Source organism: Coregonus clupeaformis, chromosome 6, assembly GCF_020615455.1.
Source record: "Coregonus clupeaformis isolate EN_2021a chromosome 6, ASM2061545v1, whole genome shotgun sequence".
Lineage (NCBI taxonomy): Eukaryota > Metazoa > Chordata > Actinopteri > Salmoniformes > Salmonidae > Coregonus > Coregonus clupeaformis.
In genome coordinates, this window is record NC_059197.1 from 1935930 (window position 1) to 2187500 (window position 251571).

The 251571-nt window shown below is 44.1% G+C and overlaps 6 protein-coding genes across 16 annotated transcripts; all 6 read right to left on the reverse strand.

Annotated features, from left to right (window-relative positions):
• Positions 1 to 54725: 54725 nt before the first annotated feature.
• Positions 54726 to 127979, reverse strand: arhgef12a (Rho guanine nucleotide exchange factor (GEF) 12a). 6 transcript variants are annotated; one of them, XM_041877339.2, is made up of 42 exons: positions 126687 to 127979; positions 126264 to 126405; positions 92785 to 92805; positions 91387 to 91481; positions 81545 to 81601; positions 79909 to 80007; positions 78705 to 78754; positions 77684 to 77741; positions 77228 to 77430; positions 76917 to 76994; positions 76030 to 76149; positions 74318 to 74434; positions 73865 to 74002; positions 73456 to 73554; positions 73066 to 73176; positions 72791 to 72889; positions 72022 to 72064; positions 71578 to 71683; positions 70338 to 70475; positions 70117 to 70149; positions 69054 to 69168; positions 68835 to 68943; positions 68304 to 68522; positions 66884 to 67013; positions 66544 to 66576; positions 66116 to 66270; positions 64279 to 64425; positions 63883 to 63968; positions 63029 to 63154; positions 62486 to 62600; positions 61657 to 61757; positions 60958 to 61035; positions 60584 to 60659; positions 60090 to 60257; positions 59679 to 59766; positions 59294 to 59365; positions 59080 to 59174; positions 58650 to 58877; positions 58149 to 58397; positions 57447 to 57673; positions 56650 to 56725; positions 54726 to 56500 (listed from the first exon to the last, which is right to left on the reverse strand). In XM_041877339.2, the coding sequence occupies exons 2-42, from the start codon at positions 126293 to 126295 to the stop codon at positions 56490 to 56492; spliced, it is 4401 nt and encodes a 1466-aa protein (XP_041733273.1). In that variant the 5' UTR covers positions 126296 to 126405; positions 126687 to 127979; the 3' UTR covers positions 54726 to 56489. The 6 variants fall into 6 exon arrangements, with proteins under 6 accessions (XP_041733273.1, XP_041733274.1, XP_041733272.1 ...); XM_041877340.2 differs by having other exon boundaries at positions 91387 to 91478; positions 126264 to 127979; XM_041877338.2 differs by having other exon boundaries at positions 126264 to 127979.
• Positions 127980 to 129194: 1215 nt separating this feature from the next.
• LOC121567351 (TLC domain-containing protein 5-like) lies at positions 129195 to 146961 on the reverse strand. Of its 2 annotated transcripts, none has more exons than XM_041877335.2 (3): positions 146907 to 146961; positions 138563 to 138765; positions 129195 to 130979 (listed from the first exon to the last, which is right to left on the reverse strand). In XM_041877335.2, exons 2-3 carry the CDS (start codon positions 138756 to 138758, stop codon positions 130447 to 130449), a joined length of 729 nt encoding a protein of 242 aa, XP_041733269.1. In that variant the 5' UTR covers positions 138759 to 138765; positions 146907 to 146961; the 3' UTR covers positions 129195 to 130446. The 2 variants fall into 2 exon arrangements, with proteins under 2 accessions (XP_041733269.1, XP_041733270.1); XM_041877336.2 differs by lacking the exon at positions 146907 to 146961 and adding an exon at positions 143181 to 143215.
• LOC121567350 (TLC domain-containing protein 5-like) lies at positions 143454 to 147028 on the reverse strand. The gene is made up of 4 exons (XM_041877333.2): positions 146936 to 147028; positions 146638 to 146838; positions 144231 to 144433; positions 143454 to 144034 (listed from the first exon to the last, which is right to left on the reverse strand). Exons 3-4 carry the CDS (start codon positions 144424 to 144426, stop codon positions 143502 to 143504), a joined length of 729 nt encoding a protein of 242 aa, XP_041733267.1. The 5' UTR covers positions 144427 to 144433; positions 146638 to 146838; positions 146936 to 147028; the 3' UTR covers positions 143454 to 143501.
• A 1945-nt stretch (positions 147029 to 148973) lies between these two features.
• oafa (OAF homolog a (Drosophila)) lies at positions 148974 to 176154 on the reverse strand. Of its 2 annotated transcripts, none has more exons than XM_041877329.2 (4): positions 175381 to 176154; positions 152084 to 152218; positions 151398 to 151578; positions 148974 to 149863 (listed from the first exon to the last, which is right to left on the reverse strand). In XM_041877329.2, exons 1-4 carry the CDS (start codon positions 175609 to 175611, stop codon positions 149586 to 149588), a joined length of 825 nt encoding a protein of 274 aa, XP_041733263.1. In that variant the 5' UTR covers positions 175612 to 176154; the 3' UTR covers positions 148974 to 149585. The 2 variants fall into 2 exon arrangements, with proteins under 2 accessions (XP_041733263.1, XP_041733264.1); XM_041877330.2 differs by lacking the exon at positions 175381 to 176154 and adding an exon at positions 152711 to 154699.
• Positions 176155 to 208511: 32357 nt separating this feature from the next.
• LOC121567347 (high affinity cGMP-specific 3',5'-cyclic phosphodiesterase 9A-like) lies at positions 208512 to 231409 on the reverse strand. Of its 3 annotated transcripts, none has more exons than XM_041877328.1 (20): positions 231298 to 231409; positions 230666 to 230844; positions 218369 to 218439; positions 217931 to 218008; positions 217695 to 217738; positions 217412 to 217466; positions 217237 to 217307; positions 216997 to 217084; positions 216744 to 216828; positions 216379 to 216453; positions 216016 to 216102; positions 215796 to 215900; positions 215542 to 215624; positions 215054 to 215210; positions 214741 to 214854; positions 211554 to 211658; positions 211144 to 211272; positions 210830 to 210925; positions 210497 to 210574; positions 209501 to 209585 (listed from the first exon to the last, which is right to left on the reverse strand). In XM_041877328.1, exons 2-19 carry the CDS (start codon positions 230732 to 230734, stop codon positions 210530 to 210532), a joined length of 1557 nt encoding a protein of 518 aa, XP_041733262.1. In that variant the 5' UTR covers positions 230735 to 230844; positions 231298 to 231409; the 3' UTR covers positions 209501 to 209585; positions 210497 to 210529. The 3 variants fall into 3 exon arrangements, with proteins under 3 accessions (XP_041733260.1, XP_041733262.1, XP_041733261.1); XM_041877327.1 differs by having other exon boundaries at positions 210497 to 210580; XM_041877326.1 differs by lacking the exon at positions 210497 to 210574 and having other exon boundaries at positions 208512 to 209585.
• A 10845-nt stretch (positions 231410 to 242254) lies between these two features.
• LOC121567346 (hepatocyte cell adhesion molecule) lies at positions 242255 to 250024 on the reverse strand. 2 transcript variants are annotated; one of them, XM_041877325.1, is made up of 8 exons: positions 249850 to 249912; positions 249045 to 249118; positions 247572 to 247919; positions 246774 to 247055; positions 244406 to 244499; positions 243853 to 243932; positions 243555 to 243634; positions 242255 to 243444 (listed from the first exon to the last, which is right to left on the reverse strand). In XM_041877325.1, exons 2-8 carry the CDS (start codon positions 249049 to 249051, stop codon positions 243115 to 243117), a joined length of 1221 nt encoding a protein of 406 aa, XP_041733259.1. In that variant the 5' UTR covers positions 249052 to 249118; positions 249850 to 249912; the 3' UTR covers positions 242255 to 243114. The 2 variants fall into 2 exon arrangements, with proteins under 2 accessions (XP_041733259.1, XP_041733258.1); XM_041877324.1 differs by lacking the exon at positions 249045 to 249118 and having other exon boundaries at positions 249850 to 250024.
• Positions 250025 to 251571: the final 1547 nt, after the last annotated feature.

Sequence of the window (251571 nt, forward strand, 5' to 3'; positions counted from 1 at the left end):
AAGGGGAATTTCACCCTAGGGGATTATAGGCTTGTTTTCATCATGTCCAAGGCATTTCTATGACAGGGAGATGTGTTTCACACATAATTGCCCAGGAGGAAGGCAGGTCTGGGCTTCGCGCGCTGAATGATACACCCCATGACGGCTTCTGGTGTATTGATGGGGGGCGAGATCTAAAAATAAATGTAATCCTGCTTTGTGGCATTTTGCGAAGGCTCTATGTTATGCTGATCACACTATACGTTTTTGTGAGTGTACAGTGAGGGAAAAAAGTATTTGATCCCCTGCTGATTTTGTACGTTTGCCCACTGACAAAGAAATTATCAGTCTATAATTTTAATGGTAGGTTTATTTGAACAGTGAGAGACAGGATAACAACAAAAAAATCCAGAAAAACGCATGTCAAAAATGTTATAAATTGATTTGCATTTTAATGAGGGAAATAAGTATTTGACCCCCTCTCAATCAGAAAGATTTCTGGCTCCCAGATGTATTTTATACAGGTAACAAGTTGAGATTTGGAGCACACTCTTAAAGGGAGTGCTCCTAATCTCAGCTTGTTACCTGTATAAAAGACACCTGTCCACAGAAGCAATCAATCAATCAGATTCCAAACTCTCCACCATGGCCAAGACCAAAGAGCTCTCCAAGGATGTCAGGGACAAGATTGTAGACCTACACAAGGCTGGAATGGGCTACAAGACCATCGCCAAGCAGCTTGGTGAGAAGGTGACAACAGTTGGTGCGATTATTCGCAAATGGAAGAAACACAAAATAACTGTAAATCTCCCTCGGCCTGGGGCTCCATGCAAGATCTCACCTCGTGGAGTTGCAATGATCATGAGAACGGTGAAGAATCAGCTCAGAACTACATGGGAGGATCTTGTCAATGATCTCAAGGCAGCTGGGACCATATTCACCAAGAAAACAGGACTGAAATCCTGCAGCGTCCCCAAGGTCCCCCTGCTCAAAAAAGCACATATACAGGGCCGTCTGAAGTTTGCCATTGAACATCTGAATGATTCAGAGGAGAACTGGGTGAAAGTGTTGTGGTCAGATGAGACCAAAATCGAGCTCTTTGGCATCAACTCAACTCACCGTGTTTGGAGGAGGAAGAATGCTGCCTATGACCCCAAGAACACCATCCCCACCGTCAAACATGGAGGTGGAAACATTCTGCTTTGGGGGTGTTTTTCTGCTAAGGGGACAGGACAACTTCACCGCATCAAAGGGACGATGGACGGGGCCATGTACCGTCAAATCTTGGGTGAGAACCTCCTTCCCTCAGCCAGGGCATTGAAAATGGGTCGTGGATGGGTATTCCAGCATGACAATGACCCAAAACACACGGCCAAGGCAACAAAGGAGTGGCTCAAGAAGAAGCACATTAAGGTCCTGGAGTGGCCTAGCCAGTCTCCAGACCTTAATCCCATAGAAAATCTGTGGAGGGAGCTAAAGGTTTGAGTTGCCAAACGTCAGCCTCGAAACCTTAATGACTTGGAGAAGATCTGCAAAGAGGTGTGGAACAAAATCCCTCCTGAGATGTGTGCAAACCTGGTGGCCATCTACAAGAAACATCTGACCTCTGTGATTGCCAACAAGGGTTTTGCCACCAAGTACTAAGTCATGTTTTGCAGATGGGTCAAATACTTATTTCCCTCAATAAAATGCTAATCAATTTATAACATTTTTGGCATGCGTTTTTCTGGATTTTGTTGTTGTTATTCTGTCTCTCACTGTTCAAATAAACCTACCATTAAAACTATAGACTGATCATGTCTTTGTCAGTGGGCAAACATACAAAATGAGCAGGGGATCAAATACTTTTTTCCCTCACTGTAGATGGTTGTCCTTGTTCGATAGAGCCATTGGACATCTTTCAGCAATGTTCCTATCGGCAGAGTCATTGCTAAATACACAAGCGGACACATTTTTTTCAGTCTCTGAAAGACTACAACTTGTATTGGGTGGTGCTTCATGCTCTGGCCCCCTTTTTGAAATAGTAACAACACAATCCTTTGGCCAGACGCAATGGTGAATCCTCTCATCAACACGAATTTGACGATGGAGCATTTTTTTATGTTCTATTAGCTACATGGTGACATTCAACCATACATGTTTCAACCGGCATATAGCGAAGAGGATATGAAACAAAGTTGGAAGCTCAGCTACAGCCGATGCCAGCACCAAAAGGGCAGATGATAAATACGGTGCCTAGCTAAGTAAGTTATTTTTCATGCAGGCCACCTAGCTATCTAACTTTAGTTTATCTACTGAAACCCAAATTGTGTACTGCTGGCTAACATACTACCTTGTTACAGTGGGGCGAAATCTAACCATTTTTCCTGTTTAAACAACTACCTGTAGCCATATCTATGACTAAAGATAGAAGAGGTTTTACAATAGGAGATCTTTTGTATCCTGATTGTAAAACCTCTTTGCTTTTTAGTTGTAGATATGGCTACTATACAGCAAGCTACAACATTACAACCAGCCACCTAAAGCTAGGTTTACCAGGAAACGTTAGCACATGACTGGAGTTGGCTAGCTAGTTAGCCTGGCCCCTGCTAACTTGTTATGCGACACACCAGCAACTGTAAATAATTTGACTAGCTAGCTATGTAACATAATTGATGAGGGTTGACAGTGGTTATGATTATAACTGTGGATGCATTTCAATCTCACAAAATTATAGGCATGACGCAAGATAGGATTCCAAACAGATGTAAATAACAAGTATTATGTATCCAGCAAGCTAGCTAGCTAAGTTTACTAGCAAACAGTGAGGAGAAACAATAATACAACAATTTACTGTTGTAAATCTCTAAAACTGAAGCTGGTTTTACTATAAAAATATTTGCGTAATCATGCCTGATAGACATGGCTGTCGGTAGATACTGTCTGCCTACCTACCTAGGTACATTTGTATGGTCTGGTCACTGTGCAAAGGTTGAGGGTTATGCCATATTTATTTCTAATAGGCTAGATATGGTTGTACATTTAATCTCTGTGCCTGTGCACATTCAACTAGTCTACCCTAATGTTGCTGTTATGCTGGCACAGTTCAACTGTCGTTCAAACTGTACAATAGAGTATAATTTATTATATTTTTTGGTATTACAGACAATACAGTGTGGTGCCTGGGCTTCTTCCTGGAGTGGATTCTACATAGATACAGAAACAGAATTCCTTTGCCTGCATGTGTCATTGTAGCAGAACTGTATCCTGTAAACTGTATCCCCCTCAAGGGATTAGACATTATGCTGGATTTGAAGCAAGTGACTCAAGAGGAGCTGAATGGCAATTTGATCATGACAACACTCCTCCCACAGTTTTCCAAGTATTCCTTGAACTTTACTACACATTTTCTTTGTGAATGACAATTTCATCATGACCACGAGTTCTCTTAGCTACAGATTGTTACACCAGATAATGTGATTCAACCAATGATTTTTAGTATCCATTACTGGGAGTTACAGGATAGGTACTGGTGGTGTAGCACAGAGAATTCGCGACCAACCTTAGCGATGCGGTCTTCGTCCTTGATTCTGGGAAACAGGAGTCTCATAAAATGTCACTGTCCAGTTGCAGTTGTCCAGTTGTCAGTTTGAATTTAGGAAATGCTCCGTAATTAAAATAAATACTTTTTTTTACGGCTGTGACCGGGAGCCCCATAGGGAGGCACACAATTGGCCCAGCGCCATCCGGGTCAGAGGAGGATTTGGCCGGGGGTCTTTCCTAGGCTCATCGCGCTCTCTAGTGACTCCTTGTGGTGGGCCGGGCGCCTGCAAGCTGACTTTGGTCATCAGTCTAAAGTTTTTTTTCCCTCAGATACATGGTGCGACTGACTTCCGGGTTAAGCGAGCAGTGTGTTAAGTAGGCAGATAGGCGGGTCATGTTTTGGAGGATGCATGTCTCAACCTTGGCCTCTCCCGAGCCCATTGAGGAGAAAATGGGGTAAAAACTACACAAAAATAAAAACTATTCCATGAAGTAATCCAACAATGTGTACGCTGCCATCTTGTCTTTTTGGAATTCTTCTCTCATTGATCGAGACAGGTCTCTGTCATCATGACATGCAGCACTTTGGGGTGGACGTCAGACAAGGAAACATAACCAATACTGCCTGAAGAGTGATGCTAGGAAGTGCTAGATAAAAGGGGAGTAATCAGGGTAGTAATGGAGTCCAGGTGTGCCTCATGATGGGGTACAGGTGTGCGTAATGATAGGTTGCCAGGACCGGTGGTTAGTAGACCGGCGATGACGAGCACCAGAGAGGGGAGAAGACGTGACGGAACCCAGCACCGCTCCTCTGGACCGTACCCCTCCCAGTCCACCAGGTACTGGAGCCGACCCCCACAACATCGGGAGTCCAGGAGTGATCTGACGGCATAGGCGGGGCTCCCCTCGATGTCCAAGGGAGGCGGAGCGGTGTCTTGGGGGACGGCATCAGTCAGGGGACCAGGAAGATGGTGAGATCCGGTAGTTAGTGGGGAGTTGTAATCTGTAACCACGTTGACCCTCCGGAGGAGCTTGAACGGCCCCACAAACCGGGGACTCTGCTTCTTACATGGCAGGCGGAACGGGAGTTCCTGGTGGCGAGCCAGACGCAATGGATGGAACATGGGAGCCTCACTGCGGTGGCGATCCGCCTGCTCTTTCTGACGGTGGACAGCGCACTGGAGATCTCACATGGGCAACGTTCCATACTTCTGCGCACCTGAACCACTTGTCCACTGCAGGAGCTTCAGTCTGGCTCGGAGTCCACGAAGCTAGGGCCAGCTGATAACCCAGAACACAGTGGAAGGGAGTCAGCCCGGTGGAGAAATGTTGCAATTAATTCTGGGTGTATTCAGCCCAAGGAAGGAATTCGGCCCACTCCCCCTGCCGGTCCTGGCAGAGACTCCTCAGGAACCTCCCCAGCTCCTGGTTTATCCTCTCCACCTGCCCATTAGATTGAGGCCGGTACCTGGAAGTGAGGCTGATCATGACCCAGCTTCTCCATGAAAGCCTTCCATACACGTGAATTGGGGGCCACGATCGGAGACGATATCCTCCGGAAGGCCATAGTGCCGGAAGACCTGCTGGAACAGTGCCTCAGCGACCCGGAGAGCGGGAGGAAAACCAGAGAGAGGGATGAAATGGCATGATTTTGAGAATCTGTCCAAAACCACCAAAATGGTGGTGAAACCAAGAGATCAGTGACGAAATCAATGGACAGATGAGACCAGGGACACTGAGGCACCGGAAGGGGAAGTACACTGCTCAAAAAAATAAAGGGAACACTAAAATAACACATCCTAGATCTGAATGAATGAAATAATCTTATTAAATACTTTTTTCTTTACATAGTTGAATGTGCTGACAACAAAATAACACAAAAATTATCAATGGAAATCAAATGTATCAACCCATGGAGGTCTGGATTTGGAGTCACCCTCAAAATTAAAGTGGAAAACCACACTACAGGCTGATCCAACTTTGATGTAATGTCCTTAAAACAAGTCAAAATGAGGCTCAGTAGTGTGTGTGGCCTCCACATGCCTGTATGACCTCCCTACAACGCCTGGGCATGCTCCTGATGAGGTGGTGGATGGTCTCCTGAGGGATCTCCTCCCAGACCTGGACTAAAGCATCCGCCAACTCCTGGACAGTCTGTGGTGCAACGTGGCGTTGATGGATGGAGCGAGACATGATGTCCCAGATGTGCTCAATTGGATTCAGGTCTGGGGAACGGGCGGACCAGTCCATAGCATCAATGCCTTCCTCTTGCAGGAACTGCTGACACACTCCAGCCACATGAGGTCTAGCATTGTCTTGCATTAGGAGGAACCCAGGGCCAACCGCACCAGCATATGGTCTCACAAGGGGTCTGAGGATCTCATCTCGGTACCTAATGGCAGTCAGGCTACCTCTGGCGAGCACATGGAGGGCTGTGCGGCCCCCCAAAGAAATGCCACACCACACCATGACTGACCCACCGCCAATCCGGTCATGCTGGAGGATGTTGCAGGCAGCAGAACATTCTCCACGGCGTCTCCAGACTCTGTCACGTCTGTCACATGTGCTCAGTGTGAACCTGCTTTCATCTGTGAAGAGCACAGGGCACCAGTGGCGAATTTGCCAATCTTGGTGTTCTCTGGCAAATGCCAAACGTCCTGCACGGTGTTGGGCTGTAAGCACAACCCCCACCTGTGGACGTCGGGCCCTCATACCACCCTCATGGTGTCTGTTTCTGACCGTTTGAGCAGACACATGCACATTTGTGGCCTGCTGGAGGTCATTTTGCAGGGCTCTGGCAGTGCTCCTCCTGCTCCTCCTTGCACAAAGGCGGAGGTAGCAGTCCTGCTGCTGGGTTGTTGCCCTCCCTACGGCCTCCTCCACGTCTCCTGATGTACTGGCCTGTCTCCTGGTAGCGCCTCCATGCTCTGGACACTACGTTGACAGACACAGCAAACCTTCTTGCCACAGCTCGCATTGATGTGCCATCCTGGATGAGCTGCACTACCTGAGTCACTTGTGTGGGTTGTAGACTCCGTCTCATGCTACCACTAGAGTGAAAGCACCGCCAGCATTCAAAAGTGACCAAAACATCAGCCAGGAAGCATAGGAACTGAGAAGTGGTCTGTGGTCACCACCTGCAAAACCAGTCCTTTATTGGGGGTGTCTTGCTAATTGCCTATAATTTCCACCTGTTTTCTATTCCATTTGCACAACAGCATGTGACATTTATTGTCAATCAGTGTTGCTTCCTAAGTGGACAGTTTGATTTCACAGAAGTGTGATTGACTTGGAGTTGTTTATTGTGTTGTTTAAGTGTTCCCTTTATTTTTTTGAGCAGTGTAGTTTACCTGCTGGAGCATACCAGGCAGATTTAGATTGAGTACATACTGAACTTGAGTTGACATAGTGTGCAACATCCTGCGCCAAAGTGAGCCACCAGTTTTTCTCAGAAAGGGATTGAGTTGTGCGGGTGATACCTGGGTGTCCAGCGGCGGGATGTGTGTGCCCAGGTCAGCAACCAATCTCTGACCCCCGTGGGGACGTAGATGCGCTCCGGAGGGCAGATGGTAGGAGCAGGTTCCTCTCCAGAGCCTGGTGGATGTCCACATCTATGTCCCAAAACACGGGGCCAATGATACGGGAGGACCGATTGATGGACTGGCGGACACTCACAGGGCCCTCCACCAACGTGGAACCACAGGGTGCGGGAAAGCAGGTCCTCCGACATCCTGGTCCCCTTGTGGTAATCCTCCTCTCTGACCAGGAGATGGTGGGATTATGGAGTTGGAGCCACAAGAGGCCAAGGAGGACTTTGTGCACAGGTGCAGAGGTAATGAGGAAGGGAAGGCTTTCCTGGTGCTTGGGTCCCACGGTGAGAGTGAGTGGAGCTGTGAAGTGCGTAATAGTGCCGGATCCCAATCGTCGCATATCCAACTCTTGGACTGGAAACGGAGAGGAGAGTGGGTATGAGGTGATGTGCAGGGAGGAGGCAAGGACCTGGTCAATAAAATTCCCTGCGGCACCGGAATACACTAGAGCTGTAGAAACAATAGATGATGGACAGCCAGCTAGTGAAATCGATATTAAAAAAAGGTTTGGCGGAAAGTGATGATGATGGATTGCTCACGCCTAACCTAGGAGACGGATGATCACGGGAGCGTCCCTCTGCTCTCGTGGATTCCGGGTTGGGACATCCTCCTGGCCACAATAGGGACATAGCCCCAGCTGTCTCCGATGGCGTCGCTCAGCTGCGGGGAGGCGTGTGGCCCCTACCTCCATGGGTTCAGGCTCTGACTCAGAACGGTCAACGAAGGAGGGAGAGAGGCAATGGGGGTGCCAACGCTCCCAAAGAAGGTTATCCAGATGGATGGCCATCGCGATGAGTGTGTCCAAGGTTAGATTGCCGTCTCGGCACACCAACTCCGTCTGGACCTCTTCGCGCAATCCTCTTCTGAAAAGGGTGCAGAGTGACGGCTCAATCCATCCGCTGGATGCTGCCACTGTCCGAAAGGTGAGTGCGTGCTCCGCCGTGGTCTGGCCATCCTGCCGTAGTTGGAGTATGCGCTCACCCCCCTCTCTTCCCTCCGGTGGATGGTCAAAGACCCCCTGAACCCCTCATAGGAACCCAGCTCCTCCTCTCCTCTCCCAGACGGCCGTAGCCCACTCCAACGCCCGTCTGGTCAGCAGGGAAATAACCATGGCAACCTTGGACCTTTCGGTGGTGGGGGCTCCCATCTGATGAGTGAAATAGAGGGAGTAGTTGGAGTATGCGCTCACCCCCCTCTCTGCCCTCCGGTGGATGGTCAAAGACCCCCTGAACCCCTCATAGGAACCCAGCTCCTCCTTGAAGAACGCGGAGGACCTCATCCATAGCCGTACCCAGCTGTGCCAGCTGGGAGATGTCCTGATTAACTGCTGCTTCCATTTGTTGAGGCAGTATTCTGTAACGTCAACGCAGGGAGTCAGGAAGCAGGTGCAGTTAGTGAGTTTAATACTAATTAATGTAGACCGATACCAAACAAGAGAAACGTCTGACAAGGAAACATAATCAATACTGCCTGAAGACTGATGCTAGGGAGTGCTAGATAAAGGGGGAGTAGTCAGGGTAGTGATCGGGTTCAGGTGTGCCTCATGATGGGGCACAGGTGTGCGTAATGAGGGCTACTTTAACACTTCTATCAATTAGGTAATCTTAAGGATTCCTCCTAGAATTGTACACTTTTAAGAATAAAAACGAAGTATAATAAAAATCTAAATATAAGTACAATAAAAAATTAAAGCCTAATGCGGCCCTTTCTCAAAAGGGGCTTTTTCAACACCCACTAGCCCCCAATTTTTCCTCACATCAGCAGGACGTGCACCCCAGCAGGGCGTACTACTGGTTAATCCAACCTGGGGTCATTCTAGGTTAGGCTAGTACCCTTAATACACTTTTAATTTTTAAACATTAACCCTGCTTATTTCACTCAATCCTGATCTCCCTCTACCTTATTAGTACCATTACATCTCAAACATTTCAACATTATAACATTTCAACATTATAACATTTCATTATCAACCTCCTACAGGCCCTATCCTCTAAGCTTAACAAACATTGTCTAAATGCATTGTACCTTAAAGCAAACAAACATCTCATTCTTAACCATTCTAATATATCACTTTAATCACATTTATCACTTTAAACATTTCCCAATGTTTTCAACCTTTAACATTTAACATATTTAACCTTTCATTATTATTTTAATAACTTTCAGTCCCAATTCATTTCTTCTTCTTTTCTTTACTCAAACATTTTCTCTTAATGTTCATTCTTCTTTGTGCTCCATGTGCGAGTGTAAGCGTGTGGCTGTATGCAAGTGGGGCCTTCCTACCCATGCACTCGGTCACTAAAATGTCACAGAAAACTGGGCCTTAGCCTGCTATTCTTAACAGTAGAATGGTGAAAGATAACTCATTTTCGTGCTAGTTTGTAATTAGCACAGCCAGGCACAGAACACCACACAGGCATGATGACAAGCGTTAGTAAAAAACAAATATTGTCCCAAAAAATCTTGCCTACAGAAGTTCTGAGATTGCTGTGTTTTGTTCGTTCGAAGTACACAATGCCATCATCCAAGTTTATGGGCACACCCCATCTACAGTACATTCGGAAAGTATTCAGACCCCTTTACTTTTTCCACATTTTGTTACGTTACAGCCTTATTCTAAAATTATTCTAAAATGTTTCCCTCATTAATCTACACACTATACCCCATAATGACAAAGCAAAAACAGGTTATTAGACATTTTATTAGACATTTTTGCAAATTTATAAAAAATACTAACTTAAATATCACATTTACGTAAGTATTCAGACCGTTTACTCAGTACATTGTTGAAGCACCTTTGGGAGCAATTACAGCCTCGAGGGTTCTTGGGTATGACAAGCTTGGCACACCTGTATTTGGGGAGTTTCTCCCATTCCTCTCTACAGATCTGCTCAAGCTGTCAGGTTGGATGGGGAGCGTCGTTGCACAGCTACCTTCAGGTCACTCCAGAGATGTTTGATCGGGTTCAAGTCCGGGCTCTGGCTGGGCCACTCAAGGACATTCAGAGACTTGTCCCGAAGCCACTGCTGCGTTGTCTTGGCTGTGTGCTTAGGGTCGTTGTCCTGTTGGAAGGACATTTTTTCATTTAATAAATTCTAGAATAAGGCTGTAACGTAACAAAATGTGGAAAAAGGGAAGGGGTCTGAATACTTTCCGAATGCACTCTACCTTAGTGGGCTGCATCTGCATTCTCGATGAATGCCGGACTTTGTGGTTCACGATGAGCAGACGAATACACAGGAAGTCGAAACTTCCCGAATCTACCAGTGAAATGATAATGTGCTAGTTCTAGCTTGTGGTTTGGATAATTGTGATGTTTATGATTAAAACTTAATGTTGTTAATACAGTAATGACTATATGCCGTGGCAGAGCCACGATGAAAAAACATAAGGAAACCGGTAGGAAACGTCATGCTGAAGTACTGAAATTCCTACAAAAGAACGTTGTTTCTTAACGTTCTCTGAACTATTTGAGAATATTCCCAATGTCAAACCAGTTGGAAAATGTTCTTAGAACATTACCAAACATGTAATTAAATGTAACCAGGTGCAGCGGCTTGCGAAAGTATTCACCCCCCTTGGCATTTTTCATATTTTGTTGCCTTACAACCTGGAATTAAAATTGATATTTTGGGGGTTTGTATCATTTGATTTACACAAGATGCATACCACTTTGAAGATGCAAAATATTTTTTCTAGTGAAACAAACAAGAAATAAGAAAAAAAAAAAAGAAAACTTGAGCGTGCATAACTATTCACCCCCCAAAGTCAATCCTTTGTAGAGCCACCTTTTGCAGAAATTACAGCTGCAAGTATCTTGGGGTATGTCTCTATAAGCTTGGCACATCTAGCCACTGGGAGTTTTGCCCATTCTTCAAGGCAAAACTGCTCCAGCTCCTTGGATGGGTGCCGCTGGTGTACAGCAATCTTTAAGTCATACCACAGATTCCACAGATTCTCAATTGGATTGAGGTCTGGGCTTTGACTAGGCCATTCCAAGACATTTAAATGTTTCCCCTTAAACCACTCAAGTTTTGCTTTAGCAGTATGCTTAGGGTCATTGTCCTGCTGGAAGGTGAACCTCCATTCCAGTCTCAAATCTCTGGAAGACTGAAACAAGACTGAAACAAGAATTTCACTTTATTTAGCTAAACACCTTCTTCGGCCGCTTTGAGGATAACACAGTGCCACCGACAAGGCCCACTACCAAGGACTGTGGCCTCTCCTTCTCCGTGGCCGACGTGAGTAAGACATTTAAACATGTTAACCCCTGCAAGGCTGCCGGCCCAGACGGCATCCCTAGCCGCGTCCTCAGAGCATGCGCAGACCAGCTGGCTGGTGTGTTTACAGACATATTTAATCTCTCCCTTTCCCAGTCTGCTGTTCCCACATGCTTCAAGAAGGCCACCATTGGTCCTGTACCCAAAAAAGCAAAGGTAACTGAAGTAAATGACTATTGCCCTGTAGCACTCACCTCTGTCATCATGAAGTGCTTTGAGAGTCAAGGATCAAATCACCTCTACCTTACCTGTCACCCTAGACCCAATAGACAGGTAAGCTTGAGGTAAGCTTGGCTTCTTATATGGTGTTGAGTAAAGCTTAAACCATGCATTTGATCGTAGGTAGGTAGTTGTAGTTAGGTATTGTAGGTAGTTTATTTAGGTAGTTATTGTAGGTTTCCGTAGGTAATTATTGTAGGTAAGTATTGTTTACGGCGGAGCCCGGAGAAAGCACGAGGCTAGCTAGCTAGCGGGTAGCTACTGGTAACGTTTAGCAACGGTGGAGAGTTGTTTCCAATGTTAATGTGCTAGCTAGCCAACGTTTAATTTTTGCTGCGTTATGAAAGGAACTAGACACGGACACGAATTATCTGTTTAGTGTGTTAACACACTATTGGTAGTTTGTTGTAACCAAGTATTGGTGCTAAACTGTGTGTTATTGGATGCTAGCATGCTAGTTAGCTATGGCGTCATAGTTAGGCATCGTGGGCTGTTGTGGGTAGTTACTGTAGGTTAGCATTGTTTTTCGGCGGTGCCGGGTCTAGCACGAAGTTAGCTAGCTAGCCGTTCTTCAAACAAAGTCAACACAGTGGCCATTGCTAGCTAGCCAACACGACCAGCTAACTGTACTGTAGTAGCTAAATACAATATACTTATGCTAGCTAGCCAACGTTTAATTATTGCTGCGTTATGAAAGGAACTAGACACGGACACAAATTATCTGCTTAGTGTGTTAACACACTATTGGTGGTTTGTTGTGACCAAGTGTTGGTGCTAAACTGTGTGTTATTGGATGCTAGCATGCTAGTTAGCTATGGTGTCATAGTTAGCTAGCTGAATAAAGTGGGTTGAGTCTATTCCTTTAAACATTGAACCGCTGTGGTTCACAACAATTCTGATTTCTAAAGGTGGAAGTTGGGAGAGTTTTTGTTCGGGTGGTTCAGTGAAACTATTATAGTTTCTGAGGTGGAAGTTTTGGTGAGGGAGGCCCTGCTCTCTCCTCTCCCAGATGTTTAGTTCATTTCATTCCGATCTCCCTCTGCATTATTGTAGCCATTTGCTACAGCCTGTCAACTATGCCTCTGCCTATCCCTGTTCTCTCCTCTCTGCACAGGCTACACAAACGCCTCACACCGCGTGGCTGCTGCCTCTCTAACCTGGTGGTCCCTGCACGCACCCCACACCTGGAGTTCCAGGTCTCAGGCAGCCTCTGGAACTGCCGTTCTGCTGCCAACAAAGCTGACTTCATCCCAGCCTATGCTAACCTCCAGTCCCTCGACTTCCTGGCGCTGACGGAAACATGGATTACCACTGAAAACACTGCTACTCCTACTGCTCTCTCCTCGTCTGACCATGTGTTCTCGCATACCCCGAGAGCATCTGGTCAGAGGGGGTGGTGGCACAGGAATCCTCATCTCTCCCAAGTGGACATTCTCAATTTTTCCCCTAACCCACCTGTCTATCTCCTCATTTGAATTCCATGCTGTCACAGTCACTAGCCCATTTAAGCTTAATATCCTTGTCATCTATCGCCCTCCAGGTTCCCTTGGAGAGTTCATCAATGAGCTTGACGCCTTGATAAGTTCCTTTCCTGAGGATGGCTCACCCCTCACAGTTTTGGGGGATTTCAACCTCCCTATGTCCACATTTGACTCATTTCTCTCTGCCTCCTTCTTTCCACTCCTCTCCTCTTTTGACCTCACCCTCTCACCGTCCCCCCTACTCACAAGGCAGGCAATACGCTTGACCTCATCTTTACTAGATGCTGCTCTTCTACTAATCTCACTGCAACTCCCTCCATGTCTCCGACCACTACTTTGTTTCCTTTTCTCTCTCGCTCTCCTCCAACACTACTCACTCTGCCCCTACACAGATGGTAATGCGCCGCCGCAACCTTCGCTCTCTCTCTCCCACTACTCTCTCCTCTTCCATCCTATCATCTCTTCCCTCTGCTCAATCCTTCTCCCTCCAATCTCCTGATTCTGCCTCCTCAACCCTCCTCTCCTCCCCTTTCTGCATCCTTTGACTCTCTGTGTCCCCCTATCCTCCCGGCCGGCTCGGTCCTCCCCTCCAGCTCCGTGGCTTGATGACTCATTGCGAGCTCACAGAACAGAGCTCCGGGCAGCGGAGCGGAAATGGAAGAAAACTAAACTCCCTGCAGACCTGGCATCTTTTCCTCCCTCCTCTCTACATTTTCTTCATCTGTTTCTGCTGCTAAGGCCACTTTCTACCACTCTAAATTCCAAGCATCTGCCTCTAACCCTAGGAAGCTCTTTGCCACCTTCTCCTCCCTCCTGAATCCTCCCCCCCCTCTCTCTCTGTGGATGACTTGTCAACCACTTTGAAAAGAAGGTTGACTACATCCGATCCTCGTTTGTTAAGTCTAATGACACTGCTGGTCCTACTTACACTGCCCTACCCTATGCTTTGACTTCTTTCTCCCCTCTCTCTCCAGATAAAATCCTGCGACTTGTGACTGCAGGCCGCCCAACAACCTGCCCGCTTGACCCCACCATCTCCGGTGACCTTCTCCCCTACCTCACCTCGCTGATCAACTCATCCTTGACCGCTGGCCATGTCCCTTCCGTCTTCAAGAGAGCGAGAGTTGCTCCCCTTCTCAAAAAAACCAACACTCGATCCCACTGATGTCAACAACTACAGACCAGTATCCCTTCTTCTTTTCTTTCCAAAACTATTGAGCGTGCCTGCTTTAGCCAACTCTCTTGCTATCTCTTCAGAATGACCTTCTTGATCCAAACCAGTCAGGTTTCAGGACTGGTCATTCAACTGAGACTGCTCTTCTCTGTGTCACGGAGGCTCTCCGCACTACTAAAGCCAACTCTCTCTCCTCTGCTCTTGTCCTTCTAGACCTGTCTGCTGCCTTTGATACTGTGAACCATCAGATCCTCCTCTCCACCCTCTCCGAGCTGGGCATCTCCGGCGCGGCCCACTCCCTGGATGCGTCCTACCTGACCGGTCGCCTACCAAGTGGCGTGGCGAGAGTTGTCTCCGCACCACGTGCTCTCACCACTGGTGTCCCCAGGGGCTCAGTTCTAGGCCCTCTCCTTTTCTCCCCTATACACCAAGTCACTTGGCTCTGTCATATCCTCACATGGCCTCTCCTATCATTGCTACGCTGACGATACACAACTAATCTTCTCCTTTCCCCTTCTGATAACCAGGTGGCGAATCGCATCTCTGCATGTCTGGCAGACATATCAGTATGGATGACGGCTCACCACCTCAAGCTGAACCCTGGCAAGACGGAGCTGCTCTTCCTCCCGGGGAAGGACTGCCCGTTCCATGATCTCGCCATCACGGTTGACAACTCCGTTGTGTCCTCCTCCCAGAGTGCGAAGAGCCTTGGCGTGACCCTGGACAACACCCTGTCGTTCTCCGCTAACATCAAGGCGGTGACCCGCTCCTGCAGGTTCATGCTCTACAACATTCGGAGAGTACGACCCTGCCTTACACAGGAAGCGGCACAGGTCCTAATCCAGGCACTTGTCATCTCCCCGTCTGGATTACTGCAACTCGCTGTTGGCTGGCCTCCCTGCCTGTGCCATTAAACCCCCTACAACTCATCCAGAACGCCGCAGCCCGTCTGGTGTTCAACCTTCCCAAGTTCTCTCACGTCACCCCCTCCTCCGCACACTCCACTGGCTTCCAGTTGAAGCTTCGCATCCGTTACAAGACCATGGTGCTTGCCTATGGAGCAGTGAGGGGAACGGCACCTCTGTACCTTCGGGCTCTGATCAGTCCCTACACCCAAACGAGGGCATTGCGTTCATCCACCTCTGGCCTGCTGGCTCCCTTCCTCTGCGGAAGCATAGTTCCCGCTCAGCCCAGTCAAAACTGTTCGCTGCTCTGGCACCCCAATGGTGGAACAAGCTCCCTCACGACGCCAGGACAGCGGAGTCACTCACCACCTTCCTGAGACATTTGAAACCCCACCTCTTTAAGGAATACCCGGGATAGGAAAAACCTCACCCCCCAAAAAAATTGTAAAGTGGTTATCCCACTGGCTATGGGGTGAATGCACCAATTTGTGAGTCGCTCTGGATGGGAGCGTCTGCTAAATGACGTAAATGTGCCCTTGAGCAAGGCACTTAACCCTAATTGCTCCTGTAAGTCGCTCTGGATAAGAGCGTCTGCTAAATGACTAAAATGTAAATGTAAATGTAGACGCTCCAATAGATCCACAGATAATGCAATCGCCATCACACTGCACACTGCCCTATCCCATCTGGACAAGAGGAATACCTACAGTGGGGGGAAAAAGTATTTAGTCAGCCACCAATTGTGCAAGTTCTCCCACTTAAAAAGACGAGAGAGGCCTGTAATTTTCATCATAGGTACACGTCAACTATGACAGACAAATTGAGGAAAGAAAATCCAGAAAATCACATTGTAGGATTTTTAATGAATTTATTTGCAAATTATGGTGGAAAATAAGTATTTGGTCACCTACAAACAAGCAAGATTTCTGGCTCTCACAGACCTGTAACTTCTTCTTTAAGAGGCTCCTCTGTCCTCCACTCGTTACCTGTATTAATGGCACCTGTTTGAACTTGTTATCAGTATAAAAGACACCTGTCCACAACCTCAAACAGTCACACTCCAAACTCCACTATGGCCAAGACCAAAGAGCTGTCAAAGGACACCAGAAACAAAATTGTAGACCTGCACCAGGCTGGGAAGACTGAATCTGCAATAGGTAAGCAGCTTGGTTTGAAGAAATCAACTGTGGGAGCAATTATTAGGAAATGGAAGACATACAAGACCACTGATAATCTCCCTCGATCTGGGGCTCCACGCAAGATCTCACCCCGTGGGGTCAAAATGATCACAAGAACGGTGAGCAAAAATCCCAGAACCACACGGGGGGACCTAGTGAATGACCTGCAGAGAGCTGGGACCAAAGTAACAAAGCCTACCATCAGTAACACACTACGCCGCCAGGGACTCAAATCCTGCAGTGCAGACGTGTCCCCCTGCTTAAGCCAGTACATGTCCAGGCCCGTCTGAAGTTTGCTAGAGTGCATTTGGATGATCCAGAAGAGGATTGGGAGAATGCATATGGTCAGATGAAACCAAAATAGAACTTTTTGGTAAAAACTCAACTCGTCGTGTTTGGAGGACAAAGAATGCTGAGTTGCATCCAAAGAACACCATACCTACTGTGAAGCATGGGGGTGGAAACATCATGCTTTGGGGCTGTTTTTCTGCAAAGGGACCAGGACGACTGATCCGTGTAAAGGAAAGAATGAATGGGGCCATGTATCGTGAGATTTTGAGTGAAAACCTCCTTCCATCAGCAAGGGCATTGAAGATGAAACGTGGCTGGGTCTTTCAGCATGACAATGATCCCAAACACACCGCCCGGGCAACGAAGGAGTGGCTTCGTAAGAAGCATTTCAAGGTCCTGGAGTGGCCTAGCCAGTCTCCAGATCTCAACCCCATAGAAAATCTTTGGAGGGAGTTGAAAGTCTGTGTTACCCAGCGACAGCTCCAAAACATCACTGCTCTAGAGAAGATCTGCATGGAGGAATAGGCCAAAATACCAGCAACAGTGTGTGAAAACCTTGTGAAGACTTACAGAAAACGTTTGACCTGTGTCATTGCCAACAAAGGGTATATAACAAAGTATTGAGAAACTTTTGTTATTGACCAAATACTTATATTCCACCATAATTTGCAAATAAATTCATAAAAAATCCTACAATGTGATTTTCTGGATTTTTTTCTCTCATTTTGTCTGTCATAGTTGACGTGTACCTATGATGAAAATTACAGTGGGAGAACTTGCACAATTGGTGGCTGACTAAATACTTTTTTCCCCCACTGTATATAAGAATGCTGTTCATTGACTATAGCTCAGCATTCAACACCTTAGTACCCTCCAAGCTCATTATTAAGCTTGAGGCCCTGGGTTTGAACCCCACCCTGTGCAACTGGGTCCTGGACTTCCTGACGGGCTGCCCCCAGGTGGTGAAGGTAGGAAACAACATCTCCACTTCGCTGATCCTCAACACTGGGGCCCCACAAGGGTGTGTGCTCAGACCCCTCCTGTACTCCCTGTTCACCCATGATCACGTGGCCAAGCACGCCTCCAACTCAATCATCAAGTTTGCAGACGACACAACAGTAGTAGGCTTGATTACCAACAATGACGAGACCGCCTACAGGGAGGAGGTGAGGGCTCTGGGAATGTGGTGCCAGGGAAATAACCTCTCACTCAACGTCAACAAAACAAAGGAGATGATCGTGGACTTCAGGAAACAGCAGAGGGTGCACCCCCCTTACCACATCGACAGGACCGCAGTGGAGAAGGTGGAAAGCTTCAAGTTCCTTGGCGTACGCATCACTGACAAACTGAAATGGTCCACCCACGCAGACAGTGTGGTGAAGAAGGCGCAACAGAGCCTCTTTAACCTCAGGAGGCTGAAGAAATGTGTCTTGGCACCTAAAACCCTCACAAACTTTTACAGATGCACAATTGAGAGCATCCTGTCGGGCTGTATCACCGCCTGGTACGGCAACTGCACCGCCCGCAACCGCATTACCGGGGGCAAACTACCCACCCTCCAAGACACCTACAGCACCCGATGTGAAAGGAAGGCCAAAAAGATCATCAAGGACATCAACCACCCGAGCCACTGCCTGTTCATCCCGCTATCATCCAGAAGGCGAGGTCAGTACAGGTGCATCAAAGCTGGGACAGAGAGATTGAAAAACAGCTTCTATCTCAAGGCCATCAGACTGTTAAATAGCCATCACTAGCACATTAGAGGCTGCTGCTGCCTATTGAAATCACTGGCCACTTTAAGAAATGGAACACCAGTCACTTTAAATAATGTTTACATATCTTGCACTACTCATCTCATATGTATATAATGTATTATATTCTATAATATTCTACTGTATCTTATTCCATGCTAATCTGTCATTGCTGTCCATATACAGTGGGGAGAACAAGTATTTGATACACTGCCAATTTTGCAGGTTTTCCTACTTACAAAGCATGTAAAGGTCTGTAATGTTTATCATAGGTACACTTCAACTGTGAGAGACGGAATCTAAAACAAAAATCCAGAAAATCACATTGTATGATTTTTAAGTAATTAATTTGCATTTTATTGCATGACATAAGTATTTGATCACCTACCAACCAGTAAGAATTCCGGCTCTCACAGACCTGTTAGTTTTTCTTTAAGAAGCCCTCCTGTTCTCCACTCATTACCTGTATTAAATACACCTGTTTGAACTCGTTACCTGTATAAAAGACACCTGTCCACACACTCAATCAAACAGACTCCAACCTCTCCACAATGGCCAAGACCAGAGAGCTGTGTAAGGACATCAGGGATAAAATTGTAGACCTGCACAAGGCTGGGATGGGCTACAGGAATAGGCAAGCAGCTTGGTGAGAAGGCAACAACTATTGGCGCAATTATTAGAAAATGGAAAAAGTTCAAGATGACAGTCAATCACCCTCGGTCTGGGGCTCCATGCAGGATCTCACCTCGTGGGGCATCAATGATCATGAGGAAGGTGAGGGATCAGCCCAGAACTACACGGAAGGACCTGGTCAATGACCTGAAGAGAGCTGGGACCACAGTCTCAAAAACCATTAGTAACACACTACGCCGTCATGGATTAAAATCCTGCAGTGCACGCAAGGTCCCCCTGCTCAAGCCAGCGCATGTCCAGGCCCGTCTGAAGTTTGCCAATGACCATCTGGATGATCCAGAGGAGGAATGGGAGAAGGTCATGTGGTTTGATGAGACAAATATAGAGCTTTTTGGTCTAAACTTTGGAGGAAGAAGAAGGATGAGTACAACCCCAAGAACACCATCCCAACCGTGAAGCATGGAGGTGGAAACATCATTCTTTGGGGATGCTTTTCTGCAAAGGGGACAGGACAACTGCACCGTATTGAGGGGAGGATGGATGGGGCCATGTATCATGAGATCTTGGCCAACAACCTCCTTCCCTCAGTAAGAGCATTGAAGATGGGTCATGGCTTGGTCTTTCAGCATGACAATGATCCCAAACACACAGCCAGGGCAACTAAGGAGTGGCTCCGTAAGAAGCATCTCAAGGTCCTGGAGTGGCCTAGCCAGTCTCCAGACCTGAACCCAATAGAAAATCTTTGGAGGGAGCTGAATGTCCGTATTTCCCAGCGACAGCCCCGAAACCTGAAGGATCTGGAGAAGGTCTGTATGGAGGAGTGGGCCAATATCCCTGCTGCAGTGTGTGCAAACCTGGTCAAGACCTACAGGAAACGTATGATCTCTGTAATTGCAAACAAAGGTTTCTGTACCAAATATTAAGTTCTGCTTTTCTGATGTATCAAATACTTATGTCATGCAATAAAATGCAACTGAATTACTTAAAAATCATACAATGTGATTTTCTGGATTTTTGTTTTAGATTCCGTCTCTCACAGTTGAAGTGTACCTATGATAAAAATTACAGACCTCTACATGCTTTGTAAGTAGGAAAACCTGCAAAATCGGCAGTGTATCAAATACTTGTTCTCCCCACTGTATGTATATAATCTTAAATTCCATTCCTTACTAGATTTGTGTGTATTGGGTATATGTTGTGAAATTGTTAGATATTACTTGTTAGATATTACTGCGCTATCGGAGCTAGAAGCACAAGCAGAATTTGATTTGATTTGATTTAGCGCCATCCATCATTCCTTCAATTCTGAACAGTTTCCCTGTCCCTGCCGATGAACAACATCCCTACAGCATGATGCTGCCACCACCATGCTTCACTGTGGGGATGGTGTTCTCGGGGTGATGAGAGGTGTTGGGTTTGCGCCTAACATAGCGTTTTCCTTGATGGCCAAAACACTCAATTTTAGTCTCATCTTACCAGAGTACCTTCTTCCATATTTTTGGGGAGTCTCCCACATGCCTTTTGGCGAACACCAAACGTGTTTGCTTATTTATTTATTTAAGCAATGGCTTTTTTCTGGCCACTCTTCCGTAAAGCCCAGCTCTGTGGAGTGTACGGCTTAAAGTAGTCCTATGGACAGATACTCCAATCTCCGCTGTGGAGCTTTGCAGCTCCTTCAGGGTTATCTTTGGTCTCTTTGTTGCCTCTGATTAATGCCCTCCTTGCCTGGTCCGTGAGTTTTGGTGGGCTGCCCTCTCTTGATAGGTTTGTTGTGGTGCCATATTCTTTCCATTTTTTAATAAGGGATTGAATGGTGCTCCGTGGGATGTTCACAGTTTCAGATATTTTATTATAACCCAGCCCTGATCTGTACTTCTCCACAACTTTGTCCCTGACCTGTTTGGAGAGCTCCTTGGTCTTCATGGTGCCGCTTGCTTGGTGGTGCCCCTTGCTTAGTGGTGTTGCAGACTCTGGGGCCTTTCAGAACAGGTGTATATATACTGAGATCATGTGACAGATCATGTGTCACTTAGATTGAACACAGGTGGACTTTATTTAACTATTTATGTGACTTCTGAAGGTAATTGGTTGCACCAGATCTTATTTAGGGGCTTCATAGCAAAGGGGGTGAATACATATGCACGCACCACAACAAAATAGGAAAAATGCTAAGGGGGATGAATACTTTTGCAAGGCACTGTATGGGTTACCTTCAGGTGAGTCCCGTGACGCTTGTGGGGGTCATGTGGGCTACAAACTAATATGACCCCACTTTGGAAAGGGGAGACTCCCACGAACACGATGGTGTTTTCCGTTTTAGTCCAAAGATAATGGTGTCAGAACCGTGGCGCAATAGTCAAGAGGTCATCAACTTCCCCATCTTACAGTATCAACTTCATCTGGAAATGAACCATTACTGACCAACGAATTTGGTATTTGGTATTTTATTAGGATCCCCATTAGCTGTTGCGCAAGGTGCAGCTACTCTTCGACACAAAACATGAAGCATGACATATTACAGAACATTAATAGACAAGAACCGCTCAAGGACAGAACTACATACATTTTAAAACGGTGCACATAGCCTACATATGAATACATACACACAAAATGTCTAAGTCAAATAGGTCAAATTTACATTGAATACAAACAATGGAGTAAAAAAAACTTATTTGGGGTTTTGATGGGGTACGGCAGTTGAACTAAGCTTATTAGGCATTTTAAAAATATATTTTCTTTACCTCTGTTTTCTCCCCAATTTGTAGTTACAATCTTGTCCCATCGCTGCAACTCCTTTACGGACTCGGGAGAGCAAAGGTCGAGAGCCATGCGTCCTCCGAAACACGACCCCAAGCCGCACTGCTCGCTTAACTCGGAAGCCATCCACACCAATGTGTCGGAGGAAACACCGTACAACTAGTGACCGCATTCAGCGTGCATGCGCCCAGCCCGCCACAAGGAGTCGCTAGAGCACAATGGGACAAGGACATCCCGGCCAGCCAAACCCTCCCGTAACCCGGACGACGCTGGGCCAATTGTGCGATGCCTCATGGGTCTCCCGGTCACGGCCGGCTGCGACACAGCCTGGGATCAAACCCGGGTCTGTAGTGACGCCTCAAGCACTGCGAGGCAGTGCCTTAGATCGCTGCGCCACTCGGGAGGCCCTCATTTAAAATATTTATTCTTCAAGAATCAATGGGTATATATTATTAATGTCACAAAAAGTATTTAATACTCACAGATTGCCCCTTTAATCAATCGATCAAGTGGCATTTGATTTTCATTGAGCTTTTAATTAACAAATGCATACAGTTTTGCAAATAAATTAATTTTACATGTATAATCTCATCCTTCATGTTGGCTACAGTCCATGACTAGACCAGTGGAGGCTGGTGACTTGGGAGGATGGGAGACCCACAGTATAGGGGCGGACCGCACAGAGACAACAAAGCGTGTTTCAAAAATCATCAAAGACAAATTAATTTAACCTAAAACATTTAAAAAAGACATTTATAGTCAAATATTATTGGGAATGAGAGTGCTACTGGTATTGGGAAGGGATCACAGCAGTGATTGAATGAGGGTATGAGGCATGAGTTGAAGTGTTCAGAGGATACGATTCAGTACAGGATAGACTAATCATGGATGGATGGTGTTGGAGAAGAGCTCAACTCTTCCACTGCGGGCAATAAATTAGATCATGTTAGTTGCTGGCAGAGCAACAGGTTATAAAGTGGTATGGCAAAATGTGTATGTGACTTTCCTGATCTCATGACCTGGTCAGGTAAAACTCTGGATCCTATTCGTAGGCTATGACAGGTTCCAACTGTAACTTTTTTCTCTCTCTCTGGCCTGATCAGGCCCGTTGGACAAAAATTTACTTGCCCGAACAGAATTTCTACTAGCCTGGTGTATTTTTTTATGTATTTGGTTCATGCAGGGCCTATAGGTTGGCATGCTTTCTCTCTATATGCAGCTTAATAGGCTATATTTGGTTATTATGATATGTATTAAAAAGCTGTTTAATATAATTTAGCAATGTGGGTCATTACTCTATTCTTTAGAATTGCATTGTATTAATTGCATAAATTTTTGTTTCTGAAGTATGTCACTTTGAGAATATTTTTTTTACGTCTCAAAATAGCCCCTTGAAGACAATTGTGTTCCAAACGAGGAATCAACCTGGCCACAGTAGGCTTTATTTTTGCAGACTATCAACAGTAGCCAGCATATTGCTAGTATGTTCACTATTGACGATAAATAAATAAGCTCAGAAAGTACTCGAGAAGTTGTGACTCGCGGGAATGTAGTGGTGCTTGAATGAAGGGCCAATCATATTTCTCAAATACAAATAGCATGACTTTTCTGTGTGTAGTCTTTAATGGTTTTCAATGGTAGACTGCAACAGAGCAGGTAAATGTTGAACTGGAACGCAAAAATGCGCTGAGAAGTTACTGGCCCGGTCGCGGTTGATGCTTCATGAGCTGTATTCCTCCGCCATGCTCCAAGCATAAAAGTACTGACGACCTGAAATAATACACAAGAGCCATGTTTATTATATATTTATTACTTATTTAATGATGTAATCTGTATACTGGTATTTACTTATGCAACTCACATAAATTATTGACATAAAATGAAATCAACATTCTCCAAGCCAGTTGGGAATTTAGAGGTGGTTTCCTGGACACAGATTGAGCCTAGTTCTCGACTAAAAAGCATTCTCAATGGAGAAACTTCAATGGAGGCCTCCTGTAGCTCAGTTGGTAGAGCATGGCGCTTGCAACGCCAGGGTTGTGGGTTCGATTCCCACGGGGGGGCAGTATGAAAAATGTATGCACTCACTAACTGTAAGTCACTCTGGATAAGAGTGTCTGCTAAATGACAAAACATTTAGAAATTAAATAACTTTTTAGTCCAGGACAAGGCTTAATTTGTGTCTGGGAAACCGTCTCCAAGTGTCTTACCTTATCATTCATAATTCTGTTCAAATGAGCCTGCTGATTGCGTTACAGTTAATGGGGTATTTGGACCAAGACAATGAAACAACAACAGTACTTTTGATATGGGGTCTTGTTAATTTCACATACTGGCCTGAGGGACAAACAAACACACAATGAGGTTTGCTGAATACATTTGGACATCATTACATTATTTTCCCCTAATATCTTCCTCAGGACACAGAGGAAGAATAATCTTCCTCAGGACATATCACCAAACTGCAGTTCTTCCATTACACAAACTCTTAATGTCATACAGAATGTATGTGGGTTAGGGAAGTTCCATATACTATAAGCCAGGTAGTGAAATTAAGCAATATACAGGCATTACGTTGAATACATTCATTAAAGGGGCAATCTGGGATTCAAACAACAACAAAGTGTTTTTAACCCCCCCACTTTTTTGGTAAACAGCTGAGGGATGGTGATGGAGAAATGTATGTAACCATTCTTAAATTCATAGACAGAGATTTCACAGACTAGTCCCACTGTCTGAGTGTCTACCATCTCCTTTAAACATCTGCTACAGTATATCTAACATTTCGCAATCTGCTAAAGGAATCTTTTTTTAATGCTGAAATGTTAATCAGGTCGAGAGAGAAAGTCTCTGTGACCAGTCTCTCTCAGTCAAAAGAGTGAGATTTGAAATGGTATGTTATCTATGGGTAAACTGACATATTGGAATTTAATACAGACAGGGTATGACATTGAGAGAGAGAGAGAGAGAGAGAGAGAGAGAGAGAGAGAGAGAGAGAGAGAGAGAGAGAGAGAGAGAGAGAGAGAGAGAGAGAGAGAGAGAGAGAGAGAGAGAGAGAGAGAGAGAGGCAGGCAGAGGTGTGTGGGTAGGGATGTGAATAGAAGAGTGCTGACGTGAAATTGCAGGACAAGACCATAGACGGGAGGCGCCATCACCTCGGAATGATGTGTTGTGAACAAGAGAGCGTGAACCAACTCATAATAGATGACACATTAATGCTGAAGCCGGTGCGTCCACATTGACGTATTGATTGAAAGTGTTGGCAAAGGAAAGGTGCATTGGGGTAAAATTTACTAGCGCATATCAGATGTATTGTCAGCAATATGCCTCCTTTGCATTCAGAGCATATTCCATTGACAATTCAACTAACTGTGAAATGGACAAGCCTCCATGACATCGTGTACCCTTGTTAGTGGCAACACCTCTCTGAACTGCAAAACACTTTATTGCAGAATCTAATACCATTCCATATAATCAGGGTAGTGCAGTGAGTTTATTAATATTAAATAGTGGGCTTTCTGCTGAATCTTTGTTTTTTGTGTCTAGACAAGCAAATATTTTTCTGTAGTAATCAACCTGTGTCTCTGCTCTGCTGTGAAGTTCTAATAACAGTACAACCCCGTAATTAACCTAGAATTACATAACTCTGCTTGTGAAATGTATGTTGATGCTATGTGGATTTCCTCTAAAGATCCGCATGCACCTTGTGACAAAGCTGTCCGATACCATGTCACCTAAAAGGCTTTAAAAGAACTGCTGAGAGATAAGTATGTAAAAAAAAAAAATAATACTTTGTTTATTTTAAATGTGCACTTACAAGGTAAAATGCACATGGCTGGTGGCCATATTCATCTACATACTGTATCACTTACAACATAATTTTTGGGATGCACTGATCAATACAATTTCTGTGTACATAAAACATGACTTCAAAGTTGATTCAGACTGAGCATAACTGATACACTCGATTGTACCACCAGGGGATTCTGACTGAGCTGAACATACTGTACGCATCAGAGCGTAGTCAATGTTTCAGTGCAGGCTCCAGCGCGCACACATAGCCCAATCACCACCATGGCCCATGGAACTGCATGATAACCGGGCTCTCCATTCAAACACCTGGAGCCTGCTTTATGAGTAACCGAGCAACCAACCAGACACCAGCCCTGTGAACCTCCTTAGCACAAAGTTCCCCCTTGGGTGATGCTCTCGCCCCCTCTGCACCAATCAGAGAGCACACTGCCACCACACACAGGAAGAATGAGGCTCGGGGCTTCACCTGACAGCATATGTTGGGAGAGTGATTTACAACTCACAGTCACCCAGTGGTGCAATACCTTCCTTGCCTTCTGTGTACTGGAGCCTGGTCCTGGGTAGCAAGGTATAAGGATGGACCGGCTGGTAAATATTCATTAGGCATGAATCAGACTCGACTGCACGGGCACTATGTTGTCTCCAGAGTCCCAATGCACTGCTGCTGTTGCTGCTGCGGTGGTATTCCATTTGCATCAACTAACAGTATAGATTCCTGTCCTCCTACAGAAAGACAGCTGGCTAATGGCTCTGCCACTCCTCCAGCGTCCGGGGGAGGGGGAGAGAGAGAGAGAGAGAGAGAGAGAGAGAGAGAGAGAATGAATGTGTTTTGGAGCAGCAAACTGAGCGCTTTCACATGTTATTATCGCAGCCCCGCCATCGAGATGCAAATGATATGTGACAATTCTTAAAACAATGTCACGCCCTGACTCAGGGGACGCTTAAATGTTGAGTCAGGGTGTGAATATTCTTTGTTGTATATATTCTAGGTTGTATTTCTATGTTTGGCCGGGTGTGGTTCCCAATCAGAGGCAGCTGTCGCTCGTTGTCTCTGATTGGGGATCATACTTAGGCAGCCAGTTTTCCTGCCTGTGTTGTGGGATCTTGTTTTGTGCTCGGTGAGTTTGGCTTGTGTGTATAGCCTTCCGACGTCACGTTTCGTTTATTGTTTTGTCGAGTGTATATTAAGTTTCAATAAACATGTATGCATATCACGCTGCGCCTTGGTCCGTCCCGTCTATGAACGAACGTGACAGAAGAGCCCACCAGACCTGGACCAAGCAGTGTGCCGAGGAGGAGCAGAGAGGATGGACTTGGCAGGAGATAAGAGAGGATCTGGCAAGGAAGATGGAGGCCCTGAAAGGGATCAGGGTGGAGAGGCAACCCCAATAAAAAAAATTGTGGGGGGCACACGGTGTGGACGACAAGGCAGCAGGAGGCCGCGATAGGGCGGATCTGCTGGTTAGGAGAGGAGGCCACCAGATTACGGGGGCTATTGGTTCAGAGGGAGCAAGAGGTATTCGGTCAGAGGGAGGCGCTACAGGAGGATAGAAGGGAGAAGGAAGGTGTAGAGGCACGGCGAGAGGAGCTGGTTAGGCAGCAGAAGGAGCGGGGGTTAATAAAGGAACCCAGTCCCGCTCCTCGCACCAAGCAAGTGGTGCGTGTCGCCAGTCCGGTCCGGCCCGTTCCTGCTCCCCGCACCAAGCCAGTGGTGCGCGTCGCCAGCCCGGCCTGTTCCTGCTCCTCGCACCAAGCCAGTGATGCGCGTCGCCAGCCCAGCCCGGCCTGTTCCTGCTTCTCGTACCAAGCCAGTGGTGCGCGTCGCCAGCCCGGCCCGGCCTGTTCCTGCTCCTCACACCAAGCCAGTGGCGTGCGTCGCCAGCCCGGCCCGGCCTGTTCCTCGCACCAAGTCAGTGGTGCGCGTCGCCAGCCCGGCCCGGCCTGTTCCCGCTCCTCACACCAAGCCAGTGGTGCGCGTCGCCAGTCCGGCCCGGCCCATTCCTGCCCCTCGCACCAAGCCTGTGGTGCTTTTGTCCAGTCCGGCACGGCCCGTGCCCGTTCCACCGGTGCCTGATCTAGTTCCGGTCAGCTGTTCCACTCCGGAGCCAGATCAGTCTGCTCCACCGGTGCCCGATCCAGCTCCGGTCAGCGGCTCCACTCTGGAGCCAGAGCAGTCCGCTCCACCGGTGCCCAGTCCAGCTCTGGTCAGCGGCTCCAGTCCAGACCATGACGTCAGCCCCTCTCCAGGTTCGTGGTCTCCCACACCAGGGTCCAGACAGGGCCTGGTGTATCGTGGGAGGAAGGAGAAGGAAAGTAGTGCGCCGAGGTCCAGACCAGACCAGGGGCGCAACAGGGAGGCGGAGAGTGAGAGGTCGTCACGCCCAGAGGCGGAATGCCCACCCGGCCCCTACCCTGTTATGTTTATGTTGTGCGGTCGGAGTCCGCACCTTTGGGGGGTACTGACACGACCTGACTCAGGGGATGCTTAAATGTTGAGTCAGGGTGTGAATATTCTTTGTTGTATATATTCTAGGTTGTATTTCTATGTTTGGCCGGGTGTGGTTCCCAATCAGAGGCAGCTGTCGCTCGTTGTCTCTGATTGGGGATCATACTTAGGCAGCCAGTTTTCCTGCCTGTGTTGTGGGATCTTGTTTTGTGCTCGGTGAGTTTGGCTTGTGTGTATAGCCTTCCGACGTCACGTTTCGTTTATTGTTTTGTCGAGTGTATATTAAGTTTAAATAAACATGTATGCATATCACGCTGCGCCTTGGTCCATCCCGTCTATGAACGAATGTGACAAACAATTACACCATTAGGTGGAGTAAGCCGTCTAGATTTGAATTACCTTTACTGCATTGGGGATATGCCTCCGCTAAAATTTGCCAACAAGAGAGGGTGGGAGTAGAGGGGATGTTATAGTGCAACCCTTATGTTATTTGTCAAGCTCATCTGTGGAAACAAACCTGGCGTGAGTGAGTCAGAAGTCCACAGATTGGCTATGGGTTAGGATCCGTTACAGCCCACATTACTACCCATAAGACAATGTGTCTATCCTTCACACAGTATGTAAAACAAGATCAAATGATTGTACCTGCAATCCCTCTTGAACCTTGAGCAAAGAGGGGCTGTAGTGGGCTCTATCATTAAAACACCACAGGGGAACTGGCTGTAGTGAGCTCTATCATTAAAACACCACAGGGGAACTGGCTGTAGTGGGCTCTATCATTAAAACACCACAGGGGAACTGGCTGTAGTGAGCTCTATCATTAAAACACCACAGGGGAACTGGCTGTAGTGAGCTCTATCATTAAAACACCACAGGGGAACTGGCTGTAGTGAGCTCTATCATTAAAACACCACAGGGGAACTGGCTGTAGTGAGCTCTATCATTAAAACACCACAGGGGAACTGGCTGTAGTGAGCTCTATCATTAAAACACCACAGGGGAACTGGCTGTAGTGAGCTCTATCATTAAAACACCACAGGGGAACTGGCTGTAGTGGGCTCTATCATTAAAACACCACAGGGGAACTGGCTGTAGTGAGCTCTATCATTAAAACACCACAGGGGAACTGGCTGTAGTGGGCTCTATCATTAAAACACCACAGGGGAACTGGCTGTAGTGGGCTCTATCATTAAAACACCACAGGGGAACTGGCTGTAGTGGGCTCTATCATTAAAACACCACAGAGGAACTGGCTGTAGTGGGCTCTATCATTAAAACACCACAGGGGAACTGGCTGTAGTGGGCTCTATCATTAAAACACCACAGGGGAACTGGCTGTAGTGGGCTCTATCATTAAAACACCACAGGGGAACTGGCTGTAGTGAGCTCTATCATTAAAACACCACAGGGGAACTGGCTGTAGTGAGCTCTATCATTAAAACACCACAGGGGAACTGGTTCTGTGACCCTCTTATTACTGACACAAACCTCTGATAAGGGATTTCAATCTCTCTCCCCTCTTGTTTCTTCCTTTCCACCATACGTCCTCTGGAGGAGGTGTCAATCACTTGGCCCAGACTTTATTAGGGGTTAACAGGAGTAAACAGGCACTTTCCCTCTCCCGAGGATTGAATTCACGTTGAGAGTATTTGTAATCAGACCACTGCATCTATGCTGCTGGCGGACAGGCAGGCAGTGGAGGAGCTATCAGTGCGTATCCTTTCAAACAGGCAGATTTAAACCTCCATTCCAGATCAGCAATTACCTAAATAAGATGTTCCAAAAATAACCGGGAAGGATCTCATGCTGGTGCTATGAAAAAGATGGGCAATATTTGTAATAAGTTCGAATGATACCGAAATACGCTTGGCAATTGCTCATACATGCATTTCTGGAGAGAGACTCAGAATGGCACAAAAAGCAATACAGATGGAGTGATAGGCTTCTTCTATCAGTACAGCCAGAGCATGGATGTCCATAAGAGAGAGTCCAACAACAACAATAAGCTAAAAGCAAGCATTTATCAACAAGAGCATACACAGAGATCACAGCAAACAATCTAACTCAAACCATGCTAAAAGCTTCCCTATTCCCCTTGACCCTATCTCAATGTACAACACATGAAAGGAAATAAGATGACTAGGCCTATATAATATGGATGTGTGCGAGAATAGAACCCTCTCTGTCAATATTTATTAACCCCTAACAATACAACAACCAGGGCATTGCATGGGTGAAAATGTTAATGCATCTACTGTACATACACTATAGGCTTTCTACCCTCTCTAACAGGCCTTCCCCTCTCCCGATACATGTGAGACGGTTTAGCTTTAGTGTGGGATTATCACAACCCTTGACTGGGGTAATTTCCTCCTGAGCCAAAGGGTTGAACTTTAGGTGAGTGGTGGTGGTGGTGCCCGAGAGGCAGCTTTAACCTCCAATGTTAGCCCAGAAGATTATTTCCACCGCTGGATCGGCTGCCTTTTCTGGCACCAGCAGGACACTGTCAGATGTGCTAAACCGGTCAGCAGGAGATCCTCTTTAATGTTCCAAATGAGTAGTTTAATGTCTGGCCTGCAGGGGGGTTGTGGAGAATGTGGACAAGCTATCAAAATAGTGATTTTTAATTCCAGTCAGGCTTTGGCTTTGTTATTCTCCCGGCCTCTTTTCTCAGGATGGATTCTCAACCGAGTCGACATCAGCATCGGACCGGTATTGATCACAGCTCAGTGAGAGCAGAGCAGAGTGAAACAAGGCGCTCCAGGTAGATTAAATAACCTGACCTGCGCCTGGTCTCCCCCAGTAATTCATGAGATTGTAGACATGCATGCATTACCGCTCCTTTATCTACAGCTAAGCCCCGGAACCTTTGATGTGGGAGAGAGGGGACAGGCTTGCCCTCTCTACACAGGGACACATTTATTTCCCTCCTTCGGAGTGTGGCAGCTAAATACCAAGGGTGACAAACAGCCAATCAATTACAGCACCAACTCCAGCGGCACCACAACGGAGTCCTCCTGACCCCTGTCAAATGACTGAGGAGCGAGGAGACGTCAATTGAATGGGAGAATTTCATTAGACAGCCAAAGCAATGTTTAACCCCTTACGAAAAAAGATTGCAGTCAGAGTGCAGTATAACTGCAGTATGATGCAAATACTTTGTCCAGAATACATTTTTTACTGCAGTAATCTTGCAGTGTAACTGCAGTTAAAGTGCAGTATAACTGCAGTACACTGCAGTTATTGTGCAATTACTGCGTCCAAAATACCACAGCCAACTGCAGTTACTGCACTTCAATGTGTAACAACGCAACAGAAATCACTCATGGAGGAAGCTGACTCCACCAATATGTCCGGCTGCTTAATTATACACCCAAACACACACGCAGGCACATATTGTTGATTTGTTGTGACAAGGTGTGAAGATAAGAGTATCCAAGTGTACTGAATCCTCAGGGAGAAAAAGGTGTAGATTCACGCGCAGAGCGCGGCAGGTGTTTTTCTCGCCTTCGCAGAAGGCAGGAATCGTGGTCACAGGCAGGCAATGGTCATACACAGGTAGGCAAACAGGCAGGAGAATCAAAACTAGGACTGAAGGCTAAAACTGGTTCTCACAAACGAGCTAGGAAAAGGCTTAGTAGAGTCAAAACGAACAATACCTCACAAGGCACAAACAGAATGAACTGAACTAAATAAGGAGCTAATGAGACCAGGTGAGTAACAAACACAGGTGAAATCAATTAACAAAAATGAAAGACAGGGCTACGTTGAAGAACACAAAGAAACAGGGCTACCTACGTTCAAGAACACAAGGTTGACTAAGAAAATAAATACAGAACCTTACACCAAGGCTGAGCTGGCTTGACGACACAGCCTCCTTCTTATAACCAAATACACATACACACGCATTCAGGCAGGCGTGCACATACACAGTTGTACACCTGCACACACGCACCGGCATGTACGCACCTTGACACCTCCTTGGCCACTGTAATCACCAAAGTGGGGAAGCCTGCCAAAAAGGAAGTACCATTGATTTGTATACTCCCACAGTGGCGTGAGAAGCCACTCTTGAATAGGAGAGGCCCTGAAGGTTATGTCCTCCTAGACCTCCTTTAGTCTTCATTTCAAAGCAGATTGAACCTGGGGGCCTCATGGCATACAGCCTACCCACAGACCCAGAAGAGGTGGACTGGACTGTTCATCCCAATGTGGTGTGGTAACAAGACAACGGCTCAATCTCAATTTGTCTTTCTGAGATTCCTCGCATCCTCCTCCACCTTATTGGAAGAGGACCTTCTTGTCCAATGTGTTTTGAGAAGGAGACGAGGATGCAAGGAAAGCTGAATTGAGCTAGAGCTAAGGGCTCATGCAGCATTCAAAACAACTGGAAACTCAGAAATCCTTGACTTCCGACTTCAGTGCGTTCAAGACAACTGGGAACCCGGGGAAAAAACAATATTTTTTAATGGTCACTCGGTATTCCAAGTCGGAAAATCAGGCATCTTTCTAAAGCTCCAACTTTCCTACCTGAAGATCACTGACGTCATGATTTGACCTCGAGTTCCCAATTGTCTTGAAAGCACCATTATCCCTCCCACTCACCAGTCAACGAGAACACTGATGTCATCTCCACCCAACAGGAAATGCATGGGGATTCACCAGCTGATATCCACTGGGCCACGCCCACTCAGGGGACTGAGAGGGAGGCAAAGCAAGAGCCCTATTTCTGCCCAAAATCTGTCCACGTTAAGCAGATCCTTAATTATTACTAAGCAGGTGAGGAGTTTTTGTATGGAGGGCAATGAGTGTCGAATTTAGTCAAGATTAACATGAATTGCTACTTTGATACTTGAGGCTTCAAATCAAATCAATTTTTTTTTGCCACATGCGCCGAATACAACAGGTGTAGATCTTGCAGTGTTAAGTAAAAAATAGATAAGTAAAAAATTAAAATAGCAAATAATTAAAGAACAGCAGTAAAATAAAATAACAGTAGGGAGGCTATATACAGGGGGTACCGGTACAGAGTCAATGTACGGGGGCACCGGTTAGTCAAGGTAATTGAGGTAATATGTACATGTGGGTAGAGTTAAAGTGACTATGTATAGATAATAAACAGAGAAGCAGCAGCGTAAAAGAGGGGGTGGGGGCTGGGTGGGGGGGCAATGCAAATAGTCTGGGTATCCATGATTAGCTGTTCAGGAGTCTTATGGCTTGGGGGTAGAAGCTGTTAAGAAGCCGTTTGGACTTAGACTTGGTGCTCCGGTACCGCTTGCCGTGCGGTAGCAGAGAGAACAGTCTATGACTAGGGTGGCTGGAGTCTTTGACAATTTTTTGAGCCTTCCTCTGACACCGCCTGGTATAGAGGTCCTGGATGGCACGAAGCTTGGACCCAGTGATGTACTGGGCCGTATGCACTACCATCTGTAGTGCCTTGCGGTCAGAGGCCAAGCAGGCGTTGATGCAACCAGTCAGGATGTTCTCGATGGTGCAGCTGTAGAACAGATGATCTCCGCATGTGTGGTTCCCACCGTGAAGCATGGAGGTGTGATGGTGTGGGGATGCTCTGCTGGTGACACGGTCTGTGATTTATTTAGAATCAAGGCACACTTAACCAGCATGGCTACCACAGCATTCTGCAGCGATACGCCATCCCATCTGGTTTGCCATTAGTGGGACTATCATTTGTTTTTCTACAGGACAATGACCCAAAACACACCTCCAGGCTGTGTAAGGGCAATTTGACCAAGAAGGAGAGTGATGGAGTGCTGCATCAGATGACCTGGCCTCCACAATCACCCGACCTCAACCCAATTGAGAAGGTTTGGGATGAGTTGGACCGCAGAGTGAAGGAAAAGCAGCCAACAAGTGCTCAGCATATGTGGGAACTGCTTCAAGACTGTTGGAAAAGCATTCCTCATGAAGCTGGCAAGAGTGTGCAAAGCTGTCATCAAGGCAAAGGTGGCAACTTTGAAGAATCTCAAATATAACATACATTTTGATTTGTTTAACACTGTTTTGGTTAGTACATGATTCCATATGTGTTATTTCATATTTTTGATGTCTTCACTATTATTCTACAATGTAGAAAATAGTAAAAATAAAGAAAAACCCTGAAATGAGTAGGTATGTCCAAACTTTTGACTGGTACTGTATGTCTCCCCTAACAATGGGATTCGTTATCCACAGAGTGTCAAACTCCCGCCTATTCCTCTCTTTGGATTAGTGGATACATCTCGTTGTTTGAATACTTTAAAAAAATATTCGATGAGGGGTGTTGACGTCAACCGCCTATATAATGGGGAGTAAGATGCTAGCCTCATGAATATGCATAGACCGTCTCGAATTTCAACAGGGACAACTGATATAAAGTGTTTTTTCTCAAAGTTGCTGGGATGTCACGTGCATCACACTTATATCAGTACACTCATAACAATCTAAGTATTACTTAACTTTTATTAGAAGTCTAAGCATTACAAGGCCGCAGGGCCAGACGGATTACCAGGACGTGTACTCCGAGCATGCGCTGACCAACTGGCAAGGGTCTTCACTGATATTTTCAACATGTCCCTGTGTCACGATCGTCAGGGAGAGACCAAGGCGCAGCGTGATGAACGAACATACTTTAATTAGTTAAAGTGTAAACACAATACAAAACAAGAAACGACTCGTGAAGTCCACGGTATCAATGACCGAACACGGAACAAAAACCCACAAACACAAAGGGAAAAACAGACAGTTTAAATATGGCTCCCAATCAGAGACAACCAGCCAACAGCTGACACTCGTTGCCTCTGATTGGGAGTCACTCAGGCAAACATAGAATACAACAAACTAGAATGAACACCACAGAATGAACACACCCTGGCTCAACATATAGAGTCCCAGAGCCAGGGTGTGACAGTACCCCCCCCTAAAGGCGCGGACTGCGACCGCGCCTCAACTAAAACAAAACAGGGGAGGGCTGGGCGGGCATACCTCCTCGGCGGCGGTTCTGGCTCCGGCCTTGACCACCACCCTCCAATCAACCCCCCATAGCGCCCCTGGTCCAGTCTGGCCCCGCTGGCTGGAGCTGAACTTGACTTAGCAGGAGCGGTTAGCTTCAGCTCCATAGTGGAGCAGTTGACCGGTACCTTCCCAGGCACCGGTGGCCCAGGCACGGGTTGTGCTGGACTGACCACGCGCACCCCTGGCTTGGTGCGTGGAGGAGGAACGGGCCTTACCAGGCTGACGACGCGCACCCCTGGCTTGGTGCGTGGAGGAGGAACGGGCCTTACCAGGCTGACGACTCGCACCCCTGGCTTAGTGCGTGGAGGAGGAACGGGCCTTACCAGGCTGACGACTCGCACCCCTGGCTTGGTGCGTGGAGGAGGGACGGGCCTTACCAGGCTGACGACTCGCACCCCTGGCTTGGTGCGTGGAGGAGGAACGGGCCTTACCAGGCTGACGTCTCGCACCCCTGGCTTAGTGCGAGTGGCAGGAACAGGCCGGGTCGGGCTGGCGACGCGCACCGTATACTTGGTGCGAATGGCAGGAACAGGCCGGGCCGGGCTGGCGACGCGCACCGTATACTTGGTGCGAGTGGCAGGAACAGGCCGGGCCGGGCTGGCGACGCGCACCGTATACTTGGTGCGTAGAGCAGGGACAGGCCGGACTGGGCTGGCGACGCGCACCGTATACTTGGTGCGTAGAGCAGGGACAGGCCGGACTGGGCTGGCGACGCACACCGTAGGCTTGGTGCGTAGAGCAGGGACAGGCCGGGCTGGGCTGGCGACGCACACCGTAGGCTTGGTGCGTGGAGCAGGGACAGGCCGGACTGGGCTGGCGACGCGCACCGTATACTTGGTGCGTAGAGCAGGGACAGGCCGGACTGGGCTGGCGACGCACACCGTAGGCTTAGTGCGTAGAGCAGGGACAGGCCGGGCTGGGCTGGGGACGCACACCGTAGGCTTGGTGCGTGGAGCAGGGACAGGCCGGACTGGGCTGGCGACGCACACCGTAGGCTTGGTGCGTAGAGCAGGGACAGGCCGGACTGGGCTGGCGACGCACACCGTAGGCTTGGTGCGTGGAGCAGGGACAGGCCGAACCGGGCTGGCGACGCACACCGTAGGCTTGGTGCGTGGAGCAGGGACAGGCCGAACCGGGCTGTGGAGACGGATAGGAGACCTGGAGTGAAGAGCGGCCACAACCCGTCCTGGCTGAATGCCTACCCTCACACACTCTGTGTGAGGCATCCGCACAGGACGTACAGGGCGGTGTATCCGTAACCTGGTGGCCTTCTGGATCCGCCCCTTTTCTGCCTCCGTCAGCCCCGTCGTCCATGCCGTGTGCCCCCCCCTAAAAAATTTCTGGGGTTGCCTCTCGACCGTCCGATGACGACCCTGATCACGCCGTTGCTCCTCTCTCCGTCGCCTCTCCACTGTCTCACTCCATGGCCGGCGATCCATCCCGGCCAGGATTTCCTCCCAAGTCCAGGACCCTTTACCGTCCAATATCTCCTCCCATGTCCAGGCTGCCTGCTCCTTTCTACGGCGCGCCTCCACCGTCTCTTCTCCCGGCGCTTCCTCCCATGTCCAGCCCAAGAGCTGCCCCTGGACACGCTGCTTGGTCGTTGCATGGTGGGGTTTTCTGTCACGATCGTCAGGGAGAGACCAAGGCGCAGCGTGATGAACGAACATACTTTAATTAGTTAAAGTGTAAACACAATACAAAACAAGAAACGACTCGTGAAGTTCACGGTATCAATGACCGAACACGGAACAAAAACCCACAAACACAAAGGGAAAAACAGACAGTTTAAATATGGCTCCCAATCAAAGACAACCAGCCAACAGCTGACACTCGTTGCCTCTGATTGGGAGTCACTCAGGCAAACATAGAATACAACAAACTAGAATGAACACCACAGAATGAACACACCCTGGCTCAACATATAGAGTCCCAGAGCCAGGGTGTGACACCCTGACTGAGTCTGTAATACCAACATGTTTCAAGCAGACCACCATAGTCCCTGTGCCCAAGAACAGGTGAGTGTGTGTGCAAGTAAAGTGTTACCAAAATGTGAACATACGTAACAATGAATAGGTATAATAGGTAATTGTAAGGATGAAATATATTGCGTTTTACAGTTTATCCAGATTGCACACTGTTTTCTCTACAAGTAATTTGCCTCTGGTAAAACTGATGTGGGGTGCCTGAACCCACATAAGTATACTGAACAAAAATATAAATGCAACATGTAAAGCGCTGGTCACATGTTTCATGAGCTGAAATAAAAGATCCCAGAAATTTTCCATATGCACAAAAAGCTTATTTATCTCAAATTTTGTGCACACATTTGTTTACATCCCTGTTAGTGAGCATTTCTTCTTTGCCAAGATAATCCATCCACCTGACAGGTGTGGCATATCAAGAAGCTGATTAAACAGCATGATCATTACACAGGTGCACCTTGTGCTGGACACAATAAAAGGCCACTCTAAAATCTGCTGTTTTTTCACACAACACAATGCCACAGATGTCTCAAGTTTTGAGGGAGCATGCACTTGGCATGCTGACTGCAGGAATGTCCACCAGAGCTTTTGCCAGAGAATTGAATGTTTGTTTCTCTACCATAACATCGTTTTAGAGAATTTGGCAGTATGTCCAACCGACCTCACAACCGCAGACCGCAGACCACGTGTAACCACGTCAGCCCAGGACCTCCACATCCAGCTTCTTCACCTGCGGGATCGTCTGAGACTAGCCACCCGGACAGCTGATGAAACTGTGGGTTTGCACAACCGAAGAATGTCTGCATAAACTGTCAGAAACCGTCTCAGGGAAGCTCATCTGCATGCTCGTCGTCCTCACCAGGGTCTTGACCTGACTGCAGTTTGGCGTCATAACCGACTTCAGTGGGCAAATGCTCACCTTCGATGGCCACTGGTACACTGGAGAAATGTGCCCTTCACAGATGAATCCTGGTTTCAACTGTACCGGGCAGATGGCAGACAGCATGTATAGCATCATGTGGGCGAGAGGTTTGCTGATGTCAACATTGTGAACAGAGTGCCTCATGGTGGCGGTTGGGTTATGGTATGGGCAGACATAAGCTACGGACAACGAACACAATTGCATTTTATCTATGGCAATTTGAATGCACACAGATACTGTGATGATATCCTGAGGCCCATTGACATGCCATTCATCAGCCCCCATTACCTCATGTTTCTGCATGATAATGCACGGCCGCATGTCGCTCGGATCTGTACTAGGGTTGAATGGCGGGAACACAGTTATCGAGATTTACTGCCCAAAACCACCCCCCTTTCCCGGGATAAATAACTGAGAGAAACTGGTCAATTATGATAAATTATTTACACTGTATATGAACAGCATGGCGTGAAATGGAATTGTTAAATTATAAACTCAGCAAAAAAAGAAACGTCCTCTCACTGTCAACTGCGTTTATTTTCAGCAAACTTAACATGTGTAAATATTTGTATGAACATAACAAGATTCAACAACTGAGACATAAACTGAACAAGTTCCACAGACATGTGACTAACAGAATTTGAATAATGTGTCCTTGAACCAAGGGGGTCAAAATCAAAAGTTACATTCAGTATCTGGTGTGGCCACCAGCTGCATTAAGTACTGCAGTTCATCTCCTCCTCATGGACTGCACCAGATTTGCCAGTTCTTGCTTTGAGATGTTACCCCACTCTTCCACCAAGGCACCTGCAAGTTCCCAGACATTTCTGGGGGGAATGGCCCTAGCCCTCACCCTCCGATCCAACAGGTCCCAGACGTGCTCAATGGGATTGAGATCTGGGCTCTTCGCTGGCCATGGCAGAACACTGACGTTCCTGTCTTGCAGGAAATCATGCACAGAACGAGCAGTATGGCTGGTGGCATTGTCATGCTGGAGGGTCATGTCAGGATGAGCCTGCAGGAAGGGTACCACATGAGGGAGGAGGATGTCTTCCCTGTAATGTACAGCGTTGAGATTGCCTGCAAAGACAACAAGCTTAGTCCGATGATGCTGTGACACAGCACCCCAGACCATGATGGACCCGACCATCACCCCTGGTGAGACGACTCGTCAGTGAAGAGCACTTTTTGCCAGTCCTGTCTGGTCCAGCGACGGTGGGTTTGTGCCCATAGGCGAAGTTGTTGCCGGTGATGTCTGGTGAAGACCTGCCTTACAACAGGCCTTCAATCCCTCAGTCCAGCCTCTCTCAGCCTATTGCGGACAGTCTGAGCACTGATGGAGGGATTGTGCGTTCCTGGTGTAACTCGGACAGTTGTTGTTGCCATCCTGTACATGTCCCGCAGGTGTGATGTTCGGATGTGCAGGTGTTGTTACACGTGGTCTGCCACTGCGAGGACGATCAGCTGTCCATCCTGTCTCCCTGTAGCGCTCTCTTAGGCGTCTCACAGTACAGACATTGCAATTTATTGCCCTGGCCACATCTGCAGTCCTCATGCCTCCTTGCAGCATTCCTAAGGCACGTTCACGCAGATGAGCAGGGACCCTGGGCATCTTTCTTTTGGTGTTTTTCAGAGTCAGTAGAAAGGCCTCTTTAGTGTCCTAAGTTTTCATAACTGTGACTTTAATTGCCTACTGTCATGGCTTGCCCTCATGGGTTGAGGATCAAACATTCCTGCTAGGCAAAGGTTTGAACACCCCCTTTCCTGGGGGGTAGTTTTATGACTTAACAGCCGGTCATAAATAGTTTGCAGAAAAGTACTCTAGTATGGGAAGAAAGAATTTCCCTGTGAGACAAAGGAAGTCTTCCCGCCAAGACTCCAACATCCAAAAGTGGATAATGAAACAATATTCCTACTTAAAAGAATGTGGTAAATGGTCAGTGGGGATCTAAAGAATAATCATGTCATATTGCATATTATTTTGCGATGTCATTAAGGATGGTATCAAGTAATAACTGTAACTCGGAAAGTGTACATATTCTATCTATCAAGTTTACATCTAAATGTTGTATAAAATATATGATTAAGTATGAGAGTATTTTGGTGAAGATAGGAATGTGATTTTAGTCTTCTAATGAGATAGTTTTTCATATAAGCTATGCACAGTGACTAGCCACGCCCCGAGTGACATCAGAGATTGTGTAAACATGATGGAATGTCCCTTTTACCTCAAGTGCATAAAAAGCCTTGAAAAACAAATCAACCTTTAGACCAGCAGACGTGAAGCGTGAGCTAAACGTTGTAAAATGGTTGAATTTCTACAAGACCAGAAAGACTAGAAAACGTGAGACATTAGTCCACACGTTTGAAATGGAGAAACTCTGAAACTCTCAACCTCTACACGAGGTGAAGAAGAAGACAATGCACTAGACCTTATCATTTCAGTCTGCAGCTGGCATGTATAATCGTCTAGAGAACTTTCACCAAAGACACAAAATGGGAAGGACAATCCCTCTCCGACAACCGCTGGTACATCTGAAGTATCCAATCTAACCAACACTACGACCAGACACTTTACCAAGAACATTGGGATCTCTGGTGGGAAAACCAGAGTCCTACATCATCAACTCAACTATCGAGGACAGCTACACGTAAATACATGTTGCATTTCTAATCCGAATGAGCGTTATTAGTGTGCATAATTATTATGATTACTGTGAGCATCGTCTCCACAGGAACCACGGTAGTTTGAATCTCTGTCTCTCCCTTCCACTCTGACCCTCCTTCTATCCAAGCAATCATGCGATTGTTAGTCCAGTCCACTAGGGACCTGTTTTCATTGTATTACGTTAGTAATCAATAACCTGTTATGTTATTGTGTTATTATTTAGTTAGTTAGTAAATAAATAATTAAGCCAATTTGTGTATTGCTGATTCATCAATAAGGTTAGGGTTATTGCAGGTTCAATGATTATACGACGTTCAGAATGAGACTGATAAGAGGTAATTATTTGATAAGTGACTGTTATCGATATATAACATCTTCTAAGAGGTTAATTCGGGAGATGGTAACTCGTTAAACAACTTATTCCGTGGTGCCCCAAATTCCTAATGAGTTAATTGTTACATTATTAATTTAATCGAGTGACAATTAAACATAGTTAGGTGATTCGATAAATAAGTCATACATTAAAGTAAGTCACGTCACGACACTACAGTCTGTAAGCTGTTAGTGTCGTAACGACCGTTCCACAGGTGCATGTTCATTAATTGCTTATGGTTCATTGAACAAGCATGGGAAACAGTGTTTAAACCATTTACAATGAAGATCTGTGAAGTTATTTGGATTTTTACAAATTATCTTTGAGAGACAGGGTCCTGAAAAAGGGACGTTTCCTTTTTTGCTGAGTTTATGTGATGTCTAAATCTGGCTTCTCTACAGCCTCTGCATGATGAATCATCAACGCCCAGGGTGGGGACAGACAGCCCATCTCAGTATGGAGCGCAGTTCACAATGTATGTAGACCTATCATCTCATTATGGTCCATTCTTTTCTTGTGACAGGTAGGCCTACATTTGCTGCAGCATAGCCTATACTACAGTAATATAAAGACCATCTCCATCTGCTTTTCGGGGTCACCTTCTTTTTTTTATTGTAATGGTTATTATTTTTAAATTGCAGCTGCAGAGTTTTAAAACAGCCTATCACTTGAATACCGTTGCTTTAAATCAGTGGACGCGCGAGCACTCTCTCGCAGTCTTTCTCTCTCTCTCTCCATCAATTCCATTCAAATTGCATCCAAAATAGATAATCCTGTTCTAGATTGATATATAGCCCTATACATAGATGTCCTAGCCTTACCTCTTTCAGGTAATACATTAATGATGGGTCATGCATAATAAGCTTCTAACTTATAGCCTCTGTCTCTTGCGCTATATGCACCTACCTGTGCTCCGCTGGCCTCTCTCCTAAAAAAATGCTCCTTGGCTCTTGGAGTCCCATGCAGGAAAAGCTAGACTAGAAAAGCCTGCTGGACATGATTTTTTTTTAGCATTTCTTATACCAATAGACAATTCGAAGAGGGACGCAAGCTCGTTTGCTGAATACTAAATACAGCAGCCAATAGAACACAGGCAGTTTGAAAGAAGAGCGAACGCGCAATGGTGGTAGGCTATAGCAGTTACATATTTAGACCGACAACCGTTCAATATTCGTGAAGGGAAGTGTAAGCCGTCTGCATCTAATTGTAGTCCTACATTATTCAAGGATTTCATTAGAATGATGAAGATAAGGACAACGAAACTTGTTTCATTTAACTATTGAAAGCGAGGAAGGAATGAAGCAACAATAGAGAGAGAAAGAGGAGGTAGGCTAATAACATTAGGGGACATATTATGAAAGGTATATATGCGTCAGCCTACTAATTATCCAAATTGTTACGAGATGTCGCCAAGCTGTTATGTGTATCTGAGTGTGATACTCTATAGTACGAGTGAGCCAAGTTAGGCATTACTTACTATGCACTGAATGGAGCTCTATGCATGCTACACAATGATGCTGAAGTAAAGACATTCTTATCAACATTACCTTGCTCATGTATAGAATAATCAGCATACAAAACATGTCAGAAGTCAGAACCAATTAGGTATATCCTTGACGAATCAAAATATCAAAACGACCCACGGATAAATGCACAGTAGGAAGGGACGTGCCAACTAGCTAACCAGCTACAAAAAAAAAAGATCAAGAACGACAACAATGGCTTACCCGGTAATTCCAGTACCAGAGCTTATGGACATGAAGGGCGATACATACAACAACTGGATATTTTTACGAGCACAATGGGAAAACTATTAGGTAGCTACCGGTCTGGACGAAAAGAAAGCAAAAGTCTGCATAGCAACTCTGCTAACCGTGATTGGAAAGGAATGTCATCTATTACAGCGAAGCAGAGACAACTGACCCGGTAAACATTATAGAGGTGCTACAGAAACACTTTGAGCCATCCAGGAACGTGATCTACGAGAGGTACATGTTAATTTCTTGTCAACAAAATTAATGTGAAACATCAGAGCAGTACATTGCAAATCTGAGGAAACTAGCAGACGTGAATTTGGCGCAATACGAGAGGAACTAGTCCGTGACAGGCTTGTCATAGGCACTAAAGATCAACAGCAGCTGCACGAGCGCGCATGCCCAGAGAACCGAACCTCACACTGAACAAAGCCATAGACATGTCGTTCAAGTGAACAAATGCAAATCAGGAAAATTGGTGGAGGTGATCCAGACACTGTAGATTATACCTCCCGTGAGCGACGATCAGAATCAAAAGGCCAAACATATGGTCGTAAACAGACAGAGTTTACAGGGGATACTAACAAAAATAGAATGCTAAACGACTTACCCTGTCATTACTGTGGTTCAGTACATGCCAAAGCCAAATGCCCAGCGTACGGTGTCACCAGTAAAGCATGTGGCAAACGAAACCGTTTTGCCAGAGTTTGTAAACAACCACAACACAAACCTCAACTCAATCTATTAGAGCAGCTTTTCCCAAACTCGGTCCTTGGGACCCCAATGGGTGAAAGCTCTGATTATTTGAATCAGCTGTGTAGTGCTAGTGCAAAAACTAAAACGTGCACCCCTTGGGGTCCTCTGAACCGAGTTTGGGAAACATTGTATTAGAGGAAGATATTGAGACAGATGACCAAACAACAGATGTAATGTGGTACATCTCACAGGTTAATTCTAATCTTAAACTAGCTTCAATCAATGATGAGCCATTGACATAAAGTATAACCCCAGCCATACAATTAAATGTCAACTAGACACAGGATCAACAGTGAATGTCATAAGCTATGGGGACCTACAGCGAGTCATGCAAGACGGCAATCCAGTTCCCTACGCAGCAAAGCTACACTCAAGCTATATGACGGCACACTGATAAAGCCAACAGGAGAATGCAATCTCAAAGCAGATCATGATGAAACAATGTTTCATATCAAATTTCAAGGCATGGAGACATCCCAGCTTCCTCTGCTGTCAGCTGACACGTGTGAAATACTCAGCGTACTACATGTGAACCACAGCCATGTGTTACATCACATCGACATCCCAAGCACCACATCCACTGAGGTCATCATGACAACTGAGGAGATCATCTCCAAGTACAAGGACATGTTGGATGGGCTTGGCTGCCTTCCTGGAGAACTACACCTAGAAGTAGACGATGCAGCCCGGCCTATGCAGCAGCTACCAAGACGGATACCTATTCCACTAAAGGAAAGGATCCCAAAGGCCATACATTCAATGGACAGTGCAGACATCATCACGAAAGTCACAGAGCCAACACCGTGGATCAGCAACATAGTTGTCATTGAAAAACCTAATAAACTACGAATATGCATGGACCCCAGTGCATTCAACAAAGCCTTACTGAGATCACACTTACAGATGCCCACAATAGAAGAGATTCTACCAGAAATATCCAACTCAAAGTTATTCTCAATACTCAATGCCAAAGATGGATATTGGCAAGTCAAACTTGATGAAGTGAGCAGCTATCTAACAACTTTCTGGACACCTGTAGGCAGGTATAGATGGCTGAGAATGCCATTTGGAATCAAGCCAGCAGCTGAAGAATACCAGCACAGACAGTGTGAAGCACTACAGGGACTAAAAGGAGTGAGTGTGATCGCAGATTACATTCTACTCTATGGATGTGGCGACACACACAGAGAGGCGATGGCAGATCATGACAGATACCTTAAGCTCTCCTGCAGAGAGCAAGAGATGTCAATCTGAAGCTGAACATAAATAAACTCAGGTTAAAGCTACCTAGTGTGACATATATGGGTCATCTTCTCACCACAGAGGGCCTAATTGACTACAGCACAGTGTTCAACACTATAGTGCCCTCATAGCTCATCACTAAACTAACGACCCTGGGACAAAACACCTCCCTCTGCAACTGGATCCTGGACTTCCTGACGGGCCGCCCCCAGGTGGTAAGGGTAGGTACAGTTGAAGTCGGAAGATTACATACACCTTAGCAAAATACATTTAAACTCAGTTTTTCACAATTCCTGACATTTAATCCTAGTAAAAATTCCCTGTCTTAGGTCAGTTAGGATCACCACTTTATTTTAAGAATGTGAAATGTCAGAATAACAGTAGACAGAATGATTTATTTCAGCTTTTATTTCTTTCACATTCCCAGTGGGTCAGAAGTTTACATACACTCAATTAGTATTTGGTGGCATTGCCTTTAAATTGTTTAACTTGGGTCAAACGTTTCGGGTAGCCTTTCACAAGCTTTCAACAAAAGGTTGGGTGAATTTTGGCCCATTCCTCCTGACAGAGCTGGTGTAATTGAGTCAGGTTTGTAGGCCTCCTTACTCTCACACGCGTTTCCAGTTCTGCCCACAATTTTTGTATAGGATTGAGGTCAGGGCTTTGTGATGGTCACTCCAATAACTTGACTTTGTTGTCCTTAACCCATTTTGTAACAACTTTGGAAGTATGCTTGGGGTCATTGTCCATTTGGAAGACCCATTTGCAACCAAGCTTTAACTTCCTGACTGATGTCTTGAGATGTTGCTTCAATATTCTAAAATGAGCTTCTACTTCTAAAAATCCACCTTTCCAGAAATAAGTCTCTCACTGTTGCCGTTCGCTACAGACCCCCCTCAGCCCCCTGTTGTGCCCTGGACACCATATGTGAATTGCTTGCCCCCCATCTATCCTCAGAGTTCATACTGCTTGGTGACCTAAACTGGGATATGATTAACACCCCGGCTGTCCTACAATCTAAACTAGATGCCCTCAATCTCACACAAATTATCAAGGAACCTACCAGGTACAACCCTAAATCCGTAAACATGGGCACCCTCATAGATATCATCCTGACTAATTTACCCTCTAAATACACCTCCGCTCTCTTCAACCAGGATCTCAGCGATCATTGCCTCATTGCCAGTGTCCGTAATGGGTCCGCGGTCAAACGACCACCCCTCATCACTGTCAAACGCTCCCTAAAACACTTCAGCGAGCAGGCCTTTCTAATTGACCTGGCCCGGGTATCCTGGATGGATATTGACCTCATTCCGTAAGTAGAGGATGCCTGGATGTTCTTCAAAAGTGCTTTCCTCTCCATCTTAAATAAGCATGCCCCATTCAAAAAATTCAGAACTAAGAACAGATATAGCCCCTGGTTCACCCCAGACTTGACTGCCCTTGACCAGCACAAAAACATCCTGTGGCGTACTGCATTAGCATCAAACAGCCCCCGCGATATGCAACTTTTCAGGGATGTCAGGAACCAATATACACAATCAGTTAGGAAAGAAAAAGGCTAGCTTTTTCAAACAGCAATTTGCATCCTGTAGCAACTCCAAAAAGTTTTGGGACACTGTAAAGTCCATGGAGAATAAAAGCACCTCCTCCAGCTACCCACTGCACTGAGGCTAGGAAACACTGTCACCACCAATAAATCTACAATAATCGAGAATTTCAATAAGCATTTTGCTACGGCTGGCCATGCTTTCCACCTGGCTAACCCTACCCCGGCCACCAGCTCTGCACCCTTCGCTGCAACTTGCCCATGCCCCCCCGCTTCTCCTTCACCCAAATTCAGATAGCTGATGTCCTGAAAGAGCTGCAAAATCTGGACCCCTACAAATCAGCTGGGCTAGACAATCTGGACCCTTTCTAAAATTAGCAGCCGAAATTGTCGCAACCCCTATTACTAGCCTGTTCAACCTCTCTTTCGTATCGTCTGAGATCCCCAGAGATTGGAAAGCTGCCGCGGTCATCCCCCTCTTCAAAGGGGGTGACACTCTAGATCCAAACTGTTACAGACCTATATCCATCCTACCCTGCCTTTCGAAAGTATATGAAGTCCAAGTTAACAAACAGATCACCGACCACTTTGAATCCCACCGTACCTTCTCCGCTATGCTATCTGGTTTCCGAGCTGGTCATGGGTGCACCTCAGCCACGCTCAAGGTCCTAAACTATATAATAACCGCAATTGATAAAAGACAGTACTGTGCAGCCGTCTTTATCGACCTGGCCAAGGCTTTTGAATCTGTCAATCACCATTCTTATTGGCAGACTAAATAGCCTTGGTTTCTCAACTGACTGCCAAGCCTGGTTCACCAATTACTTCTCAGATCGAGTTCAATGTGGTCCTCTGTAGCTCAGCTGGTAGAGCACGGCGCTTGTAACGCCAAGGTAGTGGGTTCGATCCCCGGGACCACCCATACACACACACAAAAAAAAAAATGTATGCACGCTTGACTGTAAGTCGCTTTGGATAAAAGCGTCTGCTAAATGGCATATTATTATTATTATTAAATCGGAGGGCCTGTTGTCTGGACCTCTGGCAGTCTCTATGGGGGTGCCACAGGGTTCAATTCTTGGGCCGACTCTATTCTCTGTGTATATCAATGATGTCGCTCTTGCTGCTGGTGACTCTCAGATCCACCTCTACGCAGACGACACCATTTTGTATACATCTGGCCCTTCATTGGACACTGTGTTAACAAACCTCCAAACAAGCTTCAATGTCATACAACACTCCTTCTGTGGCCTCCAACTGCTCTTAAACGCTAGTAAAACTAAATGCATGCTCTTCAATCAAACACTGCTTGTACCCGCCCACCCGACTAGAATCACTACTCTCGGCGGGTCTGACTTAGAATATGTGGACAATTACAAATACCTAGGTGTCTGGTTAGACCGTAAACTCACATTAAGTGATCTGGATCTCCAATCCAAAGTTAAATCTAGAATCGGCTTCCTGTTTTGCAACAAATCCTCCTTCACTCATGCTGCTAAACATGCCCTTGTAAAACAGACTATCCTACCGATCCTTGACTTCGGCGATGTCATTTACAAAATAGTTTCCAACACTCAACTCAGCAAATTGGATGTAGTCTATCACAGTGCCATCCGTTTTGTCACCAAAGCCCCATATACTACCCACCATTGTGACCTGTACGCTCTCGTTGGCTGGCCCTCACTATATATTCGTCGCCAAACCCACTGGGTCCAGGTCATCTATAAATCACTTCTAGGCAAATCCCTGCCTTATCTTAGGTCATTGGTCACCATAGCAACACCCACCCGTAGTATGCGCTCCAGCAGGTATATCTCACTGGTCATCCCCAAAGCCAATACCTCCTTTGGCCGCCATTCCTTCCAGTTCTCTGCTGCAAATGACTGGAACGAACTACAAAAATCTCTGAAGCTGGAGACACTTATCTCCCTCACTAACTTTAAGCATCAGTTGTCAGAGCAGCTTACCGATCACTGTACCTGTACACAGCCCATCTGTAATTAGCCCACCCAACTACCTCTTCCCCATATTGTTATTTACATTGTTATTTATTTTGCTCATTTGCACCCCAGTATCTCTATTTGCACATCATCTTCTGCACATCTATCACTCCAGTGTTAATACTAAATTGTAAGTATTTTGCACTATGGCCTATTTATTGCCTTACCTCCATAACTTACTACATTTGCACACACTGTATATAGATTTTCTATTTTCTATTGTGTTATTGACTGTACGTTTTTGTTTATTCCATATGTAACTCTGTGTTGTTGTTGTTTTTAATCGCACTGCTTTGCTTTATCTTGGCCAGGTCGCAGATGTAAATGAGAACTTGTTCTCAACTGGCTTACCTGGTTAAATAAAGGGGGAAAAATATATATATATTTAAAAAAAATATATATATATATCCACTGAATTTTCCTTCCTCATGATGCCATCTATTTTGTGAAGTGCACCAATCCCTCCTGCAGCAAAGCACCCCCACAACATGATGCTGCCACCCCTGTGCTTCACGGTTGGGATGGTGTTCTTCGGCTTGCAAGCTGCCCCCTTTTTCCTCCAAACATAACGATGGTCATTATGGCCAAACAGTTCTATTTTTGTTTCATCAGATGTGTTGTTACTGTTGAAGTCGGAAGTTTACATAATTTTTGAAATTGGATTTTTGGAGAAAAGTTTTAGTTTCAATTTTTATTTTCGCTTTAATGCTGAAAGACCCAGCCACGTTTCATCTTCAATGCCCTTGCTGATGGAAGGAGGGTTTCACTCAAAATCTCACGATACATGGCCCCATTCATTCTTTCCTTTACACGGATCAGTCGTCCTGGTCCCTTTGCAGAAAAACAGCCCCAAAGCATGATGTTTCCAACCCCATGCTTCACAGTAGGTATGGTGTTCTTTGGATGCAACTCAGCATTCTTTTGTCCTCCAAACATGACGAAGTTGAGTTTTTACCAAAAAATTATATTTTGGGTTTCATCTGACCATATGACATTCTCCCAATCCTCTTCTGGATTATCCAAATGCACTTCAGACGGGCCTGGACATGTACTGGCTTAAGCAGGGGGACACGTCTCGCACTGCAGGATTTGAGTCCCTGGCGGCGTAGTGTGCTACTTATGGTAGGCTTTGTTACTTTGGTCCCAGCACTCTGCAGGTCATTCACTAGGTCCCCCCGTGTGGTTCTGGGATTTTTGCTCACTGTTCTTGTGATCATTTTGACCCCACGGGGTGAGATCTTGCGTGGAGCCCCAGATCGAGGGAGATTATCAGTGGTCTTGTATGTCTTCCATTTCCTAATAATTGCTCCCACAGTTGATTTCTTCAAACCAAGCTGCTTACCTATTGCAGATTCAGTCTTCCCAGCCTGGTGCAGGTCTACAATTTTGTTTTTGGTGTCCTTTGACAGCTCTTTGGTCTTGGCCATTGTGGAGTTTGGAGTGTGACTGTTTGAGGTTGTGGACAGGTGTCTTTTATACTGATAACAAGTTCAAACAGGTGCCATTAATACAGGTAACGAGTGGAGGACAGAGGAGCCTCTTAAAGAAGAAGTTACAGGTCTGTGAGAGCCAGAAATCTTGCTTGTTTGTAGGTGACCAAATACTTATTTTCCACCATAATTTGCAAATAAATTCATTAAAAAATCCTACAATGGGATTTTCTGGATTTTTTTTTCTCAATTTGTCTGTCATAGTTGACGTGTACCTATGATGAAAATTACAGGCCTCTCTCATCTTTTTAAGTGGGAGAACTTGCACAATTGGTGGCTGACTAAATACTTTTTTTCCCCACTGTACACTTAGGTTGGAGTCATTAAAACTCATTTTTCATCCAATCCACACATTTCTTGTTAACAAACTATAGTTTTGGCAAGTCGGTTAGGACATCTACTTTGTGCATGACACAAGTAATTTTTCCAACAATTGTTTACGGACAGATTATTTCACTTGTAATTCACTGTATCACAATTCCAGTGGGTCAGAAGTTGACTGTGCCTTTAAACAGCTTGGAAAATTCCAGAAAATGTCATGGCTTTAGAAGCTTCTGATAGGCTAATTGACATCATTTGAGTCAATTGGAGGTGTACCTGTGGATGTATTTCAAGGCCTACCTTCAAACTCAGTGCCTCCTTGCTTGACATCATGGGAAAATCAAAAGAAATCAGCCAAGACCTCAGAAAATTTTTTGTAGACTGTCTGGTTCATCCTTGGGAGCAATTTCCAAACGCCTGAAGGTACCACGTTCATCTGTACAAACAATAGTACGCAAGTATAAACACCATGGGACCACGCAGCCATCATACCGCTCAGGAAGGAGACACGTTCTGTCTCCTAGAGATGAACGTACTTTGGTGCGAAAAGTGCAAATCAATCCCAGAACAACAGCAAAGGACCTTGTGAAGATGAAGGCAGAACTGAAAAGGCGTGTGCGAGCAAGGAGGCCTACAAACCTGACTCAGTTACACCAGCTCTGTCAGGAGGAATGGGCCAAAATTCACCCAACTTATTGTGGGAAGCTTGTGGAAGGCTACCCGAAACGTTTGACCCAAGTTAAACAATTTAAAGGCAATGCTACCAAATACTAATTGAGTGTATGTAAACTTCTGACCCACTGGGAATGTGATGAAAGAAATAAAAGCTGAGATAAATAATTCTCTCCACTATTATTCTGACATTTCACATTCTTAAAATAAAGTGGTGATCCTAACTGACCTAAGACAGGGAATTTTTACTAGGATTAAATGTCAGGAATTGTGAAAAACTGAGTTTAAATGTATTTGGCTAAGGTGCATGTAAACTTCCGACTTCAACTGTAGCTAGCTGCATCTACTTCTATGTTTTTCTGTCGTGCATTATATACAGTGGGGGAAAAAAAGTATTTAGTCAGCCACCAATTGTGCAAGTTCTCCCACTTAAAAAGATGAGAGAGGCCTGTAATTTTCATCATAGGTACACGTCAAATATGACAGACAAAATTATAATTTTTTTCTCCAGAAAATCACATTGTAGGATTTTTTATGAATTTATTTGCAAATTATGGTGGAAAATAAGTATTTGGTCAATAACAAAAGTTTCTCAATACTTTGTTATATACCCTTTGTTGGCAATGACACAGGTCAAACGTTTTCTGGAATTCTTCACAAGGTTTTCACACACTGTTGCTGGTATTTTGGCCCATTCCTCCATGCAGATCTCCTCTAGAGCAGTGATGTTTTGGGGCTGTCGCTGGGCAACACAGACTTTCAACTCCCTCCAAAGATTTTCTATGGGGTTGAGATCTGGAGACTGGCTAGGCCACTCCAGGACCTTGAAATGCTTCTTACGAAGCCACTCCTTCGTTGCCCGGGCGGTGTGTTTGGGATCATTGTCATGCTGAAAGACCCAGCCACGTTTCATCTTCAATGCCCTTGCTGATAGAAGGAGGTTTTCACTCAAAATCTCACGATACATGGCCCCATTCATTCTTTCCATTACACGGATCAGTCGTCCTGGTCCCTTTGCAGAAAAACAGCCCCAAAGCATGATGTTTCCACCCCCATGCTTCACAGTAGGTATGGTGTTCTTTGGATGCAACTCAGCATTCTTTGTCCTCCAAACACGACGAGTTGAGTTTTGACCAAAAAGTTCTATTTTGGTTTCATCTGACATTCTCCCAATCCTCTTCTGGATCATCCAAATGCAAACTAGCAAACTTCAGACGGGCCTGGACATGTACTGGCTTAAGCAGGGGGACACGTCTGGAACTGCAGGATTTGAGTCCCTGGCGGCGTAGTGTGTTACTGATGGTAGGCTTTGTTACTTTGGTCCCAGCTCTCTGCAGGTCATTCACTAGGTCCCCCGTGTGGTTCTGGGATTTTTGCTCACCGTTCTTGTGATCATTATGACCCCTCGGGGTGAGATCTTGCGTGGAGCCCCAGATCGAGGGAGATTATCAGTGGTCTTGTATGTCTTCCATTTCCTAATAATTGCTCCCACAGTTGATTTCTTCAAACCAAGCTGCTTACCTATTGCAGATTCAGTCTTCCCAGCCTGGTGCAGGTCTACAATTTTGTTTCTGGTGTCCTTTGACAGCTCTTTGGTCTTGGCCATAGTGGAGTTTGGAGTGTGACTGTTTGAGGTTGTGGACAGGTGTCTTTTATACTGATAACAAGTTCAAACAGGTTCCATTAATACAGGTAACGAGTGGAGGACAGAGGAGCCTCTTAAAGAAGAAGTTACAGGTCTGTGAGAGCCAGAAATCTTGCTTGTTTGTAGGTGACCAAATACTTATTTTCCACCATAATTTGCAAATAAATTCATAAAAAATCCTACAATGTGATTTTCTGGGAAAAAAAATGTACCTATGATGAAAATTACAGGCCTCTCTCATCTTTTTAAGTGGGAGAACTTGCACAATTGGTGGCTGACTAAATACTTTTTTTCCCCACTGTATGTATTGGATAACGGCATAATCATTTGGTATTGCTTGGGCTCATTAAATGTCTTTAATGTAGGGCTCATTAAAATGTATTCAATGTATGGCTCATCAGGCTCAGGTAGCATCAGGCTTGAATTTTCAATCAAAGCTCTAATCAAATCCAGACATAGGCTTATTTATATGCTTTATAATGCTTTTGAAGGACACTTCCGATTTGGCGGGAAATACCAGGTCAAAAGTGATTTATTCTCGGGATGGAACATTTGTAAAATACTGGGAAAATATTCAACCCTAATCTGTACACAATTCCTGGAAGCTGAAAATGTCACAGTTCTTCCATGGCCTGCATACTCACCAGACATGTCACCCATTGAGCATGTTTGGGATGCTCTGGATCGACGTGTACGACAGCACGTTCCAGTTCCTGCCAATATCCAGCAGCTTCACACAGCCATTGAAGAGGAGTGGGACAACATTCCACAGGTCACAATCAACATCCTGATCAACTCAATATGAAGGGGATGTGTTGCGCTGCATGAGGCAAATGGTGGTCACACCAGATACGGACTGGTTTTCTGATCCAAACCCCTACTTTTTTTTAAAGGTATCTGTGACCAACAGATGCATATCTGTATTCCCAGTCATGTGAAATCCATAGATTAGGGACTGATTTCCTTATATGAATTGTAACTCACTTAAACCTTTGAAATGGTTGCACGTATATTCATATTTTTGTTCAGTGTATATGTACAAAGAAACAAGACCGAAAAGACCTACAGCTCATTAAACTAAGGCAGTGCACCATTAATGACCATCTAAGAGGCTGATTCATTTAAATCTAACTTTCAATTTCTGGCAGCAATCAATTGTATGAGCAGCTTTCTTCCTCTTATGGATGGTTACCAAATAATATTGTTTGAAAGATTATTGTCCCTGATGAGCACTGCTCTACCACAGTCAAGTCATTCTAATATACAAAAACGTGTATTATTGTTCATAGTCTAAAATATGTGGTACATTCTTTAGAACAAGGTCTTAGTGGCTGACTGCTGCATGTATGCAGTAGAGTGAGAATTACAAAGTGACAATGAATGTCACATCAGGATCAGCCTTGGTGGAAAACACTTGCATGTGTCTATTCTGAGGGTTTGTACGTATCTATAATGTCCACACAGTTGCTGGAGTGAAAATTGCTTCACTCCAGGTGGAAACACGCACGCACACACGTCTCTTGTCAAGTGAATCATATCGTCAAACATCCTTATCTTAGAATTAAGCCACAGTTAAAGCACCACAATACCTGCATGTCACAAACAGGCCACACTTCTAGGTGAAATTGAGTGTCAAGAAACAGAAAACTGTGACTGAAGATGTGTGACTGAAGGAGACACAAATCTCCTCGTAATACACCTTGCAGGAAAAGTTTTCATTCTTTTGTAAAATAACTGATGCAGCAACGTTGGTGCATGGAAATGACAATTGTATATTATTGGCTAGAAGAAACGGTCACTAGAAGACAACACACCTTTACTCATAGATCCTATTTCAATCTTATCTTATACATTTGGCACAATAACGTAATACTATGCCAAGAGGCAGAATGAGAAAAACTAGTCAGTAGCTCAAACTGAAGTGACCCTCCTGAGATGTGACAGCGCACTCCTTTGTCTAGAACTTCAATTAGATAATTGACAGGTGCATGTGGAAAGTGTGACAATCAATTACCATCCCTCTCTCTTCTTGGTCTTCATTTCATTGCAGAATGTCTTCAGGAGGAGAGGCAGATGCAAAAGATGTGTCACTCAAAGGAGAATAAGTAATTAGAGGTTAACCCTTTGCAGAGGCAAAATCAAGTAATGTGCACACACTGTCAAGTAGTCTAGATTTAACTCAAAACCCTTGATAACTACGTAAGTGAAATTCCAAAGCAGATTTAGTTATTCTTCAGACATTAAATTGCTTTGCAGTAACAGGGTACAATGGCATTTTCTCTCAGGTATATTTAGCTATCAACCTTTCAGACAGTAGCTGAGCTTTCAGACAGATGCCTGAAGAAAATCTTTAATTAGATATTGTGAACTGAATCAGACAATGGCAGACTAGATACAAATTTAGCAGCAAAAGAACACGTTGTTTCAGACAGAGAAAACTGATGTCATTGCAGGTTTCGGGGTGTGTCCTCCTCATAACTACCTGGTAGATGGTAAAAGCCTGGCCCCTACTGGCGTATGTTAAGTGACCGCATCTTCATATAGGAGGACAAGGACAACCTGATAGCCTTGTTCTTGATTAATTAAGTCATGGTATTGCTGAATCCATTCCATGTAATAGTTTCTAAAAAACAGTTGAAATCTGAGAAATACAAAACTACTGTATATGGGTCAAAATTAATTTACAGTTACCTAACAAAAGCTTAGCAACATGTTCCTGCATAGTCAAACTCATAGGTTGCACTATTTTGTTCACTACCTACCTGATTGGTCAGTATTGAGCAAAACTGCAGAGAAAAAGGCTGTACATTTATTATGACGGTTACATTTTATGAGTAGGCCAACTCCTTTGTCCTCCAATAGTTACCTCACTGACTGAAAATGGTGCTGAAAACACTCCCACAGCCACAGGGCAGTACGTCCTGCAGTCCAAGCAACTTGGTGTTTCTTTCTGTCCCATCATATCTCCTTGCTTATCAAATAGTTTTAGTGATTTATCTCCAGGGTCAGAAGTAAGAGAAGGTGAGAACATTTCAAGTCTATCCCCATTTCTGACCACAAAGCCACATTGGGGTAAAAAAAACTAATGAAAGCAGAGAACAGGACTAAAGGAATAAACCGTGTTTAGGTTTAGAAATGTGTCATGGCATTTTTTATTAAAGTTATGCATAACGTTCCAACTTGATCATTTATAAATGTGTGAACTTTGTGACATTATCAGATCACTGGCACATCAGCAGTAGCATGGGCAGCACAGAGGGGGAAACCAGGCTTTATTACCAACAGGAGAGGGAGGGATGAGTTTAAGACGGGTGTAGAAATGCACTGAGGACCAGGACAGAGCCCCTGACTTTGCCCTGCTGCTTAAACACCAGCCTATAGGGGCTCCACACAAAGTGCAACTCTATGCCCACTCTATGCCCTCTCAGTCCAAGCATATTCTTCCTGTGTTCATTAACGATAGGATACCATGTGCACCGATGTGGGTGGAGCGGGTTGAGCAGCCTAAAAGGAGGTCGAAATGGCCAAAAAAAAGCATGCAAGCAACATGGGAAAACACAAAAAAAGATAAAATAAATACATCTTGGGAAAAAAAACAACGTAATACATTATCTTAAAATGTTCCTTTTTCTTCTCGCTTCTGTTTTTGTGTTTAATATATATCCTAAACACACAGCTTTGTACATTTTGGTATAGTTCTGTTTCTTGCAGGGATGACTAGGAGTAGAGAGAAAGGAGGGGAGGCACTGGGCGACCCACAGCCATTGGAGTGGGGACACGCAGCAGTGGAGGGGGGGCAGGTGGGGCTGGGTTTGGGACAGTCCCTCTTCCCTGATTGCCTTGTGCTGACGGAGGGGGCGGGGGGAGAGATCCAGAGAAACCCCCCTTCCTCCAACTGTCTCTCGCTCATGCTCAGTCTCTCGGGGAGAACCACGGTGGGAGGAGGAGGAGGAAAGTACTCAGCAGTTGATTGGACAAGCTAATAGAGGACATCCAGGTCAACGGCAGAAATCAACTCTTCCATCTTCACGTCCTCCCTTACGGCCTGATGCAGGGGCCTGGGAGGGGTGGGATTTCCGCGACTATCTCTTATCTAGGAACAAGGTAATAACAGAAAGGGCCAGGGCAGTCAGACCATAAACAATAACTCAGCGGTCAAGCCTCACATGCTCTTGGGTTTCCTAATAAATACTGAAACACTGAAAGAGGGAAAAGGAATCAGTAAGACTAGAGCCATGTTACCTTTGTTATCGTCCACGTCTGTCGATGACCTGGCCGGCCTTTGGCGCAGTAGACTGTGATACTTGGCCTCTACCTCCTGAGAGAAAGCATTAACGTCACATTTACAAATCAACGTTACTAATGAACCCTTAACGGCACCGCGGAAATCTAATTAACATAATACAAAAATCCCCATAAAAATCTGTCTGTTTAAGCTAGAGATATGTTTTTTTGCATGGGCTACGCCTCAATCCACCCTTCTGCATCTGCGGTGAAAGGTGGCAGAGCTAGAGCGATGTTAGTCAGACCATGAGACATCCCGAAAATCGGTCTTCTATGTCAGTCACCCACTCAACCAGTCACCCACCCAGTCAACTAACCAACCAACCAGTCAGTCAGTCAACCAACCAACCAGTCACCTAGTCAGTCACCCACCCATCCAGTCAACCAACCAACCACTCAGTCAACCAATCAACCAGTCAATCAGTCAACCAACCACCCAACCCAGTCAGTCAACCAACCAACCAACCAGTCACCTAGTCAGTCACCCACCCAATCAACCAACCAACCAACAAGTCAACCAACCAACCAGTCACCTAGTCAGTCACCCACCCACCCACCCATCCAGTCAACCAAACAGTCAGTCAACCCGTCAGTCAATCAGTCAACCAACCAACCAGTCAGTCAGCAAATCAACCAGTCAGCAAATAAATCAACCAGTCAGTCAACCAACCAACCAACCAGTGAGTCAGTCATTCACAAACCAACCAACCAACCAACCATCCAACCATCCATCCATCCATCCCACGTGTGCGTACCTTGAGGTGGTTGAGGTTGGTCTGCAGGTTGCGGATGTGGGACAGGACCTGACGGCTAAAGCTGGAGATGCTACCTGCCTGTGAGGCGGAGGAGAACCTCAGGCTGATCCCAGAGTCTCCGGCCCCGCAGCCCCGCGAGGCGCTCAGCTGCTTCCCCGTGGCCTGGAGGTCGTCGTCCGTGCTGCTCTCCCCCGAGCCACCGTAGCCCTCCAGGACCAGGTACCCTGCTGGGAGACACAACAACACGGTCCAACTCATTAGGCACCAAAGGGATGAAAACGGATTGAAACAGCGAGGGACTAACTGAACTTGTCCATAGAATAAAACGCTGTTTTTTGTTTTCCGTCGCAAAATGTATTGCTACGAGGTGCCATAATGAATACGACCAAGCTGAGTCTCTGCTGTTCAGCACACCTACGCACTGGCGGTCCGCAAACCTAGAGCAACCTAGCACAGGGTTCTTAAATTCTGGGAAACCCAAGGGTGACAGGGGTGCACATTTGTGTTCTTCTCCAGCACTAACACTCTCCTTATTCAACACGTGGATTGGGAGATTGGTTGGGTGAATCAGGTGTGAGCTAGAAATAAATGTGCACCCCCATGGGTCCCCAAGACCAGGATAAAAAAACACTGATCGCTCTCACACACACACACACACACACACACACACACACACACACACACACACAACTGCAAACTTACCATAATCCTCCGGCGACTCAAAGAAGCCTGTGTCCCCAGACACCAGATCCTGAGCCTGGTCCTCGGGGTGGCTGGCCTGGGTGCACCTCCCTGAGCCATTCTGCACCTCCACCCGGGCCCGGCTGTCCACGGGGGTCCTCAGGGATGTGGTTCTGAGAAGACGCCCGCCCCCTGAGGAGGAGCGCCCGGCGCCCTCGCCGTCCTCCTGCGACATGAGCTGGGTCACCAGGACCTGCTTCAGCGCCGACACTAGAGAAGACAGATACGGTTAGACCAATGGAGGAGTGTGTGTGTGTGATTTTAGATGAATAGATTCCCCACCACATAAAATCTATATATGTAATGTATGTTTAGGGTGGAGAGCTATCCCTGACCAACCGACCTGACCAGGTTCATATAACTCTAACTAGAGTTTTTCCTGGTCAGAAAAGTCTTGACCCACTAAGTATGACACTCCAGACTTGAGACCTTGGCGATTGAGGCAGATGTCCTTTCACTCACATGTCTTTAAGGCATCGTCAGCTCTAGAAGGACTGAAGCCCAGCCTGTCCGATTCGCTGAGCCCGTCTACGGCCATGCGGAAGGGGAGCCTATCTGCGAGGTCCGGGTCCCTGTAAAGCCCCTCCTCCCGGCTGGGCTCCTCCTCTTCGGGCTTGAGTCCTTCAAAGGGGTTAGCATCTGGGAGAGAGGTCTGCATCACGCCTCCAGAGGCAGAGCTGCAGTCTTTATCTGGGGAGAGAACAAGGACACCTAAATGGAAAGTATCAAAAACTCGGTTTCATACATTCCATTCCAGCCATTGAAATAAGCCTGTGACATCAGCCTCCACTGCACATTAACCAATGTCACTAACTGCTACTGAAGAAGTTCTCAAATACACTGATCACTATAGACGGGGGAACATGGAGAGATGGGGTGCTAGTTTAGATACCTATAGACTGGCTGCTTCCAGAGGAGATGCAGTCCGGTTCCTTACTGAGTCGGGCGACGCCTGCAGTGATGATCTCCATACCGTCTCGCGCTCCACTGACACGGTGGGAGAGAACACAGAGTCCGTTTCAGGAGAAGCAAGGTCATGGTCATCATAAAATACATTTGCTGATTAATAAAACCAACGACGTTTTATACTGAGAGGAGGAACGTACTCTGTTTGAGGTAAGGGGATGTTTGGCTTCACTTTCATGGCGTCCGCTCTCTGGGTGATCTGCCGCTGCCACCTGGTGGAGGGAGGATGACAACACACAGACAGACCGACCGACAGAAAGACAAACACAGATACAGGCAGACAGACACACAAGACAGACAGAGGCGAATAGACTGTGGGTAAAAGGTGTTCCTTACCACAGACCTAGGATCAGATAACCCTACCTCCATTGCTAACCTTCACTATTAAGACAGGTAAGAAAAAGATCTGACTCTGTATCAGTGGTTAGGGGCAACTTCTGCCTACTCCAGTGAATTAAGCTAAACTGAATGGGTTTTTTAAAGTTGTGGCTATAATGACTAAACCACAGTGTCAGGAGGACTCACATTCTCTGCTCTGATACGGTCTGGGCCATCAGCTCGTAGATTTGGGCCCCGTTGTCCGACATTGAGAGAACAAAGAATGACTTGTTGTCTGTTGGGAGAGGGAATAGCAGGAAAACAGGTTCAGACTCCTGGTTGTGTCTCAAATCACACCCTATTCCCCATATAGTGCACTACTTTTGACAGCAGTCACATAGGGCTGCCACATAGGGCACTGGTCAAAAGTAGTGCACTATTTAGGGGGATAGGGTGTAATTTGAGCTGGGAGTCATTGTGTTAACAAGTTTGGATCTAACTCAAACAGATTTCAATAGAACACTAGAATGGACATTGGCATTCCAGGTAGCATGACTACAGGGTGGCCATCTTGGTCAGGGAAACTAATGGTATGACTGTATCTCTATGGTAACTCACCTGTGGCCACAGAGCGCACCAGCACCGCGTTGAGCTTGATGATGGGGCTGAAGATGTGCTTGGTGTCGGCGGTGCCCGACAGGTTTTTGCTGTGGCACTTGAGGATGAGGCGCTCGTCCTGCTTCTGCAGCAGTACCAGGATGTCCTCCAGGAGCAGGGTGTACAGCTCTGAGACCAGAAGAAGAGGGGATTTAACCACAGAATTACATAGAACACTACAATGGACATAGACATCACAATTATATTAGTATTATATCTCATTAGGCAACAATCGTGTTTCTTTTATAATTTATCCCATTACATCATGTTGTATGTCTTAGGGGCCAGGAGTTTTTCCTGACCACATGACCTGAGATGGAATTAGTCCGGGCCCTGTTTGCAGTTGTAGTCTACAACTAGGGCCAAGAGTTTTCCCTGGTTGTATCGCATTGGTCAGGAAAAACCTCCTTGACCCTACTTATCCACATAAACGCCAGATAAAGTCGAAAGCATACCAATAGTCTTGTCCTTGTTGACCTTCCATGACAGTGGTCCCTCGTGGACCATCTTCTTCTTGGTCAGGTCCAGGTTCTGAGCGTGGAGGGAGGAAAGGTCAAAAAGGTGAGATTAGCTGGGTTTATTTGTTTAGTCAGATCCCTATTAGCTTTCACTTTGGAAACAGGTACCCTTCCACCCCAAAGAATGGAGCTGCATGATCTAGTCCAATTTCGAGCACTACCAGCAGACATTTAAACAAATAATTTGCCCTTTCATAACTGCAGTGGCTCCCCTGCAGAAACAAAAACAAAGTAAAATGTTGTGGGTAGACTGCAGACTAAAAGAGCAGTATTGCGGGCAGGAGTAGAAAACGCTTTATAGATCGCCTCACCTTGAGCTCTGAAATCACGGGGTTCTCTGTCTGCTTCAGAGACGAGAGGTCTAGCCTCCTCTGGTAGTCCTCCAGTCTCTGTGGGATATGAGAGAGAGAGAGAGAGAGAGAGAGAGAGAGAGAGAGAGAGAGAGAGAGAGAGAGAGAGAGAGAGAGAGAGAGAGAGAGAGAGAGAGAGAGAGAGAGAGAGAGAGAGAGAGAGAGAGAGAGAGAGAGAGAGAGAGAGAGAGAGAGAGAGAGAGAGAGAGAGAGAGAGAGAGAGAGAGAGAGAGAGAGAGAGAGAGAGAGAGAGAGAGAGAGAGAGAGAGAGAGAGAGAGAGAGAGAGAGAGAGAGAGAGAGAGAGAGAGAGAGAGAGAGAGAGAGAGAGAGAAAAAGAGAGAGAGAGAAAAAGAGAGAGGGAGAAAAAGAGAGCGCGAAAGAGAGAGGCACACACAGAACACCAGGCGTAAACTGGATGCTGTGCTGCTATAGGCACTATTACACTCTAACCAAGAGACACAAACCCCATATTTTCCCTGCAATCAATCACCTGCCATCATCTCTGCTTGCTCTCAGAGGAACAGTGGGAGAAAAGAGAGGACAGATTTTGGAGTGTGAGAAGCACTCTAGGCAGAGCTGGGGTGAGATAGGGGAGACAGAGGGGTTAGGCTGTGCTACCCCCCCCCCCCCGATCCCAGATTACGCTAAATCACACCTACCTGTTTGTTTTCAGACTCCTTCACCGCTTGGTTGACGTGGTTGAGGATATTCCTGCAGCAGTCGCCCGCCTTCTTTACCTTGTCTTTCTCCACGGTGTCATCTGAAATGAAATTACGAGAGAGAGAGAGAGAGAGGGGGATGAAGATTCTGTGGAGAAAAACAGAAGAAAAAAAACTGCCTCTGTGGGGAACTGCCCAACAAATTAATATTTTCCTGCATCCATTAGCAGCTGATCATACTCGGAAATTAAGACCAAGTAGAGGGCATTAACATTCCTTAATGGCTGGTTATACTTTATTTTTAGTGCATTTTATTTCCGGAGAACTAAACCTTATGGGACCCAAATAATGCGAGAACATCTCCCAAAATGTGCATTACCGACTTTGGAAAATGCCAAAATAATAATCTCTGTTTAACCGAGAGCACAGCTGTAATTCACTATTGTTGGCGCGATGCCAGCTCGCCCGGTTCACTGAAAAGGCCCTAGTTTAGACATGATGTGCACATATCAATTACCATTGCATACACAGTGATGAGCTGCGCACACACACACAGAGAGAGCGAGGGCGGTCACTGGGGGACCACATCGGAAGGACACTGCTATCATTAACGCTGCTGTAAGCGCACTGCCCTGCATCACTGTGATGGTCTGCTTTGAGCCCAGTGCCATCACTACTCATCACTACTCTAATACCCTTTCTACATTAACATGCCAAACGGAACCGAACCGTACTGTGCTAGCTCATTTACTATGGTGGGTGTGTAGCCAGCCCAGTACAGCTTGGCTTAGTAGAGTGAAAGTGGTTTAGGAGTGTGTGTGTGGCCCACCTGTGTACTTGGCAATGTTCTCCAGTAGGAGAGGGTACTTGGTGAGCCTCTGCATCTCCACAGGAATGATGTCCTTCAGTTGGAGTCTTCGACACAGTCGGTTACTCTCAGCCTCCTGCAAACGCACAGTGAAGTTAGGAAAGAAGGCCACAGGAATGATGAAGAGCAACAAAACAGGGACGATGCATCCTTTTCGCTCATGTATATACTTCGCCAACCAGTGACTTTAGCCTTGACAGAGCTACATCTTGAATGGTTACTTTCTACAACGTTTTTAATGTGTCATTTACTTAAAATGAATTTGAACTTCACTTAAAATAAACAAATCATTTTCAAATGCTACCACTGAACTACACATGCTTCCCTCAAACATCCCATAGCCGGTCATATACATTGTACTGTACAGTCTGCAGAAGTTGATTACACAGTCAAATACCTGACCTAAACCTCGAGTAACAGGCAGTGCCCAATAGCCCCATGTGTATTACAGTTCCTGGGCTGCCCCCCCTGTCCATACCGCCTCCTCCTCTCTCCTCCATTTACCTGCATGAAGGAGGTGAAGCGCGAGTCCTTCTTCTGCCTGCTCTTGATGAGCTCCAGAGCAAAGGGCTGGTTGCTGCAGAATGTGCCCACCGCCTGCTTGATCTTCTCCTCCTCTCCCCCGCTGAACTGGAAAACACAGGCGAGCCAGGCGGATCGGGGTCAGTCACCATGGCAACTGCATGTCGCCAAGCCAACCCCCTGGTTGTTGCGTGTGGTGGCACAGTGTGCCAGATCGAGGGCTCTAAATCTGCCTGTACATGCTTTAGCCAATTCCCTCTGACTATCATTGTCGCCATGATTCTGTCATTGCTATATTTTGGTTATCATGGTTGTTTCCGCCGTGATAGCTGATGTGTGGTGAGCGTTCTGGCACAAATGGTTGCCGTGCATCATCCGAGTGGATGCTTCACATTGGCGGTGGATAACGTGAGTTTCCCCTTTCTATGTAAGCACTTTGAGCATCTGGAAAAGCGCTATATAAAGCCAATTAATTGTTATTATACATGTATAGACAGAGGGGTTTGATAAAGCACGTATAGATCTGGGACCAGGTTAGTGGATGGGTTCCACCAGTCCATCTGTGCCACACTATCATTTCACAATTGTACTTCCATTCCGCAAAACACAGCAACCATCTTTACCCTCCAGTTCAAAGCCAATTAAAAAGATAAGCAATCCCATACAAAAAAGTGGATGTTTATTCCGCAGTGAAAAGCAATTTCAGGCAATGGCACAGCTTTTGTGGATTGTGAGAGAGAGAGAGAAAGACTTCTCTCCAACAACACAATTATTACATAAATCATATTCCGTTGGGGAAAAGGCTTCAAAAGAAAAAAGAAAAGAGCTGTACTCACCCAGGACAGCAAGTCATCTCCTATTTGGTCGATTACGGATGTCTCATTCCTTTTCCGAATTGTTGCCATTTGCTCAGATATCGAAACTGAAATTCAAAATGAAAGGGAATGTAAGAGGGTCATTCTGTCATTGTCTGTGTGTGTGTGTGTGGGGAAGGGGGAGATGCATGTCATATCAAAGTGGAAAAGTGTGTGTGTATGTGTGCGTACATGCTAGTGGTTGTGCATGTACATGCCTGTGTGTGTGTGTATATATATGTGTGTGTGTGTGTGTGTGTGTGTGTGTGTGTGTGTGTGTGTGTGTGTGTGTGTGTGTGTGTGTGTGTGTGTGTGTGTGTGTGTGTGTGTGTGTGTGTGTGTGCGTGTGCGTGAGCTTATGTCTGTGCGTGCATGTACCATGCAGTTGAACAATGTCCTCCAGGTTGGTGAAGATGTTCTTGACGTCGGCAGGAGGCAGTATGGCCTCTCTGGTGAGCTTCTGGTAGAAGATGTTGTCCAGCACTTTGAGCATCCGCAGGTGGGCCCTCTCAGTGTAGAACAGCTCTGTAGACACAGACAGACAGCTCTCATCATTATTGCAGACACATACTGATAAATGACTACATTAGACAACCATAAATGAGCGATAAAGAGTGATACTGAGAATGGTTATTTCAGCTTGTTCTTTGGGGGTTTTGGCACAGGTTCCTATAATGCATTTGTAAAAGCAATATACAAATAAAGTTTGTTTGAGTTCGCAGTTGTTACACTGTTAGCTGCATGTCTGTTTATTGCACTCTTAACTCTTTACACTCATACCTGGGTTCAAATAGCAGATTTGGACACTGATAAGCGCCTAAATTGGAATGCAGTGCCTGTACAGTAACATGCTATACATGACGTCAGAGTTCAAGGTCTCCGCTTCACAGCGCAGTATTGGTTTTTATTGACAGCGGTCTTGAACTGGAACACCGATCGCGACAAGTTGCGCCCATCCCTCCCGCTAATTGGTAAACGTTGGAATTTGTTTGTCGTCTGAATGAGGGAAATGCTGTAAATGCATTATGACAAAGAGGACTATGTATTTTGAAAGATGAGACGTTGAGGATTATAATAAATACCGCTTTGATGTTATACAAGCAAGTCAAACACCCGTTAGTCCAAATGTGCACTTCATATTTTATATTTCCAAACTCATTTAATATACAGTGCCAACGTTAATGATCACTATGCTTGATGTACAGTTACAAGATGACTTGGTGTCATACCCTGGGTTGTTCAGAACAGAATGAGCCTATGTCGTTTGGTGAAGAAATTTGGCGGCATTCGTGACTATTCTATGCACACCAAAATTACGATCTGCTTCTCTGAAGTGCCTTGTGAAAGCCTAACACTGTAAGATCGTATTTTGTAACTTAGCACGCTTTCAAATTATGCCCACCTAACCAGATTGTGATTTATAATGGACCGTTTTTGGAATGCGTAAACAGTAATTGTGTAAAGGCAGGGATGCAGGGCTGTATTCCAAAGAAAACAACTACAAGTCTGCTTGCTCTAGTACCTCAACGGCACAGCTAGGAGAGCTCAAAATAGCACCTTATAGTTGAAGACTATTCATTGAGTTGAAACGACATAGGACCTGTTCATACTTTGGAGAGGTGTGTGGACACTTGGAGACACCAGTTAGACCTCTCACTCAAACCCTTGTTATTTTTTTGACTTATGTTGAACCTATCCCATATTTTCCAAGAATATTTTTGTGTTACTGAATGTATCCAGATGATTTTAAGATTTCGTTATCAACAAATGCAGTGAAAAGTACAGTAAATGTAAAATTCACATAAAATCAGCAGTGTAATGTTTGGATTCAGTCTTGAGTCAGATTATCTGTTTTGTCCTCACCTTTAGTCTAATAATTTCCCCATTAAATCCAAACTGTTCCCTTTTGATTGCTACCATGGTTATGCATTCCCATATTTATTCTGTAAGAAACATTTCAATTTAGCCCTATCCATATAGGCCAATTTCCATGAGTGTAAGGGGTTAACACAGTGATTATTCCTTTTGAACAATAATCTGCCTACTTACTAAAAGAGTGAATGACTAACACAGACATACAGTATGTATAGGGCCCTGGGTTTTTCCTAATCATGAAAAGCCAATCACTAGGGTCCAGAGTTTTTCCTGGTCAGGTTACATGGGCCCTATTTATTTATATTATGGTGACTGGGTTACAGTTCGGACAGGAAGTTACCGTTAATGACTTCCTGTCTCTTGATCTCGTGGGGCCTGAGTCCGGCCAGCACCTCTCGTCCCACCAGCTGCTGCCAGTTGAGGGGGTCGTGCTCAGAGTCCGTTCCTCCTTGGTCGTCTTCACTCTGCACCTCTGTAGAGCCAAGGCCATCCAACCTGGGAGATAGGCAGCAGCAGATAAACACTGGTTACAACCTTAAATACATTATCTGACTAAGATAAATGGAGTCACGAAATATAACAGAAGATGTTAGGAAATATCTAAAAACTCATACAGTTTCTAACCACAGCACTTCTGATAAAGGTAGTCCACATTTTGTCCGAAGAGGTTTAGGACACTGACTAAAAACTCAAATAAACTATCTGACCATTGCCTTTATCAGAAGTAGTAGTAGGCCAAGTAAAGAAAATAGAACAGACAATACTCACCTTCTGATAGCCTTGGGTGTACCTTCAAGAATTCTGTAACAAGAGGAAACTATTAACTACGAGGCCTGCATGACAAAGCTCCACATACTCGTCAAGATGTACTCTGCCTGCATGAAACAACTACGATGTCAAACCTAAAACAACGGTCACCAATAGGGGTAAAAAAAAAACATTTCAAGGGCTGACTGGAAAAAACTGTTATATCAACTGGAATGGAATTGCATGTTATATACAGAGGGTAGATAAAACACGTCTAATGCCACCCTATTCCCTATTTAGTACACTAATTTTGACTGGGCCCATAGGCCCTATGCTTTCCCCTGCTTGGGGTCCATCTTACCCGCTCTCCCGGTCCTCCTCCTGTAGCTGGTCCAGGCTGTAGTCAAAGTGTGTGTTTGGAGTGTACTGTAGACTGTCCAGGTCTCCGAGACCCTCACTCAGTTTGGGGAAGGCAGAGTTAGGGGTCCCAACTGAGGAGAAGAGAGACAGAGACAGAGAGAGAGATCAGTTACACTGTACAACTATCAGGCCAGATGGGAAGACCATTACTCCAGCTTAGAGTGGGGACGATAAACTTCAAATTGCCTTCCTTTTACCAAAGCATTTTGCTTACGTCGGTCATTTTCTGTGATTTTGCTACACAACGTTCCTGTAGATTATTCTAAAACCATTATTTGGTCGACAGTAATAGCCTATGCATTATGTTGATTCCTAATATGAAAGTATCTGGTCTGTCCCAGTTTTGCTGTCAGCTGATGACTCACTCCTTCTCCCCGCTGTGCACACCTAGGGAGAGATGCATTCTGAGAGACCGTTGCTCAAAATGCTATTGCAGGGAAAATACCGTTTTCAAAGCAACTACTGTTGTTCTAGTTACAGAGAGGAGAGTCATAACTTTCTGTGAATATATTATGTATTTCTCGCCTCTTAATATTGAGTTGATGGCACCACTTTACAACCGGAGTAGGCTGTAGAGTATTATGGTTTTGATGCGCCGCGGAGTGGAGCCGAGTGCGCCATTTGCTGTGTTTTTGTCGGACATTAGCCTACATTTACTGATTCCCACTTCCTCAGGTGGTGAATAATATACTGTAGCTTATAGGCCAATATGCACAAAGATGTCAGCAAATTCTCTGAAGAGCCAAAACTAAATCTGATAATTCTGGATCCTATTTTGACAGGTTGCACATCAAAATATAAATCATGCATTATCTGGATATGTTAGATCAAATAGCTTACTTTTTTAATCATATGTTACCATCTCATTTGTCTTATTTGGCACTGGTAAAAAAAAAACATCCACTAATGTAAAGTAACTGTCCATAATAAAATAAAACATAATTGTATTTGTTATTATCGAGCAAAATAGTTACATTTATTGTGATATTACTTTTTGTCCATATCTCCCATATCTAGCACCTCCCCCCAAATGTGTTTTTATCAGAGTTTATCGCTGATTTATCGTTATCACAAAAAATGCGTACATATCGTCCAGCACTGCTACAGCTACAATGACCCCAAAATAATAGGCAACATCGACAGCTAACAATTAGGACATAAAACCAAATACAAAGTGACAGAGATGATGTCGGGATTCAGGAATTTAGTTAAAGAGGGGAGCGTAATTGGATTTAGTATGCAGTCTAGAGACTAGGGTACTTGGTTTAGAATTGAGTATGTGGGAAGTGTGTTAGCTAGAGAGTATAGTAGGTATGTACTAGCTAGAGTCTAGTACAGTATGTGGTAGTTCAGGGTCGCACCAAACACAGAGTCTCTGATAACTCCGTCAGAGGTGTGGCTGTTGGGGGTGCTGTTGGGTGGCGAGGTGGCGTTGGTCGAGGAGGAATGTGTGAGCTCAGAGCCCTCGCTGGACTGACTGGCCCTCAGGCGACCCGCCTCCAGGTGCTCCAGGGCCCCCAGGCAGGGCTGGGACAGCTGCTTCTGGGGCCGCGGCTTGTTGAGGTCCATGGCCTTGCCGACTGCTCACACAGACAGGCAGACAATCAGTCAGAGAGACAGGCAGGAAGCACACAGACAGACACAAAGAGAGGTAGCAGGAGTCAATACTATTGGATAAGTTTACTTTCCTGTCAGTCCTCCTTTTCTCCATAGTAACAAGATGATTTGTTTTGAATGTGGGTGATATGTGGGTAATCTACCAATACCAAGTGCCTCTCCAGGGGTTCAGTAAATTGGGAGACCTAGTAGTAGTATAGTAGTGTTGGTCACTGTTGGTTTATCTTAAATGACAAAATGAAAGCCAGTGTGCTTTATAATGCAGACAGGCTCACCTGACGTTGGGTCAACGCGGCTGGGCCGGCGCGGAGGCCCGAGGATGCTGGGAAACCTGGTTCGTTTCACCTTCTCCTCCCCTCCCTCCTTCTCGGTCTTGACGCTCTTCTGTTGATCACAGACATCACATTATCAGTCAGTAAGAGAGATATAGTTGGGGTGAGAGTTAATAACCAAGCTAGGTTAGCAGAGGGTTCAGTGTAAGGTAAGGCTCATACCTTGATCTTGGGGAGGAAGTTGATGCGGACCCATTTGGACTCTAGGCCGCGTGGCTCTTTGACTTTCACGCCAAGGTGCTTCATGTACGTGAGGATGACATACTGCATTGTAGTGCTGCAACAACAGACCAATGAGGATTCAGGATTTAGAGACCAAAATTGTATTGCCATATTCTCTGTTTTATATAAGTGGAACAGATTGGGATTCATTTGAAGTGAACTACATGTTGAAGTGTCTTTAGTGTGGCTTTGACCATATGCCGCGAAAACAAGTGACGACGGCGGCAAGATGTCGTGTCCATTCATTAATCATCTGTGATATGCCGGGACCATATGGCATTTGAAATAAGGTTGTTATACAATGTCGGAAATATTCCCTTATGAATCTAGACGAACTAGAGAAATGTCATTTTTTATTAAAGAGGTTGGCCATGAGCTCATGTAGCTAGATTGCCTTCTGGCAAAGAGATACTCTACATACACAACGCCACTTCTGTTGAAATGTCAACTGCTCAACCTCAAAATCATCTAATATGATGTTATTGTCCTCTTTCAGGGCAGTGAACTGAAACTAGGTTGTTGGTCTCCAGTGTGACATTGAGTAGAATGACACAGATAGTGGTTAGAAAGGCCATGAGTCTGTAAGGCCCCAAAGTGTCTCAAACCCCTCAAGGAGTGCAGTGCACTTCACCATATCCTTCCAAAAGCTCTACAGCCTGTGCTCCCAACTCAAGCTTTAAAGGATGGAGTGTTCTGTGGAGGAGGGGGGGGGGGGTATGTTGTGTGTTCACAGCCACAAGTAGATATGGGTTGTGTTCAGTGGGACAGGGAGGTTCTACCTGAATTTGTCCAATAACAATGCTTTTTTTGGGGGGGAGGGGGGCTGCAAAACGTTTTGCTACATTGTGCCCTACTGAACACGATCATGGTCTCTAGTCTGAACCTGTGACCATAACATCTTGTATTGACAATCCCCAAACATCACACTGACTAAAATCAATGGATAGTGTGCAGGGCCCATATCGGTTCTTTCCTATGGATAAACAAAAGAGAATTCCCTCACCATTTCTCCTCCTCTGTGGATTGAGTTGTCAACCTAAAATATGGCAAGAAATTCCATTAGAACTAATTATATTACACAGAAAATGATTTAAAAAAAATATTAACATGTCAGAGCACAAAAAGAAGTTGAAAACAATTAGAAGTAGTAGATTTCCAATTAAGCGAAACTACTGTTAAAGAACTTCTACATCAAGAAACAAAGCTGTGAGTGTTGCTACTAACAGGACATCCTCTATCTTGGTGATGATGTTTTCAGCACAAGAGCGTTCTCTCTCCAGTGCTACCCGGTCTCTGACACGCTCCGTATCCAGCCGGGCCAGTTCCCCTTCTGCCAGGGTTAGGCCCATACTGCGCTTCTGCCTGCACACCCCACAAACCAGTGTCAGATACCACTTACAGTATGTTTATAATAACTTCAAGCATACTTATAACAACTAATATCATGCTTACATCAACTTATAGCATACTTATAACATGATTATAACTTACAGCAGGCTTATGCCAACTTATAAACAGGCGTATAGTGTACATTTACAAGCCCAGCATCGTATAAGACCAGTATAAGAGTGTTTATAAAGACAAACAGCTACTCTATCTACAAGTAAGACACACTTGCATCTATCTTAACATATGACTAACACATATAGTGGCATGCGAAAGTATTCACCCCCCTTGGCATTTTTCCCATTCTGTTGCCTTACAACCTGGAATTAAAATGGATCTTTTGGGGGTTTGTATCATTTGATTTACACAACATGCCTACCACTTTGAAGATGCAAAACATTTGTTTTTGCGAAACAAACAAGAAATAAGACAAAAAATATGTTTTGGTGGGCGGCACTCTCTTGGCAGGTTTGTTGTGGTGCCATATTCTTTCAAATTTTTAATAATGGATTTAATGGTGCTCCGTGGGATGTTCAAAGTTTCTGATATGTTTTTAATAACCCAACCCTGATCTCTACTTCGCCACAACTTTGTCCCTGACCTGTTTGGAGAGCTCCTTGGTCTTCATGGTGCCCTTGCTTAGTGGTGTTGCAGACTCTGGGGCCTTTCAGAACAGGTGTATATATACGGAGATCACGTGACAGATCATGTGACACTTAGATTGCACACAGGTGGACTTTATTGAACTAATTATGTGACTTCTGAAGGTAATTGGTTGCACCAGATCTTATATAGGGGCTTCACAGCAAAGGGGGTGAATACATATGCACGCACCACTTTTCAGTTATTTATTCTTTAGATTTTTTTGAAACAAGTTCTTTTTTTCATTTCACTTCACCAATTTGGACTATTTTGTGTATGTCCATTACATGAAATCCAAATAAAAATCAATTTAAATTACAGGTTATAATGCAACAAAATAGGAAAAACGCCAAGGGGGATGAATACTTTTGCAAGGCACTGTAGGTACCAATGGGAAAGGCAGACATCTTGGAAGAGCACGAGCAAGGTGACTGACCTGAAGTCCTCCAGGTTCCTCTGGATGTCAGGGAGCAGGGTGTCCTGCACCATCTGGATGTACTGTCTGTTCAGCTCCTCAGGGATCAGCTCCGTCCTCCTCCGGTCTGCACAGCCACCACACAACACAGTAAGGATGTGGGGTGGCACCAAATTCAGCTTATCAAGGTGAGAATTCAAATGTGCATTGCTCATATAATCACTTTGTTTGATTTTTTAACACCTGATGTGGGATAGTAGTATTAGGTAGATCGGTTAAACAATCTACCAGGCACATTGTGATAATGCTGATAGTACACGGTTGAAGTAAGGAATCTTGATTCGGCTATATTTGGCATTCCATTAGATAACAATAGTCATTCCTCAGTATACCCAGAAATGACTTGGCATGGATTTGTCAGCCAGGGAAACTAATGGAAATGAAAGCAAAGCCACAAATACTCACCAAGGTCAGAGGATATGGACTCGGGAACAGCTACTTTTAAATGCTGTATGAAAATAAGACACATTTAGACAGGCATTAACAAAGCCAGACTTTATATGTGGCTAACCGAAACACCAGAGTAAAAAATACTTGACATTTAACACAAAGAGTAAAACGGCTGACACGTGCAGAACAATTCCTAATTGTATGCCCTGTGTGTGTTAGTAGTGTATGAGAAAACAAACTAGACAAGAAAATCTCTGGGTCCTTCAAGTAGTCTTATTGGTCGTAGGCAGCATGATATATTGTATTGGGCGTCAACAGAACAGTGGATCAGAGAAATGACGGTTCCAGATGAGGAGAAATGTATTACTGCAGGGAGAGGGGACTCCTGACAGAATAAACCAATAACCTTATCACACAAACACACTGCTGTATAGTAACATTAGTGTTGCATATCATATCAACACTGTCAGGGGATGTAGGTGTTGTGGGGGAGACCATGACTTCTACAACAGCTCTGTGGGGTTTATGTAATAACAACAGTGCACTGTGCAAGTCTGTGCTGGCTTGGGCCTGCAGTTTGGATAAAAGCTAGCTGTGATCCTGTAGTGACCGTGGATGAAAGCCGCTTGAGACTACAAGGCCCGTATTCACAAATAATCTCAGCGTAGGAGTGCTGATCTAGGATCAGTTGAGCCTTTTTGATCATAATGAATATAATTATATTGACAGGGGGTACCTGATCTTAGATCAGCACAGTAGGCTAGTTCAACTCCACTCTACTCACAGCTCCCCGGTCGATGAAGAAGTTGTGGAAGTCCATGAACACCCGTCTGGTTTCTTTGGAGTTGGTCTGCTTGCACAGGTCAGCGTAGAGGTAGCAGAGCTGAAGAGAAACGTTTCTCATAATCAATGAGAGATAACACAAACACGTTGTACACCATCTGTCTTTGTATCATCCCTGTATTTTTTAAAATAAACTTCTATTGTTGTCTGTAACTGGTCACAACACAAACATGGTCAGGTGAGGGTGTGTGTGTGCGCACGTGTATGGACTCTAACCAGCGGTGCAGGGTCAAACTGGGAGACGACGTGATGCAGGAACGCTGCCAGGTGGGCAGGTCTGGACTTGAGCAGCTCCATGCTCTGGAAACTGCTGCACTGGCCATTGACCTGAAATACACAAAGTGTGTGTGTCAGAGTGTGTGTGTGTATGTGTTACGAGCTAGCTTGACCTTGTTAGAAAATCCTCTCAGCGAGACTTGTCAGTCTGTCACCCTTTTACAGGGAGAAAAAAACTGGACAAAGAAACTCCAGCACGATGGCATGCTCCACAGTGTTTGTAAAGAATGTTAAAAAACAAACGTTTGGGTCAAAAGGCCATAATTGGGGCCTTTAAAATGCAAATAAGTTATATTTTTTCCCCTTATTTTGGATGTATTTAGGGCCTACCTGTTCCTGATCAGAGTCAAAGTAGTCGTCCTCAGCTCCTATGATCTGGGAGACGATGCGTGAGGAGGGGCTGCTAACAGTGGAGGGGGACAGAGAGTCCTGGAGGAGGGGGGGAGAGGAGGAACACACAGCACTTAGATCTCTCACTCATTGAGCATTGACTGCTCCTTTCACTGAAGTAGCTAATAACCTCATCTACCATCAAAGAGGTGTTTAATGAAGGTGGCTCCACATCTGCAGGGCATGGGTCATGTTCATTAGACAACAAATGGAAGAATTTGGAATGAAACAGGGAGGGACTACCTGGACTTGTCCTATAAGAAATGCTCATCTTTGTTTTACGTTACAAAAATTTTGAAATGTTTTCAGTTGCATGCCCTAATGAACATGAGCCAGGTCTGGGTCTTACCAGGTCTGGAGTGTCTTCTAGGTCGGGGGAGTGGCAGGAGTTGAAGCTGTCTCGGGGCGTGCTCTTTGGGCTGTGGTAGGACAACAAGACTCTTTGGCACAGGCTCTCCGGGGAGGCAGGTGCAAAACCACGGGGAACCTGCAAATGGAGAACATTGGGTAAGCTATCAAACATACATCTAGCGAAACCTGGGTCTTGTTCATTAGGCACCAAATGGAAGAAACTGGACTGAAACAGGGAGTGATTACCTGGACCTGTCCAATAACAAACACTCATTTTCGTTTACCGTTGCATGCCCTGATGAACACAACCCAGGTTTGGGACAGAGAAGTGGGTTGTGGTGTACTCCTCCGTGAGATTAAGTTCACAGTTGACTAATTCATGATCCCTACTAATGCATTCACTCCACAGCTATGCCCACACACACCAGCAGAAGTTGAAAGTAACACTTACAGGGGACATGGTACTGCTGCTCCATGAGAGGTCGTTGCTACTGTCCCCCCTGGAGGAAGGTGTGTGGTCCATGTCCACCATGCTACCGTCATCTCCATCGCCCAAATGCAGGGCATCCTTACAATTATATCACAAAGTCAGTCACGCACAGTAAATATAAATATTCCCCATAACCAAAAGAGTAAACCAAAAGTATTTTGTCTGACTGTAAGCATTGAGCATACATCTACACTATATATACAAAAGTATGTGGACACCCCTTCAAATTTGTGGATTCGGCTATTTCAGCCACACCCTTTGCTGACAGGTGTATCCAGCCATGCAATCTCCATAGACAAACATTGACAGTAGAATGGCCTTAAGAGCTCAGTGACTTTCAACGTGGCACTGTCATAGGATGCCACCTTTACAACAAGTCAGTTGGTCAAATGTCTGCCCTGCTAGAGCTGCCCCGGTCAACTGGAAGTGCTGTTATTGTGAAGTGGAAACGTCTAGGAGCAACAACGGCTCAGCCGCGAAGTGGTAGGCCACACAAGCTCACAGAATGTAGCGCTTAAAAATCGCCTGTCCTCGGTTGCAACACTCAATACAAAGTTCCAAAATGCCTCTCGAAGCAAAGTCAGCACAAGAACTGTTCGTCGGGAGCTTCATGAAATAGGTTTCCATGGCCGAGGCGCCGCACACAAGCCTAAGATCACCATGCGCAATGCCAAGTGTGTAAAACTCGCCGCCATTGGACTCTGGAGCAGCGGAAACGCATTCTCTGGAGTGATGAATCATGCTTTACCATCTGGCAGTCCAACGGACGAATCTGGGTTTGGTGGATGCCAGGAGAACGCTACCTGCCCCAATGCATAACGCCAACTGTAAAGTTTGGTGGAGGACGACTAATGGTCTGGGGCTGTTTTTCATGGTTCGGGCTAAGACCCTTAGTTCCAGTGAAGGGAAATCTTAACGCCACAGCATACAATGACATTGTAGACGATTCTGTGCATCCAACTTTGTGGCAACAGTTTGGGGAAGGCCCTTTCCTGTTTCAGCATGACAATGATCCCATGCACAAAGAGAGGTCCATACAGAAATGGTTTGTCGAGATTGATGTGAAAGAACTTGACTGACCTGCACAGAGCCCTGACCTCAACCCCATCAAACACCTTTGGGATGAATTGGAACGCAGAATGCGAGCCAGGCCTAATCACCCAATATTAGCGCCCGACCTCACTAATGCTCGTGGCTGAATGGAAGCAAGTCCACGCAGCAATGTTCCGAAGTCTAATGGAAAGCCTTCCCAGAAGAGTGGAGGCTGTTATAGCAGCAAAGTGGGGACCAACTCCATATCAATGCCCATGATTTTGGAATGAGATGTTCGACAAGCAGGTGTCCACATACTTTTGGTCATGTAGTGTATATTGTCATGTTTTCAACACATACAGTCTACATAAATTGAGCAGAACATGCACAGATCAGCTACATTCGTGAAAGACATATCATGGTTAGGCCCAGATTAAAACTCTGGCCTAGAGTTTTTCCTGGTAAGGTTACATAGTCAGGGAAAACTCATTGGCCTGATCATGGCACTCACAGAAAAACACAGATTCTCACAGAAAGCCACAGATTCTCACACTAACTACTAGTTATTAATACTACATATTACAATATTAAAACTTAAAATGTCAGATACAGTATGTTTAGGGGGGAGTGATGCGAGTTACCTGTGCTCCCCCAGCGGCATTACTGAGCTGCCCCTGCAGCTGTGGAATGTGCTTCTTGGCTTCCTGGATGTCCTTCAGTAGTTTGGGCGTTGGATTCCTGCTGTACTCCTCCTTCATTGTCTGTAGGGAGGGAGAGATGGAGGGCAGCAGAGACACTCAGTCAGACAGTCATTGGAATCCAAAGTAGCCAAGTCGATAATTATTTTATTTTTTTACTTTGAACGGTATAGACTTGCACTCATTTTCAAAAGTGTTTTTTTATTTTTTTCAACACATTTGCTGTGGGTATACTGTGCTGGCCCTGTCGTGTTTACACACGTAGCAGCAGCAGTGCAGTAGAGTGTGCTTTGTGGAGTGGGTAATGTGGCTCTGTGAAGCACTAGGGCAAATGATTGGAGGGGAGGTGGTGGGGTTGACTGGTTTTCTCTGAGTGGCTGCCTGCTATAGCGTGCTCTAGTCCAAAACCACAGGAAAAGCCTTGTTCTTATCAACACAAGCCACACACTCCAGTGTTGTTCTGAACGTCTCAAAACCTATCAGAATACAATTCTGGGACAAAGACCATGACTTCACATGCTTCAAAATGTCACCTCAACTAACTACAAAACTTTGCTTTTCATGACTGTCGCTCAGTATTTAACCTCATATGTCCAGAGTGAGTGCTCTGAAAAACACTTCATAGAGCAGGACCTGTATTTATAAACCGTCTCGAGTAGGAGTGCTGATCTAGGATCAGGTGTCCATTAATTATTATTTATAATGATCTAAAAGGCTAAACTAAATCAGCACTCGTACTCTGAGACGCTTCATGAATAAAGGGCCCTGAATTTTGCATATGCCCAAATACTAGCAGAGATGGTTTCTCTTGCACCAGATAGAATGCTAACCTGCAAATCGTGTTGCTCCTTGGACAGCATCTTCTGCAGGATGTCTACCTTTTGGTTGTGTACGCTGTTGTTCTCTTCCTGCACAATGGGAATGAGACACACAGGGCTTGATCAGGACATGGAACCAAACACACAGCGGAAGAAATGAAACATTGAGTAATGAAGCAGGGGAGGACAACAGAGTTTTAAGGAACAAATAAACGTAAACAATGTAAACAAACACGGAAGACAGACAGGCAAAGAGGGATGACGTGGAAAGATGGAGCACAAAGGAGGAATGCAGCTCAGAAGATGGTAAGAGGCGGTCATACCCATATCGGTAGAGGAGAGGTGATGCGGTCATGGGGGCTGTATGGGCGCTCCCCCATTGGCTGTCCTGGGGAGTTTGGAGAGGTGACAGTGGGCGACCCTGTCTGGGCCCCTAGGAACCCCAGCTTAGCCTCGCCCTCCAACAGGGGGATCTGGGGCAACCCAGGGGGTCGCCCCAACACTGTGAGGGCCACATAGGAGCCCGCTGAAGAAGATAAGATAGATACGGAGGTATGGTTAAAAGAAAAGGTGTATTCTGAATAATAGGCATAATTCTCACTATCATTGCATGACTTTCCTAGCCTGGTCCCAGATCTGTTTGTGCTGTATTGCTAACTTCTATGGTCTTTGGCAGAACAACAACCAAGTGAGTTGGAAATACAGCACAAACAGGAACCAGGCTATGACTTTCCGGTGTCAATAATGAGCAATAAAACTAGTAATTCTACAATGCTTACATTTTATGAGCTGTACTACTTCCACGTGGTTTGAATGTGTTACTAGGGTCCCGTTCACCTGAAAGAAAGAAAAACAGTCATAATGTGAGAATTCATTCAACGCTGCCTGGAAATCAAATGAGTTCATTTCCTGTTCAGCCTAATGTCAATTCAGTAATTCATTCATCCACCCCTCTTCGCACACACCCCCGCTGACTGACGCAGTGTTTAGGTTTTTGGGTTTGTTCTAATCCAACCAGCAGGTGGCATTGTGGAGCTGGTGTTTTGGCTAGAAGCCTTGGTTCACAAAACAAGTTGTGACTGTAGCATATTAGGAGATGGGGCAACAAGGCACCTGGGTGGTGATCAGTAGGCATGAAACTTATCCAATAAGAGCACCAATTTTCATTTTTCCGTTTCAAAACATTTTCTGTTTCGTGCCAAATGAACAGGACCCTGCAACTACTATGAAAGTGGTATATATACAGCTTTGATCTCAAAACAAGGGCATCTACTCACGACCACGGCTGTAAACACAGTCCAGCTCAAAGTAAATGGCACAGATCCATACAGTATATGGCAATGGTCTAGTTGCATATAGGCCTACTGCAGCTCTGATTGGCGCACCTGTCTGTGTAGAGGTCTATGTAGAGTACGGGCTGAGTCATGCGCAATACACCGATGCGTTCTGCCTACAACAAAATCTCTTGCACAGTTCGTTTTGTTTCAGTATGTTGCATTGAAAGTGACTAATACTGCGTTGATTCGATCACAATTGCCACAGTAAAGGGAAACGTTGATAGTGTTAACAGGGAAAACTCTAGAAAGTTGAGTGAAGTTCAATCTCTCGCTTCTCTCCGTGGGCTGATATTTCTTCTGCCCTCTGCGCTGCAGTACCAGGGAGTTGCACACAGTCTCGGGCTACTGTGCGCTCGCATGTAGGCAGCTTACAGGGAACATTGATTTTTTTCAATTTGAAGTTATTTAAGCAAAGTGCAAGGGTGCCCTTTATATTTGGCCACAACTGTATAGATGAGTGTACCTTGATGATCCTGTCACCTGTCTGTACACCCGCACGCTCTGCAGCGCCATCTAGGAATCAGAGGGGACGAGAGTCATGAAAACACAGAACATCCCTTTAGGAGGGAAAAAGAACAGTGTATAAGATGAACAACGTCCAATATATCCCATTACAATACCACAGCTTGCACTACAAAAGTAATGTTGAAGTACATCCTATATCGTAACATATTTTTCACCATAACTCGGGCCATGAGTTTTGCCAGACCTGATCAGGAGAAACTCTGGGCCCCTAACCATAACAGTGGTTGTGCTGCTGAAGGGGCCCATTAGGCCACTCCTCGCCAGACATTGGGCTTTAGGAGCCAGAGAGAGGGTTCATTATGGGATAGGATTCAGAGGAAAATTATAGGGTCAGGAGACAACTGAGACATAGGTGGCACCAGAAATGAGTGCCCGTGCTGTTACAATATAAACACCAGTGTGGCTTTATACACGTCAGTATGGAGCTTTGGCAACCAGGCAGAAATTCCTACCATGTCACGCTACTGCTTTATATGTGTACTGTAATATCACCCCGTCGCAACGAGTATACAGGTCTTTTATATCCATCTTAAATGTAACATTGAAAGTGTGGGAAACAAGTCATAACATTTGACAGAAATTTGACTGAAAGGAGTGATATAGCGTAAGCTTGTATCAATAAAGTAAGTATATAAATGCATTACTGTGTGTTAGCACCTTTGGGCTGTTTATGGGATACTGAGAAGTAGTCTACACCACTTGTATCCACAGCAAAGACAATAGCCTTCATAACTTCAACTGGGAGAAACATGACCAAGCACATCCATAAGAGTACAAACAAGACCTGAGCTCTTCCCTTTTCTCTTGACACTGCTCTACATTCAGACTAGTCCCTAATGTGTGCTGCTCACTATGCATCAGCTCTAACGGCTGACAACACACATTAGCCTCTATAAGGGACATGACAAGATCTGCCTTGGATTCAGGGCCTGCTAGAATTCCCATCTCTCACACAGGTGATATGGTAGTACACCAGAGCCTCAAACTAACTTCCTGGTTAATTCCTGACTTTTTACCAGTATTTGGCTGATGGTCTGATGCTAAAGTTTGGCCCTTTATATATAAAAAATAACTATAGAGGATGAAAAGTAGTGAAGGCAAAGACAACAGCTATTTCCATTGTGGGGGTGGGTCGACCTTACCTTCCTTGACGAGCTGCACAAACACAGGATTGTCTCCGCTCACCGTCAGCCCAAAGCCATTCTCATCTTTCTGAATGATCACACATCGCTGGACAAGCCCTTTGCAGGACAGAGAGAGAACAATGATGTCACAAACAGGGCCTCAGATTCAGTTCAATGGAGGCCAGTTTGTAGGTGAACCCAGACACCCAGTGGTGTCCTGTGAAGGAGAGGTAGCAGGTCTAAAGAACAACACTGTGAACCGAGGATGAAGGATTCAAATTAAGACTACTACTGCACTCATTGGTCACTGTGAAGGTTATGGTCAAATAAGTGCAAGAGTTATTGAAATGTGTAGGCTAATCTACACACATCTGTTAGCGATTGGAGAGTTAGTGGAACAGTGTATGAGTGTGTTGTGATGTCAAGGCACTGCAATCAAAACCACACAAAATCATTGAAACAGAAGGGCACGCACACGCAGGCACACAAACATTTGTGCACGCACGCTTGACGCACACACACACCAAGACCTTTGTACTGGGAGACAAGGGCAGACAGGTGTTTGGAGAGCAATAACTTAGTAATTGACTGGGATGGACAGGGTCAGTGAGTGGAAAACTAGTACTGTGTATTCCTTGAGCTTCTCCAACAGGTAGACTGTTAAACTGTTGATTGCTGTCTGGGTCTTGTAGGGGAGAGCCATGCCCATGACATTCAGACACACCCCATACAAACTGCTGATTCACTGTCATGACATGATTTCATGAGAGACTTAAGTCTAAGTTAGGCCTACACCTTCCACTTTTGCGCCACCCGTGAGGTCCGCTCAAACAAAATTATGCAATATCGAAGTCTGCTCCCATCCGCATGGACTCCCAAATCTCCAGAACCCTGTGCAGATGGGAGCGGACGTTCGATTGAAGTGGAAGGTATAGGCTCAACTAGGCATTATTGTGAGGGCTTCTACTGATGGTCAATGAACACATTCCTACTCTATTCAGTGCTGTTTACCATTTATTTATTTTTATCTCCATTTGTTATCGAGGTCGTTTCGATAGATTCTGCACAGAGGAGATTGAATTTCATCCAAGGAGCGAGAGACATCGGTAAAACCTAATCTAATATGGTAGATAATTAAACATGACCCAACTCTGGTAGTCTCTCCAGTCTAGAAACTCACACTCATACTGTTTGTCCATGACGGACTAACTGTGTCCATCTCTGCTGGTATATTATCATGCCATCTTTGTCCTGATATACATAGACTTCGCTCCATAAAACAACATGACCTCTTTTACATCAAAACCTACTAGCTGGCCCTTCCTTTATTATTGTTGTGACAAAGGCATTGCAGCCAATGCAGTGTGGCAGTGTTCTGAGTCAAGTGGGTGGGACATTTGGTCGGGGGTGTAGCTGACACGGATGGGAGGGTGGGGGATGGTTGGGGGGGAGCAAAACAAAAGACAAGAGGCTGGGCCAGGCGAGAGAGGCGAGATTCAAGCCCCGGGCTGGGGGAGGGGTCTGGGGAAGGGTTGGGGGTCGGGAGGAGCAGAGGGGGTCAGAGTGAGAGAGAGAGGGAGAGAGAAACAGCACTAGCAGTTGCAGACAGGCAGGCGGCTAGCTAGCTTAGCGACACCAACCAGGAGCAGCTTACCACAGGACTCAGGCTTCCCCTCCGCTAGAACACAGTCACTCTTCTGCACCAGAACGTCTGGCCCACCAAAACGCAGGCGGGCGGGGGGGAGGCAGAGCAACACAACACCCACCAGAACAAAAACAAAAGTGACAAATAAAAACAAAAGCAAGAAAGAGAAATTTAAAGGAGAAAACATGGGCACAGAGAAATCAAATAAAACATTAGCTAATAAACAATGGGATGGAATGACAGGAGTGTAGCTGTCTGAGTATGAATGAAGTAGCTAGCTAAGGCATAATGTTTGACTACGCCTATATGTTTTAATTACACCAGTTAAAATGTAGGCCTATCGCAGTGGTTAGGATTGGAACCAAATTTAAAACAGCATAGATTTCATAGGTCGTTATCAATAAAACGTCACAATACAGTGCAGAGCGTTCGATTTGGCTGCTGGGGGTCAGGGATACCCCCAGTTCCACTAAACCATTGACTAACATGCCGTTTAATAAATGTTAACTATTTGTTTGTAATATCATCACCTCTTGAAGAGCATAGTCAGACCTACACATTTCTGATTATTCCTTATTAGCTCCATTAGTTATACAGCAAGTAACTGCATGCTTTTAATGATCAGTAAACATCAATTGATCATGCAATTTCAGATACAGTGGGGAAAAAAAGTATTTAGTCAGCCACCAATTGTGCAAGTTCTCCCACTTAAAAAGATGAGAGAGGCCTGTCATTTTCATCATAGGTACACGTCAACTATGACAGACAAATTGAGAAAAAAAAATCCAGAAAATTCCATTGTAGGATTTTTTAATGAATTTATTTGCAAATTATGGTGGAAAATAAGTATTTGGTCACCTACAAACAAGCAAGATTTCTGGCTCTCACAGACATGTAACTTCTTCTTTAAGAGGCTCCTCTGTCCTCCACTCGTTACCTGTATTAATGGCACCTGTTTGAACTTGTTATCAGTATAAAAGACACCTGTCCACAACCTCAAACAGTCACACTCCAAACTCCACTATGGCCAAGACCAAAGACCTGTCAAAGGACACCATAAACAGAATTGTAGACCTGCACCAGGCTGGGAAGACTGAATATGCAATAGGTAAGCAGCTTGGTTTGAAGAAATCAACAGTGGGAGCAATTATTAGGAAATGGAAGACATACAAGACCACTGATAATCTCCCTCGATCTGGGGCTCCACGCAAGATCTCACCCCGTGGGGTCAAAATGATCACAAGAACGGTGAGCAAAAATCCCAGAACCACACGGGGGGACCTAGTGAATGACCTGCAGAGAGCTGGGACCAAAGTAACAAAGCCTACCATCAGTAACACACTGCGCCGCCAGGGACTCAAATCCTGCAGTGCAAGACGTGTGCCCCTGCTTAAGCCAGTATATGTCCAGGCCCGTCTAAAGCTTGCTAGAGTGCATTTGGATGATCCAGAAGAGGATTGGGAGAATGTCATATGGTCAGATGAAACCAAAATATAACTTTTTGGTAAAAAGTAAACTCGTCGTGTTTGGAGGACAAATAATGCTGAGTTGCATTCAAAGAACACCATACCTACTGTGAAGCATGGGGGTGGAAACATCATGCTTTGGGGCTGTTTTTATGCAAAGGGACCAGGACGACTGATCTGTGTAAAGGAAAGAATTAATGGGGCCATGTATCGTGAAATTTTGAGTGAAAACCTCCTTCCATCAGCAAGGGCATTGAAGAGGAAACGTGGCTAGGTCTTTCAGCATGACAATGATCCCAAACACACCGCCCGGGCAACGAAGGAGTGGCTTCGTAAGAAGCATTTCAAGGTCCTGGAATGGCCTAGCCAGTCTCCAGATCTCAACCCCATAGAAAATCTTTGGAGGGAGTTGAAAGTCCGTGTTGCCCAGCGACAGCCCCACAACATCACTGCTCTAGAGGAGATCTGCATGGAGGAATGGGCCAAAATACCAGCAACAGTGTGTGAAAACCTTGTGAAGACTTACAGAAAACGTTTGACCTGTGTCATTGCCAACAAAGGGTATATAACAAAGTATTGAGAAACTTTTGTTATTGACCAAATACTTATTTTCCACCATAATTTGCAAATAAATTCATTAAAAATCCTACAATGTGATTTTCTGGAATTTTTTTTCTCATTTTGTCTGTCATAATTGACGTGTACCTATGATGAAAATTACATGCCTCTCTCATCTTTTTAAGTGGGAGAACTTGCACAATTGGTGGTTGACTAAATACTTATTTTCCCCACTGTATGTGAGGGTAGTCTATCCATTTGGCATGTAGCTAGCTAAGCAAACAACATACGTCATTTAGCTTGCTTCATCAGAGATGAGGCTTTTGGAAAGAGCTTGACATCGGCAAGTCCTTGTCAAGTTGTCAATCAGACTACGGTCATCACCACTATAGTTGGCAAGCAAATCAAACAATACTTGGATATAGTTTATCCCCTGAAAATGTGCTTGTTAATTAGCCATATTGAAATGATCTGTTGTTAGCTAGCTAGCCAATTTGACCTGGTCCATCAATCAATGCAGCCTATCATGTCCGTCTGCAGCAATCGTGATTAAACACTTAAAAACAATGTTGAAAAGGGAATGTTAGGTAACATCGCTAGGTAGGCCTACATTGGTTGAAGGAAAAAGTACATTAGGTCTACTTACCGCTATATGTTTAGCCAACTGTACAACGTTTTTACCGGTATCTTGCAAAGTAAACATTATCAGCTAACAGTACATAATCAAATGCGCTCTTCTGCTGCTTGACAGGCAGATCCCACAAAGGACGGGAAATTAACCTAAACCACTCATACTTGTAAAGGTATAGTTATTTTATATCACTCAAATATCCAATGAATGATGGCCAATATTGAACGATATCGTGAGGCTACCCTTAAGTATCTGAAATTACATGATCAATTGATGTTTACTGATCATGAAAAGCATGAAGTTGCTTCCTGTATAACTCTGATGAGAGCTAAATGTGTGCAATTGTTTTGCATGGAATAATCTGAAATTTGTAGTTCCGACTATGCTCTTCAAGAGGTGATAATATTACAACCAAAGAGTTAACATTTATTTAACAATCCCTTGAAAACGGCACACAGCTGTCAATGGTTTTAGCAGAGCTGTGCGTCTCCTTGCCACCCCAGCAGGAAAATCGAATGCGCTGCACCTTATTTCCTTTCATGATATTTCAAGGATGCTTACAAATGTCAGATTATTACATCATCAACAAATGTAGCTACCATCTGTGCATATCCATGTAAAAGGACCCATGAGCACCAACATGTGAAGTTCATAGGAGCATGTCAAATTGGGTGTCAAATGAAAGCTAAGATTATATATTTTTGTGAAATTAAGGCATACAGTTGAAGTCGGAAGTTTACATACACCTTAGCCAAATACATTTAAACTCAGTTTTTCACAATTCCTGACATTTAATCCTAGTAAAAAGTCCCTGTCTTAGGTCAGTTAGGATCACCACTTTATTTTAAGAATGTGAAATGTCAGAATAATAGTTGAGAGAATGATTTATTTCAGCTTTTATTTCTTTCATCACATTCACAGTGGGTCAGAAGTTTACATACACTCAATTAGTATTTGGTAGCATTGCCTTTAAATTGTTTAACTTGGGTCAAACGTTTCGGGTAGCCTTCCACAAGCTTCCCACAATAAGTTGGGTGAATTTTGGCCCATTCCTCCTGACAGTGCTGGTGTAACGGAGTCAGGTTTGTAGGCCTCCTTGCTCGCACACGCCTTTTCAGTTCTGCCCACACATTTTCTATAGGATTGAGGTCAGGGCTTTGTGATGGCCACTCCAATACCTTGACTTTGTTGTCCTTAAGCCATTTTGCCACAACTTTGGAAGTATGCTTGGGTCATTGTCCATTTGGAAGACGCATTTGCGACCAAGCATTAACTTTCTGACTGATGTCTTGAGATGTTGCTTCAATATATCCACATAATTTTCCTTCCTCATGATGCCATCTATTTTGTGAAGAGCACCAGTCCCTCCTGCAGCAAAGCACCCCCAGAGCATGATGCTGCCACCCTCGTGCTTCACGGTTGGGATGTTGTTCTTCGGCTTGCAAGCGACCCCCTTTTTCCTCCAAACATAACGATGGTCATTATGGCCAAACAGTTACATTTTTGTTTCATCAGACCAGAGGACATTTCTCCAAAAAGTACGACCTCTGTCCCCATGTGCAGTTGCAATCCTTAGTCTGGCTTTTTTATGGCGGTTTTGGAGCAGTGGCTTCTTCCTTGCTGAGCGGCCTTTCAGGTTATGTCGATATAGGACTCGTTTTACTGTGGATATAGATACTTTTGTACCCGTTTCCTCCAGCATCTTCACAAGGTCCTTTGCTGTTGTTCTGGGATTGATTTGCACTTTTCGCACCAAAGTACGTTAATCTCTAGGAGACAGAACGCTTCTCCTTCCTGAGCGGTATGACGGCTGCGTGGTCCCATGGTGTTTATACTTGTGTACTATTGTTTGTAAAGATGAACGTGGTACCTTCAGGCGTTTGGAAATTGCTCCCAAGGATGAACACTTGTGGAGGTCTAAAAAAAAAAAATCTGAGGTCTTGGCTGATTTATTTTGATTTTCCCACGATGTCAAGCAAAGAGGCACTGAGTTTGAAGGTAGGCCTTGAAATACATCCACAGGTACACCTCCAATTGACTCAATCATGTCAATTAGCCTATCAGAAGCTTCTAAAGCCATCACATTTTCTGGAATTTTCCAAGCTGTTTAAAGGCACAGTCAACTTAGTGTATGTAAACTTCTGACCCACTGGAATTGTGATACAGTGAATTATAAGTGAAATAATCTGTCTGTAAACAATTGTTGGAAAAATTACTTGTGTCATGCACAAAGTAGATGTCCTAACCGACTTGCCAAAACTATAGTTTGTTAACGAGAAATTTGTGGAGTGGTTGAAAAATGAGTTTTAAATGACTCCAACCTAAGTGTATGTAAACTTCCGACTTCAACTGTATATAAATCTTTCTACCATTTTCCATCCAAAATATTTGGAATAAGCAAAGGCTTTGATTTCTGGTCAAACAGATGGAAAAGGGGTCTAAGACATCATCTACCAGAAAAAGTTTTAAAAAAACAATAATGTTGAAGTAAAGACTCCTGTCAAATAATATCAACACTTAGATTTAGTTTTGGAGAAATTATTTGCCATATCTTTAAGATATTTTCATGGGGGGGGGGATAATGAAAGTTCACAGAAGTAACAAGGTAGACCTACCAATTAGTTATAGTGTTGTTACTGATATCAAGTTTATTAATCATTAAGTGATTAAAACTCATAATTCTGTTACCAGAAATCGGTAATGGAATTACAGAAAAATCTGTAACGGAATTATTGCAAATGAATTGGCTACAATAGGAAATCATAGTAGTCACAAACCACAGTTGGGTCACCTGCTACTGTCCTCCCTTCCACTGGCATACTGTTTTGTCCATCTCATAATTGTTTTATTTCTCTCTCCCTCTCTCTGCCTCTCTCCAATGAATGTCACCTCTTCCGGCTCTTTCTGACATTACCACTTACTCTCTTTCCATTGCTTAAGTGCGCAGCGCCCCTCAGCGCTTGCTCAATAACCCACATTTTAAATGTAACATTGATATCGGGAAATATTCCAAAAGTATGAAAGGCTGCTTATGTGCTGCCGCTCCATAAGAGTGGGGACACTAGTGTTCTTGATAACTATCATCCAATTTCTAGGCTCTCTGGTCTAGCTAAGATTCTTGAATATTTGGTAAATGTATATCCTTGTTTCTTTTTATCTGAGAATTGTATTCTGAATCAGGGTTTAGACCAGGGCACAGTACTATTACTGCAACCACAGTTTTAAATTATATTGTCAATGCTTAGATGCCAAAATAAATTGCGCTGCCTTGTTTGTGGACTTGTCAAAGGCTTTTGACACAGTTGATCATTCTATATTATTGAGTAAGTTGTCCTCAATAGGCCTGGGCACTGTATGTGGTTTCAGACCATCTCAGTAATAGAACTCAGGCTATTGTGACAGAGGGGGTCAAATCTGAATTCCTTGAAGTGAATAAAGGGGTACCCCAGAGTTCGATTCTGGGACCACTATTGTTTACGCTGTATATAAATAACATTAGAAATACTGCTGATGATACAGCATTGTACTCTGTTGCACCATCAGTAAACCAAGCCTTTTCACATTTGCAGTCTGATTTCCAAGCGCTACAGAAGTCACTTTTAGATCTTAAGTTAGTACTTAATGGAAAACCAAACAAAATACATGCTATTTTTCTAGGTCCCATAACTTACACTTTAGGCTAGTAATTTCATGGTCACTTAACGGAACACAAATTGAACGATTATAAATATCTTGGTAGATACAGTGAGGGAAAAAAGTATTTGATGCCCTGCTGATTTTGTACGTTTGCCCACTGACAAAGACATGATTAGTCTAGAATTGTAATGGTAGGTTTATTTGAACAGTGAGAGACAGAACAACAACAAAAAAATCCAGAAAAACGCATGTCAAAAATATTATACATTGATTTGCATTTTAATGAGGGAAATAAGAATTTGACCCCTCTGCAAAACATGACTTAGTACTTGGTGGCAAAACCCTTGTTGGCAATCACAGAGGTCAGATGTTTCTTGTAGTTGGCCACCAGGTTTGCACACATCTCAGGAGGGATTTTGTCCCACTCCTCTTTGCAGATCTTCTCCAAGTCATTACGGTTTCGAAGGTCAACAGTCTGGAGACTGGCTAGGCCACTCCAGGACCTTAATGTGCTTCTTCTTGAGCCACTCCTTTGTTGCCTTGGCCGTCTGTTTTGGGTCATTGTCATGCTGGAATACCCATCCATGACCCATTTTCAATGCCCTGGGTGAGGGAAGGAGGTTGTCACCCAAGATTTGACGGTACATGGCCCCGTCCATCATCCCTTTGATGCGGTGAAGTTGTCCTGTCCCCTTAGCAGAAAAACACCCCCAAAGCATAATGTTTCCACCTCAATGTTTGACGGTGGGGATGGTGTTCTTGGGGTCATAGGCAGCATTCCTCCTCCTCCAAACACGGCGAGTTGAGTTGATGACAAAGAGCTCAATTTTGGTCTCATCTGACCACAACACTTTCAACCAGTTCTCCTCTGAATCATTCAGATGTTCATTGGCAAACTTCAGACGGGCCTGTATATGTGCTTTCTTGAGCAGGGGGACCTTGCGGGCGCTGCAGGATTTCAGTCCTTCACAGCGTAGTGTGTTACCAATTGTTTTCTTGGTGACTATGGTCCCAGCTGCTTTGAGATCATTGACAAGATCCTCCCGTGTATTTCTGGGCTCATTCCTCACCGTTCTCATGATCATTGCAACTCCACGAGGTGAGATCTTGCATGGAGCCCCAGGTCGAGGGAGATTGACAGTTCTTTTGTGTTTCTTCCATTTGCGAATAATCGCACCAACTGTTGTCACCTTCTCACCAAGCTGCTTGGCGATGGTCTTGTAGCCCATTCCAGCCTTGTGTAGGTCTACAATCTTGTCCCTGACATCCTTGGAGAGCTCTTTTGTCTTGGCCATGGTGGAGAGTTTGGAATCTGATTGATTGATTGCTTCTGTGGACAGGTGTCTTTTATACAGGTAACAAACTGAGAGTAGCACTCCCTTTAAGAGTGTGCTCCTAATCTTAGCTTGTTACCTGTATAAAAGACACCTGGGAGCCAGAAATCTTTCTGATTGAGAGGGGGCCAAATACTTATTTCCCTCAGTAAAATGCAAATCAATTTATAAAATATTTGACATGCGTTTTTCTGGATTTTGTTGTTGTTATTCTGTCTCTCACTGTTCAAATAAACCTACCATTAAAATTATAGACTGATCATGTCTTTGTCAGTGGGCAAACGTACAAAATCAGCAGGGGATCAAATACTTTTTTCCCTCACTGTAGAGACATACCCCAAGAGACTTGCAGCTGTAATTGCTGCAAAAGGTGACTCTACAAAGTATTGACTTTTATTTGAAAGGGGGGTGAATACTTTTGCAAGCCACTGTAAATCCACTTCACCAACTGTATGTAGTTCAATAACCATAATAATATATTTTCAAAATCAAGGTGTCATGTCATAGCGGACACCCCATTCTTTCTGTAGACATCTTTAAATCTTAATTCGGAGCAGATATTGAACAACGTTTTTGGAAAACTGAGGGAGCTTTCACTGTAATTATTTTAACAAACTTTGCATCTGCACAGTTCTTCCAGTAAATGTGTTTTCGTGAAGTGTTCTGTGTACTTTGTTCAAAGTAATCACTGTGCATAGAGTTGTATGGTTTGTTAAACTTTGAAATCAATGGTTTTTGTTTGGCATACATTTTAAAGAGTCAAAGCGTAATTCCATTAATGTGGAATTGCCCATCTTGTGATCAGAGACATACAGTGCTTTGCAAAAGTATTCATACCCTCTTGGATTTCTTCACATTTTATTGTGTTAAAAAGAGCTGGATACTTATGCAATGACTATATTTTAGTTATTTAATTCCTATTAATCTTTTAAAACATGTAAAAAATGTTCTTCCACTTTGACAGAGTATTTTGTGTAGATTGTTGACAAAAAAATACAATTAACTCAATTTTAATCCCACTTTGTAACAATAACATTTGAAGAAATCCAAGGGGTATGAATACTTTTGCAAGGCACTGTATAGAGCTAGCCAGGGTATCTTTATAGCCTATGAGCGAAATTTTTCAGTGCAAAATAATTGTACAAAGTGCAACATTTACCATAATAAACCTACATCAACAATGTGTGTTATAAAGAGCCGACTATTTATGTATTGCTCAGTTTACTAAACTCTAGTTAAATATTCACCTCATCACACATTTAATCCTTCGGGGTTTACAGTATTTTTTGCACTACGAAAAAGATATGCCTCTGCTTGTAATGACAGTCTGTGACAATAGAGCGTTAAAATTGTAGTATTCCGTCCAAACCCAAGTCAAATCTGAAGTACACTCTGTTGTTATTGTTAACCATTAATATGCCAGTGAAAGATCATGTTGAGACAGACGAGCACCGAGACAATTGACTTGAACCCCAAAAAACAGCCACTCCATTTAGAAATCATGATCATGTTAAAGAAAGATGATGGTGCTTGAAAACTATTTGGGGATATGATTCTTAGGAAATAGGACTCATGCATCATGCAACACAAAAAGGCGAGCCAAAAGGTGAAATAGAGAGAGTGAGAGACGTGGACATGCAACAGGGGTAAAGAAAAGATCTGAATAAAACCTCATTCAATCTCTCATCTTTCAACCGGAATAATTATTTGATAATATTACTCCACTAAAGATTGGAAGACATTGCTTGCTGCTTCTCTATGTAACTGTGCTTTAGGCTGACGGAACAAGACTACAGTTTGGGCCTAAACATCAGAAGAAAGTGAACTGAAGTGATACAGACAATCATTCCGAGACTTGTCTTGTGTAACCTCTTGCCGAACACGTCTTGTCCGTGTTCGTTGCGTCATTCTGAGATAAGCTGGAGGGCACGAGGCCATCAAACAGCTTCGAGCATGTTGAATTAATAATGCATTCATTTGTGTACAATAACACTGAACAGAAGACGTGATTGTGCACAACAAAGATCTGCTATTAATCAGATAGAGCAAGACTTCTTGCAAGACATGGTGGCCTTAAAGATTCAGAAATTCAGGTGCAGATCAGAGAAAGAAACCGTGAATATACTTTCCACACAGTGAACATAAATCATAGTGCATAGCATACAACATCGATTCACACCATCCCATCATCTGTGCGTGTGCATGTGTGTGTGCCAGAAGGTTTACCTGTAGGGTCAAACTCATGTGAAGCGGAGACTGCCGGTTTATCTCTTTTGGGTTTCTTGTCAGGGGGGTGGTCTTTACTGAGAATGCTACTGCTTCTGAAAAGAGAGAGCTTTGTAAAAACAAGGAAATATCTGAAAAACCTAAACCATAAGAGTTAACCTGATGATCATTGAGGAGCACAGCCGCTGTGCTATCGCAGAACACAATATGCTATTTGTGAGCAGCTACTAGGCCTACAACACTGACAACTGTCCTTTTCTATAGGAAACATAACATACAATTTCAATGTCGTGGAGTGCCACCAATAACTGCCATGCTGATGGGAATATCCACAACAAAGAAACTCAATTGTTCACTCAATGGCCACCCCATCAACGACGAGGTGAAGAGGACATCCTATCAATCATGATAATAACTGTATTTGACAGATGATCTGGGCCCAGATTCACAAAACACTTATTATGCAAAAACTCCTAAGAAGCTTTTTAAGAAAATAAAAACATAAGTTAATAAGGTAGTTCTTAAGTGCAATTCCTCAACAATATTTTATGACAGAATGATTTTCTTACGAACTTCTCAAATATCTTCTTTCAAATCCTCTTAAGATGTTTGTTGCTAGCAACCATTTTAGCTAGCTATCTAGCTTGTAATGGCAATCATGTTGCTGACTGCTTGGTTGGGAGTCCCGTGTGGCTGCATATTTCCTACTGAGATTACGGTTCTAAAATATGTTCTTGGGTTTAAAATAATCAATACTGAAACTTTCAGATGAAGTTTGTGAGTGAATTAAACATGTTCAATTGCTTTCATTAGACAAGGGTTTAGATATCTTGGAATTAAGAACATTTCCAATAATCAAATTTCTTCTTAACATGTTGCTTAAGGAGAAACAGAAGAAATAGCTTCTTTTTTTTTTTTTTTTTTTAACGTTTTGAGGAATAGCAACTTTGCTTAACTTTCTTCTTAAGTCTATTGTTGAGGAAAAAATGGCAGTTAAGAAGAAATTTATTCTTAAGAGCGGCTGTGCTGCTGAGTGGGTCTGTAAGAGCCGGAGAAGCAGAGGAGGAATGTCGTAAGGCCAGACCCCGGGCCCTGCTCTGCATACATGTGGCTGTGAAAGGCCTGTTTTCTCTCTGGACTAGGCAGTGATGGGTCGAGCTAGAAGAGGGACCCCTTTGTCCCCCAGCCCTGTCTGAGGCTGAAGTGAGCACTATGTGCGTAGTATGTGTGTGTGCGTGCATGTGTGTGTATGTGTGTGTGTGTATGTGTGTGTACTAGTCCCCCCACGGGGGACTAGTACGAAAATGTATGCACTCACTACTGACTGTAAATCGCTCTGGATAAGAGCGTCTGCTTAATTACTCAAATGTAAATGTTGCATGAAATGAGGTTTCTTACCCGTTTGCTTTATTGGGAAACCTGAGGGCAAAAGAGGAGAGTGTCATAATCATCATCATAATCCGATTCGAGCAACATCACCGAGTGACGACGACATCAGCAGACAATTCAAACAAGAACGTGAGCCTGTGCGGTACACTGACGATACTTTGCAAGGGGACTTGGGAGCAGGAAAAACAAGACGCCTACTGAAGCGTCTCCCGAGACTGATGCTCGTAAACATCATAATCCTGGTTAAACTACAGCAGCTTTCTTCAGCACAGACAGCAGTAGCTCAAAGATGAAAGGCTTTGCCAGGTCAAATTTCCTCCTTCCCCACTTCTCGGATCTTATCCAATTGTGTCCTTTACAGTTCAAAAACAGACCACTGTCATGATCATAAAATCTGAGTCATGCTCTGCTTGACTGGGATGCAGACTGGCTGGCTGCCTGTAGTGCCTTGCAGGAATTAGTGTCCATAAGTGGTAGGGGGGAAAGTAGGGTATCGATATATTGAAATAGGGAACTTTTCTAGAAAAGCATTGATTGGAAGGGCTGAGACCATTCATCACAATGATTGACCACACAAACATACATACATACATACATATATCCTTTTTGAAAATATATTTCCCTTTATTACTTTCCAACCCCACCACCCCTTCCCCAATTGGAGTAAACTAGTGAACAACAACGCTTAGGCCTCTACTTCTAGCCCATACATACTATATACATTTTATGGACACAGTCAAATTCTACAATAATTATATTTTGTTTGTTTTTACTCCTGCACTTCCTCCGATCATTTTCATGATGTCCATCTGGTTTGCTTCTATATGAAATATTTTTGTAACTGTGCTCTTTCACAAAAGCTCTCAACCTATATACTTATTATGGACACAGTATGCTTTACATTAGTTATCTTGTTGTTATTAGTTGTTGTTATTAGTCCCATCCTTCAGCTCCATTCAACACCTCCCATCTATCTCTTAACACCATCCATATTGGATTTCTATTTGCCATATATTTTTCAACTGTACTGTGATGTTTTACAAAAGTTCTGACCCTTTCTATTCTCATTGTTTCTACAGATTGTAAATTGAAAATAAACATTTTTGCTAAAAGTATTATTATATTATTGATCGATTGACTATGACTTTTCAGATCACCCAGTAGTGCTATCTGCAGGGTTAGCTCCAGGTAAATATTGCAATCCTTTAGCCATTCCTGGACCTGTGTCCAAAAACAAGCTACAAATGGACAGTACCAAAACAAATGATCTAATAATTGTCTTTTCGCAGCAAAATCTGCAGAGCTGGGAAGATTGTATCCCCCATATAAATAACATTCTATTGGTAGCAATAATTGTATATAATAATTTAAATTGGATAGGATAGGATAGTTACTTAGAAGGAGCTTCGGCAAGCCATTATAGCTATTTAGATTAGCATTGGTAACTATGTACCAATGCTAACAATTTTAATGATCCATTTTTATAACCCAAATTAATGAATAGGCTAGCCCATGAAGGATGAAAAAATAACAGGCCAGAGAACGGATGCATCCATACGATGTAGTTTTCCCCCCTTTTATTTTCCTTAAACAAGGGTCCTGACCCAGACTTGGGGAAAAGCTAACCTCACCAGCCCCAAGGCTGAAAACAGGGACAGATTCCCAGAAACAGTGAGCACTCCTGGCAGAGCTCCCGTTTCCTGAGTGAGAAACGTCCAGGCTGCAGAGGTAGCAGGCAGCACTGCGGCTCAGAGGAGAAAAGCAGCACACGTCAGGATTTGGCAAATCTCACTCATTCCCTATTAACTTTTTAAGCTTTCTTCAGTGGTCAGCAAACAGTGCTAAACCCGTATTATAACACGGTCCAGGAAGTGAAAGAGACCTTGGAGGATAAGCCATTATGATCCAGTTAAGTATGGCTCTATAAAATCTGTTAAAATTTTTTGCCTGATTCCGTCATTTCTCCCCCCAAATTCAATTTTCTCCGTTTTGTTTTTCCAGGTTTCCGTTTCCCCCTGATTTTTCAGGTTTTCGCTCTGAAAATCACACCTTTTTAATAGAAAAACAACTCATTTGGATTTTTCACAATAATGCTTAAACAACATCAGGAGACCACTTTTGAGGTCTGGGAAAAAATGTATTTAGCTGTGTTTTCAAAGCACTCGTGATGGTTGAGTTTGCAAAACAAATACCCACTGGGTTGTTGCAAATAATCATGATATTATTCTGCCAGGTCTAAGCATAGGCTACTTTGTGGTTAACATGTAACCCTTTCCAGCCCGCCCATTCAAAATTCTGAAACAAGTTCCCGATGGTTGTCACGTCAATATCTCTGCGCTACAATCACAAAAAAATTGTTGATAGGTTACAATTTCTGCATTAATGATATATGAATGAAAATGGTTCATTTGACGCTGCTGCCACAGGAAAGCACCCCTCCCCCTCTCAATCTGACAGGTTATGACCAACTTTGGCAGCTCCATCATTCAGATTTGAAACTGTATATTATTTGTTACTATGTTGGTAATGATAACATTTACATTTTATTGATGGGATGAGTCTGAAATGAACTTTTGACGCCTGGTGAGCTTACTAGCTACCAAACCGAGTAGACTTGAAAAGTAGAATCAGCTTGAAAGTCAGTTGACAACTTCTATCGGAGGTAAACGTTTATATTATCTGATCAATGGCATTGATATTGTACATGAAAAGCTTTATCAATAAAACATCTCAGATAATGTTAGCTATCTAGCTTGTCTTGTCTTTTTGATGTTTGTGAATATATTTTGTCCATAGCTTGCCAGCCAAAAGAAAGAGGGATGCTGTGAAATAAAATTTAGTGGCTAGCTATACTTTACTAGCTAGTCATATCCCCTAGCTAGATGAATACATGGCTATATCTCATTAGTTGTCTGTTTATCTGTGATACAGTGCATTCTGAAAATATTCGGAGCCCTTCCCCCTTTTGTTAAGTTACAGCCTTATACCAAAAGTTTTTTAGTTTTTTTTTTATCCATTCCCCATAATGACAAAGCAAAAGCAGGTTTTTAGACATGTTTGTTTTTAGACATTTTTCAATTTTGAGCTCAGGTGCATCCTGTTTCCCTTGATCATCCTTGAGATGTTTCTACAACTTATAATATATAATATAATATGCCATTTAGCAGACGCTTTTATCCAAAGCGACTTACAGTCATGCGTGCATACATTTTTTTTTTGGTGTATGGGTGGTCCCGGGGATCGAACCCACTACCTTGGCGTTACAAGTGCCGTGCTCTACCAGCTGAGCTACAGAGGACCACTTGACTGGAGTCCACCTGTGGTAAATTCAATTGAATGGACATGATTTGGAAAGGCACACACCTCTCTATATGAGGTCCCACAGTTGACAGTGCATGTCAGAGCAAAAACCAACCATGAGGTTGAAGGAATTGTCTGTAGAACTCAGAGACAGGATTGTGTCGAGGTACAGATCTGGGGAAGGGTACCAAAAACATTCTGCAGCATTGAACACAGTAGCCTCCATCATTCTTAAATTGATTTAGTTTGGAACCACCAAGACTCTTCCTAGAGCTGGCCGCCCGGCCAAACTGAGCAATCGGGGGAAAAGGGCCTTGGTCAGGGAGGTGACCAAGAACCCGATGGTCACTTTGACAGAACTCCAGAGTTCCTCTGTGGAGATGGGAGAACCTTCCAGAAGGACAACCATCTCTGCAGCACTCCACCAAATCAGGCCTTTATGGTAGAGTGGCCAGACGGAAGCCACTCCTCAGTAAAAGGCACATGACAGCCAGCTTGGAGTTTGCCAAAAGCCACCTAAAGGTCTCTCATACCATGAGAAAAATGATTCTCTGGTCTTACGAAACCAAGATTGCACTCTTTGGCCTGAATGCCAAGCGTCACGTCTGAAGGAAACCTGGCACCATCCCTACGGTGAAGCACGGTGGTGGCAGCATCATGCTGTGGGAATGTTTTTCAGTGGCAGGGACTGGGAGACTAGTCAGGATCGAGGGAAAGATGAACGGAGCAAAGTACAGAGAGATCCTTGATGAAAACCTGCTCCAGAGTGCTCAGGACCTCAGACTGGGGCGAAGATTCACCTTCTGACAGGACAACAACCCTAAGCACACAGCCAAGAAAACGCAGGAGTGGCTTCGGGACAAGTCTCTGAATGTCCTTGAGTGGCCCAGCCAGAGCCCACACTTGAACCCGATCGAACATCCCGATCGAACAGGGACAAGATTGTAGACCTACACAAGGCTGGAATGGGCTACAAGACCATCGCCAAGCAGCTTGGTGAGAAGGTGAAAACAGTTGGTGCGATTATTCGCAAATGGAAGAAACACAAAAGAACTGTCAATCTCCCTCGGCCTGGGGCTCCATGCAAGATCTCACCTCGTGGAGTTGCAATGATCATGAGAACGGTGAGGAAGCAGCCCAGAACTACACAGGAGGATCTTGTCAATGATCTCAAGGCAGCTGGGACCATAGTCACCAAGAAAACAATTGGTAACACACTACGCCGTGAAGGACTGAAATCCTGCAGCGCCCGCAAGGTCCCCCTGCTCAAGAAAGCACATATACAGGGCCGTCTGAAGTTTGCCAATGAACATCTGAATGATTCAGAGGAGAACTGGGTGAAAGTGTTGTGGTCAGATGAGACCAAAATCGAGCTCTTTGGCATCAACTCAACTCGCCGTGTTTGGAGGAGGAGGAATGCTGCCTATGACCCCAAGAACACCATCCCCACCGTCAAACATGGAGGTGGAAACATGATGCTTTGGGGGGTGTTTTTCTGCTAAGGGGACAGGACAACTTCACCGCATCAAAGGGACGATGGACGGGGCCATGTACCGTCAAATCTTGGGTGAGAACCTCCTCTCAGCCAGAGCATTGAAAATGGGTCGTGGATGGGTATTCCAGCATGACAATGACCCAAAACACACGGCCAAGGCAACAAAGGAGTGGCTTAAGAAGAAGCACATTAAGGTCCTGGAGTGGCCTAGCCAGTCTCCAGACCTTAATCCCATAGAAAATCTGTGGAGGGAGCTGAAGGTTCGAGTTGCCGAACGTCAGCCTCGAAACCTTAATGACTTGGAGAAGATCTGCAAAGAGGAGTGGGACAAAATCCCTCCTGTGATGTGTGCAAACCTGGTGGCCAACTACAATAAATGTCTGACCTCTGTGATTGCCAACAAGGGTTTTGCCACCAAGTACTAAATCATGTTTTGCAGAGAGGTCAAATACTTATTTCCCTCATTAAAATGCAAATCAATTCATAACATTTTTGACATGCGTTTTTCTGGATTTTGTTGTTGTTATTCTGTCTCTCACTGTTCAAATAAACCTACCATTCAAATTATAGACTGATCATTTATTTGTCAGTGGGCAAACGTACAAAATCAGCAGGGGATCAAATACTTTTTTCCCACACTGTACATAAGGGTAAATCAATTTCAATTCAATCACCTTTTGACAGCATACTTTTTGATTTAAAACAAAACTTTCCATATATATATATATATATATATATATATATATATATATATATATATATATATATATTGTTTGGCCATGGAAGAAGTGGTCAGAAAGTGAGTTTTTGAAAACAATCAGAGGTTTTTAGATCATTGACATTAAGGTTAAATGCCAATTCTTACTTTTAAAAAAAGAACATGTATTTTCAATCAATTATTAAATAGTTTGACAATCCTGTTTGTAAGCTTTTAAATGATATCAATCTCAACCGTTTATCTTTTCCAGTGATGAACACATGGATGTCTCATGGTATGGTGGGGTATGCAAAATAGGTCAACTTTAAGCACCTTTATCTCTTTAATGTTTTGGCATTCAAGTCCAAAAAGTCACTTTCTGAGCATTTCTACAATGGGAAAATATGTATGGAAGGTCTCGTTCAAATCAAAAGAGGTGCCGTCAAAAAGTGATCGAATTCAAATTGATTTACGCATCAAGGTGACGACTTATGGTGAATTAGTAGGCTTAAGAGCAACTAGTAGGCTAAAGTTCCAGTTCCTCTCCATCAATACTAAAGTGAGACCAAATTTAGTATTATGGTTTGTAAGAGTGAATGTCGACCGTATGGGACATCTGTCTTACCAACTAGCCATATTCAATCTCTTTTCTAGCGACACTGAATCCCATTCAGCGAGGCAATGACGAGCTGAATGGCCCATTTATGAAATGTTCTCAGACTGTAATAAGTTCCAGAGACGACTGCCTGCAACTCCCTCAAAATGCCAAAGAGGAGAAATGGAAAAGTAAGCACAAACAACCTCAATGAGGTTAAACCCAGCGACTTATAATCATAGCTTGAAGATGTGTTGTTCTCTCCCTCAGTGAATCATAGGAGAAATGGAAAGAAAACGATGAGCATTCGCTCTCAAAATGAAATTGATTCATTATGGAAATCTGGTCGCCAATATCTGTTAACTTTGAAAACCAACATTCATCATCATTAGGCAAAAGCATTTGCTAGAAGACTTCATGAATGCTATATAAAGATATTGGGCCGTATTTCAAGAAAGCAGGGCTCTACAGTACAACCATTTTATTTGCATATGCGCCAAAATGTTTAGCTGTGTGACCTGGAATTTTATATTTAGGAGCACCAGTGCACCTAGAAATAAAATCACCCAGATGATAGTTGGTGCAATGGTTACGTCACTGTACCGCAGCACCTGATTGCCTGAGCGCAGATTCATGACCATCATGCTTTCTACAAAGAAAACGTCTTGTTGCGTAAATATTTGTAATTGTGCTCCTAAATGTATTTTTGTGTAGTCCTACATTTTTGTGCTCCTTGTAAAAAAGGTCAGTGTAGAGCCCTGGAAAGGTTCAGAAAAAAGTATTCCAAAGACAAGTGTCTGTTGTGAACTCATGGGCCTTCTGCCTGAATGTCCCTGGATGTTTTTGCCAGGTTTCTCACTGCAGCGTGAGGCCGGCGGGGCAGAGCCTTCACAAAACACCCGGCTATAGGTGCCTGTACTGGGACTCGCATTGGAAGAAGAGGTGGAGAAGGGGGGAGTTGGTAAGAAGAGGAGGCGAGGGCAAAGTGGGAGGAACTAGAGGGAGCAACAGAGAATGGGGTGGGGAATGGGAGGGGCAGTAAAGGTGGGGCCAGGCTTGAATACTCAATTGAGGTATTGTGTTTTCTTGGAAAACTGTGGAGGAATGGGCCAAGAGGGCCTGAATCAGGGACACCCCAAACCGAAGAGGACGGTGAAAAACAAATTTTGTCTATGAGGGACTTTCAACAAGAGAGGAGGGGCTGGAGGGATAGAAAACGGTGAATTGTGAGAGGAACTAGCAATGCTGTTTCCCTGGTTCAGAGGAAAAGGAAAACTCCAGGTTTTCGCTTTTCCCTCGATGTAGCTACTAGTAACAGTCAGAGAAGAAAAGGCGAAGCGAGAGGTTTTAATCCGCCCAAAAGCTATGCACGAAGTGAGGAATTTTTGTATGGAGGTCAATGAGTGTGTCAGAATTGGTCTCAAAGAAATGTATAGTTGATTTGCAACGTGAGGCTTATTTGATCGAATAGAAGTTTTGGAATGTTTAGGTTGTTATGAATGCACAGTGCATTCGGAAAGTATTCAGACCCCTCTACTTTTTCCACATTTTGTTACGTTACAGCCTTATTCTAAAATTGATGAAAAAACGAAAACAGAAATACTTATTTACATAAGTATTCAGATCCTTTACTATGAGACTCGAAATTAAGCTCAGGTGCATCCTGTTTCTTTTCATTGCTCATCCTTGAGATGTTTCTACAAATTGATTGGTGTCCACCTGTGGTAAATTCAATTGATTGGACATGATTTGGAAAGGCACACACCTGTCTATATAAGGTCCCACAGTTGATAGCGCATGTCAGAGCAAAAACCAAGCCATGAGGTCGAAGGAATTGTCTGTAGAGCTCAGAGACAGGATTGTGTCGAGGCACAGATCTGGGGTAGGGTACCAAAACATGTCTGCAGCATTGAAGGTCCTCAAGAAAACACTGGCCTCCATCATTCATAAATGGAAGATGTTTGGAACCACCAAGACTCTTCCTAGAGCTGGCCGCCCGGCCAAACTGAGCAATCGGGGGAGAAGGGCCTTGGTCAGGAAGGTGACCAAGAACCCGGTGGTCACTCTGACAAAGCTCAAGAGTTCCTCTGTGGAGATGGGAGAACCTTCCAGAAGGACAACTATCTCTGCAACACTCCACTAATCAGGCCTTTATGGTAGAGTGGCCAAACGGAAGCCACTCCTCAGTATTAGGCACATGACAGCCTGCTTGGAGTTTGCCAAAAGGCCCCTAAAGGACTCTCAGACCATTTTTTACATTTACATTTTAGTCATTTAGCAGACGCTCTTATCCAGAGCGACTTACAGTTAGTGAATACATATATATATATATTTTTTCATACTGGTCCCCCGTGGGAATTTAACCCACAACCCTGGCGTTGCAAACGCCATGCTCTATCAACTGAGCTACATCCCTGCCGGCCATTCCCTCCCCTACCCTGGACAACGCTAGGCCAATTGTGCGCTGCCCATGAGTCTCCCGGTCGCGGCCGGCTGCGACAGAGCCTGGATTCGAACCAGGATCTCTAGTGGCACAGCTAGCACTGCGATGCAGTGCCTTAGACCACTGCGCCACTCAGGAGAGAAACAAGATTCTCTGGTCTGATGAAACCAAGATTCAACTCTTTGGCCTGAATGCCAAGCGTCACGTCTGGAGGAAACCTGGCACCATCCCTACGGTGAAGCATGGTGGTGGCAGCATCATGCTGTGGGGATGTTTTTCAGCGGCAGGGACTGGGACACTAGTCAGGATTGAGAGAAAGATGAACGGAGTAAATCTGAGCTGGAAAAAAACATAGGCTATTCCGTAAAAACAACTAGAGCATATGCACATGTTGTAATCAAAATTCTCACCTTAACTGGTGCATTTCAAACTATCCTTTTGTGAGGTGCAGCCGGGAACTAGTTCTGTACAATGGCGAGTGGTGGATCCTCCATCATCACTTAAATCTTAAGTTTGGGAACATTGTGGCTTCACAGTAGATTACAACGGCGATGTACAGAGAGTTGTGGATACAATATTAACAGTATGTCGCCACTGTTCAACGAGAATAGCCTATGCAGAGCGGCGCGTGTAGCTTGTTGTTGTTGTCGGCCAATCACAAGTCATCAAAGCGGCACTACAGTCATAGAGCCTCCGTGTGGCAAAGCAAGTTAGGACATTATCTGATCAATGGAAAATGGAATTAAAAGCGCAATATGCAGAACCGATATAGACGTCTTCAGCGCGGGCAAAAAATTGTTTATGCATCCCTTGGCAATAAAATCGCAGCACCCCCACCCCACTTCCCGCGGCTTTGCATAGGATGCTGCTTCCCTCACTCAGATCGGGCCCGGTCTGGATCCGACCAGGTCTATACGAAACTGGTCTAGTTGTCCTCGGGTCCATTAGGAACAGGTCTCTATATAAAAACAAATATTTATGCATATCGGGTCCGGGTAGGATAGCCCCAGGTCCATTTCGGAATGGGTCCGTGAAGACCTCTACTTGAGAGGCCCAACATAACAATCCCTGTCACAACAGACAATGGCAGGAACATCGTAAATGCTGTCACAGAAGCTAGACTTGGGCTAGGTGGTATACCATATTTGACGTTATACAGGTATTGATGCACTGAACAGTTTGGGTTTTTACTTTACCTTCTATAACGGTATTTGAATGTTTGGTTTGTTAAATGTTATACGCAGTGTGTAGCGTCCATCTTTATAGTTTCCTTCGCTACTTGAATCATCTCTCTCCGCTCTCTCTCCATGCCACTTTCCACACAGACCTAGCCCCGCCCCCTGTCACTCAAGGAGGGCATTTGTTGCTCCTCAACCACGAGACACTTGCGTTCTGTCTGCATGGTCAATGCAGCACATTTTCACTTAGCTTCTTTTTTTTTTTTTTTATATTTAAAACATACAATATACTTGCAGTAAAGCCGCTCTACAACTATATCACATTGGTCATCTAACAGACCATCCAGAGCGACACACAGAAGCAACCAGGGTCAACGCCTTGCTCAAGGGCACGTCGACAAATCTCCCACAAGGTCAAAAACAGGGACCCGAACCAGCGATCCATGATCCCCCCCACAGTTCCCCAAGCGCTGCCCCTCAACCATCCGAGACCCCTTACAGTCCCCCCACCAATAATTTTTTTATAATTCCACCCCCCCCAAGAAAAATAAAATACTTCCACCCCCCCCACACCCCCATTTTCAGCTATTACTGAACCTGAGACCAGAAACAGGCTACCTGAGGGCAGTACCAAAATAAATGGTCTATTGATTCTGTATCCTCACAACAAAATCTGCAGATCTTCGATGATTGTATGCCCCAAATATTCAAAATGTTGTTGGTGGCAAGAATTCTATTTAATAATTTTAGCTGAAAAGCACGAAGACTTGAATATTGCGTCATTTTATATATCAACTCATACACCCTGTACCATGGAATCGGTACATCAAAAATCTCTTCCCAACTATTTTACAATCTGTATGGCACAGCTGTCAACATCCTGGTCCTCAAATGAAACTGGTATACTTTCATATTTATGCAATTTTTATTCCTCCACCAGTTTTGATCCATTATATTGGGCAGACCAGTTCCCTACCTCCTCCCACTGCCACCTGCCTCCTTAATCTTTGGGGTAATGCTGTAATCAATTGGTTGTAATCTTGGATTGAGCAGACCTTCCCATACAATTCTGTTAACTCCATGAAAGACATAACTCTACCATTCAAATTTACAATATCATTGAAAAACAAAATACCCTTTTCAAACATCTTTCCCATAAATACAGGTCTTTCATCAACCAGCACATTTGAGTTCAGCCATAATATTTGTTGTAATATTTGTTCTCTCTTTTCAGGGGGATTAAATTGAAATTGTAGCCAGCTCTGCAATGTTTGTTTGAAAAATAGAGATATTCTTTTCAAAGTATCATTTTAAATTAATCGAAAATGAGACATGGTAGAATGATTACTTTATCCTATCCCAGGTATTCCTTAAAGAGGTGGGGTTTCAAATGCACTCACCTGGTTTCCCAGGTCTGAATTAGCCCCTGATTAGAAGGAGAGGATGAAAAACAGAGGTGTTTCGGCCCTCCAGGATCGGAATTGAAGAACCCTGGTTTAGGGGAAGGCTACAAAAAGCTATCGTAGAGATGTAAGCTGTCAGTGTCCACTGTGAGGAACATAGTGAGGAAATGGAAGACCACAGGCACAGTTCTTGTTAAGGCCAGAAGTGGCAGGCCAAGTAAAATATTGGAGAGGCAAAGGCGAAGGATGGTGAGAACGGTCAAAAACAGCCCACAGACCACCTCCAAAGACCTACAACATAATCTTGCTTCAGATGGTGTCACTGTGCATCGTTCAACAATTCAGCGCACTTTGCACAAGGAGAGTGATGCGGAAGAAGCCTTTTCTGCACACACACCACAAACAGAGTCGCTTGATGTATGCAAACGCACATTTGGACAATCCAGCTTCATTTTGGAATAAGGTGCTGTGGACTGATGAAACAAAGATTTAGTTATTTGGTCATAACAAGGGGCGTTATTGCATGGCGGCAAAAGAACACAGCGTTCCAAGAAAAACACTTGCTACCCACAGTAAAATTTGGTGAGGGTTCCATCATGCTGTGGGGCTGTGTGGCCAGTGTCGATACTGGGAATATTGTTAAAGTTGAGGGTTGCATGGATTCCACTCAATATCAGCAGATTCTTGGGAATAATGTTGAAGAATCAGTCACAAAGTTTAAGTTACGCTGGGGCTGCATATTTCAACAAGACAACGACCCAAAACACTGCTCAAAATCTACCCGGGCATTTATGCAGAGGAACAAGTACAATGTTCTGGAATGGCCATCCCAGTCCCCAGACCTGAATATCATTGAGAATCTGTGGGATGATTTGAAGCGGGCTGTGCATGCTCGGCAACCATCAAACCTAACTAAAGTGGAGATGTTTTGTAAGGAGGAATGATCCAAAATACCTTCATCCAGAATCCAGACACTCATTAGAGGCTATAGGAAGCGTCTAGAGGCTGTTATTTTAGGAAAAGGAGGCTCTACTAAATATTGATGTGATTTTTCTGTTGGGGTGCCCATATTTATGCACCTGTCTAATTTCGTTTTGATGCATATTGCAAATTTTCTGTTAATCCAATAAACCTAATTTCACTACTGAAATATTACTGTGTCCATCAGTTATTTGATAGATCAAAATGAAATTGCTGATCCAAACACACAAATTTAAGATTTCAAATGTCTGATATTCAGAATTCAAGAAACAGTTCTATAATATGTGTTTTATTCCCTTGCCTGTTTGCCTGTGAGCCAATGCTACAGATGTTAGAAAATTGAGTTAAGATATTACGTGTGTAGTAAATCTGAGTAGGTTGATGTGTATGATATTGGATGTGATTTAGTGAGAGTGTGTATGATGTCTGGATAAGAGTACGACTATAATGTGTGATGTCCAAATAAATAATAACCCAGACAATTTGCATGGTTGAGTGTCTATGTGTGTAACATGAAGTGAGTATAGCCTTAATATTCAGGATGATAATTGTAATCCATATATAATAATATACACTGCTCAAAAAAATTAAGGGAACACTAAAATAACACATCCTAGATCTGAATGAATGAAATAATCTTATTAAATACTTTTTTCTTTACATAGTTGAATGTGCTGACAACAAAATCACACAAAAATTATCAATGGAAATCAAATGTATCAACCCATGGAGGTCTGGATTTGGAGTCACCCTCAAAATTAAAGTGGAAAACCACACTACAGGCTGATCCAACTTTGATGTAATGTCCTTAAAACAAGTCAAAATGAGGCTCAGTAGTGTGTGTGGCCTCCACGTGCCTGTCTGACCTCCCTACAACACATGGGCATGCTCCTGATGAGGTGGCGGATGGTCTCCTGAGGGATCTCCTCCCAGACCTGGACTAAAGCATCCGCCAACTCCTGGACAGTCTGTGGTGCAATGTGGCGTTGGAGGATGGAGCGAGACATGATGTCCCAGATGTGCTCAATTGGATTCAGGTCTGGGGAACGGGCGGGCCAGTCCATTGCATCAATGCCTTCATCTTGCAGGAACTGCTGACACACTGACATGAGGTCTAGCATTGTCTTGCATTAGGAGGAACCCAGGGCCAACCGCACCAGCATATGGTCTCACAAGGGGTCTGAGGATCTCATCTCGGTACCTAATGGCAGTCAGGCTACCTCTGGTGAGCACATGGAGGGCTGTGCGGTCCTCCAAAGAAATGCCACCCAACACCATGACTGACCCACCGCCAAACCGGTCATGCTGGAGGATGTTGCAGGTAGCAGAACGTTCTCCACGGCGTCTCCAGACTCTGTCACGTCTGTCACATGTGCTCAGTGTGAACCTGCTTTCATCTGTGAAGAGCACAGCGCGCCAGTGGCGAATTTGCCAATCTTGGTGTTCTCTGGCAAATGCCAAATGTCCTGCACGGTGTTGGGCTGTAAGCACAACCCCCACCTGTGGACGTCAGGCCCTCATACCACCCTCATGGAGTCTGTTTCTGACCATTTGAGCAGACACATGCACATTTGTGGCCTGCTGGAGGTCATTTTGCAGGGCTCTGGCAGTGCTCCTCCTGCTCCTCCTTGCACAAAGGCGGAGGTAGCAGTCCTGCTGCTGGGTTGTTGCCCTCCTACGGCCTCCTCCACGTCTCCTGATGTACTGGCCTGTCTCCTGGTAGCGCCTCCATGCTCTGGACACTACGCTGACAGACACAGCAAACCTTCTTGCCACAGCTCGCATTGATGTGCCATCCTGGATGAGCTGCACTACCTGAGCCACTTGTGTGGGTTGTAGACTCCGTCTCATGCTACCACTAGAGTGAAAGCACCGCCAGCATTCAAAAGTGACCAAAACATCAGCCAGGAAGCATAGGAACTGAGAAGTGGTCTGTGGTCACCACCTGCAAAGCAGTCCTTTATTGGGGGTGTCTTGCTAATTGCCTATAATTTCCACCTGTTGTCTATTCCATTTGCACAACAGCATGTGAAATGAATTGTCAATCAGTGTTGCTTCCTAAGTGGACAGTTTGATTTCACAGAAGTGTGATTGACTTGGAGTTACATTGTGTTGTTTAAGTGTTCCCTTAATTTTTTTGAGCAGTGTATAATATGCCATTTAGCAGACGCTTTTATCCAAAGCGACTTACAGTCATGTGTGCATACATTTGTACGTATGGGTGGTCCCGGGTATCAAACCCACTACCCCGGCGTTTCAAGCGCCATGCTCTACCAATTAAGTTATATAATTACACTATTAGTTTGTGTTTCTTACATCTGCAAACAGCTAGTTTGTCTTGTCTTAGCAAGTTGGGCCTAAATCTTGTTAGCCGCTAATTGTTAGCCGCTAATGCTAATTCTAATCACTAATGCTAATCGCTAGCTAGCTAATAAATGTACTGAGTCAGAGCAAACGTAATTAGCTATACAGCCTGATAATACCAGTGATGGTGTAGACCTAAAACAACATGTTGATTGTGCAATAGTATCTTCTAAATCAAAGATGAATACGCAAAGCAAGAAAATGTTAGTTGTAGCTAAGAGAAAACATTCAATGTTGCTAAAGATTATAGGGTTCCCTAGGAAACACTTATCAACACTTTGGTTCCTACCCTGTCACAATAACTCCTCCCTGTCATTTTCATTCGTTGTCATGTCAAACAGCACTGTATTCAAAGTGCCCACTATTATAGTCTAACTATAGAATTCGAACAGTTCACCAAGTATTTTGCTCAAAATCACGAGTCAAATCACAATTGCAACATTTAGTTAAAAATAAGACCTAGATTGTTTGCCCATATCATGCAGCCCTATGTGGCAGTGTGAATATTATCTCAAATGAGTGCAGGAAATGCACAAATGTATGAAAATGCAGACAATTATTTTTGGTTTAAGTTTAATTGAACAGTATAAAACAATCAGAATGGAGAAAGACCCATTGAAATCATTTAGAATGCGTGTTGCCACCCTAGGGTCACACACTACTCATAAAGCAAATGTAGACCTTTAAAAAACAGAAAATACAGTCAAATACCGTCATACCATCCGATTTGTAAAAAAATACTGTGATATGATATTTTAGCCATATCGCCCAGCCCTATCTTGGGCCACAAATACGATGCAGTTTCATTTTAAGTCTTTTGCCAAATGGACTACAGAAACTGTTGGCATTTCATTTTCCCGCTGTACCGTAACCGAACAGAGAGCCCAAAACCGCAATAAGTACTGAACTGTGGGTTTGATTAACTGTTACTACTGGGTACCTGACAAACAACTAGGACTTAGCAGCACAAGGGTAGCTGCAATACATACCTAGGCCTACTTTTCCGTCCAGGCCAAAGGATAGGCTAAAACTTGAGCCAACTGCCGTAATTGTAAGGAAGGTTCCTGCAGCAGTGAAAACAGTGTAGTAGTGCACAGACAGGTGTTGTAGTGAGAGAGAGGGGCCCTTCCTTCTGTTCTGAGAGCTGTGAATGGATGATCTCAGGGCTGCTGGCCCGAGGGGCTGGGACAGAAGTGACTCATGTTTGGCTCTGCAATGTGGGAGAGAGAGAACAGATGCTGTTTGTATCTCATTGCAGACTACACACCACCATCACACACCCTCACTGGGGTCACAACTATGACATCGCCTCTCTTTCCACTGACTGAGGAGAAGTCCTCCCGCAAACACACACACACACGGCTTATGTTTTGAAAAACTCTCTTGGGGGATTCAGGTTGATAATGCAAAGTCTGATTGATCAGACAGGTGACAATATTATATTCTTTATGGTGGATATAGGTTACATACAATACATGTTACCTTCATTTGAACATAATCACAAAGCCAATAAGCCACGTGTCAAACTCATTCCACGGAGGGCCGAGTGTCTGCAGGTTTTTGCTCCTCCCTTGTAGTTGATAGATGAATTAAGGTCACTAATTAGTAAATAACTCCCCTCACCTGGTTGTCATGGCTTAATTGAAAGGAAAAACCAAAAACCTGCAGACACTAGGCCCTCCATGGAATGAGTGTGACACCCATGCAATAAGCCAATGAACCAATGTGACCTATGGGCATTTAGGCTAAAGCAATTGGTTGACTTGTGATGTCTGAGAGAGGAGTCAAAGTGCAACTTTCCAAGAGATATAGTGCTATATAATAGGCTACAACCTGTCTTGCAGGGCTAAAAGATATGATGTGCTTCAAGATCCAGTGCTTCAGTGAATAGTTCAAGATGAGTCACGATACAAGCGAAAAGTGAAACTGCCAGTCAAGTGTCTTTGGACAATGTGACCATTGTCTTCTGCCTGTAAGATCCCATGTTGATTACCGATAGAGGTAAAAGAGAGAGGGAAAAGAAAGCCAGTGGATCGACTACTAGGCCATGGACGAGTGTCTGAAGGGGCAGGGTCAAAGCTAAGGCACTGTCAGGCACAGCCCCTCCCCTTTCATGACATCAAAGCATTGCCTTGATGAGAAGAAAAGGGAGCTCCCTCAGCCACAGCCTGAGGGGGACGGTACCCTTTCTGCCCCAATAAACCCAATCAGGATTTCTGACAGGGCATGGGGACAGACATTTCTTCACCCTAGACTGTCTGGAGCTATCCTTTAATATTGCAAGGCAGGGTGCGAGAGCCTGGGTTTACCTTTTGGGCCAGACGGAGCAGTCTGAGGGGGAGGTTGAACCTGCAGTGAAAACAGGAAACTCCATATGGCACTAGTATCAGTCTGATCCAAAATACAAGGACTTGAGATCAGGGCCATAACACTTATGTTTTGCCTGAGGAGCCAGATAATATAGCCAAGGGCCAGCGATAAGATCTTGGACCACCTTCCACCATCATAGTGCAACCGTGACACTGGAGGCATAGCGTTCGCTTAATGAAAGCAGCCAGTCGTTGTAGGTTTTTAGCTTTAACACCGGAAGCATATCCCGGAGGAAGCGCGAGCCTCTAAGCTACATCAAGTGTTTACCTTCATGAGCTGTGCGTCGATTTGGAGGAAATGTAGGTTAGTTGAAGAGCATCCAGCGAGTCCAGAGTAGCAGGTCTGTTATGCACTTGCATAGAGCTTTAAAGATGTTTGTCATTGAACTGTTTCTTAAAGGAAAAATTCCCTGCTCGACACTATACGGGGTGTTTTTCCAGTCTCCCTACATAATTCTGATTGATGAGAGGTGTTTCAGACATAATTATGCACTATAGCGGTATTTCTGAATTTTCATGCCGGGAGAGTTGACGTCATTGGTTGATTGAGCCTGCGGTCTGATCTAAAAATGAATGGAGTCATGTTTGTAGCAATTATTGTGGCCTTTGTGTTTCGCCGATTGCACAATCACGCTAGCAGCGAGTAGATACGGTTGTCCTTGTTCAATAAAGCCATTGCACTCTAACAACCTATCTGCCAGGACATTGCAGGATTTCTAGGTTGACACATCTTCTCTGGCTTTGTAAAGACTAGAGCCTGACGGCAGCCCTACTTCCTTGTCCAACTGTGTTCCCACCCTCGAAGGCGTCCTGAAATTGCTTTGAATTCTGGATATTGTGCTTTGCTTACAACCAGGAAATGTAGATGGCCCGTGAGATGCAGAAACGCTAGTATTTGCGTGAGGAAATTCTTGACTTTTATGGCACATTATATGTTAATATCATTATTGGCCATATACAGTGAAAGAGCAGAGGAGAAATTTCGCTTTAAGTGTATTTTGCACATCTAGCCTAATGCACTTCCTCAACTGACACGCATTGACCTGACGCAGGTTCAACGCAGTTAGGGGCTCAAGACTGCATCTGTGCTGCCAGAGAGTGTGGAAAAATGTTTTATTATGTTTTCTAATGTTCTGCTTTTGTGAGTTAATCTTTGAGACTACAGGAATTTGAGGCTCCGGTCGGTCATTAAATCACAGTGCAGACGCTGATAGTCTCCGCTCTGCTCCACACTACCCCGGAGACCGCATTCAATTTGAGCATCCTCACCGAGATGCAGGGAAAGGGAGCCAGGCAAAATAAATAATGTCTAATCGGCCTCTGCAGAGAAGCAGCACCCGCTCCCTCAGACAAACACCTTCCCATGCACCATTGCAGTAGAAGTGTAATAGGACCTACTGGAAGCCTAGACAGAGGAAAAACTAAGAGGCTGGTTGTGTGTTAAAGGGGCAATCAGCAGTTGAAACAAGAAAGTTAGCTCCCTGCCCCTGTTTCGGTAAAAAGCTTAGGGATGGGGCTTGAGAAATGTACCCACTCTCAAATTCATAGACAGAGATACCATTATATCAAAATTATAGTTTTAACGATGTTTTGAGGCAATATAGTGTTTGTTTACATGTACTTTGTTTATATTGGAGTAAAACAAGCTTATATTTTGGATTCTGAGAATCTCACTGCCGATAGACACTTATCCCAGTGGGAGGCCGTTTCTTCTCTTGCTAGAAAAAAACCTTTGTGCCGACCCGGTAGCGATGAACCCTACCAATTCTACTTGTAGAATCGCAATGCTAGTCAGTGGCCAACAACTTGACTTTGAGCAAATCAGAGAGCACGAACCCCCAAGTTGGGGAGCCAACAACAACAAAATGGAAAAATATAGCATTTTCTCTGTACATCCACGGATGAGCCAGTCACATTTCATATGCAATGTAGGCTATGGGATGATAGCTAGCTAAGTGCACAGATGCAATGCACACAACACTAAATACTTCCTCCATGCTAGCTAACCACTGTAGCTAGTATTGACATAATTAAATCACAATGGATTAGCTAGTTTCCATGAAAAAGCTGCCTGGGTTAGCTGCAGAGTTAGTGCAGTGTTGTTAGCTAGCTAGTTAGTTATGTTGTGCTAGCTAGCGAATATGCTAACTTTAGCTAGCTAAACATTTGGCTATGGGCTGGCACTGGCCGTATGGGATTATGGATATTGAATTATATGGTTTCTTTGTCACCTTGCTAGGTAGTCATCTAGCAGTGGCCATCTGGCTAGTTTCAACAACGGCTTTCTACAAAATAGCAACATTAGCGCAGATAGCTTGGAATGTAGACCATAAGCAATATGCACAGAGATGCATTGCCAAACAACGCTACTGCCACCTTCTGGTTTGGAGTATTTTAACAAGGCTGAGGGGCTGACGACTTCCAAGGTCTTTGCTGTGTGAACACAAAAGAGATTGACTGCCGACACCGTTCAGAGGTGGTAAGTACTGTCACCAGGCAACATTTGACAAGCCTACCGGTGTGTCCGAGCTTTAACTGGCAAGACTGTTTCCCTGGCTTTAGTTCGTTTTTGATTTGCTGTATTTTGAGCATCCAAGTCAGGAAACGAGTCTTCCACTGAAGTAAGAAATGCAATGTAATATGTCCATGCAGCTCTCATTTAAAACAAAAGTTCCTAAACCCTTCAGGTAAAAACAGAGAGCTGACAGTCCTAAGTGGCCAAAACAACAATTATATGCAGAGTCCTGAGGGAGTACAATGCCTTGAGTGGCCCTACTTCTTCTTGGTCTCTGAAACCACAGCACAGACATGTGAAGACTTGACACATTGGCAACGCTGCCTTCCTCCGTGTCCTTCTCTCCATTGTTGCGATCCTGTCTTTTGTGAAGTGAAAGTAATGTTGGGCCCTGCAGCACTTCTTTGCAAATAAGAGATTGCAATGTGTCCACTAGCATCAGCATCACAAAGCGAGCTGCGTGGTGGTGGAGGACCCCCACCCCTGGGCTCCTACCCCACCCCCTTTCCACCACCAGCCCTGGGGCATTGCCTGGATTTATCTGAATCTCCCAGTATCTCTCGCTCTGCTGGCCCAGCAACAACTACCCACTGCTGAGAAAATACTACGCTACATGATTACAGAAAATACTGGAAGCAGATGGTATACTATTTTCTCCACTCTGTACTTTCATTTGTTCCATTAACTTTATGGATAAAGCGGTTGTTTTTCCCAGTACAGTAGGCACTAGGCAGCAGCAGCATTTCTTTTTCCTGTAGCCTAAATATTAGCTCCACTAGCCTAACTCTAGGTAAGAAAGTGATCTAACTGAAGGGATGGGCTGGGATTAAAATACTGGGCTCTGACTTGAAGAGAATGAGTCACCGCCGTCTGACAATATATACTTCCATCAGGCAGCTTTTGAGTTACCAGGTACGTCTTTAGAGACTGTCAAAGAAAAGGCTGGCACTAACAACACCTGCATATTGCCCTCAATGTTCCTGCTAAGCTGCGTGCCGGTTTAGACTGCCACGCAGAAGAAATATAAGCCTGCGCAGAGAAGCACTAGATTGAACTTCACTCAACTTTCTAGAGTTTTCCTCTTTAGTTAACACTATCAACATTTCGCTCTGCTTTGAAAAATTGTGATCGAATCCATGCAATACTGGCCACCTTCAAGGTAACATACCGTAACAAAATGAACTACGCAAGACATTGTATCCAAAACTAACTTTGCAAGAGATTTTCTTGTAGGCAGAGCGCATAGGAGTAGGATTCTATTGCATTGACAGGCATGAATCAGGCCCATACTCTACACAGACCTGTGTGCCATAACCAATCAAGAGCTGCAATAGTCCTATCTGCAAATAGCCATTGCCATATATGAATCTGTGCCATCCACTTTGAACTGGACTGTGTTTAGGCTACAGTATGAGCGGTCAAGAGTAGATGCGCTTGTTTAGAGATCAAAGCGAGAGCTGCATGTAGTCACGTGCACATATGTTCTTATTATTTGCTAGTTAGTGAGTTATTAGCCCAGTTATAGCTATTTTCTAATCAACAATGGGGAAGTGGTTGCTTCCAACAAAAGGACAAAATGTGTGCATTTCTAGCCATCTTTGACAAGCAAGTCAGGTAAATAACTTTTTTTGTGTCTTAAAAGGGCAGTGTTATATTTTGAGACATCTTGAATAAGCTAAGTAGCTAATAGGCATAGTTTGTCTGATTTTCTGTAATAATGGTATGGGAATAATAATGCATTTTATTTTGTAAAGTGGTTTCTTTCATCAAACAACATTTTCAATCACCTTGTCTGAAAGATAAACAGGTTAAATGTCAAGCCCTGCCTGTTTGTTTTCATAGAATGTATGTATACATTGAACACCACACATTGGCTGCTACTGCAGGCTGAATGATAGAACAGCTATTTCCATGTTAAAATGTTATGGGATGCAATTTCTCCATTGTTTTATTATGTAAGGCCACTCTGGTAGGCCTACATTATGATCAAATAGCCACATTAGCCTACTTGTCCACTGTTAAAACTTTAACTTAAAGTGGGTACAGCCTCAGAGTTCACAGTAAACGCGCACCTGAAATTGCACAGAATTTTCACAGCGTTCAAGTTTGTGCTCAGCAGACCTGAAATTTGCTCAGTGCTGGAACATTGATTGCATTTATAGGTGTGGCCCGCCCGGCCATTCATTCCTGAACATTACAGAAATATTTTGTAATGTACTTGTTCCCTCTAGAGCTGCTGGGGCTGGTGATAAGGACTGGGAGTTTGCAGTGGTAGGAGAGCTGGTGTGTGCCTGCCAAAGTGGCAGCAAGGTGTGAGGAAAGCCCTCCACCGCTCCTCATTTACACCCCAGTGAGAGTTAAATTAAACCCACAAGAAATCAGGTGCCCAACCCAATGTTAGGGAAGGGCAGTGAGAGAGCACACTGGATTATTATGACTTTTAATAAAACTCAAGAAACAGTAGATTCACTACGAGGTTTAGAGGCACCCTGAGAACCATGACAGAGGAAGAGGATTAGGAAACAACGGAGTAAAAGAACGATGTAGGAGTTGAGAGTGAACGGGACCTCTGGGACGGCCATGTTGCATCACTGGCCATCGCCATAACAATCCATCAGGAGAATGAAAGGCCCATGATGGTGAGATGGCACACATCAGAGTGTCTGTCCAGTCATTCCATCTGACTCAGAACCTACAGTGAGGGAAAAAAGTATTTGATCCCCTGCTGATTTTGTACGTTTGCCCACTGACAAAGAAATGATCCGTCTAATTTTAATGGTAGGTTTATTTGAACAGTGAGAGACAGAAAAACAACAAAAAAATCCAGAAAAACCGGGGTGTTCTCACCCACTGACCATTTTTTCCTCATCCTAGCAGAGCTGGTTAGGCTGTTTTCATGTTATCCAGAGCATTGGTGACTAACTGTGCTGCTGGCAACAATTGAATTACGTTTTTTTGCAGACGTTTACTGACACTGGCCATATTCAACGGGTGTTGTGCATTCGTAAATTCATCAGTTATTCTGCGCTCTGGCATACTCAGACTGAATTTCCGCACGCACCCGAAATGGTTACTTGCATAGTGGAGTCTTTTGTTAAGACATGTAACTAGCTAGATAGGTCAATAATGAACCATAATCCCAACTCATGATGTTACTACCCTGCATGAATCTGCAGGTAGCTAACCAACCAGGTTCAATGTTAGCAAGTAAATGGCTCTGAGATACGAACAATAAGATCATACACGTAACGTTAGCTAGCGAGCCAGCCTGCTAACGTTAGCTAGCTAGCTAACAGTACACTTTAATTTGAAATTGTGTCATATCTGAAAATGTAGCTAGCTAGACTATCTCACCCGTATACATCATGCATGGATGGATGAGTCTCCCTGTCACAGATGCCATGGTTGCCCTTAGTTTGAAGATGTAATCCGGAGACAGTTGTTTTCTCCATCTCTTCAGCCAATTTCACTGATTTCAAAACTCGATCCTCCAGAAAGTAGAGAGCAATACTTATGACGCTCCACTATACGACCATAAAAAAAAAAAAGCCGCGTTAGACAGGATTACCTACACATACTGACCAGCTCAAATAGACAGAAGCGTGCTATATGGCAGACCAATCCGAACTCCTCTCTCGGCATGTCCAGCCCACTCATTATCTCAGCCAATCATGGCTAGTGGGAAGGTTGCTGTCTTTTTCTGTGGCTTAACCAACTAGGCTCGTAATTTAACCATTTTAATCGTATTTACAGATGGCATACAAGTTTGTTATTAAGGCACATGAAAGTTCACGTTCCAGAAGGCATTTCTGCCAAAAAAACGTTCAAATGGCTTTCCTGTGAAGTAGTGACCTGCAAAATACGGCTAGTTTTCTGAAACAAGTCAGAAATACCTTATTTACATAAGTTGTCAGACCCTTTGCTATGAGACTTGAAATTGAGCTCAGGTGCATCCTGTTTCCATTGATCATCCTTGAGATGTTTCCACAACTTGATTGGAGTCCACCTGTGGCAAATTCAATTGATTGGACATGATTTGGAAAGGCACACACCTGGCTATATAAGGTCCCACAGTTGACAGTGCATGTCAGAGCAAAAACCAAGCCATGAGGTCGATCTGTAGCATTGAAGGTCCCCAAGAACACAGTGGCCTCCATCATTCTTAAATGGAAGAAGTTTGGAACCACCAAGACTCTTCCTAGAGCTGGCTGCCCAGCAAAACTGAGCAATCGGGGGAGAAGTGCCTTGGTCAGGGAGGTGACCAAGAACCCAATGGTTACTCTGACAGAGCTCCAAAGTTCCTCTGTGGAGATGGGAGAACCTTCCAGAAGGACAACCATCTCTGCAGCACTCCACCAATCAGGCCTTTATGGTAGAGTGGCCAGATGTAAGCCACTCCTCAGTAAAAGGCACGACAGCCCACTTGGTGTTTGCCAAAAGGCACCTAAAGGACTCTCAGACCACGAGAAACAACATTCACTAGTCTGATAAACCCAAGATTGAACTCTTTGGCCTGAATGCCAAGTGTCACACCTGGAGGAAACCTGGCACCATCCCTACGGTGAAGCATGGTGGTGGCAGCATCATGCTGTGGGGATTTATTTCAATGCCAGGGACTTGGAGACTAGTCCGGATCGATGGAAAGATGAACGGCGCAAAGTACAGAGAGATCCTCGATGAAAACCTGCTCCAGAGCACTCAGGACCTCAGACTGAGTCGAAGGTTCACCTTCCAACAGGACAACGACCCTAATCACACAGCCAAGACAACGCAGGAGTGGCTTCAGGACAAGTCTCTGAATGTCCTTGAGTAGCCCAGCCAGAGCCCGGTCTTGAACCCGATTTAACATCTCGAGACCTGAAAATAGCTGTGCAGCGTCGCTCCCCATCCAACCTGACAGAGCTTGAGAGGATTTGCAGAAAAGAATGGGAGAAACTCCCCAAATACAGGTGTGCCAAGCTTGTAGCGTTATACCCAAGAAGACTCGAGGCTGTAATCGCTGCCAAAGGTGCTTCAACAAAGTAATGAGTAAAGGGTCTGAATACTTATTGATGTAAATGTATTATTTCAGTTTTGTATTTTTATAAATTTCTAACGCCTGTTGTCACTGTCATTATGGGGTATTGTATGTAGATTGATGAGGGGAAAAAACAATTGAATCAATTTTAGAATAAGGCTGTAATGTAACAAAATGTGGAAAAAGTCAAGTGGTCTGAATACTTTACGAATGCACTGTATATCGTGATATTATTTTGGACGATATTATATCGATACTTTCACTTCAAGACACCTTTTTGCTAAGTAGCGTTACCTAGCACTAAATTGGCTGTACCTGTGCCAAAACTATGGTATTTTTCAACCTAAAGCTTGTTCTCCATCTTCTTAAAATAGTTACCCAACCTGTTTCCAGCACTTTTATTTCCATGACTGATTATTATTATTATTATGATGATGATGATGTCTCGTCTCTCTGCAGCAGACATATAGTGAGCAAAATGTTTGGAAAATTAAATCACAATATTGAATCGCAATACATATAGAATCATGAGAATCGCAATACATATCGTATCGGCACCTAAGTATCGTGATAATATTGTATCGTGAGGTCCCTGGCAATTCCCAGCCCTAGCTAATATTACTAGTGAAATATTGATTCAATATTGACATTTTCCTCTGCATGGAGCTGGAGTCTTCACTGCACATCACGAGACCTCCCTTTTTACTTTGACCCCTGCATTCTCAGTTCACACCTGCTAAAAAGAGCTTACTCTGCACGAACACGGACCAATCAGTGGCAGTGCAGAAAAGCCTAATGGCAGGCAATGGCTGCACATTGGCTATTCACAAAACAAACACATTTCGGGCCAAACTATGAGCACTAAACCTAACTCTTGTAATGCAGAAACCGGAAACCCCTTAATAATCTATTCATTGTTTTCAAAGGGAGCAATGTACACATTCATGTTTTGTCGTCATTTTGTAGGCTTACACGCCTTTCAAAAATAAACCTGGAGGAGCGAACATTACTCAGACACCAACTCACAGGGTCTCTGATTGTGTGTCCTAGGCCTTCAACAGCCAGGTAGAACAACAGCCTCCCTTCCACTGCCAGACAAGCAGACCTATTGGAGAGGGCCGGGAGGGAGTGTGGTCCCACCAGGCCTCGAATTTCACAGCCGTGGCCGTTGATGCCCCCTTGTGTGGCTGTAATGCTCCCCCGCTCGCTCGCTATTTGCATTTGAGGATTGGTCCAACAGAATCGGTAATTTGGACACCGAAACGCATTATTAAAGTAAAATAATGTCTCAGAGGAAAGGTTAACCTTTCTAATGATACCCTTTTTATGTCTAAACTCTTCAAACTACGCGCAGATCAGACACTTAAAACGGGAATATCAATTAATATTGAGTCGGGGAAATTCATGCTCAGTTTGGTACCACGTACCGCTAGCAGCATTTTAGCCAAATACTGTTATGCTAGCTGTCTAGTCTGTGTTTTATAAATGTGCAATAAGCATAAAACACAATTATATAAGGAATTGGTAACTCATTCTCATTCTGAGAAATAAGGTAGGCCACTTGACTTCAACATCTGAAGAAAGTGCACAGGCTAGTATGCTGTTCAAACAGTTGGAGAAGGACAGAAGGGTGTGTTCATAACAAATCAACTGTTCTGCCTTGTTAGCTAGCAAATAGATCCAAGTTGGCTAAACTTGAAATATAAAGATTCATTCTCACTAGTACGTGGGCTTGAGCTTGAGAGATTTTTTATGAGACCTGTGTTAATTAAGCAATAAGGCCCGAGGGGGTGTGGTATATGGCCATATACCACGGCTAAGGGCTGTTATGCATTATTATGCATGGTTCTGATTACATTTGTAACAAAGTGGGCATTTTCATAGACAACCTTGAATGCCAGATCAGAGATTATTGCAAAAAAAGCAGGTTAATCTATTTTGATAAAATAATTTTTAGGCTTATATTTAGCCTAGGTGCTGACTGTTTGAAATGCAGTGTATTTGACCTTTAATTGTACAACAAAACTTATTTAGAGAAAAAATAAAAATTAAAATCAAGATATACAGTGAGTGTCCAAAACATTAGGCTCTTTCCATGACAAACTGACCAGGTGAATTCAGTTGAAAGCAATAATCGCAATTGTTGAATCCGCTTCAGGGTAGATGAAGGGGAGGAGACAGGTTAAAGGATTTTAAAGCTTTGAGACAATTGAGACATGGATTGTGTATGTGTGCCATTCAGAGGGTGAATGGGAAAGACAAAAGATGTAAGTGCCTTTGAACAGGGCCGGTAGTAGGTGCCATGAGGAAGAACTCTGCAACACTGCTGGGTTTTTCACGCTCAACAGTTTCCCGTGTGTATCAAGAATGGTCCACCACCCAAATGACATCCAGCCAACTTCACACAACTGTGGGAAGCATTGGAGTCAACATGTGCCAGCATCCCTGTGGAACGCTTTTGACACCTTATAGAGTCCATGCCCCGACGAATTGAGGCTGTTCTGAGGGCAAAAGTGGGTGCAACTCAATATTAGGAAGGTGTTCCTAATGTTTTGCACACTCAGTGTATATTGTGAATCGCCCCTAATTTAGAAAACAATCTAACTACGCCCAGCCGTAGTGAGTGAGTGAGTGTCAATGGTGTGTAGGCACCCGACCTGAGCCATAGGGCAGAATGAGCATGAGTCCTTCATCAAATGACCCTGTTCATGTAAAAATGACCAAATACACTGACTGTTTACAGCAAAACTAAGTCAACTGTCTATTATGGTGAACAATCTAAATAAAATGATTGAAAACCCCAATCAGCAGTTGGATTGAGTTGCATCCACTCCGGTAGTTATACACACTCAAGTTCTGTTTTTTTGTCTTATTTCTTGTTTGTTTCACAATAAAAAATATTTTGCATCTTCAAAGTGGTAGGCATGTTGTGTAAATCAACTGATACAAACCCCCCAAAAAATCTATTTTAATTCCAGGTTGTAAGGCAACAAAATAGGAAAAATACCTAGGGGGGTGAATACTTTTGCAAGCCACTGTATGTTATTAAAAGTCTCTAATGTTTGGCTAGATTTTCTGGCACCTCCCTCGTGTCAGCATCGGAGAGGCTGTAGCCAATACGCATAGGATATCACCTACACTTTGACATGTAGGCTAATTATTTATGTACATTGACTTTTTTTTAACAGAATACCTAGTGTTTTTCGGTTTTCAAATCAATTTAAATTGTCAATTTTGGTTAATGGCTTTGGTGCCCTGGCAGATGGCCTTGGTGCCCTGGCAGACTGGGAACCTCTTGAGGGCCAAATGGCCTTGCTCCTAAAATCACAAAATTCCAGGCCTGGGTCCCACTGACAGGCATTGTTTATCAGCAATGTCACCAATTCCCAGGAGGGCCTCAGGGGAGGTTGGGGAAAATGTGGAGATCAGCAAAACTCTATGACAAAGAGGTAACTGCACACACTGACAGCACAGTCCCAAGCTGTGCAATGCATACAACTAAAGCCGGCGGACACTACACGTTTTTAGCCCGATCTACGGGCTCCCGCAGTTTTCCAAATCGGAGCAAACCCGGAGTAAAATGTAACGATGCAGCCCGTAAAGTGTAAGCACACACCTGATTTGCAGTTGATGGCGCCAACGGGCTTCCGGGGGCACTCTACAGGCACTTACGTTGTCCCGATAATTTTCAAACATGTTGAATATAGTCGGCCTCAAATCGGCCATTATCGCCAAGTATGAGCAGTACTCAACGCAAATGCAAAGCATGTCCCACCATCAGCTACTCAGAACTATAAAGATTCTCTTCAACTACACTACCAGTCAAAAGATTTGACTTGACACATCTACTTATTCAAGGGTTTTTCTATATATTTTTTAAAAAAAATTACGTTGTAGAATAACAGTGAAGACATCAAAACTATGAAATAACATCATCACAACAATCATGTGGTAACCAAAAAGTGTTAAACATTCTTCAAATAGCCATTCTCCCAACCAACTTAATGAGGTAGTCACCTGGAACGCATTTCAATTAACAGGTGTGCCTTCTTAAAAGTTAATTTGTGGAATTTCATTCCTTCTTAATGTGTTTGAGCCAATCAGTTGTGTTGTGACAAGGTAGGGGTGGTATACAGAAGATGGCCCTATTTGGTAAAAGACCAAGTCCAAATTATGGCAAGAACAGCTCAAATAAGCAAAGAGAAACGACAGTCCATCATTACTTTAAGACGTGAAGGTCAGTCAATACGGAACATTTCAAGAACTTTGAAAGTTTCTTCAAGTGCAATCGCAAAAAAACATCAAGCGCTATGATGAAACTGGCTCTCATGAGGACCGCCACAGGAATGGAAGAACCAGAGTTACCTCTGCTGCAGAGGTTAAGATCATTAGAGTTACCAGCCTCAGAAATTGCAGCCCAAAAAAATGCTTCACAGAGTTCAAGTCACAGACACAACATCAATTGTTCAGAGGGGACTGTGTGAATCAGGCCTTCATGGTCGAATTTCTGCAAAGAAACCACTACTAAAGGACACCAATAAGAAGAAGAGACCTGCTTGGGCCAAGCTCAAACAAGAGCAATGGACATTAGACCGGTGGAAATGTGTCCTTTGGTCTGGAGTCCAAATTTTAGATTTTTGGTTCCAACCGCCGTGTCTTTGTGAGACGCGGTGTGGGTGAACGGATGATCTCCGCATGTAGTTCCCACCGTAAATCATGGAGGAGGTGGTGTTATGGTGCTTTGCTGGTGACACTGTCTGTGATTTATTTAGAATTCAAGGCACACTTAACCAGCATGGCTACAACAGCATTCTGCAACGATACGCCATCCCATCTGGTTTGGGCTTAGTGGGACTATCATTTGTTTTTCAACAGGACAATATTCCAACACACCTCCAGACTGTGTAAGGGCTATTTTACCAAGAAGGAGAGTGATGGAGTGCTGCATCAGATGACCTGGCCTCCACAATCCCCCAACTTCAACACAATTGAGATGGTTTGGGATGAGTTGGACAGCAGAGTGAAGGAAAAGCAGCCAAGTGCTCAGCATATGTGGGAACTCCTTCAAGACAGTTGGAAAAGCATTCCAGGTGAAGCTGGTTGAGAGAATGCCAAGAGTGTGCAAAGCTGTAATCAAGGCAAAGGGTGGCTATTTGAAGAATCTCAATTATAAAATATATTTTGATTTGTTTAACACTTTTTTGGTTACTACATGATTCCATGTGTTATTTCATAGTTTTGATGTCTTCACTATTATTCTACAATGTAGAAAATAGTTAAAAATAAAGAAATACCCTTGAATGAGTAGATGTGTCCAAACTTCTGACTGGTACTGTACCTCACAAGTTCATCACAACAATGGCACCAAAGGTATGGCATACCCTCACATACCCCCACAATTTGAGGGCTTGCTTTAACTTAACACACCAAGCCCTTCACTGACACAGATATTTAAGGAGTGCATGATGAAATAAGGAATTGGCCAACAAAATCTATTGATAGCCTATAATTTAGTCTGTCAAACAGGTAGACATACCTAGGGCTGTTGCGGTGACCGTATTACCGCCACACCAGCAGTCATGACTACAGTAAAATTCCACGTGACCGCTGAGTCACGGTGATCTCCTCTTATGCACTCAGGACATGCGTTGGTAGTCCAACTCGCTAATAACCATCAGGTCGCTAATGGCCTGGTACTCAGGGCTCTATTGTCCCTCTAACCACTCTGACATCAACGCAAATGCAATCGAAAATCACAAACACTTATCATGAAAACAGTATCATGCTTTTAAAACTCACCTCACTGTGATTGATCAATTTGAAGAAATTAGTTCAACAACAGGTTGAAACTGAGTAAAAACATAGTTGTTTTGGATGTTGTTTCAAAGCCTAACAACGAAATGGACAGCGCTTTCTAAGGTGATGATTAACTCAAAACATCCATATGCATATTAGAGCTTATGCATACGCATAAGCCTATATATGAGACCAACCCCGAAGAAAAAACAACTATTAAAATAATGATTGTACTATTATACAATACATAGCCTACCACATATTGCGCATGGCAGAAAAACATTTTAAAAGACAGACTTAAGATGTCTGGTACATAATTGATCTAGCCTATAACTCCAAAATTAAACAAATTCTAGTAAATTGCCTTTGTGTGTGGACTGTATTATTATGCATTCTGGATGGACTGATTACATTATGCTGTGCTCCAAACTTTCTATCCATGAGTCTGGGAGAGAATGTATAGACCTAGGCGATGCTCTTGGTTTAATGATTGTGCAGGGCTGCTTACAGAGTTAACCTACAATTATAGTGAATTTGTATTTGATTTTGAATAGCCTAGTAATAGGGCATTTTCTATATTTTCATAATTAATAGACTGACATTACCTTTAGCTACAGAATATCTCACCACTGTGCGTTTCCATCTCCTCCTGGAATATCACCTGTCGTGCAGCGAGAGGCTGCATGCTCCTCACACAGTGGTTGATGCATGGAGTGAAATAACCGGAGTAGCCTACCTGGCATGATTAAAAAACAAACAGGCGGGAAAGCGGCCTCTGACATGTATTTTTCCCCCCTGCCCATTTCATAATGGGCCATTCGAAATCTAAACTAATTTTACATATTAGTAAAATTGAGAATAGTCTGATGGGTGAAAATATGATCACTTGATGAGAGAACAACGTGTGCAGCCTGAGGCTAGGAATAAAGTGCAAGCTTTTTTTGTGACTTCCTCAAATCATCAATAGCCTATTAGTCGCATCATGCAGAACATATACTGTATGTTTTGATTTCTAGGACATTTAAAAAGTTTTGTATCACAAATAACTCTAAATCTAGCGTATAGGACCTGTTTCAAATGATCACTTTTTTACGCTCAATATAGCCACTTCATATGTGCACTCCCTCCGGAATGGGAAAAATATCCTTTCCATTTTAGATTCTTACTATAAAATAATGGTAAGGGACTTATAAGCATATCTTGTCTGCTAAATGAACAAGCCTACAGCCTATGGCATGGCACATAGGCAGATAACATACAGTAAGCCAAGTAACTCATTCTGTTCTTTAGACCTGCCTAAAATAAATAATGGATTTATTGTGATGGTGTGTATTAAATTGATTTATTATACTTTTTTAAATATAGATGTTCCAAAGGCACGCATCAGCGGCCTGGAGATGCTAAATGTGTTTATGTTAATTAACGGTAAATTACTGTGAGACCGGCAGTATTTTGCATGACAATAACCAGCTGACAACATTTCATGACCGCCACTGCCCTAGGCCTACCACTTATTTCTTAAATAAGAAGAAATAGGTTAACACAAAGCCCTCGTTGATAGTAAAGTCAAATAAAAATCAAGCCTACTTTCAGCACCCATGCGCTGTCCATCTCTGATTGATTCTGCCCCGGCTGCCACTTCAATGTAATGGCTTATTGTGAATCTGGCTTATTGTGAGGTCAACAACTCTGATAAATAGCTTAATCATGGGCAACGAAACATAGTGTTTATTCAAATCAATTATAGCAGTAGCAAGCTATCAAAGTTTACCTCCGGTACTCGTCATCTTCACACTCTCCCTCTCAAACTGAACATCAGTAGTCCACGTGCACAGATGTTGCGTTCCTTGTATGTACATTGTTATGCTTCCTCAGTTGCTATGATGATTTCCTTACTAGGCCTACACATGCGCAAACATGCCCAGCAAAAATAGCCTGATTCTGGCCCAATTGTCCAATCGTACAGCCACGGAGGTGCTGCCAGGTCTATACTATACCGATTACTAGGTCACTACCATTATGGCTTGACTGAATCGTTAAATGTGAGAGGTTCTCCGATGGTTAGAGCCCGTAGAGCGTGCAAAAATCGTGTGGTGTATTTTTGCCTTTAGACAAGACAAAGCATAAACAAAATACAGCTCAGAGAGAGAAGAGTGCTGCACCACAGCGGCACTGCCACTGATCGATAACGCCTGCCATTAAACATCAATTGAGTTGCATTGCATTGATATAATTATTTTGACTAGGCTATAGGCCTAGTTTGACCAAGTAGCATCCTATTTGTTCAAAACACCCCATAAGACTACTCATGTTGGAAAGTCATTTCTCTATTTTGGATAAGATGAATGAAACAGCTTACAGTACAGGCTACAGGTTAGCCTACTTGCTGGATATCTGGTCTATTGATTTCCTTCCTTGCAGGAAAGTGGACTTCAGGTGCAGAGGACACAATTGCACCATTTCTTCATTTGGCTGTCAGGCCTCTTCAGCTCTACACACACTCTATTGCCATGATTGTGGCCGATGCACTTGGAACAGCTCAAATTCCATTTTCACTCTTTGATGGTGCAACAACAACCTGCTCAATACCTTTTTGTAAATTAAATGGTTGTTGGTGCCAAAATCATGGTAAATGGTCAGAGGTCTGCCAGTACCAAAAAGGGCAATTTCTGTGGTGCGACAAAGTGGAGAGTTCAGTACAGTGCTGGCTTGATAAAAGATATGGGGGGGGTTATTGTGGTACTTAAGAACACACTGCAATGAAAAATAAAGCCCCACATAGGCCTGGCTATTGGTTTATCGTTTTGAAATGGGGCTATGCTACTTGCCTGGGTTGTTGGAATACATATTGAGTAACATTCAGTAATAATACACATTAATTACATACAGCTTAGGCTATACCATATGGGAGATAGAAAAAGATTATAGCTGACTCCAGAAACTGTAACAATTGACAATTAACATAACATTAGAAGAATTGCCACTTGCATGCAGACGATGGAAAATTAGCATAGTGGTTATAACAATCCTTGCAGGCTTTTACAAAACTTGAGATCAAACATAACATGTATATTTGCAATTTTAGCAGAAGCTTTTATCCAACGCGACTTACAGTCATGCATACACTTTAAGTATGGGTGGTCCCGGGAATTGAACCCACTACCCTGGCGTCACAAGCACCATGCTCTCTACCAACTGAGCTACAAAGGACACATGTCGCCTACACTATCTGATAAAGCAAAGGGTGTATCAGTACAGGAGCCAAGAGGCATGCTGTCTTCAATGACATTGTGAAGTGGAGTGTTTACGTGATGCCTGGAAAAGGTCGTACTTACCTATCAGTGATACTGGACTGTGTGTCGCTCATTGGGCTCCCGTTTCTAGATTTGCTGTGATTTATATCCAATTATCATTTTCCAAAGTATGATAACAGTCTCTTTGCAGAGTCCTTCCCTAACATCCGTCTGTGTTGAGATGCTTGAAAAGGGTGATGACATACAAAATCAACAACATTGAGAGCTGAATCTCCAAATAACAATGTTATGAAAACACCTTAAAAATTGTCGGCGATAGACTCCCAGTGAAAATGAATGTCTGGGTATGTCCTAATACTGAATTCAATACCTCAATTGAATAGTTTTGCAATCCTTTGCAGTGAAATGGTACCTATTCAAACAAGCCACTAATGATAATGCAACTTTCGCTGCTGTAAAAATTTTTTGAGATAAATTAGGACCTCTAATCACTCCTCGTCTTACGTCGTGCAGATCTCCACCTTTTCGCAGAAGACACCGGGGGTCAGGGACGATGTTCCTATTGACAATGATGTGTTCCCTTGGAAAATATTGATACAGGCTCCACTTTCACTCTTTCTGCATCTATCTCCATGTACGAATCCTTTGACGTCAATCAAAATGGATCGCATCACACTTATTTTTCTAAATGTAAAACCCTATAGGAAATACAACCAGTTAACCTGGCCTGGTGTAATAATAGTCAAATAGTAAGCGTGTCTTTTGTGAAAGATATTGAAAATCGAGTCAGTCCCATTTGGTGTTCCCAGCCTCCAGATTTGCATTTATCCGTGGACGAGCAGCCCCTCGTGACCATGAGAATTTCTAAAAACTGACAAGTCTGAGTTGAAACCCGTGTTGTGAATTAGCTAACTAGTTAGTAATTATTGCAGCAACATAACAAACTAGGTAATAGTCCTAGCTTGATTAACTAGCTATAGCAAATGCATTAGTTTTTTTCCAGCTATCTATTGCACTATTTAGCTTGCTAGCTAATATGCCCCTCTAAATTTGTTGGGAGCTTCAGTTCAGTTAGCTTGAACTGAAGCTAGCCAGACTATAACGTTAGCGTTGTTAACTCCAGGGAGTGGAAAATGGGACGCATTTTTCCCCAGTAGACTCGAAACGTGTCCGATAATATACGTTTTCCTTACAAGTTTTACGATTGATAGCTAGCTACGAAACAAAGTAAATCCTTGAAAATCAGCCGACTGAATAGTGAATGTGAATTAGCTACAATACTAGCTTGCTGCAGTCTCGGCCAACGGTGGCTAACTAGCTATATCTAGCAACGAACACAGGGGAACTCTTTCAGTAGCTACAAAACTTTGCTTCGTGTGCTCCGACAATCCTGAATGTCATTCCCAAAAACGAAATCACAAAAACACGCTTCCCAACAAATATAAAAGGTGTCCCGTCGAATATGAAGTCCGCACGAGCTAAGGAACCGTTTCAAATGTTTCTTGTAAATCTCCTTCAGGGTTGCAAACATCCACAAAACTTAACGGAGCGCAGTTTTCATTGACTCCATGTTTCCAGAATTTAGACAATTTGAGTTGTTTCTCTGCAGAATTCCCTTGGATAGCTAGCTAGCAAACGAATTATCTATTTTACAAACAAAAAAAACTCCGAGCCGGTTATCACTTTAGAAGAATGTGATTATTAGGATGTGTCTCCAGATATGGTATTGAGGAGAAAATAAATAACTTTCTACAATTTCCCAACATTTCAGGATAGCTACGCCCTCGCCCTGACCAAAAGCTCCCAATCTACTTCCGCCGGGAGAAACAATAATACTTGCCAGACTTTCATAAATAATAACAATAATAATACATTCGTCTTTTTCATTGTGGTGTCTGATTGGATGTCCTTGGCAGATGGGATTTAAAAAAAAAAGTGCTACTTTCATAACTAATAATAACAATAATAATACATTCCTTTTTCATTATGGTGTCTGATTGGATGTCCTTGGCAGATGGGATTACAAATTTACATTTTACTGTAGGCAAAATGTATATTGAACTTAAAATGTAGCTACATTTTCTGTGAAACCTAACATTATCATTGTTATTATTGGCCTAATGATTATCACATTGGTATTCTACAACACCATCTTATATTCCCCTCATTGTTTCTACTTATTTATTTGTTCCTGTATTATACCACTTCTAAAATTGGAAAACATCTGACACACCAAAATCAAAGTTTGTCAGATGTTTTCAGGTCTCAGAAAGTGGTCTAATGTCAAGAGAAGTCCATGTTTCATGTTAACTGTTCTATGCCTCCAACCCAAATGAATGGAAACAAGGCACAGAATAAAATGAGATCCCTATACCGCTCCCATTCATTTGGGATTCAGGTATACTGTATTATTGGATCTACACAGCAGATGACTTAGGGCGTGGACTCATCAGGACTCACCTTTTGGGGTCTGACAACTTCTGACAAATGTTAATTTGTGGGTGAACTATCCCATTAAAATGACCAGTTAATAAAGTAGAATAATTTACTGCTGTGACAATCATAACTCATAAATCATAACACATTACAGGGTTAAATGGTTATGGCATTTAACAGCAAAACTGTTCAAACATAACATTTTTGGTTGAGCACTCTACTACAGTATTTTGGAGGATTGGTGATTTACAAATGCCACCATGTGGACAATTTGAATACTTCAAGCACAGAGCACTCTGTGATGGCTATAGCGCAATAAGCCTATCCTACAGTATGTGACACGGCTACACTACTTTTTTGAATGCAATATAGGCTAGTATCCCTTTAAAGTTGTTGTAATAACATACAAATAAATATTTTAAAGTTAAGTCTAACAAGTGGCAAAGTAGTATTTCCCTGAGTAAAAAAAACCTGTTCAAATAGTTCAAAAAAATATGTTATACTATATAGGCCTACTGGGACGCAATCATTGTGGAATATTTTACTTGATATTACAGCACATATTTCTATACCAGCTCCGTATTCAGGGTATTTATTGAACACACAACAAAAGTAAACATTACATTTGAACACGTATAATGTCCCAAAGGCACACTTGTATTATTCTCCCTTATCACAGACACACAGAATGTTGACATACAAATTGTATCTAACTATTTAGGCACCAGATTGAAATATTTCATTGAAAAGTAGTGAATTTCAAATATGAATGCATACAATATTGGGAAATGTGACCTAGCATCATACTGGAACATGTTAAGCAATACAGTGCACAAACATTTAGCACAAATTGTTGTTTACCAATTGGTATTTCAAACTAATTTACAATGACTAATATACACTCAATCAAGCAATAGAATGCCACTAAACATATTATTTCAGTTTGTTACACAAATACAAATAATTTGTTACTGATTGTTACGGATTTGTTGTTGCTGTGAGCTTTAATGAATAACTTTTGTGCAAAGCATTATTGTAGCTAAATGGAAAGACAGTTATCATAAGAAACATTTAGCTTTTTACTGAGTTTTATGTTATATAAAAGCCAGTGTCATGTAACACTGCAATCTCAGCGAGCGTTAATAAACATCTTCCTAAAAAATAAATGGAATGGAACTTGGGATATTCCATGGAATATTTTGAAATGGCTTATAAATTCTACCACAATTTGAATTAGACTGAAATTAGAAAAATTACACTCAACACATTGCAAAATATTTATAAAAGTAGAATTTCTGCAGGAAAACTACTGCATTCAACAACAAAATACTGCAAAAGGAATTAAACAGTCAGTTTCGGTTCAATTTCACTGCATCAAAAAAGGTGTGGCCTAACCTATGAGGATTAGAGAACGTTATTTGTCTGCTTCCCAATAGTCAATTTATTGCTGGATACAAGGTTAGAAGAACATACTATTAGGTTACAGTTCATTGCAATTAGGTTGTGAAATACATGTGTTCATCATACTGGCACTAGGGCCTTTGGTTTGAAAGACAAACTATGTCTCAATTGTTTTTGTTACAGTTGTACATTTTTGAAGATACTTTTGCAACATTCTCTTGCACTTGTTTTTAATTTAAAAAAAATATATATATATACAAGTGTTAGCTAAATACCAACAAATATTCCCCAATAACCATATAGGCCTAAAGAATGGCTTGACTTTGACCCCATGCTTACAGTATGCACAACCATTAAATGAATAAAGGTGGTCTATTAGTATAAACATTGGACATTTTTATTAATCTTCTAAAGATAAGGAAGTCTTTCAGTCTGTCTTTCTATCACGTCCGTTAACTGTTGCCAGTCTGTGTTGGTCTCTCCAGCGTCTGTATTTGGATTGACTCTTGCGGTAGGTGAAACGACCAATGTCCACCATGAACACCCAGGACAGCACATACATGGCAACTCCCCCACACTTTATAATGAACCTGGGCAGTGGGGAGATGAGCTCGCAGTACAACATCCTCCCGCCAACCACTATGCGCATGAACACAAATAGCACTACAAACAGAACATCGACCGCCTCCCCTGTCAGGCTCTCATAGCGACCCAACTGTCTCAGGAACCAGCGAGCTTGCAGCAGGGGGTTGGTGATCTCGCTAGCAAAGATTACGGCACAGGACTCGATGCCTGATTCCCCCAAGCTCAGGGTCAACAAGATACCCAGGATGCTCATGGTGTGGTGGACCAGCATCACCGGGCCCTCAGTGCGGAAGTACATACACCAGCCCATGTCGAAGATGAAGTAGCCCAGGCTAATGACCATAGCACTGATCTGAAGGGGGGTGTTCTTTGTGCCTGGAATCAAGATCACAACGTTATTGTAAACACTCTTCATGGTTAGTAACATTGTCATACACACATCAAATTACTGTATACTAGGCAAGAAAACTCTACATAAAGAACATTTGGTTATGGATGTAACCTTGGTTCTCTGAGTTGATTAAAGGGTCGCCAAACGACCTATGGGAACTCCTTCCCCTTCTCACGCGATGAGATGCTTAATATCAAAGATGTTTACAGTCACGCCACTCCCTTACTGTATCCACGTGACTTGTCACTATAAAAGGTGATGTGACGTGACATACTGTCAATTACTTCACTTGAATTCCACGGAGGCGGAGGAACGACATGAAAGCTTGGTGATCCGTTACTCTACTCAGAGAACCAGGGCTAAATCTGTAACGTTCTCTTTCGCTTTCGTAAAGGGGTTGCTGTACCAAACAGGTGGTTCAGGCAACAGAGTGGGATACCTCACCATTAAACCTTAGTCCAGATGAGTCCCTGGGAAGTCCTTGTATCCACCACAGCAGGGTTTCCCAAACCTCTCCTCAGGCCCAGACATTTCACATTTTTGTTTTAACCCTAAACTGCCACACCTGATTCAATTAGTCAAAGGATTTAGGGTTCAAACAAAAATGTCAAACATCTGGGGGGGCCCGAGGACAGGGTTGTGAAATCCTGCACCACAGGATGCAACAGAATATGGATGGATTAAACAGGGTGGATTAAATGTCAACTGTAGTATACAACTGTAAACACACACAAGCTGAAACTTAAAACACGAGAGGCTTCAATTAGGTGTAACAAGCCCACTGTAAGAGCACCCATCTCACTGATGGTTGAAAAGTATGTACAAGGTTCACAGTACGCTCACTTATCTGGGTTGAGAGAGTGTGCCGTGTCCAGAACCACAGACCCCACTGCTGGTGTGGACATAACATTGAGTCTGTAGTACCTCATGAAAGTCATGGGTGTTGATTCCAGGGAGGCCCCTCTGAACAGGGCCCTTGAGGTGGCCAAACCCCTGGTGGAGTGTGATACCATGCCACCTGGAGTTGGTCTACCTGCTGCAACGTATGATTGACACTGCATTGGTAATCCAATATGCCAGTCTCTACTTTTCGAGACAGCGCAACCTTTGGTGTTCTCCCCATAACACACAAAAAGCTGTTCTGTTTGATAAATAGTTATTGTTGCAGCAAGACAGGTACTCAATGCCCTAACCGTGCAAAGTGTATGCAACTCACGACTCTCCTGTGAGAAGTTGGGAGGCTGTCATACACACATTCAATGTAGATGGCGACTTCCCTGCAGAAATAAGCTTCTGGAGAAAAGTCAAAATGTCAGAAATTGGGCAGGAAGATGGCGATTCTGCATGGGCAATACAACACTTCCTGAACACGTTCCACTTGTAGGAATAGAGTCTTTGTGTAGAGGTTTCTGAGCAGAGTGTTGGCTTTTGAGCAGGATTATGAACTGTTGTTTTCAAGACACCCCTGAAGCGGGCCTAAGCGTAGCCTTATGTCAGTGTGCGTAACACCCATTTGTTGGCCATTGACCTTTGTCAGCCTGGTGGTGATCAAGGAAACAGTGTTGCGCTAGAGAGTCGGTCCCATCAGGACCAAGGCTCTGTGTGCTGTGGTGCAGAGGGTAAGTGGCCTGCATGTGGTGCATCTCTGCCTCTTCCGAGGGCGATAAGGCACTCCACCTCTTCGGTAGGACAGAGTGTCTGTTCCTCTACTTATGAGCAGGTGCAGCCTATCTGAGCCTGGTTTTTGGCATCACAGTTGGGGGCCTGGGACAGGAGAAATGGTTTGCTGGCTGACACATTCTTGGCTTTGGAATGAGGCGCTGAAGGTCCGTCTGTGCTTCTCTGTCCTCCTTAGACACTTGGAGGTGGGCCGCTGCTGGGCCAAATGTCTGGCCAGGTGATATGGGTATACCTAAGAGTGGAACTTTCTCTTTGTCAGGGAGCTTGGAGTGTGCTAACCATAGATGGCGCTGTGCAACACACAGTGTGGCCAAAGTTCTGAGCATTGCAGCTACTTCTGATAGAAGCGGTGCTGTCATGTATACTGCGTAGGAAGCGATCAGATGCCCTGCATCGTTTGTTAGGCAGCTCTTGGTCTGAACTGTGAGACCCTTTGCTATGAGACTCGAAATTGAGCTCAAGTGCATCCTGTTTCCATTGATCATCCTTGAGATGTTTCTATAACTTGATTGGACATGATTTGGAAAGGCACACACCTGTCTATATAAGGTCCCACAGTTGAAAGTGCATGTCAGAGCAAAAACCAAGCCATGAGGTCGAAGGAATTGTCCGTAGAGCTCCGAGACAGGATTGTGTCGAGGCACAGATCAGGCCTTTTTGGTAGAGTGGCCAGACGGAAGCCACTCCTGAGTAAAATGGCAGTAGCAATGAGCGTTGCTAGTGCCAGGCCAACAGGCTGGGACTGGATGATGCTAGAGCCAGGGTGCATACCATCATCAGAGTGATCATAGTCTGTGGCATAAGAGTGGGAAGCTCTTGTGGACAGTACATCAGTGTCATCCGATTCAACAACCACACTCTGTTCAGAGGTAGGGGTTGAGTTTGGTACCGGCAAAGGAAATCTGGCCAGGATGTGCTCAAGGATGGACTCAATGGTTGCCATGCGTCTGCCCAGTGACATAATCTCCTTGTGCACCTCAGTGCGGTGAAATTTGTGCCCAGGTGAGGATGAGCGATGTCGTTAATTGGGCGGTGGATCACGTGGGGAGTGAGAACTGTCATTTGACCTGGAGCGTTTGGAATGATCTGCAGAGGAAGGTCTATGATCAATGATCTGTGTGGCAGATTCATCTGATGACAGTCCGGAGGTTCCGTCCACAAAGCTCTAAAGTCGAGATTTCAATGCTCTCGGTTTGAATTTCTGACAGTGAGTACAACAGCTGCTACTCTGTGCAGCCGCTTGAGCATGTTCAGCTCCCAAGCAAAGAATGCAAAGAGTGTGCTCATCTGAGGCTGGTAGTTGTTTCTCACATTGTTGACAAGGGTGGAATGACATCCTGAGTACAGCACTGAATCTGTGTGCAAGGAACGGATTTTCACCCAATTGTATACACAAGAGAAGTGTGTTCCAAGAAAAAGTTGCAATAATAAAAAATATGCTAAATAGCTTTGTGTCTTGGTGTGCCTCATTGTCTGCTTCGATGCTTCAAGCTGGTGCCTCGGTGTCGGCTTCAAGAGAATAGCTAACAACACTGAGCATCAGCTCTGATCCGTAGAGCTTCGGGGTCGATACAGAACTCAATACATTTTATGCACGCTTCGACAAAACAACACAGAGCTGTGCACGAGCGCCCTCACCGTCACAGAGGAATGGGTGATCTTGCTCTCCAAGGCCGACTTGAATAAGGTTTTTAATCTGGTCAACATTCGCAAGGCCGTTCTCAGAGCATGCGCAGACCAGCTCGCAGGCATCTTCACGGTGATTTTCAACCTCTCCTTGTCCCAGTCTGTAATCCCCACGTCTCAAGCTGACCACCATCATTCCCGTTCCCAAGAACTCTAAGGCTACCTGCCACAATGAGTACTGACCTGTAGCACTAACATCTGTAATCATGAAGTGCTTTGAAAGGCTGGTCATGGTAAATATCACCTCCATCATCCAAGTCCCACTCCAATTTGCATACCACCCCAACAGATTTACAGACAACGCAATCTCAATTGCACTCCACACTGCCTTCTCCTACCTGGAAAAGAGGAATACCTATTTCAGAATGTTGTTCATTGACTACAGCTCAGCATTCAACACCATAGTGCCCTCCAAGCTCGTCACCAAGCTAGGGACCCTGGGACTGAACATCTCCCTCTGCAACTGGATCCTGGACTTCCTGACGGGCCAACCCCAGGTGGTTAGAGTAGGCAACAACACCACCGCCAAGCTGACTATGAACACAGGGGCCCCCTAGGGGTATGTGCTTAGCCCCCTCCTGTATTCTATGTTTATCCACGAATGTGTGGCCACGCACATCATCAACTCCATCATCAAGTTTGCTGACGACACAACGGTTGTAGGCCTGATCACCAACGGAGATGAGAAAGCCTACAGGAAAAAGGTCAGAGAACTGCCAGTGTGTTGCCAGGACAACAAACCTCTCCCTCAATGTCAGTAAGACCAAGGAGCTGATCGTGGACTACAGGAAACAGGGGTGAGGTCAAGAGCTTCAAGTTCCTCGGTGTCCACATCACTAAGGACTTAACATGGTCCTCTCACACCAGAACAGTCGTGAAGAAGGCACGGCAACGCCTCTTATCCCTTGGGAGGTTGAAATGATTTGGCATACCCCTCAGATCCTCAGAAACTTTAACAGCTGCACCATTGAGAGCATCCTGACTGGTTGTATCACTCTCTGGTATGGCAACTGCCCCACCCGCGACCGGAAGGCCCTACAGAGGTAGTTGTGGACGTTCCTGCCGGTGTCTGAGAAAGGGTCAAAATACTGCCAAAGACTTTAGCCGTCCGAGACATGGACTGTTCTCCATGCTCCCGTCCAGCAGGCTGTACCGGTGCGTCAAGGCTCAGAACAACAGACTCCTAAACAGCTTCTATCCCCTGGCCATAAGACTCTTAAATGGCTAACAACTACTGCTCTCCCTCTCCCACTGACTATCCACACTGACTCTATCTATGCCCATCCACAGGTCTCTAACAACTCAGACACAACCTACGCTGCTGCTAAAATGATTATTGATTCGATTTATTACTCCATTACGCTGCTGTCCATTGATTATTGATTGCCATTACTATTAGTATTTTTCCTGTTACTGGTCACTATTTCTCCCGTTTACATGTATACACTGTGTTCCATGAAATAGACTGACCAGGTGAATCCAGGTAAAAACTATGATCCCTTATTGATGTCAATAAGCCTTGAACTAATTGAGACATGGATTGTGTATGTGTGCCATTCAGAGGGTGAATGGGAAAGAAAGGATTTAAGTGCCTTTGAATGGGGTATGGTAGTAGGTGCCTGGCGGTTTGAGTGTGTAAAGAACTGCAACGCTGCTGGGTTTTTCGCGTGGAACAGTTTCCTGTTTATATCCAGGATTGTCCACCAGCCAAAGGACATCCAGCCAACTTGACACAACTGTGGGAAGCATTGGAGTCAACGTGGGCCAGCATCCCTGTGGAACGCTTTCGACACATTTTAGAGTCCATGCCCCAACTAATTGAGGCTGTTCTGAGGGCAAAAGGAGGTGCAACTCAATATTAGGAAGGTGTTCCTAATGTTTTGTACACTGAGTGTACATTACAATTAGTATATTACCATAAGTACAGTGGCTTGCGAAAGTATTCACCCCCCTTGGTATTTTCCTTATTTTGTTGCCTTACAACCTGCACTTAAAATTGATTTTTTGGGGGTTTGTATCATTTGATTTACACAACATGCCTACCACTTTGAAGATGCAAAATATTTTCTATTGTGATTCAAAGAAGAAATAAGACAAAAAAAACAGAACACTTGAGCGTGCATAACTATTCACCCCCCCAATGTAAATACTTTGTAGAGCCACCTTTTGCAGCAATTACAGCTGCAAGTCTCTTGGGGTATGTCTCTATAAGCTTGGCACATCTAGCCACTGGGAGCTTTTCCCATTCTTCAAGGCAAAACTGCTCCAGCTCCTTCAAGTTGGATGGGTTCCGCTGGTGTACAGCAATCTTTAAGTCATACCACAGATTCTCAATTATTGGATTGAGGTCTGGGCTTTGACTAGGCCATTCCAAGACATTTCAATGTTTCCCCTTAAACCACTTGAGTGTTGCTTTAGCAGTATTCCATTGTCCTGCTGGAAGGTGAACCTCCGTCCCAGTCTCATATCTCTGGAAGACAAACAGGTTTCCCTCAAGAATTTCCCTGTATTTAGCGCCATCCATCATTCCTTCAATTCTGACCAATTTACCAGTCCCTGCCGCAGGAAAAACATCCCCACAGCATGATGCTGCCACCACCATGCTTCACTGTGGGGATGGTGTTCTCAGGGTGATGAAAGGTGTTGGGTTTTGCGCCAGACATAGAGTTTTCCTTGATGGCCAAAAAGCTCAATTTTAGTCTCATCTGACCAGAGTACCTTCTTCCATATGTTTGGGGAGTCTCACACATGCCTTTTGGCAAACACTATTTTTTTCTTTAAGCAATGGCTTTTTTCTGACCACTCTTCCATAAAGCCCAGCTCTTTGGAGTGTACGGCTTAAAGTGGTCCTATGGACAGATACTTCAATCTCCGCTGTGGAGCTTTGCAGCTCCTTCAGGGTTATCTTTGGTCTCTTTGTTGCCTCTCTGATTAATGCCCTCCTTGCCTGGTCCATGAGTTTTGGTGGGCGGCCCTCTCTTGGCAGGTTTGTTGTGGTGCCATATTCTTTCCATTTTTGAATAATGGCTTTAATGGTGCTCCGTGGGATGTTCAAAGTTTCTGATATTTTTTTTATAACCCAACCCTGATCTGTACTTCTCCACAACTTTGTCCCTGACCTGTTTGGAGAGCTTCTTGGTCTTCATGGTGCCGCTTGCTTGGTGGTGCCCCTTGCTTAGTGGTGTTGCAGACTCTGGGGCCTTTCAGAACAGGTGTATATATACTGAGATCATGTGACACTTAGATTGCACACAGGTGGACTTTATTTAACTAATTTCTGAAGGTAATTGGTTGTTCCCAGATCTTATTTAGGAGCTTCATAGCAAAGGGGGTGAATAGATATGCACGCACCACTTTTCTGTTATTTATCTTTTGAATTTTTTGAAACAAGTAATTTTTTTCATTTCACTTCACGAATTTGGACTAGTTTGTGAATGTCCAATGCATGAAATCCAAATAGATAAAACCATTGAAATTACAGGTCATAATGCAACAAAATAGGAAAAACGCCAAGGGGGTTGAATACTTTTGCAAGGCACTGTATTTATATAGTCCTGGAACAGTACCATCTAGTGGTCAGAACCTGGTATCAGGATGTAGGATGGGACATAAACCAAGCAACTTAAAATGACTAATTCCTCTGAACAGAAAAAAAATAAAAATAAAAAATTAAAAATTCACTGAGATACATTACATTAGATGAAGAAACAATACTCTGAGCCGAAGCTCCATACTACTTGTCAGACATAGAGAACTGATACTCTATACTCGTTGTTGGGTTGGGATTGGTGTGGGGTGTGGGGGTCCGTGGGTGGCTTTTCACCATTTCTTGGATTCCTAATGTCTTACTCATTGTTAGAAAAAAACTTTGGTCCAAATCGGATGTAAGGTACTACATTTATTGAATATTATATGAAGCCTATAAATTAAAATAGCCAATTTGGGTGCAATCAATTAGCTTAATTTCTCACAGATAAAAGTATATGTAAACAATTTTTTTTGTGCCAAAATTTTAATCTTACCTGTGTCTAACTACAGAAACGATTTCAGAACAATATGAGATGATGATGTCATGGCTTGCTGAAATGACTTGGAATGACTATACCAACTTAACCACCTTTAGAGAAAGGTTGTATAGAAGCAGCACTCTACATGGAAACGATTACACTGTTTCAGTCCAATTAGATAGTGAGCATCTTACCTGGATGTGTGAAGGGCCAAGGTCCTTCCACATAGCCTATGTATGCTGTTATGCAGACCGCCAGGATGCCATGGAGCAGTGTGACCAGCCTACAGTTCCACTCAAAGCCACGGCTTCCATTGGTATTACACAGTAGTGTGTAGAGAGTGATCCAGCCTGTTAGGCAGAGGACCACGCCAACAGGCAGCGATGTCATCCCTCAGCTAAGTACACAAAAACAAAACAAAAACCACTTAATGACCAACACACACACATAAATACATATACAGTGAGGGAAAAAAGTATTTGATCCCGTGCTGATTTTGTAAGTTTGCCCACTGACAAAGAAATGATCCGTCTATAATTTTTATGGTAGGTTTATTTGAACAGTGAGAGACAGAATAACAACAACAAAATCTAGAAAAACGCATGTCAACGATGTTTATAAATTGATTTGCATTTTAATGAGGGAAATAAGTATTTGACCCCCTCTCAATCAGAAAGATTTCTGTCTCTCAGGTGTCTTTTATACAGGTAACGAGCTGAGATTAGGAGCACACTCTTAAAGGGAGTGCTCCTAATCTCAGTTTGTTACCTGTATAAAAGACACCTGTCCACAGAAGCAATCAATCAATCCGATTCCAAACTCTCCACCATGGCCAAGACCAAAGAGCTCTCCAAGGATGTCAGGGACAAGATTGTAGACCTACACAAGGCTGGAATGGGCTACAAGACCATCGCCAAGCAGCTTGGTGAGAAGGTGACAACAGTTGGTGCGATTATTCGCAAATGGAAGAAAACCAAAATAACTGTCAATCTCCCTCGGCCTGGGGCTCCATGCAAGATCTCAACTCTCGTGGAATTGCAATGATCATGAGAACGGTGAGGAATCAGCCCAGAACTACACGGGAGGATCTTGTCAATGATCTCAAGGCAGCTGGGACAATAGCCACCAAGAAAACAATTGGTAATACACTACGCCGTGAAGGACTGAAATCCTGCAGCGCCCGCAAGGTCCCCCTGCTCAAGAAAGCACATATACAGGGCCGTCTGAAGTTTGCCAATGAACATCTGAATGATTCAGAGGAGAACTGGGTGAAAGTGTTGTGGTCAGATGAGACCAAAATCGAGCTCTTTGGCATCAACTCAACTCGCCGTGTTTGGAGGAGGAGGAAGGCTGCCTATGACCCCAAGAACACCATCCCCACCGTCAAACATGGAGGTGGAAACATTATGCTTTGGGGTTGTTTTTCTGCTAAGGGGACAGGACAACTTCACCGCATCAAATGGACGATGGACGGGGCCATGTACCGTCAAATCTTGGGTGAGAACCTCCTTCCCTCAGCCAGGGCATTGAAAATGGGTCGTGGATGGGTATTCCAGCATGACAATGACCAAAAACACACAGCCAAGGCAACAAAGGAGTGGCTCAAGAAGAAGCACATTAAGGTCCTGGAGTGGCCTAGCCACTGAACGTTCGAGATGAACGTTCGAGTTGCCAAACGTCAGCCTCGAAACCTTAATGACTTGGAGAAAATCTGCAAAGAGGAGTGGGACAAAATCCCTCCTGAGATGTGTGCAAACCTGGTGGCCAACTACAAGAAACGTCTGACCTCTGTGATTGCCAACAAGGGTTTTGCCACCAAGTACTAAGTCATGTTTTGCAGAGGGGTCAAATACTTATTTCCCTCATTAAAATGCAAATCAATTTATAACATTGCGTTTTTCTGGATTTTTTTGTTGTTATTCTGTCTCTCACTGTTCAAATAAACCTACCATTAAAATTATAGACTGATCATGTCTTTGTTAGTGGGCAAACGTACAAAATTAGCAGGGGATCAAATACCTTTTTCCCTCACTGTAGAAGTTTCATAAGATTGCATGAGCACTTCATTTTCTACCATCACCAACAATATCAGTTATGCTCAAGATTTGTGCAAGCAAGTCCGATTAGCCTGCATTTTATGTTCAGTAAATGTTCTGTAAAATGCAGACTAATTGCAATATTGAAATACAGTGCCTTCAAAAGGTATTCTCACCCCTCGACTTTTCTACATTTTGTTGTGTTACAAAGTGGGATTAAAATGGATTTCAGTGTAATCTTTTGGTCAAAGATCTACACAAAATACTCTGTAATGTCAAAGTGGAAGATAAATTCTAACATTTGTAAAACATTTATGAAAAATAAAACACAAATATATCTTGATTAGATAAGTATTCATCCCCCCGAGGTAATACATGTTAGAATCACCTTTGGCAGCGATTACAGCTCAGTCTTTCTGGGTAAGTCGCTAAGAGCTTTCCACACAAGCTCTGTTGGTCATTGCTAGACAACCATTTTCAGGTCTTACCATAGATTTTCAAGCAGATTTAAGTCAAAACTGTAACTTGGCCACTCAGGAACATTCACTGCCTTCTTGGTAAGCAACTTCAGTGTAGATCTAGCCTTCTGTTTAAGGTTATTGTGCTGCTGAAAGGTGAATTCATCTCCCAGTGTCTGGTGGAAAGCAGACAGAACCAGGTTTTCCTCTAGGATTTTGCCTGTGCTTAGCTCCATTCCGTTTATCTTTTATACTGAAAAACTCCCCAGTCCTTAGCGGTTACAAGCATACACATAACATGAAGCAGCCACCACTATGCTTTAAAATATGGAGAGTGGTACTCAGTAATGTGTTGCATTGGATTTGCCCAAACATAACACTTTGTATTCAGGACAAAAAGTTAATTGCTTTGCCACATTTTTTGCAGTATTACTTTAGTGCCTTGTTGCAAACAGGATGCATGTTTTGGAATATTTGTATTCTGTACAGGCTTCCTCCTTTTCACTCTGTCAATTAGGTTAGTATTGCGGAGTAACTACAATGTTTCTCCTATTTACATTAAACTCTGTAACTATTTTAAAGTCACTATTGGCCCCATGGTGAAATCCCTGAGCAGTTTCCTTCCTCTCCGGCATCTGAGTTAGGAAGGACGTCTGTTTCTTTGTAGTGATGGGGTGTATTGATACAACATCGAAAGTGTAATGATTAACTTCACCATGCTCAAAGGGATATTCAATGTCTGCTCTTTTTATTTTTACACATCTACAAATCGGTGCCCTTCTTTGCGAGGCATTGGAAAACCTCCCTGGTCTTTTTGGTTGAATCTGTGTTTGAAATTCCCTGCTCGACTGTCGAACCTTACAAATAATTGTATGTGTGGGGTACAGAGATGAGGTAGTCATAAAAAAATCATGTTAAAAACTATTATTGCACACAGAGTGAGTCCATGCAACTTATTATGTGACTTTCCAATCACATTTTTACTCCTGAACTTATTCCGGCTTGCCATAACAAAGGGGTTGAATACTTATCGACTCAAGACCAGCGGTGTAAAGAACTTAAGTAAAAAAACATAAAAGTACTACTTAAGTCGTTTTTTGGGGTATCTGTACTACTATTTATATATATATATATATATATATATTTATACTTCACTACATTCCTAAAGACAATAATGTACTTTTTACTCCATACATTTTCCCTGACACCCAAAAGTACTCGTTAAATTTTGAAAGCTTAGCAGGACAGGAAAATGGTCCAATTCACGCACTTTTCAAGAGAACATCCCTGGTCATCCCTACTGCCTCTGATCTGGCGGACACACCAAACACAAATGCTTCGTTTGTAAATTATGTCTGAGTGTTGGAGTGTGCCCCTGGCTATCCGTAAATAAATAAAAATTGTGCCGTCTGGTTTGCTTAATATAATCAATTTGAAATGATTTATACTTTTTCTTTTGATACTTACCTATATTTAAAACCAAATGCTTTTAGACTTTTACTTTAGTCGTATTTTACTGGGTGACTTTCACTTTTACTTTTACTTGAGTCATTTTCTATTAAGGTATCTTTACTTTTACTCAAGTATGACAATTGGGTACTTTTCCACCACTGCTCAAGACATTTCAGCTTTTCATTTATAAATAATTTGTAAAAATTAACTCACCAAAAATCTAAATTGAATCAATTTTAAATGAATGCTGTAAGACAACACACTCACCACATACGCTGCTGCTACTGTCTATTGTATATCTTGTTGCGTAGTCACTTTACCCCTACCTATATGTACAGTACATAGCAGCTCAATTACCTTGTATCCCTGCACATCGACTTGGTACTGGTACTGTATATAGTCATGTTATTTTCTGCTCGCTATATATCCATGTTATTTTTACTTGTTATTTTTATTCGTTATTCACTGTGTATTTATTCCTTGTGTTAATATTTCAATTTTTTATTACATTTTGTATTTTATCTTTAACTCTGCATTGTTGGAACGGACCCGTAAAAATGGACCCGTAAGTAAGCATTTCACTGTTAGTCTACACCTGTTGATTTGTATTTGAACAAAATGTGGGAAAAGGATGTGAATACTTTCTGAAGGCACTGTACATTACCTTCCAATGAACCTGTGTTATAATTAAGCAATAAGGCATGAGGAGGTGTGGTATATGGCCAATATACCACGGCTAAGGGCTGTTCTTACACCCTTAGCCGTGGTATATTGGCCATAAATCACAAACCCCCGAGGTGCCTTATTGCTATTATAAACTGGTTACCAACGTAATTAGAGCAGTGAAAATAAATGTTTTGACATACCCGTGGTATACGGTCTGAGATACCACAGCTGTCAGCCAATCAGCAGTCAGGGCTAAAACCACCCAGTTTATAATCCAAAGTGACTGATGAACAGTGTACGTCTAAACTGAGCATCTTGTTTTTCTGAACTGAGCACAAAAATGTACAAGTGTAAGCTGAATACTAAAGACTATTCCCTAATAATCATATAGGCCTAAAGAATGGCTTGACTTTGACCCCTTGCTTACACACAACCATTTGTTAGTTAATCATTTGTTAAAGAAGGTCTATTAGTATAAACATTGGATGTTTTTATTAATCTTCTGAAGATAAGCAAGTCTTTCAGTCTGTCTTTCCGTTATGTCCGTTAACTGTTGCCAGTCTGTGTTGGTCTCTCCAGCGTCTGTATTTGGATTGACTCTTGCGGTAGGCGAAACGACCAATGTCCACCATGAACACCCAGGACAGCACATACATGGCAACTCCCCCACACTTTATAATGAACCTGGGCCGTGGGGAGATGAGCTCGCAGTACAACATCCTCCCGCCAACCACTATGCGCATTAACACAAATAGCACTACAAATAGAATATCGACCGCCTCCCCTGTCAGGCTCTCATAGCGACCCAACTGTCTCAGGAACCAGCGAGCTTGCAGCAGGGGGTTTGTGATCTCACTGCCAAAGAGCACCGCACAGGACTCGATGCCTGATTCCCCCAAGCTCAGGGTCAACAAGATACCCAGGATGCTCATGGTGTGGTGGGCCAGCATCACCGGGCCCTCGGTGCGGAAGTACATACACCAGCCCATGTCGAAGATGAAGTAGCCCAGGCTAATTACCATAGCACTGATCTGAAGGGGGGTGTTCTTTGTGCCTGGAATCAAGATCACAACGTTATTGTAAACAGTATTCATGGTTAGTAACATACATACACATATCAAAGTATACTGATCAAGAAACTAGATTTAAAAAATAAAAAATAAACATGATGCTCTATACTAACTTTACCACCTTTACAGAAAGGTGGTACAGGAGCAGCACTACATGGGATTAGATAGTGAGCATTTTACCTGGATGTGTGAAGGGCCAAGGTCCATCCACATAGCCTATGTATGCTGTTATACAGACTGCCAGGATTCCATGGAGCAGTGTGACCAGCCTACAGTTCCACTCAGAGCCACGGCTGCCATTGGTGTTACACAGTAGGGTGTAGAGAGTAATCCAGCCTGTTAGGCATAGGACCAAGCCGACAGCCAGCGATGTCATCCCTCAGCTAAATACAAAAAAACATAATTGCAATACGGAAATACATTACCTTTCAATGAACCCTTGTTATAATCCAAAGTGACTGATAAACAGTGTTTATCTGAACTGAGCAGCTGTAGTGCTCTGGCCAGTCTGAGTAGTGAGGATCTGGTGAGGGGGACATCTCATGTCGTTGTATTGGGAAATGAGACCATGATACACCCTCGTTGGTAAGGAGAAATGTCATGCTTCAGGGAGTTTCAAAACTAGTCCAAAAGTAATTGTGTCTGGGGCAGTGGGGCTGCACATCCTTGTCTTATAGACAAGAGGTGACATAGTAAATGTTAATCCGGGACACTCAAATTAGTATGATACACTACATGACCAAAAGTATGTGGACACCTGCACATCCCAAAATCTCATTCCAAAATCATGAGAATTAATATGGAGTTGGTCACCCTTTGCTGCTATAACAGACTCCACTCTTCTGGGAAGGCTTTCCACTAAATGTCAGAACATAGCTGTGGGGACTTGCTTCCATTCAGGCACAAGAGCATTAGTGAGGTCAGATACGGATGTTGGGCAATTAGGCCTGGCTCGCAGTTGGTGTTCCCTTTCATCCCACCAAAGGTGTTCGATGGGTTGAGGTCAGGGCTCTGTGCAGGCCAGTCAAGTTCTTCCACACTGATCTCGACAAACCATTTCTGTATGGACCTTGCTATGTACACGGGGGCATTGTCATGCTGAAACAGGAAAGGTCCTTCCCCAAACTGTTGCCAGAAAGTTGGAAGAACAGAATCGTCTAGAATGTCATTGTATGCTGCAGCGTTAAGATTTACCTTCATTGAAACTAAAGGGCCTAGCCCGAACCATGAAAAACAACCCCAGACCAGTATTACTCCTCCACCAAACTTTACAGTTGGCACTATGCATTCGGGCAGGTAGCATTCTACTGGCATCCGCCAAACCCAGATTAGTACATCGGACTGCAAGATGGTGAAGCATGATGCATCATTCCAGAGAAGGTGTTTCCACTGCTCCAGAGTCCAATGGCATTGCGCATGGTGATCTTATGCTTGTGTGTGGCTGCTCGGCCATGGAAACCCATTTCATAAAGCTCCCGATGAACAGTTATTGTGCTGATGTTTCTTCCAGAGGCAGTTTGGAACTCGGTAGTGAGTGTTGCAACCGAGGACAGACTATTTCTACGCACTACGCGTTTCAGCACTCGGCGGTCCTGTTCTGTGAGCTTGTGTGGCCTACCACTTCGCGGCTGAGCCGTAGTTGCTCCTAGACGTTTCCATTTCACAATAACAGCACTTACAGTTGACCATGGCAGCTCTAGCAGGGCAGAAATTTGACTTGTTGGAAAGGTGGCATCCTATGACGGTGCCATGTTGAAAGTCACTGAGCTCTTCAGTAAGGCCATTCTACTGTCAATGTTTGTCTATGGAGATTGCGAAGGAGGGTGGTTGGTAGGGAAGGCGTATAACGCACACATCTTGCAACCAAAAGGTTGCATGTTCGAATCTCATCATGGACAAGTTTAGCATTTTAGTAACTTTTCAACTACTTAGCATGTTAGCTAACCCTTCCCTTAACCCTTTTAGCTGACCCTTCCCCTAACCTTAACCCTAACTTCTAGCCTAGCTAACGTTAGCGACCTAGCTAACGTTAGCCACAACAAATTGGAATTCGTAACATATCATATGTTTAGCAAATTCGTAACATTGTACATTTAGCTAATTCGTAACATATTGTACGTTTAGCTAATTCGGAACATATCATACGAAATGGATGATGGACATTCACAAATTAATACATGCCAGGGTAAGCCTACACAAAACACTGCCCTTATTTTAAGTGATTCTAAAATCCCCTATGGGAAAAATGAATGGTGGAAAAACAATTGGAACCATTTCCCTGTTTGACCGCTAGGCTTTATGGGTACTATGACACCTCCACTGTGGGGCTCTGTAACAAATAGAGAAAATAACACTGGCATGATGGCTTCAGACCGAGCCATTTATAAAGATGAGAATATTTGAGCTAAAAACGCATTAAAGTGAATACATTTGAATCCAGATGAGCTGTCTAAACTATTAAAGATCAGTTTGCTAAGGCAGGCTTAGAGGACAGCGAGCGAGATAGACACACAAGGAGAGCTTGGCTCCTCAAGCTATCACATTTTTGGAAACAGAACAATGCAAAATAACTACTTTGTAACATCACCTTATTTCTGCGCCGCGTGCACGTTCATGTCGGTGACATCTCATCTTCTGTCCCTTTGTGGCCAGCATGGTCCCTCGGATGACAATCACTTCATCTTTGGTTCTTTGTGTCCATGTTACTCGGCTCAACAGAAAAATGAGCGTCTAATCTCAATTGCCAACTCCCCCACCTTGTAGTGTCAGCAACTGGTGCTGTAGATTGCTGCCCAACCCAAAACGAAATTAGTGAGTTAGTTTCCAACACTCAATAAGTAAACAAAATATAATTACTGCTAGCCTTGTTCCGAATGTAACTGTACCGTCGTCGGGTGGTGTCTAGTTGTCAACTTGTCATCTATAATGGGGTTGTGGCGCCATCCGCTGGTAATATTTACGTATTTTTCAATCAGTGCATGGCGGTGAAAAGGGGAGATGCAGGCATACGCCTTTTGTATAAATGTTTTCTCTGGTACCAGTGAGAAATATGAAAGCTACATGAAAATGTATACTGTACTTGGAGCATGATAGGTTTTAGTGAATTTTCCATCTCGTTCTGAGGTCTTAGAATCTGCTCAGATTTTTGCTGAATTTACCCCCCCACAAAAGTGCAGTGCAAAAGAGGTGCCTTTATTGAAGGCAAAATATATTTTTGAATTGTAAATTATTCCATCATTTTTCTGTGGTATTGCTCTTCGCAAACATACACAACTCTTTCATAGAAAAATATGTTTGAGACTTTATTATAGTTTCACATAGCAAAAATCAGTTGAAGCGTTAAGGCACATAGGTAGGTTACCATAGAATGGGCTTTTTTTTTTTTTTTTTTAAAGGACATTTGGTTTGTCAGTTGGGAAGATGTCATACACAAACAAAATGAACAAAGACATGGAATTAGCATAATTTGACTTGATTATTTTAGTCTTACCTGAACAAAGTGTTCCGTGTGGAATGGGATCACATATCGAAGTGATAATCAAGAAGGCCTACATTTATAATAAATTGTGATGTTAATTAAATGAACTGACATGAGAAATATAATAAATGGTGGTAAAGGGGTTCAACTGACTATGGTTAGACGTTTTTTCAATAATCCATGTGTCGGAGTTTGAAAGGAATGCATTAGCTACGCATTGCATTAACAGGAGGTGGAAGTATTGCTTTGAAAGTTGTTCATCAGATCCATTGCATGATAAATGAAAGTGGCCAGGCAGTTGAGTAAGCACTAGATCCAACACAGCCTGGCCCTAGACAGAAATCAAATCTGATAGGTTGCAACTTTAGCCTTTCCTTGGAGAATATTTCATTTGTGAATATTTACTTTGGTTTAGCTTCAAACTTGGAAAGAATAATGAAATATAAGCAAATCAACTTGGAAACCTGTCAAAATGAAACATATGTCAAAGAAAAATCATGACCATCAGTGATTGAGCTGTGAATGATCTTCAAGTGAGTGGCATTCTCTTTCAAACCCAGACTGTTCACAAATACTCAGGTGATAGCGGTGATCTTCCATTGTGAATTGGGATTCATGAAATTTGGTCCCAGGAAAATCACATTGACAGAAGAAAAACAACAACATTGAGGCTACTGTAATATAATAGATAGAAGTAACTTGCTTTCAAGAATATAGGTTAAATTAGCATCAATATCTACACTGTTATCTAAATACAATGCCCACACATTTTCACAATATACACTGTGGGTACAAAACATTTGGAACACCTGCTCTTTCCATTACATTGACCAGGTGAAAGCTATGATCCCTTATTGATGTCACCTGTTAAATCCACTTCAATCAATCAGTGTAGATGAAGGGGAGAAGACAGGTTAAGATGATTTTTAAGCCTAGAGACAATTGAGACATGGATTGTGTATGTGTGCCATTCAGAGGATGAATGGGCAAGACAAAATATTTAAGTGCCTTTAAACGGGGGATGGTAGTAGGTGCCAGGCACACCGATTTGAGTGTGTCAAGAACTGCAACTCTGCTGGGTTGTTCACGCTCATCAGTTTCCCCGTGTGTATCAAGAATGGTCCACCACCCAAAGGACATCCAGCCAACTTGACACAACTGTGTCCAGGTACCATTGGTCAACGTGGGCCAGCATCCCTGAGGAACGCTTTCGACACATTGTAGAGTCCATGCCCCGATGAAATGAGGCTGTTCTGAGGGCAAAAGGGGGTGCAACTCAATATTAGAAAGGTGTTCCTACTGTTTTGTACACTATGTATATCATCTGTCTGTCTTGCTAAAATTCTACTGTCTAATTGCTAACAGATGCAGAATTGGAGGAAATTAGGCTTGTAATTGACACAAATCAAAGAAAATGTGATGAAGATAAGAACTTTAAAGATTAGTCATTTTATACATAAGAATCTTTAATAATTTCACCTTGCAACCAAATAAATAATGCCAGCATCAGAGAAACATTGTCGAGTGCAACCCAAGTTGCCATCGACCAGGAAGAGAGCTGGCTAAAGCTGTGTTGTTATTGATGTCATAAGTCATTGTCTAACTGACCGTTCCGATCCCGCATCCCACGGTTTCCTGTGACAACATAATGGGAACGTTGTTCCTTCACCAGTCATCCCACGGGGCAAGAAATGTAGAAAAGTAGCTGAACTGTCCAGCCGTATGCATAAACGTGTCCTTATGAGAGCAGGTTCTTGAAGTCATTTTCTATTAGCTGGGCCATATTGAGACGTTTTCCAAACATTGGCACAAATGTGCGAGAGTAATTTAATGTCACACAGCAGGTACCTGGACACGTCGGAGGCATCATATCCCAACTATAGGAAATGTCCCCTATGGACATGTCAAAGGAGTCATTGAGAGGGTATAGCTCCTGTTGCAAAAAAAGGTTTTGGTCTCAATTTCAACCTAAACTGTCCCAAGTAAGGCATCAAACTACTATCATCTCACTACAGGATGCAGCCCAATGGCTTTGGGATGAACTGGGTGGTGTGCTGCTAAGTCTCCTCATCCCAGAGACAGAGCTGTTTGTGGGGGACATAGTAGGTGAAGTGGTAGCCTTTGCTGCAGCTTTTGATGCCACACTTGTAGGGGCTGCCTTTGCCCGTGGTGTCGCGGTTGCGGCAGTACTTGAGCAGGCAGGGGTACCACTCCAGACGCAGGCTGTAGCTGCAGGAGCAGGCCTGCCACAGGTCTCTCGTAGAGCGGCACGACAGCAGGACCGGGACCACGTCCACCGACTGGGGCAGGATCTCAAACATGGAGCCCTCCACTCCTACAGGTGCAGCAAACAACATATTTGTGAGTCAATGCTCTAATAAGGTAGCCTGGTCCCAGATCGGTTTGTGCTGTCTTGACAACTCCCACTGTGACAATGGCCATAGATGGCATAGAATGGCAAGATGGCACAAACAGATCTGGGACCAGTCTAGCAATAAGGAACTTTGTCCTGCAAAAGAGTGCTGCTATCTCTATTCACTCACAGATGGTTCACCATGCACTGTACTATGACCATCAGGCTACATTGTATACAGTACTGTACATTAGCTATACCTAGACACTGTGGACTTAATATAAACTAAACTAAAGACACAGGGCTCTTTTCAATCAGCAAAATAGTTCTCGCGAAACAACTATCAACAATCACGAAACGTGATTGCCTAAAGTTGAGCCAAGTATACATTCATACAGAGAAAGAGAGCTTTAGGAGCAAAACAGACTCTTTCAGGGAGAGAGTGTTTGACTTTACAGTAGATTGCATAATCTTTGTTTACTTTGTCAAAGACTAATAGTGTTATTGAAGTAGAACTGGGCTAGTTTGGTATGGTAGTGTACATATAGAGCTAAAATGCATTGGATTAATTTACATTTGAGGGAGTATGTGATTAAGGTCTAGACCAAGGGTGGGAAACTCCGTTTCTGGAGGCCATAGTGTGTGCTGGCTTTTATTCCAGCCAATCATATGAGAGAGAGAGAGAGAGAGACAGAGAGCGAGAGAGCGAGAGCTGACCTATCCACATGAAAAAGAGAAGCTGGGAGGACAAAAATGAAAGGTGATCTGTATCTTTTATTCCACGTCCACACAATGGTGGACAAATGTGCATCATGTCTTGAGAAAGACCACTAGGCCAAAACATTGACTGTGAAAGATACAGATCACCAGTGGTGTAAAAAGTCCCCAATTGTCATACTTGAGTAAAAGTAAATATGCCTTAATAGAAAATGACTCAAGTAAAATACTACTTGAGTAAAAGTCTAAAAGTATTTGGTTTTAAATATACCTACGTATAAATCATTTCAAAATCCTTATATTAAGCATACCAGCCTGCACCATTTTCTTGTTTTAAATTTTTTTTTACGGATATCCAGGGGCACACTCCAACACTCCAACATAATTGACAAATGAAGCATTTGTGTTTAGTGAGTCCGCCAGATCAGAGGCAGTAGGGATTACCAGTGATGTTCTCTTGGTAAGTACGTAAAATTGACACTTTTCCTGTCCTGCTAAGCATTCAAAATGTCACGAGTAATTTTGGGTCTTAGGGAACATTTATGGAGTAAAAAGTAAATTATTTTCTTCAGGAATGTAGTGAAGTAAAAGTAAATGTTGTCAAAAATATAAATAGTAAAGTACAGATACCTCAAAAAACGACTTAAGAGTACCTTAAAATATTTTTACTTAAGTACTTTGGACCACTGCAGATCACCTTTAATTTTTGCCTCCCAGCTTCTCTTTTTCCATTTGTATTCATGCCCTTTGGGACGACATTATCTGTGACACGCTGTGCCCACATATTCATTCTATTGACCTCTCTCCAGCCAATGTTTGACATCCCTCTCCCGGGTGTAGATGGCGTCCCGGGCCTCACTGCACATGTTGTGGATGTGGCTGCTGAGCTGCCACGCCCGGCTCAGGTTCACCGCCACGTTCATGGTCAACTGGTCCAGGCCCCGCCTCTCCTCCGCTGCGCGGATGGCGTGAGGGTTTTTCTGGTGGACCGCAGGACAAAGTCAGTCATGTTGCCAAGGTCACTTTATCAAATGGGATCATGCTCATTCACTTCCCCCACTCCCAGCAAGGACACTCACTGGCCTTATTATTCATTACTTGTTATTCCCTGTACACTTCCTTTGGAGTTATCACTGATCTGACACAGCAGGAATAGGTGGAAGCTACATAGTGGAACTACATAGGAACTTCTTGCTAGCAAGTATCATGTTGTGTTAGATCAGTGATTACCTGAAGGAAAGGAAGAAAGAAAGGATACATTTTCAACATATTCAAACAGGGCAACTCAGTAAGTGAATTTCCCTGTACTACTAGTGCATATGTAGTGGAGGAGGTTTGGAACCACTCTCATGTGATGACTAAACTTGCCGGAGACCTGAATACTTCCGTTAGCTCCCTAAGCTAATGCCTTGGCTTTAACTCAACGACTAACAGTCTTGAAGCACCTGAGACCCGGGTTAGAACCCCGGTCCGTGACACACATACCTGTCTGAGTCGGGCCATGGACTCGCTGGGGATGAACTCGTTGTGGTTGAGGCGCGAGATGAAGCACAGGGCCTGGTATTGGCTCTGACCCCTTTCCAGCTCCCCAAGGATGAGCGCCCGGAAGATCTTCACATCCTGAAGGAGAGGGAAGGAGAGATTGTGAGGCAGCATGACTGCAACTGCATAGGCTCTGGGACGTGTTCATTATGTACCAAATAAAAAAAAAGTATAAAATAAAAACGATTGAAACAGCGAGGGACAACCTGGACTTGTCCAATAAGAAATAACGATTGTAATGTTTTTAAAACGTTTTGCTAGGGGGTGCCATACTGTTTTGGACCAGTATAGTAGGTTTGAAAGAAGGTTGGAATGCAAGTTAAGCAACTGAATCCTTCATTCTGCATCTGCACTGTTACACACTAAACCCACATTAAAATGAGAGATTTTGAAAGAAATTAGAACATTTACAGTCTCCTTTCACTAGCACTGCTTATTTGCACAGTCAAATCGGTGCCCAAATAGTTCTTAAACTAAATCAACACCCATAACTTCAAAAGAGGAATCATCTCATTACACTTTTCATGTTGACAAAGCAGAAAAATGAAGATGTTGGAAGGAAGGTTTTACCACGACTTTGTTGCTGTTGGCAACCAAACGAGAGATCTGGCTGCGGCCCCAAGGCCATAAAGAGAAGCTCCAGCCGAGGACAGCAAAGCCACAGACCTGTCTCCCCATTCATCAGCTCTCCCTTCCCTGACATCCTCTTGGCTCTTCTCGCACTCCTTCTCAGCTTTTCACACACACATACACATCCCAAGCAGACAGCCCGCAGAGGAGAACCAGCTTTAAGGCTTTTACTCCCGGGAAATAAGGAGGAACTCTTGGACAACTCAGATAAACAAACTAGATCTACAGCCCCCTCCAACCCCCGTTTTGTTTGCCCTCACAAGCGCTTTCGTCACACTCATTTGGGAAACGGTACTTTAGAACAACACATCTATCTGGTCTCCAGAGATACTTGTCATTCATTCACTGCCTTGTATGGGAAATCTGGTAGTTGGTAGAGAACGTCGCATGCAACGTCAGGATCATGGGTTTGAGTCCCGCTGGGACCCCCCCATACGAAAGTGTATGCACACACTACTGTTAGTTGCTTTGGATAAAAGCCTCTGCTATATGGCATATATTATCTATCTCAACCTGAGACAAACAAGCAGCTGATAATGACTTGGACATTCCTCCACTGTTATAATAAAGTCAGTGACTGCTTAACTGATCTGTGTGTTGGAATAGCAAAGCACATAATTGAAGTATAACCGGAGCCAGACATGACGGAATCATGGCATAAGAAGTGAACGAGAATATAAGAAAACACAGAAGGGGAGGTAGCTGTTATATTTTCCCCCTAGACGTGAAGAAGTAGTGGCAGTATAGGACCTCCCAGTCAGTAGACAAATGGCACAGCGGCACTGGGTGGGAAGATGAGAGCTGTGTGTGTGGTGTGGGGGGCATTCCTGTCAGATAGGGAGAGGGGGTTGGGGGGACGGGGACTGCTCCAGGCACACTCAGGGTAATTTCAGGAAAGTTCTAGCAGCACTGCTCCTTTCCTCTGAAACCACCTCCCACCTCAGCCACCTTCAGAGGGGCAAAGCCCCGGCAGAGAGCAGCAGAAGGGGAAGACAAGGCTTCTCCAACCCCAGCGTTCATCATGCTAGGTGTTACGACTGGGTGACGTCTATAACATCCTTCTCTAAACTATGTGTGAATTTCAAAAAGTGTTTATTTTTTGTACAAGAAGAAAAACACGTTTTAAAATAAGTGCAAAAAACATTTGATGTATGGTATTTCTAGGGCAGTTTCACTAACCCGGTAAATGGGTATCATTTATGAAAACAAATAAGATGAAACCCTCTGTTCTATAAATACAACAGCACGAGTAGGATCATGCTTTGTTTGTTTGGAGTAGTCCTAACTTCTGGCTGCAACAGAAGCTCTATGCCAAGTCACACTAGGTTGGCAGCTTCCCAGGCCCAAGTACCACAGCAACACTGTGTGCTCGAGAAAAGAAAGACATTAGGTTACAGGATAAAAGTGAGATAAAATGTGCAACCAATGGTGGGTGGTGTCAGAAAATGCCAAGAAAAGTGGTACACCTGCTCAAATAATGACAGACTGTAAATAAGACATGTCAAGAGAAAGGCACCATGCGAGGGAGTATTAAAGCCTAAGAGATCAAAAGATAGATCCTACTTAGAAATCTGCCAAGTGAGTTGGTCATTATTTTTTAAATCAGTGCATTATGCAAATGCTTTGTGGCCAAAAGCAAAAGTATTTAGCAGCAGATGGTGACTGAGTACAAGCTACTGGCCACCTCAGATCTATGTGAATAGATAGTCAGTCCCAATTCACTCCCTACCACTTCCCTCTGACCCTAACCCTCTGATGTTAGTGCATCTGGAAGGTGGAAGCAATATGATGGAAGCTCCACCACTAGTCTGATATAGTTATCAAGATTCTTCAGATCCGCAAAAGACAAAGAGCTAATCGATAGATTAGCTACAGTTGAAGTCGGAAGTTTACATACACTTAGGTTGGAGTCATTAAAACTCAACCACTCCACATATTTCTTGTTAACAAACTATAGTTTTGGCAAGTCGGTTAGTGCATGACACAAGTAATTTTTCCAACAATTGTTTACAGATTATTTTCACTTATAATTCACTGTATCACAATTCCAGTGGGTCAGAAGTTTACATACACTAAGTTGACTGTGCCTTTAAACAGCTTGGAAAATTCCAGAAAATTATGTCATGGCTTTAGAAGCTTCTCATAGGCTAATTGACATAATTTGAGTCAATTTGAGGTGTACCTGTGGATGTATTTCAAGGCCTACCTTCAAACTCAGTGCCTCTTTGCTTAACATCATGGGAAAATCAAAAGAAATCAGCCAAGACATCAGAAAAAAAATTGTAGACCTCCACAAGTCTGGTTCATCCTTGGGAGCAATTTCCAAACGCCTGAAGGTACCACGTTCATCTGTACAAACAATAGTACGCAAGTATAAACACCATGGGACCACGCAGCCGTCATACCGCTCAGGAAGGAGACGCGTTCTTTCTCCTAGAGATGAACGTACTTTGGTGCGAAAAGTGCAAATCAATCCCAGAACAACAGCAAAGGACCTTGTGAAGATGCTGGAGGAAACAGGTACAAAAGTATCTATATCCACAGTAAAACGAGTCCTATATCGACATAACCTGAAAGGCCGCTCAGAAAGGAAGAAGCCACTGCTCCAAAACCGCCATAAAAAAGCCAGACTACGGTTTGCAACTGCACATGGGGACAAAGATCGTACTTTTTGGAGAAATGTCCTCTGGTCTGATGAAACAAAAATAGAACTGTTTGGCCATAATGACCATCGTTATGTTTGGAGGAAAAACGGGGCGGCTTGCAAGCCAAAGAACACCATCCCAACCGTGAAGCACGGGGGTGGCAGCATCATGCTGTGGGGGTGCTTTGCTGCAGGAGGGACTGGTGCACTTCACAAAATAGATGGCATCATGAGGAAGGAAAATTATGTGGATATATTGAAGCAACATCTCAAGACATCAGTCAGGAAGTTAAAGCTTGGTCGCAAATGGGTCTTCCAAATGGACAACGACCCCAAGCATACTTCCAAGCCACAAAGGCAAGGTATTGGAGTGGCCATCACAAAGCCCTGACCTCAATCCTATAGAACATTTGTGGTCAGAACTGAAAAAGCGTGTGCGAGCAAGGAGGCCTACAAACCTGACTCTGTCAGGCGGAATGGGCCAAAATTCACCCAACTTATTGTGGGAAGCTTGTGGAAGACTACCCGAAACGTTTGACCCAAGTTAAACAATTTAAAGGCAATGCTACCAAATACTAATTGAGTGAATGTAAACTTCTGACCCACTGGGAATGTGATGAAATAAATTAGCTTAAATAAATCATTATTCTGACATTTCACATTCTTAAAATAAAGTGGTGATCCTAACTGACCTAAGACAGGGAATTTTTAATAGGATTAAATGGTCAGGAATTGTGAAAAACTGAGTTTAAATGTATTTGGCTAAGGTGTATGTAAACGTCAGACTTCAACTGTATGTCCCAAATGGCACCCTATTCCCTATATAGTGCACTACTTTTGACCAGGGACCACAGGGCACTAGGGAATAGGGTGCCATTTGGGACGCAGTCAGGGATGCTAATGGTGCGAGGAGTGTATGTTACCCTTCCTGTTGGCCCACCCACCTTGCACATCAGAGACTGGCACTGGTCGTATCCACAACTGCCAACCTAAAAGATTGACACTTAAAAGGACAAAGATAACTCAACTCGTTGACACATGTGACAAGCTGTACAGTAGTTGTTACAATCTTATGTCATTTTTATTCAAGCATTTCCAGGTTTAAATATGTCCCTAAAATGAAGTGTGTAATACACACTACTTAGGAGAATCTGAAGGGACTTGCTTCCAGTCAGCCACAAGAGCATTAGTGAGGTCGGGATCTGATATTGGGAGATTAGGCCTGGCTCGCAGTCGGAGTTCCAATTCATCCCAAAGGTGTTCGATGGGGTTGAGGTCAGGGCTCTGTGCAGGCCAGTCAAGATTCTTCCACACGATCGACAAACCATTTCTGTATGGACCTCGCTTTGTGCACGGGGGCATTGTCATGCTGAAACAGGAAAGGGTCTTCCCCAAACTGTTGCCACAAAGTTGGAAGCACAGAATCATCTAGAATGTCATTCTATGCTGTAGCGTTAAGATATATCGTCACTGGAACTAAGGGGCCTAGCCCGAACCATGAAAAACAGCACCAGACCATTATTCCTCCTCCACCAAATTTTACAGTTGGCACTATGCATTCGGCCAGGTAGCATTCTCCTGGCATCCGCCAAACCCAGATTCATCCGTCGGACTGCCAGATTGTGAAGCGTGATTCGTCACTCCAGAGAACACGTTTCCACTGCTCCAGAGTCCAATGGTGGCAATCTTTACACCACTCCAGCCGACACTTGGCATTGTGATCTTAGGCTTGTGTGTGGCTGCTCGGCCATGGAAACCCATTTCATGAAGCTCCCGACAAACAGTTATTGTGCTGACATTGCTTTAAGAGGCAGTTTGGAACTCTTTAGTGAGTGTTGGAACCGAGGACAGACAATTTTTACATGCTACGCGCTTCAGCGGTCCCATTCTGTGAGCTTGTGTGGCCTACCACTTCGCGACTGAGCAGTTGTTGCTCCTAGACGTTTCCACTTCACAATAACAGCGCTTCCAGTTGACCGAGGCAGCTCTAGCAGGGCAGAAGTTTGACGAACTGACTTGTTGGAAAGGTGGCATCCTATGACGGTGCCATGTTGAAAATTACTGATTTGATACACCTGTCAGCAACGGGTGTGGCTTAAATATTTGAAGGGGTGTCCACATACGTTTGTATATATAGTGTACATCCATTTTGGGACTTTTGAATTAATGATTTATACCCATTGATTATTGAAATATATACAGTGGGGAAAAAAAGTATTTAGTCAGCCACCAATTGTGCAAGTTCTCCCACTTAAAAAGATGAGAGAGGCCTGTAATTTTCATCATAGGTACACGTCAACTATGACAGACAAATTGAGGAAAAAAAATCCAGAAAATCCCATTGTAGTATTTTTAATGAATATATTTGCAAATAATGATGGAAAATAAGTATTTGGTCACCTACAAACAAGCAAGATTTCTGGCTCTCACAGACCTGTAACTTCTTCTTTCAGAGGCTCCTCTGTCCTCCACTCGTTACCTGTATTAATGGCACCTGTTTGAACTTGTTATCAGTATAAAATACACCTGTCCACAACCTCAAACAGTCACACTCCAAACTTCACAATGGCCAAGACCAAAGAGCTGTCAAAGGACACCAAAAACAAAATTGTAGACCTGCACCAGGCTGGGAAGACTGAATCTGCAATAGGTAAGCAGCTTGGTTTGAAGAAATCAACTGTGGGAGCAATTATTAGGAAATGGAAGACATACAAGACCACTGATAATCTCCCTCGATCTGGGGCTCCACGCAAGATCTCACCCCGTGGGGTCAAAATGATCACAAGAACGGTGAGCAAAAATCCCAGAACCACACGGGGGGACCTAGTGAATGACCTGCAGAGAGCTGGGACCAAAGTAACAAAGCCTACCATCAGTAACACACTACGCCGCCAGGGACTCAAATCCTGCAGTGCAAGACGTGTCCCCCCTGCTTAAGCCAGTACATGTCCAGGCCCGTCTGAAGTGCATTTGGATGATCCAGAAGAGGATTGGGAGAATGTCATATGGTCAGATGAAACCAAAATATAACTTTTTGGTAAAAACTCAACTCGTCATGTTTGGAGGACAAAGAATGCTGAGTTGCATCCAAAGAACACCATACCTACTGTGAAGCATGGGGTTGGAAACATCATGCTTTGGGGCTGTTTTTCTGCAAAGGGACCAGGACGACTGATCCGTGTAAAGGAAAGAATGAATGGGGCCATGTATCGTGAGATTTTGAGTGAAACCCTCCTTCCATCAGCAAGGGCATTGAAGATGAAACGTGGCTGGGTCTTTCAGCATGACAATGATCCCAAACACACCGCCCGGGCAACGAAGGAGTGGCTTCGTAAGAAGCATTTCAAGGTCCTGGAGTGGCCTAGCCAGTCTCCAGATCTCAACCCCATAGAAAATCTTTGGAGGGAGTTGAAAGTCTGTGTTGCCCAGCGACAGCCCCAAAACATCACTGCTCTAGAGGAGATCTGCATGGAGGAATGGGCCAAAATACCAGCAACAGTGTGTGAAAACCTTGTGAAGACTTACAGAAAACGTTTGACCTGTGTCATTGCCAACAAAGGGTATATAACAAAGTATTGAGAAACTTTTGTTATTGACCAAATACTTATTTTCCACCATAATTTGCAAATAAATTCATTAAATATCCTACAATGTGATTTTCTGGATTTTTTTTTCTCATTTTGTCTGTCATAGTTGACGTGTACCTATGATGAAAATTACAGGCCTCTCTCATCTTTTTAAGTGGGAGAACTTGCACAATTGGTGGCTGACTAAATACTTTTTTTCCCCACTGTAACTTATGCCTCAAGCTTGGTTCAACTGTGGTACCCCATCAGAGGCCAAAATATAAGATTGATTGACTCAAATATTTGTAAACCCTTTAAATGATTGATATCATGGATGGTCTATCCTTGCATCCATAGCTCCGTCTATGCATTTGAGACTGGTTACATTTACATCCCTCAGCTTTTTACCAAAACAGTGACCGCTTGTTAATATTTGACCTACAGATTTGCGCTTTAAAATTACATGCTCCAAGCGCATGTTAAAATTTCAAACAACTGTTTGATGTAGTTATGATAAAATAAGCCCATCTGCTAAAAGCAGAAATATATGGCCACATAATTATATAGAATGTTTTTTACCCAACATTCAGAAACATCCCTGACAAAATTAGTGTGTTGCATTGACATCCAAAATTAAGAGACATGGCTTCTCATTTGACATTTCATAAAATTGACCTTTTCATTTACTAAGAGTCCAGCCCATTTGTTATCTAACATTTTAAAATGTCAGTGCACTGATAAATAGGCTACACCAACTAAGTACGCCAAAGATGGTGGTTTGTATCCAAACTGACTATCTGCATTGGGGCGAAAAGCCAAAAGCTAGTGTACCCACACAACTTAACTTGCAGGCTCAACGTATGATCTAACATAGGAGAGGGTTTGGGCCCATTTCATTGGGTGGTTACTTTTTGTGGGTAGCTTATTTAAGGAGGTACACAAAAGCCTTTTCATGCACTCAAAGGTCCTATTTACAGTGAACAATCTCTGTAACTACGCTGTAGCCATGCTACCCAGACACCTTCAGAGAGAATATGCTGTTCATGGCTGTGAGAAAGAGAGTAGTAACTTCTGTAGAGCCGTAACGTTGAACGAACCATTGAAAATCAGACTGGTCACTATGACTGCTAGCGGGGTTAATGGCAGCCACTGAACTTTTCGACGCCAGTAAAGTTGTGCCAAAGGCCGTCCCCAGAGTTCCCGTCGCTTCCTGTTTTCCAATCCCCTCTAAGACCCTGTCTGCTTGATAAGGCTGCTGTTTGGAGAGGCCCAGCAGTCACAGATTGACATTTGGGATCAGTGGTTTACCCAGTGAGTGGTAGTGGATGAAATAAGTCTTCGCATAAAGCTGTGAGAAAGCCAATGGTGGGCTTTTTCTTACCAACTACTCAAACTGCCAAAATGCAGGTATACTGTTCATCACAAAAATGATTACATTACACCAAAGATGGAAAAATGTCAAACACTTAAGATGTTACTAATCCAATCCAAAGTTTTTACTACATCGAGCACACATAGGGCAGTCGATTTAAGCGCAAACTCAGCAAGAGACAGGCAAATGCAGTGCAAACAAACTTCTCGAAAAGCAAACTAGCACCGTCTGAGAGCAACATAAGGGATTACCACTTGTTTTTGTGATGGTAAAGATATTTGCATTGGTGTCTCAGGGACCTGGGTGAAAAGGCACAGGTATACAAGGAGGATTAAGTACCTCCTGCTCGGAAGAAAGACAAACAAACAAAAGAGAGGAAGAAAAGGCGCTTGACTGAGAAATGCTTGTTGAGACTAATTACGGAGCACTAAGAGAAGGAATGTGAAGTCAGATTTGGGGGCCGGTCACACCTGGCTGTTTTATCAAGAGAATTAGCAAATGCTGCCTGGAGTGAAGGGACAATGAAAACACTGAGGGCTACTGCTGCTGAAAGGTGTCCTAGTGGGTATTTCAACAGACAATAAAAAGGTAGGCTTTAATTAAATGGCTATGTAGGCGAGAATGAGAACATGCCTAAAGGCATTGACAAAATACACACTCAAATGTAAAGATGGTATGTATATTCATATTCACAATCTAACCATACATAGCCATAAAATGTAGGTTTAGATCATTCAAATGAAATAGCAATTCACAATAGTATTTTTCAACATTATTACAAGTATTTGAAAAGGCCAGTTTCTCCAAACTAGCAGAAAAACATGCCGGTTTATTCACATGCAATTCAGATCAATATCAGTAGATTGATAAGTGATGTCCTACTATAGCTGGAGTCCCATACAGCTCCAACCCCAACCTTAGTCCCACAGACTTCATATCCTGCAACAGGCAGTGGACATCAAGATCTAGAGCAACCTCTTCCGAATCCCAATCGCTCAGGCATTGAGCAAATACTTATCTGATCATTTCCATAATGTCATAGAAATGTATATTTTTCCAATGCTTTTATGTCAAGTTTGAACCATATTTTTAGTTGCTTACATTTCCTTAAAATGTGTTGTTTGGTGGATGTTGAGCAATATTGAGTCATTACAGTTCTTCTTAAGGATATGAGTAATTGTTCTACCCACCCATGTATTCCTTCCCTTATGCCAAAGCTAACACTGTAAATGGTGCAACGCAGATAAGACAAGCTGTAAGAATGATCTTTTTATGACCCGAAGAAATGGTAACATGAATTTTGTTATTGACCGTCAAAGTTTTGTAGCTCAATCACGAAGGGATCATGTTTGGGAGGCCACAACAGTGACAACCCAAGGTAACCTCACAGGACTGGTAGCTCAACAAGATCCTGAATATAAACATAGCGAACTTCATTTTGAGATTGAGTTGGTTATCCCTTGAAAGGAAGACGCATAAAAGTTGAACAATTACACCATCAAAATAGGTCTTATCGATTTTTTTTTTTTTTTAAGTTTAAAAACACACTGAGTTCAGGCCCCTTTGACATTTTAAAATTGACACTGAAAATTGGCCATATTTGATAGAAAGTATCTCTTAGTGTTGATTTTACAAGGTGGCTTGCCTTCCTTGTTGAGCTGCAGTCCCAAAAAAATCCACACAGGAGTACAGATGGGCCAGGCCAAAACAAGCAGAAACCATATCCATTGTCTTTTTCTTTAATAAAATGTTGTCTTAAAATAATAAAAGGTCCTGTGATGTGGAGCATTTGATTCTGAAAAGTTCAAAGGTATTCAGTGTTACTGTCTGCCCTTTTCCTCTCCTGCTTGTCTACAATTGTGGGAACGACAAGAGACCTTTTTATTATTAGCAGTGTTCTGCCTGGTGACTCGGAGCAGAATAAAGACATCAGCTAGTGGACCAGAGGCCAGGAGGCAGTCCTCAGCGAGAGCAGCCAATGAGCATGGGAGAAAGGCTCTTCAAACTAACCTGCTGCTAGCTCTGTTTGTGATGTGTAGCCAACAACCACAGGAGTGAGTTGGCTACAGCACAAATGGATCTGAAAACAGCAGGCTATATCACCAAAACAGCAAACTTGGCCTAGAGTGAACAACTAAAAAACAATGCAGCCTAAATTATTTTTCACACCAAAACAACAAGGCTACCATCCTTAAGCCGCTTGTCTTAAGAGAAAGACAAACTAGACACCATTCTTCCTCTATACCTCCCTTTGTGTGCATGCTGACGGTCTGCTAAACTCCAAAGATATTCTGAGGAAATGCCATGCAGTTCCTGTGTATTGCTCACGTCGCTGTATTGCGCAACTACCCATTTGTTATCTGTGGAGCACATAGGGATCAATACATGGTGGGAGATTGAGTACGCATCCTACCCACATGACTCAGTGCAGTAGTGGGACCTTACACAACTGCAGTGGGTGCATTCACTGGATGGCCCCCGTGGTCCAAGAGTTGTAACCAGTATGGCATCCATTCCTATAACCACATTTCCTGGAAAAGGGGACGCTGCTTGCCCATTAAAAAAGGCTGACAAGTTTGTGCAAGTGACAATTGGGATGGCCTCAGGTAGGATCCTGAAGGCGAGGCAGTTAAAAAGAATACAAGTCAAGCATAAGATCTGGTAAATGAGTCGACTTCAACTGATGCATTGCATCACTTCATATTTACGAGGAAATGCTGAAAGACATTTCCCAGAATTCCCACAAAATGAGCAACCAGAGATAACGTGTACGCCACCCAGATAATAATGAAAAGTCGGAAACAATGGCGCGATGGTAATTGCGCTGCAACGGATTCCAAGTTCTTGTTCAAGTTTCCAACTACTTGCCTAAGGTTACTGGGAGATATGCGATGGCTGTGAAATGATCAAAAGGAATGGGCAGTTGCCAAACAGGTCAGAGATATAGCCCAATGGGAGTCAGCTCATAAAGGCCAACCGCTGTACTCGCTGCTCTTTACAAACAAGTGGGTGTGTGGTAGAATCAATCAATTCATTCCAAGAGTTGCTTACTGTTTGGGCGTATTCATAAATGCCCTTTCTTTGAAGAGAGAAAATCTAGATATAAGACAGCCTGAGGGCTTAGTGAGTCGTGAAACACAATACATTTAGAACACAGATAAAAGGAAGATTTAAGAGAGAGCCAATGTGCTCGTTCACACAACCGTGGCATTGTTAATAGTGAGGGCCAGTAAATTTAGAGTGATAGGGTGTCAGGTAGATTCCAAACATCTGTTGCTCATCTCATCTCAGCCAGTGTGTGTGTGTGTGTGTGTGTGTGTGTGTGTGTGTGTGTGTGTGTGTGTGTGTGAAGCTGCAATTATAGTATCGGTCACACATAGGGGTGATATCAGGGCAGAGAGAATGTGTAGAACATACACATCCAATGTCCTTGAGAAAGTGCTGGATATTAAGTCAATATTTACCGGCAAAAAAGCACAAAATATATATAACAAAACACTCCACAGTGTATTTAAGTGTGTTAGTATGACATTTCAACCCTTGGTTTAAGGACAGAACATGCACTGAATGTGTGAGTGATGATGCCTGACACACTGAAAATAGTTGATTCATTCCTAAACAAGTACACTATATACAGTTGACGTCGGAAGTTACACCTTAGCCAAATACAGTCGTGGTCAAAAGTTTTGAGAATGACACGTATTGGTCTTCACAAACTTTGTTGCTTCAGTGTTTTTAGATATTTTTGTCAGATGTTACTACGGTATACTGAAGTATAATTACAAGCATTCCATAAGTGTCAAAGCTTTTATTGACAATTACATTAAGTTTATGCAAAGAGTCAATATTTGCAGTGTTGAACCTTCTTTTTCAAGACCACTGCAATCTGCCCTCGCATGCTGTCAATTAACTTCTGGGCCACATCCTGACTGATGGCAGCCCATTCTTGCATAATCAATGCTTGGAGTTTGTCAGAATTTGTGGGTTTTTTGTTTGTCCACCCGCCTCTTGAGGATCGACTACAAGTTCTCAATGGGATTAAGGTCTGGGGAGTTTCCTGGCCATGGACCCAAAATGTTGATGTTTTGTTCCCCGAGCCACTTATTTATTACTTTTGCCTTATGGCAAGGTGCTCCATCATGCTGGAAAAGGCATTGTTTGTCACCAAACTGTTCTTGTATGGTTGGGAGAAGTTGCTCTCAGAGGATGTGCTCGTACCATTCTTTATTCATGGCTGTGTTCTTAGGCAAAATTGTGAGTGAGCCCACTCCCTTGGCTGAGAAGCAACCCCACACATGAATGGTCTCAGGATGCTTTACTGTTGACATGACACAGGACTGATGGTAGCGCTCCCCTTGTCTTCTCCGGAGAAGCTTTTTTCCGGATGCCCCAAACAAATCGGAAAGGGGATTCATCAGAGAAAATGACTTTACCCCAGTCCTCAGCAGTCCAATCCCTGTACCTTTTGCAGAATATCAGTCTGTCCCTGATGTTTTTCCTGGAGAGAAGTGGCTTCCTCGCTGCCCTTCTTGACACCAGGCCATCCTCCAAAAGTATTCGCCTCACTGTGCATACAAATGCACTCACACCTGCCTGCTACCATTCCTGAGCAAACTCTGCACTGGTGGTGCCCCGATCCCGCAGCTGAATCAACTTTAGGAGACGGTCCTGGCGCTTGCTAGACTTTCTTGGGCGCCCTGAAGCCTTCTTCACAATAATTGAACCTCTCTCCTTGAAGTTCTTGATGATCCGATACATGGTCTTACTAGCAGCAATATCCTTGCCTGTGAAGCCCTTTTTGTGCAAAGCAATGATGGCACGTGTTTCTTTGCAGGTAACCATGGTTAACAGAGGAAGAACAATGATTTCAAGCACCACCCTCCTTTTAAAGCTTCCAGTCTGTTATTCTAACTCAATCAGCATGACAGAGTGATCTCCAGCCTTGTCCTCGTCAACACTCTCACCTGTGTTAACGAGAGAATCACTGACATGATGGCAGCTGGTCCTTTTGTGGCAAGGCTGAAATGCAGTGGAAATGTTTTTGGGGGATTAAGTTCATTTTCATGGCACAGAGGGACTTTGCAATTCATCTGATCACTCTTCATAACATTCTGGAGTATATGCAAATTGCCAGCAGACATTCTCAAAACTTTTGACCACGACTGTACATTTAAACTCAGTTTTTCACAATTCCTGACATTTAATCCTAGTAAAAATTACCTGTCAGTTAGGATCACCACTTTATTTTAAGAATGTGAAATGACAGAATAATAGAAGAGAGAATGATTTATTTTAGCTTTAATTTCTTTCATCACATTTCCAGTGGGTCAGAAGTTGATACACTCAAATAGTATTTGGTAGCATTGCCTTTAAATTGTTTAACTTGGGTCAAACGTTTCGGGTAGCCTTCCACAAGCTTCCCACAATAAGTTGGGTGAATTCTGGCCCATTCTTCTTGACAGAGCTGGTGTAACTGAGTCAGGTTTGTAGGCCTCCTTGCTCGCACACGCTTTTTCAGTTCTGCCAACAAATGTTCTATAGGATTGAGGTCAGGGCTTTGTGATGGCTACTCCAATACCTTGACATTGTTGTCCTTAAGCCATTTTGCCACAACTTTGGAAGTATGCTTGGGGTCATTGTCCATTTGGAAGACCCATTTGCGACCAAGCTTTAACTTCCTGGCTGATGTCTTGAGATGTTGCTTCAATATATCCACATAATTTTCCTTCCTCATGATGCCATCTATTTTGTGAAGTGCACTAGTCCCTCCCGCAGCAAAGCACCCCCACAGCATGATGCTGCCACCCACGTGCTTCACGGTTGGGATGGTGTTCTTCGGCTTGCAAGCACCCCCTTTTTCCTCCAAACATAAAGATGGTCATTATGGCCAAACAGTTCTATTTTCGTTTCATCAAACCAGAGGACATTTCTCCAAAAAGTACAATCTTTGTCCCCATGTACAGTTGCAAACCGTAGTCTGGCTTTTTTATGGCTGTTTTGGAGCGGTGGCTTCTTCCTTGCTGAGCGGCCTTTCAGGTTATGTCGATATAGGACTCGTTTTACTGTGGATATAGATACTTTTGTACCTGTTTCCTCCCGTATCTTCACAAGGTCCTTTGCGGTTGTTCTGGGATTCATGTGCATTCGCACCAAATTATGTTCATCTCTAGGAGACAGAACGCATCTCTTTCCTGAGCAGTATGACGGCTGCGTGGTCCCATGGTGTTTATACTTGCATACTATTGTTTGTACAGATGAACGTGGTACCTTCAGGCGTTTGGAAATTGCTCCCAAGGATGAACCAGACTTGTGGAGGTCTACAATTTTTTCTGAGGTCTTGGCTGATTTATTTGGATTTTCCAATGATGTCAAGCAAAGAGGCACAGAGTTTTGAAGGTAGGCCTTGAAATACAGCCACAGGTACACCTCCAATTGACTCAAATGATGTCAATTAGCCTATCAGAAGCTTCTAAAGCCCTGACATCATTTTCTGGAATTTTCCAAGCTGTTTAAAGGCAGTCAACTTAGTGTATGTAAACTTCTGACCCACTGGAATTGTGATAGTGAATTATAAGTGAAATAATCCGTCTGTAAACAATTGTTGGAAAAATTACTTGTGTCATGCACAAAGTATATGTCCTAACCGACTTGCCAAAACTATAGTTTGTGAACAAGAAATGTGTGGAGTGGTTGAAAAATAAGTTTTAATGACTCCAAGCTAAGTGTATGTAAACTTCCGACTTCAACTGTATACACAAAAGTATGTGGACACCCCTATTTCAGCCACACCTGTTGCTGACAGGTGTACACAGTCGAGCACACAGCCATGCAATCTCCATAGACAAACATTGGCACTAGAATGGCCTGTTAAACTGCAAGTGCTGTTATTGTGAAGTGGAAATGTCTAAGAGCAACAACGGCTCAGCTGTGAAGTGGTAGGCCACACAAGCTCACAGAACGGGACCACAGAGTGTTGAAGCGCATAACAATAGTCTGTCCTCGGTTGCAACACTCACTACCGAGTTCCAAACTGCCTCTGGAAGCAACGTCAGCACAATAAAATGTTCGTTGTGAAATGGGTTTCCATAGCTGAGCAGCAGCACACAAGACGAAGATCACCATACGAAATGCCAAGCATTGGCTGAATTGGATTAAAGCTTGCCGCCATTGGACTCTGGAGCAGTGGAAACGTGTTCTCTGGAGTGATGAATCACGCTTCACTATCTGGCAGTCCGACAGACGAATCTGGGTTTGGCGGACGCCAGGAGAACACTACCTGCCCGAATGCATAGTGCCAACTTTAAAGTTTGGTGGAGGAGGAATAATGGTCAGGGGCTGTTTTTCATGGTTCGGGCTAGGCCCCTTAGCTCCAGTGAAGGGAAATCTTAACACTACAGCATACAATGACATTCTAGACGATTCTGTGCTTCCAACTTAGTGGCAACAGTTTGGGGAAGACCCTTTCCTGTTTCAGCCTCACAATGCCCCCGTGCACAAAGCAAAGTCCATACAGAAATGGTCTGTCGAGATCGGTGTGAGAGAACTTGACTGGCCTGCACAGAGCCCTGACCTCAACCCCATCGAACGTCGACTGCGAGCCAGGCCTAATCGCCCAACATCAGTGCCCGACCTCACTAATGCTCGTGGCTAAATGGAAGCAAGTCCCCGCAGCAATGTTCCAACATCTAATTGGAAAGCCTTCCCAGAAGAGTGGAGTCTGTTATAGCAGCAAAGGGGTGCTTCCTGCTTTAGTTTTTGCTTATAAGCAGGAATCAGGAGGATAGAGTTATGGTCAGATTTGCCAAATGGAGGGCGAGGGAGAGCTTTGTTCGCGTCTCTGTGTGTGGAGTAAAGGTGGTCTAGAGTTTTTTTTCCTCTGGTTGCACATTTAACATGCTGGTAGAAATTAGGTAGAACGGATTTAAGTTTCCCTGCATTAAAGTCCCCAGCCACTAGGAGCGCTGCCTCTGGATGAGCGTTTTCTTGTTGACTTATGGCCTTATACAGCTCATTCAGTGCAATCTTAATGCCAGCATTGGTTTGTGGTGGTAAATAGACAGCTACGAAGAATACAGATGAAAATTATCTTGGTAGATAGTGTGGTCTACAGGTTATCATGAGATACTCTACCTCACGCGAGCAAAACCTCGAGACTTCCTTAGATACCGTGCACCAGTGGTTGTTTACAAATATATATAAACCGCCACCCCTTGTCTTACCAGAGGCTGCTGTTCTATCTGCCGATACAGTGTATAACCCGCAAGCTGTATGTTATTCATGTCGTCGTTCAGCCACGACTCTGTGAAACATACGATTTTACAGTTTTTAATGTCCCGTTGGTAGGATATACGTGCTTGTAGTTCGTCCACTTTATTATCAAGTGATTAGCCACTCGTCGCCGGCTCCTTACCAGGCACCCCGATCTCCTTCTGCGATATCTCCATCTCTCTCTACTGCGAATGACGGGGATGAGGGCCCTGTCGGGTGTCTGGAGTGAATCCCTCTCCGACTCAAAGAAAAATGATTAGTCCAGTTCAAGGTGAGTAATCGCTGTTCTGATATCCAGAAGCTCTTTTCGGTCATAAGAGACGGTAGCAGCAACATTATGTACAAAATAAGTTACAAACAATGCGAAAAAAACAAAAAAATAGCACGGTTGGTTCAGAGCCCATAAAACAGCAGCCATCCCCTCCGGCGCCATTGCGAAGCAGCTGGGACATATGGTAATATTATGAAACTAGGCTATACAGCGGATGCAATTAACTCGTTTTTATCAGAAAAAAACGTTGTTCGAAAATTAATGTGTCCAGCCTAACTATGCTTGTTTGTTTTGTCACAAACTGAAATTAGGCGAACTGTTTTCGCAACCAGGACATGGCGGAGTGATTTCTGCATAGTGCATCTTTAAGTACAGTATGTAGCATGGGTATTCGGACACGGCCAGTGTAGCCATCTGTACTGTTCAGATAACTTTACACACATAGGCCTACACACTCTCCCTCCCACACCCTCTGTCTTACTCACACTCTCACACACACCCCACTCATGCAAATGCAGCCAACCTTTGTAGTTGCCTTCTCTTCTCTATTTTTACAAATGATTTGCCACTTGCCTTACAAGAGGCTAAAATGACTATGTATGCTGATGATTACACTCTACCCATCAGCACCTACAGCCAGTGAGATTGCTGAGACTCTTCGCAAGGAGTTAGTCAGTGTCAGAATGGGTAATTAACAATAAAATACATCTAAAACCAAAAGCATTGTATTGGATTCAAAGCATGCTCTTAGACCTAAAACATCAACATGATAGTCATTGAGGGTTGAGGAGAAATTGACAACTTCTCTTCGTCTAAGAAACATTTGTGTTGAAAATACCACTTGTGTAATCTATTTGCATACACTTCAAAAACAGACATACATACCCCACCAGACACGCCACAATGGCTTTCTTCACGGTACCCAAACCAAAAACAGATTTAATGCGTCGCTCAGTTATCTATAGAGCGATGTCATCATGGAATGCTCTGCCACCAGAGGTTACTCAGGCAAAAAGCAAAGATTAGCTTTAAAAAAAAAAAACACCTTGTATCACAGCACCGCTCATCTTTCTAAAGCTCTTATTTAACTGTACTGTAAGAATATGTATTATAAATAGTGTGTACATAGTATTTTTGTAGTCTCTTGATGTCTTTACTAGATAAACTGAGTATACAAAACATTAAGAACACCTGCTCTTTGCTTGACAGACTGACCAGGTGAAAGCTATGATCCCTTATTGATGTCACTTGTTAAATCCACTTCAAATCAGTATAGATGAAGAGGTGGTGACAGGTCAAAGAAGGATTTTTAAGCCTTGAGACATGGATTGTGTACGTGTGCCATTCAGAGGGTGAATGGGAAAGACAAAAGCTGTAAGTACATTTGAACGGGGTATGGTAGTAGGTGCCAGGCGCACCGGTTTGTGTCAAGAACTGCAACACTGCTGGGTTTTTCACGCTCAACAGTTTCTCGTGTATCAAGAATGGTCCACCACCCAAAGGACATCCAGCCATCTTGACACAACTGTGAGAAGCAATGGAGTCAACATGGGCCATCATCCCTGTGGAATGATTGACACCTTGTAGAGTTCATGCCCCAACAAATTAAAGTGGTTATGAGGGCAAAGGAGGGGTGCAACTCAATTATAGGAAGGTGATCCTAATGTTTGGTATACTCAGTGTATATGGAATAGGGTGCCATTTGAGACACAGGCAAGCTAGTTTTGGGGTTCACATTCAAGCTGTTGGGACAGAACATTCTCTCACTGATGAGTGTGTGCAGGCCCGGCCTGCATCATCGTGACCAATCCCAGACATTTCTCCTAAAAAATTAGAGACATTCCCAGTTGATAGTCTTCCAAAGGAAGGACTGATACTCTATTATATTCCACCAGTGTCATGGGGTGGGAGACAGGTTGTGCCCTGAAGTGAAACTGGGGAGGTTTCCCTTTTCATTCAAGGTAATGTTACACTTGTTTTCACATTAGGTAGTCTTAGACTAGAAACTTAAAAAGAAACTCAGCAAAAAAAGAAACGTCCTCTCACTGTCAACTACGTTTATTTTCAGCACACTTAACATAAATATTTGTATGAACATAACAAGACTCAACAACTGAGACATAAACTGAACAAGTTCCACAGACATGTGACTAACAGAAATTGAATAATGTGTCCCTGAACAAAGGGGGGGTCAAAATCAAAAGTAACAATCAGTATCTGGTGTGGCCACCAGCTGCATTAAGTACTGCAGTGCATCTCTTCCTCATGGACTGCACCAAATTTGCCAGTTCTTGCTGTGAGATGTTACCCCGCTCTTCCACTAAGGAACCTGCAAGTTTCCGGACATTTCTGGGGGGGAATTGCCCTAGCCCTCACCCTCACCCTCCGATCCAACAGGTCCCAGACGTGCTCAATGGGATTGAGATCCGGGCTCTTCGCTGGCCATGGCAAAACACTGACATTCCTGTCTTGCAGGAAATCACGCACAGAACAAGCAGTATGGCTGGTGGCATTGTCATGCTGGAGGGTCATGTCAGGATAAGCCTGCAGGAAGGGTACCACATGAGGGAGGAGGATGTCTTCCCTGTAACGCACAGCGTTGAGATTGCCTGCAATGACAACAAGCTCAGTCCAATGATGCTGTGACACACCGCCTCAGACCATGACGGACCCTCCACCTCCAAATCGATCCCGCTCCAGAGTACAGGCCTCGGTGTAATGCTCATTCCTTCGACGATAAACGCGAAATTGTTTAACTTATTTTGTACATAATGTTGATGCTACCATCTCTTATGACCGAAAATAACTTCTGGATATCAGAACAGCGATTACTCACCTCGAACTGGACGAAGATTTTTTCTTTAATGAGTATGACGCGAAGGATATAATGCTGCTCCCAGACAAGGCCCAAATCCCCGTCATTCGCGTGAAGAAAATAAGGAAATACATGGGGCGCAGATCAGGGTGACTTGTGAGAATTTGTGGCGAGTGGGTAACCCCCCTCTACCATCTGTTCTATTGGCCAACGTGCAATCACTGGAGAATAAACTGGATGAGCTTTGTTCGAGACTATCCTACCAACGGGACATTAAAACCTGAGGTAGAGTACCTCATGATAAGCTGTAGACCACACTATCTATATTTTTCGTAGCCGTCTATTTACCACCACAAACCGACCCTGGCACTAAGACAGCACTCAACGAGCTGTATAACGCCATAAGCAAACAAGAAAATGCTCATCCAGAAGCGGCGCTCCTAGTGGCCGGGGACTTTAATGCAGGCAAACTTAAATCAGTTTTACCTCATTTCTACCAGCATGTCACATGTGCAACTAGAGGAAAAAAACTCTAGACCACCTATACTCCATAGACAGAGACGCGTACAAAGCTCTACTTCGCCCTCCATTTGGCATATCTGACCATAATTATACCCTCCTGATTCCTGCTTACAAGCAAAAACTAAAGCAGGAAGTACCAGTGACTCGCTCAATACAGAAGTGGTCAGAATACACGGATGCTACAGGACTGTTTTGCTAGCACAAACTGGAACATGTTCCGGGATTCATCCAATGGCATTGAGGAGTATACCACCTCAATCACCAGTTTCATAAATAAGTGCATTGACGACGTCGTCCCCACAGTGACCATACGTACATATGCCAATCAGAAGACATGGATTACAGGCAGATTGAGGTGTGGTTTGTTAGGTAGCCATATCATTTCACCACACGTCCATGTAAATGTTCAGTTCATCTCCCCTCTTATCATGGAATGACTCATTCTGATTTTCATAGTTGTACTGATCCCATAGATTACAGTACTCCTGTTCCCACAACCCATGCCAACTCATGGGGATTTTGGCACGAGGCTATGACTGATAATAATAGCAGCTACACACCTAGCTGGCTGGTCCTGTGAACACATTCTATACAGCAACAGAGCCATTCATATACAGTTGAAGTCGGAAGTTTACATACACTTAGGTTGGAGTCATTAAAACTTGTTTTTCAACCACTCCACAAATGTCTTGTTCAAAAATAAATCAGCCAAGACCTCAGAAAAAGAATTGTAGAACTCCACAAGTCTGGTTCATCCTTGGGAGCAATTTCCAAACGCCTGAAGGTACCACGTTCATCTGTACAAACAATAGTACGCAAGTATAAACACCATGGGACCACGCAACCGTCATACCGCTCAGGAAGGAGATGAGTTCTGTCTCCTAGAGATTAACGTACTTTGGTGCGAAAAGTGCAAATCAATCCCAGAACAACAGCAAAGGACCTTGTGAAGATGCTGAAGAAACAGGTACAAAAGTATCCATATCCACAGTAAAACGAGTCCTATATCGACATAACCTGAAAGGCCGCTTAGAAAGGAAGAAGCCACTGCTCCAAAACCGCCATAAAAAAGCCAGACTACGGTTTGCAACTGCACATGGGGACAAAGATCGTACTTTTTGGAGAAATGTCCTCTGGTCTGATGAAACAAAAATAGAACTGTTTGGCCATAATGACCATCGTTTGCAAGCCGAAGAACACCATCCCAACCGTGAAGCACGGGGGTGGCAGCATCATGCTGTGGGGGTGCTTTGCTGCAGGAGGGACTGGTGCACTTCACAAAATAGATGGCATCATGAGGAAGGAAAATTATGTGGATATATTGAAGCAACATCTCAAGACATCAGTCAGGAAGTTAAAGCTTGGTCGCAAATGGGTCTTCCAAATGGACAATGACCCCAAGCATACTTCCAAAGTTGTGGCAAAATGGCTTAAGGACAACAAAGTCAAGGTATTGGAGTGGCCATCACAAAGCCCTGACCTCAATCCTATAGAAAATTTGTGGGCAGAACTGAAAAAGTGTGTGCGAGCAAGGAGGCCTACAAACCTGACTCAGTTACACCAGCTCTGTCAGGAGGAATGGGTCAAAATTCACCCAACTTATTGTGGGAAGCTTGTGGAATGCTACCCGAAACGTTTGACCCAAGTTAAACAATTTAAAGGCAATGCTACCAAATACTAATTGAGTGTATGTAAACTTCTGACCCACTGGGAATGTGACGAAATAAATAAAAGCTGAAATAAATAATTCTCTACTATTATTCTGACATTTCACATTCTTAAAATAAAGTGGTGATCCTAACTGACCTAAGACAGGGAATTTTTACTAGGATTAAATGTCAGGAATTGTGAAAAACTGAGTTTAAATGTATTTGGCTAAGGTGTATGTAAACTTCCGACTTCAACTGCATCTACTCTGTCCGTTTACTGCTACCCATTGTTTGATATCCCGTTTAAGCACTTTCCTTTCCACATGCGGCTCGGAGCAGTAGATTCTACATGGCAGCTTGAAGTCACAGTTGAGCCAACTTTCCGTAAATCGTTGAGATTGAGAGTTAGATGAGAACCACATGTAAACGGAATGGAGAGGCAGGCCTCAGAGTGGAACTGATCAAACAGAGAGGAAACCAAGAGGAAAAAGAGCCCTGTGCCTGTAGCTAATTTAGCTCAACTGTATGTGCTGTGAACCAGGCTTCATCACCATGGTGTGATGTGCTCAGAGATGTGTCATCACTGATTTGGCGTTGTGCCCGCCTCTCTTTTCATCAAAATTAGCCATTTGGTTTGTGAACCATACCCCAGATCAAAAAGGTCAGCTATGCCCACTTAATCCTAGAAAATCTCCCCCTTCACTTCTTGCCAGGCTGTCAGTTTCTGTGGGACTGCAACAATCACAGACGCATGCCTTTGGTCTGTGTCTGAGAGTATAGTGACCAGAGGCACTCGGGGAGCAGGCTGCATGTTGTTTGCTAGTTCACTTTACACACTGAACCAGTGATTAGATCAGTGGTTCTCAATCTCTGGCCCATGTACCAGCACTGGTCCCTGAGATGTTGCTGACCGGTCCCTTATGGTTAGCCAACACTGGTTTAGGCTTAGTCAGTTATTTTGTTTAATGTAGCCACTTTGTTTAATGTAACTGGTCCTGCAAGAAAGAAGGACCATAGCTTTCCGGTCCCTGGTACAACAATGTTTGTGAACCACTGGAGTAGATAGATGCCCTTGCTCTCGGACTAAGCCTGTCTATGTCGATAGGACTGAGCAGGCTCAGAGTAAAGACATGAGTTTTATTGCAGAAGAGTAGGAATAGCATTCCTAAACTGATCTTTACAAGTGAGAGCCTAATTCAATAATCAGTGTGTTGTGCCACCTCACATTATCCACTCATGCATGCTGAGGAATTTACCAGCATGAGGAGAGGAGGGCCCATAGCCAGGGAGTCAACTCATCAGCACTGAAATGACACAGGCTAGTCTAGCACTGTCAGGCTATGGTATACTGTTTTCTAAATTGGTTGCATGGAGGTATTATAGTCTGCATTCAACATCTGCATTGCCTCTGATCAGCCTGGCAACATAGGTGGTCATTGGGCAATAACCAAACCCTACACAAAACAGTGAAGGTGTGGGAAAAACACATTTGAAGCCACTCACCTGTTTGAAGTCAGCAACAAATGTTATGAGAGTTCCATCTCCTTGTTTGAATTCAAGTGTGATGGAGTCTTTTTCACTGTCTGCTTCTAGAACTTCCTCTGTGATTTGTCCATCAGCTAAACGAACACGAACCTTCAGCTCTGAACAAAGTCCTAACGTTGTTAAAAATATTAGTGCCCAGAGAAATGCATTTATCCGAGCTGAAACCGGTAGAACACAACTCCCAAACATTCCAAAAGACGCAGAACTGAACTTGACAGAGGAAAAAAGTCCAGGTGAAATCCAACGGTCTCTATTCAATATCACCAGCTAATTATTTAGTTGCATTTCAGTTTCAACAGATAGCCCCTTTGCTATCTATTCTTTGTAAAAAAAAATAATAATAATAATAACGAAATGCAAGCAATTGTTCGTCTTCCATACCTTTAAGCTAGAATTCATGCAGTGATTGATGTATTTTGTACGAACATTAACGCGACTCCAAAAAATAGGTAAACCCACCTCGATTAAGACCTCAATCTCGGCTTTTCATTTCACAGCTACTTTGTATCCATTAAAAAAGTTTGCCCAGCGCGACTTCAATGCACATCAGAATCATACGCGATGTAGTATCCCACACTCTCTCTTGATCGTAACACAGCACGTTACTTCGTATTCTGCTTTCTGTTTTTATCCTAGTATTTTTTCTTTTTTTCTCATTCAGTCCCGTCACTTCCTTCCGTATCCAAACTACCGCAGAGTAGGCTACTTGCACAGCGTCAAAACTTTCAGCGATGGCGCTGTAAATTCGCGTTGTAAACTCTTAAAGGCACACCACCCTCGAAATGTAGCACAAGGGCATGTGATGATTTGGTTGTGATCCATCAACAAAATCCAAGCTTGCACAATAGTTATAGCATATGGGATGGTTTAGGCCACAAGAGAAGGTAAACTGAATATTTCTAACATAATATTTTGTTATTATGAAGCATTGTTGCCACTACTGCACAATAAGATAGGCCTACTGCAGTTGTTATAATAGTTTGTGTGGAAATTATTGAGTGAATATGATTATGGATTCTAATTCACCTATTCAAAATAGTCCCTCTTCTTTTCTGAACTGAGATATGGAGTTATATAAAAGTTGTGTCTAAAAACATCTTACAATTTAAAACAATTTAAAACAACAGAGGCATTGTTTTTATTTGCACTTATAAGCTCTGTAACCCAATGTCATACATTATTTATGAGACCATTGAATCATAGCTTCTGAGCTTCAGATAATTACTTGTTGTGTCAAGCCATATGGGGTTTTCACTGATTTCCTTGTTGGAAAAAGTCACTCCTCTTACCTACTCACTGGTGTTATTATACTTTTATGATGTCCTTAAGGGGGAACTTTGACAATACATGTGAGAGTGTAATTTGAAGGAGTCAGGCGCAGGAGGGTAAATCACAGAATACAGAGTTTATTCCGTAGTACACAGTTACGCTGGATAGCGTCAACAGTCCAGTGCGCAAAACAGGCACACTGGAACAAATACAGGCACACGGGGAAAATATACCACGCCAATACAAAGTACAGGTAGCTCCACCAAGCTACACTCATCTCACATGAAACAATCACCCACAAGGACAGAGGGAACACTTATACATGTACTAATGAGGGGAATATGAACCAGGTGTGTGTAATTGACAAGACAAGACAAATGGAATGATGAGACATGGAGCGGCAGTGGCTAGAAGGCCGGTGATGACGAACGCCGAAGCCTGCCCGAACAAGGAGGGGAGGCAGCTTCGGAGGAAGCCGTGACAATACAGAGGTGTGTAAAGGAAGTCCTACACACAGAGAGCAGCATCTGGAGATCTGTGGCTCGATCAAAATGTCACATTAAATGGTAGATTACCTCTGAAGGCAGTGATGTTCCACAGCCAGACCTCATCATCAGATCTCTTATCTCCAGGTGACGCGCTGCCTGCTGGGTGGCCCCCAGGTTGGTGACCCAGTGGAGAAGCACTTACTCACTGCTGGAACCAAGTGGTCGTGCGCTCCACTGAAGGGGAAAGCAAATAGCCAGGGCTCTAAACCTGAACAAACAGTGTCAGCTGGGTAGGCACATTGGGCCGCACTCATGATGAATTGGAGGAGCCAAGCAAACAGATATTTAGTGGTGTGTTCAATTCTCAAACATGTATGGGCTTAGTGCAGAGCCTTGTTGAACATGCTGATTTGTCATAAAATCGAATTGCCTTGAATCTAATTATGATCTGATCTCTCTATGTGTTTAGCATGGGATAATCACTTTTGGTGACTATGGTTAAAGGTGCACTATGCAGAAATCGCTCTGCCATTTCCTGGTTGCAAAAATTCTAATGGTTTGCCTAATTTGAGTTTATGTGACAAAACAAGCATAGAGAATGTAGAGAATCATTGTACCATCTAAACCGCTGTGAAATATATTTTCAATAACCAAAAATATTGTATTTTCAGCTGTTTGAAGCTGGTGTATAAAACTGAAAGTAAAAGGTGCAAAAACAAAACTTAAGAACGGGAAGCATAGAAATAGCGCACATATAACAGATCTACCATTTCTTAGACTTGCTTTCAATGATAATGACAGATCTATAACTCACATTTCTATGTGAATTTGGTCCGGTCGCCCAAAAAGTTACATATTGCAGCTTTAATGTTCTTACTTGCTTAACAGTGTAACACCTGTGACTCCGCAGATACAGCAAAATGACACTCATTCCAAGTCACATCAGACAAAGTGTCAATAATACCAATATATCCCATTATGAATCAAAGATACAAATCTATAGGCTTACAACTGTGTGAGAGTGAACAAAGGTCATGCCAGAATTATAACTTCTATATATTATATACTTCCCCTGAAAGAAGCTTGAGAGATACAACTTTATAATGTATTTTCAGCATCAGACTTTGTTTGTTTGCTTGCCTTGCATGGCATGTTGTTCCCATTTACTTAATAATTTCCATATTGTACATCCAAAACTCACAGTCCAAAGAGCACAGCTCGTGTAGGACTGTTTGACTTGCCAGTGCACAGTACACAGGTTAGTCATGGGCGTGTACAAAAGGTGTTCATGATTAACTAAGCATTTAGTGATCCGGCTATCAAAGAGCACAAAGGCCTGTCTGTCTATGGATGAACATTCGCCTTGCCTTTCGTATAATTTCCTCTCTACATCAAAGGACCTCTTTAACCAATAAAAACACATACAGCCCCATAAAAGTGTTGAATTATTAGTCTGTGGTCAGACAAACAGTGGGTGTCAGGGACCAACTGTGACGGGAACACACTCGGGTCATTCAACCTCCCTCCTCTGCATGACTGGGGAGAAGCAAAACAACATATTTTCAAATATCCTACACAATAGGTAATGACATTGAAATGAAGCTCTGTTATCATCATGTTTAATCTGCATGTTGTTCTTACAACTAAGAACTACAGTTCATTTATAATTCATTTGACAAATGGAAGCAAATCACCCAAGCTCTGTCTCTTGTGGCACAATGCACGTAAACAGATCAAAATTGTTTTCACAAGCAATATCTCATTCCTCCATTGCTTCAGACATTGTTGAGAGGAGGTTTGTGTATAATTGGTTGGCTAAGAGACATAGATGGAGGAAAGGTGTTTGCATTCCTGAGGCATGACCTGTAAAATTGACACTATGGTTGTCTACCTGGCATATGAACTCGTCAATGTTTCGCATTTTGTTATTGTCACAACACAGCTACAAAGGTTTCCTATCCTAGACATCACACTTTAAACACACCAGTTCAGAGAAGGAATTATCACACCCATGGCTACACCTGCTCCGTGGACAGAGCCGATGGAGGTGGGCTCTGCACGTTTGGCCGAGGCAGAGCGCAGGAGAGGGAGGAATCTGGGCCTCTGCTCCTATTGTGGAGAAAGGGGTCATTCCTCTCTGACCTGCCCTCTATCCATTAATGGGCGAGGAGGTGACAAGCCAGGGAATTCCCTTTCTCCAACCCAGATAGGATGCAAGATCTCCTCTCCTTTTCTGTCAACTCAACCAGTGTGTTTTCCCGTTAAATTCCCTGAATACCCTAGCCCCTCACTCCCGTTAGCTCTGATTGATTCCGGAGCTGCCGGGAATCTTTTAAATGCATTACGCATTCCTTTGGTTCCCCTACAGTCACCCATTCTGGTTCGAGCCCTGGATAATCGTCCAATAGGGACTGGGCTCGTACATCACATCACTGTTCCCGTTACAACAGATCACCTTTTTGATTATAGACACCCCCACACACTCCGTTGTTTTAGGTCTCCCCTGGTTGAGTTGGCATAACCCTGTTATTTCCTGGTCCAAGAGGACACTGCTAGGTTGGTCACATGAGTGTCAGGGGAGATGTCTCGTGGTGTCTGTCAACACCACTACGGTGGAAAGTCCGGACCACGCGACTCAAGTGGATTTTTCCCGGAGGAATACCAGGATCTACACCGGGTTTTCTCTAAGACCCAGGCTACACGCCTGCCTTCTCATCGCCCCTGGGACTGTGCCATTGACCTGCTGTCTGATGCAGCCCTCCCGAGAGGACACGTCTATCCCCTCTCCTGTGCGGAGAACGAGGCCATGGAGACCTACATACAGGAGAGCCTCCAGCAGGGCTTTATCCGCCCCTCTACTTCACCAGACTCCTCAAGTTTATTTTTTGTTAAGAAGAAAGATGGGGGACTGCGACCCTGCATTGATTATCGAACACTGAATAAAGCCACCGTTAAGTTCAGCTATCCTTTACCCCTTATCCCAACCATCATCAAACAAATGCATGGAGCGCAGTACTTCACGAAACTGGACTTGAGGAGCTCCTACAATCTGGTGCGCATTCGTGCAGGCGAGGAATGGAAAACGGCCTTTACCACGAGTATCTCGTAATACCCTTTGGCCTGTCTAATGATCCTTCAGTCTTCCAGGCCTTTATTAACGAAGTGTTTCGGGACATGCTGGGACGGGGTGTAGTGGTTTATATAGGTCTGTGCTGGGAAGACTGTTGGAGCATCATCTCTATGTTAAACAAGATAAATGTTTGTTTACCAGCGGTCCGTGTCCTTTTTGGGCTACCACATATCCACAGAGGGAGTGGAGATGGAGGAGCAAAGCGTCAGCACAGTCAGGTCATGGCCCATCCCCAACTCCGTGAAAGCTGTCCAGCGATTCCTGGGGTTCGCCAACTTTTCCGGAGGCTCATCCTGGGCTTCAGCACGGTGGTCGCGCCTCTTACCTCCCTGCTGAGAGGAGGTCCCCAGCAGCTTTGTGGACGGTGAAGGCGGAGAGGGAGTACAAGACGCTGAAGGCCCGCTTCACCACTGCTCCCGTGCTGGCACATTCCGACCCCTCACTCCCATTCATCGTTGAGGTGGATGCCTCTGAAGTAGGAGTCGGGGCAGTGCTGTCCCAGCGCACCGGAACCCCTCCAAAACGGTGTCCCTGCGCCTTCTACTCCAAGCAGCTGAGCCCTGCCCAGAGGAACTACAATGTAGGGGACCGGGAACTCTTGGCGGTCAAGACGGCTCTGAAGGTGTGGAGGCACTGGCTGGAGGGGTCCAAATTCACGCTTTTTTATAGGCCAGGCTCGAAGAACGTGAAGGCGGACGCCCTGTCTTGCATCTATGATGCAGAAGAGAGGCAGGGAGAGGAGACCCCCATCATCCCTCCGTTCTGTATCATCGTGCCAGTGGTGTGGGACGTGGACGCCGACATACTGCAGGCCCTGCGTACGGAACCCGCACCTTCACAGTGCCCAGGGGGACCATGCCTACGTGCCCACGGGTGTGCGGGACCGCCTCCTTTCCTGGGTGCACACGGCGCCTGTGTCGGGTCATCCTGGGATAGGCCATACCATTGCCTGCCTGACTGAGAAGTACTGGTGGCCCACCTTGTCTAGGGACGTCCGGGTTTACGTCTCTTCCTGCTCCATCTGTGCCCAGTCTAAGACACCCAGACACCTCCCTTATGGAAAGCTCCTTCCCCTGCCGGTTCCACAACGACCCTGGTCTCACCTCTCGGTGGACTTTGTCACTGACCTTTCCCCCTCCCAGGGGAACACCACCGTTCTCGTCATTGTGGACCGGTTTTCCAAAGCTTGTCGCCTCCTTCCTCTGCCTGGGCTCCCGTCGGCCATGCAAACCGCAGAGGCTATTTTTACGCACGTCTTCCGGCACTATGGGATCCCGGAGGACATTGTGTCAGATCGTGGCCCTCAGTTCACCTCACGCGTATGGAAAGCGTTAATGGAAAGCCTGGGGGTCACGATCAGTCTCACCTCCGGGTACCGTCGTCAAGCTAAAGGGCAGGTGGAGAGGGTCAATCAGGAGTTGGGCAGGTTCCTGAGGTGTTACTGTCAGGACCGGCCAGGGAAGTGGGCGGATATTCTACCTTGGGCTGAGTACGTGCAGAATTCCCTCCGCCACTCCTCCACTAACCTCACTCCTTTCCAGTGCGTGTTGGGGTATCAGCCGGCCCTGGCACCTTGGCATCCGAGCCAGACCAAGGCCCCTGCGGTGGACGAGTGGTTTCGGTACGCTGAGGAGATCTGGAACGCTGTGCACACTCGTCTCCAGCGGGCCGTGCGTCGGCACAAGACACTGATTGCCACAGCAGTGAGGTGCCTGTTTTCTCTCCAGGCGACCGGGTCTGGCTCTCCACCCGGAACCTGCCCCTCCGCCTGCCCTGCCGGAAGCTGAGCTCACGGTTTGTGGGGCTGTTTAAAGTCCTGAGGAGGGTTAATGAGGTAACGTACAGTTTGCAACTCCCTGTTGATTACCGCATTAACCCGACATTTCATGTGTCTCTCCTCAGGCCAGTGGTGCCTGGTCCCCTCGCTGAGGCTGGACCCAGTGATGCCCCGCCTCCTCCTCTGGACATCTAGGGAGGTCCGGCGTACTCGGTCCGTGAAGTCCTGGATTCGAGGCGTCAAGCGGGGCGTCTCCAGTACCTCATCGACTGGGAGGGGTACGACCCAGAGGAGCGGTGCTGGGTTCCTGCGGTGGACATCCTGGACGCTTCGCTGACCAGGGATTTTCACCGTCGGCGCCCTGACCGACCCGCACCACGTTCCTGTGGTCGTCCCCGAGGCCGGTATCATCCCGCTGCTGGTGCAGCGCATCAAGGGGGGTACTGTCACGGATCCCCCCGGTACTGCTGCTCATTCCGTTCACCAGTTCCCGGAGGTCTACGTCACCGGCTTTCTAGGCGTCACTGACATGGATCATTACCACCAACCCGGGACTGTCTTTTCTCATTACGCACACCTGGTTTCCATTCCCCCTGATTAGTATGTGTATATACAGTGAGCTCCATAATTCATTGGACAGTAACCATTTTTTTGTTATTTTAGTTCTGTACTCTAGCACTTTGAGTTTGAAAGGATACAATGACAATGAGGGTGAAGTGCAGACTGTCAGCTTTAATTTGAGGGTATTTTCATACATATCGGATGAATCATTTAGAAATGACAGCACCTTTTGTACATGGTCCCCCCATTTTAAGGTACTACAAGTATTTGTTAAATTGGCTTCACAGATGTGTGTCATTAGGCAGGTGTATTAATTTGTGTCGTTAGTGTTGATGAATAGTATTGATTCTAGACTTTGCTATTGCCTTTGGAGGTTGTTGTTGGGGTGTGACAACATGAGGAAGACAGCAGTGTCGATGCAAATGAAGCTGGCCGTCATAAGGCTCAGAAATGAAAATCAATCAATCAGGAACATTGCAAAAACCCTGGCCATGCCCAAGTCAACAGTTTGGTTCATCATTAACAAGAAAAAAACAACCGGTGAACTCAATTATGTCAAAAGACCCGGTAGTCTGAGGAAGACCACTGTAGTGGATGACCGGAGAATACTCTCTATGGTGAAGAAAACCCCCCTGACAACAGCCCAACAGATCAAAAACACTCTCCTGGATGCAGGTGTAGATGTGTCAAAGTCTACCATACGTAGAAGACTACACCAGCAGGACTACAGAGGGTACACTACAAGATGCAAACCACTGATAAGTCTGAAGAACAGAAAGGCGAGATTACAGTTTGCTAAAAAGCACCTAAAAGAGCCCCAAGAGTTCTGGAAAAAAGTATTGTGGACAGATGATACAAAGATTGACATGTACCAGAGGGATGGAAAGAGGAAAGTTTGGAGAAAAAAAAGAAATTCCCATGATCCAAAGCATACCACCTCATCCGTGGAGGGGGTGTTATGGCTTGGGCCTGTATGGCTGCCATTGGAACAGGCTCACTTGTCTTTATCGATGATGTGACTGCAGACAGAAGTAGAACAATGAATGAAAGTCTACAGAAATATTTTATCTGCTCAGATAAAACCAAATGCCTCCAAACTCATTGGACGGCACTTCATCATGCAACAAGACAATGACCCTAAACATACTGCTAGAGCAACAAAGGGGTTTTTGATGGCCAAAAAGTGGAAAATCCTTGACTGGCCGAGACAATCACCGGATCTGAATCCAATTGAACATGCATTTTACATGCTGAAGAGGAGACTGAAGGCAATAAGTCCCCAAAATAAGCAGGAACTGAAGATGGCTGCACTACAGGCCTGGCAGAGCATCACCAGGGAAGATACCCAGCGTCTGGTGATGTCAATGCATCGCAGACTTCAAGCAGTCATTGCATGCAAAGGATATGCGACCAAATATTAACAATGATTACTTTATTCTACATTATGTTAAACTGTCCAATGTTTTTTGATGCCTGAAAATGGGGGGGACCATGTACAAAAGCTTCTATAATTTCTAAACGGTTCATCCGATATGTATGAAAATACCCTCAAATTAAAGCTGACAGTCTGCACTCCACCCTCATTGTCATTGTATCCTTTCAAACTCAAAGTGCTAGAGTACAGAACCAAAATAACAAAAAAATTGTCACTGTCCAATGAATTATGGAGCTCACTGTATGTGCCCCATTGTCCTTGTCGATTATTGTCCCATGTCCGTTGGTCTCGTGAGTACCTTGTATTGTGCTCTTGTTATTACGGGTCTCGTCCCGTGTATTATTTAGAGGTTTACACCTCGCTCTTTTGTTTGGGTTACAGCCCTGTGTTATATATATATACGTGTTTGTTTTGGGCTTCATCCCCGTCGTTTGTTATGACGTACCTCATGTTGGGTGCAGAAATAAAACCCCTAATACGAATTCCTGCGCCTGTCTTCCTAGCATTATACAACGTGACACAACTCTCTACTCTACTCTACTCTACTCTACTCTACTCTATTCTATTCTACTCTACTCTACTCTACTCTACTCGGCACTACCCTTCTCTCTACTCTACTCTAAACGTACATGCATACTGTATCTCTCAGTCTAAACAGGGCAGAGGTCTACAGGTGTTGTGTAGTATCTGGGAGTTCAAAATTATGAGCGCATTACAGTGGGCAGACCAAAAAACTGAAATATCACATTTACGTAAGGATTCAGACCCTTTACTCAGTACTTTGTTGAAGCACCTTTGGCAGCAATTACAGCCTCGACTCTTCTTGGGTATGATGCTACAAGCTTGGCACACCTGTATTTGGGGAGTTTCTCCCATTCTTTTCTGCAGATCCTCTCAAGCTCTGTCAGGTTGGATGGGGAGCGTCGATGCACAGCTATTTTCAGGTCTCTCCAGAGATGTTAGATCGGGTTCAAGTCCGGGCTCTGGCTTGGGCACTCAAGGACATTCAGAGACTTGTCCCGAAGCCACTACTGCGTTGTCTTGGCTGTGTGCTTAGGGTCGTTGTCCTTTTGGCAAACTCCAAGTGGGCTATCATGTGCCTTTTACTGAGGAGTGGCTTCCGTCTGGCCACTCTACCATAAAAGCCTGATTGGTGGAGTGCTGCAGAGAGTGTTGTCCTTCTGAAGGTTCTCTCATCTCCACAGAGGAACTCTGGAGCTCTGTCAGAGTGACCATTGGGTTCTTGGTCACCTCCCTGACCAAGGCTCTTCTCCCCCGATTGCTCAGTTTGGCCGGGCGGCCAGCTCTAGGAAGAGTCTTGGTGGTTCCAAACTTCTCCCATTTGAGAATGATGGAGGCCACTGTGTTCTTGGGGACCTTCAATGCTGCAAACATTTTTTGGTACCCTTCCACAGATCTGTGCCTCGACACGACCCTGTTTCTGAGCTCTACGGACAATTCCTTCCACCTCATGGCTTGGGTTTTGCTCTGACATGCACCGTCAACTGTGGGACCTTATATAAACAGGTGTGTGCCTTTCCAAATCATGTCCAATCAATTGAATTTACCACAGGTGGACTCCAATCAAGTTGTAGGAACATCTCAAGGATGATCAATGGAAACAGGAGTCACCTGAGCTCAATTTCGAGTCTCATAGCAAAGGGTCTGAATACTTATGTAAATAAGGTATTTCTGTTTTTATTTGTAATCAATTAGATGAGATTATTTCTAAAAACCTGTTTTCGCTTTATCATTATGGGGTATTGTGTGTAGATTGATGAGGAAATAAATTATTTTAATCAATTTTAGAATAAGGCTGTAACGTAACAAAATGTGGAAAAAGTCAAGGGGTCTGAATAATTTCTGAATGCACTGTACACACACATGTGCGTGCATGCACGCACACACAGAGTCACATAAGGATCTCATCTTTATGTAATGAGGGCTTGTAGACACTAAGCTCTTTATCAAGGTGCCACATTAACATGACTCGAGGTTTCGATTTTTCTTTTAAATGGTCACTGTCGTTCCACTGCAGATAGGTGAACGTGCAGCTGTGTCTTCTACAAGAGAATTCCACACCATATGTACAATTGTGATATATGCAACCCAGGGTATACTTACAGCCCTACTAATTTTTCAACTATTAATAATACCTCTTTATTCATTAATTTTAAATAATTGTATTACTCAAAGGTACCACACAAGTGTAATTTATGTTAGCATTTTTTTTTTAGCATTTCTTCTGGTTTAATTAAGGACAATTGTGCCTATTTGTAAGGTATTTGTGTTTAGCTGAAACCAGGGTGCTAATACTGCATTCCTCCCCAGTAAGCCTACTTATTGGGGATTTAAACTGCAAAGTGTTCTTGGTCCAAATGGTAAGCATTATTTTTGACCAATGCAGTGCCTTGCAAAAGTATTCATCCCCCTTGGCATTTTTCATATTTTGTTGCATTACACACTGTCATTTAAATTGATTTTTATTTGGATTTCATGTAATGGACATACACAAAATAGTCCAAATTGGTGAAGTGAAATGAAGAAAATAACTTATTTCAAACAATTCTAAAGAATAAATAACGGAAAAGTGGTGCGTGCATGTCACACCCTAACTCAGGGGACTCTTATATGTTGAGTCAGGGTGTGGATATTCTATGTTGTATTTTCTATGTTTGTGATCTAGTATGTATAGATCTATGTTGGCCGGTGTGGTTCCCAATCAGAGGCAGCTGTCGCTCGTTGTCTCTGATTGGGGATCATACTTAGGCAGCCTATTGGCACTGTTTAGTTGTGGGATCTTGTTCCGTGTTTAGGTTTGTTGTGTGTTACCTTAGGACTTCACGTTTCGTTTGTTTATTGTTTTGTCGTGTGTTTATTCTGTTGAATAAACATGTACGCATTTCACGCTGCGCCTTGGTCTGACCCGTCCTTGAATGAACGTGACAGAAGATCCCACCAAACACGGACCAAGCAGCGTGCACAGGCGGAGCGAATAGCCATGTCACAGGTGGGTAAATTGTGGTCATGGGAAGAGATATTTGCGGGGAAAGGACCCTGGGCGAAGAAGGAAGCCCAGGCAGGAGAGGAGCAACGGCAACACGGAAGCCGGCCGAGGAGGAAGCCTGAGAAGCAGCCCCAATAAAAAAAATTGGGGGGGCTAAAGGGGTGGTCGGGGAGCGAGAGAGAAGAGCCCCGACCACTGCACCCGGTTGGTTTCCAGATTGGGTCCCTACGACCATGGGAAGAGGAGTGGGAACAGTATTATACTGAGGAGTTGGAGGATGACGACGATGACGAGTTTCTGTTCCCTAACTCGTGGGGGCTCCCGGAGGAGTTCTCACGGGAGGAGGAGTGCCGGGTAAGAGAGGAGGCCACCATATTACGGGGGCTGTTAGATAGTATAGAGCGAGAGAGAGCCATTCAGGAGGAGGCACTGCAGGAGGCGCATAGGGAGAAGGAGGAAGTAGAGGCACGGCGAGAGGAGCTGGTTAGACAGCAGAAGGAGCAGGGGTTAATAAAGTTACCCAGTCCTGCTCCTCGCACCAAGCCAGTGGTGCGTGTCGCCAGTCCGGTCCGGCCCGTTCCTGCTCCTTGCACCAAGCCAGTGGTGCGTGTTCCCAGTCCGGCCTGGCCTGTTCCTGCTCCTCGCACCAAGCCAGTGGTGCGCGTCGCCAGTCCGGCCCGGCCTGTTCCTGCTCCTCGCACCAGGCCAGTGGTGCATGTTCCCAGTCCGGCCCGGCCTGTTCCTGCTCCTCGCAATAGGCCAGTGGTGCGTGTTCCCAGTCCGGCCCGGCCCGGCCCGTTCCTGCTCCCGCGCCAAGCCAGTGGTGCGCGTCGCCAGTCCGGCCCGGCCTGTTCCTGCTCCTCGCACCAAGCCTGTGGTGCGTGTTCCCAGTCCGGTACGGCCCGTGCCTGCTCCCCACGCCAAGCCAGTGGTGCGCGTCGCCAGTCCGCCCCGACCTAATCCTGCTCCTCGCACCAAGCCAGTGGTGCGCGTCGCCAGTCCGGCCCGGCATGTTCCTGCTCCTCGCACCAAGCCTGTGGTGCGTGTTCCCAGTCCGGTACGGCCCGTGCCTGCTCCCCGCGCCAAGCCAGTGGTGCGCGTCGCCAGTCCGGCCCGGCCTGTTCCTGCTCCTCGCACCAAGCCTGTGGTGCGTGTTCCCAGTCCCAGTCCGGTGGAGAAGTACAGATCAGAGTTGGGTTATAAAACAATATCAGAAACTTTGAACATCCCACGGAGCACCATTACATCCATTATAAAAAAATTGAAAGAATATGGCACCACAACAAACCTGCCAAGAGAGGGCCGCCCACCAAAACTCATAGACCAGGCAAGGAGGGCATTAAGCAGAGAGTCAACAAAGAGACAAAAGATAACCCTGAAGGAGCTGCAAAGCTCCACAGTGTCACGTTCGTTGTGTAAAGGATCGGACCAAGGTGCAGCGTGGTATGCGTACATGTTTCATTTATTAAATAAACACTGACAAAATAACAAAAGCAACCGAATGTGAAGTTCTAAAGGCTAACAGCAACAAGCCGAAACAGAAACAGAAACAAGATCCCACAACATAGGTAGGCAAAATGGCTGCCTAAGTATGAAGAATGGCCTAGTCAAAGCCCAGGCCTCAATCCAATTGAGAATTTGTGGTATGACTTAAAGATTGCTGTACACAAGCGGAACCCATCCAACTTGAAGGAGCTGGAGCAGTTTTGCCTTGAAGAATGGGCAAAAATCCCAGTGGCTAGATATGCCAAGCTTATAGAGACATACCTCAAGAGACTTGCAGCTGTAATTGCTGCAAAAGGTGGCTCTACAAAGTTTTGACTTTAGGGGGGGTGAATAATTATGCACACTCAAGTTTTCTGTTTTTTTGTGTTATTTCTTGTTTGTTTCACAAGAAAAAATATTTTGCATCTTCAAAGTGGTAGGCATGTTGTGTAAATCAAATGATACCAACCCCATTTAAATTCCAGGTTGTAAGGCAACAAAATAGGAAAAATGCCAAGGGGGGTGAATACCAACCATTTGTAACACTGATAACTATAAAAGGTAGACACTGTGGGGTTTAAAAGCAGGATATCATATAATAATTGAGTAAATTAGTTGTTACAACATAGTTTTCAAGCAGTTATTAAGCCTATAATAAACAATCTCTGAAACTCAAACACTGGACAATTGATCGTGATTCATGTGCTCATCTGGTGAGTATATTTCAACCTCTTTTTAGAGATTGGCATTTTTGCAGAGGAGTACAGCATATGTGGAGCAGGCTGACATGGCAAGAGTCATTGAACAAGTATTTACATTGGGGATTGAAAACATCACATGGGGCCCAGATCGTTCACCAAGCCCCCTTTAACCTATTCCTCTGTTAAAAGCTAACGATAGCCTTGAAATAAAAGTGTGCGTATGCATTATTGCAGTTGTAGTTATAATATACAGCCAACAACGTATATCCAACATTCTCCCACTCTCTAGAAACATTGGGAGACCATGACCACATAACACAGGATGCAACCTTCCTACAGCATGAACCCTTTAACTTTTATGTTATTTTCCAAAATGTCTCCCAAAATAATAAATTGGCCAGGAACTGTTTACCTCCGGCCCCATGAGTCAGTCTGCTGTCTTCCGCTCCAGCATGAGGGAGCGGGAGGAGAGGGAGAGCCTGTGGCGGGTGAGAGAGCTATGTACTGTAGCTTGATATCTATCCCAGACAGATGTGAGAGGAGTGGGGGGCTGAGGCTGACTGACTGTCTAATTTATATAAGGACTGTAGGGGCTCAGATGAAGTTGCTTTCCAGTCTCCCAGGTCCTTGGCTCGGCTACTTGGAACCTGCGGGCTGTGGGGGGATATCCTCTTACACATGTGACTCTGATGGTAGAACTGTACTCTTAGCTAGCTCACCTCCAGGAGCACAGGCTCGCATGGTGGAGAGGGGGACAGCAACAAGGCAAAAGCAGCATTAGAAATATATGGAAAAGAGTGGAGAAGTGAGTGTAGTCTGCAGCAAACTGTGATAATTGTAATACAGTTTGACTTGTATATCAAATCAAATCAAATGTTATTTGTCACATACACGTGTTTAGCAGATGTTATTATGGGGTGTAGCGAAATGCTTGTGCTTCTAGCTCCGACAGTGCAGTAATATCTAACAATTAATATCTAACAATTTCACAACATATTCCCAATACACACAAATCTAAGTAAGGAATGGAATTGAAGAATATACACTACCGTTCAAAAGTTTGGGGTCACTTAGAAATGTCCTTGTTTTCGAAAGAAAAGCTATTTTTTGTCCATTAAAATAACATCAAATTGATCAGAAATACAGTGTAGACATTGTTAATGTTGTAAATGGCTATTGTAGCTGGAAACGGCTGATTTTATATGGATTATCTACATAGGCGTACAGAGGCCCATTATCAGCAACCATCAGTCCTGTGTTCCAATGGCATGTTGTGTTTGCTAATCCAAGTTAATCATATTAAAAGTCTAATTGATCATTAGAAAACCCTTTTGCAATTATGTTAGCACAGCTAAAAACTGTTATGCTGATTAAAGAAGCAATAAAACTTGTCTTCTTGAGACTAGTTGAGTATCTGGAGCGTCAGCAATTGTGGGTTCGATTATAGGCTCAAAATGTCCAGAAACAAATAACATTCTTCTGAAACTCGTCAGTCTATTCTTGTTCTGAGAAATTAAGGCTATTCCATGCGAGAAATTGCCAAGAAACTGATGATCTCGTACAACGCTGTGTACTACTCCCTTCACAGAACAGCGCAAACTGTCTCTAACCAGAATAGAAAGAGGAGTGGGAGGCCACGGTACACAACTGAGCAAGAGGACAAATACATTAGTGTCTAGTTTGAGAAACAGACACCTCACAGGTCCTCAACTGGCAGCTTCATTAAATAGTACCCGCAAAACACCAGTCAGTTGTATTGGTTCTTTAATCATCACAGCAGTTTTCAGCTGTGCTAGCATAATTGCAAAAGGGTTTTCTAATGATCAATTAGCGTTTTAAAATGATGAACTTGGATTAGCAAACACAAAGTGCCATTGGAACACAGGACTGATGGTTGCTGATAATGGGCCTCTGTATGCCTATGTAGATATTCCATTAAAAATCAGCCGTTTCCAGCTACAATAGCCCTTTACAACATTAACAATGTCTACACTGTATTTCCGATCAATTTGATGTTATTTTAATGGACAAAAAAATTGCTTTTCTTTCAAAAACAAGAACATTTCTAAGTGACCCCAAATTTGTAACGGTAGTGTATACATATATGGACAAGCAATGACAGCGCGGCATGGACTAAGATACAGTAGAATATTATAGAACACAGCATATACATATGAGATGAGTAATGCAAGATATGTAAACATTATTAATGTCACGATTCTCTAAAGCAGAACCCAGAAGCAGACCAGGACAAGGTGAGTAGAAAGAAGGGGAGTATTTATTTAACGACTCAAATGTGGAAGCAGGATAATCCAGGCGACGGAGCGGGCAGTGGAGGTGAGTTGGTGGAGTGAATAGGCAGATCCAATGATGTCACAGAAGCCACCGACGACCAGGCAAGGGTGGAGTGAATCTTCCAGGAGAACAACTGTAGACAGAGTAAACGGAGGTAAGTACACGGCAAGCAAAAAGTACAAAACTAACTCTAGTAAACTTGAGGCTGATACGCTGACACAACATACTGTTCATGGCTAACGATCCAGCAGGGAATGGATGTCAGGTCAGAGCTTATGAAGTGGAGAGGTGATGATCAGGACCAGGTGTGCAGATAGCTGATGAGATGCAGGTGCGGGTAATAGAGAGATCTCCCGCCTAGCTTCGTGGCCCGGCAACCAGACAGGGTGCGTTCAGGAACCTCAGGAAACAGACTCCAGGACAGAAAACAGGCAACACAGGCAGAAACAGATTCAGGAAGCGGGATTCATGACAGTACCCCCCCTCCAATGAACGCCACCGGGCGGACTACCCAGAGCACCAGGATGGAGGCGGTAGAAGTCACGAAGGAGGTCAGCATCAAGGATCTGACGCCGAGGAATCCAACTCCTCTCCTCAGGACCATACCCCTCCCAGTCCACGAGATACTGGAAACCCCGGCCCCGCCATCTGGAATCCATGATGCGGTGCACCGTGTAGACAGGACCACCTCCGATCATCCGAGGAGGAGGAGGGGGCAGGAGAGGACTGAGGAGAACAGGCTTGAGGCAGGAGACATGAAAGGTGGGATGGACTCTGAGCGTTCTAGGCAATTTGAGTCGAACCACCACAGGATTAATGACTCTCTCCACCACAAACGGACCAATGAACTTCGGTGACAGCTTCCTCGACTCAGTCCGCAGAGGAAGATCCCGTGTAGCCAACCAGACCTTATCTCCGACGGCATAAGCGGGGGCTGGAATACGGCGACGATTCGCCTGGAGCTGATACCGGTCAGAAACTCTAAGGAGGGCCTTTCTGGCCCGATGCCAGGTCCGGTGGCAACGACGAATGTGGGCCTGGACAGAGGGAACCGAGAGATCCTTCTCCTGAGAAGGAAACAAGGGAGGTTGGTAGCCGTACAGGCACTGGAAGGGAGACATCCCAGTGGCAGAAGTAGGGAGAGTATTATGGGCATACTCGACCCATGGCAACTGAGAGACCCAAGAGGTGGGGTTGGAGGAGACAAGGCAGCGCAGCGTGGACTCCATCTTCTGGTTGGCGCTCTCCGTCTGACCATTAGATTGGGGGTGAAATCCAGATGTGAGACTGACTGTGCTCCAATGGCCAAACAGAAGGATTTCCAGACAGCAGAGGTAAACTGAAGACCACGGTCAGAAACCATGTCACTGGGCAACCCGTGGACCCTGAAAACCTCCCTAACAAGGATCTCGGACGTCTCAGAGGCAGAGGGAAGCTTGGAGATGGGCACAAAGTGGGCGAACTTGCTGAATCTGTCCACAATAGTCAGAATGACCGTGTTCCCATCAGAAGAGGGCAACCCAGTGACAAAGTCCAGGGCCAGATGCGACCATGGTCACCGGGGAATAGGTAGGGGGTGAAGAAGTCCAGAGCTGGGCCGATTGGTACTCTTATTCTGCGCACAAACTGGACAGGCAGCAACAAACTTCCGGGTATCTTCTCCCATGGCAGGCCACCAAAATCGTCTGCGTAGTAATGCCATAATCCGAGCCACGCCAGGGTGACAAGCCATCTTGCTGGTGTGGGACCATTGGAGGACAGCAGAACGGACAGACTCTGGCACAAACAACCGACCGGGTGGACCGTTACCGGGACCGGGCTGCGTCCGAAGGGCCGCCATAACCTCCTCCTCAATCCTCCACGTAACTGCTCCCACAACGAAGTTCAGTCTTGGCCCCACTCTCCTCCGTCTTGGAGAACATCCGGGACAAGGCGTCCGCCTTGCCGTTCTTCGAACCAGGTCGGAACGTCAGGGAAAAATTAAAGCGTCCAAAAAACAAAGCCCACCTGGCCTGACGGGAGTTGAGATGTCTAGCCGATTGCACGTAAGCAAGATTATTGTGGTCAGTCCAGACAATAAACAGTTGCTCCGCCCCCTCCAACCAGTGGCGCCACTCCTCCAAGGCAAGTTTCACAGTGAGAAGCTCCCGGTTACCCACATCGTAGTTTCTCTCCGCAGGCGAAAGACGACGAGAGTTGAAGGCGCAGGGATGGAGTTTACCGTCAGTGGAGCTTCGCTGGGACAGGATGGCGCCAACCCCCACATCAGACGCGTCCACTTCTACGACAAACTGACGGGAAGTGTCAGGTTGAGAGAGAATCGGGGCATTGGTGAATCGGCTCTTCAAGTCCAGATGGAGCGGCCACATGGCTGTAATCACGGATAAATCTACGATAGAAATTCGCAAACCCCAGAAACCTCTGGAGCTGCAATCTCGTACCGGGCTGGGCCCAATCAAGAACCGCCCTAACCTTCTCTTGGTCCATCTTAATCTCTCCCCTGGAGATGATGTACCCGAGGAAGGATGTAGTGTGGGCGTGAAAATCACACTTCTCTGCCTTCACAAACAGGCGGTTCTCCAACAATCGCTGCAGAACCTGCTTGACATGCTGGACGTGGCTGGAAAGCTCCTTAGAGAAGATGAGAATGTCATCCAGGTAAACGAACACAAAAAGACTGATCATATCTCTCAGAACGTCATTCACCATACTCTGGAACACTGCTGGAGCATTGGTCAGTCCAAACGGCATCACTTAATACTCGAAGTGTCCCATAGGTGTATTGAACCCAGTCAAACACTCGTCCCCCTCTCTGATCTGGACCAGATGATACGCATTGCATAAATCAAGCTTAGTGAACACAGTAGCACCCTGTAAGGAGTCGAAAGCAGAGCTCATCAAGGGCAGGGGATACTTGTTCTTGACAGTAATATCATTAAAACCCCGATAATCAATACAAGGTCGAAGAGAGCCATCCTTCTTACTCACGAAAAGGAATCCGGCTCCCAGGGGTGATGACGAGGGACGAATGAGACCAGCAGCTAGAGACTCCTTTATGTAGGTCTCTAAGGCTTCACGTTCAGGTCGAGAGATACTGTATAAACGTCCCTTGGGATAGGCAGCTCCAGGGAACAGATTAATCGCACTATCATATGTCGGTGGGGAGTAAGTGACAGAGCCTTCTGCTTACTGAACACTTCACCCAAATCGTGATATGTTTCAGGAACCAGGGACAAATCTGGGGGGGCAGAATCAATGACCTGACCGGGAACAGAATGGGAACAGGCAGTCTTAAGGCAGTTAGCATGACATTCAATGCTCCAACTAGTTACCTTGCCAGTCACCCAATCGAACGTGGGATTGTGTTCTCTCAGCCAGGGGTATCCAAGAACCAGGGGAACATGGGGAGAAGGCAGAATGAAGAAGGAGATAACCTCAGAATGATTCCCTGACAACAGCATCTTAACAGGTTCAGTCCTCATAGTGATACGTGCCAGCAGACTGCCGTTCAGAGTGGTAGCTTCAATGGCTTCTTGTAATTGCTCCTTGGAAAGCCCCAGCTGTTCCACCAAGTCGGCATCCATAAAGCTGCCATTGGCACCTGAATCGATAAAAGCGTTAATCGCTAAACTCTGATTCTTGTTCATGAGGGTTGCAGGAAAACGGGGTCTGACAGGGCTCTTGAGAGGTTGAAACTGGCTCGCTAAAAGTCCTCCCAAACTTAGCGAGCCGGGCAGTTTAACAGACGCTGGGGACAAGCGGAGATGTAATGTCCTGGGTTACCACAGTAGAGGCAGCTGTTGGTCTCACGTCTACGTTGGCGCTCCTCCTTGGTTAACCCGTGCCGCCCCACTTGCATGGGTTCAGGATCTGGAGGCAGGACCCCTCCTCTAATCCCGTGTGGTGAATAATGATCGGCTCCTTCTGGTCCACTTCCTGACCCGAATGGTAACCGAGTAGCTGAGTGATTGGACGGACCCCATTGCTTCTCCCTCCTCTCTCGGACTCTGTTATCCACCTGAATAGATAATGCTACCAAACTGTCCAGGTCACTAGGCTCAGGATAAGAGATCAGCTCATCCTTGAGTTGCTCCGACAACCCCTGATAATAAACCGCTTGTAGTGACTCCTCATTCCACCCACTCTCCACAGCCAATGTCCTGAATTCGATAACAAAGTCTGCAACACTGCTAGCTCTTTGGCGAAGAGAGAACAAATGCTTAGCTGCGTCCTTACTTCGGACTGGATGGTCAAAAAGCTTCCTCATCTCTGCCGTGAACTCCTGGTATGACACCATGCAGGTGTCCTGTCGTTCCCATACGGCTGAAGCCCACTCCAGAGCTTTTCCACGCAGCAGTTCAATAACAAAAGCTATCCTGGCCTTGTCTGTGGCGTAAGAGTTGGGTTGCAGATCAAAAACTAATCCACACTGCATAAGAAATGCCCTTCGTACTTATCTGGCGTTGGAACCTTGGGCTCACGGAAGGGAACAGCTCCAGAAGCGGCAGGCGAGAGGGGTGAAACAGGTGGTGGATTCTCCACCTGCAAACTGAGCTGAGCCTGGATACTCGTCAGACTGGCAGAAAAGTTCCGAACCGACAACGCTATCTCCTGTAGCGCCGTGCTGTGTTGTCCCAACATCTTCTCCTGATGGGTAATGGCATAGTGAACGGAGTCCAGGTCTGCTGGGTTCATCCTTGGCCGGATCGTTCTGTCACGATTCTCTAAAGCAGAACCCAGAAGCAGACCAGGACAAGGTGAGTAGAAAGAAGGGGAGTATTTATTTAACGACTCAAATGTGGAAGCAGGATAATCCAGGAGACGGAGCGGGCAGCGGAGGTGAGTTGGTGGAAGTGAATAGGCAGATCCAATGATGTCACAGAAGCCACCGACGACCAGGCAAGGGTAGAGTGAATCTTCCGGGAGAACAACTGTAGACAGAGTAAACGGAGGTAAGTACACGGCAAGCAAAAAGTACAAAACAACAAAACTAACTCTAGTAAACTTGAGGCTGATACGCTGACACAACATACTTTTCATGGCTAACGATCCGGCAGGGAATGGATGTCAGGTCAGAGCTTATGAAGTGGAGAGGTGATGATCAGGACCAGGTGTGCAGATAGCTGATGAGATGCAGGTGCGGGTAATAGAGAGATCTCCCGCCTAGCTTCGTCGCCCGGCAACCAGACAGGGTGCGTTCAGGAACCTCAGGAAACAGACTCCAGGACGGAAAACAGGCAACACAGGCAGAAACAGACTCAGGAAGCGGGATTCATGACAATTAAAGTGACTAGTGTTCAATTTCTTAAAGTGGCCAGTGATTTCAATAGGCAGCAGCAGCCTCTAATGTGCTAGTGATGGCTATTTAACTCTGGTGAATGATGGACGGAGTCAGGCGCAGGAGTAAAATAATCAGATGCAGATGTATTCCTTCCAGACATACAATGCGCCTACAACGGCAATCAAAACAGGTACAGGGGAAACAATCCTCCCTGACCAAACACAGTCTCAGAAAATACAATAAATGTAATGACACAGGCGAAAATTAACTCTGGCAAAATAAATGAGAGAGTATCTCAACCGAGCTACTCCCCTCCCACATAGAACAATCACTCAGAAAGACAAGGGGGCAGAGGGAACACTTATACACAGACTAATTAGGGGATGAGCATCAGGTGTGTGTGATTGACAAGACAAGTGGAGTGATGAGAATGGGAGCGGCAGTAGCTAGTAAGCCAGTGACGACGAACGCCGAAACCTGCCCGAACAAGGAGGGGAGGCAGCCTTGGCGGAAGTCGTGATGTTAACAGTCTGAAGTCCTTGAGATAGAAGCTGATTTTCATTCTCTCAGTCCCAGCATTGATGCACCTGTACTGACCCCGCCTTCTGGATGATAGCGGGGTGAACAGGCAGTGGCTCGGGTGGTTGATGTCCTTGATGATCTTTTTGGCCTTCCTGTGACATCCGGTGCTGTAGGTGTCCTGGAGGGCGGGTAGCTTGCCCCCGGTAATGATTTCGGCAGACCGCACCACCCTCTGGAGAGCCCTGCGGTTGCGGGTGGTGCAGTTGCCGTACCAGGCGGTGATACAGCCCGACAGGATGCTCTCAATTGTGCATATGTAAAAGTTTGTGAGGGTTTTAGGTGCCAAGACAAATTTCTTCAGCCTCCTGAGATTGAAGAGGCTCTGTTGCGCCTTCTTCACCACACTGTCTGCGTGGGTGGACCATTTCAGTTTGTCAGTGATGTGTACGCCAAGGAACTTGAAGCTTTCCACCTTCTCCACTGCGGTCCCGTCGATGTGGATAGGGGGGTGCACCCTCTGCTGTTTCCTGAAGTCCACAATCATCTCCTTTGTTTTGTTGACGTTGAGTGAGAGGTCATTTTCCTGGCACCACACTCCCAGAGCCCTCACCTCCTCCCTGTAGGCTGTCTCGTCATTGTTGGTAATCAAGCCTACTACTGTTGTGTCGTCTGCAAACTTGATGATTGAGTTGGAGGTGTGCTTGGCCACGCAGTCATGGGTGAACAGGGAGTACAGGAGTGAGCTGAGCACGCACCCTTGTGGGGCCCCAGTGTTGAGGATCAGCGAAGTGGAGATATTGTTTCCTACCTTCACCACCTGGGGGCGGCCCGTCAGGAAGTCCAGGACCCAGTTGCACAGGGCGGGGTTCAGACCCAGGGCCTCAAGCTTAACGATGAGCTTGGAGGGTACTATGGTGTTGAATGCTGAGCTATAGTCAATGAGCAGCATTCTTACATACAGTGGGGAGAACAAGTATTTGATACACTGCCGATTTTGCAGGTTTTCCTACTTACAAAGCATGTAGAGGTCTGTAATTTTTATCATAGGTACACTTCCACTGTGAGAGACCGAAAATCCAAAAATCCAGAAAATACCATTGTATGATTTTTAAGTAATTAATTTGCATTTTATTGCATGACATACGTTTTTGATACATCAGAAAAGCAGAACTTAATATTTGGTACAGAAACCTTTGTTTGCAATTACAGAGATCATACGTTTCCTGTAGGTCTTGACCAGGTTTGCACACACTGCAGCAGGGATTTTGGCCCACTCCTCCATACAGACCTTCTCCAGATCCTTCAGGTTTCGGGGCTGTCACTGGGCAATATGGACTTTCAGCTCCCTCCAAAGATTTTCTATTGGGTTCAGGTCTGGAGACTGGCTAGGCCACTCCAGGACCTTGAGACGCTTCTTACGGAGCCACTCCTTAGTTGCCCTGGCTGTGTGTTTCGGGTCGTTGTCATGCTGGAAGACCCAGCCACGACCCATCTTCAATGCTCTTACTGAGGGAAGGAGGTTGTTGGCCAAGATCTCGCGATACATGGCCCCATCCATCCTCCCCTCAATACGGTGCAGTCGTCCTGTCCCCTTTGCAGAAAAGTATCCCCAAAGAATGATGTTTCCACCTCCATGCTTCACGGTTGGGATGGTGTTCTTGGGGTTGTACTCATCCTTCTTCTTCCTCCAAACACGGCGAGTGGAGTTTAGACCAAAAAGCTATATTTTTGTCTCATCAGACCACATGACCTTCTCCCATTCCTCCTCTGGATCATCCAGATGGTCATTGGCAAACTTCAGACGGGCCTGGACATGCACTGGCTTGAGAAGGGGGACCTTGCGTGCGCTGCAGGATTTTAATCCATGACGGCGTAGTGTGTTACTAATGGTTTTCTTTGAGACTGTGGTTCCAGCTCTCTTCAGGTCATTGACCAGGTCCTGCCGTGTAGTTCTGGGCTGATCCCTCACCTTCCTCATGATCATTGATGCCCCACGAGGTGAGATCTTGCATGGAGCCCCAGACTGAGGGTGATTGACCATCATCTTGAACTTCTTCCATTTTCTAATAATTGCGCCAACAGTTGTTGCCTTCTCACCAAGCTGCTTGCCTATTGTCCTGTAGCCCATCCCAGCCTTGTGCAGGTCTACAATTTTTTCCCTGATGTCCTTACACAGCTCTCTGATCTTGACCATTGTGGAGAGGTTGGAGTCTGTTTGATTGAGTGTGTGGACAGGTGTCTTTTATACAGGTAACGAGTTCAAACAGGTGCAGTCAATACAGGTAATGAGTGGAGAACAGGAGGGCTTCTTAAAGAAAAACTAACAGGTCTGTGAGAGCCGGAATTCTTACTGAATCAAATACTCATGTCATGCAATAAAATGCAAATAAATTACTTAAAAATCATACAAAGTGATTTTCTGGATTTTTGTTTTAGATTCCGTCTCTCACAGTTGAAGTGTACCTATGATAAAAATTACAGACCTCTACATGCTTTATAAGTAGGAAAACCTGCAAAATTGACAGTGTTTCAAATACTTGTTCTCCCCACTGTAGGTATTCCTCTTGTCCAGATGGGATAGGGCAGTGTGCAGTGTGATGGCGATTGCATCATCTGTGGATCTATTGGGACGGTAAGCAAATTGAAGTGGGTCTAGGGTGACAGGTAAGGTAGAGGTGATTTGATCCTTGACTAGTCTCTCAAAGCACTTCATGATGACAGAGGTGAGTGCAGTTACCTTTGCTTTCTTGGGTACAGGAACAATGGTGGCCATCTTGAAGCATGTGGGGACAGCAGACTGGGATAGGGAGAGATTGAATATGTCCGTAAACACACCACCCAGCTGGTCTGCGCATGCTCTGAGGACGTGGCTAGGGATGCTGTCTGGGCCGGCAGCCTTGCGGGGGTTAACATGCTTAAATGTCTTACTCATGTCGGTTACGGTGAAGGAGAGCCCACAGTCCTTGGTAGTGGGCCACGTCGGTGGCACTGTGTTATCCTCAAAGCGGGTGAAGAAGGTGTTTAGCTTGTCTGGAAGCGAGACGTCGGTGTCGGTGACGTGGCTGGTTTTCCTTTTGTAGTCCGTGATTGTCTGTAGACCCTGCCACATACGTCTCATGTCTGAGCCGTTGAATTGCGAGAAAACCAATGTCTAGATGGTCATCTCAGCTCTGATGATGAAGTGACCTCTCCTGACCTCATTAAGATGTGTTCAGGACAAAGAAGACGATTGGTAGAATGGTAAATGAAAGCTAAATGGCAACGTTGTAAAAGTCCTTAGTTTACTTAATTTAGCAAGAACACAGTGCTCTTTCAACATAACGTTAGCATTCAACTCTAAAAGTCCCCTTGGAAATGAAAGTACAAGAAGAGGAATTACTTTTTCAACTCAAGTTTTGACTTATTATCTGCCTCTATATGGCACGGTGATGACAGTAGATAATGGCACAGACAAGGCCATTCATTAACTGTTATGAAGGTAATAAGTTAATCAGAAAATGGAACCACAATAGCCTTGATGTCTGCTCTGCACCATTAACTTTGCCAAACGTTGACTAAATGCATGGCAATTCCATTGTCTAGAGGTTGTTTACAGAGAAATCAAATGGTTCAACTCTTGGGATGCTCAATTGCCACATTTTTCCTCCCCTGCCTGTCTGTTGTTTACCCAACAGCCCAGACAAGTGGCGTCCAGATGGGATCCTTCCAGTGGCAGCATGTCTAAGGGGAAAAGCTCAATTCAAAGACAGAATGAAGAAGAGGAAAGAGCGAGAGAGAGAGAATCTAACTCCTCTCGTTCCAAGGGATACGCACACACACACATACACAGCTCTGCAGATGGAATCCAAAGCACAATTCCATGGAAATTCCCGGAGCCGAAGGGAGAGAAGAGAGACAAAAAAGTATTTAGAATTATAAAAATAAACAAACATGTTTGGACTCATTGGGGGAGAATTAAACCCCAGGGAAGACCTTTCCTGCCAGACCCCAATGCATGATGAAAGACTATCCCACTTTAAACATGGCCGGTGAAGGTATCATTTATCTTTCCCCATTATGTGAGGTCAAAGCTGTTATAATGTAATACCTGCTAGGACTCCTCTTATGGCCTATCTTTAGACTGCTGCCGTAGGCAAGAAGACTTTGTCTTTAGTTTCTCCCGTATACAACTTCCTAATTACAGATCAGGGAGAGCCTGTCATATGCTTGTGTGTACACACCAGATGGGCCTTGATCCGTCAATACTGACACCCAAAGTTATAAATAAAAGCTCACCGCGAGGGTTGAACGAACAGCCAGCAAGAGGGTTGCACGTGAGGTCGGCTGCACGGAACCCAGTCATTTTCTAATCAGATGAAAATATCTGCAATACAGCGGTGCAGAGCTGCATGCAGGACTGGTCTGCCAAGAATCTCCTGCAAACTATCAGGTGCTGTTGATTAAATTAGGGTGCTGTGGAACTGAAGCACATGATCCCAGCCCATCTGCTGTGGATGTTAGGGTAATCTGTGTTTAATCAAACTCATGGAACGGTTAACACAAATGGTATTAAGACTCAAAGGGTCAAAGGAACAATTACGTACTGGGGGAGGTTGTGTTGGGGTCATTCTGAGGGGACCTTTTGACACACTTTTCTTTGCTCAACCATTCCTTCTCATTTAAGATAGTTCTATACGTTTTTTCAGTTGTTGGTTTTTCCGAATTTCGTCAGAGACACTAGTTATATAAAAATATATGCAATGAATAAAAGGCCAAGAAGATTGTGTACTGAAATAAACTTCTCCAACTGCTATCCTATAGTCTTCCCCACCGCACTGAAAATCCCCAAATAGCTTTGGCGAGTGAAAGTCTCATAAATATGAGAGAGGTCATGAGTGGCTGGTGACAGGAATGACAGAGTGCAAGGTGAGGGGTCTGAAATAAGTGTGCATTCATGACCTGAGAGAGAGAGAAAGAGAGAGACAGAAACAGACAGACAGGGAGAGACAGAGAGAGAGTGAGGTGTATAGTAGTGGCAGGACAGCCCAGAGAGAGAGTGCATGGTTGCCTGCCATCAGGCCCGGGCTGACAACAGGCCTGCTATTCATTCAGATAACAGCACAGTGTAATTTCCATGTGGGCCAGCGGTCGCTGTGCTGCTGCTGATGTTTTGCCAACACACAATCAAGATGCCTGCATGAGATTATCGCGGCGTAAACAATTCAGTTTGGTCGTTTTCTTTAGCAACCTGATTTCTGCTCTGAGCAGGATTAAGCTGAATCTTTTAGCTTTTGGAGTCTTCTGGCAGTCAAATTTGAATTAAATAACCACTAACTTAACAGTCTACAGCAGCAGACGTTGTAAAATGTCTGTTTTTAGACTGTTGTAAAAAAAGCACTGACGTTTGCTTTTGAATGTAGATACTGTAAGTTTTGCTATTGTTAGTTGTAGGTCTAATGGAGTTTAATAGCAGGCTGCACATAATATGTGGATGAATAAAGATCAAAATAAAGATGCTGTTTGACAAATGCAAGGGAGTTACTCTTCATGGTCATCGACCATGCATACAGTATGCCATTAATAGACTGTTGTTTGATGTGAACTGGCCATTTCCCTCACGTTTTTCAGTGGTAGTGCAAATTAAGATATGATGGGGTATTTCATAACCATCAAACCTTTTCCATGTTGTTTTTTCAATGCCCTAGGTGTCTGTTTCAAATCAATCAACTGGTTCCAATATCCCTTCCTAAAATGAATGAGTACAGTATGAACGTCTTGCAACATTTTAAAGTTAAGTTACGTAAGACCCTTCCCAGTCTAAAAAGAGAGGTTAGGGAAGAGGAACATTCAATTACAGTATTACTGTAACTAACATTTAGTACCAGCTCTTCTCCTACTAACTGAAGAAAGACGTTTGATAAGAGGAACAGAAAAAGAGAAGCTGGTCCAAGATAAGACCATTCTCTGAAAACATCTACTGCTGAAATAGAAAGGACCCCTTTCTTGAAAATCAGGGTTGTTTGACCTGCATGTGGGATGTTATGCTATCACATTTTGTGGATACAGCACTGTTAAATGCTGGTATGCAGGACATGTATACTTTAAGATGGTTTAAAGCCACCAAAGCTCTTTTGGAAACAGGATCTCTCAATATTTTCGTAAAATCATTTTGCCTTTGAAAGATTGCCTTATTGATGAAAAACTTAGATTTTATAGTCAAGGGATAACTCACACACTGAATAAACTGCTCTCATATGTCATAAGAAGCTGTGATAAATTAAATGTTAAATGAGAACATGAGAATGGACCTGGCTTAATAAAAACATTAAATGCTCTCTGTTTAGAGGAATCTTACGCTGCGTCCTGACATCCTGTAAAGTTAATGTCCTGGAGCTGATACAGGAAGTACTCTGCCTCCGATGTGTGAGGTCTTCCAGTCCTGTCAAACATGTAGAAAGTGTAACAGTTCAATGAGTTGCGATGCTCCCATAAATAGCCCAGGGAATGGCGTGAGAAAAGAGGGGCGTGCTACCTTTATCTGTATTTGTCTTGTCTCATCCTCCCTAGCCCCTACCCAGAGATCTGTTGGAATCTGACATTCTCGTGCATGTGGGAGTCAAGAACGGAACATCCATGAGTTTAACAGCAGTTCTCATAAAAAAACATGCCTTTGTCTCTCATCTGGGCACTTGAAACGGTCTGTGTCTGGACTGGTCAGCACTGAGTCATCGTCTCTGTCTGCATGGTCAGCAATGAAAAGAACGAGAGTGACTCACAAGACCGTATAGCCATTATGCCTGGTCTGAAGAAGACAAACAACCACTTTTTAGCTTAAATGCGGAGAATCTTAAATGCGATCTTCACTGACCGTTCTCCGAGAAAGTAGTTGGTATGTACAAGGCATGTAAGGTTGCCATGTTGCTGCTCTGTAAATGTGAAGAATGTGGGATGAATGCTATAGGTTCATGGGTCATGATAGAGCCTGCAGCTGCAGCAGAAATTCCCCTGGAAGAAGGCCTGCTGATGGAGGGGTTTAAAGCAACAGCACTGTCATCTAGCCCACACACTGACCTTTGACCCTAGTCATTTACAGAAAAACAGCCAGGGAAGAGTCTCTGAGCCTAGAGGGCGCTCTGTGCAGAGAGAGAGAGAAAGAAAGAAAGAGAGAGAGAGAGACAGACAGACAGACAGACAGACAGACAGACAGACAGACAGACAGAGAGAGAGATAGAGAGAGCATGGGGAGGAGAGATACATGTAATGAGCAGTCCAAAATGGCTCTGCAACTTCAAATCATTTTCTGTGCTCCTATAAGCTAATCAAATTGCCAGCTGCTACACATTGCCAGCTTCTACATATCATGGTTGTCTCTAAATGCACATGGAGGAAAGGACGTACATACTTGAGAGAGGTCATGACTCCAGGCTACACTTGAACTTCTTAAACCTGATAGAAAGTATGCTGAAATTATAATCGAGCTATATTGAAATAACGACCTTTTTTCGGCCTGCAAATTGATTTTGAAGAACAAATTGGTTTAAAAAAATCTGTGTGGCCCTCTGTTGAATTTTGAAATCTGAATGTGGCCCATCCCTGACCAATCTATCCCTGATGGGTGAGTCAAAGTAACCCAAAAAACAAAAACACGTAGACATAACTATCTGGCAGTCTCACTTGATGCGTTTCACTCCTCTATGAGTTTCAAGTGAGTTGTGGTGAGCGTAGATTTAATCACTTATGATTAACATTCCAGCGAACTTATCTCCAACACACTTTCACTGACAAATGCAGTTTAAAGAACAACATTTACTTGATAAGCCATGATAAGGGCCTGTACAGAGCTTTTAGTGGGGTCAGATTACCACAGGTCCTTTTTTACTGAGAAGTATTGTGTCAATTCCTGGGTCACTGTTGCTAGGGAAGCCATTTCACACCTCCTATCACACCTCCAATTCTCTGACAATTGTTTGAGTGAAGAGTTTCTGGTAACACGTCTCGAATGACGTTGGATAAATGGGTTATGAAGATTGCAACACTCATGAATGTGACAACTGGTTTTAGAAAGGTGAATGCATGTGTTACCAAGCTGCTTTGTCCATTGTTTTGTCCTGTATACAGAGGCTTCATGCCCATAGGGGGCACATGGGCACGTGCCCCCTCAGATTTGTCCTGTTTAAAAATGTAAAATATATTATTATTTTTTGTTACATTTTTTGTTGTTGTTTCTCTGTAATACTACTAGCCACCTACACTTTTATGAAGATGGCTTTAGCTAGCCCAGATAGGTTCCCGATCTCCCAACCTCATAACTAGCTACCAAGAAGCCATTTCAGGCTGTCAATGAAGTTAGAGTAGCTAGCTTGTCTAACTATCTTAGCTGGTATGCCTGCTGGCAAGGTTGGTAGACTTTAGAAAAGCAAGCAATTGCTAAATGTACTTAATAAGACTCACATTCCTTTCAATCTTTTACCCAGATTTTAGCAGAGATGCAGAGAAGCATATTTAGTTTCTTTAAAAAAAAACACCAGTCAGGAGGATACAGACAGCTCAAGAGATGTGCTTAGATATGCAGAAACATTTACATATTTTTTTACATAGAATTAAGCATAATGGATATGGCTCTAGACTGCGGGAAAAGGGTGTTACAGGTATTTGAAAAATGCAAAATTCTACGACTTACATACAGGGGGGCCTAGCCCCTTCAAGCCACCCCCCAGCCATCCTCACATACTTTGTTCCCCCTCAGACGTTTGGGGTGCATGACGCCTCTGCCTGTATATGACAACATAGATGTCTACTTATCAAGTTCTAACAGGTTGAATGTGAAACCTCAGACTTCTGGTCTTAGTGTAACAGCTTTGCTTACTTCCCTCTCCTCGCCCCAACTGGGCTTGAACCAGGGACCCTCTGCACACATCAAAAACAGTCACCTCAAAGCATTGTTACCTATCGCTCCACAAAAGCTGCGGTCCTTGCAGAGCAAGGGAAACAAACTACTTCAAGGTCTTAAAGCGAGTGACATCACCGGTTAAAACGCTACTAGCGCGCACCTCTAGCTAGCCATTTCAGACCGGTAACATTAGCATGTTAGAATGAAACATGTTGCAAACTTTTTGGAAAACTTTTGGAAGGTCTTGTTGTCAAGATTTATTTGAAAGCGATACAGTAGTTACCCTTCTTTAGATCAACAAAAATACCTTTGGCAAGATAATATAAGATGTGACACTTGCCCAAGGCACTTATAATAGGGTATGATTTAATTACATGTATTTAATTAAAATTGCGTTCATGAAAACAACTTCTGTAATGGGTTGTTGTTCAATTGAATGAATGTCAGTAATGCCAAATAAAATAAATGGCATTAACCCCCTAGAGTCGATGTCCACGCCCCAGCGGAAATCTAATTAGCATATTTTAAAAATCCCCATAAAAGCACTCAGTTTTTTTGTTCTAAATGAAAAACAAATGAGTTGTGTCCAATGTTCTTTATCAGTTCAGGGAAAATAATCACAATATTCAAAAGCTGTGGTGACATTTTCTCTGTCTTCAATGTCTACTGTACATCTACATCCTCTTGTAATAGTAATACAAGGTAGCACATGGTTGATGACATGTATTATCTAATCTGATACAAGGTATTTAAAGGGTACATATATTAAAGGATATCAATATGTCCCTTTAGCTCTGCTTGGCAAAGCAACAGCATCTCCTTCGTGATAAGAGTATGTCATAGCTAATTAAAGCATTCCTTCTGGTTAATGTAAATACTGTGTGTCTTGATGTCTTGCACGCAAGTGAGAGCATCACAAAGGAGGGAGGGAGAGAGGGAGAGGGAGGGGGCTGGTGGGTAATTACTCTCATTCAAAGACTTCAGACGTGTCTCTCAGAGTCAACTGAGAGTTGTCCTTTCTTTGAACAAACTTGAGTGATAAAACATGTTATAATTGTCTCGGGAGTCATCTCAGTCTCTTGCTGCCGCATCAGCAACAGAGTAGGACATGTCTGAGGGGTGTTTTGAGTAATTGAAATGAAAGATAAGGGCAAAATTATACTGCAGTGAGAATCAAACAAAGAACTAAAACAAATAGTTTACACGCAAAGCATAATTTATCAGAAAGATATCATTTTGGGGGGAGAGTGCAATAGCAAGGCCTAGTGGTTACTTTCATGCAACATGGAGTATAAAGATAGCTCCCTATAAACAAAATGACTAGGCTATCCTCAAGACCTGAGTACAGCCCCATGACCCCATCAAACAGATTCAGAAAAGAGGTGAAAAGGTCTTAGACGTGAAGCCAACTAGCAAAGAAAACATACAGAGGAAAGTTCCTATTTTTTTGTCATTTATCAGACGCTCTTATCCAGAGCGACTTACAGGAGCAATTAGGGTTAAGTGCCTTGCTCAAGGGCACAGCGACAGATTTTTCACCTAGTTGGCTCTGGGATTCAAACCAGCTACCTTTCGGTTACTGGCACAACACTCTTAACCACTAAGCTACCTGCCGCCACATCCCTGTTTGTCTCTCTGGAATTTTCCAAAAGTCATCAGTATCTAGCAGCATACCTGCAGCAAACATTAAAGTCAGTATTGTCATCCTATCTCTTTGGATTCTTCGGGGCCATATACTTTATCATCCAATTGTCATCAGAATCATGTAGGTCATAAAAAGTGTAATCATATGTAAGTATCGTCTTACAGATGGACAATTATCAATCTTGGAAATGTGAAACAGGTTGCAATAAACAAAGGTTATAAAACAGGCAATAGTAAATCTACTGTACCTGTTAAATACCACCCACTTATTTTTGTGGAGGGACACTAAAGAGAGATGTGGGTTAAGTGGTAGCTTGGGGTGGTACAACAAAACTGGCAAAGAAGTCCTGTTTCAACTCATACCCCCTCAAAGCCTGAAGCTATAGGCTACTACACTCTTAAAATTGTTTTCCTAAATGACAATGAGCAGGAAATCCAAGCGTAAGCATGGGACATCCATATTGTGCATAAAGCATACACAATAGGAAACAGATATCAAGTAAAGTACACAAGCTTTCAAAGACTCCCGAGCTTGACCTCCCATTGGTTCATTCATCCCTGCACCAATCAGAGAAGAGTCAATGGTATGACTCATGAACCTTTCAAAATGAAAATCAGACTACTGTACATGTTGGTCTCTTTTTAATAACCTGTGACTTTTCAAAATACTGGGGGAGTTTATTACTAGGTGACAAATTTAGTATAAAAGGATGTTATATATTTTACAACTGTACTGTATTTTGCACAGTTTATGTAGGATGTACTATGCAAAAATACATAGAATACAGTAATAACATTTTAGATTGTAATTAAATACTTTTGTAATAACTTACAACATGTATCTATGACTGAATATATTGCACAACAATGGATGTGCTATTACACAAACCTCAAAATATGAATTTATGTAAATTCATTCAGTGCACACACTGGGGGATAATTTGTTGAATTTGTTGGAATAATGCTTAACCCTCATAATAAGAATTATGTTAAAATATGCTGTGGACTTGACATGGTTAAATCAAGAGTGAATTTATTCAAACTGTTTCAGAAACAGTTTTGCATTTGAATAGGAGAACTGAAAAGGGAAAAGAGAATGTTCTAGTAGACAACTTAGTTATTCATTATACCGTAAAAGGCAACATCAACAAGTGTGACTAAAAACAGAAAGCAGAAAATATGGCATGTTGATACCTACAATGACCAACTGTCACTCAGAAATTATGATAGGCTGCACATACAAAGACAGACCAATTCTGATATTTTGCCCAATTTCTGGTCTTTAGACCAATCAGATCATATCTTTTGCAAAAAATTGGGCAAAAATATCAGAAATAGGCTGCCTGTTTGAACACAGCCGTTGATACCTACAATAACCAATTAGCTTTCAGAAATTACAGTAAAAATGAATAAAAATACAAACTACACCAAGAACACACATGGGCTATAATTCCAATGTCCCTGATACATTAATTCATCCTAAATGGTATGCTAGTGTGGACATTGAAACAGAGCCATTGTCCTTCTGTAATGTCCATAACAAAACAGTGGAGATCAACCAGGAGGTTTCATGTAGTCTGAGGTTGGTTCAGTGTGTAGAAGACAACTCTTTTCACCCTCCATCTTGTCTTCAAAGACGCAGATCAGGACGACCCACGACCTTTTTGAATTTTTGGATCATAAAACGAGAGCCAGAGCCCTAAAATGAAACAAGCACTTCAGTATATCAGACTGGATTCTCAAGAGAGAGGATTCTGATTAAGTGGCACGCATGCACGCACACGCACACGCGCACACGCACACGCACACGCACACGCACACGCACACGCACACGCACACGCACACACACACACACACACACACACACACACACACACACACACACACACACACACACACACACACACACACACACACACACACTGTGCTTTAAAGAGAACAAAGCATTCTTGATTGTGATTTGGCTCCATCTGTAATATATCCATCACAATGCTCTTCGCTGTGGAAAATCTTGCACGCTATGAACTTGCAATACCACACACAGCAAAGGGAGAGAAAAACTGTAAAATCATAGACGGGGAAGATACTATTCGGTCGTCAAAATGTTATCAATGAGTTTGTGAAGAATCCCACGACCCACATTGATGACGTTTAGACAGCACAACGTTTTCACCACTTTGCTTTTGCCACTGGGCTGCAGGTCTATGTAAATGACCAGCTTCGTTTTTGGTGTTGAGGTGAGTGCCCTCCCTCCCAAGGGCCAGGACTGATTGGTGCAAATTGGAGGGGAATACTATAGAACTGAATATTTTAACTATAAACCTCATCTACAATGGAAGAGCCTCATCTTGCTAGTGGTTCCAAATACTCAGAGTCTGTTGTTCGTTTTGTGAAAACAAAAGTTTTGAATGCAGTAGAGTTGAGCTGATTCTTTTTTTTTTTTCAGTTATTTTCACGAAAGCAAATTCAGAGTGATGAAAAATATTGTGCTCCTACTATAGCTAGCTCACTAGCTTGCAGCAGTGTTGTTGTTGGCAGACTAGAGAGAGGCAGAAGAGAGAGAGGGCACTCAGGGCTAACACTACAGGCCAATCAGAGTCAGTTACTTACACAGTACCACTGCACTCGTAGCAGCAGCAAAGCTTACTTCTTCTTCCCTCCTAATGACATATTTTCAGTTTTTTTCTTCTGTGCCTCATTGAACAAAAGACACACCTTTATGTTAGAAAGTGGTTGGACACAGACGTGTAATTCCCCCCGATACGAATACCCTGGTTGATCGTGAGTAATAAGAAATTCCAATTTTCTCCAATGTTTTTCAATTAGGAAAATTGGAAATTGGAATTGGAATTTGGTTTACTTTCTGAGTTGACTGGAATTGAAATGGAATTGACTCCAACCCTGAAGGACAGTGTAATTATTAAGTGTGAACAGATGTCCTACCTCTGTCATGGCGTCATCGATCTGCTTCAGCTCCTCATAGTGGTCTCTAGAGTCTCTCAGAGGCTGCACCATGATCTCCTCAATCTGGGGGAAGAGCTGCAACACACACAGCGGAGGATGGTCTAGGGATTCAGGACAGCAGCCTTTTCTAGTCAATATGCAATTATGCACTGGCATTGTTTTCAAAAGGTCATGAAATATAAGAGACGTGTACAAACGGAAGCACACGCAAACACTCACAGGCGGCACACATGCACACACTATGTCAATCTAATATTGTGACATTGCTTTGTAGTTCAAACACACACGCCTACCTTCATGACTGTCTCAAACATTGGGATGAGGACAAACTTGATGAATCCGATCTGGGCAGTGGGCTTGGTCACTTTGTCTCTGTCCATGAACGGAGCCACCGGCAGCCCTTCAGTCTTCTCCCTGTCACTCTGTCCATTCCAGAGACAGGAGGGTTTGAACATGTCACTCCACTCTTTCATGACATCATTCTAATCAATAGACTCATTCTGATGAAAGCCAAGATGGCCGAAATGTCAATGATTTTTACTCTTCTAAATAAAGCACATGCAACTTCAAGAGTGACAGCTGAGCCTGTTTTCACTCCATAAATCCAATCAACACGCTACTAGACTCACTATTATTAGACTTTATTATTACACATTATTAGACATTATTATTATTAGACATAATTAGACTTGATTGAGGTCACCTGCATGAAATACTCCTCCAGCAGACAGTCCACCCAGGGTTCGGCCACCTCTGTAGGCCGGACCTCGTTGGAGATGTCACAGCATTTGATCAAAACCATCTTCAGCTGCACACAAACGGACAAAGAATAAAGAGACCTTTTCACCATGCATTATGTCAACACAACCATAGTTTTTAGCATTGGCTAGCTATTTTGACTTTTCAGGAAAGGTCTACAGTTCCTTGTAAAAGTATTTGTCCCCTTTCTGATTTTCTATATTTTTGCATAATTTTTTATTCTGAATGTTATCAGATCTTCAACCAAAACCTGAGTTTACAAATATCGAAAACATTTTATACTCATTTTATTTATTTTAGCCATTTTCAAGTAGACTTGATTGTGCGTTTTGGATCATTGTCTTGCTGCATGACCCAGCTGCGCTTCAGCTTCAGCTCACAGACAGATGGCCTGACATTCTCAAACCATAACACTACCACCACCATGCTTGACCGTTGGTATGAGGTTCTTAGTGTGGGATGCAGTGTTTGGTTGTCGCCAGGCATAATGGGACCCATGTCGTCCAAAATGTTGGCTAAAGTTTTCAAAAAAGCACCTGGAAGCACCTGGATGATCATCAAGACTCTTGGAAGAATGTTTTATGGACAGATTATTCAAAATTATAACTTTTTGGACGACATGGGTCCCATTCTTGAAAACCCACAGATGTCGCTGAGTTACAGCAGTTCTGCATGGAAGTTTGGGCCAAAATTCCTCCAGAGTGACGTGAGAGACTGATCAACAACTACAGGAAGCGTTTGGTTGGAGTCATTGCAGCTAAAGGTGGTACAACCAGTTATTGGGTGTAAAGGGGCAATTATTTTTTCACACAGGGGCATTGGTTTTTGCATAACTTTGTTAATGAAATAAATGAAATAAGTAAGTCATTGTTGTGTTATTTGTTCACTCAGGTTCCCTTTATCTAAAATTAGGTTTTGGTTGAAGATCTGATAACAATCAGTATCAAAAATATGCAAAACTAGAGAAAATAAGAAAAGTGGGCAAATACTTTTTCACGGCACTGTACTTGTGGTAAAAGGCTTTGGAGCATTTAAGATTAACACAGGTACTTTATCTTAGAACCCTCTGGATTTATTCCATAGGATGGTCCAGACTGACATCATGAAACGGACATCAGTGTGCTGCTAACAGTTTAGCCTCCTCCACTGTCCTTGTCCCCATATCGGGCTTGAACTAGTGATCCTCTGCTTGCAGACACACGTGACCGCCCTCCTTTACAGCATACCAATCGTTTGAGCTATCAAAATATCTAATTCGATAGCTCCATCTGCGACATTTAAAGATAGCTGTGGAGTGAGCTTACAGTACGTTCTTAACTCCATTACAATCACATTATACACTACATGACCAAAAGTATGTGGACACCTGCTCGTCGAACATCTCATTCCAAAATCATGGCCATTAATATGGAGTTAGTCCCCCCTTTGCTGCTATAAAAGCCTCCACTCTTCTGGAAAGGCTTTCCACTAGATGTTGGAACATTGCTGCTCAAGGGACTTGTTTCAATTCAGCCACAAGAGCATTAGTGAGGTTGTGCACTGATGTTGGGCGAATTCATCCCAAAAGTGTTCGATGGGGTTGAGGTCAGGGCTCTGTGCAGGCCAGTTAAGTTCTTCCACACCGATCTCGACAAACCTTTTCTCTATGGACCTCGCTTTGTGGACGGGGGCATTGTCATGCTGAAACAGGAAAGGGCCTTCCCCAAACTGTTGCCACAAAGTTGGAAGCACAGAATCGTCTACAATGTCATTGTATGCTGTAGCGTTAAGATTTCCCTTCACTGGAACTAAGGGGCCTAGCCCGAACCATGAAAAACAGCCCCAGACCAGTATTCCTCCTCCCCCAAACTTTAAAGTTGGCACTATGCATTCGGGCAGGTAGTGTTCTACTGGAAGCCGTCTGATGGTGAAGCGTGATTCATCACTCCAGAGAACGCGTTTCCACTGCTCCAGAGTCCATTGGCGGCGAGCTTTACACCCCTCCAGCCGACACTTGGCATTGTGATCTTAGTGCGATTCCTCAGACATGGAAACCAGAACAGTTTTTGTGCTGACGTTGCTTCCAGAGGCAGTTTGGAACTCAGTAGTGAGTGTTGCAATCGAGGACAAACTCGCCGCTCTCGTTCTGTGAGCTTGTGTGGCCTTCCATTTCGCAGCCGAGCCATTGTTGATCCTAGACGTTTCCACTTCACAGTAACAGCACTTACAGTTGACCGGGGCAGCTCTATCAGGGCAGAAATTTGACGAACTGACTTGTTGGAAAGGTGGCATCCTATGACGGTGCCACGTTGAAAGTCACTGAGCTCTTCAGTAAGGCCATTCTACTGCCAAAGTTTGTCTATGGAGATTGCATGGCTGTGTGCTCGATTTTATACACCTGTCTGTAAGGGTTGGTGTGAGGTGTGACCCAGTTGCGGTGCAGGATAGACAGTAGGCAGTATGCAGAGATGGTGAAACTTTACTGGTGGTCCCGAAGCCAGGATTCAAAACAACCGACTTAACACGATAAAAGAAAGGTGGAGCAAATAAGTCTCCAAAAACAGGCTGACAGCCAAAATACGAAATAGTAACTACGACTGAAATAATAAAGAAACAGGGAGAACACTTCTCGAGTACCTGTACATACCTCTCCGATCAGACACTGATTAGTACTGTTGAGCATAGAGAAACTAGCAGAGAAAACTGAGCAAGGGAACACAGGGAAGTGAGGGCATAAATACACAGGTGAACAGGTAAACACAGGTGACACCAATAGGATGATGATTAGTCCAGACTGTGAGTGAGGAGGTGCCTAAGGTTGTCGGAGGATGACACCTAGTGGGTCGCTCCGGAACTGTGACCCCCTCCTGTAACACCTGTCAGCAACGGGTGTGGCTGAAATAGCCGAATCCACACATTTTAAGGGGTGTCCACATACCTTTTTATATATAGTGTATCTCCAGTCCACTATTTAAACTCTTTCTTGGGTATGCCCTATTTTTCCATCCCAGTCTTTGTTATTGACCACCCCTCCTACTTTCTGTTGTTTGCTGAAGTGCTGAGGCTATACCTGAACAAAGGTATGCCTATTTGGCACCCCTTGATATACAGTATACATAGATAGTTGATGTCATGTGATGTACGATACGTACGCATGTGACGTGCTCCTCATTGGTGAAGTCAAAGCTGTCCACTTTATGCTTGAAGGAGTCTAATATTTCTCCGTGCCGGGCCATGTCTGTGGCCAAGATCAGGGTAATGATGGCCTGTAAAGGGCGATGGAATCATCCTGCCTTAGGCCAACTCAAAACATCTCGTGGTTAGTTGGAGAGAAGGAAATGCAAAAAGACAAAGGTTACATCCCAAATGGCACTACTTCTGTCAATAGTGGTGCACTATGTAGGTAATAGGGTTCCATTTGGGACGCAGAAGAATCACTGTGCATTAGCCTAGGACACCACCTACCTGTCTGATCTGCTTGTAGGCCTCCAATTCGACGTTGGCGAATATGTTGCACTCGGGCAGTGAGAGGATCTGGAAGGCCACAGCGCAGTGATGGTTCTCCAGGGGAGATATATCGTTGTAACGCACGGCCATCTCTGTGCGAGCGTTGATCTGGTACCTGACGAGCAAAATAAACCTCTGACATGCCGAATACCAGGAGTTTTCCTTTGACAACATGACCTGACCAGGGAAGCCTATCACTAGGGCCCAGAGTTTTACCCTGGTCATGTCACATGGTTAGGAAGGAACTTCGGACCTTACATCAAACCTGGAAGCAGAGATTGGACCATTTCCACAATGTAATAACATAATTGAAGAAGTTCGAAAAATATATATTTGTGAATGAACACATCAATATTGTGTCTATCATCAACATCTATTCAGAGATCTAGTCAAGGCTATAGAGCAGTGGGAACTGAGGCGCAGAGTAGGAACCTTTGGGCGCTTACGTGTTGTTGTAGCCGGGGTGGTCCAGGTCGTGGCACACTGCAGCTGTCATGAGAATGCCCATGTCCGTCAGAGTCATCTTCTCCTGAGGTACACACACAGCACGTTAAGTCTACTATAAATCTCTAATACAAGGTGCCAGGAGGTTTTCCTGACCACCTGACCTGACAAGGAAAAAAATCTGGACCCTAGTTATAGACCATGTGTGTCTGGTAAATGGCATGTATTATATTATATTATTACAGTCGTTTCTTACCGGCAGGTTACACAGGTTAATCATGCCATACATCATCTGACTGACACAGAAGCAGTGGCGGAAGTTGTGGAACGGGTTGCTGCGATAGTTCTCCTGAATGCCCAGCTGTGAGAAAGAAAGCTGTCAATCAAACTGTCCAAATAGTCATCAATTCTTTGAAGTCGTTGTTCCATATCACTTGCACATTGAGGTAATTGCTTTTCTACAGTTCTACTTTTACCAGCCAGCGTTTGAGAGTGATGGGGTTCATGTTGAATTCCTTCACCAGTCCCAGGTCGTGGTACATGTACTCCAAGCAGCTGAGCATCTAAACCACCGATCAAAGACAAAGTTCAAATAATACTACACGCATAATCATAAGGCACAACAAGTGCTCTATCTTGAAAACTTGATTGCTGACATGCAAAAATAATTGGGATTGGACTAATGAACAAAACAAATGATCGTTTTTGAGTGTAGTATTCCTTTAAGTTCACAATTTGAGAAAATACTTCAAAATGTTTTACTACAAAAATGTGATTATATAGGCCAGGATGTAAATATGATAGATATTAGATGATAGATGAATCTCAAGAGAACTAACCTCATTGTGTTCCCAATGCCAGACATCGAATGTTGGCTTCTTCAGTGCTTCAATAGTCTCCTGGGATAAGGTGTACTGTAGAAATGAGAGAGAAGTCACAGCGTCAGTCCTAGGATTAATGATGTCAAAGTGATGAATATCTTTAGGTAAGAGAAAAAAATGTATAGCCTGCTGTATATTACTATATAATAATAATAATATGCCATTTAGCAGACGCTTTTATCCAAAGCGACTTACAGTCATGCGTGCATACATTTTTTTGTGTATGGGTGGTCCCGGGGATCGAACCCACTACCTTGGCGTTACAAGCGCCGTGCTCTACCAGCTGAGCTACAGAGCACTACTAGAATCCCCTAATTCCGTACCTTTGGATAACTTGGGACGTCGCGTCTGGGATTAAGCTTCTTCCCGTCATCTGAGAAGTTGTATTTGCAGGGACAGTTCCCAACTCTGAAGAGATGGGAGCAAATACATCATATTTGTATCATCAATCTACGAGCTGTATGATTTCTCTAAATCACAACATTTTAAAACCATCATAAACGTCTTTCTATATAATATCCTAAAAAATCTGAAGCATAGCTTGGTGAATGTCATTTATGTCAAAGTTCATCGTACCTCCCTCCTCCTCTGGATGTCATCTCATCTCGTAGTTTCTTTAGGTCATTTTTGCACTTCTCAATCTCCACAACCTTCAGTCCCTCCACTGTAACAACAACATGACTGTTAGTACATAAAGTGGTGAATTCAGTAACAGTGAAGCAACACACACGCGCACAAACACGCACACACACACAGACACACACACACAAAGAGAGAAACACACATCGATAGTCAAACAAAAAACCCTGCACATACACTCTACTCTTTTCTCCAACATGGCAAGTCTGTTGGTCACCTCAGTTTTCAGCTCGTTGATTCGGAAAGCCCTGCAAAAATATGTGAAAGGGGTTTGTTTGAAAGGCCCTGGTGTCATGGAGGTATTGCTGCGGAAAGGGAAAAGTCTGCAGTGGAACATAAACACACCAATTACCTGCTGAACTGCTCTGCCACCTGAGATAACACGTTTTGAAACATGTCTTCTCTATCTGTGGGGGCAAACAATAAATAAATAAATCACCCTAGTGATCAAAAAGCTACCTGTAAACATGAAGAAATGTTTAGTACCCAGATCTGTTTTAACATTGTTTTTACATTGTTTTTAAGTTTTGTTGTGATAGCTTTATGTGAGTTATGTGAGTAAGAATGAATTAAGGACTAAAAGGTCAAAGGTTAAAAAGTGTTGCTGAATTTGAAATGTCACGTTGGTACTTCACCTCCTAGCTGACCGGTGGACAAAGAAATGACTTTGTACAAGGAGCTGTAAAACATGTCAGTGACATTCCAACATCATTCATCAAGTCATTGTTTACATCACATTTGAAAAATATTTTTTACACATAGTACAAAGGCTATGCATTCAATGGTCAGGAATGCTTTTCTATGACTGAGATCAATAGAGCAAAAACTGTATCATTGAGATTCAGTGATTAGGGTAAAGGTGACATGTTACTTGGGAGAGTTGGTAGGCATAGTTGGGTCTATGGACACCATGGCCCCTTCAGGATCCACCATCATGATGGCAGTATTCCTATGGAGGGGGAGCAACAATAATAAATAATAAGCATGCGTTCCAAATAGCACCCTATTCCCAAACTGCACTACTTTTGACCAGGGCACAAAAGTAGTGCACTATATAGGGTTTCATTAAGAATGCAACCTACGTTTCTTGTTAACGTGCTCTAAAACACATGCTAAGCTTGTCGTTTGGTGTTTACTTTAAGTTTGCTTATCATTCATGAAGCTCTGTCATGATAGGGAAACGAAAAGTTCGTAGTGAACCTGAAACAAATGTGTTGTGTGTAATGCATACTTTAAACTGACGTGTGACTGTGAGAGAGTGGTGAGAGAGACGAGAGAAGGAGACGGCTGCAGCTGAAATGTCACTGACCTGGGGATGTTGGACGAGGAACAAAGAAGCTCCTTGATGTCACATGGGCTGCAGTGCCGACTGAAAACCACCTGAAAAAAAGGCAGATGAAAGGTGAGCGTCATATATGTCTCCCTATGCATCTCAAGCCACCTGAAAACAATCAGCTCTCTGTGAGACCTGAGTCTGTTGTAAAAAGAAAAGGCTGCAGTGTCCAAAGTGGAAAGAGAGCGGGAAGAAAACAATTCTATTTTTTAAATGTTATTTATCCTTTATTTAAACAGGGAAGTCACATTAAGATCCACATCTCTTTTTCAAGTGAGCCATGTATGTTATGAGTTAAAATGTTGAGGACTAAATCACAAAGGCTGCAGTTGAAAATGTGTGTGAACTAAACACAGTGTAGCCTACCCTTGTCAGGGACCAACCCAATCTCGTAGATAATACGACACTCTAACAGCATACTAGCAACAAATACTTGCGTCATCAACCCAGTGAGAGAGTTTGTATCATTCTCTGTAAATCACAACTATATACACAGAAATGCCAAAACAGATTATACAATGTCAGTTCCTATTTGTGGTATACTGATGGCACACATCAAATAATTTCATATTGTGTCTGTCTGAGATTAATTGTCAAGTAAAGTGTATCTACGCTTGCGATGTTGGCTAGCCTCCAACAACACGAAGACCTTTTACACAAGCAGCTGTAGTAGACAATCCCTCAAACTCTCGAGCCCTTGAATGGACATGTGTCACTTTCAGGTCTCCACTTGAACCACTCTATGCCACCATAACAACAGGGGTTTGTGTCGTCACAAGTATACTGTGCTTCCTAAGTGCCTGGCCCTATGTATCCTAAATCAAAGCAGACTTGAAGACATAGGCTAGTCGGTGTTCAAAGGTAACAAAATCTGGTAGATTCACTTGTGCTAATTGGATTAAATATGCAGAGGGAATTGACCATTTTTATCCCTGAATGCATTCAAGATTTAATGAGCCAAAGAAATTGGAGGCCATATCCATTAGAGAAGAGTTGCTATTTGAAGAGCTACCAGATGCAACATTGCAATAGACACTGGCTGGAAAGGGGTTTTAACCAATCAGCATCCATGATTAAACCCACCCGTTGTATAATATGCAACATTCTATAAGATCAGTTTTAATGTCACATACACAAGTACAGTGAAATGCCTTTCTTGCAAGCTCTAACCCCAACAATGCAGTAATCAATAACAATGTAATGCAAAAAATAACAAGGTAGAACAAAAACACACAAGATAAAAAATAAGAAATAAGAAGAACACAATAAAGTAAGTAAGCATACTATATACAGAGTCAGTTCCAGTACCATATTTACAATGTGCAGGGATACTGGATTGATAGAGGTAGATGACGTAAATGTAAATATCTATAGGGGTAAGGTGACTAGGCATCATGATATACTGTATGATAAACAGAGTAGCAGCAGCGTATTTGATGATTGTATGTGAGTGGGTGTGCGTGTGTGTAGAGTCAGTATAAATGTATGTGCATATTATGTGTGTATGAGCAAATGATGGAGTAAGTGTTTGTATGTGTGTTGGAGTGTCAGTGTGGTAAGTGTGTAGGGCCCTGTGAGTGTGCATAGAGACATACGAATAAAATACAAGGGTCAACTCAGATAGTCCGTGTAGCCATTTTGTTAGCTATTTAGTTAGCTATTTAGCAGTCTTATGGCATGGGGATAGAAGCTGTTGTTGGGGTCAAACCGTGCGGAAGCAAGAGAACAGTAGTGCTGAGCGATTAGTGCTTTTTGAGGTTGTTTTGGTTTCGGTTAGATTATAAAAAAATGATCTTCATTTTCGATTTTTAAACATTAAATGCACTATGCATTATGTGGGTTGAATACTGTAACACAGAATAAAATAATGGATAAAAGTCCCATGATGGTAGTGACTGCCCATTACTGTTCATCACTTATTAACAATCATTTATTCACATTACTTTACTTTAATCAAGTATTTCAGTTGTTGTGTATATTACATTTGTTTTATTTGATGACTTTATTATTTCATTCCAAGTCATCATCTCATCTCTATAGAGCTGCTGCCTATGCTGTCTGACAAAATCAATATTTTAGTAGTTCTTCAAGTAAATAAAGCATGCTTTTATTACTGCTGAATACCAACTATCAATCACTTATCATGTATTTTCAGGTAGAGATACCTCTTGAAGAAACTGCTCTCTATGTACCCCTTCTTGATCTCGCATTCTTCTGTATCCTACATAGCAAGCATAAAATAAACACAGACTGGAGAAGTTTAGCCCCGCAATGGGTGATGGTCATTGTAGTTAATTATCATGTTTTCTGCACTAAACTGTGTAGAACATTGGTCAGCACTAGAGAATAGTCTATATGGCTTGGGTGGTTGGAGTCTTTAACGATTTTCCGGGCCTTCCTTTTACTCCTGGATGGCAGGGAACTCGGTCCCAATTATGTACTGGGCTGTCCGCACCACCCTAGCGCCATGCGATTGAGGGCGGTACTATTGCCATACCAAGCAGTGATGCAGCCAGTCAAGATGCTCTCAATGTTACAGCTGTAGACCTTTTTGAGGATTTGAGGGCCCATTTTAAGTTCTTAGTGATTTGAGATTGTGTCGTCTATGGATCTGTTGGGGCGATATGCAAATTTGAGTTGGTCTAGGGTGTCTGGGATGATGGAGTTGATGTGTGACATATCCAGTGTCACGACTTCCTCCGAAACTGCCTCCTCTCCTTGTTCGGGCAGGCTTCGGCGTTCATCGTCACCGGCCTTCTAGCCACTGCCGCTCCTCATCTCATCATTCCATTTGTTTTGTCTTGTTTATTACACACACCTGGTTTCAATTCCCCTCATCAGTACCTGTATAAGTGTTCCCTCTGCCCCCTTGTCTTTGTGTGTGATTGTTTATTGTGGAGGTTATATGAGCTCGGTGGAGCTCCATGTTCTTTGTATTGACATATATACGGAATAAACCTTTATTCTGTGATTTACCCTCCTGCGTCTGACTCCGTCCAAATCACACGGCACAGAATCACACACCCGCCATGGAGTCAGCAGGAGAAGAGCCCATGCCTGGAGCCGTGGCACGGGTCCACCAGCATTCCAGGATGCTAGCCAGTTTGGGAGAAGCGATAGATTAGGTTCTCCAGGTCGTATAACGCCTGGAGAGGAGAGGACCCGACCCGACGGGACCAGCTGAGCGACCGGATCTGGCCACCCACACTCCAGCTGGGATTCCTCCTGCAGCTGGACCTCTACTTCGTGAACATCAGCCCGGCTCCATCGGTGTCCGCCCTCGTCTCCTGCCTCTCGGGGAAAGCCCTGGAGTGGGCCAACGCAGTCTGGAGAGAAGGAGGAACCGCGTTGGACAACTACGCTTCGACCACCCGCCCGAAGGAAAGAAAGAGAGGCGGGCGAGCGTCTGGTCCAACAGAGGCAGGGGACGAGGACCACGCAGGACTTCTCCCTGGAGTTTCGGACACTAGCAACTGGGTCCGGGTGGAACGAACGGGCCCTGATTGACGGATTCCGGTGCAGCCTGCGAGAGGACGTCCGAAGGGAGCTAGCCTGCCGGGATGCCATGTTAACCTTCGACCAGCTGGTGGACATGGCCATCCGGTTGGACAACCTGCTGGCTGCTAGAGGACGTCCTGGGAGTGGCCTGCCTGTTTCACCCCCCCCCCAACTCGGAGTCCATTCCGATGGAACTGGGTGGGGCAGTGATCCGGGAGAACGGAGGAGGACAGCTTCAGTGTCACTCTTGTGGCAGAAGAGGACATTATACTGCACAGTGTCGTCAGGGTTCTTCCGGGTCTGGAGGCGGCAGGCAGGGCACTCTCGCATCACCCCAGGTAGCGCAAACCCACACTCGGTCAGAGCCCTCTGCTGCACACTGCACCATACACGTCACCTTCCCTGACTACCCCGTAGTTTCCCAGTGTAAGGCGCTGGTCGATTCAGGCACAGCTGAGAACTTTATGGACAGGTCATTAGCTCTAAGTCTAGGTATTCAATTGGTTCCCCTATCCACTCCACTGCCCATCAAAGTACTTGACAGTCGATCAATAGGGTCAGGGTTCGTTAGGGAAGTTACAGCACCAGTCACAATGGTTACCCAAAGGACCAATAGAGAGCACGTCACATATCCCTGTTGTGTTGGGTCTTCCCTGGTTAGCACTACACAACCCCACCTTTTCATGATCGAAGAGGGTTCTCACGGGGTGGTCACGAGAGTATCAGGGTAGGTGCCTAGCTGTTTCTGTTGGTGCAACCACGGTGGAAAGTCCAGACACTTCCTCCACCGTGCGCATCCCCCCCGAATACCCCGATTTAGCGCACGCGTTTACCAAAACGCAGGCGACCAAATTACCACCTCATCGGGGCGGGAATGATTGCGCGATAAACCTACAAGTAGACACTGTGCCTCCCAGGAGTCATGTATATCCCCTGTCGCAGGCTGAAACGGAGGCGATGGAGACATACAGTTGAAGTCGGAAGTTTACGTACACCTTAGCCAAATACATTTTTCACAATTCCTGATATTTAATCCTAGTAAAAACTCCCTGTCTTAGGTCAGTTAGGATCACCATTTATTTAAAAAATGTGAAATGTCAGAATAATAGTAGAGAGAATTATTTATTTCAGCTTTTATTTATTTCATCACATTCTCAGTGGGTCAGAAGTTTACATACACTCAATTAGCATTGGGTAGCATTGCCTTTAAATTGTTTAACTTGGGTCAAACGTTTCGGGTAGCCTTCCACAAGCTTCCCACAATAGGTTGGGTGAATTTTGGCCCATTCCTCCTGACAGAGCTGGTGTAACTGAGTCAGGTTTGTAGGCCTCCTTGCTCGCACACACTTTTTCAGTTCTGCCCACAAATGTTCTATAGGATTGAGGTCAGGGCTTTGTGTTGGCCACTCCAATACCTTGACTTTGTTGTCCTTAAGCCATTTTGCCACAACTTTGGAAGTATGCTTGGGGTCATTGTCAATTTGGAAGATTGCTACCAATCTTTAACTTCCTGACTGATGTCTTGAGATGTTGCTTCAATATATCCACATAATTTTCCTTCCTCATGATGCCATCTATTTTGTGAAGTGCAGCAGTCCCTCCTGCAGCAAAGCACCCCCACAGCATGATGCTGCCACCCCCGTGCTTCACGGTTGGGATGGTGTTCTTCGGCTTGCAAGCCAGCCCCTTTTTCCTCCAAACATAACGATGGTCATTATGGCCAAACAGTTCTATTTTTGTTTCATCAGACCAGAGGACATTTCTCCAAAAAGTAAGATCTTTGTCCCCATGTGCAGTTGCAAACCGTAGTCTGGCTTTTTTTATGGCGGTTTTGGAGCAGTGGCTTCTTCCTTGCTGAGCGGCCTTTCAGGTTATGTCGATATAGGACTCGTTTTACTGTGGATATAGATACTTTTGTACCTGTTTCCTCCAGCATCTTCACAAGGTCCTTTGCTGTTGTTGTGGGATTCATTTGCACTTTTCGCACCAAAGTACGTTCATCTCTAGGAGACAGAACGCGTCTCCTTCCTGAGCGGTATGACGGCTGCGTGGTCCCATGGTGTTTATACTTCCATACTATTGTTTGTACAGATGAATGTGGTACCTTCAGGCGTTTGGAAATTGCTCCCAAGGATGAACCAGACTTTTGGTGGTCTACCATTTTTTTTCTGAAGTCTTGGCTGATTTCTTTTGATTTTCCCATGATGTCAAACAAAGAGGCACTGAGTTTGAAGGTAGGCCTTGAAATACATCCACAGGTACACCTCCAATTGACTCAAATGATGTCAATTAGCCTATCAGAACCTTCAAAAGCCATGACATCATTTTCTGGAATTTTCCAAGCTGTTTAAAGGCACAGTCAACTTAGTGTATGTAAACTTCTGACCCACTGGAATGTTGATGCAATGAATTCTAAGTGAAATAATCTGTCTGTAAACAATTGTTGGAAAAATTACTTGTGTCATGTCCAAAGTAGATGTCCTAACCGACTTGCCAAAACTATAGATTGTTAACAAGAAATGTGTGGAGTGGTTGAAAAACAAGTTTTAATGACTCCAACCTAAGTGTATGTAAACTTCCGACTTCAACTGTATGTCTCCGAGTCCCTGCGCCAGGGGTTCATATGTCCCTTATTTTTTGTGAAGAAGAAAGGCAGAGGTCTGCACCCATGCATTGATTACCGAGCATTGAACAAGGGGACAATACGTTATAGTTATCCTCTGCCCCTCATCCCATCTGTGATCGAGTCAATGCATGGGGCGTCTTTTTCACAAAATTAGATCTCCGGAGTGCGTATAACTTGGTGCGTGTCCGAGAGGGGGACGAATGGAAGACAGCATTCAGCACAACCACGGGGCATTATGAATACCTGGTAATGCCGTATGGTTTGATGTATGCTCCATCCATTTTCCAGTCCTTTGTGAACGAGGTGTTTCGGGACATGCATGGTCATGGTGTAGTGGTCTACATCGATGACATTCTGGTGTATTCCGCTATGCGTGCCGAGCATGTGTCCCTAGTTCGCAAAGTGCTGGGCCGACTGTTGGAAAATTACCTTCATGCCAAGGCAGAGAAGTGTCTGTTTTTCCAGCAGTCCGTCTCCCTCCTCGGATACCGCAATATCACCTCAGGTATGGAGATGGAGGGAGATCGCATTTCAGCTGTGCGTAATTGGCCGACTCCAACCACGGTAAAGGAGGTGCAGTGCTTTATTGGGTTTGCCAACTATTATCGGAGGTTTATCCGGGGCTTTGGCAAGGTCGCAGCTCCCATCACATCTCTGTTGAAGGGTTGGCCATCCCGGCTCCGCTGGTCTGCTGAGGCTGACAGGCCCTTCAGTAACCTGAGGGTTCTGTTCACCTCAGCCCCGGTACTGGCCCATCCCGATCCATCACTACCGTTCATAGTGGAGGTGGATGCGTCCAAGGTAGGGGTAGGTGCTGTCCTGTCTCAACGCTTGGGCACGCCACCCAAGCTCCGCCCCTGTGCCTTCTTCTCCAAGAAGCTCAGCCCGGCGGAGCAGAACTTCGACGTTGGTGATTGGGAGCTGTTGGCTGTAGTCAGAGCCCTGACAGTGTGGAGGCACTGGCTCGAGGGGGCGAAACACACTTTCCTCATCTGGACGGACCATCGTAACCTGGAGTACATCCGGGCAGCGATGAGGCTGAACCCTCGCCAGGCCAGGTGGGCCCTATTCTTCACCCGGTTTGAGTTTACTCTGTCATACATCCCGGGTACGAAGAACGTGAAGGCAGACGCGCTGTCACGACTGTACGACACAGAGGAGAGGCCCATAGACAACACCCCCATACTCCCGGCCTCCTGCATTGTGGCGCCGGTAGTATGGGCGATGGACGCGGACATAGAGCGGGCGGTACGCACAGAGCCATCTCCATCTCAGTGTCCAGCTGGGATGCAGTACGTGCCGTCTCTTGTCCGTGACCGTCTGATCTATTGGGCCCACACGTTTCCCTCCTCTGGTCACCCAGGTATTGGTCGTACATTGCGCTGCCTAACCGGACAGTACTGGTGGCTAAGGACGTGAGGGTGTATGTCTCCTCCTGCTCAGTGTGCGCCCAGAGTAAGGCACCTAGGCACCTCCCAGCGGGTCAGTTACAGCCCTTACCATTTCCACAACGGCCATGGTCCCACCTGTGTATTGACTTTCTAACTGATCTTCCCCTCTCTCAGGGTAACACCACCATCCTGGTCGTTGTGGACAGCTTTTCAAAAGCCTGCCGCCTCCTTCCTCTGCCCAGTCTCCCCACGGCCCTGCAGACGGCGGAGGCCCTGTTTACTCACATCTTCCGGCACTACAGGGTGCCAGAGGACATAGTGTCTGACCTGGGTCCCCAGATCACATCCAGGGTCTGGAAGTCGTTCATGGAACATCTGGTGGTCTCGGTCAGCCTGACATCTGGGTTTCACCCGAGTCTAATGGGCAGGTGGAGCGGGTGAATCAAGATGTGGATAGGTTCCTGCCGTCCTACTGCCAGGACTGGCCGGGGGAGTGGTCGGTGTTCTTGCCATGGGCCGAATATGCCCAGAACTCTCTTTGCCACTCCTCCACTAACCTAACTCCCTTTCAATGTGTCTTAGATTATCAGCCGGTTCTGGCACAATGGCATCTGAGCCAGACCGAAGCTCCTGCGGTGGATGACTGGTTTCGGCGCGCAGAGGAGAAGTGGAAGGCTGCTCAAGTTCATCTCCAGTGCGCCGTGCGTCGCCAGAAGGCCAATGCTGACCGCAGTGAGGCCCCGGTTTTTGTACCAGGTGATCGGGGCTGGCTCTCGACCCGGAATCTGCCCTTCCGTCTGCCCTGCCGGAAACTGAGCCCGCAGTTTGTCCTGAGTCCTGAGGAGAATCAACGAGGTTACATATAGGTTACTACTCACTCCCGATTACCGTATTAACTCCTCGTTTCATGTGTCTCTCCTCAGGCCGGTGGTGGCTGGTCCGCTCCAGGAGTCTGAGGTGTGGGTGGTCCCTCTGCCCCCTCCGCCCCCTCTGGACATCGAGGGGGCCCTGGCGTACTCAGTCCGTTCCATCCTGGATTCGAGGCATCAGGTGGGGGGCCTTCAGTACCTCATGGAGTGGGAGGGGTACGGTCCGGAGGAGCGGTGTTGGGTCCCGGTGAGGGATACCCTCGATCCCTCCCTGTTGCGGGATTTCCACCGTCGCCATCCGGCTCGCCCTGCTCCGCGTCCTCCTGGCCGTCCCCGAGGCTGGTGTCGGCGCGCTGCTGGAGCTGCGCGTCAAGGGGGGTACTGTCACGACTTCCTCCGAAGCTGCCTCCTCTCCTTGTTCGGGCAGGCTTCGGCGTTCATCGTCACCGGCCTTCTAGCCACTGCCTCTCCTCATCTCATCATTCCATTTGTTTTGTCTTGTTTATTACACACACCTGGTTTCAATTCCCCTCATCAGTACCTGTATAAGTGTTCCCTCTGCCTTCTTGTCTTTGTGTGTGATTGTTTATTGTGGTGGTTATTTCAGCTCGGTGGAGACATATATACGGAATAAACCTTTATTCTGTGATTTACCCTCCTGCGCCTGACTCCAAATCACACGGCACATCCAGCCTCTCAAAGCACTTCATGATGACAAATGTGAGCGCTACAGGGCAGTAGTCATTGTGGCATGAAACCTTAAGAGTTCTTGGAAACAGGAATGATGGTGGTCATCTTAAAACATTTTGGGATTACAGACCAGGACAAGAAGAGGTTGAAAATTACCGTGAATTTGCCTGCCATCTGTTCTGCGCATGCTCTGAGAATGCGCCCTGGAATACCATCGGGCCCCGCGGCCTTGTGGGTGTTGACCTGATTAAAGACTTTACTCATGTCGGCCTCAGAGAGCGAGATCACCCAATCTTCGGAGTAGATGGTGACCCTCACATCACAATGTTGAAGCTTATACGATGAGAGCAAATATGAGACACAGTAGCCTATATTGTTATTTATCTGCATTACATGCTTACAGTGCAATGGCCCGGGAGCTGCGATAACAAGAACATACTGGGTAGGCTAGTGATGTTTCTACCCTCACGAATATAAAGTTCTGTTTCTTTCCCCTTTGATAATGAATTAGTCCACCACACAATTCTTGTTTTCCTTACAGTACAGTGAGTGCATACGATTTCTGTATGTGATCCTTGTGGGAATTTAACCTTGGAAGCAACGCGCTTTCACCAACTGAGCCACACAGGATCATCTCTACTTTTCCTCAGACTCAGGGGGAGTAGAAAACAATGGAGGCATAGAACATGTTAGCAACAGGTGCTCGTTTAAAGTATGCCACAAACACCTCTTCGTTTATTTTTACCACAACTTGAAAACACAGCTATTTCAGAGGCCTCTTACCGGACTCATGTTTTGAGGAGTATTCACAACTTATTCACCACAAATATATAAATAAAATAGAGCACATAGGCAACAAGGGGCACAGAATGACTGGTAAACGAGATTAGGTGTGTGGTAACCAACACAAACTGTGGAGCCGTAATGAACCCACATTGTGTCAATAACATTAGCCACCTACAGAGAGTATATGACTTTGCTGAGCTTTTGATTTGGTCACCTGATTCTTACAGTAGTCAGACCATACAGTCGTGGTCAAAAGTTTTGAGAATGACACAATTATTGGTCTTCATAAAGTTCGCTGCTTCAGTGTTATGAGATATTTTTGTCAGATGTTACTATGGTATACTGAAGTATAATTACAAGCATTCCATAAGTGTCAAAGGCTTTTATTGACAATTACATTACATTTATGCAAAGAGCCAATATTTGCAGTGTTGACCCTTCTTTTTCAAGACCTCTGCAATCCACCCTGGCATGCTGTCAATTAACTTCTGGGCCACATCATGACTGATGGCAGCCCATTCTTGCATAATCAATGCTTGGAGTTTGTCAGAATTTGTGGGTTTTTGTTTGTCCACCCGCCTCTTGAGGATCGACTACAAGTTCTCAATGGGATTAAGGTCCTGGCCATGGACCCAAAATGTCGATGTTTTGTTCCCCGAGCCACTTAGTTATCACTTTTGCCTTATGGCAAGGTGCTCCATCATGCTGGAAAAGGCATTGCTCGTCACCAAACTGTTCTTGGATGGTTGGGAGAAGTTGCTCTCGGAGGATGTGTTGGTACCATTCTTTATTCATGGCTGTGTTCTTAGGCAAAATTGTGAGTGAGCCCACTCCCTTGGCTGAGAAGCAACCCCACACATGAATGGTCTGAGGATGCTTTACTGTTGGCATGACACAGGACTGATGGTAGCGCTCACCTTGTCTTCTCCGGACAAGGTGTTTTCCGGATGCCCCAAACAATCGGAAAGGGGATTCATCAGAGAAAATGACTTTACCCCAGTCCCCAGCAGTCCAATCCCTGTACCTTTTGCAGAATATCAGTCTGTCCCTGATATTTTTCCTAGAGAGAAGTGGCTTCTTTGCTGCCCTTCTTGACACCAGGCCATCTTCCAAAAGTATTCGCCTCACTGTGCGTGCAGATGCACTCACACCTGCCTGCTGCCATTCCTGAGCAAGCTCTGCACTGGTGGTGCCCTGATCCCGCAGCTGAATCTACTTTAGGAGACGGTCCTGGCGCTTGCTGGACTTTCTTGGGCGCCCTGACGCCTTCTTCACAACAATTGAACCTCTCTCCTTGAAGTTCTTGATGATCCGATAAATGGTTGATTTAGGTGCAATCTTACTAGCAGCAATATCCTTTCCTGTGAAGCCCTTATTGTGCAAAGCAATGATGACGGCACATGTTTCCTTGCAGGTAACCATGGTTAACAGAGGAAGAACAATGATTTCAAGCACCACCCTCCTTTTAAAGCTTCCAGTCTGTTATTCTAACTCAATCAGCATGACAGAGTGATCTCCAGCCTTGTCCTTGTCAACACTCTCACCTGTGTTAACGAGAGAATCACTGACATGATGGCAGCTGGTCCTTTTGTGGCAGGGCTGAAATGCAGTGGAAATGTTTTTAGGGGATTAAGTTCATTTTCATGGCAAAGAGGGACTTTGCAATTAATTGCAATTCATCTGATCACTCTTCGTGACAATCTGGAGTATATGCAAATTGCCATCATCAAAACTGAGGCAGCAGACTTTGTGAAAATTAGTATTTGTGTCATTCTCAAAACTTTTGACCATGACTGTACTGTAGCCTACCTGTAGCCTACCATTACTAGAAAAAATAGACACCATTTCACCATCCAGTCAACTGTCTGTCTATTGGTTGACTCCATCATTGCAGCCAAGGACCTCAATGATCGAAGAGATGTAATCACACAAGGTCATTTGGATGCTGTCTATGATAAGAGTCTAACTCTGATACAGGAGTCCCCACGGAGTGACCCTATCACTCCCACTGACTAGCTCAGAGGACATCTCCTCTCACACAGAAGAGAAAAGCATGGATACTGTGTCTGTGGATCTCATTTTCTGGTCAACCAGGATATATGTGCTAATGAAAATGGATGGAACTCATGGATAGGTAATAAGAGATTCATTTTTGGTGTTCACTATTTAATGCTGACTATAAAAATAGCTAATGGTGCAATCTGTTAACTCAGCTGATCCAGCTGATAATGGATTCCAAATTTTTTTTGAAGAATAAAAGAATAGAAAAAAAGAGATACAATATATATGAAGTTTCATAAAGAGGTGGACCCACCTTATCCAGAGAGAATAGTATCAGTTAGAAATCGGGGGGAATTCAGAAAAAGGAATGGGGAAAAGAGAGAAAATATAAACTTCATCGAGGACGACCCACCTTCTGAACCTTGCCATCCACGTCCAGATAGATGGTTTTTGGGGCATAGGAAGAGGAGCTGGACCCCATGCTGATTCCTCTATGTTTCTCTCTCTCTCTCGCTCTCACTAATCCAGCAGGAGGAAGGTTTGGAGCCCCCGTCCTCCTGCAGAGGAGCCTATATGGCTAGGATCAGAGCCCTGGGAAACACAGGGAGATGCTATGACTGCAGCACAGGAGCCACTATTGAAATACTGCAATAGACAACTACATTGGAACTGAGACTTGAAAATGATTAATCACTACATTTACTGATTTTACTATCTCAATTAATCTATAATCCAGAAAACAATTAAAGCACCATCAACATTTTTTCACTTCTAAAGCAATTTTGCATTATTATTTTCAACTGCACTCTAAAATCACTGATCAAACAGGACCAATCAATTGCTATCATCTCATAATTTCTGAAACCTTTCCATCTACCTCCATTAACACATATGAAATATTCTCATGACAACACAAATATGAAAAACAGCATTGTAAGGACAATACACATTAATAAAATGAAATCACAAATGTACTCTAATGCTCTATCTTGGAATCGAATCTTTCATGGTAAAATAATAATTCAACACATCCCAATGACTTACTGTGTCAGCGATGGCGTTTTCCCCTGACGTGAGAAGCTTCTAAACTTTCCCGGCGCTGCTGATGCTACTAATACACAGAGTGAGATGGGAGAACCTGGGGGACTTTGGCAATAATTGGCACTCTGGTCCGTTGCCAGGGGACTGTTACTACAGTGAGAAAAAAAGAGGCTGCCCTCCTCCTATCTCCATAATGTCTTTAGTATAGAAGCTGCGAAAGCTCCTGGTCACTACACACTCATTTCCATATGTCTTATCAATGAGATGTATGCATGTGTGCATGGGATGATTCAAGTGTCTTTATTACTTCATACATTATTACTTGTTTGCTTTGTCAGTAAGTTCATTGTCTGGAGGTCAATATACAATAGGAGGTGGTCTGCAGGATTAGTGGATTGGTGGCTTGATGGACATTAGTTAGGCAATTAGTACATGTCAAACATCAAATACAGTACATTGATTTGAAGGGCATATGATAAGGATGAGAACATGGATCAAGTGAGACTGCTGCTTTCTCTCACTATCGAGAGAGCAGAAGATACGGTATTTAACCATTCGGAAGTACACTTAGAAATACATTTGAGTTATTTGGATGGCTCTGCTGTGTTGTAGATGCACAATCCTCGCTCACAAATAAACGTGTCTTTATTTCATTTGCAAGCAGCATCCACTTCACGTTAATGGATTTTAGAGCAAAAAGGTGGTTTGAGGTCAAGTCTTATTGTCCACCTGTGGGGTCATCCAACAGCTAGAGCCATGGAGGTGAAAGCAGAGCTGTTTGTCCTCACACACACACACACGTACGTTCGCACACACACACACGCACACACACACACACACTTCTCCCACTCCTCAACCCCTCATTGAAAATGAGACTAGCAGATGGTTTAGTCAGACAAGTTCAGCAGCAGACAACTTGAAGTGATCTACCAGTCTTCCCATATTTCTTTAACTCTGCTTTTCAACATCATATTTTCTGCTGTTAATCTATGTAGGCCTACAGTAAGTAGATATTGTGATAAAAGTCAATATCAATCAATATTCACTCTGGATTAAGAAATACGCTTATGGCTAAACCAATGGGCTATTCTACCATGTCAAAATCAAATACACTTTGCGGTCTAGCCGTCTATTCTCATTAGGTATCAACAGCCTTCAGAATTCAACAGAGCCAACCGAGTTCAATCAAGGTTAAGGCTAGCATTAGAGCCAACGATCCACAACACAGACTCACAAAGATGTCTTTCATAAAACAATGCTCATGCTGTCACTGTCACTCCTCCCTCTCTCACTATCTATCCCGCTGTTTGAGAGTTGTGTGTGTGTATGCGTGTGCATGCCCATATGTGTGTGTGTGTGTGTGTGTGGCACGCTCACACTAGGTAAGAGTAAGCCTATTCCAACCATACAGGTCTGCTATAATTAATTGCCCTGGGGGAGGACTAACAGCCTCCTCCACCTTTATTCACAGGGCCTGATATGCCACTGACTGACTGACTCCTCCACACAACACAAGCCAGATAGAGCCACATAAACATAGCTGCTGCGGCCAACCTATCCCTAAAGTATAATTATAGGCCTCCAAGTACACATCACCTGAGTGGGAGAGGCAAAAAGGCACATAGAGATCTGACTAATATGAGAGATGGCTCCGTAGAGCAAAGACAATTTTCCAAAACAATAAACTCAATCAAACTATGTGGTCCTCTGTAGCTCAATTGGGAGAGCATGGCGCTTGTAACGCCAGGGTAGTGGGTTCGATCGCCGGGACCACCCATACGTAAAAATGTATGCGCACATGACTGTAAGTCGCTTTGGATAAAAGCGTCTGCTAAATGGCATATTATTATTATTATTATTAAACAGATCCACTCTTCTGAGCCCAGCTCAGTCGCCTCAAGTGTTGTGTGGCCGGAGCTAAATTATATTTAAAAATGGAATAGGAACCATAGGGCTGAGATCAAAACCAGATACATTTTCAACGCTTATGTAACTTGAGAGAAAGGAGCATCACACCTTTTTGGGTAATCAGGGAGGCAGAATTAACAGAACAAAGGCGACAACGTGCAACGGTCCGATTTTCATGATAAAAGATGTACAGCTGGAGATCTGAGAGGAAGCCATTAACCTGATAATAAGGATGGAACATGGGCACCAACCAATCTCTCTCTCTCACTCTCTTTCCCTCTTTCCCTCTATATCTCCTTCTCCCCATCCCTCTCTCTCTACCCCCCACTCTCTCTCTCGACCACCCCCTCTCTCTCTCTACCCCCCCCTCTCTCTCTCACTCTCTCTCTCACTCTCTCACTCACTCACTCACTCACTCACTCACTCACTCACTCACTCACTCACTCACTCACTCACTCACTCACTCACTCACTCACTCACTCACTCACTCACTCACTCTCTCTATATATCTTTCTCTCTCACTCTCACGTTCTCCTCTCTCTCTCTCGCTCTCTCTCTCTCGCGCTCTCTCTCTCTCACTCACTCTTTCACTCTCTCTCTCCCTCTCCCTCTCCCTCAGACCCCAACACAGCTCAGAAATATTGAAGACTGCTCAGAAGCTCCTTTTATCTCCCTTCTCTCTCCATTCTCTCTCCTTTCTCCACATCCTTCATGTTTTGTGTCCTCATGTCTGGAGGATGAAAGACTCTTATTGACCTATTCTTCCTCTTTGTCCTCCTCTGTAGCTATCGGATACATCAAGCACAGAGACTGTCCCGTAGGTAATTCAGGGAAATCTTATTGCCTTGGGGCCATTTCTATAAAGAGGAGGGACATTGGTAAAACAACAATAACAACATCAACGGCAACAGCATCAACAAAACACATGTACAATGGTACAAAGTCACCTAACAATTAAAGTTAATGACACATTGCATAAACACATTGCATTAATACTATTAACTGTTAAGCTGAATTGTTATCTGCCCAGAATCGTTGTTGATAATCAGAGGCTAGTGTAAAGAGCATAATGGGGGCATAATCTGATGGAGGGCTTCTTTAATGGTCCTTGGGCTGGGGAGACTACTAGACACCTTTGTTATAGGTGGACTGGCCCAGAGCCTTATACAATGCTCTGGACTGGCCTACTGTATGTCCACCAACACAGTAATAAAATAGCTTTGGTCTTCATATGAGAAGCCTCTATGGAAGTAGCAGACCAAAGTTATTTCTGAGCTTGAAAGACACCTCTATGATACTGCATTTGTCTTGTGGTCCAAACCAAATGTGTGGTCCAAATGTCCTCAGGTGGGGGCATCCAAGTGTCTTATACCGTTGTAATGGTCTGTTCCTGGGCTTTACGGAGCCATTGACCACATGTCTGTGGAATTGTGCGCTGTGAAGTTCTGAAGGTTAATCAGGGCCCCACCAAGCGGGCAAACATTTTTATGGGCTCCCCTCTTGACGGTGGAGAGAAAAATGTACGTTTTAAAGTTAATTTCCTGCAATTCTACCCATTTTGCCATGGGGAGGAGATACAATTTTGCAATTTTGTAAAAAATGTCATGCAATTCTACAGATTTTGCCATGGGGCAGAGAGAACATTTTGCAATTTTATTAGAAATGTCATGCAATTTTACTAATTTTGCCATGTGGCACCAATTTTTTTTGCTCAGTTTTAAAGCTCATTTCCTGCAATTCTACACATTTTGCCATTAGGTGGAGAGAAAATGTTGCAGTTTTATAATACATTTCGGCCTGACTTACAGGAGGAACCAATTAGAATACAGGTACTAACGCATGTCAAAATAAAAGTCTTACAATTTGTAAGTCGCTCTGGATAAGAGCGTCTGCTAAATTATGTAAATGTAAAAAATGTAATTACACGTCTCACAGTATTGAAAATACATAACTGTTTTTATGGTGGTGTACGGGTAAAAGTAAAACTAGTTTATGGTAGAGGCATTTTCCAACAAAGCATTTATTGTTCAATTTTTGAGGTTATAAAATGACATACTTCACTTTGAAACATGGAATAGAAACACGGTTTTAGGATGAAATGTTATTTGATACATATATTTGGAGGTAAAAGGTCCCCAAAACAATTCTAAGAACATTACATACACTATTGATATATGTACAGTTGAAGTCGGAAGTTTACATACTCCTTAGCCAAATACATTTAAAATCAGTTTTTCACAATTCCTGACATTTAATCCTAGTAAAAATTCACTGTCTTAGGCCAGTTAGGATCACCACTTCATTTTAAGAATGTGAAATGTCAGAATAATAGTAGAGAGAATTATTTATTTCAGCTTTAATTTTTTTCATCACATTTCCAGTGGGTCAGAAGTTTACATACACTCAATTAGTATTTGGTATCATTGCCTTTAAATTGTTTAACTTGGGTCAAAAGTTTTGGGTAGCCTTCCACAAGCTTCCCACAATAACTCCACAAGCTTCCCACAATAACTCGCACACGCTTTTTCAGTTCTGCCCACACATTTTCTATAGGATTGATGTCAGGGCTTGTGAGGGCCACTCCAATACCTTGACTTTGTTGTCCTTAAGCCATTTTGCCACATCTTTGGAAGTATGCTTGGGGTCATTGTCCATTTGGAAGACTCATTTGCGTCCAAGCTTTAACTTCCTGACTGATGTCTTGAGATGTTGCTTCAATATATCCACATAATTGTCCTTCCTCATGATGCTATCCATTCTGTGAAGTGCACCAGTCCATCCTGCAGCAAAGCACCCCCGCAGCATGATGCTGCCATCCCCGTGCTTCACGATTGGGATGGTGTTCTTCGGCTTGCAAGCTACCCCCTTTTTCCTCCAAACATAACGATGGTCATTATGGCCAAACAGTTCTATTTTTGTTTCATCAGACCAGAGGACATTTCTCCAAAAAGTACGATATATGTCCCCATGTGCAGTTGCAAACCGTAGTCTGGCTTTTTTATGGCGGTTTTGGAGCAGTGGCTTCTTCCTTGTTGAGCGGCCTTTCAGGTTATGTCGATATAGGACTCATTTTACTGTGGATATAGATACCTTTGTACCTGTTTCCTCCAGCATCTTCACAAGGTCCTTTGCTGTTGTTCTGGGATTGATTTGCACTTTTTTGCAACAAAGTACGTTCATCTCTAGGAGACAGAACGCGTCTCCTTCCTGAGCGGTATGACGGCTGCGTGGTCCCATGGTGTTTATACTTGCGTACTATTGTTTGTACAGATGAACGTGGTACCTTCAGGTGTTTGGAAATTGCTCCCAAGGATGAACCAGACTTGTGGAGGTCTACCATTTTTTTCTGAAGTCTTGGCTGATTTCTTTTGATTTTCCCATGATGTCATGCAAAGAGGCACTGAGTTTGAAGGTAGGCCTTGAAATACATCCACAGGTACACCTCCAATTGACTTAAATAATGTCAATTAGCCTATCAGAAGCTTCTAAAGCCATGACATCATTTTCTGGAATGTTCCAAGCTGTTTAAAGGCACAGTCAACTTAGTGTATGTAAACTTCTGACCCACTGGAATTGTGATACAGTGAATTATAAGTGAAATAATCTGTCTGTAAACAATTGTTGGAAAAATTACTGGTGTCATGCACAAAGTACAGTGAGGGAAAAAGTATTTGATCCCCTGCTGATTTTGTACATTTGCCCACTGACAAAGACATGATCAGTCTATAATTTTAATGGTATGTTTATTTGAACAGTGAGAGACAGAATAACAACAACAAAATCCAGAAAAACGCATGTCAAAAATGTTATAAATTGATTTGCATTTTAATGAGGGAAATAAGTATTTGACCCCCTCTCAATTAGAAAGATTTCTGGCTCCCAGGTGTCTTTTATACAGGTAACGAGCTGAGATTAGGAGCACACTCTTAAAGGGAGTGCTCCTAATCTCAGCTTGTTACCTGTATAAAAGACACCTGTCCACAGAAGCAATCATTCAATCAGATTCCAAACTCCACCATGGCCAAGACCAAAGAGCTCTCCAAGAATGTCAGGGACAAGATTGTAGACCTACACAAGGCTGGAATGGGCTACAAGACCATCGCCAAGCAGCTTGGTGAGAAGGTGACAACAGTTGGTGTGATTATTCGCAAATGGAAGAAACACAAAAGACTGTCAATCTCCCTCGGCCTGGGGCTCCATGCAAGATCTCACCTCGTGGAGTTGCAATGATCATGAGAACGGTGAGGAATCAGCCCAAAACTACACGAGAGGATCTTGTCAATGATCTCAAGGCAGCTGGGACCATAGTCACCAAGAAAACAATTGGTAACACACTACGCCGTGAAGGACTGAAATCCCCCTGCTCAAGAAAGCACATATACAGTGGGGAAAAAAGTATTTAGTCAGCCACCAATTGTGCAAGTTCTCCCACTTAAAAACATGAGAGAGGCCTGTAATTTTCATCATAGGTACACGTCAACTATGACAGACAAATGAGAATATTTTTTTCCAGAAAATCACAATTTTTAATGAATTTATTTGCAAATTATGGTGGAAAATAAGTATTTGGTCAATAACAAAAGTTTCTCAATACTTTGTTATATACCCCTTGTTGGCAATTACACAGGTCAAACGTTTTCTGTAAGTGTTCACAAGGTTTTCACACACTGTTGCTGGTATTTTGGCCCATTCCTCCATGCAGATCTCCTCTAGAGCAGTGATGTTTTGGGGCTGTCGCTGGGCAACACGGACTTTCAACTCCCTCCAAAGATTTTCTATGGGGTTGAGATCTGGAGACTGGCTAGGCCACTCCAGGACCTTGAAATGCTTTTTACGAAGCCACTCCTTTACATTTACATTTTACATTTTAGTCATTTAGCAGACGCTCTTATCCAGAGCGACTTACAGGAGCAATTAGGGTTAAGTGCCTTGCTCAAGGGCACATTAACGTCATTTAGCAGACGCTCTTAGCCAGAGCGACTCACAAATTGGTGCGTTCACCCTATAGCCAGTGGGATAACCACTTTACAATTGGGGGGTAGAAGGATTCCTTTATCCTATCCCAGGTATTCCTTAAAGAGGTGGGGTTTCAAATGTCTCCGGAAGGTGGTGAGTGACTCCGCTGTCCTGGCGTCGTGAGGGGAGCTTGTTCCACCATTGGGGTGCCAGAGCAGCAAACAGTTTTGACTGGGCTGAGCGGGAACTATGCTTCCGCAGAGGAAGGGAGCCAGCAGGCCAGAGGTGGATGAGCGCAATGCCCTCGTTTGGGTGTAGGGACTGATCAGAGCCTGAAGGTACAGAGGTGCCGTTCCCCTCACTGCTCCATAGGCAAGCACCATGGTCTTGTAGCGGATGCGAGCTTCAACTGGAAGCCAGTGGAGTGTGCGGAGGAGGGGGGTGACGTGAGAGAACTTGGGAAGGTTGAACACCAGACGGGCTGCGGCATTCTGGATGAGTTGTAGGGGTTTAATGGCACAGGCAGGGAGGCCAGCCAACAGCGAGTTGCAGTAGTCCAGACGGGAGATGACAAGTGCCTGGATTAGGACCTGTGCCGCTTCCTGTGTAAGGCAGGGTCGTACTCTCCGAATGTTGTAGAGCATGAACCTGCAGGAGCGGGTCACTCCTTCGTTGCCCGGGCGATGTGTTTGGGATCATTGTCATGCTGAAAGACCCAGCCACGTTTCATCTTCAATGCCCTTGCTGATGGAAGGAGGTTTTCACTCAAAATCTCACGATACATGGCCCCATTCATTCTTTCCTTTACATGGATCAGTCATCCTGGTCCCTTTGCAGAAAAACAGCCCCAAAGCATGATGTTTCCACCCCCATGCTTCAAAGTAGGTATGGTGTTCTTTGGATGCAACTCAGCATTCTTTGTCCTCCAAACACGACGAGTTGACTTTTTACCAAAAAGTTATATTTTGGTTTCATCTGACCATATGACATTCTCCCAATCCTCTTCTGGATCATCCAAATGCACTCTAGCAAACTTCAGACGGGCCTGGACATGTACTGGCTTAAGTAGGGGGACACGTCTGGCACTGCAGGATTTGAGTCCCTGGCGGCGTAGTGTGTTACTGATGATAGGCTTTGTTACTTTGGTCCCAGCTCTCTGCAGGTCATTCACTAGGTCCCCCCATGTGGTTCTGGGATTTTTGCTCACCGTTCTTGTGATCATTTTGACCCTACGGGGTGAGATCTTGCGTGGAGCCCCAGATCGAGGGAGATTATCAGTGGTCTTGTATGTCTTCCATTTCCTAATAATTGATCCCACAGTTGATTTCTTCAAACCAAGCTGCTTACCTATTGCAGATTCAGTCTTCCCAGCCTGGTGCAGGTCTACAATTTTGTTTCTGGTGTCTTGGCCATAGTGGAGTTTGGAGTGTGACTGTTTGAGGTTGTGGACAGGTGTATTTTATACTGATAACAAGTTCAAACAGGTGCCATTAATACAGGTAACGAGTGGAGGACAGAGGAGCCTCTTAAAGAAGAAGTTACAGGTCTGTGAGAGACAGAAATCGTGCTTGTTTGTAGGTGACCAAATACTTATTTTCCACCATAATTTGCAAATAAATTCATTAAAAATTCTACAATGTGATTTTCTGGAAAAAAAAATCTCAATTTGTCTGTCATAGTTGACGTGTACCTATGATGAAAATTACAGGCCTCTCTCATCTTTTTAAGTGGGAGAACTTGCACAATTGGTGGCTGACTAAATACTTTTTTTCCCCACTTTACTTATTTCCCTCATTAAAATGCAAATCAATTTATAACATTTTTCACATGCGTTTTTCTGGATTTTTTGTTGTTATTCTGTCTCTCACTGTTCAAATAAACCTACCATTAAAATTATAGACTGATCATTTCTTTGTCAGTGGGCAAACGTACAAAATCAGCAGGGGATCAAATGCTTTTTTCCCTCACTGTAGATGTCCTAACCAACTTGCCAAAACTATAGTTTGTTAACAAGAAATGTGTGGAGTGGTTGAAAAACGAGTTTTAATGACTCCAACCTAAGTCTATGTAAACTTCTGACTTCAACTGTACATAATGAGTCCAAGGCTTAGGATGGCGGTTTCTTTGCAACCCCCTTCCCCAGTATGTCTACTGGAAGCACCAAATCAAACAAATTGCACTCCACGCATTATCATTACCCTAATTTTCAAGTAATAACATATCCAGATCCCAGTGTAAATTGACTGTGGCTACTTACATCCCCCTTGTCCCTTACCATGTGGCAACTGCCATACATTGACTGCCCAGAAAAACCATTGGTGGATACTGTACTAGAAATGTGTGTGGAGATGTTACATGAGTTCATCAGAATAGCCATGGGGGTTAGCCTGGTCCCAGATCTGTATGTGTTGTAGCTCACTCCTCTGACTATCATTGTCACCACAGCAGAGAGGAGTTGGCTTTATAATACATTTCATGCAATTCTACTTATTTTGCAATGGGGCAGAGATACATTTTTTCAGTTTTAAAGCTGATTTCCTGCAATTCCCCCCCAAAAAATGCCATGGGGTGGAGAGAAAGTTTTTCAGTTTTAAAGCAAATTTCCTGCAAATCAACACATTTTGCCATGACATATTTGAGTGAGAGTGAATAACAAAATCAATGGGGGCCCCCTGGAGGACGTGCACTAAATGCCCGGTCGGTATTCGGCCATGATTACCACAAGTTTAGATAACTGGCTAGACTAACTAACCAATCAAAAAATTGTTAGCTGACATGGCTAATTGAGTGACTGTCAGTGACTGACAAAACAAGAGAAAAACAGCTGCTGCACAACCAAATTTCGAACTTACACCTTGTGTATTCTACTATTCTAACTCTCAACAGTAAGTTGAGACCCAGACTGATTTCCTAAAATAATAGCTTATGTGGCTTATGCCTGGAAGCCGGCCCTGAGGTTAGTGTGCTCCACCTATAGGGGCCTCAACCTCCATCTCAACCTCTGAAAGCACTTTAGACCACTTTTCAAGCTCAGTCTGCCAGTTAGTGTGCTGTAGCCTTTAGTGTTGGAGTGCAGGTCTCCATTTAAAACACAGTGATTGTCCCAGGGTTCTCATCAGTTTGATTAGAAGTATCCACCCCATAACAGTCAAGAGAGCTAGGCTATGATTAGAGATATACCGGTAGGGTAGGCCTTCTGTATAATCACAGACCTCGTCATCCCGGTCATGAACTATTTTTACTCTGGCCCAAGGCTGTGCTACAGACTATGAAATCAAATGTCAATTTGAATGGGATAGTTGCAAAAACAAGATAGGCTACTGCGGTAATCACTGTGTTGTGTGTGAAATTCACTACTGCTTAGAAATACAACAGCTAAATGCATTCGAGAGAGCATTCAGAGCAAAGCTATCTCACCTATAGAATGTATGTGGGTGGGTGGGGGGGTCGGGGGGTGTAGCTCGTAATATGTTAAGATATTAGGGATTTGTATCTGTGTTTGTGTGTATTGTGTTTTTACATAGATTTTGTAGTTGTTCAAATGTTCTGTATATATTATTTTACATTTCTTAAGGACTATTGGAAGACTAGCCATTTGTGGGCTGAAAGAGATCCTAATAAAATAAAATCATTCAAACCTTCAGCTGTTGCACGTCTTAGGAAAAACACAGAAGAGCTTGGGCATCACCTAGTGGACACAAGAAGGACTTGCAGTCTGGCATGCAGCTCATGGCCACATACTTTATGCTACTGTAAGTCTGTGGGGTTGTAGGTCTTCCAGTTGAAGAAGCTGACACAATGTGATATCATCATTGTATTAGACTGCAAACTTAATGTTGAGACTGCATAACTTATCAGGTGAAATAAAATATATAAAAAGGGGAGAGGGGAATAGCAACACGCCCACACACTACATCATGGCAGCTCTGACTGAATATTCTACCCAGAAGCCCTTACAGGAGGAGCCAATTAGAATTCAGGTACTAACGCATGTCAAAATAAAAGTCTTACATATTACATGTCTCACAGTATTGAAAATACATAACTGTTTTTATGGTGGTGTACGGGTAAAAGTAAAACTAGTTTATGGTAGAGGCATTTTCCAACAAAGCATTTATTGTTCCATTTTTTAGGTTATAAAATGGCATACTTCACTTTGAAACATGGAATTGAAACACGGTTTTAGGATGAAATGTTATTTGAAAAAATGTATTTGGAGGTAAAAGGTCCCCAAAACAATTCTAAGAACATTACATACACTATTGACATATGTACATAATGAGTCCAAGGCTTAGGATGGCAGTTTATTTGCAACCCCCTTCCTCAGTATGTCTACTGGAAGCACCAAATCAAACAAATTGCACTCCACGCATTATCATTACCCTAATTTTCAAGTAATAACATATCCAGATCCCAGTGTAAATTGACTGTGGCCACTTACATCCCCCTTGTCCTTTACCATGTGGCAACTGCCATACATTGACTGCCCAGAAAAACCATTGGTGGATACTGTACTAGAAATGTGTGTGGAGATGTTACATGAGTTCATCAGAATAGCCATGGGGGTTAGCCTGGTCCCAGATCTGTATGTGTTGTAGCTCACTCCTCTGACTATCATTGTCACCACAGCAGAGAGGAGTTGGCTAAAGCACAAAGTGATCTAGAGTCAGACTACATGGAGGCCATTGGTCCAAGTTGATTCACACCTGAAACAATCTCAAAGCAGTGTTGTGCAGTATGGACGATGTTGCATGTTTTTAAACGTTGGTGGGAAAAAAGAACAACGCATCCAGGGGTATAAGGAAACCATGATCAGAGCAGTTGATCCTGGTGTAACAAATATCTTTATACCAAAACCAAACTAAACAGACAAGATAATAAACAAGTCCATGGATAGATGTGGATGAATTCTACAGTAGAAACAGTGATAGGTGAGTGAGGGTGGTCATTAAGACATTAGTCGTCGGCCTCTGGGGTGGCCGGGGGCTCCTCTGTCTGTCGATTGGTGGGGATGCCCACAGGAGGGCGGAGTTTACGCCCAAAGCTCTGGACATGTAGAGGTGAACCAGGGGGTGGAGCTGAGGGCATGACAGGTGGCTGGCCAAGGGGCTTGAGTGGGGTGGCAGGGGGCGAGGGCACAGGGGTATGGGGATGTTTGCGGACAGGCCGGGTGGGTGCCTCAGGTGAGTGGGAGGACGGTGGGAGGGGGCTGGGGTAACCAGGTGGGGTGAGGACTGAGAGGCTGATGGAGTTGGCTGAACACTCGTCCTCACCTTTGAGACTGTCCTGGAACAACAACAATGAAGGAATAGAGTTAAGCAGAAAATATTAATGGAAAACGAGCAACATTCTTGAAAATAAACTAGTCTTTGCGAATTGAAAAATCAGTGACTTACATCTTCATTGACAACGTAAAGAGCCATTGGGCTCCTACGGCCATGTGTTCCATGGGCTATTGTTTTTGGCACCACATCAACTGCAAATGAAAGAATGTGTGAACAACTGCACAAACTGAGTGTAGGCCTACTCTGCAAAACACGTGTGCTGACAATAACTTTGCAATGAAATCTATCCATCTAAAAAGGTTTGCATTCAAATATCTGAAATAGATACATAAACTAAATAATTAGTGTGGGGAACAAAGAATATCACACATTCAAAAAGCACCTAACTGTCAAAAGCTCACATCCTTACCATCGTGACTGATGTCACTCCTCTCAACATATACTGGAGATCTCTGCAACATGGCTGCCATGTCAGCCCGCCGCTTCTTTCTTAACCCCAATGAGAGACAAGTAGGAGATGAGTGTTTCACATGTATACTCGTGTAGTGACCATTTACATTCAGTTTCTGTATCCTCGAGAACATGTAAACCCAATGATTTGTTTAAATACTGCATACAGTGTAATTCTAGCCTGGTCCCAGATCTGTTTGTGCTGTATAGCCACAACATTGACAATGACCATAGGAGTAGGCTATACAGCACAAACAGTTCAGGCACCAGGCTAGTGGGATACCATTATCATTGCATTGTAAACAACAGAGATAGAATCCATCCCACACGATGCTATCAGTGTCAGAACCTTAGTGTAACATTGGACATGCATCTGCAGAACTGCAGAGTAGTAGAGAGCTAGGCCAGGGCATTAAGATTCTAGCCGCCTGCTCCTTGCCTAGTGCTTAGTTCTGGACCTCGAGGCATATCAAAGCAAATAGGGAGATGGAGGCACAATGTGGAGCTCTTACTTTTTGGAGGGCTTCCAGCAGGCGCACACAGTCACCAGGGTGATGAGGAGGAAAATGCCCCCGGTGGAAAGGATGATATACAGGGAACTCCGTCCTAGCAAAGGAATGAAGCTTATGGTCAACAGAGTAGCCCTTTCTCACAAACCACAACCACTTCACCACTGTACAAGCAAAGAGTCCACTCGGACTGGACAAAGATGTCACCTCTCGGGCTCTGGAAATTAGCTCCACTCTCCTCTTTCTCTACTATAGGCCTATCTTTACACAGTCCACTGTAGAACTTTTAGTGGAGGCCCCAATAACATCTCATAAAATGGAACCGTTCCAGAATGAGTAAAAATGCTAGGTTCTCCTAGCCTGGTAGTGGATCTGTTTGTGATGTCTTGCCAACGTTTGGCGCAACAACGACCATAAGAGTTGGCAAGACTGCACAAACAGATCTGGAACCAGGCTAAGGTTTTCCAGCCAAGTCTGTGTGTGAAAGCTGGGATTGAAAGGGGCTGCTTTGAGGCTTTGTACAGGGCTGTATGTACGGAGAGAATACAGGACCCTTACTGGGCTAGCTGATATCTTGTCACACTGTGATTGCAACCCAAATGGCACCCTATTCCCTATATATTGCACTACTTACTTTTGACCAGAGCCCTATGGATCATGGTCAAAAGTAGTGCACTATAAACGGAATAGGGTGCCATTTGGTACACAGCTATTGTCTCAGGTAGGGAATAATGAAGTAAGGATTAGTGTGCTCCACCTGGGCAAGACCTCAGCTCCACAGGTTTCCTTTATCTCCTTGCCCTCATAAATAACTCAAGCTTTTCACTGGTCTGGTCCTGTCCGGTCAGGTTGATCGGTCGGTCAATTAAGTTTCTTCAGAATTAACTTGTATTTCAACTTTTCCCTGACAGGTACATGCTGAAGCAATCAAGATAAATATGCTTACTAAGGAGCACACTAATCCTAAAGTAGGCCTCACCATTATCCCAGAAACCTTAGACCCTAGACCCACTCCAATTTGCATACCGCCCCAACAGATCCACAGATGATGCAATCTCTAATGCACTCCACACTGCCCTTTCCTACCTGGACAAGAGGAACACATACGTGAGAATGCTATTCATTGACTACAACTCAGCGTTCAACACCATAGTGCCCTCAAAGCTCATCACTAAGCTAAGGACCCTGGGACTAAACACCTCCCTCTGCAACTGGATCCTGGACTTCCTGACGGGCCGCCCCCCAGGTGGTAAGGGTAGGTGACAACACATCTGCCACGCTGATCCTCAACATGGGGGCCCCTCAGGGGTGCGTGCTCAGTCCCCTCCTGTACTCCCTGTTCACCCATGACTGCACGGCCAGGCATGACTCCAACACCATCATTAAGTTTGCCGACGACACAACAGTGGTACCGACAACGATGAGACAGCCTATGGGAGGAGGTCAGAGACCTGGCCGTGTGGTGCCAGGATAACAACCTCTCCCTCAACGTGATCAAGACAAAGGAGTTGATCGTGGACTACAGGAAAAAAAAGAGGACTGAGCATGTCCCCATTCTCATCGACGGGGCTGTAGTGGAACAGGTTGAGAGCTTCAAGTTCCTTGGTTTCCACATCACCAACAAACTATCATGGTCCAAACACACCAAGACAGCCGTGAAGAGAGCACGACAAAGCCTATTCCCCCGTAGGATTTGGCATGGGTCCTCAGATCCTCAAAAAGTTATACAGCTGCACCATCGAGAGCATTCTGACTGGTTGCATCACTGCCTGGTATGACAACTGCTCGGCCTCCGACCGCAAGGCACTACAGAGGGCAGTGCCTTCGGCCCAGTACATCACTGCCATCCAGGACCTCTATACCAGGTGGTGTCAGAGGAAGGCCCTAAAAATTGTCAAAGACTCCAGCCACCCAAGTCATAGACTGTTCTCTCTGCTACTGCACGGCAAGTGATACCGGAGCGCCAATTCTAGGTCCAAAAGGCTTCTTAACAGCTTCTACCCCCAGGCCATAAGACTCCTGAACGCTGCTGCTACTCTCTGTTTATTCTCTATGCATAGTCACTTTAACTCTACCCACATGTACATATTACATCAATTACCTCGACTAACCAGTGCCCCCGCACATTGACTCTGTGCCGGTACCCCCTGTATATAGCCTCCCTACTGTTATTTTATTTTACTGCTGCTCTTTAATTATTTGTTATTTTTAACTTATCTATTTTTTACCAAACACCTATTTTTCTTAAAACTGCGTTGTTGGTTAAGGGCTTGGAAACATTTCACTCTAAGGTCTACACCTGTTGTATTCGGCGCATGTTGCAAATACAATGTGATTTGATTTGAAGTACTACGACTGTAGTTCTACTTACTGTAGACGGTGAGTTTGACAGGCACACTCCTCATGCTACTGATTGGGTTCTCCACCATACAACTGTAGATGTCATCGTCTGACATCAGCACCCGGGCGATGGTCAGATACTTCATGTCATGTGACAGGAGCAGGCGCGAGTCATTGGTTAGCACCTTGCCCCCTTTCAGCCAGCCATAGGTGGGCTTGGTGCCATCGCCATGGGAACAGTGTAAGGTGAAGAGTTCACTCAACTCCAGCACCGAGGAGGCTATCATTTGGACGTAGGGTCTGGACACAGGTACTGTGGGGACAATACACAACAACATGTCAAATAAATTCACTACAGGAGACATAACCCGTATTCCACTGTTTATATGGTATGGCATTTGCTTATACAAGTAAATGATTTGTGAAGAAATAACAAGCTACCTACTCTTTAAAGTAGGCCTTACAAATAACTTATAAAGGCTGTTATAGTATATACTTTGTTCAAAGTGTGACCACACTTTTAGCCTTACACCTCCGTCTGGAATAGCATTATGTGATTCACTAAGGTCACTAAGGTCAATAGTTGGTCAGTTGTTGGACTGTTTATTTGATATTGTAGCCTGAGCCTGAGCCGTATTGTAAATACAATATCAATCACTGAAATAGTAACTAAATATGCCATTTAGCAGAAACTTTTATCCAAAGCAACTTACAGTCATGCGTGCCTAAATCTTTTACATATGTATGGTGATCCTGGGAATCAAACCCACTATCCTGGCGTTGCAAGCGCCATGCTCTACCAAATGAGCTACACAGGAAACTTTCCTACCATCTACGGTGAGGTTGATGTTGCGCTCCGCAGTGAAGGCATCATCCGTTATGGAGATCTCCACTTCATAGGCCCCCTCGTCAGACAGCTGCAGGTTGTGGAGGAGCAAGGTGCCGTTCTCAAACACCATGATACGGTCCCTGTACTCGGGCCGCAGGTTCCCAATGATGCTGGTGCCTATGGACTGGACTACGGTGACGGGCTGCTGCTTGTCCCTCTTCAGCTGCCACTTGATGACCGGTTGGTCGGAGCTGGTGCTGGTGTAGCTGACGGAGAGGAGGGCCTCGCCACCCAACGTGCCTCGGACCAGATGAGCCTGACTGGTGATGTTGACGCCGGCTACTCTGACTGCATGGACACAGCCCAACACATGACGTTCAGTGAACACTGTGGCAGACTATACAGTGCAGGATATAGTGATCACATGCATGCAGGACGATTTGATGGCTGTAAGTGGTTGATTACTGTAACCACATTCACTACAAGCAGAGTGATCTGCTCTAATTATGAGGTCCTAATAACGAGTATGGAACATTCTGTTTTGTCTTTTGTCTTTATATGACGTTCACAGAAATACAGTACAAAATAAAGTCAGATATGGGCCTATAGTTTTCACTCCATTCCCTAAATCAGTCCAGGAATAGATCTAACTTTCATTCTTGAAAGCAGACTTTTGAAATCAAGACTACTCAAAATGGCGCCCTCAAACTTCCTCATTATTACCGCAATCAATCATTCAGTGAAAATTCAATAACAGGAAAGGACCTCTCCAAACAAGCCCAACGTATTTAATCTGTTTTGATTTGTGTACCATTAATGGATCCCCCTTGAGCATACAGGAGGATGGTTTACAACATAACCCACATATCACCCTTTAGAGTCTCGTTCTGCCCTGGAAACCACACACAGTAACGCCATTATGCTCACAGTGGAGTTTCCTGTAAGTCACCACATCCTTGACCACATGTAGCCATAGGCTAGAGCCACTGATGGGCGCTGTACCTAATGGATGGGCTGTTGCATGTCATGCTGGGGCAATAGAGAGAGAGAGAGAGAGAGAGAGCGCCTGGCACCGACCCTCCTCGGCCACAGCTCTGCTCCCTGTAGCGTGTCTGTATGGCATCGCTCGATCGCCGTGGCAACAATTTTCAGCCTGAAGGAGGTTGCCAAGGGAGAGGCAGACAAAGGCCAGGATTGTTGGACTGATTTCCTCCCTCCCGTGGTATAAAAAGCCACTGGGAGAGACATGCTCTTTGTGATTGTAGAAGCAGGAGACACAAGGGTTCAGTGATTCTGCTAATAGTGGATGGCCACAATGACATAACAGACAGCCACACAGCAGAAGCAGGCTGAGCCAGGCTCATAATGCAGAGACACCACCACCATCACTGCCTTGCCTGGGCTCCAACTCCAAGTCCCCCAAAGCCTCTTCTCGTAATATAATAATGCTTAACCTATGCTTCCCCCACTTACCTCCCATCAACAGCTCAGCTCACCCAGGCTCCTTTTACTACAGCTGTTTGGCTGAGTAGACCTGTGCCTTGGAGCTAATCCGCACAGAGGGTACACCAGGACAAAACAACTCTCACTGCATGGGCCAATGAAACCTACTTTAACATAGTATTTAATTCAATGATCAAGTACATAAAGGAATAATGGTTACAACCAAATTATGTATTATAAAACAAATACATTTTGAAATGAATTTGCTAACAAAACAATGTGAAACAATTTGAGAATTGAAATAAGACAGCTATGTAAATCTCAAATATACATTTACATTTTAGTCATTTAGCAGACGCTCTTATCCAGAGCGACTTACAGTTAGTGAGTGCATACATTATTTTTTATTTTTTCATACCGGCCCCCCGTGGGAATCGAACCCACAACCCTGGCGTTGCAAACGCCATGCTCTACCAACTGAGCTACATCCCTGCCGGCCATTCCCTCCCCTACCCTGGACGACGCTGGGCCAATTGTGCGCCGCCCCATGGGTCTCCCGGTCGCGGCCGGCTACGACAGAGCCTGGATTCAAACCAGGATCTCTAGTGGCACAGCTAGCACTGCGATGCAGTGCCTTAGACCACTGCGCCACTACTTGATCGCGTTATCACATATTCCCTGACTACTATGTGATAAACATTTTTGCCAATTTAGTCACATATCTATTCATTCAAACTACTCTTACTTGAAACGCATTTCCTGATTCAGCCACTAGTTCTTTACCGCATTATGTTTCCCAAAAAGCAAGTCATAAAGTTTGAAAGTGTTCACTTACCTGCCTGGAAAAGAAGGAGGAGGATGAGTGAAAATAGCAAAGGAATGGCTGTGTCTTCTTTCAAGGAAGTCTTCCTCCTCTCCTCCTTCATCTTGGGTACAGTGCTGAGTCCCTCTCCCACCCAATGAGCATGATTTGTCCACTCCAGGCACGTTCCTGAGAATGCACAAGTCTGAAAGACTGGGCTCAGTTGCCTGCCTGCTCTGAACCACAGCACTCAGGATCCCAGCATGAACAAAAGCACTGTGTGTGTGTCCTCAGCTTTGTTAGACATAGACATAGATAAGCACCGTTTTTTTATTATTATGGTGGTTGGCCAAAGAGCATAGCTACACAGCTATATTGTTCAATTCAGGAACAGTACCTTGATTGTCATTCCTACAGTGCTGCTCAGAATTATTTAATAAACCAAAGGCTTTATAAAAGGACCCCACTCGGAGAAACAGAATGACTGCTCTTAAAAAACAATTAACCCCTCTCCCCAACTACTGTCCCCACCCCCTGCCAACCCCCCTCCAGACACACACTCTAAATAAGAGCAACAGTGATTATGTATTAGTCCACACAAACTGTTTTGCAACGAAAACAAGTTATTATTTTTGATCAAATTCAGGTTATTCCCTCCCTGTTACGGCCCGTTTGCTTCCATTTGGTTCTTAGTTAATACACCCCAGATGTAAGAGGATGGGAAGAGAAGTATGGGAAGTACTCAGAAAAACATGCAATGTGTTCCCAACGTGGCCACTAGGTGTTGCAATAAGAACAGAGAATCAATGATCAGCAAATAAATAATAGACTGGAGATATGAACAATAAAGGACACATCATGATATTTCTGATAATCTTATCATTTTAACAATACCTGCAATTCAGCTTCTTGTTGCAGCATGTACACTGCAGTTCAGACAAATAAAAAGTATGTTCTCTCTCTGACACTATACAGTGCCTTCAGAAAGTATTCACACCCCTTGACTTTTCCCACATTTTGTTGTGTTACAGCTTGAATTTAAATGGATTAAATTGAGATGTTTTGTCACTGGCCTACACATAATACCCCATATTGTCAAAGTGGAATTAAGTTTATCGAAATAGTTACAAGTCAATAAAAAATGAAAAGCTGGAATGTCTTGAGTCAATAAGTATTCAACCACTTTATTATGGCAAACCTAAATAAGTTCAGGAGTAAAAGTTTTATTAACAAGTCACATAATAAGTTGCATGGACTCACTCTGTGTGCAATAATAGTGTTTAACATAATGTTTTTAATGACTACCTCATCTCCTTATCCCACAATTATCTGTAAGGTCCCTCAGTCGAGCAGTGAATTTCAAACACAGATTGAACCACAAAGACCAAGGAGGTTTTCCAATGCCTCGCAAAGAAGGGCACCTATTGGTAGAAAAATAAAAGCAGACATGGAATATCCCTTTGAGCGTGGTAAAGTTATTAATTACACTTTGGATGGTGTATCAAAAATGTTTTCACCTTTATTTAACCAGGTAAGCCAGTTGAGAACAAGTTCTCATTTACAACTGCGACCTGGCCAAGATAAAGCAAAGCAGTGCAATAAAAACAACACAGTTACATATGGGGTAAAACAAAACATAAAGTCAAAAATACAACAGAAAATATATATACAGTGTGTGCAAATGTAGCAAGTTATGGAGGTAAGGCAATAAATAGGCTATAGTGCAAAATAATTACAATTAGTATTAACACTAGA

Excerpts from the sequence above, each read along its gene's own strand:
- arhgef12a (XM_041877339.2), bottom strand. The coding sequence starts at position 126,295 with ATGAGCGACACACAGTCCAGTATCACTGATAG. Across the intron at positions 91,482-92,784 it reads TTTCCCAATAAAGCAAACGG|AAGCAGTAGCATTCTCAGTA; the intron begins GTAAGAAACCTC and ends CTCTCTTTTCAG. Across the intron at positions 74,435-76,029 it reads ATGCCGCTGGGGGAGCACAG|GATGCCCTGCATTTGGGCGA; the intron begins GTAACTCGCATC and ends TATAATTGTAAG.
- LOC121567351 (XM_041877335.2), bottom strand. The coding sequence starts at position 138,758 with ATGACATCGCTGCCTGTTGGCGTGGTCCTCTGCCTAACAGGCTGGATC. Across the intron at positions 130,980-138,562 it reads TTGGCCCTTCACACATCCAG|GCACAAAGAACACCCCCCTT; the intron begins GTAAGATGCTCA and ends TCTTGATTCCAG.
- LOC121567350 (XM_041877333.2), bottom strand. The coding sequence starts at position 144,426 with ATGACATCGCTGGCTGTCGGCTTGGTCCTATGCCTAACAGGCTGGATT. Across the intron at positions 144,035-144,230 it reads TTGGCCCTTCACACATCCAG|GCACAAAGAACACCCCCCTT; the intron begins GTAAAATGCTCA and ends TCTTGATTCCAG.
- oafa (XM_041877329.2), bottom strand. The coding sequence starts at position 175,611 with ATGTTTGGGAGTTGTGTTCTACCGGTTTCAGCTCGGATAAATGCATTT. Across the intron at positions 152,219-175,380 it reads TTGTTGCTGACTTCAAACAG|GATGTGAAGATCTTCCGGGC; the intron begins GTGAGTGGCTTC and ends CCTCTCCTTCAG. Across the intron at positions 149,864-151,397 it reads CAAACATTGGCTGGAGAGAG|GAGTGGAGGGCTCCATGTTT; the intron begins GTCAATAGAATG and ends CTGCACCTGTAG.
- LOC121567347 (XM_041877326.1), bottom strand. The coding sequence starts at position 230,734 with ATGGGGTCCAGCTCCTCTTCCTATGCCCCAAAAACCATCTATCTGGAC. Across the intron at positions 216,103-216,378 it reads GGCATTGGGAACACAATGAG|ATGCTCAGCTGCTTGGAGTA; the intron begins GTTAGTTCTCTT and ends TCGGTGGTTTAG. Across the intron at positions 211,659-214,740 it reads ATGAGGAGCACGTCACATGC|CTGAAGATGGTTTTGATCAA; the intron begins GTACGTATCGTA and ends GTTTGTGTGCAG.
- LOC121567346 (XM_041877324.1), bottom strand. The coding sequence starts at position 249,940 with ATGAAGGAGGAGAGGAGGAAGACTTCCTTGAAAGAAGACACAGCCATT. Across the intron at positions 247,056-247,571 it reads CATCAACCTCACCGTAGATG|TACCTGTGTCCAGACCCTAC; the intron begins GTAGGAAAGTTT and ends TTGTCCCCACAG. Across the intron at positions 243,933-244,405 it reads TGCTGGAAGCCCTCCAAAAA|AAAGAAGCGGCGGGCTGACA; the intron begins GTAAGAGCTCCA and ends ATTGGGGTTAAG.